The sequence below is a fragment of the Rhinolophus sinicus genome, linkage group LG02 (assembly GCF_036562045.2).
Source record: "Rhinolophus sinicus isolate RSC01 linkage group LG02, ASM3656204v1, whole genome shotgun sequence".
NCBI lineage: Eukaryota > Metazoa > Chordata > Mammalia > Chiroptera > Rhinolophidae > Rhinolophus > Rhinolophus sinicus.
This window is the reverse complement of record NC_133752.1, coordinates 109,842,065-110,119,994: the sequence shown is the minus strand read 5'-3', so window position 1 is coordinate 110,119,994 and position 277,930 is coordinate 109,842,065. Positions and strand designations below refer to the sequence as shown.

At 41.7% G+C, this 277,930-nt stretch overlaps 3 protein-coding genes and 2 non-coding genes across 9 annotated transcripts; 3 read left to right on the top strand and 2 right to left on the bottom strand.

Moving 5' to 3' along the window:
* Positions 1-67,776: 67,776 nt before the first annotated feature.
* On the top strand, positions 67,777-227,540 carry CECR2 (CECR2 histone acetyl-lysine reader). Of its 2 annotated transcripts, none has more exons than XM_019757226.2 (18): positions 67,777-68,237; positions 165,389-165,483; positions 186,924-187,107; positions 188,287-188,426; positions 189,181-189,285; positions 191,149-191,198; positions 191,863-192,032; positions 204,854-205,007; positions 213,048-213,177; positions 213,606-213,643; positions 213,725-213,816; positions 214,015-214,141; positions 214,858-215,162; positions 216,100-216,225; positions 216,412-217,249; positions 219,097-220,498; positions 221,652-221,763; positions 222,600-227,540. In XM_019757226.2, exons 1-18 carry the CDS (start codon positions 68,112-68,114, stop codon positions 222,603-222,605), a joined length of 4,200 nt encoding a protein of 1,399 aa, XP_019612785.2. In that variant the 5' UTR covers positions 67,777-68,111; the 3' UTR covers positions 222,606-227,540. The 2 variants fall into 2 exon arrangements, with proteins under 2 accessions (XP_019612785.2, XP_019612784.2); XM_019757225.2 differs by having other exon boundaries at positions 67,778-68,237; positions 214,858-215,246.
* Positions 151,033-151,137, top strand: LOC141570249 (U6 spliceosomal RNA). Its single transcript, XR_012494257.1, has one exon. It is a non-coding gene; the product is annotated as a U6 spliceosomal RNA (small nuclear RNA).
* On the bottom strand, positions 215,551-215,653 carry LOC141570235 (U6 spliceosomal RNA). Its single transcript, XR_012494246.1, has one exon. It is a non-coding gene; the product is annotated as a U6 spliceosomal RNA (small nuclear RNA).
* A 2,240-nt stretch (positions 227,541-229,780) lies between the features above and the next one.
* On the top strand, positions 229,781-253,447 carry SLC25A18 (solute carrier family 25 member 18). 4 transcript variants are annotated; one of them, XM_074325132.1, is made up of 11 exons: positions 229,781-230,053; positions 236,738-236,799; positions 243,145-243,392; positions 245,286-245,408; positions 245,637-245,692; positions 246,713-246,803; positions 247,994-248,112; positions 250,447-250,612; positions 251,329-251,483; positions 252,100-252,175; positions 252,946-253,447. In XM_074325132.1, exons 3-11 carry the CDS (start codon positions 243,373-243,375, stop codon positions 253,085-253,087), a joined length of 948 nt encoding a protein of 315 aa, XP_074181233.1. In that variant the 5' UTR covers positions 229,781-230,053; positions 236,738-236,799; positions 243,145-243,372; the 3' UTR covers positions 253,088-253,447. The 4 variants fall into 4 exon arrangements, with proteins under 4 accessions (XP_074181233.1, XP_074181232.1, XP_019612787.2 ...); XM_074325131.1 differs by lacking the exon at positions 229,781-230,053 and adding an exon at positions 236,526-236,658; XM_019757228.2 differs by lacking the exon at positions 229,781-230,053 and having other exon boundaries at positions 236,561-236,799; positions 250,450-250,612.
* A 1,589-nt stretch (positions 253,448-255,036) lies between these two features.
* Positions 255,037-277,135, bottom strand: ATP6V1E1 (ATPase H+ transporting V1 subunit E1). The gene is made up of 9 exons (XM_019757232.2): positions 276,975-277,135; positions 272,515-272,580; positions 270,441-270,550; positions 269,968-270,034; positions 262,593-262,682; positions 261,872-261,940; positions 259,505-259,599; positions 257,028-257,115; positions 255,037-255,602 (listed from the first exon to the last, which is right to left on the bottom strand). The coding sequence occupies exons 1-9, from the start codon at positions 277,005-277,007 to the stop codon at positions 255,540-255,542; spliced, it is 681 nt and encodes a 226-aa protein (XP_019612791.1). The 5' UTR covers positions 277,008-277,135; the 3' UTR covers positions 255,037-255,539.
* Between the last annotated feature and the right edge of the window lie 795 nt (positions 277,136-277,930).

The following is a 277,930-nucleotide window of genomic DNA, read 5'->3' as shown; positions in this document are numbered from 1 at the left end:
AGTCTCCCATTTTCAGCTAGCCCCTAACCTTCACCCTGAACTGCTTTGGTCATACGTGTGGCCATCTAGAACTCCCCAAAAAGAGTGTGCCAAGATTCTTCTGAGGTTGAATGGGTTTGCTGCTCTAAAGCTGTGTGTGCTTCACCCATTTTTGGAGATTTCTGCTGCATGGTGGTGAAGGGGCGTAGCATTGTCTAGGGGTTAATAGCAGTCTCAAGTCCATCTCTGCTGTTGATTAATTCTGTGACCTTGGATAAGCTATTTCATCTTTCTGAGCCTCAGTTTCCTTAATTGCAAAAATAGAGATACTAATATCCACCTCTTGGGAGGTTGAGAAAATCTATGTACATCCTTATACCAGAAGCAGGTGAACACTCAGGAAGAAGCAGCTGACATCACCAATATCAGGATATAGGTTAGAGGGCTTTGCCTCTGAGCCAGTGAGGAAGTCTGCAGTTACTGACTTCCCCTAACCCCACGCTTCTTTGAGGAAACCTTGAGAAGAGGGAAAATAATATTAATGAGCTCCCACTATCTATTGGGGGCATTCATGCTTACAGTATTTCAATTAATCATTAAATTATCTGTTGAGGCTTCAGGATACAAATGAGTAAACTGAGACTGGAGAGGGTGGGTACTAGCTAGTAAATTGCAGAGCAGATCATACAATTAGGCTATAGGCAGATTCCTGGGTCTGGAAATGTCAGAACAACACCAGCCTGGAATGAGGAGGTGACTGAATCTTAGCCTCCGTGGTGTGGTTTGCCTCCTCCAACAGGGGATTGCAAAATGTCAGAATGTCATCTAGAAATGACTGTCTGGCGTGGCAATCTCTCCTCCTTGTGGGACACACATTTGCTGACCTTTAAGCTCCGGAATTACTTGGTTCAATAGTCCCTGGTTTATGGTTTTATGCCTTGCTGCGTCCATTGTATCAGTGTTTTCTGAGAAAATGTACATTTCTTGAGAAGTGAACTTATTTTCCTCACCTGAAGGAAGACAAGTGATTCTTGGTTCTCAAATATCCAATAGTGCTGTGATACGGAAGCTTCGTCAGTAACGGAAAAGTGCTCTCCCATTCCACCAAGAAAAAATAAAAATGTTCCACAGCAGGGCGGTGGTGGTGGTGGTGTGTGTGTGAGGAGGATGGGGGTCCCTCCAATTCAGTCCACACAGGGCATAGTCCACTCACCCAGACCCCTTTCTAGAGAAGCCCCGGGGCCTGGTGCTCCTAGGTACCCAAGGGAACCTGCCTTTCCTCTTCGTCAATCCTAGGAGCTGTACCACGGCCTCCCAAAAATCCTGCCCACTAGTTTCAGAGGCCATTGGCCATGGCGCTCTTGGACTTAACTTGGCTGGTCAGGTGGTTCTCATTTGAAATCCATGAAATCAAAGAAGTTTCTGGCTGAACAGCCAGAGGCACAAAAATCTTGGCAGCCTAACCCTCGAGGGTTCCCAGCTTTGTCACTCTCTCTACTTGTGGCTTGAGATAAACGAATTTAGGGGTAAAAACAAGTCATCGACTGTCCAGGATGCTGGAAAGGCTGTCAGGCAGAACTTCTGTGAGGCTCCAGGGAACAAATTGGGTGAAGTTACATAGAGACAATGCAGGCTTAACATACAGAAGTCCCCAACCTCAGGAATTGTCAGTGCATCACCCTGTCTGGCCAAGGAAGCCAGGCCGTGCAGGTGGGGCTACAGGTGAAGGACAGCCTGTGCCCAGAGGGAGGAGCAAGCTTCCACCAGGCTTATTTTTACAAGGCTGCTGTGAAGTAGACCTGAAAAGGCTGAGGGTGGAAGGAGGAAGCCCCTGACACAGCACCAGGAGCCCAGTTCTGACACATAGGAATTTCTCAGCAACATTTGGGGCACCTTTAAGGCCATGTACCATTCAGTCTGTACCTACCCCTCCTGCCCTCCCACCCACTGGCTGACTCCTACACAGGAGCAGGAGTGGGAGATGCAGCCTCCACCCAGCGTAGCTTGGGGCAACATCTGCTGCTGCCATTGTTTCTCCTTATTTTGGTGGTGGGATAGACCTAGGGGGAGTTCGGCAAAATCTCACCCCCAAACAGCAGTTTGAAATACCCTCCTCCAAGGTAAATGTGAATAGCTGGAAACGCCCCTTGGCTTCTGAGTGGGGTTTTCAGGGTATCATTCCCATAGGGTGGGGGCTGCTGCTGGGGGGTGGGGAGGAGGGAGTAGGGGTGACATTCAACCTCGTGGGCACCACCGCTTATTTGTTCTCTGGCTCCCCTGAGCCTGGCAGGACACGTGGCTGATGGATACAGTCACCTGCGTTCCTCCATCCCCTCTGGGTGCGCCCATGTGCCACTTCTACCATCAGGCTTGCAGCAAAACGCCCTGAGTCTTGGGGGTGGGCTGACATTTGTCTCACCAAACATCTAAATGCCAGGCCATGGGGACTGAATCACACATACCACTGGGGCCACCAGGGCTGTGGGTTCAAGCATTCACCTGTTGATCTGCTTAAGAAATGCCCCCAGCACCTTCCTGACAGCCCCACTACTGAACACCAAGTTTCAAATGCCAGTTTGGGATAGAAGAAATCGCAGGAAGACTCGATGAGCTTCACCATGTAACCATTCCGGAGATGCTGGTGTTGGGGATGTGGTGGTAAGCAATCAGGACGGGTGGGCCCCTGCCCAGGTGGGGCATGCAGCCTGGTGGGGCGTGAAGACTGAAGGCAGTGAGCCCAAATGCAGCTATAATGATGCACATGGGGGATCAATGAGGGGGCATAGGAGCAGGATCAGAGCACACGAGACTGGAGACGGTCAGGGAAGGCAGCTCTGAGGAGATGGCATGTAGGCTGAGGGAAGCAGACATTAGGCAGGACTGGCTCTGTCTGCTTACAGGTGGCTTTCAGAGCTAACGTTCTAAGACAATATGAGGCAACCAGAACTCAAGCAGGCTCGAACTCAGAGTTCTAGGTCTGGTCTTCCTAATGGTCCTTTGAGTGGCCTGACCAGCAGCCCTCAATTTCCCCGTGGACCACGCTATCGGCCTGACTCAGAGGGGTAAGAGGAGATGTGTTAAAAATGTTTTGAGATCCACAGACAAGACCTAACATGTTGTTGCTATGAGCTACAACATGTCATTTCTAGTTTCTATCCACTCCGCAAAAAGAAGAGCCTTCTCAGAGCGATCGCAGGTCCCTTCCCGGCTCAGCAGTCACTTCTTACTCCCACAGACACTTCCGGACTCCTTCATTCCCTTCTCATGGAGGAGCTTGCAAATCTAGAGTGACTCCTGTTTCTGCTGTTTCTCCTTCATGTCATCTTTGTGAGAACTTTTGTTGACTTTTTCTTTTTTTAACAAGTAAACAAACAATAAAAATATTAGGAACAAATCAAGACACCTCCTCTCCTCTCCTCACCCTTTGCCCCACCCCAATCCATCATCACTGTCTACAATCTGAAGCGCATGTCCCCTTTGTCGCCCTTCTCAGACACACACGCACAGCCACTGGCCTCACACCTCGCTCTGATTTATCTCCCAGTACACATGCTAATCTCTCTTGTTTTTAGCTTCTTTACAGTGTGACTTAGTCTGGTATCATAATTTGTTTCATTGTTTCCTTACTGATGGATATTTGGGTACAGCCCCAGCCCCCACACACACCTTTTTCCCCCCTGCTATTGCACATTCAATGACTTCTTTACAAGGTGGATTGGATTTCAGACATATATACTTTTTAGAAAATCTTTAACAGAGCAAGATGAAGAATCCAACACTGGTAATACTGTTTTTGTTTTTCTTTGATTTAAGACTCATCTTTGGAATCATGGCCCATTTGTACCTGGGCCGGGCAACGTCATACTACAATGACCTTAGCCTCCAAGCCCAGCGCCCCTCCCAAGTCCCCGTCCATGATTGTCCTGGTTCTGGTGTACTGTGGTGATGAGTCATTGCCCTCTGAAAAGCCTGCCTCTGCCTCGGTGGACCAGGCTCACCACTTCTGGCTTGCATGTTCCTCCCTCCCACAGTGCGGGGGAAGTGCCTGCCACCCCCCCCACCCCCCACCCCCCCAGTTCTCTGTTTTCTCAGGAGCCCTCTGAACAAAGAGCTGGCTTAGTACTCAGGTCACCGCTTACCTCTACCCTCCAGCCCCCTCGCCCCTGGCAGGCTGCCCTCTGTGACTCCCTGCTTCTGCTACAGCTTTCTCTGTCTGCCCGGCCCTATTTGTCCACGTACATGTCCTCATTGTCTTCTCTGAACCTCAGCTTCTGAGGGAGCTTCCAGGGCTTCCTCCCTCCAGTGCTCTTCACTCTGCTGACTTTCTTTTCCTCACCATCTCAGGGCCTTTTGTTTCCCTGGCAATTCCTCCCTCTGGGTTTTGCTCCCCTCTCTCTCCCCTGGTGGTTTCTCAAGTCCCGAAGCAGCCAGTTCTCCTAGCGATCCCTTTTCCAAACACTGTCCTCTGTCACCAGGTTGTGTAACACAAGATGAAGGAGAAGGTTGGCAATTATCTAATGAGTACACACAATGCAGACAGCCAATTAAAATACCCTTGACACAATGAGGCCCCTTCACTTTGTTTAATGCTGAGCTCCAAAGAGGTCTGCCCTTCACAAAATCTGTCGCACCATCCAGAGGATTGGGGCGTGAGTGAGAATTTCAGCAACTTCTCTATCTGGTTGCCATCTTGCAAAATAAAAGATATTTAAATATACCTGCAAACAAACAAAACACACAAAAACATGACTTTCTTATTGGTGAATAATTGTGCACTGAAATCCATTCTCAAAATAGAATCACTGTGGGAAGCGCTGTTTGCATGGGAACTTCAACCCCAGCATTTTATTCATAGATTTATTCTTTTGCAAAATACAGAACAGAATTGAGTATGCAGCTCTTGCAACTCCAGAGACCTTGACATTTCTCCCTCTTGTCTTGTTACAAAAGTACAAACCAGAGGAATCCCATGGAATAAAACACAGTAAGCACTGGTTAGGTGCTTAGGGCTGGTTAAAGATGGAAGCCATGCCCTTGATTTCAACACATTTATTCTCTATTTGACAATATCAATCAGAGAATTTTTATTTAATATTCTACTTCAATAGTTTTAGAAAACAGTTTTAAGTGACTTCAGTTGTTTTCTTGAACTGACAACTAGATGTATTATCTCATTTTGTTTTAGAAAATAATAATCAGGTACTTTTATCAATTTAATTTTTGACCATTAATATTGAACTGGATTTAAAATATCTTTTTGGAAAATACTAATTCAAAACATAGAGGTTGCCCTTTTTTTAAATAAGTAAAACTAACAAAAATATATTGGAACTTTTCCTGAAGTGCATTCTTTAAAACAGCATCCTCTTTCTACCCTTGTTCTGTGTTATCAGCCCTGAGAATGGGATGTAGAAAAAAAATCCTTAAGGTAAAGCAAATATTCTTGCTTTTTTCTCGCACTCCCCCCCCCCTCGACTTAACCTACCCACTGAGGTGCCTTTCTAAATATGAACTTTGATTTCATAGATTTGGAGACCTAAATTTTGGTTTCAGGCCCTAGCTCAACCCACTTATTGACTATTTGTCTTTGGGCTGGTGACTTTCCATCTACCAGCTTGTTTTCTCACCTGCTTAATGGAAACATAAACCACCTCCCAAGGTTGTGGTGAAAAATAACTGAGACACCATATTTGTAAAATTGCTTTAAAATGAAACACAGTAAGTCCCTGATACTAATGTGGATAAAATTACAACTACAGACTGTTTCTTTTCTTTTCTTTTTATTTAAAGATTTATTGAGGAATAGTGTGTTTCTCCAGGGTCCATCAGCTCCAAGACGTTGTCCTTCAATCTCGTTGTGGAGGGTGCAGCTCAGCTCCAAGTCCAGTCACTGTTTCAATCTTTATTTGCAGGGGGCACAGCCCACCATCCCATGCGGGAATTGAACTGGCAACCTTGTTGTTGAGAGCTTGCGCTCTAACCAGCTGAGCCATCCGGCCACCCCTATAGAAGATCAGCGGCAGCTCGTTGTTTTCAATCTAGTTGTGGAGGGCACAGCTCACTGGCCCATGTGGGAATCGAACTGGCAACCCTGTTGTTCAGAGCTCGCACTCTAACCAACTGAGCCATCTGGCCGCCCCACAAGTACAGTTTCTTTGTGAAATTGTGTGAGAAATAATATTCACAGATATGGGGAGGGGAAGATTTAAGCCCACATGACTTGTGAAATGAATTAAGAAAAATATCACAAAAGCGCTAATTTTCCAGGTGAAAGAAAGGGTTTGGTAATCTTACAAAGTGCCTGCTTCCTATTTCTTACTTGTAAAAAACAAAGTCTTGGATTTATCTGGTCTCACAGATCTTCTGGACTAGCCAACACACCCAAAGTTAGGAAGCCAGACAGGGCACATCCAACAGAAACCCCCTTGTGAGCATCACCCAGAGGAGAAAAGAGTTCCCTCAGATGCCCTGGGCTTGGGGACATGCCTGTCCCTTCTGTTTCTGTCCAGAGTCCCTCCTCTATGGTGCTTCCTTTACTTAAGGCACAGTCTGCATGCACTGGAGAGGCACAATGGGTGGAACCTGAGCTAGGATATTCTGGAAAAGTCTCAAAACCTCTGTGCTACAGCTTCCTGAATTATTAAATGAAGGTAACAATACCAACCTGGTAGAAAAAGTGTGAAGATTAAATAAGAATACATGATTGAAGACAGTTTATAAATGATGTAGCATTTCACAAATTAAGCCATTATTATCATTATAGATAAATTTATTATCAGTTTGATTTAGTGTAGCATGAAGATCAGCCTTTGATGATGTTGCATTCTGATTTTATTGTGGGTTGTTTGCTGTGCTCTGGGCAGTCACGGAGGCACTGCCTTCATACTGAACATTAGGTGTAAACTTTAGGTTTTAGGATTAAACTGCTCTCTCAGAAGCCAGAGGAGGCTACACCTGGTGTTGTAGACTTCTCTGGATTTTACTGAGCACCTCTTTAGCAAGGCTCCCTTCCCTTGCTTTTTTCATTGGTCCTGAGGACATTTTCTGAAATGGACGTTGCTTGCTCTCTAGCATTTTTCTTAATTGACCTCCTTCATGCCTTCCTAAATTAAATCATCACTCCTTCAGAAGCCAGTTTCTCTAAACAGCCTCTTTTTCCATTGGACTTCCTGTTAAAGAAATTTCCCTTTTTTTCTTCCTGCATCTCCTGTGTCTCTCCCGTTTGATTTCTCCTGTCCCTCACGTAATCAATCTTCTTTTCCTTCCATCTTGGGTGTCATCATCCATCTTCCCTGTGCCTATCTGTGATCATGGGCTCCAAGGAAACAGTACCTTCAATCAAGTGAGATATTAACATTTCTAACCCCCACTTAACATTTTATAACTTTTTTCTCTGCTAAACATACAGAGGTTAAAATCCAATGCACAATCTATTTCTAGGGGAATTAGATGGAAAGGGAGTTATTTCTCTAATACTCTTTGTCCTCTTATTTCCAAACAGAAGCAGCATTGTTTGGGAAAATTATCAACTTCTCCCTCATCCCCAACATCAGGTAAATTGCATTTCTTCAGGAAATATATGCTTATAAGTGTTTATAAATAGATAAACACACACACACACACACACACACACACACACACACACACACCTAAATGTGATGAACATTACCAAAATCTTTTAGCCAAAGAAGCCAGTATCTTGCTATTGGAGAGGAGATGGAGAAGAAAGTAGAAAAGTATTTGCATGATGACAAGTGCAAACAGAGAGAAAAGATCGTGATGAGGTAAAGGAGAAGAATACAAGAAGAAGGAAAAGAAGAAAAGAACTTTCTTCAAAGGATTTTTCTTTAACAAGGAAACATTTGTTTCCATTTTGCTGGGTACAGAATTCTAGGTTGGCAATTTTTTTTCTCTCTTTCTCAATACTTTAAATATTTTACTCCACTCTCACCTTGCTTGCATGGTTTGAGGAGAAGTTGTAATTCTTATTTTTTCTCTATAAGTAAGGTTTTTTTTTCTGTCTTCTTTCAGGATTTTTTCTTTACTTTGATTTTCTATAATAAAAAGTGATATGCCTAGGTACAGTTTTTTGGAGGTCATTTATCCTGCTTGGTGTTCCCTGAGCTTCCTGAACCTGTGATTTGGTGTCTAACATTAATTTGGGGGAAGGTCTCAGTCATTATTGTTTCAAATATTTCTTCTGTTCCTTTCTCTCTTTCTTCTCCTTTGGGCATTCCGTTATGCATATGTTACACCTTTGGTTGTTGTTCCACAGCCCTTGGATACTCTGCTCTGTTTTTCCAGTCTTTGTTTTCTTTGCTTTTCAGTTTTCAAGGACTCTATTGAGAGATCCTCAAACTCGGAGAGTCTTTCCTCAGCCTTGTCTAGTCTATTAATAAGCCCATCAGAGGTACTCTTTATTTCTGTTACGGTGTTTTTGATCTCTAGCATTTCTTTTTTGTTCCTTCTTAGGATTTCCATCTCTCTGCTCACATTGCCCATCTATTCTTGCATGCTATCTACTTTATCCATTAAAGCCCTTAGGTTATTAATCATAGTTATTTTAAATTCTTGGTGTGATAATTCCAACATCTGCCATGTCGGGTTCTGATGCTTGTCTCATCTCTTCAAATTGTATTTTCTTTCTTTTTATTTTTGGTTTGCCTTGTAATATTTTTTTTGATAGCTGGATGTGATATATTGGGTCAAAGGAACTGCTGTAAATAGGGCTGTAGGAATGTGGTGGTGGTGAAGTATGGGGAAAGGGAAAACATTCTGTAGACCTATGATCAGGTCAGTCTATTACTGAGCCTGAGCCTCTGCACTGTGAACTTCACAGGTGTTTTTAATTTTTCCCTCTCCTCTTCGTTGGGGCAGGATGACTAGAGTGGTCTGGAGTTGGCTATTTCACTTTCCTAGGAAGGTTAGGTTCTGATACTACCGTGTTTCCCCCAAAATAAGACCTAGCCGGACAATCAGCTCTAATGCATCTTTTGGAGCAAAAATTAATATAAGACCTAGTATTATGTTATGTTATATTATATTGTATTATATTATATTATAGACCTGGTCTTATATTATAATAAAATAAGACTGGGTCTTATATTAATTTTTGCTCCAAAAGACGCATTAGAGCTGATTGTCAGGCTAGGTCTTATTTTCAGGGAAACACGATACCTCAGCAGGTAAGGTTTAGGTTAACTAGTTTCCCCTGAGGGCAGGCCTTGTTAAAAAGAACAGAGTGCTCTAGCTATCTCACAATGGTTCTTTCCCTCTCCCCCTGCCAGAAGCACTAGGGGATCTTTCCTTATTTATTATGGGAATTTGGTTGAGCTCCTGGAGGTAAATCTCACAATATATTCGGGGCCACCCTAAGACTGGGTCCTTTTGGAGTTTTTAACTCAGACTTGTGCCTATTGAGCCTCCAAAAATTCATTGATTACAGTTCAGGTTTTCCTACCCCAACACTGATTTCCAGGATGGTTTCTGCCTTACATCTCTGCTCCTGTAAGCTTGTCTTTGCCTGTTCTGTCTCTCCAATCTTGGAAGTAGTGGTTTGCCCTATGTCCTCCTCTCTCGTGTATCTAAGAAGAATTGTTGATTTTTCAGTCTGTTCAGCTTTTTACTTGTTGTTAGGACAGAGTGGTAACTCCCAAGCTCCTTCCTTGCAGAACTGGAAATCAAAGTCTGGTTCCATTTTTCCATTGAGGTAAAAATCAACTCAGTTCTTAGCCTATAAATTCTTGCTTGTGTCTCTGTTGTTTCTGCATTATCTTGAGATGTTTTAGACTCAGTTTGTTTCTGCTGTTGTCATAAGGTATTTTAGCTCAGTTTGAGTGCAAGGTGTAACTACATATGTATTAACTAATGTCAGTTCACTTATTATCAATAAGTTTTCTTCATCATGCCTTAAGTTTTGCTTCTTCTCTGCTCTAACTCTTATTTTTATAGGATTTATTAAATCCCCTATCTATCCAAAATTAAAGTACACAAAATATTTAGGGTTTAGGAAGGGAGGAAAAGGATATGTTTGGTCTTCATCACAGTACAAGAGGTGGATTTATGTTTGTGCTTGCTTCCCGTCTGTACCTGTCCAAACCAACTATGGATAACACAAGCCGAGAAAGAATTGACCGAAATGTGGTGTCTAGAAGAACCAGGCTTGGAAAATGGGCAAAACCTAAGTCTGTCCATGTACCTGGGAAAACCATCCAGGACCCACCTCAATAACAGTCTGGCTGAGGGGTGGCCAGTTAGCTCAGTTGGTTGGAGCATGGTGCTAATAGCACCAAGGTTGCTGGTTTGATCCCCACATGGACCATTGTGAGCTGAGCCCTCCTTAAAAAAAAAACAAAAAAATAATCTGGCTAATAAACCACAGTGGACATTGCCTCTAGGGGACATCTGCCTCCATTTCTGTGTATCATCTCTAAGCATCTCTACATCTCTGTGGCACTCTCTCCAGATTCAAAGACTTGGGCTAAAACAGATTATATACCCTGTGAGAAGAGGGAATGCTGGTTCAGACTTCCATAGTGGAAGGCAGGGTCCTTCATCCCACCAGGACTCCTTCACTGAAAAAAGACTCACAAATAGGATGGAGTTTGGGAGTGGGCAACCCAAGCAATGACCCAAGTCCATGATAGCCCACCCTATCATTGCCCAGTATCCACATGCAACCTCTTCCTCTATGTAACACTTCCTAGGAGGAGCTTTTGGGAGACAGATTCCTCCCTGTCCATGTTGTCCTGCAACAATCCTACTTCCCTTGAAGGAAAGAGGGCTCAATGACCCAGCCAACACTTCAACTCCCCCTTTTTCTTGTTTGTCTGATGACACAAGGAGACAACGTACCAGGCAGCTATATTGGCTTCCATTTCAATATGTCTCTTAGTGGCAGCATTCTTCCCATGGGTACTAAAACCTCTAAACCAGCAGAGAACAGATTCACGGGAGTACGAAGCAAAAAAAAGTTGTGAATGGGTCACTGGGTATAACTTGGCCCACTTCCATCTCCTGATTCTTAGCTCTGTGTATTTTTGACTATGGGAAGGACCAAACCATGTATTGGTCTTTGGTTCAGAGCATATGCTACATACTACAACATAGCACCCCAATCTCTGAAAGTGTTATGTCTTTGGTAGCCTGTGCCACACCAATGTTGTGTAAGACTTCTGGGTAATGAGGTATATGAAAATCTATTGAATCTCATGACAGTACTACATTGCTTATTTCTTCCACTGTAAAATAATGTTAGCAAGATACTTTGGGGATGTCTTAAGGCATTCATTACCTTCACAGATTTTATGTTAGCAGACTCAAGGAAAACAAATACCAATCCAGGATAAATGTCCATTCCAATGAGGACAAATAGAGCCATGATGACAGGGGTCTAATGTAGCAAAGCTGTCGTCAGGTAGCTGGCTGGTCTTCCCATCTAATAGAACCATAACAGAGAGTTGTTGTGTCTGCAGATTGGGCTCATGGCAGTGGTGCAGGTCAGGCATGTCAGCCTTGGTAAGAGGAAGCTCATGTTCTTGAGACTATATGATCTCCATTCCTGCCACCATGACCCTTTGCTCCAGAGCCCACTGTGTAAGCCCTGGGCTTATGGAGAGGGAGGCTCCCTGACTTCCACAGAGAAGATCATCTTGCCTACCTGATTGAAAGCCTTTGGTGAAGTGGAGGCCTTATGATAAGAATTTACATGGGGTACAGACAAACCGCCCAGCAACAGTTACCTCCTTGGGTTATTGAGAGGAATCAATGAGCCAGTAAGTGTGAAATGCACAGGCACACAGTTTGTACTCAGTGACTGGAAGTTAGTGTTACTAAAGAACAGAATATGTACATATTTATATATCATATAAATATATCCTGAAACCATGTTGGAAAATATACTGTTTGTATAGTGCATAAAACAACACTCAAAACAGGCTATAAACACAAAGAAACCCTGTTTCTTTTCTAGGAAAACTTTTGGTAACTTCAATCAACTTCAATGCTAGTTACTTTAATAGAATAAAAAAAAAGTTTTTTTCATTTTGAAAACAAAATCACATCATCAGGTTAAGTGTTGTGGTTGCCCAGAACTTTCCGATTGTATCATATTCATGAGTATATGTAAATTATAGTAAAGTTTATTCGAGTGATACAGAAAACCACAAAAGGGAAAGTATGGTTTTTTTCAAAGGAAATTACTTTGTAAGTTAATAATTTCCTTTTGTATAACTCTTTTCACCCTAATGACCTAAAACCGTTTGGTAACAACTGTGATCAGCACTTTACAAAATGGGCAATAAATTTCATTACTAACCCAACTGGTATTTATTGCATAAGACATTGCGTGGGTCGTGGGTCAGGACAGAAAAGAAGATTGTTCCAGCTTTTGTAGAACTCCAGTCCTGTGTGGATGAAACACGATATGATGCTGACAGAGATGCATATAGACAGCAATACCACCAAGAGGACTGAGGCACCCTGCATATACTATGGGTGAGCATCTACAGTGTCCTCCCCCTTCATCTCTGAGCAGCTGCCTCGTTTCTGAGAGAGAGGGACTACTCTAAGTGCAGGGGTGTGAGCAGAAGGGTAGGTGTGGGCAAAGGCTGAGCCCAGGCACGCAGCACAGTTTGCAGCATGGACACAAGCAGGCCTACTTGAAGGAGAGGGTCGACTGAGCTGCCAGCGCAGTAGCAGGAAATGAAGAGATTGAGGCAGGATGAAGATCTTAAGGTCACACCACATGGCAAGGATAGAGCTTGTCAAGAAAGCTACAAGTCCACACTCCCAGGCTGCTAACATTACTGGGACAGCCTGCTCCTTGCTATCTCATAAATCATGGAATTTCCCAGATAAATAAACTCATTTAATTACTCTCTGCTGCTGTCAGTAAACCGGTACATTTTCCCAGAGAGAGTTTCCTAGTCTTATCACAAATCCTAGAGGTGGGAAACCTAAATGACACTCACTAACTACAAACAGAGGAAATGTCCGTTTGAAACCCCGACAATCTGCAGCACTTTTCTCCATCTGCCCCTAGAAACCTCCCAGGCATTTCCCTTTCATCCTAACTCTGGCTTGCCACATCACTGCAGGGTCCTGTCCACACTGCTGTGCATTTGTGTGCGTGGCGTGTGTGTGGCAACACCTTGAGCGCCCAAGGTTTGTGTGTCTTAACTCCCCCACGAACATATCATGGCAACAGCCACATAATGGGTTCCCAATAAACACCTGGTTACCATTTGAGAAAACTTTATGGGTAAAGATGCCCTTGAGTGCTGTTTCTTTGTTCTCTGCTTCTGGTTGCCTTCCGTGGAGGCCCCTGCTCTCTCGTTACTGTTCCCAGTACTTGCCGTTCAGCCTAGAAAGACCCCATGCCTTGTCTCCCACACAAGCCAGCCGTGCACCACGATTTTCACTTCCAAGAGTCTGTTGTCACCTTTGAAGTATGACATGGGGCCTAAGCTTTTCTGCCTCCCACCACTGATGCCTAAAATCTAACCACGAGAGGTTCATTCACCTGTACTCAGCATGTCATTTTCCTGATACCTTTTTAAAGGTTTTTTACTTGAGCAGCAAAGAGCACTGTGTCAGGAATCCAGATGGTTCCCCCGGAAAACCCTGAGACCCATGAGGCCTCTAGCGGCGCAGAGAAAAGCTCAGAGCCTATGGCTCTTGTAAGACTCTAGTAAATTCTTAGCCAAGAGCCCTCTTTCTTCCTGGCTTCTGTCTGTAAGAAGACACAGAGAAGGCTTATTTTCCAGCTACAAAAGATTTTTATGAGAAGCCAGTGAAATAAAATTTATAATTATCCTCATTATTGAAATGAAAAACAATCCTATACATTATACCTTAGTCCCTGCACCTTAGTATGCATACATTTATCAGGAAATTTACAACCAGGGATTTTAGAGAAAGGAGGAGCAGTAGGGCAGGGAGGCAGAGAGAGTAGGAAGAGGCGGTGAGATCAAGTGGGGCCTGGAAAGTGAAGACGGGCCCTGACTCTGATGATTATGAGTCTTGGTCCTAGAACCTAGGGCACACCTGAACTCCCCACGAAGTTGTTGCCTCACAGATCCTGCAAGGCCATTCTTTTGTGTACTGAGACCCTCCTAAACACCTCCAGCTAGGCCCAGAGCTAAATCCTGGAATCTCAAAGACACAGCCCCTGCCCCGAAGAGCTTATTATTTAAAGCAAACGAGGAATGTGAACAGTAACAATATGGTATTACACATCTACTAGTGTAAGTTGGCACAAAGGGAAGGCTATTACCACTGGGAGCAAAAGCGTCCAGGAAGGCCTCGTAGGTGAGGCATTTGGGTAGAATACTGAACGGTGAATAAGAGGCGGGTTAGACAAGGTGACTGCGAGAGCTCTCAAGGCAGAACATTCAAGGCCAGAACACACAGTTTATTGTGGAGATGCCCTGATGCTTGTGGATGGGAGGCCGGTTGGCTGGAAACCTTTTGAAGACTCTTGTATGCCTTGCTAGGGGCTTAGGTTTAGCTCTTGGGAGAAAGGCAATCATGCAAGATTTTAAGCAAGGGGGTATGGTGTCAGATTTGCATTTTTGAAAGATCCCTTTGGTGTCTACAAGGAAGATATGCCATAAAAGGGAGCAGTATCTGTGCATGAATGACACGCATGGGTGACGTCCCAGGAAAGGCAGTCACAGAGGCAGAGCACTGAGGACTGGAATGAGGGACAGGGACTGATTGATTTACAGCTTACTGATCACTCAGCACCACCTCATGTTCTAGGCCCTGAAAACAGATAGTAGTTTGGGGTGATGTAGATTCATGCAAAGGTTTTTTTTCAGGGGTGGGGATGGTGAAGACTTAGGCATGCTTCTGTGCTGAAAGGGGAGAACGAGTGGAGCAGAATTTGAATAACGCATGGGAGCCAGGTAGGCAGAAGAGAGAAACATGTATTAACAAATCCTTTGGGACAAAAGTCTTTTGAAAACATTCATGCTGGGTCAGAATGAGAAGGTTCTGGGCTCAGGACTGACTCATGGCCTGGTATCTGTGGAGCAGATACCCCAAGATCTCAGGTGTGACCTTCCCAGGGAGCGTTGACCTGGGCTCCTGGGCCTCACGAAACCCAGCCTCCCCAAAACTGGGGAAGTAATGCCTGGTTTCAACCCCATTTCACTTTTGCACCACTAAATCTGAGAGAGGTGAGAATGCCCTCTTCCATTGGGAGGCAAAGCACATCTCTCTTGGAAGGAAAGATGAGAGCTGTGGCTCTCAGTGGGAAGCCATGTCCTAGAAGACCTGCGCTGCCCGGCTCTGACCGCCACAGTCATGTGCTCTCACCTCTCTTCCAGTGCCTGTCACTGCATTGTCACCCTTTATTGACTGGACAAGCAATACTTTATTTTCCCTTACGAGACAATAAGCTTCTTCAATGCCGAAATAGACTTGGTCATCTTGGCATCTCCTCCAGGGCCTGCATCCCAGTATGCACTCAAGAAAGCCAAGGTTAGAGATGAATCAATGTGTGCTGCTTACCTAGTCCCAGACTCCACTCCCTCTTCCCTGGATTAGAAAAACAACCTGACAGTTGGAAGTGTATCTCTAGTCTGGCCTCTGTCCCTGCGATTCACCACATGAAGGAGAGACCAGAGTGGCCTTTCTAATATACAAATCCTATTACATCTCTCCCCCGCCCCAAACCCTTTGAATGTTCACAATTACTCCTGGAATGACTTCTAAACTCTTAACCTGACCAGCAAGGTGCTGTATCTGGCTAGCTTATCCCTTAGACATCCTCCCACCCCACCCACTGCTACCATCTCAAGCTCAGGTCCCAGTAATGCCTTTAGTTCACCAAATGCATCCTGCTGTCTTTATTGCCTCTGGTGCTTCACGTGTGCTAGCAACATCCTTCAATTCTCCTATCTCCATTTCACCTAGATAATTCCTTCAGGTCTAAGTTACTGTCTTGCTTTTGCCTTCACTAACCTTCCCGTAGGAGGTTAGATGCCCCTCTACTCACTTTTCACAGTGCTCTGTGCTTCCCTTCAAGGTGCTTGTCACTGGATTATAATTACCTGTTGACTCATCTGTGTCTTCTATTCAACTGCAGATCCTGTGAGGGCCAGACATGTCTATCTCGTTCACCAGGATAACCTCAGAGCACAGCCAATGCCCGACACTCTACCAAGTATGGACTAAATGAGTGGATTCTGGAAGAGCTGAAAGAAAGTAATAGCTGCCAGCAGAAAGGGAGATGAAGGAGAATAAAAGAGAAGTAAAGGATATAATTGAAAGTCCATGGGTAAATGAAATAGGGGTACAGATGAAGCACAGTACATCCGGGGGAGCATTCTAAGAGTTTTGTTTAGACATGTTAATCTTTAGGTCCTTGTGACATATTTGAGTAGACATGACTAACAGGAAGTTGGAAATCAGTATTAGCAGAGAGGGTAAGCTGAAGCTAGAGCCTTAAGAGTCATGGCAGCGGAGAGGGAGTGAGGACCTGCAGGAGGGGTGGGCTGTGCTCACAGAGGGAGTGGCAGGGACAAACTTGAAGGGCAGAAAGAGAGAGGGAGGGTTCCAGGACTAACGCAAGAATACTGGTTTTAGGTCAAGGCGGTCTTGGGCGTACTGACAAGGCAATAGGAGAGCGGTGGGTAGGAAATGAAACACCGAGGCGAGGCCCCCAATGGTGGGAGGGGCTGGGTGTGGGCACAGGGGGCAAGATCAGCTCTGCAAAGGAGTAAGGACACCCCTTCTTCCTCTGAGAAAGGCAGGAAGAAAGAACGGATGAAGAAACAGATATGACAGATGTTGGGGGAGGACAGCCAAGGCAGTTCATGCCTGACAACCTCTGTGCAATTGAAGGTCATCTCAGTTACGAGTCTGGGAATCTAGCGCTGGCCCTCCCAGTAACGGGCTGTGTGGCCTTGGGCTGCTCACAGAGTTCATCTGCCCAGGCCCCAGAGTGCTTTGTACACAACCCCCTTCAACCTGATAATTCAACAACCACCTCTATAGAGACTTTTCATTTCCATAAGAATATTTATTTGCCACACAACACAAATTTTAGTCACACTATCTAAACCCTGAAGGGCTTGCCTTCTTTCTGAAGCAGAGCGAGTTGAGGGGACAGTGAAAAAGGGACAAAGGAGTGCGCCCATCTCACAGCTGAAGTGCACTAGCCTTGCTATTCAGAGAAGCGTTTAACCCTCATACTAGCAAAAGGTTAAGTACTGACTACACGGCTTATTAGTTCTTATTATCTCTCCAGTGAAGAACTCTACATGTAAACATTTAATCATGGATTAATTCGCACAACAAAAATGTAGTAAGCACCTGCTCTGTGCAAGGCACTAACATGTGTTAAGGAGTCTACAGAGATGAATAATAAACCAAGCTGCACTACGAAGCCCAGTGAGGGTATCAGAGCGCAGTGCTGTTCTGCAGAAATAGAATGTGGACCACATATATCATACAAGCTATAAGTTTCCAGTAGCCATGGGAAAAAAAGGAATCAGGTGGAATTACTTTTAATGTTTTCTCAAACTCAATATATAAAATATTATTTCAACATGTAATAAATGTTTTAAAATTATTAATAGATGTTTGATGATGATGATGATGATGATGACGACGACGATAAACCGTGAAATCCTGTGGTATTTTGCATCTACAGTACATCTCAGTTCGGACCAGCCAAGTTGCAAGCGGCTCCTGCCTACTCTATTGGTCAGCACAGTTTTAGTGTCTCTAAGTTTTAAGGTGAATGTCAAAAGGGGACTTCCGGGTAACCCCTATATGCACTGCCTCCACTGGTGCCTGTCAGAGGCTGGGTGAAGCAGGGGCAGCACAGCAGGCAAGTGTTTGTTCAGAGTAACTCATGACTGAGAAGGAAGGTCTTTAGAACCCCACTCCATACTCACCCGGACCGCACACAGCCAGAGGCAGAGCCATAACCTCAGGCTGTTCAACAAACAATTACCGAACCAAACTTCCTCCCTAGGGGATAGAAGCAAAGATAGTTGGTGTCTTTCTGTTTGGGACCCAAAGTCACCACAAAGTGGTGAGGCTGTTTGTTCCATGCCTTAGAAGTTCAGTTACAAATGACTTGCAGCTGTGGAACTGGTTTCAGGCCTCCTCAGGTCTCATTGGCTGGCCACCCCCTCATGCTCACTGTCACTGTTTTACTCACAGAGGTGGACATCTGGGATTTTCTTCTTATTGCCCAGTTTTGCAGAACTGCCCCACACCACTACTCACATTTCATCTAATTTTGATGGGGTTGTCAATCTCAGGGGCCTTCCCCACTCCCACCACGCAGGTCGGCATTTGACCCATCCCCAGCCAATCAGATGCCCTCTCCTAGGAATTTAAATATTGAGCAGAAACAGAGGGGCTGAAGGCAAGTTGCAACCAGAGCCTAAGATCCACCTAAGTGCCTGAGACCTGTCCTTTCAAAGCTTGGTAGTTCAATTCTTCCTTTGATTCTGTGAGATATCCTTTCTACATCTATTTCTCCTTTTTCCCCCCTCAGGTTAGCTGAATTCCATTTCTGTTGCTTATAACCATGAATCCTGATACAAAACTTTAACCTCAGCTTCATATATACATATGCACATGAGTTCCGACAATTAAGTTCATTAACTCATCCTAGAAAATGTACTTCATACCTCATTGCTGAATATCACCTTCGAAGTACTCCCCTTGGGAAGCTATACGCCGACGCCAGTGCTTAGTCCACCCTTCAAAGCAGTTTTGGAACTCTTTTTCTGGAATGGCCATCACAGCTGTCGTCATATTACCCTTGACATCCTGAATGTCATCCAAATGTCTTCCTTTCAATATTTGCTTTATCTTCGGGTAAAGAAAGAAGTCATCGGGGGTCAGATCAGGTGAGTAGGGAGGGTGTTCCAATACAGTTATTTGTTTACTGGCTAAAAACTCCCTCACAGACATGTGAGCTGGTGCATTGTCATGATGCAAGAGCCATGAATTGTTGGCGAAAAGTTCAGGTCGTCTAACTTTTTCATGCAGCCTTTTCAGCACTTCCAAATAGTCAACTTGGTTAACTGTTTGTCCAGTTGGTACAACTTCATAATGAATAATCCCTCTGATATCAGTAAAGGTTAGCAACATAATTGCAACAAGTTCTCGAACTTCGTCAGACATCCTACATGTATATATTTGACTTCTGTCGTATATATGCATGTATGCATGTATGTATGTATGTATCATTTCCCTTTTTTAAACTATGCTAAATATAAGCTTTTTAAGGTTAGCAGCTAGGTGGTTTTGTTTTGTTTTTTGAAACGAGGATCATTGGAAGTTTCCTACGCCTCACTATACTCCAAAATCAGTATGTGTCCAGGTGAAATCACAGCACCTGCTACCTCTGGGCTCAGCAGCCAAATGGCCAGCGGGACCTTGGCCAGCAGCCACTTTGACTCTCAGTCCCTGGTGGAGAGAGAGTCTGCCCTTTAGGCCACGTCTTACAGCAGCTTGCGTGGGTGTTGTTCAGCTCTTTTGCTCCTATTGAGGGACTGAACTTTTTATATTTTATTTACTCCCCTTCAGCAAAAACAAATGGATGATGAGGTGAATAACATACTCTTAGAAGAAAGGTATTATTATACAAGAATATTCTTTGGGCTTCAAACCATTGTGTGATGCAATCACTGGGAAATCATGGATTTGTTTTGCTTCAGAAATAGTGCATTTCCTTAGCTGGGAAAAGGTAAATATTCTATTTTAAGTGTTATATTTACCTGAGAGTATGAGAAATCACACAAATTAAAATTCTGTTTATTTAACCCGCTCCCTAAATATATATAGGGTACTTGGAAAGAGCAGAGGGAAGTTGGGGAATATTATGTCAGTAACCAGATACTGCACATTACTTTGTAGAAATATTTGTCTCTATATATTTTGATCTGTGATATTCTGGTCAACGGCATAAAAACAACAACAAAAAGAGAGACTATAACACTTCTGAAGTACGGCAATATGTGTCATCACAGTGGCTGGCTGTGTAGGAGAAGTGGCCACATGACTTTACAATGAACATCCACACAGAAAACCAGAACGTGGTTTTAATCACAAGAAAGATGAGTTGTGTTTTAAAGTTTGATGGCAAGTTGGGAATCAGGAAACCTGATTTTTTTCTAGTTCGTGTGCTACCACTTATCAGCTGAGTCCTTGGTGATGGTACGAAAGCTCCTTATGCCCAACCAGAAAGCAGAAGCAATACGTGGACTCAGGTTGGGTACATGTTGCCAACTAACTAGGTAAGAACATGGACCTTGAGTCAGACCTGCAGGTCTGGCTTCGCTCTTCTAGAGTCTTTCCTTCCTGAACTCAGAGTCTTCAGCTGTCCTGGTATCATAGGGGTTATTAAATAAAGGTAACATAATTAAGGCACCTAGCATGGTGTTCACACTTGATAAATGCTTTCTAATTTTTTGGTTAAAACTTGAAATTCACATAATGTGTTTCCCTGAAAATAAGACCTACCCCGAAAATAAGCCCCAGTCAAAATCTCAGCCAGATGTACACATTTAGTACGTTATGACGATGTTCCAGAAGAAGATGACATGACTGTATTTGAGTAAATGTAGATTGTTGTACATGAAAAAAATAAGACATCCCTGAAAATAAGCCCTAATGGAGCAAAAATTAATATAAGACCCGGACTTATTTTCGGGGAAACACGGTATTTTACTTTACCCAACTTGATTTAAAAGTATAAAAGAAATACACACACACACACACACACGCATGCACACATGGAGGGTGCCAGAAAAATGTATACACATTTTAAGAAAAGGAAAACCGTATGAAAATTACGCTGATGGTAACCACTTTGAGCCCCTCTTGAAATTGCAGAAGTCAAATGTAACTTGGATTCATCTTTTGTTATTGGTATATATTGAGTATTACAATTTTAGCGCAGTTTTTTCCTTTCTTAAAACGTGTATAACCTCTGTATATAGATGACAAGTGAAAGTAGAATATGAAATCAGGGAGAGGCTGGGCTAGAATTCCGACTGGGCACTCGGAAGGCTCTGGCCTCAGCAGCCCACTTACAGGGAAAGGATTATTGCTAATAAGTCCAGTAGAGTCAGGTGATCTGGCTCAACATTTAGGACACACATAACAATAATTAAACATCAGAGACATTTTATTGCGAAAAGATAGCACTTGACCCTTGCTGCTGCAACCAGAGAGATTGTTAGATAATGGAATGGGGGGGTTTACTGTGTAATACAGAAAATCCTCCTGAAAGCTGGGGGCCTATAAGACCCCTTGCACTCCACAGCTTCACACCAAACACATTTACTTTACAGAATTCTCTAGCATTTCTACAATATAAATTGTGAACAGCTGGAAATAGAAAAACAATTGATAGAGGTAGAAAATCCATAAACAATGATGTCTCTGCAATTAATACCAATACTGAAAAGTAACCAGACCAATATGGGTTGTGACCAGCGCTAAACGGCAAAGGGTCCGGGGGTGGTGACTTGTTCTGGGGTGAGCGAATTACACTGGCTAGAAACCTAGCCCTCGTGTCTCTGGAAGGGTTAATAACATCCCCATAAAAGGGTAACATGGCTTTCCTCTTTTTTTAAGATTTTTTTTTTTTTATTGGGGAACAGGACTTTATTGGGTTCCAGGACTTTTTTCCAAATCAAGTTGTTGTCCTTTCAATCTTAGTTGTGGAGGGTGCAGCTCAGCTCCAGGTCCAGTTGCCATTGCTAGTTGCAGGGGGCGCAGCCCACCATCCCTTGCGGGAGTCGAACTGGCAACCTTGTGGTTGAGAGGACTTGCTCCAACCAACTGAGCCATCCGGGAGCTCAGCGGCAGCTCAGCTCAAGGTGCCGTGTTCAATCTTAGTTGCAGGAGGCACTGCCCACCATCCCTTGCGGGACTCCAGGAGTTGAACTGGAAACCTTGTGGTTGAGAGCCCACTGGCCCATGTGGGAATCGAACCAGCAGCCTTCGGAGTTAGGAGCACGGAGCTCCAACAGCCTGAGCCACCGGGCCGGCCCTAACATGGCCTTTTTTATTTTATAGTATTTTCAATTTGGTTTAAATAAATGCGCCCTTCCCCCATAAAGTGAATATGGTTAACTTCATAGTAGGGATTCAACACCTCCTTCTGTTGACTTTCTAAAGTTCTGAATGGAATGAACACTACTGGAATACTGAGGAGAGAGTTGAGTTCCTCAACAAGATGGTAAGCTCTCTGTCACTGCATCGCCAGAGCCCGATGCTGGGCCTGCACACAAACACTCTTTTTGTACATAACTATTTTGGATAAAAAGATGGACCCAGCCCAGTGTGTGGCAATGACCATATTCCCAAAGCAAGCGGAAACGTGAGTTTCCCCCTATGGAACAGCACCTGCGGCGAGTCTCCCCTGTTTAGGTATATTACTCCTTGCACCAGTAGGTAACTGAGGCAAAAAAGAAGGGCAGGGAAAAATTAGAGAAGAAAAAGGAGAAAAGTCCCATCCCAGCTCAACTCAGCCTGTCATGTTGCCTGAACACTCCCATTCTCTTCACCCCCACCCCCAGTAAACCTTTCTCTTCCCAGGATTACCCGCTTGGTGTGGTAATTTGCTAACGGCTAATAGGAGGGGAAACTCTTAGACTCCTAAGTAGTAATTTCATTTTTAGTAGTGGCTTTTGGGGAAACAATAGCTCTGCCTAGAAATGTTGGAATAATCATCAAAATGGGTATGAATTCTCTGCGGTTCTGCCTAAAGATTACAAGGACAGTGTTATAGACTGAACTTGTTAGAATTCATATGCTGAAGCCCTAACCTCTAATGTGACTGTATTTGGAGACAGAGCCTTTAGGGAGGTAATTAAGGTTAAAGGAGGTCATAAGGATGGGGCCCTAATCCTATAGGACTAGTGTCCCTGTAACAGAAAGAGACACTGAAGTGCATGTGCAGAGAAAAGGCCATGTGAGGACACAGAGAGAAGCTGATTGTCTGCAAGCCAGGAAGAGAGCTCTCAAAGGAACCAACCCTACTGGAACCTTGATCTTGGACTTCCAGCCTCCCAACTATGAGAGAATAAATTTCTGTTGTTTAAGCGACCCAGTGTGTGACATTCTGCTGTTGCAGCCCAAACAGAGTAATACAGATGGTCAGTGCTACATGGTGAGATCCCTGTCAGTCCACTAAGGGGTAGGAAAAGGAATGCCGTAGAACAAACATGAGGCATCTTTCTGGAGCTTCAAACACACACTGAGATTTCTGGGTAATATTTTTATATTAAAACAAACACCAGTATATTCTGGGATATAGTGCGAAATTCACTTGACTTTTTAAGCAAAGTATGATAACGGCAAAGAAATTGGCCCTTTGCAGCGGTGTTCTCTGCTTTACTGTCTACCTCCAGTCAGGAACCTAGACATTCCAGTGCAAGAAACTGGTTACATGGGTGTTGGAAGCACCAAGGAGTCGAACAAGAAACAGTGAGTCGACCAAGAGATCAGCAGTAGCAGGAACCATCGCCATCATTAGTTAGAAGGACACAGGAGTGAGTGATGTAACCAGGTTCCTGAAGCCAGGACTGATTGCTAATGTTTGGTGTGGTGGGGAGGAGAGCCTGGGGCAGGGGCAGGAAGAATGCTGGGACTGTGGAGTGAGACATGTCCAATCAGAGAGGGAATCACCTGGAGATGCTGCTTTTGCAGAAGGTAGGGCCTTTGGAGACGGAGAAACACTCTGGCTTCTTTCTTCTGTGGTGCCTCCCACTGGCTAGAGGGCAAGGGAGGCAGGGCAATGTAGTTGCCTACCATACAAGGCAGGGTAGAGAGGGGAAAAGATCTAAGAGCAAACTGGTCGGCACACAGCAAGTAGGCATGTTGTGGTTTGAGGGAACATTGGTTTGAGGGACTCATCTTTCATTTTTCCTAGTTTTGAAACCTAGGGAAAGGATCGGGGGTATTTCATCATCTGTGGGTTAGGTTACTTCTTTCTCTTTTACATTGACATGGAGAAACTTTAATTGGTGAATCTCTATAGAATTTGTGTGTACGCTTAACTTCATCATCAGCCTGTGACCTCTGGGTTCACAGGAAAGCTTGGTTTCTCTGGCCGTACCCGTTTCCAGCTCTCACCCTCTGAAGTCAGAGCAGGACAGAATGACCCTCGGTTACTGGAGAATAATCATGATAGTCAACAGTCCTGACTACCCTCGTGTCACAAAAAAGGCATTCGCTAACTCCTGGAGTCTCCCAGGCTCCTCTGGCGTGTTATGCATCTGTGGCTTTGTCCTCTGATCCCTCAGTGGCTTTGGCCTGTCCAGACCTACTTGTTCTTTGACGGCCCAGCAAACACCAACATTTCCCCAGAAGTGATCATGAGCCCTTTCTTCCTCTGGGCTTCTTGAGCATGTTGATTTTCTCTCTGCTCGGTACTTACTTTCATCCTCTTTTTATTAGGATGAGTTGCTGCCAAGGCTGTCTCTAGCTGGACTGAAAAGCCCTGGAGGGCAAAGACTCTGTCTTTCTCATCTTTGTAGCCTCTACAGTGCCCTAGCGCAGGTCCTTGTGCTAGTCTATTGAAATAAAATGGGGAGAATTTTGTATGATTTTAAGGGACTGTATCTGTTATGGACTGAATGTTTGCGGCCCACCAAAATTCATCCTAACCCCCAATGCGATGGAATGAGGAGGTGGGGCCTTTACGAGATGATTAGGTCACGAGGTGGAGCCCTGATGAATAGGATTGGTGTCCTTTTATGAAAGAGACCCCACAGGGTTGTCTCTCCTTTCCACCATGCGAGGACACAGTGAGAAGCTGGCCATCTATGAGCCAGGAGGGGGACACTCACCAGATGCTGAATCTGCTGGCACCTTGATCTTGGACTTTGCGAAATATTTCTGTGAGAAACAGACTGTGAGAAATATTTCTGTTGTTTATAAGCTACCTCGTCTATGGTATTTGGCATAGTAGCCCAAACACACTAAGACAGGGTCATTCTCCCAAACTTTTGTGCCAGCTATAAACATCAAAGTGTAACATGTACTGCTACTGTGCTCGGTAGCTGCAGGCATCACAATAACTTGTTGGTAACTGTGCAGTTAATTTTAACTTGAAGCAGATCATCTCTCTACCTTCAGTTCTCTTATTCCTCCTTGCTTTCATTCTAGCACATTCAAATCACCCACCTGCATGACAGAAGAAATCTCACCCATTCTCCATCTCTGGAAAGATGATCCCATGCTTTAGTGACGAGGGTCAGAAAAGGAAGGTTAAATTTGCTGAAGAGCTCAGGCCACTGCAGCTAGAAGACAGAGAAATTTATCAACTGTGATGGGGGAGTAGAATCCTTTTCCTGACCGACTGGGCAACCTTCAGCAAGTCATTTCACTTTTATTTTTCCATTTCTATAAAATAAAGGGATTGAACTAAATGCCTTAAAAATCAGTTTGAGATCTAAAACTCTTATGATTCTACAATTAACCAAGCCTGTAAAACTCCTTTCTTTTCCAGCTTTATTGAGGTATAACTGACAAATAAAAATTGTACATATTTATGGTATATAGCATGAGGATTTGATATACATGTACATGTGAAATGATTACCACAATCAAGTTAACTAACACATCCATGACTTCACAGAGATGTCTTTTGTGTGTGTGTGGTAAGAAAATGTAAGACCTACATTTTTAGCAAATTTTAAGTACGTGGTACAGGGTTATTACCCATGCTATACATTTGATCCCCTTGTAAAACTAAACTTAATAATTCAATTATTTTTTAGGTTTGTTAAGTTCAATTCAGAGGAAAGCTTTTACTGAACCACCCAAAAGGTAACAGCACACTTTGGTTACTGGGAGGCCTTCCCCATGTCTGACTCGAACCCCAGCTTTCATGTGCACAGCCCACCTTCTCTTCCAAAGCCACCCTGCTGGTGACAGATGTGTCACCTTCAGAGAACAGAGCAACCAGGAAAAATGAGGCGTAGAGGGTGCTTCCCTTCACTCGGATTTAAGTTTCCTCCACCTGTCACGTTGATCTCTTGCCTGTTCCTAGCATTTGGTCATCTCTTTGGAACCAGGTTAATTGCTTTTTTCGCTTGTTCAGATAGCAGTGTGGTATCATCTTCAAAGGCCGAATGTCTGAAAAAGACACAAGATGACAGCTAATAATTTACTGGCCTCCGCCTCTGATTAATAATTTTGAACACTTTAACCAAGGGGCGTGTCATTAGGAAGCCCAAAGTTTTAATCCAAAAGGGCAGAGCGATTTGTGTATTAAGAGGGGATTAGTAGTTATTCTTAATTTTCTCTGTAAACACTCCAATGTATAAGGTAAGAAAAAAATTAATAAAACAATAAATGTTTATTTTCTCACAGTTTCTAAGGATCAGGACTGAGAAGTATCTTACCCAGTGGGTACTTTGTTGTTTGTTTGTATTTTAAGTTGTTTTATTTTTAAATCAAAGAGCAATTTCTAGGTGACAGGACCATTACTCCCTTTTAAGAGTTAGCATAAATAGCAAAGGAGCCACCAAACTCTCAGAGCCCAGGAAGCTGAGTCTTTTTGTGGAACTGGAAAATACAGCAGAAAACGTAGCTGGAGAATAAAGCAGTTGCTTTTTTAATACTTTCTCTGTGTCCAGAAACTGGCACTGGAAATAATTTGGGGAGCTTGCGAAGCCTTACAAAAGTAAGGAGCCCTGCTGTTTTCTGATGAACAAATCCCACACTGATTTCTTGAGGATGATTCCTGGCTTCTTTCCTCTACAATCAGCCCAAAGGACATGGCTATGGCTGTTCACTAACATTAACTAACGTTGTCCAGGCCTTTATCTCTGGAGTCAGATGCCTGGTTTGAATCCAGGGCCCAACAATCACTAGCCACAGGGCCTTGGGCAAGTTACTCCGGAAGCCTATTTCCTCTCTCATGTGTCCCAACGTTTACGATAGACCGAGACCAAGGGGAGACTTTTCACAGCCCTTATACACATGCTTGTCAGCTCACAGGATGTATCAGTTATCTATTGCTGTATAACAAATCACCCCAAACCTAGCTTCATAAAAATATAAATGTTTGTAATCTCATCGTTTCTAAGTGTCAGGAATCTAGGCATGGCTTGGGTGGAGATTCTGGCTCAGGTTCACTCATTAGATTGTAGTCAGGATGTGAGCTAGGATTATAGTCTAATCTTAGAAGTGACATCCCATCATTTTTACTCCTCTCGTGGATGAAGGATTGAAGGCTCAGAAAGGTGAGGTGATTTACCCAATTGCCTCCATCTTGTCCTGACCAAACCTGGCCTGCCCATTTTCTGGAGGCTGTTCCATAGGGTAGGGATAAAGTTTCAGGAGCTTGACATAGATTCCCTGTGCTCAGACTTGCTGGCTTAAGCCACCAATGCTATGATAACTCAATAACTACAACCAAGCAGTGCCGCACAGTGGAAAGGACAGGTGCTTTAGACTCAGACAGGAAGGGTTCAAATCTAGGCTTACTACTTCTTACCTGCATGACCTTAGTTACCTCACTTGTTAATAGCGGGTTAAGAGAATATACCTTATGATGCTGTTAACATTTACAAACATGATCCATAACAGTGGCAGTGAACATGTCAGTCCTACTTCTGTAGTCTCTTTCTTTGAAATCTCTTTCAGATGTTTCCTTCCTATCATTTATCCAGGGACACTCCCCTTACCTGGTCCTCACCTGTTCATGCCTGAGTCCCTGACACAGTCTTCCAGCTGGACTCTTGGCCTTAAGTTGGTTCTGCACCTTTTTCTTCTTCTTTCAGTTTCTTGTATGTGCTGCCAGGCTCATCTTTCTGTTTCGCTTTCCTCTTTCACCAAGCCACTTTTCTGTTCTTATACTGCCTCCCAAGTGCCTGTGGCGTTAAGTGTAATTCCTCTGCATCCCCACCTTTCAAGGCTTCTCATAGGTCTCATTCTTCTCCTTAGTGATCCCCAGAACCCACACAGTTCTCTACTCGAGGGAGTCTCTTCCCTGCTCTTGTACTCTGGGAGTCTTGCTCGTTAGTACCCCAGACAGCCATGATCTCCCCACCCCCTTCCACTGATGAAAATCACGTCTAATTTAAAGCCCAGTCCGATACCACTTGCCACAAGCCTTCTTCTAGGCTAAGTCAATTAAACAACTGTTATATGCAAGGAACTGTGGTAAGGGAGAGCCTAAGGTTGGACAAAGTATACAGCTTTTGTCTTTCTAGGGAAAAAAAAAATCTAAGAAGTGACATTTCAGCTGGGAATAGAAGGAAGATCAGAATTTCTCCAGGGCAAGGTGAGCAAGGTAGAATGCAGTGGATTGGTTTAGTTAGTTTACTTTTCAGCTGATTTTTTTCGAAAAGTGCCCCTCCCCCACCACGCACCCCACACATAGGGAAGGGTTGCAACAGCCGTGGTTGTGCTATGAGACCCTATCCTCCCTGGCCATAGATAATACTTGACACAGCTGCCATTCAGTTTACTTACCTGTGAATTTGAAATCAGGGTTCATAGGTGCTGGTTAGTCTCTACCTCTGCAACTGAGGACTTTGAACTTGGAAATGTAGGACAGCAGTCCTCTACCATGTACCCAACATGCAGGAGAAGAGAGGGAATAAAACAAGTACTTAGAGAAGAGGAGATAGGGCTGCTGGGAGGGCCAGTGTTTCCCAGGTCTAATTCCTTGAGACTTGACCACATGTTATGTCTGTGGCCTTTATGAGATTTTTCATATCTTTATGATAAGCTTTCTCCTTTTTTGCTTGATTGTGTTTCAGTTGCTTATAACCAAAAATGTTAAATAAGACACAGAGGCCTAAACACTGGAATTTATTTTTTTTAAAAAGGGGGTGTGGTGGGCCTGAGATGTCCCCTTTGACCAGAGCAGAGATGGGAAGTACTTGGCCATCAGGCCAGAACGGTCTGTGTTGTGGACACACTGAGGGGCCTTGAAGGCCGTAGTTAGAAGCTGGGATCATGTTACTTACAAAGTAAAAATCTGATGGAGTTTCGTGCAGCAGAATAATTCCGTTTCAGAGGTGGGTTCAGAAAGTTGAGTCTGGATGGAAGCAGTGCACCAGGGGTTTGAAACACAGCTGGTAAGTGACAATATTTTCTAGCTATGCTTCTAGACCTTGGGCAAATAACCTAAGCTGTCAACCTTGCTTTCCACATTTGTAGAACGAGAATATTAATGCTTAGCTCATAAGATTTTGGGGGAAGTTATATGAAATCATGATAATAAATTTGCAAAAACTAAGGTAACTATTATTATTTTACACGGTGTCTCTAAATTTCTGTGATACTTATCACTAATACCATACATATTAGCCTTATTTATTTTTAAATAAAAGTATGCTAATTTTGTGTCATAATCAGATCAAAAGCCTCCATGAAATGATGACATCTTAAACTGTTCTCATAGCTCTCATCATTCCTATGTGAGCTTCTAGGCCCAGAGTATGAAGAACTGACTACTCTGACTGATTGGTTGTTGGCAGCAGAAAAAACACTGTTTTGGCAGTTAGTAGCTGATAAACATTTCCACATGTTGACTCTTCATGAACTAATGGTCTGGGTTTGGGGCTTAGCAGAAAAATGACCACATCACTGAAGCCACTTCCCAAATTACAGGATTTAATGAGCCAAGGAAATTTAATTATTCTCTAAAGTGTACTTTCTGGTTTAGATTATGACTCGGTGGCAGCAGTTGTTACCAACAAATCTTTGGGGGAAAAATTACACACAGATACAAATAGAAGTGGGCTCAAAACACTGTGATGTTACTCATTCATTCATATTTATTAAGAATCTTCTGTATGAAAGGCATTGAACCAAGCAAGTCTGATGCAAAGACATATACAGAATAGGCTCCCTGCCCACAAACAGTTTGCAACCTATCAGGAGACCCAAGCCATGGAAATAAATAATTACAATACGAGGAACTATGTGGTAAATATAATAAAAATGACAGTAAGTCTAGAAGACCTGAAGAGAACTGAGAAATCAGGAAAGCCCTCCTGGAAGAAGTGTTACATATGCTGGGCTTTAAAGGTTGAATAGGATTTAGGATTTCAGTAGCTGGAGTTGGGTAAAGCGCTAACTCTTTACCCAACTGAAGGAGTCAAGGTGCGAGAGGCATGGGGGTGGGGAGAAGGACCGTCGTGGGGACCAGAGCCAGGAGAGCCTTAAATGCTAAGTTACGAGTTTGGATTTTATGTATCAGATGAGAGGGCAGTCCTAACGGTTTCTGATTAGAAGAATCATGTGATACTTACTGTACAATTTGTGATTAATTGGTGGTGGTGTGCAAGTAGGAAAACTAGAAGCAATTGGATTAGCCCACACGTGAGAAAGGCTGAAATTAGTGGGGAGCCCTGAAAATGGAAAGGATATAGGTAAGTAAGAATTATAAAGGATTCATTAACTTTTTGGACATGGATGTCTGGGGAGGCATCAAAGAATGTATTTTCATGAGGTGGTGAGTGTTGATTTGGGTGCTGTTGGGGTAAATGTCAGTAGGCACTGGAAGTAAGCCTGGATCACAGGAGGAAAATCAGAACTAACACAGAGCTCACAATCCTTCCCACACAAATGCTGAATGGAGCTGTGGGAAAGATTGCATGTCTAAAAGAAAGAAACACACAGAGAAAAGAAGATAAATAGGCAAATTTGAGTCATCTTCATGGAATTGGAAAAGGAGCCAGAGAAGAAGACTGAGAGAGAATTAAAAGCTAAAATAATTGTAACTAATGGCGACTAAGTGCTTATTATGTTCCAGGCACTAAGTGTTTTACAAGTATTAATTCATTTAATTTTCACAACAATTTCACCATTACTTGAAGAAACTAGAGAGAGCTTAAACAACTTGCCCAAGCTCACCCAGCAAGGCTCAGAGCCCAGAGTCAAACACTAGCACTTTGATTCCAGTGCCATGTTCTTAACCTATAATCTGTTTTGGTTGACAGTAGTGGTACAGGGTTGGGTCACTGAAATCAAGGGATAAAGGAGTTTCAGAGGAGGGGTGGTCAAAAGTGCCAATGGTGATGACAGGTCATGGAGAATGAGAATTGTTACCATGAAGGGAGACCTGGGCGGGATATTCTAAAATGAGGCTCTGATTTCACAATACCATGTATGGACAAGCACACACTCTGTACTGCCCAGCTCCCTTTAACAAGGTCAATCAAGCATGACAAGAAGGTTTTCACTCATGTGATTGTTCTGGAAACAAGGTGGCTAAATGCGTTAGTCACCAGCCTCCTCTGTCATCATCCTAGATCCATTAGCCCATTCAACTTGCCATTCAGGTGGATGGAAAAGAATACAAGCCAAAGCCCGACTGTCCACTGAGCAAGCCTTTAATAAAAGGTCAGAGTAAACTAATGAAAGCTTCAGTTCTTCCCTTTAGCTGAGGCCGAGGAAAAGTGGGGAAAGGGATATTACAATCAAGGGGATTTAAATAGGACTTAAGTAGCATTGAGAGTTCTATTTCCTATTTATTAAGGTAACAAACATCACCTTAAAAGGACATTTGAAAGCTACTGAGTTTTCAGGTAAATTTATATTGGGGCTCTGGCTGAGATTTTTTTATTCTACTCAGTTATCTTTGTGCAGAATTCAAGTATACCTTCTGTTTGCTGGGCCAACTCCATCTAGCCTTCTATGAGCTGGTTAAGGATTACTTCTGACCCGTGTAGAGCAGACACGAGACCTTGGATCTTCATTATGACGACTCTTCAGCCTTCTCCAACTCAAACTCCTATGTATGATCTCCAGTTCTTCAAGTTCATGTCTTTACCTTATTTGACCTTGTGTATTGTTTACTCCATCCTCCATAACATGGAATGCTGCAGCCACGCCTTTCTTCCTCACCTATTTATTCATTCATTCAACCAGTATTTACTATGGGGTAGGTACTGTTCTAGCTGGAGAGGACGAATGATAATCAAATAACTATGTAGTTTGTCAGATGGTTATAAACAATGTCAAAAAAAAAACAGTCAAGTAGAAGGGAATGGAGAGTAGGAGATTGTGGAGCTATTTCAGAAAGAGTGCTCAGAGTATGAGGTAATACGTGAGAAAAACTCAGGCACAGTGGAGGATGCCCACATGGAGATACATGTGCTCTGATTCGGTTACAAACAGCCCAGACAGGGAGTGTGTCTTGCTCACTTCCTCTCCCTCAAAACATCTACTTGCTCTGGCCCTGTGGAACAAGGCCAGAGCAAGTCATGGATCGGCCTGACAAGAGCCTTAGCTGCTAAGCTAAGAAGTGGGACCTTTAAACAACGTGGGAAGTCACTACGGAGTTTTAAGCAGGGGGGTGAGGTGCTTTGATGTGTATTTTAGAAACTCACATTGGCTACAGGATGAGGATAGGTTGGATGGGGGCCAGACTGGTGAGAGACAGAAGAGTTAGGAGGCTGTGGTAGTAATCCAGGTTGGAAGTAACAAGAGCCACGACCACAGCGGGAATGGAGGAAAGGGGATGGGTTCAGGAGATATAAAGGAAGATGGATTCAGAAGGACATGGAGCTAAGAAGGAGATGTATAGGATGATTCTAAGGTTTCTAGGAATGGGGATGGGGGGGCAGAGAAGTCATTATGTAAAATAGAGAACGTAGGAGGAGAGCAGAGTTGGGAGGAGGGGGGAGAGAACTTTAATAGATGTGCTGAGTTTGAGTCAATGAGCAGGTGAATAATCAGACCTGTAGTTCATCAGGAAGCCCAGGGCCAGCCTACACATTTAAGTAAGAGGTGTCAGAAGTAACTGTCCTTGGAAGCCCTGGGTATGGATGAGGTCATCCAGGGGTGATGCAGAAAGAGAAGCAGGTAGAGAACAGAGCCCCTGGGAGCAGCTTGTTAACTGGCCTCCATGGAACTTGTTATGAGGAACTGACTGCTCATCTCTTTTATGGATGGCTGTTCTCACTTCTGCTGGCTACGTTGACACTGCTGCTCTCTATTTTATTCCATGCAAGCATCCTAAATGTCGATAATTCTTTAAAAGGCTATGCAAATGTAAGCTTGTATTAATACTGTTATTTTCATTATCCCAAATGCTCACCTGGTACCTGAAATCCTTCTGTAACACACTCTCTGACACCTCCTGCAGCACTTTTGCTGACATGTTGTTCTTTAAAAACTCATCTCAAGTCTCCTTGGTCTCCTCTCGCCATCACAAGGAACCCTGTGCAAATATCTGTCATGGAACTTAAATACTTCACTGTAGTTGCCTGTTTCTTTGTCTGCTTCCCCAGCTACAGTAAAACCTGGGGCGGGAATTGTGGTTCATTTTTCTTAGAATTTCCAGCATCTAATACAGAGCTTGGCATTTAGGCATTTGAAAACTGGCTGTGGGATGAATGTCTTTCACTAAGTTCTGAGAGGTTTATTGACAGGGCTACCATATACTCCAGGGCAGTCCTGATTTATACCTGCTGTTCTGGCATAGTTATTAATAATGACCTCTTCAATCCCCAAAGTGCTCCAGTTTGGAAGATGAAGTACTATATGCTTACCCTATTTACAGAACATCCAACTGTCATAGCTGGTCCTAACTTTTGGCAGTTATCTCTGTTTATAAGACATGCCTACCATAGAAACCAGTAGACATAGCAGGACCTGTTACTAGTCCTAATCAATATTAAATAATGGGATCCACTTTTCTGAAATCATAGGACAGAAATAAGACACCAGAGTTATGGGAATGAGAGGGAATTTAGATGGGTTCTCACATTAACATGACTTTCAAAATAAACAAGCTATGGAATCAGGACAAAAAATCATCAGCACAAGTAGAATGATGCAGTGCTAAGAACAAAGAACCACAGGATTTTATAGACATAAGAGGCCTCACAAATCAGATACCTGCAATAATTCATTGTGTAAATAAGGAAACTGAGGCCCAGAGACTGGTTATACTGAATTGACCAGTTACACAATTGGTGTAAAAATTGGGCCTAGAAATTAGGATGATCAGATATATGGATGGGAGAAAATAGAGAACTCCAAAATAGACCCACACTTAAACAGTCATTTGATTTTGAACAAGGTCGCAAAGTAATCCAGTTGGGAAAGTAAAGTAATTTCAACAAACAATGTTTGAACAACTAGATATCCACAGGGGGGAAAAATGAACCTTGACCCCTCTCTCACACCATTCACAAAGACTAATTTAAAATGGATTAGAAACCAAAATGTAAAAACTAAAATTATAAAGGTTCTAAAACAAAATAGGAGAATATTTTTGTGACTTGAAGGGAGATAAATATTTCTTAGAGAGGCCACAGAAAACAATAACTATAGAAAACTAGACAAATTAGATTTCATCAAAATTTAAAACTTCTACTCATCAAAAGATACTGTTAAGAAAAGAATAATCCATGGATAAAGAAGTTGTAGTATATATACACAATGGAGTACTATTTTGCCATAAGAAAAGATGAAATAGGACCATTTGCGACAACATGAATGGATCTTGAGATTATAATGCTAAGCAAAAAAAGTCAGACAGAAAAAGCAGAGAACCATATGATTTCACTGATATGTGGTATATAAAACTGAAAACAACAAAAGGTCAAGACAAACAATTGAAGAAACAAAAACTCATAGACACAGACAATAGTTTAGTGGTTACCAGAGGGTAAGCGGGGAGGGGGATGGTAGATGAGGGTAAAGGGGATCAAATATACGGTGATGGAAAGACAACTGACTCTGGGTGGTGAACACACAATGTGATATATATGTAGATCATGTATTTCAGAATTGTACACCTGAAATCTATGTAACTTTACTAACAATTGGCACCCCAATAAACTTGAATTTTAAAAAGAGAAAGAAAAGAATAATCCAAACACCAAGTGTTTGTGAGGATGTACAGAAAAGGGAACCCTTATACACTGTTGGTGGGATTGTAAATTGGTGCAGCCACTATGAAAAACAGTATGGAGTTTCCTCAAAAAATTAAAAATAGAACTACCTTATGACATAATAATTTCACTCCTGGATACTTATCCAAAGAAATCCAAACCACTAATTTGAAAAAATATGTGCACCCCTATATTTACTGCAGTGCTATTCACGATATCCAAGATATGGAAATAACCAAAATGCCCATCAGTAGACAATTGGATAAAGAAATTTATACAATGGAGTATGACTGTGCCATAAAAAAGAATGAAATCTGACCATTTGCGACAATGTGGATGGACCTAGAGGATATAAGTCAAATTTGCTAAGTGAAATAAGTCAGACTGAGAAAGACAAATACCATATGATCTCACTTATATGTGGAATCTAAAGAACAGAATAAATGAACAAACGAAACAGAAATCGAGTCATAGATCTAGAGAACAAACTGACGGTTGCTAGATGGGAGGGGTATTGAGGGATGGGTGAGAAAGGTAAAGAAATTAGGAAGCACAAATTGGTAATCACAAAATAGTCGCAGGGATGTAAATATAGTATGGGGAATACAGTCAATAATGTTGTGAAAACTATGTATAGTGTCAGATGGGTACTATACTTATTGGGGGAATCACCTCATGAATTATACAAATGCCTAAGCATTGTGCTATATGCCTGAAACTACTATAAAATATTATTGAATGTCAACTTTCACAGGATGTAAAGTGCAGCATAGGGAATATAGTGAATGGTATTATAATAGCTATGTACAATGTCAGATGGGTAGTAGACTTGTTGGGGATATCACTTTGTGAGGGGTGTAAATGTCTAATCATATTGTTTTGTACACCTGAAAGTAGTAATAAAAAAATAAAATAAAATTACACAGAAAAGGAATAATCAAGACATAGACAGAAAAAAATCTGTAAAACATCTAATTGGTATCTATTAGTTACAAAGGGAAATATAGTAACTTTGCAGTGGAGAAATCTGGCTGATTCTTCCTTAACTAAATGATCACAGTTAATATCATCAGCAATGGGACAAATGAACATCACTGACCTCTTGCTAGGATGTACTGAGAAGGACCTAAACTCCCTTCTGTGGTAACTGCCCACAAAATGCATCACCTTAATCTAATCATGAGGAAACACCAAACCAACACAAAATGAGGGAAATTCTATAAATCACCTGTGCTACGCTTTTCAAAAGTCCCAAGGTTATAAAAGACAAAGAAATACTGAGAAATTGTTCCAGTTTATAGGAGACTAAAGAGACATAATAACTGAATGAAATACGTGATCATAGACGAAATCTTGGACCAAATAAACATTAATGGGATGATTGGTGAACTTTGAATAAGGTCAAAGTTTAGACAATAGTATCATACCATTTCCTAAATTTGTACTGCTGTTATAGGGAATGTACTTTTAAAAAAAGGAAATACACACTGAAGAAAGACATCATGTCTGCAATTTACTCTAAAATATGTCAGAAAAAAATGATATCCATCCATCTATTATACATATATATGAATATATGTGTACTATGTGTATACTTAGAGAGAATAACTGATAAAGCAAGTAGGGTAAACTGTTATCCTGTGAGGAATATGGGTGAAGGGTATATAGGAATGCTCAGTGCCATTTTTGCAATATTTTAGAAGTCTGAAATTATTTCAAAATAAAAAGTTAAAAAATATAATAAACATATGTATATATTTACATATTTACATTATATATGATAAAGGATTTGTATCTAGAATATATAAAGAATGTCTATAACTGAATAAAAACAAACAACCCCATTAAAAACTGGACAAAATATTTGAAGGGATACTTCACAAGGTAAGATAGGTAAAAGACAAATACACACAGGAAAAGATGCTCAAAAGTCATTAGTTATTAGGGAAATGCAAATTAAAACCACATAAAAGATTGACAACACTAAATGTTGACAAGTATATGGAGCAACTGGAAGTTCCAAATATTATTAGTGGAAGTATAAAATGGTACAATTACACAGAAAAAAGTTTTAGCAGTTTCTTATAAAACTAAACATGTACCTCTTATATAATCCCAAGAGAAATGAAAACACACACCCACAACAAAACTTGTACCAGAATGTTCATAGCAGTTTTATTCATAATGACCCAAAACTGGAAATAACTTAAATATCCATCAACAGGAGAATGAATATGTAAACTGTGGTATATTAAAACGATGGAATACTATTCAGTAATAAAAAAGAACAAATATGTAGCAATATAGATAGATCTCAAAAAACATTAGGATGAATGAAAGAAGCCTTACACAAAAAATACATACAGTTTGATTACCTTTAGATAAAGTTCTAAAACAGGCAAACATCTATGGTGAATAAAAATCAGAATAGCAGTCGCTTCTGGGGAGGGTGGGTGTTCGGACTGACTAGAAAGGGTATGAGGAGGGAACCTTCTAGGATGAAGGTATAGTGTATATCTTGATAGAAGTTTGGGTTACAGAGGTATATGCATTTGTCAAAGCTCATTGGCTAGAACACTTCAGGTTTATTTATTTTACTGTATGTAAATTTTACCTAAATAAAAGAACCATAAAAGAAAAAAAGGACCATAAACAACTATTGAACTCTAGTTATTAATATGCATATTGACGTGTTTAAAGGTGAGGTATACTGATGTCTGTACTTACTTCGAAGTGTATACAAAAATAAGATCAAATGATATATGGCTAGATGGAATAGGTAAGTGATAAAGCAAATAGAACAAAATGTTAGTTGTGGAATATATATAGGTAGCAGCTATATATGTGTTTACTGTACAAATCTTTCAACTTTTCTGTATGTTTGATATTTTTCCTAATTAAATATTGAGGGAAAACTTGGACCAAAAATCCTGGCCTCCTAATTCCCATTTTGTGGTTCTTTCCACTACACAACCCTGCCTCTTTGCTGTAACCACCTCCTTATCAAGCTTTCAGTGTCTAATCATCAGGCATTAGCAGTCCATTTTGAAAAGTCAGGCCAGACTGACAATAAAACATAAAGGAGATGTGATAAGATATGCCAGGAAATAACTCCATAAAGCCTAGAGTATTACTAAGCAAGCAATTCCAATCTGAAAAACAGTCCCGCATCTCAATGAATGTCCAAGAATGCACTGAAAATTTAAGTAGAAAGCATCCTGAGGAAGGACAGTGTTGCCTTTTGAGGAGCTGGCAGGTACAGTATGCATGGCATCACCATAGCTGACATATAATTTCAAACTATGTTAAAGACCTACAGTGCCAAGATAAGATTTTATTAGGTTTTATGTGTGTGACTTCTGCCTTCCTTGGACCTCATAGCTAATTTCTTTAACAGTTTCATCACTTCATTCTTGAGTCATACTTAACAAACAAGACAAGATCACCAACAAGAAAGGTGCAAGAACACACCTGGTTTACCTGTACAGGAGCAAAATATTTTGCAATGCCATTTACTGAGCAAGACAGCGAGAGGGTGACTAAGAGGGATACACATGGACAATTGCTATGTAGTCAACAGGATGACAGGCAGAGTGTCCACAGAAGCTCAGCTGTAAGTAATATTCTGTAATAGAAGCAGCAGACAACCTATTTGGCACCCATAACACAATAATAGAGGGCATCTTTGGCCAATACAGTAGGGCTTTTCCAGAGATGACAAGGTTGGGCTACAAATAGCTGTCAATATTGATTCAACCTTCTCTATGGCTAAATACAAAAACCGAATGTCAGCCAGTCTTGACTTGCTCTTGTCAAGCTTCACTGGCCACACTCAGACATCTGGATGGTACTTTGTATATCCTCAAGATTCAAAGTTCACGCCGTGGACTTTGAATATTGAGGATATACAAAAAGAACCAGGTAATATACAGGGACATCTAGTCTATATGTAACCCTTATTTCATTTTTTAAAAATTCAGATTTTAAAAAGTCTTAATTAGTGGTGATTTTAAAACATTTTATTATAAAAATAATATATGCTTAAATAAAAATTTTTGAAAAATAAAGAGTGCTATTCATTTAATTGTTTAAATTTACCAATAATATTTCCCTATTGTAAAAATGATTTATGCTTATTGTGAATAATTTGGAAAATAGAAAAGTATAAAGTAAAAAATTTCAGTGGTGATCATTCTCATCAAATCGCTCATTGCAGCATATCTGTACATTTTAGCATCTGTTTTTCTCAAATGTTTAAAATGTGATTGACATATTTCAAGAATATGTCTATTGTTAGTCTTTCTTTAAAGAGACAGGGTATAAATGAAATAAATTACTAACTAAATAGCATTTAAAGTACGATTATAGTTAGTACTGATTTTAACATAATAATAACTTCCAAGTTCCATTTTCTTAACCAAATCAATTGAGTAAAACTGGACTCTGCTTCATTGCTCTGTGCTAAGGTAATGAATTTGCCTGTGCAGCCATGATGACCACTGTTCTGATGAACCTGGGTGTTGTCAGGGAGCATTGAGATCTTCCCCATATTCTCTTTCAGAGGCAGACACAGAGGTGAGGTCACAGAAGCGTCCCCAGTGTACTGAGAACTTCTAATTGGCACACCTGAGGGCTGGGTCTAGATCTTGGACTCTGGTTGCCTCCATTGGCACAAGAACCTGAGCCAGTGAGAGCAACGCTCTGCCCCATTTCCCTCTGGTCCAAGTGTGGAAAAACACCAAGTTGTCTTCCTTTCTCTCCTTAGCACTGTTGTGGACTAGTGGGAATTTGCCAGAGGAACTTTCCTAAAAATTAAGGGAAGCCAAAGGAAAATAAACAAGGAAAACAAAAATAACACTCAAGAGACAGCACTGCAGATTCTGAACTCACAATAGCTAGCTCACTTGCATGCCATTTCCTGTTTTCCAAGGGCCTCCCAGGGAACCTGCCTTTACAACTTGGAGGCTGATCCCCTTGCAGAGGCAGGATTGGGGTGGCACCCGGTCTCCTAGGTGTTTCTCAGAAAACCGTGAGAAGCCAAAAGGGCTGACGGCTCCCCCCTTTCATCTCCTTAGGCATCTAAGTATCCATTACCTCCCAGCTCTAGAGTTAAGGAGTTTTTTTGTGCGTAGTGGGTACTTGAGGAGAATGTCCATGCTCCAAGCACTGTGTGAGAAGGGCGGTGTCATGTAATGAAAGAGCTAGGACCTTGAAGTCATCCTCTTGGCCTGAGTCTGAATCAGGCTTTATTGCTTTCTGGTTGTGTACTTTTTTTCTAACTGCTTAATTGAGGTATAATTTTCATACCTATTTAAAGTGTACAATTAACTGGTTTTTACTATATTCACAGAGTTGTGGAACTATCACCATAAGCAATTTTAGAACTTTTTCATCACCTGTAAGAGCAATCCCATACCTGTTAGAAGTCACTCCCTTTTTCCCCAAACTTCCCCCCTCACCCCTCACCCTAGGAAACCACTCATCTGTCTCTAGATTCACCTACTCTGTTGGCTGTGTAGTCTTGAAACATGGTTAAGTGTTTAACTTCTTTGAGCCTCAATTTCATCATATGTAAAATGGACTAACACCCTTCACATACGTAGCACATAAGAGGCTTCAAAGAAATTAGTTCACTCCTTCCCCTTCAGCATGGGCCTTATGATACAGAAGGGTTTTGTTTTGTTTTGGTCTGGTTTTGTATTGTTTGTTTTAATGACTCCTATGCTGAAACAGTGTCTGTTATTACCCTATAACTTTATTAAAATTGGGTTAAAGTCATTGAGCTGATGACCATACATTTTCCTCCTGTGGCCTAATGTATGAACAAGCTCCCACCATCAAGTATACTGGTAATGATAACTATCATTTATTGAGAGCTCACTATGTGTGTCGTGCGGGGCGGCCTGCGGGGTCTCTGCTCCCGCTCCCCACACAAAAACGCAGGATATGGTGAGGCCAAAAAGGAACACCCACGGAGCCATAGGTAGGGGAGTCATACCACCACGGTCTCACTGGAGGCTGGGCCCACTGGACGCTGACCTGCCGTCCGCCTTTCCGCCAACCGACCGACCGATGACTCTCCTCCACTCTCCTCGACTCTGTTCCTCTACTCTCTTCCACTCTCCTCAGCTCTCCTCGGCTCCTCGGCAATCCTCGGCAGTCCTCGGCAATCCTCGGCAGTCCTCGGCTCTCCTCTGTAGCCGCAGCAGTTATACCAGCGGCCAATCGGCTAACCGGCCACAGCCCACGGCCATCCACCACCCGAGCCAGCACCTTTCCACGTGAGGCTGAGAGCCTGTAAACTACTCTCTGGGGCTCTGTCCCCACAATGTCCTAAGCATTGTTCCAGGTGTTTTACATGTGGTGACCCACATAATCCTCACAAAGCCCTGTGAGGCAGGTTCTGCTGCTATTCCTATCTACAGATGAGGAACTTGAAGCACAGAGTGGTTATGTGACTTGCCTGGTTACATAGCAAAAAGGTAAGTGGTAGAGCCAAGTTTCAAACAGAGCAGGCTGCTCCAGAGCCTGCACATGTTTCTATTCCATAACAACAGTCTAGATCACCTGGAAAACATTTGTTTCTAGATGTGAAAATCAAAACTAATTTTAAACTGTAATAGGGAAGAATACGCATTTATTTGAGAAAAAGGAGTTGTAGCCTGGAGACACAGATTCAGGTAGCAACTTAAATTTTGTTCCACCGAGACAAAGGGAAGCAATCTGCTATAGTGAAATTTCCGGCCCAAGTTCTCAATTACATTCGTTTATGTAAATGAGGTATATCGAAATTGTGCAGTTCTGATTGGATGACGCAGGTGTCAGTTGGTTGGTAGAAAGAGGAAACCAGGGTTTCCCAGCAGTGGTTGACCAGGTGGCAAAAACAAGCAGGGCGTAGTGCAGGAAGCCAAGGGTTCAGTCTGAGGCTCTTCCCAGGGTACAGAGCACGTGAGAAGCCCTGTCAGCAAACGGCTGCTAGGCTCTTGTTATCCATAAAATTTGGTCCCTCAGTTTATCATGGGGAGTCCATCTCAGCAGATAAATCCCTTCTCAGGGTTCACATCAAATGAATCTTCCTTCTCAGGGACGATAGAGACATTAGACTACATACAGTGTAGGAGTGTCAGTGGTTTGGGGGAACTCAGATGGAGATTTGTGAATTCTGATCAGGGAGGCATGAAGGTTATTTGTTACTATATCATATCACTAACCATAAAACCACTCTGGGATGGAAAGATCCTATATTTCCAAATAGCATGCAACTGTGCTGAGCCAGTGGTAAACTCTGACTTTAGTGAAATGCCTGTATTATTACTTACTAGACTCATTTCATGAGGCTTCTCATACCGTCTATTTGCCTTAGTATTGAGAACCCTTTATAGTTTATTTAAATTATGTATCTGTCTTCTCCTGATTTTCCAAGCTCTTTGAGGACAGTGTCCATATCTGATATACCTCTGTTTCTGAAAATACAGCTCCTAGCATATAGGAGATACTTACACGTTTTTTGAGGAGAATTAAATTGAATTAAACTGAACTGAATCAAATTGCTCTGGGTCTGACAGTCCTATCCATTTATTGAGTGCAGGATATCCCCAAAATCTTTACAATAAGTTCAGTTCTAATTCTGGCAGAGGCAAATTCTTAAAGTTCACTTCCATGCACTCTCACCCGCTTGGTGTCTGAAGACCAGAGAGTTGGGCTTCAGCCTGTGGTTTTGAGTCCCACAGGAACAAAAAAAACAACCAGTTGAAATGTAAATTTAAGCTTCCTCTTTTGTATCTGGCTTCAGTAAGAAATATGGGGTAAAGTGGGAGGCAAAAGGGAGAGTCCCCTGCAAACTATGAGGAAAGAGAGGGAGCACACTTTCCTCCCTGTGCCCAGATACTGCTGTCTTTTCCCTTTGACAAAGTCCAGTTGTGAGGTCTGCTTCTCCTGGCAGCTGACCTCCCGGCAACGCTTTCACATCTTCTGTGACATGCCTACTCTGAGTTGGTCCATGGAGAATGGACCTGATGACTGTCCAGCTTTCTTGTCCTCCCAAATGACGTTACCCCACTTTTAAGTAGACTCTCCTTTAATTTCTAGCATCTTCTTGATTTTGTTTTATGATTCAGGGTGGGCAAGTTCTAGTTCAATTGACTTTCTTTTATACCAAACATCAAGCCTATCTTCCTTTGATACACTTGCTATTCTCAGTTTACAAATTCTAAGTTATATTCATAATATAATTCAGAGGGTGCCAAAAAATGTACACACATTTTAAGAAAAGAAAAAAACGGTGTTAAAATTGTAATACTCGGGGCGGCAGGTTAGTTCAGTTGGTTAGAGCGCGGTGCTCTTAACAAGGTTGCCAGTTCGATCCCCACATGGGCTACTGTGAGCTGTGCCCTCCACAACTAGATTGAAACAACTACTTGACTTGGAGCTGATGGGTCCTGGAAAAACACACTTAAATAAATAAAAGCTCTCTTTAAAAAACGATTGCAATACTCAATGTATACTGATAACAAAAGACGAATACAAGTCACGTTTGACTTCTGCAATTACAAGAGGTGCTCAAAGTGGTTACCATCAGTGTAATTTTAATTAAGTTTTTTCCTTTATTAAAGTGTATACACATTTTTTGGCACCTTCTGTATATATGATTTATATATTCTCTATATTAGAAATTTGCTAATGTATAGTAATCCACTGTTAGAATTGTCTACAGTTGTTTAATTTTGTTTTGCTCCTTCAGAAAAGAGGGTTGACTTCTTATGGCCTATTTTTCCATTTTGATAGCTTATTTCACTCTTTCAGATGTAATTGAGATACAAAAACATTAATATGCAAAGTACATGCACAAAAAAATTTGCTGTGTTCTAATAAATACCATTGTTATAGTCAATCAAAAATAGAAAAGCTAATTCCCAAATTTAGGCCAAAAGTCTCTGAAATTCTGGGTTTCTAATGGATAACTGGGAGTGACCAGAATAGTGGGATTTGAAGGCTAGTAGCACATCCCTTCACTCTAAAGAAAAACAAACAATTCTCCTACTACCTCCAGATATTAAGAAGCCTGAGAAAAGAGAAACTCATTTTGAAGGTTAAACATTGTCCTTTCAAGGAGCTTCCCTTTTAAAATGCAAATGAAGGATAATACAAGAAGTTCCTGCTATCATAGTATGAATTGCTTTGATATGAAGTTTGCTATGAAGTATGAAGTTTGCCGCAGGTCAGCTCTGGATGTAAACAGAAGGAATTCAATTTGGAAAAGAAATAATATCTAATAGATCCTCTTATAAATCTCTGTTCTTTCATTAGTGAATTCATTTTAAAGAGGGACCTTTCATTAAGGTATCAGTGTAGTATCTAAAAAATTTGGTATAATTTTCAAAACGTTCCTTTCAGTAATATTATGGCAATACATACACACATTTTTATTTGGGTATGTATGTATCCCCCAAATATAGTGAATGAAATGTTTCTAGAATATTTGCAGAGCAGCAAAGAACCACACACAAAAATTCTGAACATGTATCATCTAAATTAATAAAGCAATCGTTAAAGTCCTTTGCCCTAAACTGACTATAATCCTATTATTCTACATGCTTCTGCTAATCTTAGGACCACATACAGAAAACATCTTTCTGACATACATGAAGAGAAAAACCTTTAAATGGAATATTAGTCCAACCCTCTCATTTTACCTCTGAGGAAACAGATCCAGAAAGTGAACTGACTTAAGGTCGCTTGCTCGGTAAATAACACATGGGGAACTAGAGTTCAGCGTTCCTAATTCCCAGTTCTTGGATTTTCCAACAATAGCTTGTTGCCTTGTGAACAGAAAACTGATTTTCTGTTTTTATTAAATACATCTGCCCATTTGTCTAAAATTGTTTACCATCTCAGGCAAGGCCTTCATTGGGAATCACTGCACTGTTATCCTCCCTTTTGCAGAGATTGCTAATTGTCTTCCAACATTCACTCTCTCCTTCTTCCCTTAAAATATAGAACTTCTGATTTTTAGCTGGACACAGGAATATTAAGAATAAAGAGGTTATTTCCAAGCCTTCCTTGCAGCTGGGTGTGGTCATTGTGGCTATGTCGTGCGCGAAGGCCTTCTCGCCGCACCATCTTTCAGGCGGGGCGGCCTGCGGGGTCTCTGCTCCCGCTCCCCACACAAGAAGGCAGGATATGGTGAGGCCGAAAAGGAACACCCACGGAGCCATAGGTAGGGGAGTCATACCACTATGGTCTCACTGGAGGCTGGGCCCACTGGACGCCGACCTACCTTCCGACTTTCCGCCAACCGACCGACCGACGACTCTTCTCCTCTCTCTCCTCTGTTCCTCTCTCCTCGGCTCTGCTCTTCCGCTCTCTTCAGCTCTGCTCGGCTCTGCTCGGCTCTGCTTGGCTCCTCGGCAATCCTCGGCAGTCCTCCGTAGCCGCAGCAGTTATACCAGCGGCCAATCGGCTAACCGGCCACAGCCCATGGCCAATCAGCCACAGCCGACGGCCATTTACCACCCAAGCCAGCACCCCTTCACGTGAGGCCGAGAGCCTGTAAACTACTCTCTGGGGCTCTGTCCCCACAGGCTAGTTTCTGGACAGTAAGATTTAAGCCATAGTGGTATATGCAACTTCCTAAAAGTGTCTTTAGAAGGAGGGAGCATAACCATTTTCACTCCTTCTCCTCACTACTGATTGGAACACAGAGGTGATGGCTGGGGGTATCATGAGATGGGAAAGGTGTGTTGAGGATGGTAGAATGTTCTAGAAGGAGGACCGAAGGAAGATAGAGGGAGCCTGAGTCCCTGATTATTGTAGAGCCTCCGTACCAATCTTCCTTTGGACTGTCTTCCTTTTTGAGAAATGTATTGTATATTGCTTAAGAAATTTTTGTTGTTATTATTACCTGCAGTCAAATTGCTCCTGAACCTAACTCTCACAGGTGCACCATAGGCCAACCTGGTCTCTACTAACAAGTGACATTGCCAGCTTAGGCCTAAGTGCTAGATCGTGGCTACCCAGTCTCTCTTGGGTGGGGTCCCTGGGCCCTGCCTCTTACTTTTCTGTCCTCCATACCTCTATTACAGAATAGAGCATTGTTGAGCTGGTTATTCTCTGACTCCACCACCCCACCTGCCATTCATCTTCTGACCTTCATCCTGTGAAGTGACTCAAGAGGCTGACCTCCAAAGGCCTTAGCACCTGGGCTCCCTTGCCAGCGGGTTGGGTCTAGCTGCTTAGAGGCACCAGAAGGGAGGAGCAGAAAATAGAGATGTTTCTTACTCTGCTCTCTCCCTGCTCTGGCATCTTAGCAATGGCTATGTGTTTCTGTGACTATCACTCTGACAGGGAGTTACCTCCTCCCTGGCTCTGTCTCTCTCTGGGGCTCCATTAACACTGTGGCCACCCCTTGCCCCTCAGGCTAGGGGTGGTGATGGCTGCCTGCCACTGCTAGTTCCTGAGTGCCTCAGAATCCCTTGTTGGTTCCCTCAACCCTGTCTACCCTTCTGTAAAAAGTCCTCATTTCATATGCTTCTGAATTCCATCTGAATGGGCCTCTGTATCCTGCTGGAACCAGGAGTAATAAAATTACAGTATAATTGTTTCCTTACTTCTGTTTCTCTTCGCTTAGACTAGAAGTTTCCTGAAGGTAGGGAACTTTATCTTTCTTTTCACAGCTTATAGCATAACATGATTTTTCACAAATGAGTATTAGAAAAATGAATACATGTTGATTAACAAATATAAGAAACCAACAAAATATCTTCCTTCAGTATGCTGTAATAGTTTAGACTTTTAATTTTAGATATAAAATAAATTGGAATAAATCATATGTCTTCCTTTCACTTCTATCCACTAGCTACCCAAATCCCCTTCCTCGGCAAACAATGTTTGGAACGGCATTTTAATAAAATCTGAATATATAAAATCAATGTTCATATTGCTCCATATCTTCAAATTTGGATACCACTGATTTAATATACTTTTTAATTTCTTAGGGGACTGGAGGAAATTGTATGAGTTTCTTGATTAAGATAAAATTTGGAAGTTTCAAGCTCAAAAGGACTTCAAAACACATTAAAAATTCTTATATAAAAAAAAGTGAGTCTAAGTTATTCTTAACAAAAGCCCCCAGGAGCTGGTGTGTAGAGCTAGAGCAGCCCTCAACCCTAAGTCTCCAGAGGAGGCAGACAGAACAGACTGCTGAAACATGCCATCTTCTCTCCTGGAGGCGTTGGAGCCTGGTTACAACCTGGTTTACTCACTTTCTCTGGCTTAAAGCTTCAGAGGTGTCTTTGACTCATCCCTTTCCTTCAGACTGGATCGCCAAGACAGCTACTTGATTCTATCTTTGAAACTTCTCTTCAACAATTGCTCTGTCTTTCCACTACTGTGAAGTTAATCTTGGCCCCTACTACCTCGGTCCTGCCTTTTGCAAGTATCTTAAAATAGCTTCACCAGTGAGTGCAACTCTCTTAAGTCCTTCCTTGGCCCTAGGCAACCTACCCACCAGATAGCCTGGTCTAGTCCACCTCACAGGCATGCCTGCTCAACCTGTCTCTGCTTGTCCCCTTGTTTATGCTGTTCCCCATATCTGAAATGCCTTTCTGCCTCTGCTCTGGCTATCCAAATCTCATCTATGCTCATTAATCTCATGTTCAGCTCAGATTTCACCTTCACCATGAACTTTCCTCCAACAACTTTAAGCCACAATAATTGCTTCCTTTCCAGGCACCCCACAGCACTTAGAACTGGAAGGCACCTTAGTGATCAAAGAAATCAAAGCATTAATTTTACCAAATGAGAAAACAGATTCAGGGAGATAATGAGTGACCTATCCAGAGCTATCCAGTTGTAAATGGTAGGGCAGGGAAAACAACCAAGACGAACTCGGAGTCTAGTCGTGCTGGTTCTATTACACTATGTCAGTTCTCTTCCACTTGTTTCTACATTTAACAGGAGTTTCCTTGTAATATTTATATTTGTTTCATGGAACAAAGTTGTATCTCCCTTATGAAGACTAAAAGTCTCTCTTGAGATTAGAAACCATATCTTTTATTTTTTCAAGATTTTTTTAAAAAAATTTTATTGGGGAATACTGAGGAACAGTGCATTTCTCCAGGGCCCATCAGCTCCAAGTCGTTGTCCTTCAATCTAGTTGTGGAGGGCACAGCTCAGCTCCAAGTCCAGTTGCCATTTTCAATCTTTAGTTGCAGGGGGCGCAGCCCACCATCCCATGCGGGAATTAAACCGGCAACCTTGTTGTTGAGAGCTCGCGCTCTAACCAACTGAGCCATCTGGCAGCCCCATAGTAGCCATATCTTTTTATTTTGTATTCTCACAACAAATAATAGGCACTCAAAAGATCCCTGTATTAAATTTTAAAAAGTTAAAGTTTTAACAACTCCACAGTGCCTTGCCCGTGAGAGCACATCATAGATATTTCAAAAATCCTAGTTCATTGATTAGCCAAGTGAAAGACAAACACAAACATTGGCATTCCTTTATTCATTCAAATAAGAAGATGTTATGCATCAGTACCATCCAAATGCTAGAGGTACACAGAGTATGACACGCACTTGGGGGTGGGCAGTGTTTCCAGGAAGATGGATATGTACACAGTATTGCCACACAGTAAAATAAGAACCTACTAGGGGTGTGCACCGCAGGATGAAGATTGGGAGGGCAACACAAAGATGTCACTTTTAAGATGAGTCTTGAAGGAGGAATACAATATCACCAAGTATAGAAAAAGAAGAGAAGTTCCAGGAATCGGGGTCAGCAGTCACACAGAGGCAGGCACGTGTGCGTTCTGAGGGGATGAGTAGGTGTCAGGGTTATGTCTGAGGGAGAAGGGGAGAGTCTAGACAGGTAGGTTGCCGTCAGCTTATAGAGAACCTTGCAAGCAGCACTAAAGAGTTTGGACTTGATCCTGCAGGCAATGGGGAATCAGATCTGGGGAACAACATAAACAAAGGGACAGGCAGAGACAGGTTAAGCAGGGAAGTGACAGGACCAGATACTTGGAAACACAGTGGGAACTGTGGCCTGGAGAGAAGGGCATGGAGGCAAAGAAGCCAGTTGGGACACACTTCCAGGTTTCTGTGGAGGAGAGGTAAGCAGCGGGCAGGGAGGTGCCAGTGGGACAGAGAAGAGGCAGTTGTAGTGGAGAGAGATTTTTTTCCTCCCAATTATAAAAGTTATACATGTGAAACAAGCCTAGAAGGACAAATACAAAAATATAAAGAGTAATCTGTGGGTAATGGTATCACAGGCTATTTTTTTATGTGGTGCTCTTTTTTGTAGTATTTCTTAAGGTTTACAAATTGAGCATATATATTGTTGTATATTTATTATATTATATATATTACTATGATTAGAAAAAGTAAATACTACTTTTAAAATGACACATGCTCAGCATAGAAGACTTTAGAAATATAAAAACAGAAAAATATTTTAAATCACCCATAAAAACGAATATGTTATAATATTAAGGGAAAAAGGATACAAAATTATATATATGATCTTATTTTTATTTAAAAAATTTACATAGAAACAGCTGAAATATATCAACATGTTAAAAGGAGTTATTTCTGACAGTGGGATTATGGGCAACTTTGTTTTATATTAATATTTTGTTTAGCTTATTGTTAAATTCTCCACAATTAGTATGTATTTTCTTCTTTTTCTGTTAAAATGTAAGTTTATTATCTTTTTCCTTATAAAGGCAACACACACATAACAGAATATTTGGGAAACGCATAAAAGTAGAAAGAAGGTTGGAGTGAGCAGTGGGCATCAGTTGTGACACAACCCAAAGAGAGACTCACAATATATTTGTTATATTCCTTAATAATTATAGTGACTTAAAAAAAAAAAATTTACCATGTATCAGAAATACTTCACTCATTGAATTCTCACCACAAAACTTGAGGTGTAGAGAGATTAAGAAATTAGATCAAGAGAGGAAAAATTGTGAATGGTGAAACTGGGACCATGTATTACTTTTTTAAAAAACAGCTTTATTAAGATATACCTGTCATATCATCATATATTACTTTTAAAATGGAAACAAAAATTACATTTGTTTATTTAAAAATCACAGAACATTCCAGTGTTCAGGAAAAACAACAACACTGTTAACATTTTGAGAGACTGCCCGCCTGGGAAAATTATCTTCCAAAATTGAGATAAATTGAGATCAGCTTTCTGAGGCCTCAGAGAAAGGGACAGGATTAAATCCAAGCCTTGGAAACAGTAAGGATGGACTTGGAAGCACAGTGGGGGCTAGCATAGGAGTGAGTAAGGAAGACTAGAGGAAGATAAGGACAAAATTCAAGGTCAGGGGAAGAGAAGTTAGGGAGGTGATCACTGATGTCTCTCTTCTCAGCAGATGAGGGCATCTGCTGAGAGGGAGACAGAAGGCCAGACAGAGGTTGGATAGGGTCTTGAGGTGAGTGGGGGCAGGTTAGAACAGCTGTAATACATACAGGAAAGAATGTTGACTAGGGACGCAGAAAAGGGTTCTAAGCATTATCAGGATCCAGATGAGAGAGACTGAAACACCATAATTGATTTTGGCAGAGTCAATTAGCACACTAAACATGATTTCTTTTTCCTCCAGCAACAACAATACAGCATAATCTTATCAGCCTCTTCCTTTAGGTCCTATTTTAAAATACTTTCCTGAAACTTATTTATATTTTCTACATGATGCTAACATGCGGCACCTTTATTTTGCTAGCAGTGAAGGCCTGTTTAATGCAGCTTGCGAAAGCCGTCCTCTAGCATGTAAATATAGAATTGTATAATCAGGTTTGAGAAATCAATTACAGAAAAATAATTGGAGGAGCCCTTGGCCTGACGATTTATTTAAAAAATTTGGAGGTTTCAGTTGTTCATTAACTCAATATAAATCAATGGTGTGATGAGCTGCCAAAAAGCTAATGCTAACTTGTCATAATATAAACATGCTGATCAGACCAAGGGAAGCAAGACTATTGCACTGTGCACTGGTGAAATCACTTCTGTGTTTTGCTTTTTTTTTTTTTTTTTTTTAATGTACAATTCCAAGAAGAACCTTGGAAAGATCTTCAACAGGACTTTAGGAAGTCTTAAATCCGTGCCATGTGAGCAGGCAGGGAGTAAGGAAAGGGCCACAGCTCTGTTCTTAGCCCTCTGCCTATACCCCTTCATGTGCCCCCATTGGGGGAGTCACACCAAAATCTTGTACTGGTGGTTCCCTTAGCTGTGTCCCTCAGCTGGTCTCTACGAAGACCTCTCTGGGAGTCTTCGCATCCAACTACCTGCTGGAGGCCCACCCGACACTACCCACAATGCTTCAATGTTACTACAGTAGTACCTCTGTTTTCCAACGTCCACCTTGACGAACATTTCGGTTTACCAACTCCGTAAACCCGGAAGTAAATGCTCTGGTTTTCCAACACGCCTTGGAAGTCGAACATGTCATGTGGCTTCCGCCGAGTGCAAGATCCTGAGGCCTAGCTGTCAATTGTTGTGTCCTGAGCACCAGCGCAACACGGAGGTGATATTTGGGCTTATTTGGTGACTGTGTGCGATCAATCTGTGTTCATGTCCTCTCAGGAGCCCTCTGCCAATCACCCCTTGCTGTAAAAAATGGATAAAAGCTGCAAAGGTAGGAGAATCATTAACAGAACAATAGAGGTGAAGAAGGAAATTATTTCCAAACATGAAAGTGGTGTCCGTGTATGTGATCTGGCAACACAGTTCAGTATTGCCAAGTCTATAATTAGTACCACCTTAAAAAATAAAAAAGCCATTAAAGGAGCCAATGTTGCAGGAGGTGTTAAAACTCTTACAAGACAAAGAACACAGATAATCAAAGAAGTGGAAAAATTGCTTTTCATATGGATAAATGAAAAACAGTTGACCGGTGACAGCATTTCTGAGAGCATAATTTGTGAAAAAGCTTTACATTTGCATGCTGACCTCATCAAAAACACCCCTGGAACAAGTGCTGAGAGTGGTATTTTTCAAGGCAAGTAGAGGGTGGTTTGAAAAGTTGAAGTGGCATACACAATGTGGTGAGACATGGTGAAGCTGCCAGTGCCAACAAAGAAGACACCGACCAGTTTGTTTTGAAATTTAAAGATTATGTACAGGCAGAGGGCTTCCTTCCCTAACAAGTTTTCAACTGTGATGAGACAGGCCTCTTGGAAGAAAATGCCAAAGAGGACCTACATAACAAAGGAGGAGAAATCATTGCCAGGACACAAGCCCATGAAAGACAGGCTAACCCTTTTATTTTGTGGGAATGCAAGTGGGGATTTTAAGTTGAAGCCTTTGCTAGTCTACCATTCTGAGAACCTCAGGGTATTTAAGAAAAACAATATCATAAAAAGCAAATTGCATGTGATGTGGAGGGCAAACAGCAAAGCTTGTGTAACCAGGCAGATTTTTATTGAGTGTGTTCATGAAGTGTTCAGGGCAAGTATAAAAAAAATACCACCAAGACAAAAATCTTCCAATGAAGTGCCTGCTTGTTATGGCTAATGCTCCAGCTCACCCCCCAGGCTTGGAAGACAAGTTGATGGAAGAGTTCAGTTTTATCAACGTAAAGCTTTTGCCCCCCAATGCGACTCCTCTCATCCAGTCCATGAACCAGCAGGTAGTATCTAATTTTAAGAAGGTTTACCCCAAAGCACTGTTCCAAAGGTGTTTTGAGGTGATCTCAGACACAGAGCTAACCCTCAGAGAGTTCTGGAAGAATCATTTCAATATCCTACATTACTTACATCTCATAGACAAAGCATGGAGGGATGTGTCTCACAGAACAATGAAGTCAGCATGGAAGAAACTGGCCAGACGCTGTCCCTGAACATGTATTTGAGGATGTTGAAGAGGACGCTCCTATGTTGAGGATATTGTGTGTCTGGGAAAGTCCATGGGCTGGGAAGTGAGTAGTGATGTTGTGGAGGAGTCAGTGAGGACCACAAGACCGAACTCACCACAGAAGAACTTCAAAACTTTCTGAAGGAGCAGCAACAGGTGGCAACTAAGGAAATGTCTTCAGAAGAGGAGGGAAGAGTAAGTGCTTCTACTGCACTGATCAAAGAAATATGTGCAAAATGGGTGGAAGTGCACATTTTTGTTGAAAAATATCACCCTGATAAAGCTGCTGTAAGTCATGCCACTAACACTTTCAATGAGAATGCTATGTCTCACTTTAGACAAATTTTAACACATCAGAAAAAGCAAATGTCAATTACAAAATTTTTAGTGAGGAAAAGATCCAGTGAGTCTAAACCAGGTGTCAGTGGTATAAAAAAATCAAGGGAAGGAATGGCAGGAGAGGAGTCACCTACAGTGATTATGGAAGAGGGCCACAGAACACCTGAACAGTCACCTATTGTGATTTTTGAAAGGGACCCCCTCATCCAAACCATGACTATCATCATTGCAGGTAAGAAAAAATTATTTTCATTTTATCATCTACAGTACTGTTTTTACATTGTGTTTATTATTGCTCTTACAGTGCAGTATATTGTGTTTATTGCTTTCATTGTGTATCATTTTATGGATCTATGGTATCATTAGATAGTAAAATTCATGCTAAATTGCTGTTTTAGGGGTTGATTTTAAAGGTCTGGAACGGATTAATCCATCTTGCATTACTTTCTATGGGAACCCACGCCTTGGTTTTCGAATGTTTCAGAACTCGGTCTTCCAAAACGGATTACGTTTGAAAACCCCACTGTATGTGTAAATGTGCTTGCACCAACTTTCTCTCAAAAGATAATCCATCATCACTTGCCCAGCCATTCCAGTCATCTAGGACACTTATTTCTCAAGCACCACACACATCAGGAATTGTATCTGGAGATTTGTCTCTTCTACATTAATTCAGAAGCTTTCTAATTCCTGTTGTTTAGTCTAGCACGGATGTGCCATTAGATTAGAATGTTTTTGCTAATGTTTTGGTGTCTAGGACAGAATTAAAGTCAACTTCTGGGCCATATCTTACCAGGAATGTCTTGTTCTTTGGTATGATTAAACCTAACAGTTTAATCTTTTCTAAATCTATACAATAATGGCTGCAGTTAACACAGGATGCTCCCATGGTTTTCCTTGTTCACCGGCAGGGAGATTTCACTGCTATTATTTCTCAGTTTAGTTAATTTTGTATGCTCAACTTTGCAGCCTTAATTGATATTTAACAATCAAATCAAAAGAACAATGAACAGATACTTAGTGCCTAATTAAAAAACATAACTCCTGTCCTCAAATAGATTATATTTGTTCAAATGTAATATACTTGTTTTCTAGTTCTTCGGTGTCACCTCCCTCTTAAATATATGGGCATGGACTAAAAAAAATAACTCATCTGTGGCCTGTCCATAAAAATGGGAAAGCTCTTCAGCCATAAAAAAAAATAAAAAATCTAACCAGTATATTGTATACCTGAAACTAACATAATATTGAATGTCAAATATAATTGAAAAAAATTAAAAGTAAAGTTAAAAAGGGAAAGTTCATGTTTTTAAGAAAATGTGTCATTTTTGAGTTGAGTAGGTTTAAAAATAACGAAATTAATAATTTTTATATGTATATGGCAATTTACAGTTTAAATAATTATTTTGTTTGCTCCACATATCATTCATGGAGGTAAGTGGAATGGGACAGTTTGAGGCCAAAGGGAAGTTATTATTATTTAATATTTCAGAAAATGCAATGTAACACCCAAACTCAGGTATAAAGTTGTAACTAGAATTCCAGGGCTTTTGAATTCTAAAAAACTGCTCTTGCCTTTACATTACATTGCTTTCTCTACTAAGTATCACTTTAAGTTAAAGTTTATTTAAGATTTTAAGCTTTGAGTGAAGATAGTCAACTGTGTTACTTGCCAATTCAGGACCCATCTTCCTCAGGAAGCCTTCCTAAAACACTGCAGCGCACACTAAATATTTTCTCCTCTGAACTCCTCTCTGAAAGGAGCCAAATCAACTAGATTATTTCTTATATCCCTTTATAACTTTCATATTATATAGTATACTTAAGTGCTATATGACATGGACAATCTTATCAATTGCATTAGAAACTCCTTGAGGCAATAGAATGAATTTTCTAACTAAATGTACACATTTCTATGGTGAATGAATCAAACTGGAGAGACAATTGTGGCTCAGCTTTGGAGTTTGAGGCCAGATGCATACAGCCCTGGGCACTTTGTCAACCAGAATAATGTGACCTTTAAACTAAGTAGGGACAGTTTGAGGCCAAAGGGATGACACAGGAGCTAAAATAATTAAAAAGAAAGTTAAAGAAATTAAGGATTCTAGTCCCTTAGAAAAGAGATTAAGGGGAGAACTCATTAAGATTCACCAGCTTCTGAATGGCACTGAGAATTGAGATGCTACAAAGCTATCTGACCTGGTGTCAAGAACAAGAGGAGATGACACAATAAGACAGGCATAGATGGACACTCCAGGGATTTGGAGAGGAGCTGTGGGTCGGAACAGCATAAACATTGACTAAGCAACCCAGAGGCAGCAAGAGAGCTGATTCTTACATACAGTTTCTAGAATGGAAGTGAAGAATTCTCTAGAAGGCAATAAACTCTGGTGAGAGTCTGAGTCCTGAATCAAAGAGGACACCCATGGTAGAAAAGACTCCCTCGGCCTTTTTATTCTCACCCTTGAGTGCTAAGTTAGCGTGTGCAGCGATCTCCTTTGTGCCTCGTGTGGTGTGAAAGCAGTATTCGTTCGATGTCCCCCTAGCTCTGGTCCAAGCTGGCTGAAGCCGGAGCAGACAGAACAAGACTGTGGACAGCAGCAGCCCCCTTTCTCAGGGCTGAACCTGTCATAGGCCAGGGGCCTTTCCCAGCCCGGGTCAGGTGGGTTGCAAGCCTGACACTTCGGTTTCATGGCAATAACAAATTATCAGTCTTAAGGTCAAAAATAAAGAGAGCTGCTCACGTAGCCCTGGTCTTGGGTAGCCTTGCAGCTGGTATTAAAGTGCTGTGGAAGGACCAGGCTGTTTGTTGGCTTACAAGCACCCCAGTTCACAGTAATGAGAGTCCCCATCCGAAGGAGCTGAGGAAAGGTGTGGACAAGTAGAAAGGGGAAGCTTGTTGCTTTGAGCATGTTTCTATTTCAATCTGGCTTTAAGGAAGGGTAATTAACTGGAGAAATGCTTAGAGAAATCTCTAGAAATAGGGATACATTTACCGAGTACAGTACGGTTAGCCAAAGAATTGACCCTGATTCTTTACTCACAGTAAATCTTTAGGGTGACTTTGGCTACTTATCTCAACATACTTTTTTAAAAAACTTTAAACGTTCTGCCACTTTCTCTCTCAGTAAATTATCTCCTGTTGTTTCTTGTTATCTTTCCCTTTTGGATTTGCCCACGTATCACTTCTGAAACTTGCTTTGCAGACTATGCAAAAGCTTCCTCCTGGGGCATGTGAAAGTAATGGAATGTGAACTGCAGGTTCCAGGCAGCTGAGAAGGAGAGATGGGACAGAAGTTGGAATCTGCTGAGAAAGGAAGGAGACACAAAGATAAGCAAGATAAGCAATGGGAGCATCAGTGACACAAGAAAGGGACATTTTATCTAATCCTTTTATAACTTACCTTTTGTTCACTTACTGCCCACGTGTACCCTATATCCCAAGGAGGTGTTGCTGGCCTTAAGCTGAAAATGATAACATATACCTGTGTAATTTCATTTGTACAGTACTCAGGTTGGTGTCACGTGAAACCAACTTGATAAATGAAAATAGTCAGAAACCAAAAGCCTGATAAAATGAAAGGGAAAAATCAGGACTGGGGAAAACAATCTCAAAAAAATATTATAGCAAATACTATAGAGAAATGAAAGGGAAATTGGAAATCAAGTTTATATGAAAGGCTTGAGAGTCATCTTAAAATTAGGTGGTTAACTAGATTACATAGTGATAGCAGGCATCTTGACACTTTAAAAATTATAATCTGTGTCACAAACTGTTATGATTAAAAATAGAGAGAGTAACTTGTATTTTCTATGATTTTTTTTTTTTTTTTTAAGATTTTATTCAGGGAGGGGAACAGGACTTTATTGGGGAACAGTGTGTACTTCCAGGCCTTTTTTTTTTTTCCAAGTCAAGTTGTTGTCCTTTCAGTCTTAGTTGTGGAGGGCACAGCTCAGCTCCAGGTCCAGTCGCCATTGCTAGCCACAGGTGGCACAGCCCACCATCCCTTGCGGGAGTAGAACCTGCAACCTTGTGGTTGAGGACGCGCTCCAACCAACTGAGCCATCCGGGAGCTCAGTGGCAGCTCAGCTCAAGGTGCCGTGTTCAATCTTAGTTGCAGGGGGAGGAGCCCACCATGCCTTGCAGGACTCGAGGAGTTGAACTGGCAACCTTGTGGTTGAGAGCCCACTGGCCCATGTGGGAATCGAACCGGCAGCCTTCGGAGTTAGGAGCATGGAGCTCTAACCGACTGAGCCACCAGGCTGGCCCCTCTATGAATGTTTTCATAGTACACAATACATTTATCTCACAAACATTCATTTATGATCAATTATTTGTAAAATGCTCTAAGGAAGCAGGGGGAAAATAGAAATAAAGGATACACACAACATTTCAAAGACTTGGTATGAAAATAAGAATGTAAAATATCTCACTGATATTTTTTGTATTGCTCACATTTTAAAATTATAATAGTTTGGATATACTTGGTTTAAGAAAATATATCATTACAATTAAATTCACCTTCTTAAAACCGATGTACAGCTTTAAGAAGATAAATCTGACTCTACTGGGCAAGATACAGTAGGTGAGAAAGAAATGAAAAGAAAGGAAACCAGTTAGAAAACTTCCCAAATAGTGAGATGGAAAGGACATGGGTTAGGGTGGAAACTGGGGTTAGCAAAAGAAAAGGGGATACAAGAGACATCATGAAGGAAGAATCAATGAGATGGTGATTACCAGGCAGGAAAAAAGAGAAAAGAGTCATGGGTGAACCTGTGAATATGGGAAAATAACTGTTCCATCAAAGTCAGTAAGGGTGTATGCATTGGAAAGAAAAATGCTGAGCTCCCTTTTTTCTTCGTTTTAATATGCTGAGTTTAAGGTGATGGGAAGCATCCAATTGGTATGTGGGGAAATGACACTAGAGCTCAGGAGAGAAGCTTGGCTGAAGATGTGTAAGGAGAAAGGTATAACCTTTACGACTGTGGAAATGAGTTCCGTGACGGAAAAAGCAGAACGGTAGAGGATGGAAAGAAGGAAAGCAAGCAAACCCACGCCAGGCATTTAAAGGAGTGTTCTGAACCGCAGGCATTTGAAGGGGGTCAAAAGGTAAAAAATAAAATAAAATAAAATAAAATAAAATAAAATAAAATAAAATAAGGAACACTTGGAAAAAAAGATAAAACGCACTCTTGACAAACTAAAATATAACTGTCATGCAGGGACTCTGGTCCTGCAGGATATGGTGAGGCCAAAAAGGAACACCAACTGAGCCATAGATAGGGGAGTCATACCACTATAGTCTCGCGGGTGGCTGGGTTGGAGACACAGGAAGCAGAAGCCACACGATCCGCAACCTGCCGCCTGCTTCTCTGCTTCTCTGCCTGCCTGCCTGCCTGCCAGCCTGCTAGCCAGCCAGCCAGCCAACCAACGAACCAACGTAGCCACAGCAGTTATATCACTGGCTAATGGCTAACTGATAACAGCTGATGGCCTAGTGTCGTGCGGGGAAGCCTGCGGGGTCTCTGCTCCCGCTCCCCATACAAGAACGCAGGATATGGTGAGGCCAAAAAGGAACACCCACGGAGCCATAGGTAGGGGAGTCATACCACTACGGTCTCACTGGAGGCTGGGTTCACTGGACGTGCGACCTGCTGTCCCTTTTGTCTGCAACCCACCGACGACTCTCTTTCACTCTCCTCCACTCTCCTCCGTAGCCGCGGCAGTTATATTAGCGGCTAATTGGCTAACTGGCTACAGCTGACGGCCAATCAGCCACAGCTGACGGCCATCTACTACCCGAGCCAGCACTCCTCCACGTGAGGCCGAGAGCCTGTAAACTACTTTCTGGGGCTCTGTCCCCACACCTACTCACAGCTGATGGCCATCTATTATCTGAGTGTGGGGGCGGAGCCCCAGAGAGTAGTTTCCAGGCTCTCGGCCTCACATAGACAGGTGCTGGCTCAGGTAGTAAATGGCCAACTGTGATTGCATGGCCATCAGCTGTGGCTAGTTGGCCGTCAGCTGTAACCAGTGAGCCATTGGCCACTAATATAACTGCTGTGGCTACGCTAGAGAGAAGGGAGAAAGAGAAGAGAGAGGAAGAATGGGGCTAGCAAGAAGATGGCGGCTGGGCTGGCAAGCGTGGATGGCGGTTTGTGGACAGTGTGGATCCAGCCTCCAGTGAGAGTATAGTGCCGCCAGAGAGAATATAGTGGTATGACTCCCCTACCTATGGCTCCGTGGGTGTTCCTTTTTGGCCTCACCATATCCTGCATTCTTGTATGGGGAGCGGGAGCAGAGACCCCACCGGCCACCCTGCATGACAAATGGCGCAGTGAGCAGGGTATGGTGCCAGCCAAAGCTCTCCAAAGGACGGTGGAGCAGTCTGTGTGTGTGAACACCCAGTCTGAGGAAGACCAGGAGGAGCAGCTGCCGGAGAACTGGACCGCTGTGGAGGGGTGGGAGGACGTGGACGGTTCTCCCACCAGCACAGGAAAAGCCATGCAGCTGCTGCAGAGATGGAGCCCCGTGGAGAGGTGGAAAGATGTGGACGGTTCCCCAACCAGCACAGGCCGGAGAAAGCAAAGGTCGTTGTGGCCCTGTGGGCTGGGAGGTTCCTGCTCGGGCAGTCCGGATGCAGGACTTATAGTCCCAGGAGGTAACGCTTGCTGAGTCCTCCGTGGGAGATGAGGGTGAGGTCAAGGTCGTCCCTCACCCCCAGGACAGCCCTGGTGAATGACTATGGACTATGGGGAATTGCCTTCCATCCCTAATTTAATGGACCGCTTGACTGTTTGTTTGGGAACTGTTGTTAGTGGAACTGGGGGATATTTGCTTTTGTCTCTTGACTGGCCGCCATTGAGAATATGTAAGCACCTTGATTGTGAGTCGCTGTTGTTCCAGCAGGGTACCCTGAGAGGCACAGAGAGAGTGGCAGTGCCCTGAGAGCCCTGGCTGAGTCCAGGAAGTCTGGCTGAGCCCTGAAGATACCCTGGCTGTGCCCAGGAAGTCGGGCTGTTCCCAGAGAGAGTGGCAGTGCCCTGAGAGCCCTGGCTGAGTCCAGGAAGTCTGGCTGAGCCCTGAAGGTACCCTGGCTGTGCCCAGGAAGTCGGGCTGTTCCCAGAGAGAGTGGCAGTGCCCTGAGAGCCCTGGCTGTGTCCAGGAAGTGTGGCTGTGCCCACAGAGAGTGGCAGTGCCCTGAAAGCCCTGGCTGTGTCCAGGAAGTGTGGCTGTTCCCAGAGAAAGTGGCAGTGCCCTGAGAAATCCTAGCTGTGCCCGGGGAAACTAGTGGTACCCTAAGAAGTCCAGGAAGTCTGGCTGTGCCCAGGAGTACTGGTGGTGCCCTGAGAAACCCTGGCTGTGTCCGGGAAGACAGGTGGTACCCTAAGAAGTCCAGGAAGTCTGGCAGTGCCCAGGAGTACTGGTGGTGCCCTGAGAAACCCTGGCTGTGTCCGGGAAGACAGGTGGTACCCTAAGAAGTCCAGGAAGTCTGGCAGTGCCCAGGAGTACTGGTGGTGCCCTGAGAAACCCTGGCTGTGTCCGGGAAGACAGGTGGTACCCTAAGAAGTCCAGGAAGTCTGGCCGTGCCCAGAAGCACTGGTGGTGCCCTGAGAAACCCTGGCTGTGCCCAGAGAGCCTGGCTGTGTATATTGCATTCACCCCCAGGCTCCTCGCATAGGTCCCCTCGCGAAGACGCTTGTCGCGTAGATTGTGAGGCGAGAGCCTGTAGGGGTGGAGTGTGGGGACAGAGCCCCAGAGAGTAGTTTCCAGGCTCTCGGCCTCACATAGACAGGTGCTGGCTCAGGTAGTAAATGGCCAACTGTGATTGCATGGCCATCAGCTGTGGCTAGTTGGCCGTCAGCTGTAACCAGTGAGCCATTGGCCACAATATAACTGCTGTGGCTACGCTAGAGAGAAGGGAGAAAGAGAAGAGAGAGGAAGAATGGGGGCTGGCAAGAAGATGGTGGCTGGGCTGGCAAGCGTGGATGGCGGTTTGCGGACAGTGTGGATCCAGCCTCCAGTGAGAGTATAGTGCCGCCAGACAGAATATAGTGGTATGACTCCCCTACCTATGGCTCCGTGGGTGTTCCTTTTTGGCCTCACCATATCCTGCATTCTTGTATGGGGAGCGGGAGCAGAGACCCCACCAGCCACCCCGCACGACAAATGGCGCAGCAAGCAGGGTCCCCCGCACGACACTGAGCCAGCACCTTTCCACGTGAGGCCCAGAGCCTGGAAACTGCTCTCTGGGTCTCTGTCCCCACATTCTATCCCCCAGGGTCTCGCCTCATAATCTACATGGCAAGCATCTTCCGCGAGGGGTCCTGTGTCAGGAACCCAATTCATGAGAAAAAATTTCAGTCCAGTTCAAGTAATGTCCCAGGGGGTGTCCCTTGATGTCCGCCTACTTTTTGGGCACAGCCAGACCTCCTGGGCACAGTCAGGGTTCTCAGGGTACTGTGCTGGAACAATAGTGGCTCACAGCCAAGGTGCTTACATATTCTCGATGGAGGTAGGTGGAGACACAGGAAGTAAATATCTGCCTATACCCCAACAAGGGGTCCTCCTGCACCCCAGTCTCACTGGCAGCCAGCCGAGACACAGGAAGTAGGATCTGCAGGATCCGCAATCTGTTGGCTGGTTTCCTGCCTGCCAACCAACCAACCAGTGCAGCCATAGCAGCTATACCAGTGGCTAATTGGCTAACTGACTACAGCTGATGGCCAACCGCCACCTGAGCTAGCACCTTTCCACGTGAGGTTGAGCGGGGAAATGGCTCTCTGGGACTCTGTCCCTACAATTAGCTTCATTAATTACTCTGTATTCAGTACCTAGCACAATGAGTATTTTTTCTTAATGGTTGGACCAACTAAAAGTTTTGTACATATTTTTCTGATTGATTGAGGGAATCTAAAATATTTTTTCTACCACTAAAACTTGAGCTATTATTGATTTAAAAAAAGAAAAAAAATCCTTCCTCTAATATAATACAAAGAGAAAGTCCTTTATCCCCCCCCCAATAATGGAGTTCTGAATTTCTTATGGTTTTATGCCATCACTTACATCACCATTATAGAATCGAATCAATCATTTAATTGTTGCATATTAGGGAAGGTCTCCCCAAAAAGTCTAACCTGGTTGAAGAAAAGACAATCCCAATTACGATAAAAGATTTAAGTAGCACTTAAAAATAAATAATAGAAACCTGACCCAAGGAAGGGCTTGATAAGTGAGTCATACGAACTGTAATTGTGGTGTAAGAGAACCTCGAGAGATACCCCTAAGGTAGGGTGTTTCAGGAAAGCTTTACGAAGGAAGTGAATTTTGAGTGGGTCAGATCTCAAGAGTTTGACTTTTAAAGTCTCTCCAGGCAATTGAAAGGGCATAATCAAAAGGGAGGAGGCAAGGAAATCCAGGAGGGTGAGTAAACCAGTGAGATAGTAGGAAAGGAGTCATTGGTCAGATGGATGGGGGTTGGGAAAGTAGATGAAAAGCCTGCTTGGAGCCAAATTGTGGCAGGTCTTGAAAAAGAATCTAACAGACTTGGGACTTTCTCTCATGCTCAAGGGAGAGTCATTGAGTTGTGAGCAGGTGAATAACATGATTGAATTTAAAATTTAAGAACATTAATCTACCTCTATTTTAAAGGCAAAAGCCATAGAACTCAGGGATCATTTATTTCAAGCCCTTACTCTCACCGGTGAGGTGCAGAGAGTAAGAGCCTTTTCTAAGAGAAAGCCCAAATTTCCTGACTGCTAATCTAATTCGCTTTCTACAACTTCTAAAAATTTAAATTATCCTGACTTATAGCCCTCATTGGGAATAGGTACGTTATGGAATGCAGCTCTCTGATGCAAAAAGAAGGCTGTGTATGAGAGTGTGTCAAGAATTTGCGAGGTACTTGGACTTCAGTTATACACAGGCAACTACAGTGGAAACACAGTGGTTATACTTGACTCCAGCTTCAACTTGATTCTGGGACTGAAACGAAGAGTATCAGGTCAGGCTGGTAAGCAAAGGGAGAAAAAGGGCAACTTAACTAGAAGAGAGAAGCACATAATCCAATAGAGAAAAAACTTGACCTTTCCAAGGTTCAAATAAATCAGGTCAGAAATATTTTTAGCTGATCATTTGGAACTTGTGATGTATTTTCCAAAGAAACAGAGTTATAAAAAGGTGGTTAGTTTATCAGATTATCCTCCAGAAACCTATATAAATCCCATCATAGATGAAATTACTGCGTATTTTGCAAAGAGACACACAGTTGACCCTTGAACAACACAGGGGTTAGGAGTGCTAAACCCCTGTGCAGTCAAAATCCACATATAACTTTTGACCCCCCCAAAATTAACTATTGATAGCCTACTGTTGACCAGTAGCCTTACCAGTAACAGTCAATTAACACATATTTCAGTCAATTAACAATAAACAGTCAACATATATTTCATGTCACATGTATTATATACTGTATTCTTTTTTAACACTGTATTCTTATTATAAAGTTAGATAAAATAAACCATTAAGAAAATCATAGGGGCGACCGGATGGCTCAGTTGGTTAGAGCGCGAGCTCTCAACAAGGATGCCGGTTCAATTTCCACATGGGATGGTGGGCTGCTGCCCCTGCAACTAAAGATCAAAAACGGCAACTGCACTTGGAGCTGAGCTGCGCCCTCCAGAACTAGATTGAAGGACAACTACTTGGAGCTGATGGGCCCTGGAGAAACACACTGTTCCCCAATAAAAAAAATTAAAAAAAAATCATAAAGAAAATACATTTATAGTACTGTATACATTTATTGGGAAAAAATCAACATGTAAGTGGACCTGCGCAGTTCAAACCCCTGTTGTTCAAGGATCAATTGTATAAATATTTTTTGCTACATTAATTAATAAGCAAAACAGATTAGTCCAACTAATTATTGTGTGTTTTTTAATGGAAACCACTTAATCAGAAGAGGATATGGAACTGAAAGTTGTGAATATGAAAGAGACTTACTTCTTGGCACTTTCACGGTCATCTGAGGTTGATGGCAGTAGCTCACAAACACAAAAGAAGCAAGAGAGAGAAAGTAAAGCAAGTAAGAGCTGTGTATATTTTTAAGGAAGATGATACAGTTCTAATGTTTAGAGGGTGAAAGAATTGGCCAGGCTGGAAAAAGCCAGGAGAGAGATACAACTTGGAATCAAAGGGAGAAAGGATGTGGGGTGAGTGTCCAACATCTTTGGACAGGGGTCAGTAACATAGATTCCAGGAGATTAAGCAGGAAGTACATCCAGAAAATAGATCTGAGGCAATTAACTGCCAGAGGAAAGGTGGGACAAACATTCAAAGCAGGATGAAGAATTCAGGGGTATTGGGCCGGCCCGGTGGCTCAGGCGGTTGGACCTCCGTGCTCCTAACTCAGAAGGCTGCCAGTTCAATTCCTCGACTCCCACAAGGGATGGTGGGTTGCGCCCCCTGTAATTAACAACAGGAACTGGACCTGGAGCTGAGTTACGCCCTCTATAACTAAGATTGAAAGGACAACAACTTGACTTGGAAAAAGTCCTGGAAGTACTCACTGTTCCCCACTAAAGTCTTATTCCCCTTTCCCCCCCAAAAAAAAATCTTAAAAGAAAAAAAGAATTTAGGGTATCAATTCCAAATTCAGGATATCAATTCCAATAGAAGCAGGGGCAGGAGTCCTCCAAATGTTAGGCTGTAGTTGGAGCCCAAACTCAGGGAACATGGTGGTCACACTTTCAGCCAGACCCAAGAGGTGAAGACTCATTAGCTCTTGGGACCAGGACAGTCTCCAGACTGTGGGTGAAATCTGGGGTAACTGAAGAGCACAGTGAGGGGAGGAATGAAGCAAAAACTACAGGGACAGAAGCAGAGTTAGAGACGCATAGAAAGAAATAGGTCTAAAGTTGATGTGCGGGGTCCGTATAAACACAGAAAAAGATAGCACAGAAGGCAAATAAATCACTCAGAGAAAAAAGGTGCTCAAGAGACAGGGAGACAAATCTCTGACCACCACCAGGGGGCATCTCTAGTCCCAGGACAGCTTTGTTTATTTACAGGATTGGGGAGTGGTATGGAGGAGGGAAGAGGACCATAGAATAGCCTTCAAATGGGGGTGACAAGTGGGCGGATCTTAATTCAAACATACCAGAGTGACCAGAACTTCTCACTTTTCTGTTTCCTAGTATTGTTAACGTTCTAGACACTATTATTACCAAGCTGGCTAGCAGCGACAATTGAGAGTCCAGGTGAAAGGGGTTAAACAATGATAAAAAATAAAGGAAAGAACCAGGTGTCGTGTGGGAGACCCTGCTCGCTTTGCCATTTGTCGAGCGGGGCGGCCTGCGGGATCTCTGGTCTCGCTCCCCACATAAGAACGCAGGATGTGGTGAGGCCAAAAAGCAACACCCACGGAGCCGTAGGTAGGGGAGTCATACCACTATGGTCTCACTGGAGGCTGGGCCCACCGGACGTGCGACCTGCTGTCCGCCTTTCCACCAACGACTCTCCTCCACTCTCCTCGACTCTGTTCCTCTACTCTCTTCTGCTCTCCTCGGCTCTCCTCGGCAATCCTCCGCTCTCCTCGGTAGCCGCAGCAGTTATACTAGCTGCCAATCGGCTAACTGGCCACAGCTGACGGCCAATCAGCCACAGCTGACGGCCATCCACTACCCGAGCCAGCACTCCTCCACGTGAGGCCGAGAGCCTGGAAACTACTTTCTGGGGCTCTGTCCCCACACCTACTCACAGCTGATGGCCATCTATTATCTGAGCCAGCACCTTTCCACATGAAGCCGAGAGCCTGTAAACTACTTTCTGGGGCTCTGTCCCCACACGAGGAGAACCAGGAAAAAGAAGGTGGGGAAAGAACAGTAAGGATATAACAGATTAGAAACAAATGTGAAGGAAAGCAGTAACCCTTTAATAAAAGAGAGGAAAATGTGGAAAGTCAAACTGATCTGTGAGGAAATTAATAAAGACGGGAGAAAAAGTCCAGAAAACATCTAATTCAGGTTACGTGATTAATTCCGCAGTAGCTTGTCACCCTTTTCACATCTCATCTATTAATAGGCTACCTACAGAGTAGCTGTGCTGTTTAAACACAACAAAATGTTGCCTTTGCTCTTTAGATGTATGCTCACTTTTGTCAACGATTAAAATATGCGGTAGAATTTGAGGATGGATTATAAATCATTAAATAGTTCTAGATAATAAAAGCAAAACTGCAGAAGTTTTGGGGTGTTTCTACATGGTGTGGAGAGAAGAGAGAAACCAATGTTAAAAGATGAAGTATTTTGAGATTAGTTGCATAAAAATACACTTAAATATACATTTCCTTTAAGAAGTTGGATTTTTTTTTTAATGCTGCCTTATAAAAACACAGTAGATTATTAAAACTACCACAATACAGTGGAGAGGTGGGGGAGTAGTACCCAGGCTGCCCACTCCAAAATCTATCACATAAATTCGTTCATTATGTTTGCCATTCTCTCCACATTTTACACTGCTCAAAGGTAGAAAAGGATCTTTAACTTAACCACCGTTCACTTTGGGATTGCACCTGTCACTCAATAAATAAGTGCTCGATTCATTTTGGGGAAGCGTCAGGGGCAGTGCAGCGTTTCCTGTCTGAGAGGTGGACTACGGAATCCAGCCCTCTGATTTCCTCTGAGACTTGAGCAGAATGCAGTACTAAATACGTAATTGTAGTAATCAGTACAAATATTTGGGTATTCAGTGTAGTTTTTCCGAACTTCTGATCTGTTTTGGAGATGACTTTTTTCCTTCAAGCTTAGCAGAACTGTACAGAAGTTAACATTTCTAAAGCACAAGCCTCAACACCCTTCTTCTAGAGCATTCCCTTGGCCTAAGCGCGCAGGTCTCCACCCCCCACCAGAACACAATCCTCACTCTTCAGACTATTATCTCCCTTTTCCCATCCCCCAGCCAAAACTACATTGTGCTCACTCTTCCAAGGAGCTTTTCTGCAGCCAGCGCAGTTGCAGGGTTCCAAGCCCGTCTTCTCTAGGGCGGTCACACGTGTCCATTCCCGGAGGGCGGGTGTGTGTCGCTCTACCCGCATGGCTGCTGATTGGTGCCTCCACTACCCCGCCCTTCCCGCCGCACTCCAGCCTCCATCCCACTGGGTTCCAGCTCAACCAACCCCACCACTTTAGAGTTCCTTAGAGCTTCTTGGATGGGATAAAAGTGTTAAAGAACAGGTGGAAACCACTTAATTTCTCTAAGCCTCAGATTCCTGGGGTGCACAGACCACTGGTTGTCCAATAGCACCAATAATACTGAACTTCCACACGTGCGTCTTTCTGGATCTAGCCCCTACGGAAAGCACCACCCAGCGGGCCCTTTAAAAGGACGCGACCACTAAGGCCAAGTGTGTGGGGGGAGAGACCCTTATTATCGTCATTCAGCAGAGTCATTGAACTTCTCAGTCCCAAGACCAGGAAGGCGAAGTGGGGATCACAGCAGTTCCTAGGATTGCGCTTCGCTCCCTTCAAGTCACACTGCTCTTCTTTCTTGGGGCGTTTAGTTCCCTCTCCCCTCCCCCTCTCTTCCCGTGCATCTGTCCGGGCCGGGCGTGGGGGCGGGGGTTGTTGTTGTGGTAGGGCAGCCCCGCCCCCTCCTCGTGGCGGCCCCTCCCCCAGGCCTTCGCTCGTTTTCCCCCCCCTCCCCGCCCCCAGCCCCATCTGTTTTTCCCGGCGGTGAGATGATTACATTGTACAGGACTGGAGGCGGCCGCAGCCTCCGCCGCAGCCGCGCGATGGGGCGAGCGCGCGGAGCCCGCGGGCAGCCGGAGCAGCAGCCGCCTCAGTGACTCGGAACCGAGCCGCCGCCGCCCCCCGCGCGCTCGCCCGCCCTCAGCTCATGCACACGCCGAGCGGCGGCAGCAGCGGGAGGAGCAGCCGCCGCCGCCCCCGCCCGAGGAGCTGAGGCGCTGCGCCGCGGCGGGAGTCCCGGCGGGCGGGCGGGCGGGCAGCGTGGGGCCGCGAGGCGCGCGTCGAGCTCGGGGCCGCCGCCGCCACCGCCGCGGCCGGGAGATGTGCCCGGAGGAGGGCGGCGCGGCCGGGCTGGGCGAGCTCCGCTCCTGGTGGGAAGTCCCGGCCATCGCGCACTTCTGCTCGCTCTTTCGCACCGCGTTCCGCCTGCCCGACTTTGAGATCGAGGTGAGTGGCCGCGCGGAGCGCCCCTCTTCCCCTGCCCCTCGGGGCGTTCCGGAACTCCGCGCGGAAGGGAGCGGGCGCCGGAGACGTGGGCCGGCAGCCGCTGCCGGAGGGCGGGTCTCGGTGGGGACACGAGGCGCGGATCGCGCCGGAGGGCGGGTGGGCGGAGGCCGCCGAGTGCGGGCGTCCGGGCTCGGGATGTTGGCGGGCGGCCGCCGAGCGCACCGCGCCTGCTCGGGCGAGGCGGAGCGGGCGGCGGGAGGGCGGAGGGAGCGCGCTTTTGTGGGAGTGGGACTGCCGCTCTCCCGGGACTTCTCGCGCTCCCTTCGGGGGCGGTGGAATCGGCGAGCTCGCTGCTCAGTGCGGGACGGGGTGCCGGGCGTGGGCCGTTGTGCCGGGAGAGGCTCGTCCCCTCGTCGGCGGGCGCTTTGGGCTAACTTGGGGCGGCGGGGACGGGAGCCCGGCTCGTGGCTCCGAAGCTGCCGAGGGAAAGTTTAGGACTCCGTTATCCTTTAACAGTGCTGTTCCCCTCGGAAGAGACAGCCCTCTTTATGCGGGGACCTCGAGAGCTCTTTTGAGGCGGTTTCGCCACCATTATCCCTTTGGGCGAACGTGAAGTAAAGGATTGCTTTCTGGCCAGGCCGAAGGTGCTTTCACACCCGAGGCTTTGTGATAACCGGACTGAAATCTGGGGTCCTCGCAGCAGGGGTGGTGGCGGGAGTGTGAGGAACGGAATGTACACGATAGCCATAAAGAGCAACTAGCCCAACAGCATCCTCCTTTTATTTTTATTTTTGGAAGAGGGTGTGAAATACTTGATTGGTAGGCAGGTTGAATTGCTTGCTCGCCTATGGCGATATGCGTTAGTGACTTACCACCTTTTGCCTTTGGACAAAGGTAAATAAATGGAATCTGTCGGTCAGTTTTTCTTTTCAGTTTCTGCCGCTGGGTTCGCTGATGGAGTAATCAAAATAAGAATCACTTTTGGAGGAACAAATCGTTATCTCCCCACCCCCCACCTATCTTTCTGCCATTTTCGGATTGATTTTAATTCGTTTACGCCTGAGATTTTTGCCTCACCTTTATTTTTAGATTCAGTGTTGTTTGCGGAAATATCTTTTGCTTCTCCTGTGAATGAAGTGTGGGAACTTATTCTTGTTGCAGAGTTAATGAAATCGGAAAAATAAAAAGATCAAAAGACGTAGACTGGGAGAATGAAGAGGAATGGAGGCTGATAAACTAGGACCATTCACTGGCTGTTGCGATCTGTTCTTAGTTCCCTTAAGCTGATTAAAACAATATGTGATTAAATCGTAGGCTGATTTGTTTTTAGGGATGTAATAATAACTTGGGCATTTTAGGTACCATCATAGTGTTTGTTTTCAAAGTTTGATCGTGACTGTAACAAGCACGCTTTTTACTAAAAATTCTAGTGGGACAGCTTTTTATATTGACCGAAGAAGAGAAACGGGGCCACAGAAATGAAAATTTTCGGAATGCTAAAAATCAAGAGAGGTTTAATAATTATTCTGGTAAACCTGTAGTTTTTTTTAGGTGGTATAAAATCGTAGTTTATATCCTGGTGCTCAAAATGGTGGCTATTGTGGGAGGTAATTGCCTGCGACAATGCCATCTTGGGTGCTGGTAAACTTGCCCCCAGCCCATTTTCTTCCTTGCAAGTTAATGAAACCGAGGTGGCGCAGAATTACAAGTTTAGAGCATAAGGACCCATTCTAAAAAAACTAATCTTTCAAAATCCATATATTCCCATTTTGTTGATGGAAAAATAGAGGTAACTGATTTTACCTTAAGTTGTTACAGATACAGGTTCTAGAATACTCTAACTCGTCTTATGTCTTAAGAAGTAAAGTTGTGGTTTCTAAGTATTAGCTGGTTTAATTCCTAAAGGAAATTGTAAGGAGGTCAAATGTGTACAATAGAAATGAAAAATCGTTGTTACAGGTGAACGATCAGGGCTATTTGAGATGACTTTTCTTGGAGTTGACGTTTTTGTTAATGTGTATGATGTTTGAAATACATGCAATAGGAATGAATATTTAGAATGCATTTTGATAACTGTCCATATCTGTTTTATTGATAACAAATGATAGTAATTTTTTCTGCAGTTCTTGTATAGTTCTCATTTCTCACGTTTAAGATGGGTTTTGAAATGGTAATGTAAATTTTAACAAAGTTTTCAGTTATCAGGAATTAAAATTTTAAAATATATTTTTAGGCTTCTAACAAATTTGACTCAGTGACAGTGCAGAACTCACCAAAAACCTTAACAGTTTGATTCTCTTAAGTATACATAAATTGATTTTTATTTTGCTTAGGTGATTTTTTTTAATCTGGTAGTTTATTGTCCTGACAGTTTGAGAAACAATTCCTTGGTTAGAATTTGTGATGCAGTAGAAGACCTTTCGTTAAAAAAAACAAACCTGGTTAGCTCAGTTCGTTAGAGCGTGGTACTAATAACACCAAGGTTACGGGTTTGATCCACCATAGTGAGCTGTGCCCGTCTTAAAAAAACAAAACCAATGACCAAAAAAACGAAAACAATTTTAATGCACTGTATCTGTTAGGTCAGCTAGAAAGGCCCTACAGTCTTAATTTACCACAACCTTAAAAGATAAAAGTGGTGAGTAATACCAAGTGGTAGAAGTTGGATATCAGCTTTTAGGAAGACAGTTTTCACCTGTGGGGAAGATCTCATTTTTACCCTTGATCACCAAGCTGAACCCATGGGTTTATAGAAAATTTAGGAAGCAGTATCCTCAAGGACTTGGCTTCTTTTATCTAAAGTGAAGCGATCTCTTAGCTAGGTGAAGAGCTGGGAGTATTCAGGCTGCAATTCTGCAAGCAGTCAAGACCTCCCACTTAGAGAACTGGTCCCCAAAGCATGGATAGTTTTATTTTTGTATATAAAAATACTTTGTACTCTGTTAATCAATCTTTAACATACAGGATTTCTTTAGAAGAGTCCATATACTTGAGTGTTGCTTTTGGGATATGTTAAGGACTTGAATGTTGCTGCCCACTCCCCCCCAAATTGGGGTTCTGTAGTCATCAGAGCAAAAATATGTGAATATATACATAATACTTTAAGTTGTTCAAAATTTCTGGTTTTAAAAATAATACATAAACATTACATAAGATTTGAAAATAATAACAAAATATAAGTAGAGAATTAAAGTCACTTATAATCCCACCACTCAAAGATAAAAGTTGTTAACTGTTAACACTGTTTTCCACCACTGAGGGATAAAAGCTATTAATTGTTAACAAATTTAGAGATTCCCAAATATTCTCACAATGTATAATATTTGTGCCATAGATTGGGTGTTGGTTTTGTTTTTCAGGTGAGATTGAGATATAGCTGAACAACAGTAGATTAATGACATTGCGTTCAGTAGTTGGTATTATTAAGCACCTATTTATTAGTAGGTGCTTACTTAACATGGAACCGGGAGATAACCGTAGAAGCTTGTAACTCACTTCTTTTGCCTCAGAAGATTATCTGTTAATATTTCAGAACCACTTAAAGTATTTTATAATCGTGTAACATTCCAATGGGTTAGGCTGGTTAAATTTTGTCCTGATTTGAGAAATAAAGAATGGTGAATTGATCTCCCCAAAGATTTAATACTGATTTTTCTTTTTCCTAGCCAAATGCTCTTTACAGTGAATATAGTGTCTTACTTGACCAAAGGAAGATGAGGGAGGATAGAATCATTTTTAATAATCTAGCCTGGAGTTAATCGTGATGGGTGTGGAGTTGGGGGCAGAAATTCCATCACAAACAGTTGGGGCATATTTTCTGTAGAGAAGAGACCTTGGGGCCTCTAGGTGGCTGTTTGAAAAGGGTGCTGAAGAATTACCTGAATGGTTTGTATAGTATAGCAGCGTGATAAAAAATCATCTGATCATCCTGTCTGCTTTTTTTCCTGACCTTCCTGCCTTTGAGTACTTAATCCTTTGCCTTCTTTGGGTCCCCTCCCTGGGTGTGGTTATAGGTGGTTAAAGTCCTCACTAATCAGCATGATGATCTGGGGGCAGTGTCTTTAATTTAGATTCCTGAATTCCACTCGGTGTTTCCTTGGATCCAACCTCTTAATTAGGGGCACCAACGCATGAATTATTAAGCGTGGAAATAAGTAATAAAATTGCTGAGGGTAACTTATTAGGACGTAAGTCGTAGCAGTGGTTCCTGGGCCTGGGGTGAACTAAAGATTTTGTGTTGGTGTGCACATCTGAACTGTGCGAGGAGAGGGCCTTTTGCTTTCATCAAATTCTGAAAGAGGTCCCCCAGGCGCACAAAGGTTAAGAGCCCCTGAACTAGATGAAAGACTAAGTTGGCTTGAATTGGGGAATCAGAAGCCTAGTTTCATGACAGAAGATGCATTGGACCAGGAGTTAGGAAACTTGAACTCTTACTGTAATTGTACCACTAACTAGTTCTTGTGATCTACAGCAGGTCAAAATAGCATAGTGATAAATGACACTTGTATAGCACTTTGTATATTTTCCTAATGTTACTCATTTTATCCTTAGCCATCCTTAACCATCGCCATGAGATAGGACTTATCCTCATTTTACAGATGAGGAAATTGGAAGTTTAGAGAGGCTAAGTTGCTTGCGTGCAGACTTTCACTTGGATACTCAATTTTATATGATTTCTACTTTAAGTTCGAGTTGTTGCTACTACCTCACAGTTTCTACTTCAGTTTTCATTATCTGTGAAATGATGGACTAGACCTAAATAATGGCTGAGATTCCCACAGTACCAATCTAGATAGAGTTCTTTGTTTCTTAGTACTGTGGGCACAGAAGATCCTTTTAAAACTTCTGCTGAATTAAGTACAGAAGGACAAGTTCACAATTTCATTCCTTTCAGCAAATATTTTTTGAGCATCTGCTGTGCTAGGGGCAATATACTACTCTGTTTCCCCGAAAATAAGACCTAGCTGGACAATCAGCTCTAATGCGTCTTTTGGAGCAAAAATTAATATAAGACCCGGTCTTTTTTTTACTATAATATAAGACTGGGTCTTATATAATACAAAATAAGACCGGATTTATATTAATTTTTGCTCCAAAAGACGCATTAGAGCTGATTGTCCAGCTAGGTCTTATTTTTTGGGAAGCACAGTAGGTGCTGGAGCTACAGATGTGAACATAACACAAAATACCTGCGCTCTTTTTAGAGGAAGGACACAGTAACAAATTGGTAATTAGAGTATGTCAGAGGGTGACAAAAATTAAGTAGGGTGGAGGCACAGAGAGGGCCAGGTCGAGGGGTGGGCTGTTGCTATTTAAAATAGGATGATTAGGTATTGCCTCACTGAGAAAATGGTGTTTGAGTAGGCTTGGAGATAAGGGACTTAAAAATTAGTAATTTGTCACATGAATCTATTTAATGTAAGATACCAGACGATAAATGTCTTTTAAAAGATTCAAGATCTTCTCTCCTCTGAGGAGAAAAGCCCAAGAACAGGATGTCAGTTGCAGAGGGGCACATCTCTGCGATTTGAAACCCTGAAAGGGGAGACTGTTCAGTCAGTGTACCTGTCCAGAATACTGGGTCCCTTTCTCTTTATACCAACAGTTTGAAAGGGGAGTCTTCTTTTGTTGTTCTTGCCTGCTACATGAAGCTCACAGGGGTAGCTGGGAGCGTCAGTACTCTCGTCTCTGAAGGACAGCCTGTGTTAGCATCTGGCTGGCTTTATGATGGGAGTTTAGTTCGGTCTTGCTTCATTTTCTAGAGGACACGATAGCCTAAAATACAACTTGGCAGCATTGGGTACAGCCGTCCGTCTGACCTTTGATCAGGAGAGGCTCAGTGCTGGATTCTTGTGGTGAGTTTAGGGGTAAGGCTGAAGAGCACTGACAGAATGCTGGCAAACCTCAAGTGCAAAGGCTGGTTAACGTAAAACTTAAGTGTGGACAGAGCCAAAGGGGACAGAACTGCACGGCTTCTAACTATATGGTCTTACATGTAGATCGGATCTAGTTGATGTGATTGAATGTGTTTTCAAAAGGGATCAAATGGAGAGTCAGAAACCTGGATTGAGGGCCCATTTCTGTCATTAACTTGAGTTGTGATCTTAGGCAGATCACTTCTTCAGATGCTCCGATTTATAAGATGGGAGTTTTAGATTAGACGATTCCTAGGTTTTTGCTAGGTTTATTCTATGATGCTAGGAATGTTGTTCAGCATGCATAGCACTATTAGCTGATTCAGAAAATCGCTGACCTCACTGGTTAAGATCAAGGTTATGAGCTATGTTAGGGTACAAATTAATGTACCAAGTGAACGCTGCAAATCCATACTTTGATGTGTTTGTGGTTTACATTAATTTATTTGTCTTTCTGTGGAAGTTTGGTCTGCAAATATGCTACTTTGGCAATGGCTTTTAGGGCTTGAAGATTGGCATTTTCACTATCTCCAAGGTGCTCAGACTGAGCTAAGATTCTAAGATATGCAGAATTCTGGAAGTTCAAGGTCTTGAATTATGTTCCCTTCACTTTTTTTTCTTCTATTATGTTTAACATGATTTATACTTAGAACTTTGAATGAAATCCAGTTACAGCTTCTGGTTTGTGGCTTACCTTTCATTCAGTACTGCACCCTCTTCAGAGAGCTGTGTTGCCCTTTCCCTGTATTTTCATATTTCATTGGACGCTTTTATCATATCTTCTTGACATTAGCCTCTAACAAATATTAATTTATACTGGAAAACTTGGGAAAGTCTTTTTTCTCAGTAGTTCTTATAATTGAGAAAGGAATTGTTGGATGATAATATTGAGCTCAGGGTTCTGTGGGTTTATTTAGGGCTCAGGGTTTCTCAGCCTCAGCACTGATATATATTTTGGTTTTTTTGGACCAGATAAGTCTTTGATCTGGGAAGCTGTCATATACATTTTCAGATGTTCAGCAGCATCCCTGGCCTCTACCCTTTAGGTGCCAGTAGCAGCCCCAGTGACAAATAAAACTGTATCCAGACATATTGCCCTGCTTGAGAAACACTCCTCTGAGGTTTAAGGGAAGGCTTAAGTGTTGGTCATTGTATAGAAGTCACCCTGTATATGAGGTAGACGAGTTTTTCCTTCTGATTAGCGATTTTTCACCTTAAATGCAAACCTTTAATATTTTTGTTTACAGAAATTGAAGGAAGTTAAAGTTGCTCCCAGACGTGTGTCATTAGCAGTTGCACATGTCAGAAACCTGGGAAACAGATGTAATGTTTTTTCTTTCCTGTGGAGTAATTTAAGGGAAGAAGAGTGGTTTGGAGGCAGTTGGGAAGCTGACTGGGTCCTGTAAAGACAGTCCTCCCTCCGGCAGGGCCTGGCCATTGGGTGTGTTGTGGAAAAAGGGGTGTTGCACGGCCCCAGGCTGCCTTTTGCTGCTGCCATCGCCTGTCAGGGCACAGGCTCTTGACAAATCTCTTGAGCATTGTGCAGTGGTGGACTATGGAGGGCGTTAGTCCTGACCAGGTCAGAAGTTCAGTGGGATCTAAGCTGAAGGGTGTGTGTGTATGTGTCTTTCCCTGCCCTTGCATGCTCATTTGGTACATATGCGTCTATCAAGTTATGTAAAGTTTATTATTCCATCAAACTTTTTGATTTAGGGCACGCCAACGACAGAACCTTTTTTGTCGCTCTAAATATTTTTCATGATTACTCCCATTGGATTTTCCTCTTAGTCAAGTATGGCAAAATATTTCATGGATTGAAATAGATTTTTATTTTGGTTTGGAGAAAAAAACTAGTGATGATGAGTTAAGCAGTAATAATAGTGCACAGTGGAGGGCTGTAAGTCTTGGAAGAAAGCTACTGTAGAACTGCAAAGGGGTGTTGTCGTTTACCTGTGGCTTTTGAAGGTGTCTTACAGAAAGGGTCCGTCTCAAAGTACACCTTTGCCATCTTAGGGTATCTGGTCCCCACACGGGCGCAGTGTCTTCTTTTTTGTTCTTTATCTTTTTTGACTGGGAAGTAAGGCTTAGTCACCCCTCCCCTTTTTTTCCCTGTCCTGCTTCATTGTGCTCCTCTAGTGATGTCCTAGGGTTTGTTTGGGCTGTGGCCAAGGAGGGTTAGAATTTCTGGCCTGCTATGGTATAAATCCCAGAATTTGTATAAATAAGTTGGTGTGAAGTCAGTCACTTCTGTAGACAAAAGCAGTTTTCTCCTCAGAGCAAATGACCCTTCAGAATAATTCTCGTTTGTGCTTTGTTTTGACTTCATTATTCACACACCCATTTAAAATGTAATATGGTTTATGTAAAAATATATGGATGATAGTGTTTCATCCTCCTGTTTAAAGTCTCTGACCTCAGGTGACCTTTATGATACTTGGCTGGTTTAAGTGATGTCATGTTCTTGTAAGTGCCACATTGTAATGGTCAGCTTTTAGCTTCGATTCTATAGCCCAGACTTTTTAGGAGCTTCGTTGGGTCTACTTTTTCCCTAGGGTGGGTTTGCCAGAGTAATTGCCTGACTTGGCAATATGTCACTGAGCCATGTGGCCACCTGAATTAAATGCGTGAATGGTTGTCACAACAGACTGTGCATCCTTCTGTGCCCTTCCCCCCACCCGTAACCTCCAAAAATAAGTGAAAATAGAGGAAGTGATAGGGTCATGACTACATTAACCACTTCATGTTTTTTAATGTTGAACCTTTAAATCACCTCCAATTAATAATTCCTGAGAATAGTATAAGTTCTTAAAATTGAGAATGCTCTTAAAGCAGTCTGGTTAACTGCAAATGTTTTTTTTCTCCTGACCAGTTCCTTTTAATGAACACTCCTTTCCCTGAGCGTTCATTGTTTCAGGAACAATGGCACTAAGGACAGTTGATTTGCTTCACAAAAAAATGTGCTAAATTAACAAACAGGTCGACTTAAGCAAATCTTTTCTCTCCCCCATTCCCATTGTGTGTCTTCTGTCTCCCTGAAGGGTTGTGATTGCAGATTATTTTAGGTGTGGGAGACAATTTTTATAATCAGTGTCCTGGAGTCCTTTGTTCAGGGGACACTTACATGGAGGAAATGGTGATTTATTTTTTTTTCAAACTTGTTCGATTAGTGTAAAAAAACTTAAAAAAAAAATTTTTTTCAGTGGCAGTTGACATTCAGTATTAGTTTTAGTGTGTAACATAGTAGTTAGACATTTAATTTAAGAAGTGATCCCTTGACTAGTCTAGTACCCACCTGGCACCTTACATAGTTATTAGCATGTTACTGACTATGCTCCCTGTGCTGTACCATGACTGTTTAGTAGCTGCCAGTCTGCACTTCTTAATCCCTTCACTTTTTTCACCCAGCTTCCCAACTCCCTCCCGTCTGGCAGCCACCAGTTTGTTCTGTTTTCTTAACCATTCAACCACCCTATCTTTTGATATGAGCATTTGATCCATTTACATTTAAAGTGATTATTGATAGGTATGTAGTTATTGCCGTTTTATTATTCATGTTTTTATTTTTTTCCTTCTTAAAGAAGTCCCTTTAACATTTTTTTGTAATACTGGTTTGGTGGTGATGAGCTTTTTTAGCTTTTTCTTGTCTGGTTAGCTCTTTATCTGTCCTTTAATTCTAAATGACAGCCTTGCTGGGTAGAGAATTCTTGGTTGTAGGTTCTTGCTTTTTATTACTTTGAATGTTTCATGCCAGTGCCTTCTGGCCTGCATAGTTTCTGTTGAGAAATCAACTGACAGTCTTAAGGGGGCTCCCTTGTAGGTAATTAACTGCCTTTCTCTTGCTGCTTCTAAGATTTCCTCTGTCTTTAACCTTTGACATTTTAATTATAATGTGTCTTGGTGTGGGCCTGTTTGGGTGCATCTTGTTTGGGACTCTGTGCTTCCTGGATTTGTATGTGTATTTCCTTTGCCAGGTTAGGGAACTTTTCAGGCATTCTTTCTTGAAAATAGGTTTTCAATTCCCGGCTCTCCTCCTTCTGGTACCCCTATGATGTGAATGTTGCTACACTTGATGTTGTCCTAGAGGTCCTTTAAACTAGCTTCATTTTTTTTTATTTTTTGTTGTTCTGAGGGGGTGTTTTTAGCTACCTTGTCTCCCAGATCGCTGATTTGATGCTCTTCTTCATCTAGTCTGCTGGTGATTCCAACTAATGTAATCTTTTCAGTTATTGATACGTTTCATTTACAACTGGTTCTTTTTTATGATTTCTATATTTGTTGACGTTCTCACTGACTTCATCTGTTCTCCCCCTAAGTTCATTGGGCATCCTTATAACCATTGTTTTGAACTGTCTCTGGTGGGTTGCCTGCCTCCATTTCGTTTAGTTATTTTTTTGGAGTTTTGTCCTATTCTTCCATTTGGGACATTCTTCTTTGTCTCCTCATTTTGGCTGCCTCTCTGTGTTTCTACATATCAGGTAGCTATGGTTCCCAGTTTTGGCAGGGTGGCCTTACGTAGTAGGTGTCCTGTGGGACCCAGTGGCTCAGTCTCCCTGGTTGGGTGCTCCTGGGGTGTCCTTTGTGTGGGTTGTGTGTGTCCTGTTGTAGTTGAGCCTTGGTCAGTGGGTGAAATTGACCCTCAGGCTGACTGGCTGGGCTGACTGGTGGTGACTACAGAGGACAAGCTGTTGTGTGGGGGCTGACCCCATGGAGTGAGATTCGTTTTACTGGGGCTCTGGTGCCTGCTGAGTCCACCCTTGGGGCGTGTCCTTTGTGGAGATAATTGGGTGATGTTCTGGCGTGGTGTGCAGCTGGCCACTGGGGCTGTTGGTTCTGGGCACTCTTGGGAGGGGCTCTGAAGGCCTAGGTCAACCTCTGCCTTTGCTGGGCTTGGAGGCACCTGGGAGAGGCTGCAAACCAAGGCCGGCTGCCGCCAATGCCAGCTGGGAGCCGCTGCTTACAAAGAGGTCCAGGGCACTCCAAGGCCAGCTGCTGCTTGTGTGGGGTTTGTGGACCTTTCAGAGATTTTAGGGAAGTCCACAGCATCGGCTGAGGCCTGCTGCTGGTGAGGAACAGCCTCGGAAGGAGGTTCCTGCGTGTGTGGGAGTTGGGTAGGGGGTAAAGGGTGATTTAAAGAAAAATTTCACCTGATGCCATAATTAAAGGATTTATTTTTGGATTTTTTCCTTCTTAGACACAAACTTGTTAGTTTTTTTCACATTGTTTCTGTAAGGCTTTTCTCTCTGTTTTTTATGTTTCTCTCTGTTTTGTTTGTGTGTTAAAGCAGCTCCCCAGCCTTCCTTACAAGATGTTAGGGGTTGGGAGGGAGGGAATGTCCTGATTGATGATGATGATACCTGTGCCCTCATAACAGTGGATTTTCATCACTTTCAGTGATGGAACCCATCTTCATTTACCCCTAACTGTACTTGAATTTCTGCAATATGTAACTCTTTAAAGTAATAATGGAATTAAAAAGAAAAGGAAAATCTCAAATCCCAATCAGTATTCCTTCTGTCTGTTGTCATCATTATTAATATTAAGGTTGCAGAGATATGTGGCAAGATTGCTATTCTCTCACTGCCCAGGGGAATTAGAGTATGTTTGTTTAAAAAGGGTGAATGGGGAACAATGATAATATAAAACCTGTTATGTGCCACACGAGTGATAAGAGAATATGATTGTTGTAGGAGTTCAGAGGCAGGCAGTGATCATGAGTGAAATGCTTCCTGGAGAAGGGAGAACTTAGAGGTTCATGTTGAATAAGTCAGTATAGCTAGCTAGATCAGTGTTCTTTTTTTACAGAGGGCTGATAAAACCAGCTGAGAGACAGTCGGTGGGACGTGGTAGCAAGCTTGGAATGCCAGGTTCTCATGTTTATCATGTTATTCAGGCACTGAAGACAAGAGTGATACGATTTCAGACTAAGAATGTCCTGTGGACTAAATGTTTTACATTAAATCTGATGTTCGTAGCTGGAATAGAAATAGTGGAGGAAGAAAGGCTAACTATTGGAATGGGTGTGAAATGCTGAAGGTACTGGTAATAGGAAGGGACGTTCATCGCTGGTGTTACTGAAGAATAGGTAGGAACAGATGACCACCAATATCGGAGTGCATGAAGAAGGCTGTGTCAGTTGAAGCTTTTAGTTGCAAGGCAAGAGATGCTGTACTAACAGCAACTTACAAAACACTGGACTATCCTGTAACGTGCTCTGGAGGGAGGTGGCTCCTGGCAGGTATGGCAAGCAGCTCAGTGAAGGATGTGGGGAAGACTCCGGTAGTGGCGCTGCTGATGGTCAAAGGATGGATTCTGCAGCTCCAAGTCTGCAGAGCTCGCTGGGCGATGCGGAGAAATACAGGAAAATGATAGTTGAACACAGCCATTGAATTGGTGATTTGAAGAGGTCAAAGATGACTTCAGAGAAGGCTGTTTGAAAGGGGGAGAGTTCTCTTGGAGGGAGAGAGGAAAAGAGCTACCTAAGAAGCTTAAGAAAATGGTGGAAAAGAAAGAACTTAAAAAAACAAAATGGGCTGGCCCGGTGGCTCAGGTGGTTGGAGCTCTGTGCTCCTAACTCTGAAGGCTGCCGGTTCGATTCCACATGGGCCAGCGGGCTCTCAACCACAAGGTTGCCAGTTCAATTCCTCGAGTCCCGCAAGGGATGATGGGCTCCGCCCCCTGCAACTAAGATTGAACACGGCACCTTGAGCTGAGCTGCCTCCCGGATGGCTCAGTTGGTTGGAGCGCGTCCTCTCAACCACAAGGTTGCCGGTTTGACTCCCGCAAGGGATGGTGGGCTGTCCCCTCTGCAACTAGAAAATGGCAACTGGACCAGGAGCTGAGCTGTGCCCTCCACAGCTAAGACTGAAAGGACAAAAACTTGAAGCTGAACGGCACCCTCCACAACTAAGATTGAAAGGACAACAACTTGACTTGGAAAAAAGTCCTGGAAGTACACACTGTTCCCCAATAAAGTCCTGTATCCCTTCCCCAATAAAAAAATAAATAAAAATAAACAAAAAACAAACAAAAAAACAAAACAAAAAACTTTATCACAAATAATATATAACTATTGTAAAAAGAAACCCTAGTTCCTACATGGTTAGCATTATGGTGTTGGACTGAAGATATTGATTGTAGAACACCCACCAATCCCCTATTTTTAAAAAGAAAAACCAGCCTGTTTCTAAATTCTGCTCTGTGTTTTATACTAGCAATCCTTTTTTCTGTTCCATCCCCTCTGATTGTTGGGGGCGGGGAGTGGGGGGTGGTTACCCTACCCTATGATTGTCAGTTGCTCAGTGTTTCAGCTTCCTGTTTATTAGTACAATAAAGATGAAAATCCGGACACAGAAATATACCCTTTTTATCATTAGACTTAGGTTTACTATTGCTTAACTATTGATTGTTTGGAATACTTCAGTTTTTATTTCTCTCTGTTAGGTATTTAATGATCTGTGAGACCTAATGGGACTCTGATCCTTTTGTAATGGGACTTTATGTACAAATAAGGTTGTGAGGTGTTCTGTCTAATTACACGTTCCCAGTGCTTAGGGAAGTTATAGCTCAACTGAAAGAAAGGTAGTTTTTGTTTGTTTTATCTCCCACTGGCTCTACAAAAATTTTTAGAGGTTATCTGGCAGTGCTACTGGCCACTTCGCTTCTCCCTCCTCCTGGGTCAAGTGTATTTATATCCTGGCTAGTAGTCTAACACATCTTGCAAGAAAAGATGAACTGGGTCAATCAAATTTCCGTTCTTGGCAATGTAACCTAGGAAATACGAGGATTATCGAGTTAGTGTGGAAAAGAAGCTAAAAGGTCACAGTGAGAAACCACAGTGCAAGCCAAAATCCTGCATATGAGGGGGCAGCAACAGAGAACCCAGCATTATAGGAATTAATAGGAAGTCCATTGGTGTATATCCTATAGGAATCCCCAGCATCTGAGGGGGCCTGCATTCCATGCCCCCCAAAGAGCCTAACACTTCCTTACTTTGTGTGTGTGTATAAAATATTTTATAAATGTAGGATCCTATTTCACATACTCTTCTGAATCCTGTTTTATTCAATTAACAACATTACATGACACAGAATGCCCTTTCAGCACATACATTATGATTTTTAATAGCTGCAGAATATTCATACTCTTACTTATTTAACTAATCCTCTATGGGGCATTATGGTTATTTTTAGTTGTTTACTATCATAACAACCACGAACAGAGAGATTCTTTCTCTCCCAGATTAGAATTAGTGTTTCTAATCATTAGCATTGTGTTGTTACCTTCTGTATTTGAAGTCTTAAGATTTCTTTATAGTTATTTTTTATCTTATAATTCTTGATAAAAGCTTAACAGGAAGCAGGCACTGACTGCTTCCAGTGTTTTTCATACATCAACTTACATATTCTTTACTCTTATTGAGATATGATTGACATATACTACCGTGTTTCCCTGAAAATAAGACCTAGCTAGACCATCAGCTCTAATGTGTCTTTTGGAGCAAAAATTAGTATAAGACCCGGTCTTATAGTAAAATATTACATACTTTATGTATATTTATATATATAATATATAAAATATATAAAAATATATATTATATAAGACCCGGTCTTATAGTAAAATATTGTATACTTTATGTATATTTATATATATATATATAATATATAAAATATATTATATATAAAAAATACATATTATATATAAGACCCGGTCTTATAGTAAAATAAATACATTTCAGGTGTACAAAAATATATTTGTACATATTGCGATGTCATCATCACAATAAGTCTAGTTAACGTCCATCACTATACATAGTTAGAAAATCTTTTATGATAAAACCTTTTAAGATCTACTTTATTAGCAACTTTCAAATATACAGTACAGTATTATATACTACAGACACCATGCTGTGCGTTACATCCATCAGACTTATTAACTGGAAGTTTGTAGCTTTTGACCCCCATCACCATTTTGCTCAAACCCATCCCCACCTCTGACAACCACCAGTCTAGTCTGTTCTTTGTATCTATGAGTTCAGTGTTTTTTTTTTGTTTGTTTTTGTTTTTTAAGTTTTTACATATAAGCGAGATCATACAGTATTTGTCTTTATCTGTGACTTATTTCACTTAGAATAATGTCCTCAAGGTCCATCCACATTGACGCGAATGAAAGAGTTCCTTCTTTTTTATGACTACATAATATTCCATTGTACATACATGTACGTCACATTTTCTTTATCCATTTACCTGTCAGTGGACATGTAGGTCTTCGCTATTGTAAATGCTGCAATGAATATGGGGGTGCAGATATATTTTTCGAGATACTGTTTCCATTTCCTTCATATAAGTACCCAGAAGTAGTTCTATTTTTAATTTTATGAGGAACCTGCATACTGTTTTCCATAGTGGCTGCACCAATTTACGTTTCCACGAGTAGTGTATGAGGGTTCCCTTTTCTCCACAGCCTTGCCGACACTTATTTGATTTATTGATGATGACCATTCTGACAGGTGTGAGGTGACACCTCATTGTGGTTTTGACTTGCATTTATTCCCCTGATAATTAGTGACGTTGAATACTTTTTCATGTACCTGTTGGCTGTGTGTTTTGTCTACTTTGGAAAAGTAGGTCTGTTCAGATCTCCTGCCCATTTTTAATCAGATTGTTCAAGTTTTTCTGCTACAGTTGTATATATCCTTTTTAAATTCCCCATGAGATAGGCATTACCTTTATTCCACTTTGTAAGTAAGGAAACTGAGGCATACAGAGGCGAAGTGGTTTGGCCAAGATCACACAGCCAGCAGGTGGCAGAACCCAGACCCGAACTCAGGAAACTCATCTTCAGTAAAATGCCAAACGTTTATTGGTAAAGGAACTACTAGATGGTAGTGCTGTGAGAGGGTAATTGCTATCCAGTGCGTGTTACTTAGGGGTCTGGCGGAAGGCAGGGGAAACTACATTTTAGCTATAATTGTGACGTTAAAAGGAACCTTCAGCACAACTAGAGAACACTGCACTGAGTCAGAAAACAATAACAGTTTTTCCTCTTAGTGTAGTTCCTCAAAAATTAAGACCTAGCCAGACCACCAGCTCTAATGCATCTTTTGGAGCAAAAATTAATATAAGACATGGTCTTATTTTACTGTAAGACTGTACAGTAAATATAAGACCGAGTGTAATATATGTGACCGGGTATAATATAATATATAATATAATAAAATATACCGGTTCTTATATTAATTTTTGCTCCTAAAGACGCATTAGAGCTGATGGTCCGGCTAGGTCTTATTTTCGGGGAAACATGGTAATTACTTAAATTATGTGCAGAATGTGTCAACATGTTTAAAAATAAAAAGTGTTTAAAAATCTCCAGCCAGTGTTACAGTAGAGTGGCACAATAACAAAAGTAGTTAATTCTTAAAAGATAATGTCAAACTTACAGAAAAGTTGTCAAACTTGAACACAAAAGATTCCTGAGCACCTTCACCCAGGTTCCCTATTTGCCTTATCATTACCTCCCCTTCTATCCCCACCCTTCCTCCTCTATCTCCTCCATCCATATGTTCATCTTTACCGATAATAATTTTTTCCCTACACTTTCTAAGAGTAAGTTGCAGACATAATACCTCTTCATCCCTAAGCATTTCAGTGTTTTTATGTCTTAACACAGACGTTCTCATAATAACAATAACACAATGATAAAAATCAGGAAATCAATACTGAATAAGATCTGTAGATAATAGTATATCAGATTTTGCCAACTGACCCAGTAATATTAATATATAATTTAAATTAATTTATGAATTTTTAATATATTATTATTTTAGAAATTATTTTTGTGGCTCAGGTTTTCAATCTAGGATCATGTACTGCATTTAGCTTTTGGGTGTCTGGGCTCCTTTAATCCAGAGTGGGTTTTCAGTCTTTGTCATTCCTGACCTTGGCCTTTGGGAAGAATGCGTTTTATTGACTGTCCCTCCCCTTGGGTTTGTTGGGTGTGCCCTCAGGATTAGATTGAGGTCCTGTGTTTTTGGCAGGCGTGCTAAAGAAAGGGGTGTTGTGTCCTTTGTGCGTTCTGTCAGGAGTTATGCGATGTTGATCAGTCCCATTATATTGGGGGTGCTTATTATTTTCACTTCAGTCGCTTGATTTACAATGATGTCTGCCTGAGCTCTCCACTGCGGAGTTACTGTTTTTCCCTTACAATTTTAAAACATATCTGGGGGGGAGATACTATGTAAACATCCTGTTTCTCGTAAAAATTTAACCCATTAGTAATTTTAATCCATGCGTGATTCTTTGCTGAGTCAATTATTACATCATAATCACCAAATAGTTATTTTCAAATTCCGTTATTCCTTTTACATTTATAAGTTGGCATTCATAGTTTTTATTTGTAGATTTTAAGTGTTTGATTCAAAAGATTTAGTATCTAATAAGAATATAATTTTATAAAATGTTTTTTCTTTTTTGGAAGTGTTTTGAAGTGGATGTATAACAATATTCACAGTGTGAAATCATGTTTAAAGCTCCAGATTTTATTTTTTCATTTTACTTTGAAAAATTTCAAACCTACACATTGACCAGTTGTCAACATTTCACCACATTAGCTTTGTTTTCTTTTTTGCTGAATCATTAGAAATTAAGGTGGCAATGTGCCCATACTTTACCCCAAATATGCTTTTTGGCATGCATTTTCTACGAATAGGGACCTTCTCTCAAATGACCACAACATGCGCACATTTAAAATAACTAATAATTCTAAAATAGCATCGAACCAGTCCATTTCAAATACTCTCACTTGTCCCCACAATGATTTTTATGCATGTTTTCCCACACCTCTCTCCTGGTTCACACATTGTGTCTGGTTGGTAAAATGAGTTAAACTTCAAGCTGCAAGTGTATCAGGTGAAATAATAAGAAAAGAGAAAATTTATTAGAATAACACTGGCTCCATCCCGTCCAGACTGTACTCCAGGTCTGGACAAGCTACTTAACCTCTCGGAGCCTCTGCTTGTTCGTAGGCAGGTTTGTCCCTTGTTCCATGGAATTACAATGAGATTCAGTGAGCTAAGGCATCAGGGCCGCACAAGCAGATTTCAACAACTAGTAGTTACTAAGTTTTTATTTCATGTTAGATTTTGAATTATGATGATGGTAATTAAGGATATAACTGAGGATCATTTAGGAGAGAGGAATTTAATAAAGATGTTTGTGACCTAATATACTATTTTGAAATGAAAGTATAATGCAACAAAATGTTTTTAAATCTATATCATATGTGGATTAAAGTGATTGCTGAGTACATTTTTTAATGGCTTTATTGAGGTATAATTCATATACCTTATACTTAATACTGTACAATTCACCCATTTATATAATTTAGTGGGTTTTATATTCACAGATTGGTATAACTATCAGCACAGTCAATTTTAGGACATTGTCATTACCCCAAAAAAACACCCCCACCTTCTTGCCATCACTGCTACCTCCCCATCTCACCCTTTACCCCAGCCATAAAAACCCACTAATATACTTTCTGTATCTGTAAATACTCCTTTCTAAGCTTTCCTAATGAATGGAATCATAGTACGAGGTGTGAACAAATAATATGGTGAATGTTGAAGTAAAAAAAATTGGTTACACTAAGAGACACATTGCCATTAATCCCCCTCAAAGTGGCTTTGAACACACATCCCATTGTTCTTGCCCCTTTCTAGCAATCCTGGAAGTCCTCTTTCGTGAGTGTATTTAATTGCGCTGTCATGGCTGCCTCGACGTCCTGAATCAATTCAAAATGTTTACCTTTCATGGTCATTTTGACTTTGGGGAAGAGCCAGAACTCGCATGGTGCCAGATCCAGGGAATCAGGTGGCCGAGGACACACCATAATGTTTTTATTTGACACATTTTCGTACCAGGAGCGATGTGTAACATAGAGCGTTGTCATGATGGAGGATGGTTTATGGCACACTTTAAAACACACCTCTCAACCGTAGCTCACCCCTGACTGACTGCACTGAACAAGTTGACACTTGTCACACAGTGTTACTAAGGTTGGTGTGCCAGTTCCCATATTGAGATCCTTGCCTTTCCGTTGGATGGCACTCGGCAGCAGCATTCACTGTATTTTGTGTTCACAACGGAAAGACTCCACGTGTGATCTTCTGTGACTGGCTTTTTTCACTTAGCATAATTTTTTCAAATTATTTCAGCGTGGATCAGCACCCCTCTCACAATCTGCTACCTCTCTGACAATCATATGTAACTGTTATAATACCATTGTCTTTTCACTTTCTTGATGATGTTCTTTGAAGAACAGAAGTTTTAAACTTTTTCTTTTGTTGCTCATGCTATTAGTGTCATACCTAGGAATCCTTTGCCAAATCCAAAGTCATAAAGATGTACCGTTATGCTTTCTTCTAAGAATTTTTTTGTTGTAAAGGTCCAATTTGATTCTTTTTCATATGGCTATCCAGTTGTCCCAGCACCATTTGTCGAAAAGACTGTTCTTTCCCCATTGAATGGTATTGGCACCCTTGTCGAAAATCAGTTGACTGTGGATATACAGGTTTATTTCCAGACTCTGAATTATGTTTCAATGATTTATATGTCTGTGCCAGTACCACTCTGTCTTGATTAATGATGCTTTGTAGTGAGTTTTGAAATCTGGAAATTTGAGTTGTCCTCCTTTGTATATACTGGGTCCTTTTAGAATCAGTTTGTCCATTTCTACACAGTTTCAGTTTCTACTAGGGTTTCTAGGCAGGAATTCCCACCCGTTCTCAGGAATTTTTCTCACTTTCCCATTCCTGAATTCCAAGATATAAACAGTTTTCTGTTCTCCAATGATGAATCGTTTCCACAAATTGGCAGCCGATACTACCAACCACCTAGGTTCAAGGAACCAATTTTCCTGATTTCCCAACCAGCTTTTCTCGGGATTTAGGAGTGGAAAAGCGAAAAAAATTCCTGCGAACAGGCGGGAATTCCTGCCTGGAAACCCTAATTTCTACAAAGACATAGCTGAGATTCTGGTAGGGGTTGTGTTGCTTTTGTAGATCAGTTTGGGGGGTGGGTATTAACCATTTTAGCAATGGTAAGTCTTCTAATCCATGAACATGGATGTTTTCCCATTTATTTAGATCTTTAATTTCTTTGAACAGTGTTTTGTAACTTCCTTGTGCTTTTGTTACATTTATTGTGAAATATTTTATTCTTTTTGTTGCTATTGTGAGTGGAATTGTTTTCTTTCATTTTCAGATTGTCCATCGACAGATTGGTTTTTAAGTCAATTTTATTGAACTATAAATAACAATAAAGTACACGCTTTTTAAGTGTGTAGCTTGAGTTTTGACAAATGCATGCACCCTTATAACTACTACCACTTCAATCAATATATATAACGTTTTTATTATCAAAATTTGTCTTGTGTCCTTTGGCAGTTGACCCCTCTGGTCTCAGGCAGTCATTGATCTACTTTCTGTCACTGGAGACTAGTTTGCCTTTCCTAGAATTTCATATAAATAGTCTTAACAGTTTGTGTTCTTTGTATCTGGCTTCTTTCAGTCAGCATAATGATTTTAAGGTGCAGCCATTTTGTGTGTTATCAGTGGTTCATTTTTTAAATTGCTAAATAGTATTCCATTTTATGGCTGTTCCACAGTTTATCCATTTTCCTGCTGATGGACATTTGAGTTTCCAGGTTTTGGCAATTATGCGTAGAAGCACTGAGTATAGTAACATACATACAAGTTTTTGTGTGGACATACGTTTTCAATCCTCTTCTTGAATAAATGTCTAGCAAAGGAATATGCTATGAAAAGTGTATGTTAAACTTTATAAGAAACCGCCAAATTGTTTTCCAAACAATTTGGAATTTTTCACTATTTTAATTCATGTATAATTTATATATATGTTAACCCTCCTCCCACTCCCATCTAATATGCATTTCTATAACTTTTCACAGTTGCGTAATCACTACCACAATTAAGGTTTGTAACAGCTTCATCACCCAGGAAATCGTCCTCATTCTTCATTGTATTTAACCCTTTTCTCCAGCCCTTGGCAACCACTTACCCCATATATAATGTGCTCCCATGTATATAATACGCACCCACGTTTTTGGCCCAAACTTGCAGGGAAAAAGAGCTTTCATTTTAATTTCTTAATTCAAATTTTTGTTTATATTTAGGTACTTGTTTTTTTGTTTTATGAAGGAATTTTAGCATTTATTATTGTACTTTTAACTCATAAGCATAAATAAAAGAATCAAAAACATAGATACAAAATTAGTACTACCCATGTATAATGCACTTCCTTATTTTTCCCTCACAAATTTTGGCAAAAAAGTGCTCATTTTACACGGCAAAATACAGTACTTGTTTTCTGTCCCTATAATTTTGGCTATGCCATATAAATGGAATCATAGTATGTAACCTTTTGTGTCTGGCTATTTTACCTGGCATAATGTATTTGAGATTCATGTTGTTGTTGCGTTTATCAGCACTTCCATCATTTTTATTGCCAAATAATATTTATTACTGGGACAAACCAGTTTGTTTATTCATGTGCTAGTTGAAGACCAGTTGAATTGTTTCTAGTTTGGGTGATCATGAATAAAGTTGCTTAAGCATTCTCTTTCAGACGGTTTGTGTGAATACTTATGATTGTTGAATCATATAGTAAATGTGTGTTTAACTTTGGAAAACAATTTTATTTCTGGTGTTCCCACCAGCAGTGTGTTAGTTTCAGTTCCTAGGCAATCCAGTGTGTGTTCCTGTCAGTGTTCAAGAAAAGCTATCCTAATAGGTGTGTACCAGTATCTTATTATGGTTTAAATTTACGTTTACCTAATGAGTTATTATACTGAAGTGTCTTTTCATACGCTTATTGGCCGGCCATTCATACACTTGGATGAAGTATCTTTTAAAATTTTTTGCCCAGTTCTAAAATTGCATTTTCTTAATATTGAATTTTGAGAGTTCTTCATGTATTTACAGTATAAGTTCTTTATCAGATACATAATTAGCAAATATTTTCTCCCAATGTGTGGCTTGTCTTTTCATTCTCTTATCTGTCTCTTGAAGAGCAGAAATTTAAAAATTTGAGAAGTCCAGTTTACCTATTTTTTGGATCATGGTTTTGGTATCTTATTAAGAAATCTTTGCCTAATCTAAGGTTGCAAAGATTTCTTCTATGTTTTTTCCTAGAAGTTTTATAGTTGCTTTTTAAATGTTTTTTTTTAATTGATAACGTATAAGAAAATTTTTTTTCTCTTTATTTAATCTTTAAGAAGTGTTTGCATGGAAATATTTTGTCTGGGACAGTCTAGTGGGCTAACTGTTAGAGGCAAAGTTCTCACTTCTTTTTTCCGCTCAATTCTAGAGCATGGGGAATTGTTCTACATGGGAAAAGACAAATCTTCCATTTAGGTTGATGAAAGGGGATCTTCTTCCAAAGTTAGTTGCAGTGGTGCTGCAGAAGCGTCAGTGTTAATGTGTTAGTTGTACATGTGTTTGCTCTGGGATCCCAACTGGAATTTGATGGTGAAAATAAAGATTAGATTATTGAAATAGTTGGTACAGGATGGTTTAAAAAGTAAACACAATCAGACTTTTGTTTATTTTACATTTGATTCCTCAAGTACTTAATAGCTTACCTTGTAGATTAATGGAATAAAAAGTTATGAACGCACACTCATGAAAATTAATACAAGTAAAACTGGGGAAATGTAAGAATGGTATCAATGGCAGTATCCTAGTTGTAATATTATATATAGTTTTGCAAAATATGTTACCATTGGGGGAAACTGAGCAAAGTGTACTTTGTTTTAACACTGCATATGAATCTACAATTAATGAAAATTTTAGCTAAGAAAGCCTTCAATTATGAAAGTAAGACTGAATTCAAAAACTCAAAAGAGCTGGGAGGTACCTTAGTGATCACCCCTCAAATGAGTGATGCAGACCGAAAAATTTGAACTAAATAACTTGTCCAAGGTTGTAGTTGGCTAGTTAATGGCAGAACTAGATGAAAGGACTAGTTCTTCTGACTGTCCAGGTTGTTTATGCTGTGTTGCAACCATGTGATCAGTAACACATAACTAAGGTGTAAAAGAGAAGCAGAAACTTGAAGCAGACAAACAGTAGGAAGCAGAGGCCTTGCAGCCTTGAGATGAGAGTGCTGGGTCCAGAGAGGAAAGCTGTGGGCTTCCTAGCTGCGCAGTGCCTCGCCTGCCTTCATTGTGAGTGTGCTTTCTCTCGGTGCTTAGACCCAACACTTCACTTCAAGCTATTTAGGTTAGAACGTGCCTGAATTACATCAAAAGGTTTGTTCAATAGAGAAGGGGAACTAATAAGTTCTTTTGATGTTACAGAGACAAATCACTTGATTATATTTATTCTTTACTTAGTTTTTATTTTGGAAGATTTCAGACCTGTGCAGAAAATTGGAAAGAATGGCACAGTGAATACCCATATACTCTTCATGTAGATTCAACAGTTTTCATTCTCTCTCTGAATATATGCACGCGCATGTGTGTACTCATATACACACTTGTGTATAAACACAAATATTCACTTTGTAGTCATGCACACATTTCACTCTCAAATACTTCAGTATACATTGCCTAAGACTATAAAAAAAGAATATTCTATACAACCACAATACTAAAATTTGTGTTATAATATCATCTAATACAGGGGTGTCAAAACTGTGGCCCGTGGGCCAACTGCAGTCTGCAATCCATTGTTAATTGGCCCACAGCAAATTCCAAAAATATATGTAGTTTACTGAAATAAACCAAGTGAGGCAATACATCACCTCAAGTGAGTGGCCCGGCTGTTTGTGCATTTTACCACATATGGCCCTTGGTGAAAAACATTGAAAAAAGTTTGGACACCCCTGATCCAATATGTATTTCCAATATAATAGTATTATCCAATATGAATTTCATAATATTACTGTCGTGCGGGAGACCCTGCTCGCTGCGCCATTTGTCGGGCGGGAGATCCTGCTCGCTGGGCCATTTGTCGTGCGCGGAGGCCTTCTCACCGCGCCATCTTTCAGGCGGGGTGGCCTGTGGGGTCTCTGCTCCCGCTCCCCACACAAGAATGCAGGATATGGTGAGGCCAAAAAGGAACACCCACGGAGCCATAGGTAGGGGAATCATACCACCACGGTCTCACTGGAGGCTGGGTTCACCGGACGCGCGACCTGCCGTCCGCCTTTCCGCCAACCGACCGACCAACAACTCTCCTCTCCTCTCTCCTCTCCTCTGTTCCTCTCTCTCGGCTCTCCTCTTCCGCTCTCCTCGGCTCTGCGGCAGTCCTCCGTAGTCGCAGCAGTTATACCAGCGGCCAATTGGCTAACTGGCCACAGCCGACGGCCATTTACCACCCGAGCCAGTACCCCTTCACGTGAGGCCGAGAGCCTGTAAACTACTTTCTGGGGCTCTGTCCCCACAATTACTTAATAACATTTCATAATATTACCTAGTGTTCAGATCCCCTGTTACAAAAATATCTTCATCATCATTACTGGTCAGGGATCTGATCAAGATTTCATGTTTTGCACTTGGATGTTATTTAACTTATTTTTATCTAGAAGAGTCCCCTTGACTTTTTGCTTTTTATAATCCTTTGAAGAGTCTGGGCCAGTTGTCTTACAGAGTAGTCCATGTTTTGGCTTTTTTTGTTTTTGGACTTTCCCCAAGATATAATTCAAGTTAAATATTTTTGGTGAAACTGCTTTATGGGTGTTGTTGTGTACTTGCTGTTTCACATTGGAAGTGTCACAGTTTCAAGTTCACTGTTAGTGAGGCTTATTTTGATCACTGGTTAAGGAAATTTATCTTTTTGATTGAGTGATATTCATAGGTTTCTCCTCTTAACCAAGTAATCCCTGAGAGGATAGCTCTGTGTAGTAGTTCCCCTTATCTAGGGTTTTGCTTTCCATGGTTTCTGCTACCTGTGGTCAGCTGCAGTCCAAAAATATTAAATGGAAAATTCCAGAAATAAACAATTCATGTTTTAAATCACATGCTTTCTGAGTAACATGAAATCTTGCACCGTCCTGCTCTGTCCCATCCCACCCAGGATGTGAACCCTCCCTTTGTCCAGTGTTTCCACGCCATATATGTACACCTCCCCCCGCCCCCCCGCCCCATAGCCATCTAGGTTATTGTACTGACTGTCACTGTATCGCAGTGTTTGTGAAGTAATCTTGGTTTTACTTAATAATGGCACCAAAGTGCAGGAGTAGTGATGCTGGCAATTCAGATAGGCCAAAAGAGAAGCCGTAAAGTGCTTTCTTTAAGTGAAAAGATGAAAGTTCTTCTTAATAAAGAGAGAAAAAAATCAGATGCTGAGGGTGCTGAGAGCTACAGTAAGTGAATCTTCTATCTGTGAAATTGTGAAGAAAGAAAAAGAAATTCGTGCTAGTTTTGCTGTCATACCTAAAACTGCAAAACTTGAAGGCACAGTGTGTGATAAAGTGGAACAGGCATTAAATTTATGGGTGGAAGACCTGAACAAAAGTTGTACTCCAATTGATGGCAGTGTGTTTTGCCAGAGAGCATCAAGGGATCCCCTGAAATAAGTGATCACATTTACATAACTTTTATTATTAGTTTTATAATTGTTCTATTGTATTACTACTTACCGTTAATCTTCTGTGCCTATTTTACAAGTTAAACTTTATCATAGGTATGTATGTATAGGAAAAAACAGTATAGAGGAAGTCCACTTAAAGTGGATAGGTTTTGCGACTTTAAGCAAAATGATGTATGACAAAACCAGTTTTACCATAGGCTATTGATAGAAACAAGCGTTAAGTTCTTAGACAGGCATCTCATCAGCATTATAATGAAATGACGATACTGCGAGGGCCTACTTTTTACAGGGTTTGCTACTACCTGTAGTTTTAGGCATCCACCGTGGGGCGGGGCTTAGAGTGTTTCACACCAGGGGATACCGGGGACTGCTGTACACTTTCGGTGCCAGAAAGCAAGGCGAAAAGACATGGTCACTACTCACAAAATTGAAGAGATAGATGGAAAAATTAGATGTTCAAACAGACTTGTGGTATAACACGATGTTTGTTTTAACGGATGTGCAAACTACAGCGGAGGAACCAGCTAAGCTTGTTTAGGAGAATTGGGAGGGTTTCACAGCTGAACAGAACCTGGAAGGCTGGGTACTAATCAGCAGATGGATAGGTGGAAGAGAACCGGTCACCTGGAGGACACGACAGCTTGTGTGGAAACAGAAGCGAGTGTGCCAGGGAGTGGAGGGAATACCAGGTGTTGCAGGAACATATGTGCAAGGTCCATGGCAGTGGGAAGAGATTGAGGTGATGGTTAGTTAGATAGGAAGACTGTTGGATTAATGTGGATTTTATCCAGAAGGTTGGAGTTTTCAGACTGCTTTTAAAGCTGTGAATCTCTTTGTTAAAAGGAAATCTTACGTGGAAACTCAGTGTATAAAACATAAAAGTGAAGCAACTGTTTTTGAAAATTGCTGTAGGTGGCAAGCCTTTCAAGTTTGAGCGGGGGTGGGGGGGTGGGGGTGGAATAATATTGTTTAGTGTTTAGACCAGGCGTGGTAGCTAATCTGTGTGCAGTAAATATTTGTTGATTGAATGGATAAATAATCTTTGTAGAGGAGGAAGTTCACTGCACTCCTAGTTTAGAATGAGCCGACTGGAACCAGAAAGACAAGTTACAAGGCTGTTGTAGTAGCCTCGGTGAGAAATGGCACGACCTGAACTAGAAAAAGGATAACAGAGATTGAATGAGAAGCTGGATGTGAGATTAGGAAGTGGAATTCAGTGGACATGGTTGGACAGTGGCTTGTTAGAACTAGTCTAGCACAGTGGTACCCACCCACAGGGCCACACCATCCTCAACGTGTGTTCTTGGGGTCTGTGGAGGAATTTGTGGTCTCACGTTGGAAGACAGCATTTAGTGGAAGGGGGCTGGTGTGCTAGCCGTTACACAGTGCACAGGGTGTTTCCAACCACGAAGAATTCACCCCATCCTAAGGACTTTCACGGAGGTGAAAAAAAATTTTGTATTTGAATATAAATCTAAATTTCAGTTTTACATATGAATACAAAGTAATTTTTGGAGTGTCTTAACATACACTAAAAATTCTAGGAATGAGACTGTGAATCAAGGAAAGATTATAGTGTTTTGTTTGGAACATTACTGTTTTTCACCATTTTGGAAAATCCTGTATCATATCTTCTTCACTGGTTATATTTCAGCTGCTTATACTACAGTATGGTGTCCGTCTGTAGTTGTGCCGTTAGGTTCTGTGTTTAAGAACAAGCATCTGACTGTTAATGTCTTCTAGTGAGGTCTTGCTTAAGTATTTCATTTTAAAACATTTTCTTGTATATTTCATTTTATGTCTCCTTTTGATTACAGTTGGGGGAATGAATATTTTGATTATATTTATGGATATAGGAAGGTTTTGTTTACAGATTTCACATCAGGATAGTAAAGGGGGGCTGTTACATAATTTGTGTTATAAAGAAGGGAGCACTGGGTGTGACAGAGTTGAAGAATGACTTGTCTAGTGAGTCCAGTATTCTGGCTTAGTGGCTGACTAGATGTTGTTACTCTTTATTGAAATGGGGAAGTGGAAAGAGGATTGAGTCCGAGGTGAAGGTAGTAAGAGTGGGGCGTGCTGAGCTTGAGCTTCTGTGGGACATTGTGTGACTGGGATTTGGAGTTCAGGAGCCAGTGAGTTCTTGTCTGGGGAAAAGGAACAGTTAACACTTACTGAAAATGGTGAACGTTTGAGTGAGGTAGTTCAGAATACAGGTTGTAGAACCAGACTGGGTTTGTTTCTCTTGCCGTACTCAGTTACCTACATGACATTTTACAGGTTACTTAACTGCTCTTACATCCAGTTTTCTCTTCTTTAGAAATGGGGATAATGGTACCTACCCACTGAGTTGATGTGAGAATTAAATGCCTTAAAACATTTAAAATACCTGCATAGTGACAACTTAAAAATTGTACTCAAATTAACCATTGATATTCACCATACAGTAAGTGCCCACAGTTGTGAATTACTATGTGAATCATTTGGTCCTTACAAAACAGTATTTTTATGAGAAAATGGAAGCTTATGGAGATTTAATACAAGTTTGGGAGCCCTAAGTCCTAAGCCCAGATTGGATGGGGTTGACGCGAACGCTGTCAGACTGGTTCTCCATTTGTGCTCCTCACCTTGGGGGTGCTTGTTAGAAGTGCAGAATCGCCAGCCACCGAACCAGACCGCATTAAAAAGTTTCTAGGTGCTTCCTGTCCACATTAAAGTATGACAAGCCCCCGGCTCAGAGATCTAAACCGGTCAGGGTCAGCAGGGGGAGAAATGGGGAGGTCTCAGTAAATGGTGGAGCAAAGGCTCAGGTAGAACAGCCGACTCGGGATCTTGGAAAGGACTCTTCTGTCTCTGGACCTCAGCTTTATCGTCGCAGGTGAAGCAGTTGTCTTTTAGCTGTAAAATTTTATGGTTCTAAGTCCAATGTCTTGTACTGGGAAGATGCTTCTGAAGGATGCTTAGGGTTCGGGTGGTGGAGGAGGTAAGTGGTGATTTTTGGTAGGATGGTCGGCATAAAATACTTAGGAATGAGTATACCATGAGTGTAAAATTTAATAAAACTTATTAAAATAAATTTAGTATAATTTCATTTTTTCTGAATTTTCAGTGTTTGAATTTGGGAAAATTTGTCCAGAAATCTTGAAGAAATACATTCTTTCTTCATGTCTTCAAATTTTTGGTCCCACATTTAATGCTGGCATGCTAATGCTCATATAGTAATTTAAAAATTATTAGACTTATTGTAATTCTGAATGCGTCATAGTTGGCTATATTTTGTATTAAGTCCTAAAATTGTATTAATTTTTAAAAATCTACAGTTCAGATTTGGCTGCCATAATTGCCTGAGCCTCCTCATTTTCCCTTAAACCTCTTGAGGGCATTGATGATGTCTATGACTTCTTTGTATATACAGGACGGTTTCTAAAATAAACACATTTTAGTGTGGATTAGGTGGCTGATATGTTTCATTTGTGTTTTATTTATGTGACTTTGCTTAAGAATATATTAACTTCTTTGAAGATGAAAAATCCAGATCTTCCCCCCTTGAATGTAGTTTCAAAGTAATCTTTAGGATTGCCCTCGATTTTTATGCTAAACTCAGGTTGAGTGAGGGCGAGAAAGGTCTGTGGGAAGTGGAGAACCTAGTGACAGGTAACCATAGAGGTGTGGAATAGGTGAGTAGTGGTGGTCTCGGATGGACAGTCAAGTGGAAAATGACTTAATGGGGAAGTGCTTGTGGGGGGCTGAATAAGGGAAAGAATCTAGAGCCTACCACCCTTCAACTCTTCTTTGTATCTTCTTGGAGGCCTTTTGGAAGTGTCCTATTTCTTGTAGGTGATTTCATTTCATTTTGAAATCCTTGTTTCTTTTCTTTTTTATTAATTTTATTGGGGAATATTGGGGGACATTGTGTTTCTCCAGGGCCCATCAGTTCCAAGTCGTTGTCCTTCAATCTAGTTGCGGAGGGCGCAGCTCAGCTCCAAGTCCAGTTGCCATTTTCAATCTTTAATTGCAGGGACCTCAGCCCACCATCCCATGTGGGAATTGAACCAGCAACCTTGTTGTCGAGAGCTGGCGCTCTAACCAGCTGAGCCATCCGGCTGCCCCTCTGGCAGCTCGTTGTCTTCAATCTAATTGTGGAGGGCGCAGCTCACTGGCCATGTGGGAATCAAACCAGCAACCCTGTTTAGAGCTCGCGCTCTAACCAACTGAGCCACCTGGCCGCCCTGAAATCCTTGTTTTAAAGAGCAGCTGCATTCTAACTCCTCCGCTGGCTGCCATCTTCTTTTCTCTCAGGTTTTGGAGCCTAAGGAAAGACAGCAAGTCTGGGAAGACCAGAGATAGAAGAGGGGTTGTAGGTTGTTCTAAGGGGAGATGATAAGCGGATGAAGTTTGTTCTGTAAGTAACTTGCTGCTTATCTGGGTAATAGTAATCTCATCCGCCTTTGTATAGTTCTTTGGCAGGACCCCAGCATAGTTGTCCTTGCCAGATTGTATTTAGACTTCTAGAACAAGTGTGACTATTATTTAGAACCCTCGTCTCCCCTTAAAGAAAAAATACTCTGGAGGAGGGAAGGGGTAGGGTAGACGGCAGAAATTGATGGCCAAAGAGGTTTTGTTGATGGATTAGTCTTTCTCCATATCACTGCTTGATGTTGGAAGACCAGAACAATGTTTTATCAATTTATTTTTAAAAACAGCTTTATTGAGGTATAATGGACATAAAATAAACTATATATACACATACATGTACAGTTTGATAAGTTTTGGCATGTGTACACTGCATATCATCACCATAATCAAAATAATGAACATATCCATGACCCTTAAGAGCTTCCTTTGGAATCCGTACCTCCTGTTGCTCCCAGTGCCCCTTCCCCAGATCACGCCCCATCTGCTTTCTGTCACTGTACATGAGTTTGCGTTTCCCAGAATTTTGTATGAATGGGGCATGTAGTACATATTCTTTCTCAGTTGCACTTTGTCCACTCATTGTTAGTTTGAGATTCATCCATGGCGTATGTAGTGTGTATCAGTAGTTCATTTCTTTTTATTGCTGAGTACTGTTCCACCTGATGGATAGACCAATTTGTTTATCCAGTTCATTTATTGATGAATGTCATGCACCATTCTTTGGATATATGCTTTCATTTCATTTCATTACATTTGGATGTTTTTTTATCTTTATTAAATTTATTGAGGTGACGTTGGTTAGTAAAGTTATATAGGTTTCAAGCATGCATTTCTATAATACATCGTCTATATATTGCATTGTGTGTTCACCCCGAGTCAGTTCTCCTTCCATCTCCATATATTTGACTCATTTCTTTTGCGTAAGTACTTAGAAGTAGAATGGCTAGATAACATGGTAGTGAACATTTAACTTTGAAAGAAACCCAAAAAACTTTATTTTAGAATCATTTAACATTTACATAAGAATTATAATGACTTAAGAGAGTTCGTGTGTATTGGGGGTCAGCAAACTTTTCCTGCCAAGGGCCAGCTAGTAGCTGTTTTAGGCTGTGTGGACCAGGTGTTCTTGCTTGGAACTACTCCGTACTGCTAATGCGGGCAAAAGCAGCCTAGAGAAGGAGCAAATGAATGGGTGTCTAAACACTTTTCACAAAGGTTTTTTTTTTTTTTTTATAAGGCTTTATTTATTAAAACAAATGGCAGGTTGGATTTGGCCTGTGGGCTGTAGTTTGCTGACTCTGTATACCCTTTACCCAGCTTCCCTAATGTTTAATCGTATGCAAACATGGTACATTTGTCAAAACTTCAGATAATTAACTTTGGTACAATACTATTAACTAAACTGTAGACTTTATTTGTTTACCAACAGTTTTATCCCAATGTCTTTTTTCATTTCAGGTTTTAACCCTGTATGCCACATTACTTTTAGTTACCATGTCTCCTTAGTCTTTTATTGTCCTCAGGATAGACTCACGGGTATTCGCTTTATTCTATGGGTTTAAATCTAATGCTATCTTTGGCGATGGGAGTTCTTTCAGGTTGGCTCCTGTGTCCTTTAGACACGTCCTCATTTTTTTCCTTTTGGAATACTTACTAGTATTCTATTTTATGGGTATATTCCTTTTTGTTTATCCATTCATCAGATGGTGGGCATTTCTTTTGCTTTCACTTTTTGGCTTTATGAATAACAGCTGTGTGTATTTGCTTACGAGTGTTTGTGTGGATATGGGTATGTATTTTCTTTTCCTCTTGGGTAGATCTAGGAGTGGGACTGGAGTTATGTTTAACTTTTTAATAAACTGCCAAACTTGTTTACCAAAGTGACCTCACCAATTTATATTCTCAACAGCGTGTATGAGTCCTGGTTTCTCCACATCATCATCAGTACTTGATATTGTCTTTTTTATTATACTCACGTCCTAGTGGATATGAAGTGGTATTGACTGTGGGTTTGATTCTGTAGCCCCCTAATTCTATGACGTTTGGCGCTTTTTCATGTGTTTATTAGCTATTTGCATATCTTTGATGGAATTTCTATTAAGATTTTTTGCCTATTTAAAAAATGGGTTGTTTAAGTTGTTTATGTATCTGGATACAAGTCCTTCGTCAGAACTATGATTTTTACATACATTTTCTCTCAGTCTGTGGCTTGTCTTTTCAGTAGTTTAAAATTTTGATGAATTCTAATTTATCAGTTCTTTTCATGGTTGTGCTTTTATTACTTAGAAAATCTTTTTCTTGCTCAGAGTCACAAAGATTTTCCCTTATGGTTTCTTTTAGAAGCTTTATTGTTTTAGATTTTTATAATTAGATCTGTGATCTGTTTTGGTTGATTTTTGCATATGGTGTAAGATATTGATCAAAGGTTTTTTTTAAGTTTTGTTTTTGCATATTTTCTAGCACCACTTGTTGAAGAGGCCATCCTTTATACTGAATTGCCTTTGTACTTTTGTTGAAAATCAGTTGCCTCTATATGTGTGGGCTCATTTCTGGACTGTTTATTCTACTTCATTATTCAATTTGTTTTTAGGCCAATACCACAGAGTCCTAATTACTGTAGCTTTGTAATAAGTTTTAAAATTCAGTAATGTTAGTGATGTTCACTCTGCTGTTCATTTTCAGTTTGGGCTGTTCTATAGTTTTTGCATTTCCATGTGAATTTTAGAGTTAGTTTTATTAGTTTCTACAAAAAGAAAGCCTGCTGGGATTTTGATTGGCATTGTGTTGAATATATAAATCAATCTCTGGAAAACTGACATATTGATAGTGTTTAGTCTTCTGACCCATAAAAATGGCATCTCTCTGTGTAAGTGTTCTTTAATTTTTAACAGAAAAAATAATGTTTTCACTGTTTAGGTTTCCTATTTTTTTGTTAGTCTTATCCTGAAGCATTTCATACTTTTTAAATGCTATTGTACATTTTTGAAATTCCAATTGTTCTTTGCTAGTATATAGAAATACACCATTGTCACCCCAATAAATTTAATAAAATAAAATTTAAAAAAAAAGAAAAAAAAGAAAAATGAAACTTTAAAAAAAAAAAATACACCATTGAGTATTGTATATTGCTCTTATATTTTGTAACCTTCCTAAACTCACCTCTTTTAGCAGCTTTTTTGTAGATTCCATTGGGTTTTCTGCATAGGTGGTGATGTTGTCTGCAAATAAGATAGTTCTGCTTCTTTCTTTCTGATCTGGATGTCTCATTTCTTGCCTTGTTGCACTATCTAGAACTTCGCAGAAAATGTCAAATAGAAGTGTTCAGAGCAGACATCCTGGTCTTCTTCCTCATGTTAGGTAAAAGCATTCAGGCTTTCATCATTTCCTTTAGATTTCCACCTGAACGCATAGGTTATTTAAAAGTATGTTATTTAGTTCCAGATATTTGGGAATTTTTCAGAGAGTTTTCTGTTGACTTTTAATCATTTTATTTTGGTCACATAAGATGCTTTATATGACTTCCATCCTTTTAAATTTATTGAGACTTATTTTATGGTCCAGAATGTGGTCTCTCTTGCTAAATGGTCCCTGTGCACTTGAAAGGAATGTGTACTCTGCTATAGTTGGCTGGAGTGTTCTATAAATGTCAATTCAGGAACTTTTTTTGAATCTTTAAATTCAAAACGGGTGTGATAGGAAATGGATTCGTTTCCCTTTCCCCAGACTCATAGCATGAGTCCTTGGAAATCCTGCCAGCTCTTTTTTTTAGCTGAAGAGCAGTCTCCTGATTAGAATGACAGCTTTGAACTGGAAGATATTATTTCATTAATGCACTAATCAGCCACAGAGATTACCCGATTGGCTACTTAATAATTAAATGAAGTTGCTTGTAATTCTTTGAGCATACACAGAACTAATTAAATTAACCATTTATTGCCTAGTGTGCCTGGGTATTTTTGTGTGAAAATGGAGAGTCCTAAAATCCATGAAAACTCGGGTGAGATAAAGAAGCAGATGTTTCAGTCAGTTTCAAGAGAAGTACCTTTTTAAAGAAGCATGCTAAGTACAAAGAAAACAAAAAATACAGGTTCAGAAACTGGTCCTCAGACAATTTGAGTATTCTTTTATTAACTGTGTGCTTGGGGTCTTAACGGGAAAAGCTTTTATACCAACACTTCTTTTGGATAGTAATTTGAGATGATCCCCCTTCATAGCCAGTTTTACTGTCTTTGAGATTTCAGATATAAAAGCATTTCCTTGGTTATTTCATCATATCCTGCAGCAGCCTGCTGAGACACTGAGTAAAGTTGGTGAAAAAGAAGGTCACGCTGGATTAATTATAAATCATAGGTGATGAACAAAAAATATGGACTAGAATTTCAGAATTGGAAGAGACCTTATTTCAGCTGTCATTTTATAGATGGGCAAACTGATGGTTGAGGAAGTTAAGATACAGAAAAGTTAGGCATATGTCTAACAGTGGTTCTCAACAGGAGTCATTTGCCCCTCAGAGGATGTCGGCCGTGTCTGGAGACATTTTTGGTTGCCACAACTTGGGGCCGGGGTCTACTAGTACCCAGTGGGTAGGGACCAGGGACATTGCCAAATATCCTGGAATGCATAGGACAGCTCCAGAACAAAACAACCATCGGGCTTTATATTTTTAAGTTCATTTTAAATTTAGGTGAAATTTACATAATATAAAATTAATGATTTTTAAAGAGTAAAATTTATTGTTATGTAGTAAACTCAGTATGTTGTGCAAACTATTATCTCTGTCTAGTTCCAAGACATTTTTACCACTCCAAAAGGCAACACTATACCCATTAAATAGTCACTCTCCATTTCACCCTGCCTCCAGCCCCTGGCAACCACTAGTCTGCTTTCTGTCTCTGTGGATTCTAAATTATTTTTATGTTTGCCTTTTTTGTGATGCTTTTGAAAGAACATTGGACAAGAAGTCAGGAGAGTGGACTACACATCCCAGTTGCCTTGCTCTTTCTTTCTCTTACTGGGTCTCTGTGATTGGGCAAGTTATTCTTCTGTCCCTAAGCCTCAGTTTCCTCTTAATTTATGTAACAGCTTTCACAGTAGCCAGAATGCCATTCTTCTTTAAATGATATCTTGCTCAGAATATTTATTGGATATCTGTAATTTTTAATTGTACACTAATTTCTTTCTCGCCCAGGATGCTTCTGAGCCATCTTTCCAGATACTAAATTATTTTTGGATCGACGTACTTGGAATTAGAAACCAATTTTAGTTTCAGCTCAAATAAAGTAGGGAGGTAAAGATGCCTCCAAAATATAAATTCATCCCTTCACTAAACAAATATTTTGGGTTACCTAATTTAGCACCTAATTTGTATTGCTTTGTAATTTAAAAAACCAAAACCAAGTATAGTCCTGTTTAAAACTCTCCAATGATTTCTTGCGTTCAGGATAAATTATAAAGTCCTTACCATGGCTTAGTAGGGTCCTCACAAAATCTTTCTGCTTTTATGGCTTCGCTGTGTACCATTTGTTCCCCAGTTCATGCTCTAGCCACCTCTGCTTCCCTACCCCTCAACCCTAAAGGCCTCGTAGCAGCTTTTTCCCCTGTCTGGAAGGCATGGGGGAACATTCCCTGTTACTAGTTGTCAAATTTCAGCTCAGATGTCATCTCAGTGAAACTTTCCGTGATTATCCTATCTATCTATGGCTTGTTACAGAAATGTAAAATAAATATTGTAGAGAGAACGATACAATGAATTCTCATCACCCAGTTCCAACAAGAACAATTAACATCCTGTTGTGTATGATCATCCAGTTTAAAGTAGGACCCTCCTCTCTTCCCAACCCTGTCACTCTGTCATAGTACTCTTTGAAATTTTCTTTTTTTGTAGTTATCTTTGTTGTTTATTGACTGTGTTCCTCCCACCCCCACCCTTGCACGCTGTAAGTTTTCTCGAGCAGGGATCTTGTCTATCCTATTGACTCTTGAATCCTCAGTACCTGGAATTGTCCATGTACATAGTAGGTTCTCAATAAATGTTTACTTAATGAATGAATGAAATAAACTTCCTAAAAACAGAGATTGTTTTATGCATATTTGTATTCTTAACTGTGCTTAGTAAAGACCTTTACACTTAGTAGACATTCAGTAGATACTCAATCTGATCATTTTATTTTTCTAAGTCACTGCTCCTCTCTACTGACAATAGATATGTTCACATAATAACCCTCTTCAGAATTTTTCTAATGGAAGGGAGAAGAGTATACTTTTCTTTCATTTACTTTCTGATCACCCTGCTGTATAATAAGAGCGGCTTCTTACTAATTAGCATTTGTTTTTTCCCCTTGCCAGATTCACTTGGTTTTTAATCTTCCATGTTGTCTGCTCATAGATAATTGTAACACATTCTGGAAGCCCACATTTATCTTTTCTTTCCCTGATCTGTTGTTTCTAGAACTACGGAAAGTAAGACCTGGAAAAGATGTCTGAGATAATTTAGGTTGAATTCATAGTTTTACAGATGAGGAGGTTGCCTACAGGTAAGGTCATACAATAAGGTAGTGGATTGAATTGGGATTAGAACCAAGAGAGCCAAGCCTATCAGTTAATAGTAGGCAAGAGTTAATCATTTTCTCATTGTTTCATATTTATGAGTTCTGTTTTATCAGTTGGATTCTTGCATTCTTTGCAATCAGGAACCATGTTGTGTACTTTTTAAGTACCTTCCATAGCTTTTAATACTAGCCACAGATAGTATTTTTGGATTAAGAGAATAATTAGAAAGCATTGCTTTATTTGAGAATTAATTTAATTTAGGATTATATTTCTACCTTCCTTATGGGAAGAGACACCTGGAGGGCAAATCTTGATTATTTGTGCAATGGGTATACAAAAAGAATTGGGAACAGGACAGATGAGATGGAGAGGATTAACAGAAGGCTGCAGATGGTGGCTTAGCACTTTGGAACGAGTCCATCAGTTCCTGCTGTCCAGTCCAGTGTGAAAGATCCATCTGGGCCTCCCCTGAGTACAAGAATGTGATGTAATGGACGAAAGATGGAAAAGCTGGGTTTTGCTGAAAGTAATTGTCAGGTTGGATAGACTTGGAAATGTTAGAAGCAAGATACAAAGAACTGAAGACGGACTTCTCTTTCCATTTATCTAGTAAAATCCAGGCCATTGACACCTTGGTTCCTGGATTTATTTTTTTATCAAAAAGAAAAATGTAGAAATTTAAAACAATACCTTTCTCTAAAAAAAAAAATTTGATTGTAAAAACTTTAGAAAATTGAGTAAGCAAAAAGAAAAGAAAACGGCTATTTATGATTAGTTATTTTGAGCTTATATAGGTCTATTTTTATATATGCTTACAATTTTAAAATATGTGGTGTTATTATAACATTATTATATGATGTTTTCTGTCCTTTTAAAAGTAATATAAAATGAACATTTTTATATTAATATACAGATCTATACTGTCCCCTATTGTTGGATATCTAGGTTTTCACAATCTTACCTAAACTAGTAGTGCTAAGATGGTATCTTTGTATGTGTGTACATGACTCTTAGGATAAAATTCATAGTGGATTTCTGTGCTCAAGGTTTTGTAGCAGTTTTTTAAAGTGACGTTTTTGATTATCATGGCTAATATTCTATCTAGTAACTTGCCTCACTTATTTTGCATGTCAAACAAATGATGATCCATAGTTATGGTTGCAGTTCTTGTGTTCTTTATTCAAACTAGAAATGATTGGGAAAGGGTAATTTCTAAATACTTATTCAGTCTGGTTCCCCAAAATAAGGTAATAGGAATTATCACCATTGTGTTTTAGTAATGTGATTAACTCGTTAATAAAGTCATTCGATTATTTTCTTGTAGCTACACTTCATAGTTCTGTTTCTGGCTTTCCTTTCCATTTTAATTCCCTGCCCTACCTCCCATACTCTTCAGCTACTTTTGTTTGTGTGTGTGAGTGTGTCTAAAGAAGGCCTGGGTTTGTCTTAGCTCCCAGTTTTAGGGCTAAAGAAGCCTTTGGCTTCCAGTTCAAATTTCTGTAGAAATTTTTTTTTTTTTTTTAAGGAGGGCGCAGCTCACAGTGACCCACATGGAGATTGAACCGGAGACCTTGATGTTATCAGCACTACACTCTAACCAATTGAGCTAACCAGTTAAATTTGTTAATTTTCACATTGGGGGAGAGATATGAGGGCTATTTCAACTCCCTCCTACTTTCAGCAGGTAACGGATAGAAGGATGTTGCTGTGGGGCCAGTTAAAAGGTGAATAACCTTTTTCCAGAGCTTCTGTTACAGGTAAATTAGGGCTTTTGAGGTTGGCGAAATTGTGTCTGGAAGTCCCTCAGTATGGCTGGCTATAAAAGCTCTTTGAAGTAATTTGTGAAGCTTAAACACAGTTTGAGTCTCCATTCGTGGTGTAATGTGTCTTTATGTGGAGACACGTGGTGGGCTTCCTTGGGGAAGAGGAGGATGAAACCTAGCCACCTCCTCGGGAGATGTCATCTAGGGCTTCCTGTCTTTCTCATGGCATTCTGAGTAGAACAGTCTTTGGAGGAGATGTTCTCTGTGCAGATAAGCTGCAGTCTGACTTTTACTCAGGAAATGCCCAACACCCCTCTTTCAAACTGCTCTGAGCTGGAGAGAGTCTGACAACCTCCACAGCCTCTTGGGCCACAATAACCTTTCTCTGACCTTGTGGAAAATACACCTTTTGTGGTGCCTTAGATCTTCTGCAGAACTTGTAGTTTTAGATGAAGGATATCTGTGATGTTTGTGGGCCTCCTATAAAGGGATAGGAACCAGAAAATGATTGTTGTAGGGAGAACAAAGAGAGCAAGATCATAGTTCTGACCTTGGAAGCTAGAGTGCGAAGGAAAATGGGTAATTGTGTACTCACAGCAGTCAAGGTGTGATGCTCCTTTGTAAGATTTAGTCATACCTTTGAGGCCATAGTATCTATTTGTGCTTCTGTGTTGCTTAGAATTGTTCTTAAGCGTATCCTTGACATATTGGTCTGTCTGGGCTATGATTGTCTCATTTAATCAAGCTCACTATTCAGACAGTGGCTTAGCTTGCTTACTTTATCTGTTCAGATCGGTTGGTGTGAGCAGCTGGACAAACAAAATGTTTGGTGTCACATTGTTGCGGGACCCTAAGTCCAGTTTTTCATTTGGTATTTATTCCGACATTTTGGACATTCTCTTCTTTCCAGGTGAATCTGTATGCTAGACGTGTTTTTTAAAACTAGTTCAAATTTCATGTGCATTTGGAAGATGGATTCTAGAAGTACTCTAGATTTCTAGGAAGACAGGTTCTTGATGATGACAGTTTTGAAATGTATTGCAAGTACTTTGTTACTGATTGTGACTTTTCTTAGTTTGCAAATGGTATACCTAAAAATTTATCTGAGCAGACGCAAAGCTATTCTTGTGATGTGGTAACTCACATTTTCACGTGCCCTTTAGGATGGAAGAGAAATTGTTGGAGTGAGGAGTTGAAATGGATTATGACCAGGACAGGCCAGAGTCTTGTGTCATTGACCTGGAGCTTTTCTCAGTAATAAGCCTCCTGGGGCGTGCTCCCATGGTTAAGGCATCGGGTTGCAACCAGTGGTTAATGCTGAGGTGTGGATTCCACAGTGAGAATTGCCTGTACAGAATGTTAAAGTATTTCTTATTAAATTGTTCTTATATGGAGGGTAGGTGTGTGTGTAAGGTGATGACTTAATTCGCTTAGAAGCCATTTGTGATGGTGCCTCAGTGCCTCAGAGTGTGTTCCTGAGTGTTTGAATAAGGGAGTAAATAAATGAGAAATATTTTCTTTTTACTTTTGAACCTATTGAGCCTACTAACAGACATTTGGCCTTTAGTCCTAGTTAATATTATTTTCTTCCCTGGATGCAGTGTTCTGCCGTGCCTTTTGGGCTGTTTTTTCATTCACTGTACTGCTGAAGTAGAAACATTAGGTGAACTGCTTTCTGGTATATATTTCAAATAAAGACTTTTACAATTTATAGACTAATCCAGACTACAAACTATAAACTGGTGACATGACTGGTATTTGGGGTATAACCAGAGCACTGGCAGTATGATATGGCCCATAGTTCTATATTTATTTTCCTCCAGAAAAACACCCATAGGCAAACATTTTCTGAATGATTCCAATGTAGTAATGTATAATCCCCAGTTTTGCAAAATCCTAGGTTTCTCCAGTTATTTCATGCTGTTGAGAAACTTAAGGCACTCAAGATAAAGTTTTAATTCACCTTGGGAAATAATTCCATATAAGAAGAGGTAAGGCACAAAACGGAAGTACTGTACCATGTGTGAAATCACTCCTTTTACTATGAACTGGAGAGAAGGGAAAGTGAAATGTTCGTACATGATAAGTCACATTTTCTTGTCCTCTCTCCCAGATGTGCTAGTGTACAGAAAAATAATATCATTTAATGCCCTGTGTGGAATATCTGGGCTGCAGTACAAATGAGATAATTACTGGCCAGATGCACTTGAACTTTTGGAAACACTGACCTATAATACATGCAAGTATAGTAAAAATATGAAAATCCAGCATTTTGTTTTCCAGAAAGTCTACTAGGCATACAAAGATTTTTATTGTATTACATTTTGTTGGTGGATTGGTAGCGTGTTTGTTGGTGACATTAATCAACTGGAACACCTTAACTGAATGGGAGAGTTTATCTTAACGATAAACTTTTTTTGGGGGGTGGGGATATTGGGTGCGTTTCTCCAGGGCCCATCAGCTCCAAGTAGTTGTCCTTCAGTCTAGTTGTGGAGGGCGCAGCTCAGCTCCGAGTCCAGTCGCCGTTTTCAGTCTTTAGTTGCAGGGGGCGCAGCCCACCATCCTGTGTGGGGATTGAACCGGTACCTTGTTGTTGAGAGCTGGCGCTCTAACCAGCTGAGCCATCTGGCCACCCCATCTTAACCATTCTTGATATAAATGCCATTTTATGTAATGCAGCTTAGCAGTCAAATACTGTATCAGTTGTTATTATCTCAAAGTATGTAAAATTTTTGTTTCCTATATAATTTACGATAATCTCACGTCAAAAGTAAAGGTAATGATGTGGGTTAACCTTAGTGATGCCACCAGGAAATAGCACCAGTAAATGACTTCAACAAGATGAAAACAGAAGAATTTCTACACTGCCTGGTACGAGTTTTTGTCCGTAAAGTTAAAGTTGATTTACTTTCAGTAGGACAAAAAAATTTGCACTTTACTTCACATTTATTAGATTGGTTTCCCGTTCAGTGCCTGTTAGGACGCAGCACACCTTCTGCATTAATCCTATCAATAAAGTCCTCTACAAATCGTTTCTGCACAACTGAAGAATTCATACCTCTGTTACATTTGTGGGTATTTCTTAATATGAAGTTATTTAGTGAACTGTATTTTCAAAAGAGTAGTACCTGAGTATACTGTTTATTATAGTTCATTTATATTATGTACCTTTTACCAGTTGAAATATACACCATATTTCAGATAAAATGAGGAGATGTCTTCCAGCAGTGTAGAACAGTGTAGAAATCTATTCTGGGCCATGGTGGCTTAACAGTTATTCTGACTTTTGCTTTAGGCTTTCCTGGTAGCATATCTTCATGCGATGGAGGGTTTGTGTTAACAAGTGAGTCAGAATTTGGAGTTTGAAAATGTTGGTTTTAGTAATTTCAGCTTATGTAATTATTCCTTGCTTTATTCTGCAAATATTTCGAAGCTTTTTATCTGTCAGCCAGTCAGTTGTCAACCATCCACCCATCTGTAGCATCCCCTCGGAGGAGACTTTCTTCTTCTGTTTAGTTTTTTTGCTCACTGGAGATTTTGAGGCCTCATCACCACTTCCAGAGGCCCAGCTTCCCCAGTATATTAGTGATTTCTGGGAAGAAATTGTTTTTAGAATTGCTTTTAATGTTCCCATACCTTTGCCGTTCTGTGTTGGAGAGACTGAAATGGTGAAATTATGAAACCAGCAGTTAGTGCAAAGGGAGTTGGGTACCCTCTTGACTGAAATACCTTTGAATACAGTTCCTTTCATAGTGATTAATTTCATGTAAAATATTTGAACCCAGGCAGCTAAGTGTATGTGTAGAGGAGTAGTGAGTTTTGTATTTATTACTGCTTCAAAATGATTATTAATACCGAGTTTAGAATTTTTTAATTTTGTGGGTCAAGAATATGGAATATATAATTCTTTTGTTTTCTTTTTCTAGACCTTTATTGTCCCTTACCATTTTTTGATTTGCTTTCTTGCCTGTCAGATACTGGTAAATTCCTTCCTCCTTATTCATGCTCTGAATAATAAAATGAGTAAAGCCAAAATAGTTAAAAAAAGAGTTTTGGTTCTAAACCTAAGCTTCCTGGATTCGAATCTTGGTCATTCAGTGAATGATCATGATCTTTCTAATTATTCATTCAGTTTGGACCCTTCAGTTGTTTCAGTGCTTTGCTTTTCTTTTTTTAAAATAAAGAAAAGTACCAGTGGATCTCAAATGTACACATTTATGATTATTTCCATATGATACATTCCTTAAAGTGCCAAAGTCATGAATCTTTTAAAATTCTCTTGATTCACATGTCATATTGACATTGTCGTCAGATGTGTTCTCTCACAACAGGAACGGCCTTTATCTTTAAAGAATTTAAAATAGCGTTATTACATAGCTAGCAGTTTATTGAGTCTTACTCTTGCTAATTCATGAGAAAGAGACTTAATTTATGATGGGCTTAATTACATTCAACAAGTTTCTGTTGTGTGAATTTTAGTAGAAATAGCATTTAGATGAATTTAAATAAGGAAAAAGATGTTAATATGCAAAGTGTTACTGGTACAATCTCTGCTTAGGATGAAACATAAAATTTCAGCTCTCTGAAATTTCCTTGGAAGCAGCTTCTGGGTAGCTGAGATTTGTATATATAGCAGTTGACCACTGTTTACCCCCTGGTGGCCTAAACTTTTAATTTAACCATTTTGAGAAGAAATCTCAATGGAATGTATTATACTTCCCAACTTTAAAAAAAAAAAAATCAACTTTATTGAATTTTAATTTTGCATAGATTTTAAGTATACAGTTGCGTTTCAGCAGCTATATACACCATTGTAACCACCACCCCAAACAAAATGCAGATCATTTCCATCCCCTAGAACGTTTTCTCACGCCCCTTTAAATCATATTACCCCTCCTTCCCCTCCCCGCCCCACACACACCCTGCCCCATGTGATTGCTGGTCTGGTTTCTATCACTGCAGATGAGATTTGCCTGTCTTAGCGGATGGAATCATACCAAATGTATTTTTTCTGCCCTTCCCAGCCAAACGCAGTGTATGGGATACACTTCTATCTGGTCTGAGTAGCTGTGCGTCCTACGCCTGTACTGTCCTGTAGCGTGGTGTTGATTTCATTTCTGTTGCGCTGTGTGCGCCTTTGCCTAACTTTAGTAGCTCCACACTTAGGTTTGGGGCAATTTCTTGTGCCAGATTTTACAAGATTGTTTCTGGCTGTTCACTTCATGTCAGACAGCTAACTACTAGGATACTACTGCTGTTTCTTGCCATTTTGTCTGCATTATATCTTCGTGGGTTGGGGCTATTTAACTGGTCAGACTTCCCAGTATGGTGACGTATGATAAATGCATGCAATCTGTGCTTAAACATTTGTTTAGCAAAATGGTGAACCCAAGTTCCTGCTAAACATTGCAAACGTGCATTTACAGGAGTGGTCCTACCTTTCTGCACCCTATCCCTGCTTCTCTTCCCACATGTCCTTTGGCCATCCTTCATCTGTCACTCTTATTTTGTCCTCTGATTCTCCAAGATGTTTTATCAGCCAATTTATCCTCCATCAACCCTTGTAGTTCATCACGCTCAGTTATCTCCAACCCTCTCCCTCCTCTGTCCCTAACACACACCCCACCTCTCCTGTCTCTCAGGCTGTGATTGATTTCCTTTCCTCTCCTACCAACGTCCTTTCTAGGCCAGGATGCCCTGTTAGATTTTAATGCTGGGGAAAGAAGTGTTCCACCCTAAGCCTGAGTTGTCCTTTATGCAGTCTGACTTATTTCTCAATGTCCAGTCAAGGCTTCTTTGTAAACATCCAGTGGGAGGAGAGGTACAAGCGAGCATCATTCCTGTGGGCTGTGGCTGCACTGTTTTTGCTGGTTTTAAAAGCAGCTCAGTGCTTGGCTCTCAAGTGACCCTGAAAACAGTTACTTAAGTTGTAATGGTTATAGGCGATTACTGCCCACTATTTAATTAGCAAAATTATGATAATGCAGATCATTAAATATGTGCTAGATTAACTGTTAGTTTGACCAATATAGTAACCTGTTTGCAAATGCTGTTTCCGTTGCTCATGTTGTGTGATTATAAGTAAGTGTTCACAATAACTTAAAGAGAGCCCTGGTGAGTATAACAGTATTGATGATCTTTGCGTACTGATCGTAACCCCAGTCGTTTATACACGCTTTCTGAATGCTCATCTGTTTTTGCTGAAGCCTCAGTAAAAGAACACAGAAATTTAAGTGACTTTACTTCATCAGGCTCTTAACTGCACCTGATTCATTTAGCTTACAACAACTCTGGTGCAACTTGCATTGTTATCCCTTGCACAGATCAGGGAACTGAAGCTTAATTCATTGACCTGTTCTTTTCTGGTCTCGAGGGTTATTTGGAGTAAAGGAAGACAATAATACCTACCTTGCAAATAGTATATCTACGCAAAGCATCAAGCATAGGTCCTGCCACCGAAATTAGTAAATGGACATGGTTCCTGTTCTCAGTACATTTATGGTCTAGAACATCTTCCAAAAAACATCCTAGCTTTTGCTTGAATTAGTTCATCTGTAAGGGTAGTCCATGGGAGCCGCAGCATCAGGTTATTTGTATATAGATTTTGAACAACTGCCATCAGTACTTTGCTTCTATATACTACTGTTCAACCTGAATTTAATAAATTAAATATGAGCATTAAAAAAAGCGTATATCCATTTTGAATGGTGTCATTGGAACTTTACTTTAAAATGAACACCAGCCACAGCCATGTAATCCAGACTACATTGCTGGTATTTTTTCAAAGGGCATCACATCCCCAGGAGCACTTCATTGAGATATTCACAAACCATACAATTCAGTGGTTTTAGTATATTCGTAGAGCTGTGCAGCCATCACCACAATCAATTTTAGAACATTTGTTATCACCCCTAAAAGAAACTCCCAAACCTTTTGGCAGTCACCCTCTACTCTTCTCTCCTCCTCACCCCATTGTCTGGAAACCACGAACCTTCTTTCTGTCTCTAGATTTGCCTCTTCTGGATATTTCCTATAAATGGAATCCTACAAAACATGGCCTTTTGTGGTGATTTCTTTCACGTAGCATAGTGTTCCTAGGGTTCTTCATCCATGTTGTATGGGTATTAGTACTTCTTTCCTTGATTGCCAAGTAATACCCACTGTATGAATAGACCACATTTTGTTTATTCATTCGTTAGTTGATGTGGGTTGCTTCCACTTTGGGCTGTTAGGAATAATGTTACTATGAACATTCATATATATTTTTGTGGGGACATAGGTTTTCATTTTTCTTGAAGAACTGCCAGAGTTTTCTGAAGTGGTTGTACCATTTTCTGTTCCCACCAGCAGTGTTTGAGGGTTCCAGTCTCTCCACTTCCTCACCAACACTGGTTTTTATCAGTCTTTTTTAGTGTAGCTTTCATGGACTTTTACATGCATGCCTTGAGATGCGTGGGTGACATCAGTAAATATGCCATGCGCTGCTCGGGGTTTTCCCTGGTACTTCTGATTGCCCAGGTGGTGCCCTGTTTCAGGGGTGGGACACTTCCATCACTGGCAAAGAAAGGGTTGATTCTTTGAATGATACAAATGATATTAATACTGGTTAAAGTCAGTATATGTGTGAAGGCCTACTATTGCTGTATCTAAAAAAAAAATCTTGAGAAACACTTTATAGTTTGTTTCAATAAGTTGATGGATTTTAGTAGGTATACCGTTAGTATAATACCCAGTTTGGGGAAAGTTTATGTGTAGAACTGATGATTGACAGTATTTTAAATTGTCAGTAACATATCAACTCGAATCAGTTGTTGATTTGGTCAAAGTAGTTAAAATTAAGCATTGTTAAACACTAAACTGATAATCTCCCCCATGTCATTTCATTGTTTTGTTAAACTACTGAATACATTCTTAAGGGGGTGATATTGCCCCAAAGGGGGTGAAAGTTGGTTCTTTTGGCTTCATCTGTTAGTGGTTTGTGGTCCTCTAAAGGACCACAGCACATGAACTGATACATAGTATTTCTTTGATACCAAAATCTCATGGTTTTGGGCGATTGGGGGAGAAATATATATATAAAGTTTTGTTATGGGGGTGATGATGCAGAACAGGTTGAGAAGTCCTTCTCTGCTGCATAAAACACGTGCTGGAATATTAGCTCGTTAGACCCTCGCATTGTACAGTGTTTACATAATGCACTGAAGTGAAACCACTTACTTCCTTGAATAAATGAGTGGCCGTTGTGTGCCAGCAGTCTATCCAGGAGGATAGAAAATGAAGACCCTTTGTTAAGCACGGAGTGATTATTGCTTTAGTCCTCAAGGTATGTATTCAAGGTGAGTGGGGAAGAACAGAGGAAGGGCCACAGAAGTCAGCTTGGGAGAGACAGGAAAGGGTCCAGAAGGAATACTGTGTGTGTAAGCTCTAAGTCTTGACTCACCCTTATGGCAGCTGTAGTAGAATTCAGTTCTTTTTCAAACTTGAGTGTATTCTAGAACCATTGGATTGCTTGTTTAAAAACCCCACCCCAGAGAATACGATTTGAGGTTGGGTCCTGGAGATTCTGTTGCAGGTCGTCTGACACCCTTGTTTTGAGAAACGCTGCCTTAAACAGACAGTTCTCAGGGTCAGACACTAGTACCTTTTAACCCACTAGGCTGTTGCCTTTTCTCCCTTTTCCAGCAGCCTGGAAGTAAATACTCCCCAACAATGGAGTGGAACTCCCCCCTCCCCCCGTCCCACCCCCCAACAGCCAGCTGTCACTGTTTCTTGCCTTTCTGGTTTGCTTGTGTTCTGCTTGTGTTTTCTTAGCAGCCATTAAGGGTGATGAGATCCTTTACCCGCTGCAGTTCAAAACAAAGGCAGTGTTATCCTGTCTTCTCAACTCATCAGAGAATATTTGGGATGCTACAGGTCAGAGGATACCGTGTTTCTCTGAAAGTAAGACCTCACCAGAAAGTAAGCCCCAACATGATTTTTCAGGATGATATCCCCTGAACATAAGCCCTAATGCGGCTTTTGGAGCAAGAATTAAGACCCGGTCTTATTTTCGGGGGAACATGGTAGTGTCAAGTCAAGGGGGACCAATGAAAAAAAGAACCATGAATGTTTAACTTGGAAAAGAGCACATACAGGCATTGTCCACGTGCAGGCTAAATCAGTACTCATTGAAGTTGGAGAACTGAATGTTAAAACTCAGATACCCTCAGGGCCAGGCAGGTAACATAAGGAGGGGGAGCCTGATGTACAGCTGGTCAGCCCCAGGGTACATGTCCATTCTGAAAGGGGGCGGCCCAACCCCGGAGCTCTAGCTGAGTCTTGTCATGAAGAACCACACGTCAGAAGCAGACCCCTGAGTTTTCAAGAGAAGCGAGATGTCCAGATTTTTATGTAAACTCTGCCAGATTAAAAAAAAACAAAAATCACACAGTTAAACAAAAACAAAAATAAAACTACAGACCAAAACAAGTATTTCTCCAAGCTACCAGGTTGCAGTCTCTTGTGTATCAGATAAAACTTTGACTAGTTGACCCATAAATCTTTTCAAATTATGGTTGGACCGCCTACAAACAGGAATTTACTTATAAGACCCAGACCTTGACAGCAAGATGGTGAGGCAAGGTAGAATTTGGAGGTAGGGCTGTACGTTTGCAGACCATACTTTTGTGAATTGTCTCAAAGCAAGAATCATTGTACAGAGCCCCTGCTCTCATCTCTAAATTTAGGACCGCCGAGGACCCTTTAAAGCTATGTAGCCCAATAGGGAGGTTTCTGGGGAATTTGCAAGTGACATTGGTCGCAGAACATCTGTTTTTGTTTAATCCAATGAAAATTCTGGACAGGCCATAAACACATTGAACCTAGAATGGACTCACTGGATCTCCCTTTACCCCCAAGAAAAATTAAACTTAATAGGAGCAAGCCCCTCCAATTTACCCAACTTCAGTGGTTATTTTCTCATGCTTGTCCTGTCCCCTTAAATACAATACAGTGTCTCTCTGACCATTAATTAGATGTATGTCAGATGTTCTGAAATACAGTACAGTAACAGATTAGATTTGCGGGCATGTAAGTTATCAGTAATCCTCCAAGGATTAGGTAATGGACATCAGAAAAGGTCATTTCCCTAACTCCTTAACTTTCTTGGAATACAATTTGCTATTAATTTTAATTATACTTAATTACAGTCAAAGCTGAATTTGGCCTGTCGGTGGTTTTATATACAATGATATAATACATAGTGCTTACACATCACCTGTTTCTAGTTCATCACATAAAAAATTGGAGAGGCTTAAGAAAGACGTGTCAATTAAGAATTCTTTATATGCTCCTTGGTTGTTCCTACCTTTGACATGTATTTTGGTAAAGTTCCTTAATGATCTTTCATCAGGTGCTTAGACTGTGTCCCTTTTGAATAATTAATATCCCTTTTGAATTAATTACTCTTTGGGTAACTGATTTTGAGAAACCTATATTTTACCACTACTTCCAACAACCCTTTTCTCAAATTGAGATGCTTTGTCTGCCTACTTCTCAGTGTTGACTGAATTTGTCACCGCTGAGTTTCCCCCAAACAGGACAGTCCTATGGGACCGCTGTCAGTTCTTGGTCAGGAAGAGGTTGTATAAATAACTGTGCACACTCTAGAGGAGGGGAAGGGGGCGAGTTTAAGTGTTGGGCCCAGATGTGAACTCTTCTCCTGTTTTTGTTTTAGGGTAATGTTATCTTGGGTTGAGCTAAACTTTGGGCTCTTGTGCTTCTTCTGGCTTTTAGCTCTGAATCAGCAGCCTGTGGGCAATGGGCTGGGGGTGGAGGGAATGGAGTTTGTATTTCATGTCATCCCCAAATGAATGAAGTACATGAGAGCGGTGTTTTTCTAAGCTTGGACTTGAAGCTAGAAAATGGGTGATGGAAGGTGAAAACTTCCCCTCTAGAATTCTAGTGATTTGGGAGAAACTACCGTAAATTGAGAGGTCTCTTGTTAGACTCTAATGACTTCGATTCTTAGAGATTCTCTTGGGTTTGGGTGTTTGCTTCTTGGTTCTTCAGTTGATTGTTAGTGTTATAAGGTGGTCTTGCTCCTGTCTGCCATTCTGCCTCCTTTTCCTCTCCCCTCCTCCCTTTGGCCTTCTAAATTAGGTACATTCCCCCCTCTGCTCCCAGACGTCTCCATCTCTTCATCTCCTGACAGAGCAATCATTTATCAAGTTGTTTCACGCGTTGTCGGGAAGGGGGCCCTGGGGACTTGAGTTTGTTTCGTCCCTTTGTTGGAGCTCCACAGGATCTTCCAGCTTCGTCTCCAGCCAACTGCTGGGAGTTGCTGGACTCCAGGAGCAAATGTTAAAGGGGCCGCCTTTCATCTACTTGCTGCTACTTCAATCTTTTATTTAAAATGCAGCTTATTGGAAGTGTAATCACCCTGTACTCCCACACATAAACTTTCTGGATATGTATGTTATCCTGAGAGGGTTTTTGTTTGCTTGCTTGTTTGTTTTTTTCTCCCTGTCCTAGTCATTGAAGATCTGGAAGTAGATTTTTATTCTCTCTCTTTCCCTGTTATTCCATGTCCATTTTCTGTTCTTCCTTCATTACTACCCCACCCACCTCCTTCCTAGTCGTAGATTGTGGATAGATTTAGTAAGTGGGAGTTCCTGCTTTTATAAGATGTCTTTTTGGATATGTTTTAACTTATCAGGGCATCCTTTTTCCTGATGTCACACCTCACTTCGAATAGAAATACCTAAATTTTATAAGGTTTAAAAAAAAAAGGTTTTGAAGTTTGTCAAACTTTAGTTCAAGGTGAATATTGCTTGTTACTAGGAGTTACTCAAGTTATTCAAAGTGTCTAAAAAAGTAAAAGGAATCATGTACTTGGACTGAAGGATATAATATGAATTTTAACTAGTGTTCATTGACGTGAGTTTGAAAGATGGATGCTGCTTACTGTAATTTAATAATTTACAATGACAGTGTTTATTATGTGGGGTAATAGAAATCACACTATAATGTTATGAGGGTTATGAGAATTTTTTGTGACCGTGGAGTATTACCCCCAATATTTTATTACGAAAGTTATCATACGAACAGAAAGGTTGAAGGCATTATGCATTATATTTTGGGCTTAAAATTTTTTTTTTCTTTACCAAGCTGAACAGAACATGCAGTAATCTCACAGTGCATTGTAAAGTTACGCTTGGAGGCAAAATAATGAGAAAAAAATACCCCAGACAACTTGTTAAAAACAGTCTGAATTTTAAAATGAGCCTGTTCTCTTGCATTTATTGTAGACAAGCTGAGCCAGACCCTCAAGTTGTATAGTATTGCTAATCACACTTAGTGGGGGAAATGTTCCCCCTTCTCATCAGATACTTTAGGTTGAAAATAGTCACCTTCATCGACTTGTCAGCTGAAAAATAGTTTACAGTGAACACTAAATTGTGTTGAGTGCTGTGACTTTTAACATCAAAGTGAGTTTAAAATGTTTTCCCCTAAAGGTGTCCTTATTTGGGAGATATTTTTCAGCTATAAAACTGTAGTGTATTGTTTCTCATTGACTTTCACAATAAAAATAAAATTGTACATTACTAATAACAAGGGTATTTTTTCTTAATGAAGTAGTACTATTCAAATACCACTAATACTTAGTACTTAGCTATATTTAAAGTTAAGAATATAAAAGCAAGCAGACCTTGCATTAATTCTGAAACTTTAATATGTACTGTTTGCTGGATACTTTTTTAGGCTGTTGGAGTATAGCAGTGAATAAAACATACAAATATTCTCTTGGAGCTTAAATTCTATGGGGACATAACAGTCATGCCATTTTCTTGACTTTCTAGGCAAGGGTTGGTGTTTTCTGTAAAGGGCCAGAAAATTTCTGTTGCAGTTACTCAACTTTGCTATATAAATACTTGGGCAAGCCTGTTGAATAAAACTATAACAACAAGTAGCAGACAATAGTTTCCTGACCTCTGTTCTGAGCTGTAAGTGAAAGACAAACGGCATAATTTTTAAAAAATATTTGTGTAACAAAATAATTAAGTAAGAAAAAAGTATTGGCAAAGCAGATGGCAGAGTCATTGCTCTTACTATACACACAACACAGTGGACAGTGGGCAAAGGGGATGAAGAGCAAGTCACAGAAGAACAAATCTAAATGGTCAACAGATACCTTAAAAGATGCTTGTTTGACTGGCAAAAGTTATAAGGATGGTAGTATCTATTACAGGAAGACAAAAGGATACTCTCATATATCGCTAATAGAAAATGAGATTGATGCTGCTTTCTTGAAAAATAATTTGACATCTATTAAAACTAAAACTACGTGTGTGTGTGTGTGTGTGTGTGTGTGTGTATTCATTCTCTTTGCAACTCCTGGGATTTGGAACGGGGAAAGGCCAGGTGATATTTCATTGTGGTTTTATTTTTTCTGATTTTTTTTAACCTATCTTTTAGCCCTTTTTTTATTTTTTTATTTTTTTTTATTGGGGAATATTGGGGAACAGTGTTTTTCCAGGACCCATCCACTCCGTGTCAAGTCGTTGTTTTCAATCCAGTTGTTGTGGGCGCAGCTCACTGGCCCACGTGGTAATCGAACCAGTGACCTTGGTGCCATGAGCACCATGCTCCAATCATTGAGCCAACCAGCCGCCCGGTAATTCTATTTTCTAATTTTTTTGAAGACCTGCCACATTTTACCACAGTGGCTCTTCCATTTTATATTCCTGTCCACAGTGTACAAGGGTTGCAAATTTTCTCCACACCCTCACCGACACTTGTTAATTTCTGGTTTTTTTTTGTTTTTTGATAGTAGCCATCCTAGTGGGTAGGAGGTGATATCCCATTGTAGTTTTTATTTGCATTTCACTAATGGTTAACGATATTGAACATATCTCCATTTGCTTATAGGCCATTTGTGTATCTTTTTTGGAAAAATGTCTGTTCATGTCCTTTGCTCATTTTTTAATTTGGGTTGCTGTGTTTTTTGCTGTTGAGTTTTAGGTGTTATCCATGTATGTGTATTCAGGATATTAATCCCTTATCAGATAAATTATTCACAAATATTTCCCCCCATTTTGTGAGTTGCATTTTTAGTCTGTTCATAATCTTTTGATGCATAAATTTTTAAAAATTTTATTTTCATGAAGTCCAGTTTTCTTTTTTTTCCCTTTGGTGTCATATCCAAGAAATCATTGCCAATTCTAGTGTGAAGAATTTGAACTGTTTTCTTTTAAGAATTTTATAGTTTTAGGTCTTACATTTAGATCTTTCATTCATTTTGAGTTAATTTTTGTATATGGTGTTAGTTAAGGGTCCGAGTTCTTTTCTTTAAATTTACATGTGGATATCCAGTTTTTACAGTACCATTTGTTGAAAAGACTCTCCTTTTCTCATTGAATGGTCTTGACACACCCGTCAAAAATCATTTGATTGTGTCTGCAACGATGTATTTCTGGGTTCTTTATTCTGTTCCATTGGTCTGTATGTCTTTTTTTTATATCAGTACCACAAATTTCATTACTGTAGCTTTGCAACAAGTTTTGAAGTAAGGAAGTGTGAGCCTTTCAACTTTATTGTTTTTCAAGATTGTTTTGGCTACTTGAGATTCCATATGAATTTTGAATGAGTCTTTCTATTTCTGCCAAAAAAAAAAATCATTGGGATTTTAATGCGGATTGCATTGAATGTAGATCACAAACATTGGGTGTGTTTCCATTTATTTATGTCTTTAATTTATTTTAGCAGTGTTGTGTAGTTTTCATTTGTCGAAATCTTTTCACCTCCTTGGTTAAGTTGATTCCTAACTGTTTTATTATTTTTGATGCTATGGTAAATGGAAATTAGTAATTTTTCATGTAAGGCAGTACAACTGATTTTTGTGTATTGTGTTGTGCTACTTTGCTGAATTTATTCTAACAGTTTTTAAATACAACCTTTAGGGTTTTCTACATTTAAGATCATACCCTTTGGAAATAGATAATTTTACTTCCTTTCCAATTTGGATACTTTTTGTTGTTGTTCTGATTGCTCTGACTAGAACTTCCAGTATTGTGTTGAATGGAAGTGGTGAAAGTGGTCATTCTTGCCTTGTGCCTGATCTTAGTTGATGAAAAGCTTTCAGCCTTTTACCACTCCTGGGTTTTTAGCTCATAAATACAAAATAACAAGAGCAAGGAAGTTCATTTTAACATGGTTCTAAAGGCAGTGTTATCTCCACACCATGGAATATTAGGTAGCCTTTCAGAGAATGAGTTGGAGTTGTACCTCTTGACATGGAGGGATTTGCACGAGATAATGAGAGAAGCAGTATATTAATCTATTAAGAGAGAAGTAGGTAATATTAATCTATTAAGACCAACCCTCATGTTTATGTGTATCTCCATGCATGTATGTATGAATCATGTATGTGATTTTATGTGTATGAGAAAAAGAAGAAAGGATAGCTACTTGATTGTTAACATGGATATGTCAGTTACTGGTGTAGGAGGTAAAAAAAAAGGTCGTATACATAAAACTCTCAGAATGAATGTTATGATTGCTTTTTGAATTTTTGTAAAATATATGTATATGTATATGTTATAGCTTTATTTTGAAAAGGAAAAATGAACACAGTTATTCAGGCTTTATGACTTGAGTGATTTGTCAAAGGGCTTGCTGGCTCCCAAACTTCATGTCAAAAATTAAAGTCTTTTTCTCCTTGTTCTTTTTGGGGAGGGGAGAGGTGGGTACAAAAACTTTAAAGACTGAAAGTGCCCTAGAGCAACGATGACTCTAAGTTATACAACTAGTAACTGGTGGAACTGACATTTCAATTGAATCCAAGTCCTTATATTTCCCTTATATTCCCCCTATATACCACGTTTTGATCTTTGTCTCGTGACCCTCTTGGGCTTTTCTTGATTATTGATCAAGTACCGCATCCTACAACAGAATGTAGCTTTCCTTGGGAAAAATAAAGAGAACCTTACACAGAAAGAATAAGTTACATACACAAAGAAGAAAATGTTTGTTTCAGTTGTCTCTTACCAGATTTATTGGGAATGGAATAAGCCACCTGTCAAAACCGCCCCCTCCAACCACCTCCTCCACTCCCTTCTCCGTCTGGGACCAAGAAGTCAAGGCTGGCTATAATGTCCATTATTCATTAAACGTTGATTTCCAGGATTAGAAGATTTAATAGATAGGTTTTTGTGTACTTCTGGTCTTCCTTGGCCTCTGTCTGCTATGTTTGTGTGTTGTATAAGCTTTGGAAAAAAAACAAAGCTTGTCAACATGACAATCATAAAATCATTGGAGGCTTACCCTATGTTTTCTGGCATATTTATTTAGTAATCTAATATCCAAGAAATTAGTACCTTCTATCTTCGTTGATGATTATGATTCTAATTCCATAGGTATTCAGAGGTCAAATTAATATAAGAAAATGGTATGTGTTGAGGTAGCAAGTGTTAATTGTTGGCAGCCTAGGTTGACACTGGGCGCCGTAGACTTTTCCTCAGCATAAAATGAGGAATGTGGTGGAAGGCACAAGTACGGTAGTGTATTTCGATGATAATCTTAATACACAGAGCCACTGAATTTCATTTTATTAAAGCATATTTGTGCTGCAGTATTGCTATTTTAAACCAGTTATCACTAGTTGTATACAATAATGCATCATTTATTCAAACCTGATGAAAGCTTTCTTTTCAAGAGTTGCGGGGGGTGGGGGGGAGATTCACCAAGGGTTTATGGTTTCTGTGAGTCTCACTCTGTGACCTCACGCCCTTTTTTCAATGTTCTTGTTTTTGAGGATATTGTCAGAGGGTGTTAGATGCCTCCCTCGTGGATTAGGAGTAGTTTCTTTTTCAGTCTTAATAAATGAGCTATTTCTAGGTTGAGGAATTTTACATGGAAACAAGATTAGGATAGATGATAAATAATTGGTTAAAGTGCTTTATGAAAGAAAACTGTACAGAGGTATGATTGACATAAGTCACCTTGAGATGAGAATTTTATGGAATATATTTGAGTATAAAAGTTCTAAAAGGGTATCACACCAGGCCATATGTGACCAAACACGTTGGTTTGTCTATCAAAAGAAAGGAAAAATTTACATGCTCTAAACCTATTTCTCTGCAGACAGAGGATGGCAGGCCTGTTGATCTTATTTTCAGTGAATATCTTCTACCTAGGATCAAACTCTTGTCTCTTTAAAATTATGCAAACTGAGGAAGTTAATTGCATTCAGAAGAAGGTACAGGAGGGAAGGGCAGTTAGAAGGTGAACCCCCAAAACAGAGTATGTTATACCTGAAGAAGTTCTGTGAAAAATTTCCTCCCTTTATCACTATCGCGAGGGAAGTTTGTTAAAAGTGCAGAACACTGGGCCTCATCTGAGATATTTTTGATTCAGTAAGAGACTTGTCAGTTTGCATTTTTAATAAGCACCCCATATGAGATGATTGCGGTCCACAGTGCACCTTGCATTGTGTCTCTAAAACATTGCTTAAGTTAATGTCTTTGTTTTATTGTGAGCATTCTGAAAAGGAGAGTGATGGATTAAAGGATGTGGCCTTGGACAAGAACAGATTTATAAACTAGAGACGCCAAAAGTGGCTCAATAAAGTCACAAAACTACTCAGTGCAGTATTTGGTACCCAAACCCAACTTTCTTGATAACTATTCCAGTGTTCTTTTTAGTATATTAATCCATCATTATTCATTTTTAAATAATTTTTGTTCATAAAAGTAACATTTTCTTATTTCAGAAATACAGGGAATATCATCAATGATATGAGTTGCTGTCTTGCCACTTTAATAGGCAAAAATGGAAATACTTTTTTCCTTAATACTTGTGATGAATGGCAGCAATTTTTTTCATGGCATTTCTTCTTTTATGATTGTCCTTTGCACTTCACTGTTGGGTATTAGAATTTATTTTTCATGTTGGGATTGAAGAGCTTCTTGTGTACCAGCCAGTGATTTGTCCTATGTTGCAGTGTTTTACTTACTGGTTATTTGGCTTCTCATTTTACTTAACAGGCTATGGAAGGCCTTTTAAGATTGCTTCTTTGGGTGAAATGGTTAGAAAGACCTTTCTCATTTCAATGTTGTTAGGTTTTATGATTTTAATTAATTTCTTTAATCCATAGAAATGTTTGTTCTGGTGTGTGGTATAAATTAGGAATCCAACATTTTCTAGGTAATTCACAAGTCAATTATGCCAGAACCATTTATTGATTAATCTTTTTTCTACTGACTTGAAATGCTATCATGAGGTACATACATGTCCATTCCATTTATCTATGTCTCTTCTTAGGTCAGCACTGTACTGGTTGAATTATAACTTGACGTAAGAAAACTTAATATCATGTGATATTTTCCTGATATTATTCTTTGCAAAGTATAGTCATGTTTTCATATGTGAATGTTTATAGAAGTTAATAAGTAGCGTGTTTTTTATGGGACTTTGCTGAAATTTTTGTTCTGTTGTGTGTGTGTTTTTTTTAACTTTATCTTGAAAAATCCCTTTAGTTTAAAGAACCTCTTTTCCATTCTTTAATTTGACTCCATTTAATTACTGTCCAGTCTTGCTTTGTGGTATGTATTTCTTTGTGCTGTGCCTCTGAGCTCTTCTCTGGCTTGATTTCTTAAAAAACAAACAAAAACCTCTCACACAGCCATTCTGCACATCGTTATATCTGTACTACATGCAAAACAAAGCAGGTAGAAAGTTAGACATTCAGTTAGAACTGGCATGCTTTTAGGTTAGATTAACATGTTTAATTTTACCACCTGTGAGTGTTCTATGAGGTAATTTCTCTATTAAAATTCTACTTGGCTATAACTTGTTAGTAATTGGAATCATATTTTAAAATGGTTTTATTATCTTTGAAATTAATCTTGGAATGTTCAAGAAAGAAGAAAGGGCAAAGTCCCTTTAAGGAACACTAATCTTTTAGACTCCCTAGGAGCCCAGGGCAGATGGGGAAAAGGCACCAATAGGAAGGAGAAACGGTATTCTGTCCCAAGTGTTTTCTCATTTCTGATTTTGACCCAGAGGAAGAGAGAAAAGAATGTCATAGCTGAAGAGACTTTTCAGCAGCTCCGTTTCCCGGTTTAGCAGCTTAAGTTCTCAGAATTAAGCCTTGAAGGAGGTCTTTTCCCAGCCAGCAGCACAACCCTCCCTAGTAGTTCTGTGCACCTCTGTTCTCTGCAGATTCTGGGTGACTCCTCACTTCTCTCTTTTTAGGGTTCCTGTCCAATCCCTGCAGTCATTTAGATGTGTGACACATAACATAGGAGCTTCTTGACTCACAAGTTGAGTACAGGTATAAATGTATAAACAATTGATAGAAGCACAAAGATTCAGGCCTAGGGTAACATTTTGAAATGTGGGACAGAAGGGAACCAAAATGATAGAACCATACTGTGAAGAAGTAGAATTTGATGACCAAAGGCAAGGTGATTTGGATACTTCATCTGCTTCGCTTTTCATCCACTGAGACACCAGTTAAACCTTTAGGCTTCTTGGTCATCTCTTAAGCACACATCTTCGTGCTTCGCTGGTGCTTGAGTAACGAACGGCCCCTCGTGAACCCCTGGCTCAGGATACACGATCTCCCATAGAGCTGAGTTCTCCATTCCTCCCTTACCTCTCTCTCTTAGGTCTTGGTGGTGGTTTGTCCTCACAGTTTATTTTCATAGTTCATTGCAAGCAGTGAAGTTGTTGCTGTCTAATAGAGATAGTGTTAATTCCTCAGTTGGCATGTAGAGCACTGGGTTATACATGAATAAGCAACCCTTTTAGGTTGTTGGGCTGGTAAGGAGTACCTGAAAACAGCTTCGCACTACCACGTCACTGTCATAAGATTGCCCATAGGAGAAGTTATGTACACTGAGAAATAATAATGTCCTGTAAATCCTGCCTAGAGCAACACGCTAAAAGAGATGTTTTCCTTCTTTCTCTCTCTCTTTTTTTTTTTTTTAGGATTTTATTGGGGTAGGGGAACAGGACTTCATTGGGGAACAGTGTGTACTTCCAGGATTTTTTCCAAGTCAAGTTGTTGTCCTTTCAGTCTTAGTTGTGGAGGGCACAGCTCAGCTCCAGGTCCAGTCGCCATTGCTAGCCGCAGGTGGCACAGCCCACCATCCCTTGCGGGAGTCGAACCGGCAACCTTGTGGTTGAGGACGCGCTCCAACCAACTGAGGCGTCCGAGAGCTCAGTGGCAGCTCAGCTCAAGGTGCCGTGTTCAATCTTAGTTGCAGGGGGCGCTGCCCATCATCCCTTGCGGGGACTCGAGGATTTGAACCGGCAACCTTGTGGTTGAGAGCCACTGGCCCATGTGGGAATCGAAACGGCAGCCTTTGGAGTTAGGAGCACGGAGCTCCAACCGCCTGAGCCACTGGGCTGGCCTGAAAGAGACGTTTTCCTTTTACACAAAAGAGTTAGTGAAAACTCCCAGTAAGAGGGCACTGAATTCACTGTATTAATGTCAGGATAGTAGGAATACCTTCCTAGGATGATGATGCAGACAATAATCTAATAGCTACATTAAAAAGAATATTCAAAAAACCCCACCAAGTATCTTTTTTTTTTTTTTTTTAATTTTATTTATTCTCAATTTAATTGTTGGGTTTGTTTTGTTTTGTTTTTTTGGTCCCAGACTTTGAATATGAGATGGGTAAGTTTTTTTGTTTGTTTGTTTGTTTTTTCTTTTTAAAGATTTTTTTTATTGGGGAAGGGGAACAGGACTTTATTGGGGAACAATGGTCAAATTGTTTTCCTTTCAATCTTAGTTGTGGGGGGTTATGTTCAGCTTCAAGTTGTTGTTCTTTCAGTCTTAGTTGTAGAGGGCGCAGCTCAGCTCCAGGTCCAGTTGCCGTTGCTAGTTGCAGGGGGCACAGCCCACCATCCCTTGCGGGAGTCGAACCGGCAACCTTGTGGTTGAGAGGACAGGCTCCAACCAACTGAGCCATCCGGGAGCTCAGCGGCAGCTCAGCTCAAGGTGCTGTGTTCAATTTTAGTTGCAGGGGGCGCTGCCCACCATCCCTTGCGGGAGTCGAGGAATTGAACTGGCAACCTTGTGGTTGAGAGCCCGCGCTCCAACCAACAACTGAGCCATCCGGGAGGCAGCTCAGCTCAAGGTGCCGTGTTCAATCTTAGTTGCAGGGGGCAGAGCCCACCATCCCTTGTGGGACTCAAGGAATTGAACTGGCAACCTTGTGGTTGAGAGCCCACAGGCCCATGTGGGAATCGAACCGGCAGCCTTCGGAGTTAGGAGCACGGAGCTCTAACCTCCTGAGCCACCGGGCCGGCCCCTCCACCAAGTATCTTTACTTTAAGGTGAAAACAATATATCAAGATTTCTTGTTGAAAATGGGGTTTTATCTTTAATTTTTCGAACAGGTAAATTTTTATTTTTCTCTTGCAACTAATGGTTTTTAATGCTTTTGAATTCTACATATCGACATCTTGGATTTGTTAGACTATTTATATAGGGTTTGACAATTAAGTTCACGAGCTTGCCGCCTTGAGCTGACATGGGCAACACTGAGCAAACAGCCCAGTAAGGTTTCATAACCCTGGTCTATCAGTGCCTCACAGCTCTGTTTCTGTCGACGTGTGGTGGTGTCTTGCTGAGGGCGTTCATTGTTGTTGCGAATTTTTGTGTGCCGTCGCAGGAATATCTGAGCTTGAATTAGAGCAATGAGCAAACATTAAATTTCTTGTTCAACTTGGCAAGAGTGGAAGTGAAATCAGGGACATGTTAGTCCAAGTTCATAGGGATAATGCGATGAAGAAAACAGCAATGCGAATGGATTAAATATTTTTCTGAGGGGAGAGAATGATCACTGATGAAGGAGAGGCCAGGGCGGCCAGTAATCAGGAGAACTGATGAAAACATTGCAAAAATTCGTCGAATTGTGCATCAAAATTTTCAGCTGACTGAGAAGCATAACAGACCAAGTAAACATTGATGTAGACAAACAGGAAAATCGTTGCTAGATTTTTTTTTATTAGTTTCAGTGTGTACAAAGCAACGTAATAGTTAGACATTTAAAACCCTCGTATAGCAAAAACCCACCCCAAGTTACTACCCCCTGACATGGTATTTAGCTGTTACAATACCATCGACTATCTTCCCTATGTTCTACTCCACGTCCCATGACTACACATACCTATATATTTAGTTATTGTTGACATTCAATATTATTCTACTTTAGCTCTTCAGGTGTATAGTACATTGATCAGGCATCTACACAGTCTATGACATAACCCCCCAACAAGTCGCGTGCCCATCTGGCACCTTACATGATCTTTACAACATTGTTGATTCTATTCCCCATACTGTATTAACTACCACTTTGTATTTCTTAATGCCTTCAACCTTTTTCACCCTGCCCCTAACCCCATTCCCATCTATCACCCTGATAGATCAGGTACCTATCTGGCACCACACCTTATTACAATACTACTGACTATATTCCTTATGCTGTACCCTACATCCCCATGACTACTGTGTAACAACCAATTTGTACTTCTTAATCCCTTCCCCCTTTCACCCATCCATAACCCCCCTCCCATCTTAAAGAAATCCCTCTGAGATTCCTTGTAATACTGGTTTGGTGGTGATGAACTCCTTCAGCTTTTCCTTGTCTGGGAAGCTCCTTATCTGTCCTTCAATTCTAAATGACAGCCTTGCTGGGTAGAGCAATCTTGGTTGTATGTCATTGCTTTTCATCACTTGGAATGTTTATTGCCACTCCCTTCTTGCCTGCAAAGTTCCTGCTGAGAAATCAGCTGCCAGTCTATGTGGGCTCCCTGGTTGGTAACTAACTGCTTTTTTCATGCTGTGTTTAAAATTCTCTCTTTGGAGTGGCTGGTTAGCTCAGTTGGTTAGAATGTGTACTCTTGATAGCAGGGTTGCCAGTTCAATTCCCACATGGGCCAGTGAGCTGCGCCCTCCACAACTAGATTGAAGACAACGAGCTGCCGCTTAGCTCCTGGAGGGGCGGCCGGATGGCTCAGTTGGTTAGAGCACGCGCTCTTAACAACAAGGTTGCTGGTTTGAGTCCCACATGGGATAGTGGGCCGCACCCCCTGCAACTAGATTGAAAATGGCAGCTAGACTTGGAGGTGAGCTGAGCCCTCCACAACTAGATTGAAGGACTATGACTTGACTTGGAGCTGATGGGTTCTGGAAAATATAGTTACCCCAGTAAAATTTTGAAAAATAGTATAACATAAAATTCTCTGTTTGTATTTAACATTTGGCATTTTAATTATGATATGTCTTGGTGTGGGTCTCTTTACGTTTATCTTGTTTGGAATTCTCTGTGCTTCTTGGGCTTGTATGTCCATTTCGTTTACCAGGTTAGGGAAGTTTTCCATTAGTATTTCTTCAAATAGGTTTTCAATTCCTTGCTCTGTCTCTTCTCCTTCTAGTACCCCTATAATGTGAATTTGGTACACTTGATATTGTCCCAGAGGCCCTTTAAATTCTCAGTTTTTTTTTGCTGTTCTGGTTGGGTATTGTAATGATGAGCGGGAAAAACAAATGTGTACACACACAAGTTTAAAAGGTTTTAATTATGTGTGTGTGTGTGTGTGTGTGTATTTATTATTGATCAAAAATCACTTGGTTAATAAACATACAAAGAAAGTTAATAGGGAGCATCCAAAAGCAGTAATAAGTTCTATAGGATAGCAGCTATTATAGTAGATGCCAAAAGCTCATCAAACCATGGGGGAAGCAACACTGGAGAGGTCGGGAACTGATCCGATCTCACCAGGCCCGCGGCTGGAGATCAGGGTGACCTCTGATGTTGCAAGTTGCATATAATTTCCCAATAAAGGTACTGAACTATACTCATTAATAACAATGTTATGCCAAAGAAGCTCACCAAACTATGGGGAAAAAACATTGGAGAGGTTGGGAACCAGCGAGACCTCACCAGGTCTGGGGCTGGACATCAGGGCATCTCTTGATACTGTTGATACTTGATAGCTGCATAGAAGTTCCCAGTGCCAATGTCTCAATATGAATGACGAATGCCAACTGAGGTCTGTCTTATATATCTCTTCAGATGTACTTCTGAGCCAAATTTCTTGTTCCTGCCCCCCAACCCTGGGAATGGTCAGGAGTGTTCGGCAGTTACTATGATAAAAATGTTGCTTATCTGCCTGAAGGGTCAGTTCATTTGGACAAACCATACGTACTGTTCTCATCTGGGACCATTGGCCCAAAGCCTTCCAAAGTCTGGTAATGTTTCAGTCATATCACTCTGATATAACTTAGTTACTTCTTTACCTCATCGGCTGATGGGGGGGGCGGGGAACAGACAGAAAGCAATTATCATTCCATAACTCTCCTGCCTGGGGTGAGACAAGGGAGAATTTTCTTATCCCCAACCTAACCAGCACCTCATGTGAGGGAACAAAAAGCTGACAGAGAAACCTAACCATCACCCCATGAGGGAACTACCATCATTTCATGAGGTAGAAACCTAACCATCACCTCATGAGGGAGAAAACAGAATGAAACAATGAAGCTGTATCAACCCTGGAAGTTATATCAGCCAATGAAGGCGGATTTTCCTAACATCTTCCCCACAGGTATTATCTGCTACCTTCTACATCGCTGGTTGGATCCTCTGTTTCATCTAATCTGTTGATTCCCTGTAATATAGTCTTCATTTCCGTTATTGTATTCTTTATTTCTGACTGATTCTTCTTTATGGTTTCCATCTCGATTTTTATGCTTTTATCTCTCTGTTGAAGTTCTCCCTGAGATCATTGAGCATTCTTATAACTAGTGTTTGGAACTCTGTGTTTGAGAGATGACTTGTCTCCATTTCGTTTAGTTATTTTTCTGGAGCTTTGTTCTGTTCTTTTATTTGGGGCATGTTTCTTTGTCTCCCCATTTGGCTGCCTCCTTGTGTTTGTTTCTATGTATTAGGTAAGGCTGCTATGTCTTCCGGTCTTAGTAGAGTGGCCATATGTAGTAGGTGTGCTGTGGGGTTCAGTGGTGCAGTCTTTCTGGTCACTTGAGCCATGCGCTCCAGGTGTGTCCCTTGTGTGGATTATGTGTATCCTCCTCTTGTAGATGAGCCTTGGTTGATAATTGCACATCTATGGGAGGGACTGACCCTGGGCTCACTGGTTGTGAGGACTGGCCTTGACTACAGGGGAAGAGTTGTTGTGCAGGGGCTGATCCTATGGAGCAGGATCTGCCTCAGCAGGACTCTGGTGGCTGCCCAATCCACCCCTTGGGTGTGTCATTCTTGAAGGGGGCAGGGTGATGCTCCAGCTTATTTTGAAGCTGACCACTGGGGGCTCCAGCCCCAGGACCACCTTGGAGGGGATCTACTATAGGTCAAGTTCAGCCATAGCCCATGCCCCACCCAGGGCCACCTGGCAGAAGGCACACCACAAAGAAATTTGCAGATGGCTACTACCCGTGCCGGGCTTAGGGCTGCTCAGCCAGAGGTACAGGACACATTCAATCCAGATGCCGCTTGTCTGGGTTCCACGAACCTTTGAGAGACCATAGGAAAATGTGCAGTTTGAGCCAAGGCAGGTGGTTTGTACGAAAAAAATACTGGAAGCAGCCTAGGTGTGCCCGAAAGTTGGGAGGGGCCCAGTCTTGAATCGCCAGGGTGTGGCGAACAAACTGTGGAGACTCAGAAATGGTGGCCACCTGTGTTTGCCTGCCGGGAAGGGGGAGGGCTCAACAAAGAAACAATGACCTCCCCCAGCTTCCCTGTCCAGGAGAAAGCCGCCTCTCTAGCCTCCGTCCCAAGCCAGATAACTCAATTTGCCACCATTTGCCCCTCCCGCCTGTCCAGCTGCTGCACCAGCGCTGGAGGTCAGAGCGAGTAATTCCATAGGTGGGTAAGTCCACATGCTGTCCCTTTAAGAGGAGCACCTGTGAGCGCGGTTGGACTCAGTCTCACTCAGTCACAATCTCTGCTGTTTTTCACAAACAGAAATTATGGGGACTTCTCTCCCCGATGCTGGAAACTTGGGCTGGGGTGGAGCTGGGACCTCTGATTCCTCTGAGGGTTGGGGGGCAACCCCATCTTGGTTGTCCAGTTAGGAAAATCTTAACTGAAAATCTTGGCATGAGGAAGGTGTGTGCAAAAAGGACTGCGAAGGAGCTCACTGATTTACAAAAACAAAGGAGACTGGAAGTTTTCCATGACCTTTTAGAGAGGCAAGATGATGTTTTGGGCTGTGTTATCACTGGTGATGAAACATGGGAGTGCCAATACAACCCTGAAAGTAAGTGTCAAAATGCACTATGGAAGTCAGCCAGTTCTCCATGACCAAAAAAGTTCTCTCAGTCCCAATCAAGAGTCAAAACGATGTTGCTTACCTTTTTTGATATTACAGGGATTATTCACTATGAATTCGTATCAACTGGACAGTTAACCAAGTTTACTATTTGGAAGTACTGAAAAGGCTGTGTGAAAAAGTTAGATGAAAACAACCTTAACTTTTCACCAAGAATTCAAGGTTCTTGCATCACGACAATGCACCAGCTCACACAGCACTGTCTGTGAGGGATTTTTTAGGCAGTAAACAAACAACTGTATTGGAACACCCTCCCTACTCACCTGATCTGGCCCCCAATGACTTCTTTCTTTACCTGAAGATAAAGGACATAGTGAAAGGAAGACATTCTGATGACATGCAGGACATCAAGGGTAATATGAGGACAGCTCTGATGGCCATTCCAGAAAAAGAGTTCCAAAATTGCTCTGAACAGTGGACTAGGCAGTGGCGTCGGTGCATAGCTTCCCAAGGGGAGCACTTCGAAGGTGACCGTAGTGATATTCAGCAATGAGTTATGTAGCACTTTTTCCAGGATGAGTTCGTGAACTTAATTGTCAGACCTTATATACCTAATATTAAGTTACAAGTCTTAAATGTCATATATTATGAAAACATTATACTTTATGGCCTAAGACCTATAGATTTTTATGTCAGCAGAAGAATTAGATTAATAGCAGTTAAATTAGTTCCAGAGCTCTGATAGCAGCAGCAACAGCAGCAGCAATTGAAAGCTTGTTAGAAATACCTTACTCCAGACCTAGATGAATCAAAATCTGCATTTTAAGAAGTTCTTGTGGTGATTTATATGCACACTAAGTTTGAGAAGCACTTGAATAGGGTGGCAGGTTAGCTCAGTTGGTTAGAGTGTGGTGCTAATAGCACCAAGGTTGCGGGTTCGATCCCCACATGGGCCACTGTGAGCCCTGCCCTTCTTATAAAAAGATAAAAGCCACCGTGAGAAGTACTTTTCTAAAGCAGTGGTTTTCTACTTTAGCTGCATTAAAAAATCTACTTCAGCTACATTTACCTGAGTTTAAAAAATGTGTAGTTGTAACCTCTAGAGACTTTTTCCTTTTTAATAGTCTTTGATCTAGGCATTACGATTAAAAACTTACGTGGTTTTAGTGGGCAGCTATGGTTGAGACCCCTGTGAGAACTACCCTGTTCAATACAGTAGCCACTAGCCATGTGTGGATATGTAAATTTACGTTGCTTAAAATCAAATGAAATTTTAAAATTAATGTCTCAGTAAAAAGTCACAGCAGCCACATTTCAAGTGTTTAATAGCCACATGTGGCTAGTAGCTGCTGTATTGAACAGTGCAAATAGAGAACATATAGAGATTTATCACCAGAAAATTCTGTCCTAATACTTTGAGTGCTTTCTTAATTAATTTTTAGAGAGTTTTAATTTTAGAGAATTGATTTATACTGTTCTTATAAATTGTTTCCTAGGGAAAAGTACGAATAGACATTCAAAGACTAGGAGATAAGCTATGCAAAAGCATCTATATTTAGTTTGAAACTTCTTTTTTACATCAAAACAATCAATCAGTTACGCTTTTGCTGTAGGTAATCAGGTCAGAAGCCAAAAAATGAGACATGTACGTAGTACATGGCCATGACTCTAGGAAAGCTGGTTAGACACAACTACTTTAGACAAATAGTTAAACACTTAACTTTGTTAGTATGAAAAATCAAGTTAGATTAGTTATATAGTCAATATAATATCCAGCTTTGTTTTGATTGTTATATCATTAAGTTAGATTTTTATACATGTAACTTACTAAGTTTGATGCATTGAAGGAAGTAGTATAATAATGGAAGGTAACTGTCATCAAACAGCAGTCAGTTCCTCCATTTAACTAGCTGTGTGATCTTTAGTTTTTCTTGATGAATCTCCATTTTTGCATTTGTAAAATGTGGTCACTAATATTACCTACCTCAAGTAGGGCTGAGAATTAAATGGAATAGTGTATGTAAAAGTCTAAAACACTGCTTTGTACATAGTAGGTTTTTAGTAAGAGACAGCTAACATTATTCATACGTTGGGACTAAATAGTTCTCTTGATTCTCTGCCCCCATACATTGCCATCTTCCTTTCTCCAGCTTGAGTCAACTTTTTTCTATGGCTATTGACTCCTAATGCCAAATCAGTTGCTTTTCATTTTGAACTTGATTGCACTTTCATTCCCTCCAGCCTGGCTTCCCAGATGCCTCTCTCTTAACATTATTATTCTTTCTCTATTTTAAGTTCTCTTCTTTCACTCACCATTCAAATGTCAGTATCTGTCCAGGGTGGCGAAATCTTTGAAACAGTAACAAAAGACTACAGTTGAATATAAACTCCATCTCCAGTGCTCTCTACACTCCTTTACTGATGCCCTCACCTGTTTCTTCCTCAAGCACTTCAGGCTTCACAATGAATTCTTGCTTCACAGTGAATTCATTTTCCGTAATCCTCAAACCTGTTTCACCTGTTTCCCTGTCTTGGTAAGTGGCACTACCATCCATGTGATTAAGACAGAATTTTAGGAGTTTTCCTTACTTCTCCCATTTTCCATAGTCCCACACATTTAATTGCTAGCCAGTTCTTACTCCTAACATGTTTTAAAAATTAAAAAAAAATTTAAATTACAGTCGACATACAATATTACATTAGTTTCAGGTGTACAACATAGTGATTACACATTTTATAACTTACAAAGTGATCATCCTGATAAATGTAGTAACCAACTGACACCATGCATAGTTATTACAATATTATTAAATATTCCCTATGCTGTACTTTTCGTACCTGTGACTGTTTTTATAACTGGCAATTTGTACTTCTTAATTCCTTCCCCTTTACCTCAGCCCCTCTCCCACTAACATTTTTTGATCTGCGCTTGTTCAGTATATAAGCATCTCTTGCCTGGACTGTTTCAGTGGCCTGTTCAGTTTCCCTACCTGCCGTGTCAGTCACCCCAATCTAGCGGCACACTGCTGGCAATGTTACTGCATTTTGGTCGGTTTTCTGCATAGCTGCATTCCTATTAGACAAGTTTCCTTGAAGACAAGGATCATGTCTCAGTCAGCAGTGCTTCTTCAGCACCGTGACAGGTACATGAACATAAGTAAACTGATGGCACCCGCAGATGCAGGGACTTGTGTGAGAAACATCATTCTGGATTGAAGGAGTGAGAATAATAGGAAGCAAGAGTCTTTGAACTTACTCTCTTAGTGTCCTCAATTTCCTGTTGTTTTCTTACATGGTGTCGTGCGGGGAGGCCTGCAGGGTCTCTGGTCCCGCTCCCCACATAAGAACGCAGGATATGGTGAGGCCAAAAAGGAACACCCACGGAGCCATAGGTAGGGGAGTCATACCACTACGGTCTCACTGGAGGCTGGGTTCACTGGACGTGCGACCTGCTGTCCGTTTTGTCTGCAACCCACCGACGACTCTCTTTCAGTCTCCTCCACTCTCCTCGGCTCTCCTTCGTAGCTGCAGCAGTTATATTAGTGGCCAATGGCTCAATGGCTACAGCTGACGGCCAACCAGCCCCAGCTGATGGCCATCTACTACCCGAGCCAGCACCCCTCCACGTGAGGCCGAGAGCCTGTAAACTACTTTCTGGGGCTCTGCCCCCACACTCCACCCCTACAGGCTTTCACCTCACAATCTACGCAACAAGTGTCTTCCGCGAGGGGCCCTGTGCGAGGAGCCTGGAGGTGAATGCAATATCCTGGACACAGCCAGGCTCTCTGGGCACAGCCAGGGTTTCTCAGGGCACCACCAGTACTTCTGGGCACAGCCAGACTTCCTGGGCTTCTTAGGGTACCACCTGTCTTCCCAGACACAGCCAGGGTTTCTCAGGGCACCACCAGTACTTCTGGGCACGGCCAGACTTCCTGGACTTCTTAGGGTACCACCTGTCTTCCCGGACACAGCCAGGGTTTTTCAGGGCACTGCCACTCTCTCTGGGAACAGCCCGACTTCCTGGGCACAGCCAGGGCATCTTCAGGGCTCAGCCAGACTTCCTGGACTCAGCCAGGGCTCTCAGGGTACTGCCACTCTCTGTGGGCACAGCCACACTTCCTGGGCTCGGCCAGGGCTCTCAGGGCACTGCCACTCTCTGTGGGCACAGCCACACTTCCTGGACACAGCCAGGGCTCTCAGGGCACTGCCACTCTCTCTGGGAACAGCCCGACTTCCTGGGCACAGCCAGGGTATCTTCAGGGCTCAGCCAGACTTCCTGGACTCAGCCAGGGCTCTCAGGGCACTGCCACTCTCTGTGCCTCTCAGGGTACCCTGCTGGAACAACAGCGTCTCACAATCAAGGTGCTTACATATTCTCAATGGCGGCCAGTCAAGAGACAAAAGCAAATATCCCCCAGTTCCACTAACAACAGTTCCCAAACAAACAGTCAAGCGGTCCATTAAATTAGAGATGGAAGGCAATTCCCCATAGTCCATAGTCATTCACCAGGGCAGTCCTGGGGGTGAGGGATGACCTTGACCTCACCCTCATCTCCCACGGAGGACTCAGCAAGCGTTACCTCCTGGGACTATAAGTCCTGCATCCGGGCTGCCTGAGCAGGAACTTCCCGGCCCACAGGACTGCAACGACCTTCGCTTTCTCCGGCCTGTGCTGGTTGGGGAACCGTCCACATCTTTCCACCTCTCCACGGGGCTCCATCTCTGCAGCAGCTGCATGGCTTTTCCTGTGCTGGTGGGAGAACCGTCCACGTCCTCCCACCCCTCCATGGGGGTCCAGCTCTCCGGCAGCTGCTCCTCCTGGTCTTCCTGAGACTGAGTGTCCACACACACAAACTGCTCCACCGTCCTTTGGAGAGCTTTGGCCGGCACCATACCCTGCTCGCTGCGCCATTTGTCGTGCGGGAGACCCTGCTCGCTGCGCCATTTGTCGTGCGGGGAAGTCTGCGGGGTCTCTGCTCCCGCTCCCCACACAAGAACGCAGGATATGGTGAGGCCAAAAAGGAACACCCACGGAGCCATAGGTAGGGGAGTCATACCACTACGGTCTCACTGGAGGCTGGGTTCACTGGACGTGCGACCTGCTGTCTGTTTTGTCTGCAACCCACCGACGACTCTCTTTCACTCCTCCACTCTCCTCTGCTCTCCTTCGTAGCCGCAGCAGTTATATTAGTGGCTAATGGCTCAATGGCTACAGCTGACGGCCAACCAGCCCCAGCTGATGGCCATCTACTACCCGAGCCAGCACCCCTCCACGTGAGGCCGAGAGCCTGTAAACTACTTTCTGGGGCTCTGCCCCCACACATGGAATCTAAATAGTCTTAAGTTTTAAATTTATATGCAAGCAATTTAGATTCTTTGTAGGAAAACAGTGGTGTGAAATTTTTATTTAAAAATTAATTTAGTGGTTTTTAAAAAAATTTAACACTGTACTGAAAGTCCTAGCTAGAGCAGTTAGGCAAGAAAAACAAATAAAAGACATCCAAATTGGAACAGAGGAAGTAAGGTTTTCTGTATATGCGCATGACATGATATTATATGTAGACAACCCTAAAGACTTCACTAAAAAACTTATAGAACTAATAAACAAATTCAGTAAAATTCCAGGATACAAAATCAATACACAAAAATCAGTTGCATTTCTATACACTAATGAAACATTAAAAAGAAATTAAGGAAAGAATCTCATTTATAATAGCATCAAAAACAACAAAATAGTTAGGAATAAATTTAACCAAGGAGGTGAAAAGTTCTGTATACTGAAAACTATAAGACATTGATGAAAAAACTGAAGAAGACACAAGTAAGTGGAAAGATAGCCCATGCTCATGGATTGGAAGGATTAATGTTGTTAAAATGTTCATACTATCCAAAGTGATCTACAGATTCAGTGCAATCCCTATTAAAATTTCAATAGCATTTTTCACAGAAGTAGAACAGTCAGTCAGTCCTAAAATTTGTATGGAACCACAAAAGACTACAGACTAGCCAAAGCAATCTTGAGAAGGAACAAAGCTGGAGGCGGCACACTTCCTGATTTCAAACTGTATGAGGTGTGATCAAACAACATGATGAATGTTTAAATTAAAAATAAATTATTAAAGGGGGGCAGCCGGTTAGCTCAGTTGGTTAGAGTGTGGTGCTCTTAACAACAGGGTTGCCAGTTCGATCCCCACATGGGCCATTGTGAACTGTGCCCTCCACAACTAGATTGAAACAACTACTTGACTTGGAGCTGATGGGTCCTGGAAAAACACACTTAAATAAATAAAAGTTGGGCCGGCCGGTGGCTCAGGCAGTTAGAGCTCCATGCTCCTAACTCCGAAGGCTGCCAGTTGGATTCCCACATGGGCCAGCGGGCTCTCAACCACAAGGTTGCTGGGGCAACTCCTTGAGTCCGGCAAGGCATGGTGGGCTCCGCCCCTTGCAACTAAGGTTGAACACGGCACCTTGAGCTGAGCTGCCTCCCAGATGGCTCAGTTGATTGGATCACGGGCTCTCAACCACAAGGTTGCCAGTTAGATTCCTCAAGTCCCACAAGGGATGGTGGGCAGTGCCCCCTGCAACTAAGATTGAACACGGCACCTTGAGCTGAGCTGCCACTGGGCTCCCAGATGACTCAGCTGGTTGGAACAAGTCCTCTCAACCACATGGTTGCCTGTTCGACTCCCGCAAAGGATGGTGGGCAGCGCCCCCTTCAACTAACAACGGCAACGACCTGGAGCTGAGCTGCACCCTCTACAACTAAGACTGAAAGGACAACAACTTGACTTGGAGAAAAGTCCTGGAAGTACACACTGTTCCCTAATAAAGTCCTGTTCCCCTTCCCCAATAAAATCTTAAAATAAATAAATAAATAAATAAATAAATAAATAAATAAATAAATAAATAAAAGTTAAAAAAAGAAAAAGAAAAAAAACAACACAAACCAGAGCCTCTATAGTTAAAACACAATTATTACAGTAATAGGCACATTGCCATTAATCCCCCTCAAAATACCCCCCCTCGCTTTGAACACATTTATCCTATCGTTTTTGCCACTTTCTGAAGCAGTTCTGGAACTCCTCTTTCATGAGTGTCTTTAGTCGCACTGCTGTGGCTGCTTCGATGTCCTGAATTGATTCAAAACGTTTACCTTTCATGGCCATTTTGACTCGGGGGAAGAGCCAGAAATGTCATGGTGCCAGATCTGGTGAATTAGGTGGCTTAGGACACACTGTAATGTTTTTATTTGACAGAAATTGCAGTACCAGAAGCGATGTGTGACATGGAGCCTTTCCATTGTGAGCACAAAATACGGTCAGTGATGCGGAGTGCCATCCAACAGAAAGGCAGGGATCATCAATACTGGAAGCAGCGCATTGAACCTTAGTAACAGTGTGTGACAAGTTTCACCTTGTTCAGTGCAGTCAGTCGGGTGTGAGCTACAGTTTAAAGGTGTGTTTTAAAGTGTGCCGTAAATCATCCTCCATCATGACAATGCTCTGTGTCACACATAGTTTCTGGTATATGGCAATTTCTGTCAAATAAAAACATTACAGTGTGTTCACCTTATTCCCTGGATCTGGCACCTTGCTGCTTCTGGCTCATCCTCAAAGTCAAAATGATTCAGAACATTGAGGCAGCCACGACAGCGCAACTAAAGACATGAAAGAAGACTTCCAGAACTGCTTCAGAAAGTGGCAAGAATGATGGGATAAGTGTGTTCGAAGCGAGGGGGAGTATTTTGAGGGGGATTAATGGCAATGTGTTTCTTACTATGTTTTTTTATTTAAACATTCACCATATTGTTTGATTACACCTTTATTAGTTTATAGAAATACCACTGATTTCTGTATATTAATTTTATATCCTGCAACTTTACTGAATTTATTAGTTCTAAGTTTTTTGGTGGCTACTTTTCTATATATATGTCATCTGCAAATGGTGACAGTTTTACTTCTTCCTCTCCAATTTAGATGCCTTTTAATTTTTATTATTTTTATTTTTTTTAAATAAATTTCCTTGTAGCACTACATTAGCTCCAATTGACAGGTGTATGTTTTTTTTTTGTTTTTTTTTTATTTTTTATTGGGGAAGGGGAATAGGACTTTATTGGGGGAACAATGTGTACTTCCAGGCCTTTTTTTTTTTTTCCGAGTCAAGTTGTTGTCTTTTCAATCTTAGTTGTGAAGGGTACTGTTCAGCTTCAAGTTATTGTCCTTTCAGTCTTAGTTGTGGAGGGCGCAGCTCAGCTCCAGGTCCAGTTGCCGTTTTCTAGTTGCAGGGGCCACAGCCCACCATCCCTTGCGAGAGTCGAACCGGCAACCTTGTGGTTGAGAGGGTGCATTCCAACCAACTGAGCCATCAGGGAGGCAGCTCAGCTCAAGGTGCCGTGTTCAATCTTAGTTGCAGGGGGCGGAGCCCACCATTATTGCGGGACTCGAGGAATAGAACTGGCAACCGTGTGGTTGAGAGCCCACTGGCCCATGTGGGAATCGAACCGGCAGCCTTCGGAGTTAGGAGCACGGAGCTCTAACCGCCTGAGCCACCGGGCCGGCCCTAGATGCCTTTTTCTAGTCTAATTACTGTGGCTGGAACTTCCAATATTGTGTTGAATAGAAGTGCGAGTGGGCATCTTTGTCTAGTTCCTGATCTTAGGGGAAAGTTTTTAGCTTTTCACCGTTTAGTATTTTAGCTTTGGGTTGTCATATATGACCTTTATTATTTTGAGGTGTGTTCTGTCTATCCCAACTTTATTGCATGTTATATTTTTCTGCATCTTTTGAGATAATGTAATTTTTGTCCTTTGTTAATGTGTATCACTATGATTGATTTGCAAATAATTGAATCATACTTGTATCCTTGGAATAAATCCCACTTGATCATGGCATACGATCCTTTAAATGTATTGTTGAATTTAATTTGTTAATATTTTGTTGAGAATCTTGGTATCTATGTTCATTAGGGATATTTAGCATACTTTTCCTTTTTTTTGTAGTATCTTTGTCTGGTTTTGGTATCAGGGTAAGGCTGGCCTCGTAGAATGAGTTTGGAAGTGTTCCTTCGTTGTCAATCTTTTGGAATAGTTTGAGAAGGATAGGTATTAATCTTCCTTAAGTGTGTGGTAGAATTTACCTCTGAAGCCATCTGGTCCTGTACTTTTGTTAAGAGTTTTGATTACTGATTTACTGATTCAATTTTCTTTCTAGTAAATGGTCTGTGTAGATTTTCTGTTTCTTCCATAGTCAGTCTTGGAAGATTGTATGTTTCTAGGAATTTATCTATTTCTTCTAAGTTGTCCTCCCCAACCCTGTTTTAAAGCCATCTGAGTAGAGCTAAGCTGTGATTTGAATAGGGAGACAAAATTTGATGTTGCTGCTAGATTTGAGAGACAAACTTCCTGTTAGTGACTTTACATAACTTCTGCTTAGAAGAGTATGTAGTAAATAGCCTGCCTCCAAGATGCTCCCACTGTCCTCATCCCTTCCCACTCTGAATCAAGCTAACCTATAGAACACTGCAGAAGGAACAGTATGTGGCTTCTGAGGCTAGGACATAAACGGCATGTGGCTTCTTACTTGGTCTCTTGGATCATGTGCTGTGAGTAATGCTCACACGGTGTGTGGACACCCAAGGTACTATGTGGAGACATAACATGTGAAGAGGAGCTGAGTCCAGCTACCACCCGGAAGTAGCTTGCCAGCTGTGTAAATGAGCCATCTTGGAAGTGTGGGTTCCCCAGCCCCCGTTGATCCTTCCAGTGATCGAAACCCTAGCCGGTACCCGCTTGTGAGAGACCCTAAGCCAGGAAAGTCCGTGCAAGGCTGCTCCCTATTCCTAATCGTGAAAGCTGTGAGAGATAATACACGTTCATCATTATTTTAAGCCACTAAGTTTTGTGATAATGTGTTATACAGCTATAGATAATTGGTCCAGAATGACTTATGATTAGTTTTTAAGTTTTGGAAAAGTACCAAAATTTAAGACAAGTGTAACCTGTAGCCCCATGTTACGCATTTATCTTTAATAAAGTTAGGACGGTTTTAGATACAGCATTTGTTTCCTTTGCTATTTATAGTTATATAATATCTCCACGCCCAAAGTGGTTTTTTTCTATTGATTTTTAAAATTTGTACACTCTGGTATCTATCCCTAAATGCAGTGAACCCACACTTCTGGGGTCTGGGTAGTGATTCTCACCAGCATGTGACACCGCCCATCTTGGGGAACATAGTTTGGTTTTAACAATAACCAGAAAGTGCTGCTGCCGTGCAGAGAGCCAGCAATACACAGTAGCCCTCCCTGTTTTCCTGCCTCCATACTATATCGCGGGGAGGAGAGGGTGCCCAGACTCAATCGTGTTCCTGGGCAAGACCTATCTGTGCCCGTCCTTTCCTCCCAAATTCACACTTGCCATCTCTTCAGTTGGCCTATTTGAACTATTCTGGGAGGCCCTTTATTCATTTTTATGTCGGTCACTTTAAGGCCAGGCCAGCCCTCATCTCCTAGACCAGTGCTCCCGTCCATGTACAGCCACATATGGAGCTTTGACCAGAAAATAAACCCATCATCGCACGATATATAGCTGGTCAGTACAGCTGACTTTTTCTATAATAATTTTTTCATGGAAGGAATGAAATGAACATTGATTTCCACCCTTCCTGAATCCTCATGTCCTCTCTAACTCACCATCAGTCATAAGCAAAAAATTCCCCTTATCACCAGTCTCTTCTGAATGTTTCCTACACCTTTTGTTCTAAAACTAGTTCTCTCTTGAAAACACTGTTTCCTTGCACCACTCTCAGTGGTGACTGTTTTTTTCTATAGCCCTGTTACCCACCCGCCTAGAAGTGGGGTTGGTGTCCTACTTATTCCTCATTGCCACTTCCAGACGTCTCTCCCTCTTCCTCCTAACCCGCCCCCTCTCCAGATTTTGAATTCATGATCATGCTTTTGTTCCTCGCTATAGTCACCTGTGTACCTTCCTGTCACTCCGCCTTAGTGCTTCAGATTCACCGTCATGCTCCTTGGGTATGTCAACACGTGCAGTCCTCCAACCCGTTATACACTAGCCTCTCAGTTTGAAGCCCTCCTCTCTTCCCTCAAACTCGTTTATCCTACTTTGGCCACTCAGTCACAGGTTCACAGGGCAGAGCTTAGCATGTGTAATGTCATCAGTGAACAGTGAGGCCAAGAATTGACCCCCGCAGCGCTCACTCCCAACTGCCACAGCTTTGTTGGCCTGAGTCAGCAGGACAAAACAGGTCTATAGTCCCGAGAAGGCTGGCTGTACAAGTACCTAGTAGTATTTTCTGAGTGTGATACAATGAGAAAAAGCTTAGACCTTGTCCAAAACCGCCCAAATTTTAATTGCAAGTATACACTCTATTATCAGCTTACTACTGGAACCCCAGCCGTCTCCCCAGGAGTTACATACCTTGATTTCTTCACCTTTTCTCTGCCTATAAATTCCTGTCTTTCCTACTCTCCTTACCCACTTCCGGTTTCATAGTTCACTATAATTCCTCTCTTGCTTATGGTTATGATCTACTGATGCATAATAATGCATAATGGATGCAAAGGTGACGTCTTAAAGATCACACACATTCATCACCTCACAATTTCAATGGGCCGGGAGGCTGTGCACAGCTTAGCTGCAATCAAGGTATTAGCTGGGCTGTGGTCTCATCTCAAGGCTCAACTGAGTAAGGATTTGCTTCCAAGTTCACCTGTTTGTGTTGAGGTTCAGATTGAAAGTCTCCGAGTTATGCTGGCCAGAGGCCACCCCTCCATTCCTCACCTCATGAGCCAACATGGCTGCCTGCAAAGTAGAGAGGCGCTCAGCAAGACAAACATTACAATGGGAGTGGAATCACAGAAGTGTCATGCGGTGACTCGGGGGTATTCTAGTAGTTAGAAGCAAGGCACAGATTGCGCTCACATGGAAGGAGAGGAGATCTCCCAGGGCTTGAGGAGGCAGGGATTATTTGGGGCAAATGGGGGCGTGTCGAAGTCTGCCTGCCACAGCACTTTTGTCCCTTTTTCTGACACTCCTACCCAGTCCCGATTAAATCCATCTCTTCCCACTCTGTGTGTGGATGCACCTGCTGCAAAACTGAATGTGACTAAACAAAAATACACAGCTACACTTACTGGTCTGGCTTTAATTTATTACCACTAAATCAGGTGAACTGTTAGTATCAGCCAGCAGTCTTACTGCATTTCTCCACCTTCTTTTATGAATATATGTGATACCCATATTTTCTTCTAGTTTTTATAGTTGGCATTTTAAGTATTTACCTCTTTACTCCTTATGATATATGGTACAGATCAACCCTCCTCCTAAATTTTTAACCAGTTATTGCAGCACATTGAATAGCCCACCGTTTAACATGGGTAAAAATGCTACTTTTATTCTAAAATTTTATGTAAAACTGTTTGCTTTTAGATTTTTCATTCTCTTTCAGTTTCTCTAATGCCGATATCACACGTTTGTTATGGTTTTATAATATGCTTTATTATCTGGCCATGCTAGTCCTCTTATGTTTCAAATTCTCCTAAGGTGAATGAAACATGGCAATGTAGGTAGAGATGAATTTTGCTTTTCTCAAAGTGTTCAGTTTTTTTCAATTCCCTAATACTTTGTCATTTATACCTTAGAGCAGTGTACGCCGAGTTTTGATCTGCAAGGAGCCCTTAAAGTAGACCATATTCATAAGTGGTGGTTCTACAATGACAACTACGAATTTGTCTTTTTTAATTCCAGAAAATATAGCAGTTGTTGTGTATCAAAAAGTATAATTGAGAAATTTCTATTTTCCTTAGGAAATTTTCTGAAATGCCCTTTGTAAAAAGAAAGTAACAACCTTTCCAAACACTGTTTTCAGCTAAAGAAAACTACCTTTTTCTGTCTTCACCTTGGGGTAAACGTGCCTTCATTTATTTTAGCAGCAAATACGGATAGAGCTGAACGAACTTCTTCTCTTTGAATACTCTTAACAAAAATATTGTGATATAGATAGCTTTTCTACTTCTGAGATCCATGCTGTTACTACAACATCGATAACAGGTTCTAAGTGGCACTGCAGATTCTCAGCGGCACGTCATCTAAAGAAACAGAAATAATCCAAAAATTTTTCTAACACAATCTGGAATAAAAGTAATAATAGTCCCTGTAATGCAAATTTATGTTTTTAATTCTCATTAATAATTTGCACCCTGTCTGCTCAAGCTGTTTAATTGGAATTCTTTAAAGTTTATCTTGTCTACTTTGTCTAGCTCTGTACTACTAGGGTCTTGGAATCTTGTCCAGTTCCATTTTCTTACATGTGATATTTGCATAATTCATTCACAGCCCCCTTTCATTTATAAAATTCTGTGGTTTTGTACTTTTTAAAAAATCTTAGGCTGTTCTTTTTCTGTTGTTTTTAATTTTCACAATCTTCGATTGTTTTTCCAAGATGTACTCACTGAAGCGTAAGCTCCTGGAGAGCAGGGATTTGGGGCTATTTCGTTCATTGTTTCCCCAGCACCTACAATAGTGCTTTGCACATGAGTGCTCAGTAAACATTTGTTTCAAGAACAACAAAAGAACCAATATGAACATACATTTACCATATGACCCAGTAACAGCACTCTCAGGCATTTAGCCCAGAGGAAAACCTGTACATGAAAACAATATAGCATTTTTGTTACAGCCGCAAACTGGAACTAACCCAGGTGTCCTTGAGCTGGTGAATGGTTAACTACACTGCTGTAGCCAGTACATTGGAACAGTACTCAGCAGTGAAAAGGAGTGAGCTGTGTGAAGGAACCAGTATGATGAATGAAATGGTACCAGTGTCATTTTCCTGATTTTGAAACAAAATATAGTTTGCAAGGTGTTACCATTGGGCAAAACTGGGCAAAGAGTGCACAGGACCTCTCTGAATAGTTAGCAACTTCCTATAAACCTATAATTATTTCAAAACAGAAAGCTTTAGAAAATGAATAAAAAGCCTAATTAAAAAGCCCTAGGCACATCCGTACTGTACAGAAGAATTAGAGCGACAGGTTGGTACTACCAAATACCTTTGAAAGCTCTGGTTAAAGGATGCAGTTATGTGTGTGTTCTTTTATTAAGGAACAGGTTTCTTGGGATTACATTTTGCATTCTTTATGTGCCTAATCCAATTTTAGGTACTTAGTTTTAAAACATTAGTTTAAAACAGCTTTCAAAGGAACAAAACAAATCTCACTTCAGGAGCTTTAAAAAAAAATTTGGAAGAGGCTAGCACATTTGAATACCAAATACCTGTAGCTCTATGAAAATGTCATTAACTATGTATTACCACCTGTATCAGTTTTAAAAGAAACCAACTTAAACTTGAAAAAGTAAGAGAACCATCCTCTCTCGCCCTAAGTACATTTAGTGAGTTTCACAGGAGTATTTCAGGAGACTGACCTAGGATGCTTACAAGACTTAAACGTTTTATCCACCTTGGAAACGTTTTTCTTGCACTACAGGGTGTTGTCTAGTGATGAAGATGTTTTCCTATTAACCCTTGTTACAGGATAGGGTAGAACTTAATTTATGTTAATTAAGCACACATTCTAAAAGATTAGTTTTGATTTAAGTTTTCTGCTGGATATTGCCAGTTACGGTAAGACCCATCAGTGGTATGATGCAAGACCTCTGAGAATTCCCAGGGTCACGCTAGGATTTATATTTTAGAAAAAGATTCAGAGCAAAGGTGCAATTTCTTACTACCAAAAATATAGAAAAAAGGAAGAGTAGAGGAAGAGAAAAACCAAAGCCACATAAAATAAAAATAATTGTAACCTTTATAAACTTCTTCATGACTGAAGTCCATTGTGCACCCTCCACTTCTTTTGAAAGTCTTCAGTGCAGGAAACCTGGCGTCTCCAAACACATAACTTAAAGCAGCTCTTGTTTGAAGCAGATTCTTGAGAAGCACACACCATTTCACAGTCTTTGTAAGTTGTCTTTATGGAGTGCCACGTGTATTTACACCAGTGTAACTTAGGGTATGCTATCCAAGTATTTGCCTAGGGGTACATTAGTGCACAAATACTGAAACAAAACTAGAAACAAATTTCCCCCAAACAAACCAAAAAAACCTACCACCATGACCTAGTCCCTTTATAACGTCCACATTTCATGTAAGGAATGCCCATGGAGTGTGATACGTGTGAATCACTGCCTCTTCCACTCCAGGTTGTCCATAATCCAAGTCCTGTGCCGGGCCAGGCACTGCTCTCCATGCTCTTCCTGTAGAGCGGTGTTGCCCACCCCAACCCCACTCTGCTCTGCTCGTTTTTCTTTCTAATTCAGACTTGGCCCAGGCAAGGGAATAACTCTTCCATGTTATGCTCCATCAAACCACAAGTTATGCCCTAGCAATACAGTTTTTTATTTGACTCATTTATTTAAAAAATTTCTATCAGTATGGATCCATAAATATTTATTTTGTTTTATACCTTTATGTATTTTATGTACTTTTACATTTTTTATAATCCAATCATTTGGTGTTCAGATTGTTCCAGTGGCTATAAGGTGGTTTGGTTTGGTTTTTGAGCACTTCCTTACTTTCAGACACTAGAAGTTGCTATAGGTCATCTTGTATATTTCCTGCCCCAGTCCTACAACCAGCCACTTCTCCGAGGTGCTCTGGTTCCTCTTATTGGAGAATGATATTAGAAACTGAGATTTGGGTGCTAGGTATGCTCTTTGCTACTGGGTTACTTTTACTCTGGGCCCCCTTAGCTGACAGAGCAAGGAGATATGTGTGCTTATTCCCCTGCGTACATACACATCTGTCAGTATCCCTATATTTATAGACTAAACATGGGTTCACACTGATGTCTCCCAACACTAATCCATTACTACATAGATATATCATTTTAGCCTCCTCTCCTGGCTTATCTGTAAACTCCCACTCCAACAGTGAGGAACTTGGCTCCACCATTTGGCATTCATTCACTTAATTGTTCAATTCCAGTATAAATGTATAGCAGCATAAGAATTGTTAACCCCTATCTTCGTGGGAAACAACTTTATCAGCTAGAATACAGTGTTCTGTACAGTGTCTTTTGCCTTTTAACCTTACAGATCCCACTCATTTCCAAAGTTACTTAGGTCAGCACACATTAATGTTCTAGACTTACGTATTTTATTTTATAAACACACCCTCCAGCCCAGAGGGCAATCTGGTGTTTTTAGTAGCTCCTTACTATGATACTTCTCTGTTTACACTTGTAACTTGGAATCTTTGATATTTCTTCCCTCATTTTGGACCCTCAAAGGAGAGTTCATGTGCAACTCATGTATTCTTCAGTCACTCAGGTGTCTTAACTTTGGGGCTTCAGGTTCTTGCCCAGTTATTTCTCTTGCCCCCTGTCTTCTAAGTTTAAAGTTTCAGTTTGACAAGTCTGGACAGAAACAGTCTTAGGTTTTATGTGAGTCTCTGTGTCTGTTCATACGCCCGTCACTCTTAGTATGTTAACCGATGGCCTGATGCTGGATGCTGTCTGCTTTGCTACATCCTGTGTTTCAGTCACACGCCGTGTTCCTCATCCACAAACCCAAACTTCATTTTGGGGGGAAGACCCTCTCACATTTGCACAAAATAACTTTATATTCTTGCCTGGGATTTCATCACTTCTGGGTCTCTTTCAGTGTTAGCAGTATTTCTTCACAAAAATTAGCAGGGTATGGTTAACAAGTCTGGTTTCATCTTGGCTCCCTTTGCCACATCCTGGAGACTTGTTTGGGGAAAGCTGTGCTCCTTATTGACTTATCAAATTGTTGATGTTGCTTCCCCAATTCCCAACATTAAGGAAACACCCATTACCATGCTGGGTTTCCCCTGCTGGTTCCAGTAACTATTATTTATCTGCAGAAGCAGAGAATTGTGTTTATGTAGAAGGTCTTAGTTAATCACATACAAGGAAAGCCTCTCTTCTTTTTCTCCGTTGGTTCAGAGTTTCTTCTTCTCTTCTATAGCAACATATTTTGCCAGACAACTTATTGACATCAGTTTTGATTCTCAATAATCTCCTAAAGCAACGATGAGTTTTTAAAAAATTGTTTTTCAAGCCCCTTTCCCTTTTCAATCACTCGTAGCTGATGGGTACCTCAGGCAGGGAAATAAATACAGCAAACACCCTATACTCCTCACCCCCTTCCAGACTTCCAGTTTGGGGTTGGGCTTTCATTTTAATTTACCATCATTTGAGAGACTCAACCTCCTCCTTGAAATGCCTGTGCCTAAGATTTCGGGGCCTTTCTTTATCAGTGGACAGTTTGTCCAGGGGAAGGCAATTAGCAGTCTACAATTAAGAGAAATCTGTTATACATAACTCAGGCCAGCCTTTCTCACAGGCTGTCCTCCACATACTAGAGCATGGAGAAAAGCGGTCTTCCTTCCAGGTGCTTGCCAGGTTTTGTCCCCTGTGATTGGACTGGGTAGTAGTGAAAGAAGGACATTTATTCTAACAGAATAAATGACAGGGGTAAAGATAGGGCAGTACCTATTATTTTTGGAAAATACAACTGATTAGTTCTCCAAGATCTCTTATCTGGATGGGAGAGAATATTGAAAAGGTAAGGCGAGGTCATTTCAGAAGGGCTTTGAAGGGTGAGGTAGGCGTTTGCGTCGGTGCTCAGTTTGGTGCGTTGTGTAGTCCACAGGCTTCTAAACAAGTGATGTGATAATAATTGAATTTGAGCACATGCGACAGCAGGTTAGATTAGTCTGTATTGGAAGTGAGAGACCAGTTTGAATGTCCAGCTGAGAAGTGTTGATTAGCAAAGCCTGTCCATACTAGAGCAGTGGCAGCGGAGACGGACAGGACTGGATTTCGGAATACCTAAAGTGGGGCTCTTACTCATCACCCAGTACCCTCTAAAGCTGCTTTCACCCAAAGGAGTGCTTCTCTGTAGCTTGGGTCTTCAATCCTCAGGTGAGCTTCATTTTCCCTCCTGTATTTGCTATGTTAGTGAATACTTGCAGATTTAATTTTGGGGGGAAAAATAGTTTTCACAGATCCAGGTAATTGTTACATGACTTTATACCAAACTTTAGAATAGTCATAAAATGTTTCAGATACTTCATTTTCATAACATGCTTCTCAATATTCATATTTCTAATGATTATCCCTTATAATGGATGGAATTTAGGGTTTCTTTTACTAGGATATATACTTAAATTTAGAATATTGGCTTTTGGGTGCTGGCTAACTTCTTTCAAAAAATAGTTATAGTGCTCGCTTTGGCAGAACATGTACTAAAATTGAAACGATAATGGAGATTAGAATGACCCCTGCACAGGGATGACATGCAAATTCATGAAGTGTTCCTTATTTTGGGGATTAAGAAGTACAAATTGGTAGTTACAAGATAGTCACATGGATGTAAAGCAAAGCATAGGGAATATAGTCAGTAATGTGGTAATAACTATGTACAGTGCCAGGTGAGCACTGGACTAATCGGGAATCAATGCATGAATTATATAAATGTCTACCTACTATGTGGCGCACCGGAAACTCATAAAATACTGAATGTCAACTGTAATTGAAATAAATAAATAGATAAATAGAACATACTATTAAACTTTAAAAATATTTACTAAATAGTGCAGGCAAGTACAATATTGGGGAAACAGCCACAGACAAAGCTCCTAAGGGGTTTACACAGTAACAGTGGAAGAATAAAATGGATGCACATAAGAAGATGGTAAGTTAATTAGAAAAATAAAGTACAACAGCAGGACTAGAGAATGATGGGGAAGCACAGGAAGAGAGAGGGCAGGCCATGGAGGTCCTAGGGCGGGGTCCTGTAGACGGAGAAGAGCCAGTGCGAAGGCCTAAGGTAAGAGCACGCAGAGGGTGTTAGAGTACGCAGGGAAGAGGCTGGGGTGACGCAGGGAAGAGGCTGGGGTGACTCGGTGATGGCAAGAGAGAGTAGTAAGGAAGATAGAACGTCAGCAGGACACTGCGCAAGGTGAGGTCTGTGAGGAGCTTATTGTGAAGGCGGCTTAGCCTGGCTATTAATACAGACAGACGGACAGAAGCAGGGAGGTCAGTTAGGCGGCTACTGAATAGTTTATGCTTAGACCGCAGATAGTGGGGATGGCAGTGAGAAAAGAGGTCGGTTTCTGTATCTGGTTTGAAGGTGTAGTCAACAAGATTCGTTAATGGATTGGATGTAAAATGAGATTAAAAGAGAAGAGTAAAGAACGACTGAAAAGTGTTTTGCCGCAGCAACTGGAAGAAGATGCCATTTACCAAGATTGGGAAGGTCCGAGCAGAAGCAAATTTAAGGAGCGGAGTCAGAAGTTTGGTTTTGGTTAATGTTAAACTTCTTGTGCTTGTTCGACACTCAGTGGTGATACACCCCGTTGGTAAGCCAGCTTTGGGATTCTGAGCTGAGGTGTGGAGGGACAAGTGAGAGAGAGTTACTCTAGATCTAGACCGGAGCGGACAGTGACCAGAGAGGCTCAGAGATCGCCCCAGAAGTATGTGCCAGCATTGAGGATTGAAGAGATGCAGGAACCAGCAAAGAAGTTTGAAAAGGAATACCAGGGAGGTGAGTCAGTGTTCTGAAGCCAAGAGAAGAAAGCCTTTTAAGATGGAGGGAATAATCAACTGAAAAATGCTGCTTTGAGGTCCAGCATGGCAAAGCCTGAGAACCGTTCATTCAGTTTGTCTTGGTTACACCAGAATGGTGGGAATGAAAATTTGTTTGCATCACTGATACTGGTGATAATATTTTTGCACAGCGATTGTTTTTAAACCATCCTCCAGGTTCAGTAATTTTGGTGAACAGTTTCACTGTAAGTGAACTACTGTTTCTCAGTTAGAGGCACATAATTAACCAGGAGTTTCATTGCTGAAGGCTAGTTGATGAAATGTCTTGACTGGTATTGAGTTTTAAAAGGTATCCACATAATTTTTTAAGTGTTAAGTTGTCAGAGAAGTGACCATATATTGCAGTTGATACCTCTTCTAGATCTACTTGAAGAGTAGAGGTTTGACAAAGATATCTTTGGTCTGCAGTTCCTTTGTACCACGCTCAGTTGCAGTTAATTTTGGCCGCTGCCAACATTTATTTTATGCTCATTACACTTTTGAGGAATGAAAGTCTCGTGTGGATGTATGAACCAGTACTTTCCAACTTTTTTTTTAATGTTCTGGCCTGTCCTAGAGTTACCAGTCTCTTTCATATATAATATCACAATATTGTATAACATCACCAGAAAGTATATGTATAATGTTTTTGTTACACCCACCTGGGAACCCTCATTTTTGTTTTCTTTCTTTTCATACCCTAATCTACCTTCTTCTACCTGTATTACTCCTCTGTCCGCAAGTTGTTTACATCAGACTTTACTCAAATCCAAGTCCTCTGCCTAATACTCAAGGACCCTCACCAGTTGTTTTTTTCTTACATTTCAACTCCTTCCTTATATGAAGTTGACATTTCCCACTGCAGATGTTGATAAAACCTAATTGGAAAATGTTGGATTATTTGTTTAACTAGTCAACCTGATCAAAAAACAGTGCTGTTTTTATGTGGAAGATAAAGGAGGATGAAAGGGAAAACAAATAAAGAGGAGAAATCTGGAGATTATAAAGGTGCTTTTTAGATTGGGGCCTAGTGAATCAGAAAGGGATAATGGGATATTGGATGGGGGGAGGTAAAAGGGTGGGGTGTACGCAGTGATTTCTTTCTGTTTGAAAGTTGAATAAGGAATATTGTGAACCCAGTTAGGCTACATTTTAGAAGAAACGGGTTCATTGCAAAATATCATTCTCCATACCTTTTCTCCTTTCCAGACTTGTATGCTCTCTTCCTGTATGAGGTGTCATTCCCTTTGGTAAAGTGGAAAGAGCATGAGTTAAGGAAAACATTTGCACATTACTACTATTACTACTACTACTAACTACGTTACTTTCCACATAGGCTTAAATTTAGGCAGTGCCCCATCTTCCCAATGCGGGTATGGTATGTATAAACTTTTAATGACAAAGATGAAATACAAATTTCTATTTGAAAAAGTTATTTTAGTATTTTTACATAAACATTTGAATTTTTAAATTGAGAAGTAATTCATTTTTTCCCAGTTTTTATTTTCAGAAGTAGTTTCTTCATCATCACTACAACTACTTTGAACAACTTCAACCTGACTTCTGTCTTAAGTTTTTTAATCTGCTATTGGTGCTGTTTTCTGAAAATGTATCCCAAGTCACAAGTATCTGTTCATTTATTATAGTAGTATAGTTGGGTTTTCTATTTACAGTGATTATTATAATGACACCCAGTACTTATAATTGGTAGCACACCCCAAAGCAATTATCAAATCACTGTAAAATGCTTTTTTGCATCCTTGTAAAATGGATTCAATCAGATGACATCTGTGACATCTAAAACTGGCATTGAGTTTTGTTTCAGGTTGTTGTCTCTTCCCTAATTTCTGTTACCTAAAAATAAAACAATAGAGTGAGTGTCTTGTAATAGAAGTATTTCCATTCAAGATAACTCTGTTGTGTGAGAAATTGTTGAAAAATCTGCCTCAGCCCAACAAAATCATACCTCTTGGTTTGCTAGTTGCACTTCTAAGGTGGGTATTCATTTCCTCACTAAGCTAATCTGTGTGCTCTCATTCCTATTTCGTCTGTGTTTTACTCTATAGTGAGTGCTTTCAGATTAGCAATTCTGGTCCTCAGCTTTTGTAGGGTCAAAGACTTAATGACGTCATTAGGCCCAGAGTCTCAGAAAGACATTTTGTTTACTTAAAATTGGGTAGGTTATTCCATTGTCCTTATACTCAGACCTGCCGTTCCACACACACCACCTTCCTAATCTCAAAACCTACTGACTAATCAAGGAGCAGAGAATTAGTCTCCAGGGAATCATTTCTCTCAGACCTGATGAAATATTCCTGCCCACAATAAAGTATTGTCAGTCTGTCCCTTAGGATAGGGCTGGATACACATGCCCATCTCTTTACCTTGGGACGACTTTCCCATTGTAGAAAATGTATCCCTTTGCGGTTACAACATTCTTTTTTCAATGAGTGATACTATTTTCTTAGTTATAACCACACCCTAGTCATTCCTAGTTTGTCCTGCCTTTCCAGATTGCTTCTCTTGATTGGATTTCTGGCATTTCTGAAAAGCTTGACTGACACATTCATGTTAGACTGTTGTTCCCAATGGCTAATTTCTTTCATGTTTCTCTGAAATCCATGATTCTTCTGTGGAGGCACTGGGCAGTACCAGGGATTTGGGCACAGGTCATTTAATTTTCATTTTTTACATTTCATTCTTAGAGGTAACCTGCATTTCCCAAGGCTTTGCTCTTACCGGCTCCCTGTGTACTGGGCGAGTCCTACTCATCTTTCAGCCTTTGCTCATCCCCACAGCAGCGTTTGGACTGTATGTCTGCTGTGCTGATCATGTAGAATGGAAATTACTGTTATTTTTTGCCTGGACTCCATTTTACATCTTATGCTACTTGAAAATAGGGTTCTCATTCTCCTCTTTGCATGCCTAGTATTTAACACACAGCCTGGCATGTCTCTGTGTTATGTTTTCAGAGGCCAGGGCTACCTTTCCACTTGTGTGATGACCCCATTGTCACATGTCCACAGTATCGTGAACCAACTGAATTGATTAGTCAGAAGGACCCCCACCCCCACCCCTACACGTATCCAAGTTTTGTGTGAAATTTGTGTATACATTTTTGTCGTTTCACACAGCAGTCCAGGACACAATCAGATAAGAGCAATAGGATTTTGGGACCTTGCAAGATTACTTTCCACTTTAAACCGTTAGGACCATATTTCAAGTGTCAAGTCTTTATTGTCTCTACCCTTCCCCCCTCCTCGCCTCCATTCAACTTTTGTCATCCTTATTTCTGATTATCAATTAAATACCATAATCTTTTTTGGGGGGAATTAAACTTGTTACCTAAAACGTCCTTTTTTCCCCCTTTAACACACAGTTAGTTGCAAAATCTTGTTGACTCCGCTTCTGAAACTCTCCTTTCATCTCATCCGTCCATTTCCAGCGCCATCGTTCTAGGATTGACCCGATCCTGTTTTCCTGGAAGTAGATCAGGGATCTTGTCATTCTCCCGCCTGTGTCCCTAAACCACATCCAGATTAGCTTTCTAGGTTTCATTATTTCTTTTCCCTGTTCAAAAGCATTCCCTGTTCTTAGGTGGCTCCCCAGTACCTTAAATAATTTCCAACGAATCCCTGAGCGAGTTCCCGATGGCAGAGTAAAGACTGCGTAACCTGACGTCTAGTGTGGGTCTGAAGGAGCTCCAAACAGAAGTGATCTGATCACGTTTCCTGTTGTATTTTTTAAATTGATGCCAATGTTTAAGTTAAAAATATCTTCCCAAGCACTAACGATGACAAAAAATCTAAGTAAAACCAACACGCTAGGAAGTCGTGCCATTTTTACCTTGCGTTTTCCTATATTCCGGACACACACTGCAGAACGCACATACCCTAACTGGAAAGTGCAGGCAGAAGTGACGTGCAGGCTGTGGGGCCTGGTGTCTGAGGCTGAGTGTGGTCTGCTAGGACCCTGCGTTCCAGGTTTCTTTGTATGGCCATGCTTATTTAGTTCTGCCCTCATAGAACACGTTGAGAAGTTTTCCAGCTTTTTCAGTGCTCAGGAATTGTTATATATCACAGGCATTTTCTTGTGGGAGAAGATCCATGAAATTTCTTGGTAACTTAGACCTTTCCAAAAAATCCTATTCTGCCAGATTTTCCCATTTATTGGTGTAATTAGTATTTCCCAATCAACCTGACGCTTTACGGTAGCAGTCGTGTTTGAGGGGAGGAGATAGTTTGGTTTCCTTTCTGTCCTTAGCCAACATTACAGCCCATGACACAGCTGTTTGGTGGCTCCGGCTGGAAAGGAATGGTATGGCTGTGGCACAGCAGCAGGACCGACCTGCTGTCTTCGGGGACTCCCGGGATAAATGGCTTGGCCAACAGCACATCTCCCACCATTATACCCATTCGAGCTGATTTATACTTTACAGTCTAAATTGGCATGGGACAGGCCTTTGGGACTAAATTAATTTATACCAAGTTAGAAAGCGTCAGCTGCCAAAGTCGGATGCCTTCTGGAGGCGAGTGCGCTTATTTCTTCGTGTATTCCAGGCCCACTCCAGGCGCTCTCTGGGATAGCAGCTGGGATGATCCTTGAGGAGGGCCTGCTTTGCATCTCTTTTGTGTCGTGTGAACGGGAGTCTGGGTCCCGTACAGCAGTCCCAATCTCTATGAGACATTTGCTACTTGGCAGTTGGTCCTTGTGTAAATTCAGAAGCTTTGTAAACTTCTAAAATCAAATATAACATTATGACCTTCTTTAGGCCTTTTAACCACCCACCACTCTTAAGTAAACTCAAAGGAATTACTGTGCCTGAATGGCAGTAGTGCAAGTCTGTGATCTTTATCCTTACTTGGAAGTTGAAGAAGAGAAAGTTTTTCTCTCTTTAGCATTATCTTTAGCAAAAGATAAAGAAAATTTCTACAGGGATTAGGAGCCTGTCAAACAATAAGAAGTACCTGTAATGTTAAATTTAAGGAAAGGTGTTACAGTGGGTGGTTTTTATAGATTAAAGAAATTAGTAATACTCTGTGTCATTTGACTGTCTCCAGTCTGGAAATTATGTTTTTTGTTTATTAGGCAGGCGGGAATTTTTAGATTGAAGTATTGTAAATGCTTTTTCAGGACACGCATGCACTGAGGGCCCCCTCCGTGCCCTCCTGTCCCCTTGCCTGTGAGAGTTTGGGGTTGTTCGCCTTTCTCAGACCTGAGTTCTTTTTCCAGCAGTCACTGCTTGTTCTTGAGGGTGGAGGAGGTGGATCGATGTTAAACAGACTTGTCTCTAATGAGCTGTGACGCCAGCTGCAGAGAGAGCAAATCCTGTTACTCCCTCCAGCTACTCTCTGAAGCTGCAGAACAGCCGTAGGACCAGCTCTCCCTTCTCAGTGCTGATTTGCTGATTTTTCTGCTCCACCCCCTTCTGTCTCAGAGAGCTTCTTGGCAAAGTTCAGATTTCTGTGCTCACAGCTCAATGCTCACCGTGAAAAGGAAATACAAAGGGGGAGGAGAGAAAGTACGGGGGGGGGGGGGGAGATTTTTTAAAAGGGTATTCCATATTGCCTTAGTGTAAGACTTAAGCTCTGGATTGAAGGCGTAAGCTGTAAGGCTTTGACTAACCTGGATTTCCAAATAGTTCTTGGGAGATAGTTTTTTTTGGCTCATGAACATGGTAGGCCGTGCATTAAAAGACTATGGATTTCTGTTGTTCAGAAACCTCCACATTTTGAGAAGACCACTTTCTATCTCTTCAGTTGCTTTCCCCCACATACTATCATTGTAAGGAGGAAGATAAAGAATTGTAGTGTTCATGTGTTAGAGAGCATTACTGTGTGCCAGGCTCGGGTGGCTTTTATGAAGTGTGGCCTAGTTTAATTATTACAACAACCTTGGAGGTAGACATTTTTAATGTGATTTTTTTTTTTTTTTGGTAAATTGTGGTAAAAAACAAAATTTACCATCCTAAACCTTTTAAAGTGCATAATTCAGTAGTGTAACATATATTCACATTGTTGTGAAATGGCTCCAGAAATTTTTCATCTCGCAAATTTGGCTCTATACCCATTAGAGTAGAAAATTTTAAATTGATAAGCCAGTTCTTTTGTTCAGCAGGATTAAAATTGCTTTCCTGTTTCTTTTCTTTGCCGTCTTTCTATAACATTCTTAATCTGTACTTCACCGTAGGGTGGTGAAAACAGAGGCCTGTCTTAGTGTGCCTTGGTTATCCATTCTGTACAGACTGCTGGGGTTAACAGTTACTAAAGGGAAAGAGAACAAGCTCTGCTCTCGGGGTTTCATCACCTATTCTTCATTCTAATCTTTATTGATTCTGCATTTTAAGTTCTGCTGAGCTAGAGGGGAAAAGTTCACTGATAACTTTGTCACCTCACAAGTTACCATGGGCCTGCATATTTTTTGGTGGGTTATCTAGGTAGCTTCTGATTTATGAAGCATAATATTGTAGAAATACATTTTAAAAGCAATTTTATATTTTGAGACCCATTTTTTAACTGATTTATGAGTTTCTGTATTCTAGGAGCAAAATGGTAGGCAAGGGATTGAATTATATTTATGAATAACCCTGACTTCCTCTCACTACTTGTGCCATTTGAGAGACGATTAAAGCCTGCTCAGTTCTGCTTGGAAGAGCCAATCCAACACCCCTGATATTCTACCCTTCTATGTAAAATCTTTCCCTAGTTGCTGTTGTGCTAGGAAAAACAAGCCCAGGTTCACTGGGGAGAAATTCTTAGCAATCCGGTTTAGCTGCCCACCACAGTTGGATAGAACAAAATTATTTATTGTATCTTTTTCAAATCAAGAGAGGGATGGTAGTGCTCAGTTTCTGCTGATAATGTTAAGAAAACAGGTTGAATCGCTAACGAAGCCTCGGGACTGAGGTATAGGCATAAAAGGTAGTGCAACAGCCTCTTCTGTCCTGTTTTAAACCTCAGATTCACAGATTTTGTTAGTCGTAACTCTTGCTTCATAACACATTTTCATCATTGGCCTGTGGATGCTGCACTTCATTCATTCATTTATGGGTGATGTCATCTGTGAAAATGCCTCCGAACAGAACTGGGACACCGTCAGTATTCATGCTGCTGTCCCATCCAGTCTTCTGCGCGTAGAACGCAGGGGAATTTTTTAAAATCCAGATACAGAGTAAAGTGTTACCTTAGATTTGTTGAGGAAAATATAGATTTGCTATGCAAATTAATAATTCAACTGTTAGGTATGTATCTTAAGATAAACAGTTCTTAGACGTTGAAAGCCTACATACAGTTGGTTTACTAATTTTGATTTCTGCCAACTGCCACAGATTCACAAAGTGTTAGTAATTTTAAACTTAAAAATTCATTATTTACATGTAAGTAAAATGTGGATTTAAGGGCATTTTATTATCTTTGGCCTTGTCACTCTTAACCTTTGTAGGTCTTCGTTTTTGTTTTGTCATTGAAGGTCTTGCTTCACTCCTGTTGTCTGTAATTCTACTTGATGACTATTTGGGAACAATAATAAAAAGATATTGGCAGTTGATATTGTTTGGAGAACACTTGAACCAGAAATTTTATGATAATGACCTCATATTCTGGTTTTAAAATAGATTTATTGTTAGAAATGATATTCTTCTATAATATGTAAATGGCCTACTTTTCTTACCAGTGACAACTAATCTTATATTTAGATTGTTTAGTGGTTTACTTGTATATCTGGATTATATTGAGTTCCTCAATACACTTCAATATGTTTCAGAGCTAGAGGGAGGAACTGTAAATTTCACCCATAGTGATAGCAAACTTCAACTGCATGATTTGGTTATAATTATACATAATGCTAGTGTTTTTAGATAAACAAGGGGCTTTGGCTGTTCTTGAGATTATCATTTCAGTATGTTTGGTAAGGATTTAATCCAGAATCTTTATGTCAGAAATGAAGTTGATTTCTGAGAGGTCTCTCATATTTTAGAGTACCTTAGGCCTATGACATTATTTCATTTCTGTTGGTAATTACCTTTATGTCTTCTAGTCATTAAACCAGCATTCATCTTCTAGCTGTTCTCAAACAAACCCTTCCCTTCTCTGTACCCACAAATTTTGCTTTATTTCCCGCAGGCTCTTTTATTGTCTAGAGGAGCACCTTCCAAACTACATTTGCGTGTGAATCTTGGCTTATATTAAAATGCAAGTTCTGGTTTCAGTAACTTTGTGCGAGGCCTGAGGTGCCATGCTTCCAGTGGGCTTCCAGGCAACCCTGAGGCTGCCACGTGTCCCCAGCTGTGGCCCTCCCCTCTCCTCCCCTCATTCTGCATACAGGCCATAGAACTGTGCCGCCCTCACTCACTGTTCTGAGACAGAGAGATCTGATAATTTTACTGTCCTTCAGACTTGATTGCCTGGGGAAGTAAAATCCACACTCTTTAGTGTGGTTTTCGGAGAAGATCCTCAAGGAATAAGCTTGTCCTGTCTACCATTCTCTAATCACCGCCTCCACTTTTGGGAGAGCAGTTGGTAATTCTCAAACATGCCATAAAGTTTCACATATGGCCCCGTGCAATTCTCACCTCCCTGGCAAAGTCTTAGTCCACAATCCTGTTTCTCTGGTTTTCCCTGTGTCGTTTTATATATTTAATATACTATTTATTACATTGTCTCATAATTCTTTGCTATCAAATTGAACATAATTTGAACCTCTTCTCTGCATCAGGCACTGTTCTAGTTGCTGGGAAGACAGCAGTGAACACAATAAAAAATAAATAAGTATCCCATTTGGCTTACATTTTAGCCATTCCTCATCCCACCCCACCCCACCCCCATAACCATACTGGGGCTTTGTTATTCACCTTTGTATCTTTTGTTTTTAGTTAATTTGACCACCTCTTTGCTAATTTCTGTGCCAATGTTATAGCTAGGGCCCCAGAGCAGAAAACAGGAAATGTTCCTTTCCCAGAAGCAGCTTATGGAAGGAGGTGAATGACAGTGACACAAATGTGTTCTTTTGTAAGGGACAGAAAGGAAGGCTGTTCAGGGATACTGCTGCTACAACATTTTATTTTTGCCTCAGAGGACAGTCTTCTAGGTAGAAACTGAAGAACATGAACTTGCCTCTGGTGAAAGTGATACTGATAGGAAGGGAAGCGTCCTTCTCAGTCTTTTTTTCTACCTGCTAAGCCAGAAGAGACTGTCTGGGTGGGAGGCAGGAGATGGGAAAGAAAAGGAATTAGTAGTATAGCTTGAACTTTTTTCTACATGAAGGATTTTTTTTTTTTTTTCAGGAATCTCATCTATAAAATTAATGTTTTAAATTATTTACTACAGAATAGAAGTGATCCATATGTATCCTATAGCTTCTAGAAATCCTGGCACACCTCCGCCCTGATCTGTGGCAAACTTGTTGCAGTCTCCTCCTTAGTTTAGAAACACTGGGAAGTGGTCTCCCCAATAAGACAAGTGCCCATCACTTGTCTTATTGGGGAGACCACTTCCTAGTGTTGGCGGTTATGTATGATGTCGGAGGGGTGGTAGATTGGGGGTGTGGGGTTATCACTTTGTGAGGGGTGTAAATGTCTGTTACATTGTGGTTGTTTCTTAGATTTTCTTGGGGAAGGAGAACAGGACTTTATTGGGGAACAGTGTGTACTTCCAGGACTTTTTTCCAAGTCAAGTTGTTGTCCTTTCAATCTTAGTTGTGGAGGGTTCTGTTCAGCTTCAAGTTGTTGTTCTTTCAGTGTTAGTTGTGGAAGGCGCAGCTCAGCTCCAGGTCCAGTTGCCATTGCTAGTTGCAGGGGGCACAGTCCACCATCCCTTGCAGGAGTCGAACCAGCAACCTTGTGGTTGAGAGGACGCGCTCCAACCAGCTGAGCCATCAGGGAGGCAGCTCAGCTCAAGGTGCCGTGTTCAATCTTAGTTGCAGGGGGCACAGCCCACCATCCCTTGCGGGACTCCAGGAGTTGAACCGGCAACCTTGTGGTTGAGAGCCCACTGGCCCATGTGGGAATCGAACCAGCCGCCTTCGGAGTTAGGAGCATGGAGCTCCAACCACCTGAGGCACCAGGCCGGCGCCTGTTGCATTGTTTTTGTACACCTGAAACTAATTTTAAAAACCCACTAGGAAGCATCAGTACAGGCTACAGCACTTTAATCAAGATCACATTGTGCTGTGGATTTACACAGATGGGGAACAGGACAGAACACCAATAGAAATGTGTAGCAATATGTAAACTAGTGAGGGAGTTGCTGGAGGAACCATAAGAATGGAACTTGGCTAGGAAGGATTTGTAGACAAACAGTTTTTCATGTAAAGGACCAAAGTCTGGCTTGGCAGAAGGACGGAGGGAAGGGACTTCTTTCTATTAGGTTGATGCAAAAGTAACTGAGGTTTAAAAGAAAAATAATTGCAAAAACCGCAGTTACTTTTGCAACAACCTAATACTTAGGGAGAAGGTTGCCTGTGAGCGCGTGGAGAAAGGAGTGATGAGGTGATTATTGTAACTGGAAACCATCAGACCTTCCTAGGATAGAGAGTGTGAGCCAGTGGGAAGAGCCCTGGACTAGGTGCTGCTGCTTGCACTTGGCTGTGATTTGCTGAGTGCAATCGGAGAAGTCAGTTAACCTTTCTAGACCTAGTTTCTTTATCTTTAAATTAAAGGAGTTGAAATAATGTTATCTGTGCTTATTTACCTTCCACCTCTAGCATTCAGTAATTCTGGCCTACCTATTAGATCAGAAGGCCTGGACCTTTTTGCTTCAGGGCTCAGCTTCTGTTACAATTGCAGTTTTGTCATTGCTGTGCACTTGAGAGTCTTGTCCAGTGACCAGGCTTAAAATATGAGTCTTTCAGAGCTTCCCTTTGCCTCCCATTTACTTCTGTCAGATCTTGAATTCGTGTTTCTCCCTGCCTGCTGTCTCACATTCAGTAAGTCCTTCAGAATCTTTTCTCGTGCGCTGTTGCTCTGCTTACTAATATTGTGTCACCTCGCACCCTGTGCCACTAGAATTTATCTTACACACAGGAGTTAGGTTAATCTCACTGTACCTGTCCTATAAAAATAACTGTAGTGGATCTCCATTGTCTTCAAAGCAAGGCCAGACCCAGTATCAGCTATGAGTCTTAGCTCACATTACTCGCCTGACACCATCTATACACTGGTTCACCTGGACCTAATATCCTCGTGGTGTCTTTACTCATGTTGTCCCTGCACCTGGATATGTCCTGCCTCTCCCCCGTTGTCACACATGGTTTCCCATCTCAGGTGCCATCGTCTCCATGAAATCTCTCAGGCTTCTTCCACAGCCAGAAGTAATCCTTTTCTTCGCAACTCCTGTAAGCACCTACAGCACCTTTTCTGTACCTAATAGTGCTGATGACTTTGCTTGTGTTTTTGTCCTGCCTTATCTCGCCTAACTAAACTAAGCCCGCAGAGCTTCGGGTCCTGTGTTACCTTACACAGAGTGGGCGCCCAGAAAATACTTGCTGAAGGAATGAATCCTGATTAATGATAGTTCACATCCTTGTTATCTCTGGTTGGTACTGTTTCTTATTTTTCTGAATAACCATTAACTAGAACATAGAAAAGAACTCTGTCCAGAGGAATTAATAAGCTAATATGAGAATAAGAACCATTGCTATAGATGTATTAATAATTCCCAAATTTGTATTTAAGGCAAACAGTGTTTTCAAGCTTGAGCTTTGTCTTTGAATTTTGAGTTTCATTCACCTGGGCATTGGAGGCAATTGGTACCTTCCTTTTCAGTTGAACTACCTCTGGGGAGTGTGTGTTTTGTTTATTTCTATCAGTTAGTATGCTTAGCAATTTTTTGGTGCTGTGAAGTTTGTAGAGTAAGTGGTTACAAACTTAGGAATTTTTAAAAATAAAATCATAAATGGAACAATTAAAATAGTTTACAAAAGAATGTACTGTTTTTATAGTAGAAGCAGACTGTTCTCGGTAGTATACACTGCCGTGGAATGGGTGTTAAGGGCAGAAATTGCATCTTACGCATGCCTTGTGCTTTCAGAACCATTAATAAGATCTTTGAAAGTTTGGTGTATAGATCTGGATAAATAAGGACCTGGTTATGAGCTGGTCAAACCATGAGCATAGCAGACCCTTGGAAAATGGTTTACATGCCAAAGATAGCATCCTCGCCGAAAAATGTGGGCAAACTTTGCATCATTGTAAGAGTTCATGATTTAGAAAATATTCCAGCACCTCGGCAAGTAGCGGTCTATTATGGGAGACTGAGAAGAAACATAGGATCTCCTGAAATTCCCCACTATCACTTTTTGACCAGTAGCTCCTCTCAGCTAATCTTTGTTCAGAGTACTGTGGTAAAACAAACTTTGGCGTCTCTCCCTGGACCCCAAGGAAAGCAAATACATCTCACCTAGGATTAGACCATTAACCATTAACGTACACACTACCTCACTTCTCTCCAGATGATGTAAGATTATCTCAGTTCTAGCAATCTCTGTCATCAGTCCTGTATGTAGGTCTGGTATCCTGAGAATAAAAACTGCTCAAGTCCTAACCACCAGTGCTTTTTTCAAAAGGTAGTGGTTCTTTAAAGCTTTTGCAGATGCTCTACCTGTTGAGACTTAAGTAAAGGAAGAATACTTCCTAATTACATATTTGATCCTTTATTCTCTTGCCATTAAAATAGAAAGCAGTACAGCATATTTATGTAAGTTAAACTCCAATAATTACACTAGCATTTACATATATACACGTATATCTTGTAATGTACAGATAAAAGGGATGGAGCTTAGTAAGGAGCGAGGCAAGAAGTAAACCCCAGGGGAAAAACAAAAGGTTGAACTCTCGTTGCTCTTCTGGCAGTAATTAATCGATGGGCAGAGTTGATCCACAACAGGCACTTCTGCTCCACTGACCTTTCAGGTGCAGGGGTGGCGGGTAAGGGAGGGGGGATGGATATTTACAAATGTCTGTGTTTGAGCTCTCACCCCGTCTCTCGTCCTCCTCAGGAGTTAGAAGCAGCTCTCCACAGAGATGATGTGGACTTTATCAGCGACCTGATCGCCTGCCTGCTTCAAGGCTGCTATCAGCGAAGGGATATCACGTGAGTAGTTCTGATCCTGCTGAGTGTCTCGCACAGGAAACAGTGACGCTTCATGTCTCCTGTAACAAACCAGAGCCGGTCATTAGCCAATCCTACATAACAGTGTAGGCTGAGTACTTACAGGTGGATTCCCAAGCCTTGTGCTTAGCTTTTTAATGTTGAGTTTTATTTTTATTATAATCCTTGAACTTTATTTACTTCCCTCTACAAATCTGTGCTCCTTATTCTTAGATCTACCAGCTAACATTCATGTGTAGAATTTCTTCCTGTCAGCATATGCCTTTCTTTCTGATTTTTATTTACAGTACTGGTAAAATGTTGCCAGCAAATTAAAACTAGATTTTACTGTGTTTCTGCCTCTTGGGTATCTTCTGTTGTTCTCATAAACAGTAGTGTAGTTTTTTTTTAACATGGAGCTTTTAGGCTCCCTCACGCTATAACTGCCAAGTAAACAGCTCTCCAGTACATTTGAGATGTGTAGAAGTTTGGGGCAAAATTTTATCTGTAGATAAAGATATATAGCAAGTAAAGGATCTTCCTGATATGGCCTCACCCCTTATTTTGACCCTAACTTGAGAAGCATTTTCTTTGCTAGTACATTTCGACACAGAACAGAACTATAAGGTGTTACCCTCTCCAAAAGCTGAGACACATTGGGATTCCCAGCCTCCAGTCCAAGCAGGAGCTTGGGGTATTACGGTTTATATTTTTCAGAGAGTTAAAGAATGGTATCTTAACTACTTCTATTAAGTCTGCTCTTAGTTGTTTGTTAGGATTGGGAAACTAGGTCCAATACTAATGTGCAGTAAACTTGTAGTTACAAGGTGAGTAAGAGATTGATGCAGTACATGCCTTTGTGTTCGGGGTGGGCAGCTGTGTTCCTGAGGGAGAGCTGTGTCTCCGGGACTTAGTGTTAATGTAGTGACTTCTGCCCCCAGAACACCCAGGTGGTACTGAACAGAGGAGACATAAAAGGGGAGATCACCTGGGGTCTTACCACTTGCGCGTAACAACCAAGTTTTGACTATATTTTCTCCCATTCTCTTTTTGGGGTGTCACTTTGGGGCTTGTGTGGTTTTTAAGTACAGTTGTAGTCATACAGCATATGTGATTTTACATTTTCATATCTTGCATTTTTTCATTATAATGATTATTTTTCTTATAACCACCTTTTCTTTAAACATAATTGTCAAATAATCCAAATTGGTAGATGAACATTTGTGCATAGCTTTTAACTGTTGTAAATATGTTGTAATTCATAGCCTTGGACATAAAAATATGCACAACTAGTGAATTACCTCCTCCAGTTTAAATTTCTGGAAGTGTAGTCATTCAGTCAAAAGAAATGCCTGTTTAAAATATTTTAGATCAGTTGCCAAGCTGCTCAGCACAGAGCCTGCTCCATTTTACCTTTGAGGCAACAGTGTATGAGGGTATCTGTCTGCCTAACGCTCTCTGGACATCGCTCCCTATCTGCTGGCCAGCGGTGCTAGGAGAACAGATACTCAGGCCCTCACAGAACATTATACCCTGTGCTGTGCTAATGATGGGCATGACGATAGGATTGCGAATTGTACAGTCAGCAGGTTAGTGCTCTGAAGTCAACAAAGCATATACCTGTGTGAGAAAGGGATCATGTGAACTGAGCCTACACAGAGGAGCCTTCTGAGGCCAGTGTCCATATATCGTAAAGCCCAATAAAGAAGTGAATGAATGAACCTACCAAAGAACTGCAAGTGGTAAGAGTGATTGTCTAGGGTTTGATACCCTAGAACAGAGCCTAGAGGTTACAAAGTAATAGGTCTCATGTAGTTCAGAAACAAGGTTTGATTGAGCTGCAGTCTTGACCCCTGAGTGTTAAATTTTGATTTGTTGCCAACATCTAAAGTGAGATTCATATTTAAAATTCCAAGTTGTAGTTTGTAGAAAACATCTTAAGTTCTGAACGACCATCACCTGTAGGGGAGACGGAGCCTGTGTGCTCTGCTCTGCCGCAGTCCCCACCATTCCTTAGTGCTCTCCCTCCCATGCTGAGGCTGGCTGGTACTACTCACCACCTGGCCCACTTATTTTCTTTATCTGTTTGTCTCCTGCGTGCATTCAGTTCAAGGAATCCAGTGTAGCCACAGCACAGTAGGAATCGGAGCCTAACTGGTCTTGTAGGCTGGTTAAGAATTTGGGGATGTAATCCTATAAAGCAAGGAGAGCAGGGGAGTGGTGAGATTTGTGTTTTTAAATAAGCTTCCTGGGGAGAAAGGGGGAAACAGGAAGATCAGGTAGGGGCTAACGAACTAGTCAGGTGAGCGAGGAGAGAAGTAGACACAGTGAAGGACTATTAAGTAGGTAAAATTGACTGGACCTGCTGTCTCTCATCTTGACCAGTCTGATAGGTGTAAAACTGTTTTAACTTGCATTTTGTTGATTATTCTTCACATGTTCAACATCTTTTCTTAGGTTTATTGCACATATTTGTAATTTTTGTCTACTTGAATTTCCTGTTGTGTGATTGGATCATTTCATCTCTTGGTGTATTGGTTGAAGATAAGCAAAAGAAATGCCCGTTTAAAATTTACCAGACTGCCCTCCTCAAAGGTGGCTCTACTTTACTCTTGCATAGGTGGTTCTTGTACTCTCAGCAGTTCTGCGCATTGCCCTAGGTGCTGGCAGGGCAAAAGTGTCTCCTATCTCTTGTGGAGCTTAGAGTCTTCTGCGTGTGATGGTGATGGTGAGGGTGGAGGTGGGCAGGCTGTAGTTTAAGATCTAACTATCTGAAGTCGTACTATTTATGGAATGATTCTTGCCTCCCTGTTGGTATGTGATACCTGTTTGATCTTTCAGTAATTGTTTACATGCGCTGAGATCCGCTTGGCGCTTCCTGGTTACACCTGTCAGTCTCTTTCCACACTGATACCACTGGTCTGAATTAATCCTGTTTGTTAGTTCTTCCAGAAAATGATTATATAATCATGTCATATTCTATAAGAAATTCTCTTAATGACAATCCAATAAACCTGTGAATAAATTTGGGCAAAATTGATGTCTTTACAATATTCAGATTGCTTTTTTATTTAAGTCCTTTATACTACTAAGTAAAAAGTTGTAGCATTACTCATTTAGGTCAGATACATTCCTGGCTATTTTAATTTTTGTTGCTCTTAAGAGTAGAATCGGGGTGGCCAGATGGCTCAGTTGGTTAGAGTGTGAGCTCTGAACAACAGGGTTACTAGTTCGATTCCCACATGGGCCAGTGAGCTGCGCCCTCTACAACTAGATTGAAGACAACAAGCTGCCGCTGAACTTCTGGAAGGGCAGCCGGGTGGTTCAGTTGTTAGAGCGTGAGCTCTCAACAAGGTTGCCGGTTCAATTCCCGCATGGCGTGGTGGGCTGTGCCCCCCTGCAACTAAGATTGAAAATGGCGACTAGACTTGGAGCTGAGCTGCGCCCTCCACAACTAGATTGAAGGGACAACGACTTGGAGCTGATGGGCCCTGGAGAAACACACTGTTCCCCAATTTAAAAAAAAAAGTGCTTTTAAATATAGGATATATTTCTTGATGTATCTTCAATCTGCCCAGTTTATTAACCTTAATTTTTTAAAGTTAAATTCTCTTTTGATTTTCTAGGATTATCATCCCACTTTCCGTGTTTGTACTCTTGCCTATTTCATGCTGTATTACTAGGCTGGTGCAAAAGTAATTGTGATTTAAAAGGTTAAAAATAATTGCAAAAACCGCAATTACTTTTGCACCAACCTAATAGTTATCTGCTGCTGTGTAAAAAATCACCATAAAACTTAGCAACTTTAAAACAACAAAATTGTGTTATATCTCAGTTTTTGTGGGTCAGAAATCTGGGCTTAACTTAGCTGAGTGTGTCTAGCTTAGCATCTCTTACAAGGCTGCAATCAAGGTACCAGCCGATACTCACCTTGAGGCTTGACTCGGGGGAGGATTCATGTATTTGTTTTCTGTCATTGCATAGCAAATTCCCACAGATTCAGTGTCTCATTAGCTCACAACAGTTTTGTAGGTCAGAAGCCTGTGCATGGCTGATCTGGGTCTTCTGGTCAGTCTCACGGGGCTGTAACCAAGGTGGCGGCCAGGCTACTTTACAATCTGGAAGCTTAACTGGGGAGTCATCTGGGTGATCTCGGCAGAGTCCTCTCTTTGCAATTGTAGTCCTGGGGTCCTTGTTTTCTTGTTGGCTGTTGTCTGGGAGCTGCTGTCACTTCATAGATCTCCCTCAGTTCCTTTCCCACACGGTGTGGGTGCTCTCACACTGTGGTTGTCTGCATCTGCACGGCCAACAGGAAAACAGCGCTAGTCTGCCAGGGCAGTCTTAAATAAACAACGTAATCCTGGGAGTGACACATCTTTGACATATTTTCTTGACTGAAACAGACAAGTTCTACTTCACACAGAGGAGGGGATTGTACAAGGGTGTGAATACCAAGAGGCAGAAATCATTTGGGGGTCTCTTAAAAGCCGCCTGCTCTATGTACTTTTCTTTGTTTGTTTTTGGGGTTTTTTGTTTGTTTGCTTGTTTGTTTGGTTTTTATTAGTCTCAGGTGTACAAAGCAATGTGATAGTTCGACATTTATACCCCTCTCTGCTATTCAAGGTCTGACAATTAAATTCGCGAACTTATTGCACTGATGTTGCTAGCCTTTTTTGATATCAGAGGGATTACATGAATTTGTACCAACTGGACAAACAGCCAAGTCTACCATTTGGAAGTGCTGAAAAGGCTGCATGAAAAAGTTTGACGACCTGAACTTCTTGCCAACAATTGATTGCTGTTGCATCACAACAATGCACCATCTCCCACAGCACTGTCTGGGAGGGGGTTTTTAGCCAGTATTGGAACACCCTCCCTACTCACCTGATCTGGGGGCCAATGACTTCTTTCTTTACCTGAATATAAAGGAAATATTGAAAGGAAGACATTTTGGGGTGTCCAGTTAGCTCAGTTGGTTAGAGTGTGGTGCTCGTAACAACAAGGTTGCCGGTTCAATCCCCACCTGGGTCACTGTGAGCTGCGCCCTCCACAACTAGATTGAAACAACTACTTGACTTGGAGCTGATGGGTCCTGAAAAAACACACGTAAATAAAAAAAATTATTTTAGTGTTAAAAAAAAAAGGGGAAGACATTTGGATGACATTCAGTACATCAAGGATAATAAAATGACAGCTCTGGTGGCCATTCCAGAAAAAGAGTTCCAAAATTGCTTTGAAGGGTGGACTAGTCGCTGGCGTCGGTGCATAGCTTCCCAAGGGGAGTACTTCGAAGGTGACCGTGGTGATATTCAGCAGTGAGGTGTGTAGCTCTTTTTCTAGGATGAATTTGTGAACTTAATTGTCCTACCTTGTATGTGTTTATGTGTATTGACTATCTTCCAGTACAAAACTAAATGGTATTGGTTAAGGTTTATGCTTGCATCTAATCACAGTTACTTAGCTGTTAAAAATATATCATAAATTTTGTGTATATTTTGATAGACTTTTGGACAAGAACCAGTTGATTTTTGGATAATCACATGTGAATCGGATTATCAACAAGAGGTTTCTGTTTGCCCCTTTGTTTGGGTAATTGAATATACCTAACTTGTTCCTAGTATAATTTTATTCCTCCCATATTTACCATTAGTCTCCCTTATAAATTATAGAAAAGGTGTGCATTTACATTGATAATATTCCCTATAAAGACAACTAATTTAAAAATAATTATGGATGTTCTACAGAATTCTTTTTTTAGCTTAGTTGCCACCTTTTCCCATCATTCATTGTATTTTCATTTGGGTTCATCTCATAGATTAATAAGGTCCCGTTTTATAGGGAAGGAAACATCTGAAAATGAGTTATTTATCAGGTCACATAGCCAGTTACAGAATGAGTAAGTCCCACATCATCTTGCCCTTAAGGCAAGTTAATACAAAGAATTGAAGTAACAGGGGTCATAGAATCTAATTTTAGGCCTATAATTCAGGCACTCTCATGTTCTATCTTCTTTACATAAAATTAATGCATTTTGACAGTGTAAAACAAAAATTTAAAAATTACCTAATATAATATAGAGCAGAAATTTCCATCACCTTGCTGAAGATGGGGTACCAGGTGAGGTGTACTGATAGGTTTATTTTTTACATATACAGAGGGTGCCAAAAAAATGTATACACATTTTAAGAAAGGAAAAAACTATTAAAATGGTAATACTCAATATACGTATACCGATAGCAAAAGATGAATACCAGTCACGTGTATACATTTGTTTTGAAACGCCCGGTGTATACATCTAGAGGTAAAAACAGTATTTCAGAATGTATCTGTCTCATCAAAACTATGTTGGCTCATCGGTTACATGCAAATGCCCTGTTTCATTCTGTCATCTGCTTCTTCTGTGTTCTTTCCACAGCTTCGGCCTTTGTAGAGGACACAGAGACCCAGTATTTGGGAGAGGCTGTGGAGATTGCCTGCTCCCCTTCCACAGTGCTGAGTCACGGCAGCTCTTAGAAATACCACTTTCCTCCTTACCACAGCGCTATGTCAGTTACTCCTAAATGATTCTTTTGACAGAAGGAGTTAATTTCTCTTTTAAAAAATGCTGTAATCAAATGTCAGAAAATTTCAAAATCTTATAATGAGAGAGAACAGTTTTTGCCCTTCCTTTGGTCAGCATGTGTTTTCTTTGACTTTTCTGCTATTGAAGGAAAATGTGAAGGATAGACATAAAGAGAGCCCAGGGAGCTCAGTGTTCTCTATTTATTAGCCTTTTGTGTGGGGTATGGGGTGTGGCAGCACACGTAGTGCGCTGAGGCAGGGAAGAAGTGATTATTCCAACATTTCTCAAAGCACGCTGCAAAACATACCTGTGAGATGTCAGAACGTTGCAGAAAACCTTATCTGTAATTTGTATTTGTTAAAAAAAAGAAGTTAAGTACACATGAAACAAAATATTTCTGAATGGTCAGATGAATTTGGGAACTGGTAGCACCATGCTTTTAAATTAATTGATCTCGGGTGAAGCTCAGGCTTCATTCAGCCTTTTAAAAACCTGTTGTTGTTGATGTATAATACACACACACAAAAGTGCTCAGTGAAGTTTTACAAACTGAATGCACCTTGTAATGAGCACCCAGACAAGAAACCACTATATAATGGATTTTACTTTTTCCATTGACTGGAATTGCCCAAAATGGTAGTTATTTTGTCCCAGCAGTGGTGTTGACATGCTTTTAGTGTGAATATATATGCTCATTATTCCCTGAAGTTTTACTCTCATCCCATCCTAAAGAAAGATAAATTTGGATAAATGATTGTTTTGCCTTTTCTGGTTCTAAGACTCACCTGTTATGTAGAGCTAAGAAAGTTACATAATGTCTTCGTGCATAACTTAACTCATCTGTAAAATGGGAATGAGAACAATGCCCACTAAGTTACCGTGAGGATTAAATGAAATAGTTTACGAAAAGCTCTACAACAGTCTTGAGCTTTTAATAAATATCAGTTTATTATATCAGTGCATGTAGAAACATTATCATTGGTTTCTACACATGCTAAACAGAAATTACACGTTGATCCAAGCAACTTTCCATGACTTCTCCATAGTGGTTTACATGTGTTAGAACGGGGGTCAGCAGACTTTTTCTATAAAGGGCCAGAATAAATATGTTAGACTTCGTGTGGTTCGTGTATCTGTCACAATTACTCAGTTCTGTCATCGTAGTACAAAAGCAGCCGTGGGCAATCCTTAAATGATTGTTTTATTAGAACTTTATGGACATTGACATTTGAATTGGATACCATTTTTCATATTTCATGAAATAGTGTTTAACACGCCCCCCCCACACACACACACACCATTTAAAAAGAATGGTTTTTACATTCTTAGCTGTAAAAAAAGATACATTCAGGCTGGATTTGGCCCACGGGCCATAGTTTGACAGCCTGTTTTTAGAAAATTAAATAGGTTACTAGCCTGCTTTCATGAACTCAGTGTAACCTTTAAACTGGCATATGGAACCCACATTTCTTTTTTTTTTTTTTAATAAATGTTGCTGGGGAATGTTGGGGGACAGTGTGTTTCTCCAGGGTCCATCATCTCCAAGTCATCGTCCTTCAATCTAGTTGTGGAAGGCACAGCTCAGCTCCAACTCTAGTTGCCGTTTTCAATCTTTAGTTGCAGGGGGCGCAGCCCACCATCCCATGCAGGAATTGAACCGGTATCTTGTTGTTGAAAGCTCACATTCTAACCAACTGAGCCATCCGGCCGCCCCTCGGAAGCTCAGTGGCAACTCATTGTCTTCAATCTAGTTGTGGAGGGTGCAGCTCTGGCCCATGTGGGAATTGAACCTCCAACCTTGTTGTTCAGAGCTCGCGCTCTAACCAACTGAGTCATCCAACCGCCTGCCACATTTCTTTTTAATTGTATTCTCTAAACTGAGATTTGTGCCTTTATAGGACAGTATAATACTGTCTGCTAATGAAAAAAAAATGCTAACCACTTGTGTCCTTACTGTCCTAGGCACTGCTCTAATGCTTTTCAGAAACTCATGTAACCCTACTACAACTCTAATATGGAGTGTTGTTTCACCCATCTAACAAGGATGAGGAATTTGAGGCACAGAGAGGTTAAGTAACTTACCCAAGGCCACACAGCTGGTCATTGGTATAAGACAGATTTGGCTCCTAGCCGTCTAACCCTAAACCTCCAGCTCTTGACCACAGCCCTGTGCTGTAAATAAATTAAAAGAGAAATGTTAAAAGGAAAAGGTTTTCCTCTAAAACAAGAACTTTTTTGTGTGTCTGCTGTGTACTTCCTTGGCAGTGTAATGAAGTCTGTGGATTCCACTTAAGAATATGGTTTAAAGTCACAAATTAAATTCTATTACAACAGAACCCAGTTATATTGAAATGTAGTTAGTAAAATATTAAGGAACCAATTTTGATACAGTAATGTGCTTTTTTTAACTCAGTAAATATGCACTAGCAGCAAGCCTAATTTCATAAGATTATTATCTTAATTTTTAAGTATTGATGATTATAAATGTTATTTAAGATTTTTATGTCTGTAATGTGATATGAAAATACCTGATCCTTTTTGATGAAAAGTACACATACTAAAATTACTGTATTTTGTTGCCTACATTCCTAATTCAACGGAATATGAAATTTCAGTTACAAGTTAGTTAAAATAAAAATTAATATTTTCTCAGCGAAGTTTATGGACTGCCTGAATAGTATCTGTGGACCTCTACTTTAAAAGGTTTTTCAAATCTCAAATTAATCTGCATTACAGAATCAGTGTCTTAGAAGTGAAAGGAACTTTAGATATCATCTAGTAAAATTTGTGGGTTTTTTTAACCTGTGAGGAAACTAAGGTAAGCAACAAAACTAGTATCCAGTCATCTAACTCCTATTTACATACGTTCCATCATACCGTTGTGATATTCGATCTCACATATGTCTAAACATTTCCTGAGTGTTGCAATTAGATTTCAGTAACAAATAGGTTTGGCTCGTTTTCATTTATTTTGTTTAGAAATTTGTTGTGCCTGAGAGACAAAAGGTTTTCAGGAATTTGTTGATTTTGTGGCCAAGAACAGGTGGTGTCTTAATGGGTGTAGCAGTGGGACTCTCCTCTGCGCCTTTGTGTGATCTCCTACCCTGGAATGTGGGCAGGATCTGCTACTGACCAAGAGACAATGGTGGGATGTGTCACTCCTGTTGATGTTACGTCAAAGTCCATCCTGCTTTGAGGAAGTAAGCAGCCATGTTGGGAAAGCCCACATGGCTAGGAACTAGAGTGGCCTCTAGGGGCTGAGAACAGCCTGGTCTACACTACTGTGGATAAATCAGGCCCCAGAATAAGGTTGGGCGAATAAAGCAGATCACAGGGGCACTCATACCCATGATTGCATTTTTATAAATATAAAACAAGGAAAAGTAAATGAGGATAAATACATGTGAAAAACCTACAAAGAAAATCAAGGGAATGGATAGCACAATTCAGGAAAGTGATTATACCATGTAATAAGGGAGAAGGCTGTAGCTAGAGATGAGCGCAAGTGGTAATAACATCCAAGGCAGTGATTCTTAAACCTTAGGGACCTTAATCACCCAGAGGGCAAAGTGATTCATTAGAGAGTTGCTCTTTCAGCCCCGTCTTTTTTTTCCTTTGGGAAGTACCCACCATAATAGAGCACTAGATGGGAGACCAGGAGCTTCTGGTTTGCTCTCAGCTGTCAGAGTGAAGCCAGGGTTGGGTCAGTGTCTTGAGCAGTGGTTTAAACAGTACTAAAAAATTTCTATTAAATGCACATTCTGATGATATTTGGCCCCAAAAACCTTTTTTGTTTCTCCTTTTATCATCTTTAGTAGAGTGCTGTTTTGATAACCTGGACTAATTCATGCTTCATTGTGGTCTTTGCTTCCCTTTCCTGTGGTTTCCGCTCTAAGTAGAAATTTCGTAACAATTGTACATTTAACCTCTCAGGGTTAATTATGTATCTAGCATTCTATAATAGATTCTCTAGTCAGTTAAAAATATTTAGTATTTTGGGGTCCCATCAGTCCTTCGTAAAAATATTATTTACCTTTTTGGAAATTACAATACTTCTGTTTAAATATGTTCATTTAAACTCATCTTTATTAAGATATACTTTGGTTTGTTTTTTTATGCCTTTTATTTCTTTCTCTTGCCTGATTGCCCTGGCGAGAACTTCCAACACTATGTTGAAAAGCAGAGGTGATAGGGGACAGCCCTGTCGTGTTCCTGAATGTAGAGCAAAGGGCTTCAGTTTTTCACCATTAATTATGAGATTAGCTGAGGGCTTGTCATATATGGCCTTTATTATGTTAAGGTATTTTCCTTCTATACCTATTTTATTAAGTGTTTTAATCATAAATGGATGTTGTATCTTGTCAAATGCTTTTTCTGCATCAATTGATATAATCATATGATTTTTGTCCTTTATTTTGTTTATGTGATGTATCACATTGATGGATTTGCAGATGTTGAACCATCCTTGTGCCCCGGGGATGAACCCCACTTGGTCGTGATGAATAATCTGTTAATGCATTGTTGTATTCGATTTGCTAGAATTTTGTTTAGGATTTTTGCATCTGTATTCATCAGAGATATTGGTCTGTAGTTTTCTTTTTTTGTGCTGTCCTTACCAGGTTTTGGTATCAGGGTAATGTTGGCCTCATAAAATGAGTTAGGGAGTACTGTCTCTTCTTCAATTTTTTGGAAGAGTTTGAGCAGGATTGGTATTAGATCCTCTTTGAAGGTTTGGTAGAATTCACTAGTGAAGCCATCTGGTCCCGGACTTTTGCTTTTGGGAAGGTTTTGGATGACTGATTCAATTTCGTTACTGGTGATCGGTCTGTTTAGATTTTCCAGTTCTTCATGGTTCAGCCTAGGAAGGCTATATGTTTCTAAGAACTTGTCCATTTCTTCTACGTTACTGAATCTGGTGGCATATAGTCCTTCATAGTATTCTTGGATGATCCTTTGTATTTCTGTGGTGTCCGTGTAACTTCCCCGTTTTCGTTTCTGGTTTTGTTAATTAGTGTCTTCTCTCTTTTTATCTTAGTGAGTCTAGCCAAGGGTTTGTCAATTTTGTTAATCTTTTCAAAGAACCAGCTCTTTGTCACATTAAGTTTTTCTATTGTCTTTTTGTTCTCTATTTCATTTAGTTCTGCTCTGATTTTTGTTATTTCCTTTCTTCTGCTGACCTTGGGTTTCACTTGTTCTTCTTTTTCTAGTTCTTTAAGGTGTAACATGAGGTTATTTATTTGGGATTTTTCTTGTTTCTTGAGATAGGCCTGTAATGAGATAAATTTCCCTCTTAAAACTGCTTTCGCTGCATCCCAAAACTTTTGGTAGGATGTATTTTCATTTTCATTTGTTTCTATGTATCTCTTGATCTCGTCTCTAATTTCTTCTTTGACCCAGTCGTTCTTTAAAAGTATGTTGTTTAATCTCCATGTATTTGTGTGTTTTTTTCTGCTTTCTTTTTGCAGTTGATATCCAATTTCAAAGCCTTGTGATCCGAGAATATGCTTGGTATGATTTCAATCTTCTTAAATTTGCTGAGACTGATTTTATGTCCCAGTATATGGTCTATCCCTGAGAATGTTCCATGTACACTAGAAAAGAATGTATAGTCTGATGTTTTAGCATGAAGTGCTCTATATATGTCAATTATGTCCATTTCATCTAATGTGTCATTTAGGGCTGCTATTTCGTTATTTATTCTCTATTTGGATGATCTATCCATAGCTGTCAATGATGTATATAAGTCCCCTAGTATAATAGTTCTGTTAGTAGTTGCTTGGTATATTCCCTGATTGGGGGCATAAATATTGATGACTGTTATGTCTTCTAATGTCCATCTTTGTCCCTTGTTATCTTTTTCACCCTGAAGTCTGTTTCATCTGATGTCATTATGGCTACACCTGATTTTCTCTGGATACCATTTGCTTGGAGTGTCAATTTCCACCCTTTCACTTTGAGTGTATGCTTGTCCTTGTAGCTGAGATGTGTCTCTTGGAGACAGCATATGGTTGGGTTTAATTTTTTTGATCCAGTCTGCTATTCTGTGTCTTTTTATTGGTGAATTCAGTCCATTTACATTTAGGGTGATTATTGATATGTGAGGATTTCCTGTCATTCTATCTTTAGTTTTCTGGTAAGGCTGTGTCTCCATTGTTTCTTTACCTTTTTGTTGTTGTCTATTATTTCTGTGTGGTGGTATTCTATGATGTTTCCCTCTGTTTCTTCTTTTATTACAGTATATATTTCAGTTCTGGATTTTTTTTGAGTGGTTACCCTTAAGTTTATGTAAAAGAAAGTTTGATATTTAGAGTATTCCATTTTCTTCAGCACGCTTACTTTCTCCATTCCCATATTCCGGTTCAGGCCTTTATCTCCCCCTTTTTGATTTTTGGTTGCCACAAATTGTCCCTGTTGATGGTGGTCGAATAGCCTCCTTTAGTATTTATTGTAGTGCAGGTCGTGTATTAGAAAATTCCCTCAGCTTCTGTATGTCTGGAAAGGTCTTTATTCCTCCTTCATATCTAAAGGATATCTTTGCTGGATATATTATTCTTGGCTCATGATTTCTCTCTTTCAATAGTTTGAATATTTGGTTCCACTCCCTCCTGGCTTGTAGAGTTTCTGCTGAAAAATCTGATGATAATCTAATGGGCTTTCCTTTGTAAGTTACCGTCTTCTTTTCCCTGGCTGCCTTGAGGATTCTTTCTTTGTCGTTGATTTTAGACAGCTTCAATACAATGTGCCTTGGAGAAGGCCTGTTGGGATTGAGGTAATTAGGTGTTCTATTTGCTTCTTGGATTCGAGGGTCCAGTTCTGTCCACAAGTTTGGGAAGTTCTCATCGACAATTTGTTTGAATATATTCTCTGTTCCCTTCTCTCTTTCTTCTCCTTCTGGTATGCCCATTATTCTTATATTGTTCTTCTGATGGAGTCAGAAAGTTCTTGTAGAATTCTTTCATTTCTTTTTGGGAATTGCTGGGTCATATGGTAAGAGTATGTTTAACTTTAAGAACCAGCCAAACTATTTTCTAAGCAATTCCAACATTTATACTTATAATAGCAACATATATACAATCCAGTTGCCCCATATCTTTGCCAGCATTTGTTGTTTCTAATTTTACCCAGTTTTAAATTTTACTGATTCTGTTATATTTGTAATGGAGTAATTCATTATGGTTTTAATTTGCATTTGAATTGCATTCCCCTGATGACTAAATGTATAATGGGTTATGAATATTTTCACCTGATTGCTTTTCCATTGGTTTGACAGTGCGTTTTAAAGAATGACAAGTTTTAATTTTGTTCAAGTCCAATTCATCAGTTTTTTCTTAGTGTTTTCATACTTTTTATTTTCTATCTAAGAAATCAGGGCCTACCTCAATGTGAAGATTTTCTTCTAGTTTTATACTTTTAGCTTTTTGCAGTTGGCATTATGATGCATTTTGAGTTAGTATTTGCGTATGGTGAGAAGTAAAAGGTTGGTGTTCATTTTCTTCCTTATAAATACCATTTTTGTTCAATCCATTTCTGGACTCGGCCTTCTTCCACTGATCTGTATGTCTAATATTTATACAAGTACCAGATTGTCTTGAAATTGGATAGTGGAACTTTGCCACTTGTGGTTTTTTGGTTTTGTTTTTAATTGTTTTGACTACTCTTAAGTTCTTTGTATTTCCATATAAGTTTCTAAATCAGCTATGTTTTCCTCCAAAATTTCTCCAAATAAATAAAAAGCCTGCTAAGAGAGAATGAACATTTTGAGCAATATTGAATTTTTCTGTCTTTGAACATAATGTGTATCTCTCCATTTGTTTGTCTTCTTTAATTTCAGCAATATTTTGTAATTTTCAGTGTAAAGATACTGGATATCTTTCTGTTTATTCCTAGGTATTTCATATTTTTTTGGTGGTAGTGTAAATGGAATTATTTAAAAATTTTATTTTTCAGCTATTTACTGTTAGTCCATACAAAACACAATTGATTTTTATATGTTGACTGTGTTTCTATATAGTCTTCCTGAATACAGTTTACTGTTTCTGTTGTTGATTCTTGAGTATTTTTTAGGTTGTCTGGAATTAAAAAGAGGTTTGCTTCTTCCGTTCCATTCTGTATCCCTTGTACTTCTTATCTTACTGTACTGGGTAAGACTCATATATTTTTCCTGATCTTAGAGGGAAAATACTCAGTCTTTCATCATTAGGTATGATGAAGCGTTGTCCCTTTTGTATATTGTTGAATTTGTTGTGCTCAGGTTTTTGTTGATTTTTGCATATATGTTTATGCTGAATATTGGTTTGTGATTTTATTTCTTATAAATCTTTATCATGTTTTGGTACAGGGGTTGAGAAGTGTTCCTTCCTCTGCTTTCTGAAAGTTTGTGTAATTTCTTTCAAACCTTCCTTTGAGTATTTGAAAGAATTCTCCTTTGAGTTTGTAGTTTTCTTTGTGCAAGTTTTTGATTGCTTGTTATTGATTCACTTTCTTTAACAGATTAAGGTTATTCGGGTGTTCTGTTTCTTATGTCATTTTTGGTAAGCCATTTTGGCATTTTCCAAAGAATTTGTCTATTTTATCCAAGTTTTTGATTAATTTATTTCCATAATGCTGTTCATAATAATCTCTTATCCATTTAATATCTGATCTGCAATGATATTTCCTCTTTCAGTCCTGGTATTGTCATTTGTTCTTTCTCCCTCTTTATTCTTTCTACAGGTTTATCAACTTTTCAAATGTTCACTAAGGAACCAACTTTTTACCTTACCACTGTTGATCTGTTTTCTATTTCATTCATTTCTTCTGTTTTGTTGATTTCTTGTCTTTATTATTTACTTTGGTTTTTAGCTGGCTCTTCTTTTTCTTAAGTTACAGTACTGTCTGAGCCTTTTTTTTTTCAATGCAGGCATATAAAGCTATAAATTTCTTTCTAAGGAGTGCTTGGCTGTATCCCACAAATATTGATGTCCTGTGGTTTCTGTGTCGTTGAAAACGTTCTAATTTATTTTGTTATTTTTTTTTCTATGAGCCGTGGGTTATTTAATTTCTTGATATTTTAATGTAGTGATTTCTAATTCTATATGTTCAGGTAAGGTACTCTATGAAATTTATGTCCCAGCTTATGGTTTGTCTTGGTGAACATGTCATATGCATTTGAAAAATCAATATATTCTTCAGTTTTTGTGTACAGTATTCTGTAAATGTCAGTTATGTCAGGATGGTAGTATTTTTGAGACCTGTGTCCTCATTGACTCTTGTCTACTTGGTATATTAATTAATGCGAAAGATGTTAAAAATCTTTGGCTTTTGGATTTGTGCTTGTGGATTTGTCTGTTTTTTCCCTTTAGTCTGTCGGTTTTTGTTTCATGAGTTTGATCCCCTGTTAATAGATACATACATTGTTATGTATTGCTGGTGAATTGTCTGTCTTCACACCTACTTTGGTATTGAATCAAGCCATTCAGCTTTCTTATGCTCCTTTTGCACAGTATATCATTTTCTATGCTTTTTCTGTTTGTGTTTTTATATTTTAATTGTATCTTACAGACGATATCTTATAGTTAGGGCTTGCTTTTTTTCCACTCAGCCTGACAGTTTCTGCCTTTTAGTTGTGATGTTTAGTTTGTTTACATGAAGTGTAGTTATTGATACGGTTGGCTTTCCACTTGTTCCTCTGGGCCTTTTTTTTTTTTTTAAGTGTACAATTCATTGTTTTTTAATCACAAAATTGTGGTCATCACCTCTATCTAATTCTAGAATATTTTTATCACCCCAGAAGACACCTCATGATTAGCAATCACTCCTCATTTCCCCCAGTCTCCAATCCTAGGCTACCACTAATGTGCTCACTATTTATAGTTTGGAGTATTCTGGGTACTTCTTATAAATGGAATCATACAGCATTTGTCCTTTTTGTGTGTGGCTTCTTTCATTTAGAGGAATGTTTTCAAGATTCATCTATGCACTTCATTCTTTTTTACGACTGAAAAATATTCTGTTGTGTAGATAGACATTGTACCCATCAGTTCATGGACGTTTGCACAGTTCCAGCTTTTACTATTAGGAATTAGCTGCTCCGTATGAATGTCGTGCACACTTTTGGGTGGATGTATGTTTTCATTTTCTTGGGTATAAGCGTAGAATTGGAATAGTTGGGTCATAGCGTAATTCTGAGTTTATCTTTTTAAGTAACTTGCCACACTTTTCCAAAGTAGCTGCACCGTTTTAAATTCCTATCAGCAGTGTCTGAGGGTTCCAGTTTTTCCACATCCTGGTCAACATTTACTATCTTTTTTTATTTTTAGCTTTCCTGATGGGTGTGAATTGACATATCCTGTGGTAATTTGCTTTTCTCAATGACTGATGATGTTGAGCATCTTTCTTTTGGGTTATTTTTGTTAATATTTCACTTTATTTCCTCTGTTGGCGCTGTGTGTGTGTGTTAGTGGTTCGAGGACTAGTAGTATACATCCTTAAATCCTTAAGTCATTCAGCATTCTTATTGTATGTCTTCAAACCTTATACCTGACACCTCAGACTTCCATAAATTCATACAAATAGTATTTAGGGACCCATCTGGCTTTCGTTTTAGAAAGTCTTTAAAAATTATTACATGTTGGTTTCCAGTTGACTTGTAATATTTTTCTTTGTTCTCCTAGGTAAACATTTATATATATATATATGTAAAATCTATATTATGTCCATGTTTCCCAACTGAAAGATGTATTTTGTATCTTAGTCATATTTTACTTTCATTTGAAGTTGTCGTGATTTTTAACTTATCCTGGCTTTCAGATTGATTTTAGGATATGTTGGATATGGCAGCCACTATGCAGCCCTAGAGAAGAGGTGATATTTACATTATTTTGTCCTAGGTCTTTTTATGATCTTGAAGAATAAACACTATCAAATGTTCTTTTTTAAAAAAGAAAAAACTTTCTATTTATTTGTGTTTTTCCAGGACCCATCAGCTCCAAGTCAAGTAGTTGTTTCAATCCAGTTGTGGAGGGCGCAGCTCACAGTGGCCCGTGTGGGGATCGAACCTGCGACTTTGGTGTTAAGAGCACCACACTCTGACCAACTGAGCTAACTGGCCGCCCCCTCAAGTGTTCTTATAGAGCCTTTTACTTGTTGTTTCTTCTGGAACAGAAATCTTTATCTCAGTCCAGTACTCATGTTAAATGTGGTTTAACGGCGTACGTGTAGTTTTTTCATTTGCTTCACAAATAGCTGTAGCAAATGTGAGACTGGTGTTTTCTCATTTCATGTCCATTGTGCCGCCCACCATGCCATGTCTTAATGCTGCCCTGCAAGTGGACCGCGGATAGATGCCCTTGTGTGTCTCAGAACTAACACAGGCCGCAGAGAACTCAGGAGACTTCTTTTTATCTGTGATCTTCTAAACAGGTTGCAGATAACTAAAATTTATTGCCCTGCGTAGACAAGAGTTCTGCCAGCTCCAGCCAGCTGAGACTTGTGTTAACGTACTTTGCTCAGGTCCTGCCATCCTTGTCAACATGCTCTCACCGGTAGAAGCATGTTCTGTCTGAAGCAAACTGAGGAATTCTCTGCTGGGGTTCTAAGAAATGGCTAACTCTGGGAGTGTGGGAAGGTGGTTCGTTCTCATTTTCATTCCATTATTCTCTCTCTCTGTCCATGCCCCTTTGCCCTTTCCCCCAAACTGTTATAAGGGGAAAGTGGGTAATTAAGAGCTGCTCGTTTAAAAGCATTTGGAACTTTTTGGAACAAGAAAGAAGGTAGACCTGGTTGTGCTCAGAACGTGTAGTTCGATCTTTTTGTTATCATGTTCTGTTGAAACATTTCATTATAATTGAGTAATTTCAGAAAGATGAGAGGTATTTAAGTCATTAAGAGAGATTGCACTGAGGCGGATAGATGAGTGAATGTTCCAGGTGATCTAAACTCCAGAACTATCGCCTGAGACATTGAAAACATATTTTATCTGTTTTTAGCAACTTAGTGCCACTACACTCTTCTTTTAAGTAACAAAATACTAAAAGTTGCTGCAAAATGATGTGTGCACTCATTTTTCTGGAGGAGTGTATGGGCTTAATTAGATTCTCAGAGCTTATGTCCTATAGAAGATGGAGAGCTACTAAGCAGAAAGCATTGAGCCTGATTTTTGCTTTCCTGAATCCTTTTCGTTTCAAATTCCCTTGGCCAGATTGCCCTCAAACATTTTCCCCCCCTTGAGTTGCAGATGTTTTAAAGAAAAGGATATAGATTTATATGAGGTTTATCTGTATACAGGAAATGAACTGTCTTGAATTATAAGCCCTCAAGTATCTCTTGGTAAAGTGGTATAGAGATGCCTTCAGAAACTGTTAGCAAAAGTGATGAAACTGAAACTGGGTAGGCTAATAAGGCTATTGGAAAGGAATCTCAAACATGCAATTCTTTGAGGCAAGTAGGGGCTTTCAGGCAGATTGTAGGCACAAAGGCAACACTATTTGTACACACAGCGTTTGCTGGGTTGTATGCTGGTGCTCCTTTGCCTCACGTCGGACAAGAAAGTTCTCCCTGGCCTGGCCCAGCCTGTCTGCTGCCACATCCTCCTCCAAGGTGGGTCATGGCTGCTTAAGTGATGATGATCTCAGGCATTGATTCAGTATTTATTTTAGTGCAGGAAAAACGTGCCTCGTTGCTTGGGGCACTTGGTGTGCATTAGAAATTATAGGAAGGGAACAGCTAGGGGACTCAGTTGGTTAGAGCGCGAGCTCTGAACAACAGGGTTGCCGGTTCAATTCCCACATGAGCCAGTGAGCTGTGTCCTCCACAGCTAAATTGAAGACAACGAGCTGCCGCTGATCTTCTGGAGGGGCGGCTGGATGGCTCTGTTGGTCAGAGCATGAGCTCTCAACAAGGTTGCTGGTTCGACTCCCGCATGGGATGGTGGGCTGTGCCCCTGCAGCAGCTAAGATTGAAAACGACACCTGGACTTGGAGCTGAGCTGTGCCCTCCACAATTAGATTGAAGGACAGTGACTTGGAGCTGTTGGGCCCTGGAAAAACACACTGTTCTCCAATAAAAAATAATTTTTAAAAAAAAACCACAATTCTGGGCCAGCCCGATGGCTCAAGGCGGTTAGAGCTCCATGCTCCTAACTCCGAAGGCTGCTAGTTCAATTCCCACATGGGCCAGTGGGCTCTCAACCACAAGGTTGCCGGTTCAACTCCTTGAGTCCCGCAAGGGATGATGGGCAGCACCGCCTACAACTAAGATTGAACACGGCACCTTGAGCTGAGCTGCCGCTGAGCTCCCGGGTAGCTCAGGTGGTTGGAGCGCGTCCTCTCAACCCAAAAGGTTGCAGGTTCGACTCCCGCAAGGGATGGTGGGCTGCGCCCCCTGCAACTAGCAATGGCAACTGGACCTGGAGCTGAGCTGCGCCCTCCACAACTAAGACTGAAAGGACAACAACTTGACTTGGAAAAAAGGCCTGGAAGTACACACTGTTCCCCAATAAACTCCTGAAAGAAAAAAAATTCTAGAAAGTATGTGGCAGGTAAAGGGATTTACTACCAAAGATTGTTGTCTTCATACTCCTCGCTACTAAGACAGTTTTTTAAAAAACACCTCATTTTATTTCAAATTCACCATTGCCACACTATCTGCTTTTTACCACCAGTTTGAACTGCTCTTTGCCCATCTCCTCCCTCCTGAAGGGGCCTCACCAGCTAGCTTCACAGGCAGTGGAGAGACCCACTAGGGCCTAGATGCCCGGGCCAGACCCACTAGGATTCAAGCAGGTATTCACATGCTGTGATTAAGTCAGACTTGTGAGGGCCACGACATTTAGAGATATTATGCTGCATTTTGATAGGCTAACAGCACCCACATTTTCCTCAGTTGCGGTATCAATAGGAAGCAAATAAAAGTTTCTGCTCTCTTTGAAAAAGCAACATATTTAATTTCTTATTTGTCTAAGACCCTTTGGTCTTTGATCCATGAATATTTCATCTGACTTTTTCTACTAGTATAACAGCCATAGATTACAAGTAGACATGGTAGCATGCCTCTTTTAAAAATTACATTGACATATAACTCCTGTAGATCTCTTTGCATAGTGAGAAAAAAAAATTTATGTCAAGCATTAGGTGAAATTTATGCAGATTGTTTAATAATTGAGAAACATAATAACCATCTAATAAACACTTTATTATATACAAGGCACATTTAGGTATTAATCAAACTGCAGTGTAGAATTGCCAGTCAAATTCTACCAAAAAAAAATTAAAGTTGCCATCAAACTGTCTTAAATGTTTCCTAAAGAAAAATTACCTTAAAATTTAGCATATAGTATTTTGTAATATGGCCTAACAGAATATAAAATTATAGTTGCACATTGGAGTGAACTCTGGTGGAAAATTTTTTCCACCTTTGCATCTTAACCTTAAATGTAAGTTAATTAGGCTAGGCAGATACTGAGTTTCTTTTATGTTTGCCATCTAAGTTGTAGACCTAATTTTGAAGTGAATATCCATCCAAACTGTGTAGTCTCTCTAATTGTATGAGCAAAGGTAAGACTGTTGCCTCGGTTTCATAATCTATATCATCGATCAGTATAACTTTTACCTATTTCACCGGAATGTGCTGTTTGTGGTTTAAAGTAAAACAACCTATTCTGTGAGAATCTCTTTTAACATATTTATCCTCTTTGGGGTTTGACAATGTAAGGTCCAAGGAGATCGTATTATTGCAACATGAAGTTTCAGTGAGCGGCTTTTAGATCCTTCTTAATAATGTTTTTTCATTTTGTGGTTTTCATGAAAGATTTGTCAACATCAAACTGTCAGTTCTCGCTCCCCCACCCTACCCATCCTTTGTATTTTATATTAATGTATTTTTGTGTTTGGGGCTGTTTGGTTAGGCCTCAGACATTCCACAGCTATCTGGAGGACATCATAAACTACCGCTGGGAGCTGGAAGAAGGGAAACCCAACCCTCTGAGAGAAGCCAGTTTCCAGGACCTGCCTCTTCGTACCCGGGTGGAAATCCTGCACCGCCTTTGTGATTATCGGCTGGACGCAGATGATGTTTTTGATCTTCTCAAGGTGCCTACCTGGCAGGCCCTTTCCCTAGAGCGACACAGGCCAGCAGTCCCAGATGTACAGTGTGAAGATGCTGAGAGGCCAGAGTCTAGCTTGTGTTGCTAGTCTTGGGACTCTTGGTTGATGATAACAATGTATATAAAATATGATCTCTGTAGCCCAGGGAATCCGAGCCATCCATTTATAGGACTGTAGTTATTCTGGTTTCACTTCTATTAATAGTTTGGTTTTGTCTTCCCTTACATGTGCCGAGTCCCACCTGATAAAGGAGAACAATCAGAGTCACCCAGTTTTCTCTCTGTCGTCAGCCATATTGCAACTAAATTAGCCACTGAATTTGTTTCTCTGAAATTTTATTTAGCATAATTGAAATAAGTATTGACAACTGCAAGGACTTTAACCCATATATGTAAGTGGAGTTCATCCCTGCTATCACCTTACAAAAAAGGTACTGGAGAAGGAAGGTGTAGCTACCTCTTCCCTCTCCTTATTCTATTATTGTTACCTATTTTAAAAGGCTGTCTGTGAGGGAGCGTCAGGCTATGGCTTTTCACTCCTGGGGAGGTCAGTTTCTAATCCTGTCTAGTCAGAAATTATTAAATGTGTTGATGACTTCCCAGTTCAGCTTCACTCATGGACATGGTATAAAAATCACTGTGCACAATCTTTGCTGAGAACTCAGGGACTCTAATAGCAGTGGGAAGGCCAGTACAGGTCAGACCCTGGGGTAGATGGGAGCTGTATTGCTGAATCTCAGCTGGAATAAGAGGTTGCTGAAGGATATGATGGAGCTACAATAGAGAATCACGTGCAACAAAGCTTTCTTAACAGCAGTTTTACTCTGATTGCATTCTTTCTTTTTATGGATGCATACAGAAAATAACCAGAAGTCCAAACCAAATATATAATATGTTAATCAAAGTTCCTTTTTATCTTGGTGAAATGGGGACATTGATGGGTTTTGGAAGCATTAGAAATATTTCCATATCCTGTTCTTCAAAGAAGGTACCACTTCTCATTCTGTGTATTTCATTTGTCCTGATTGAAAATTACATGTTGATACTTGGGCATTGTAAAATATGAGCTATACTGAGTATAAATTTTGAATCCTTATTTTAATTTTCTCCTGTTTTGTTTTGTTCCCCATTTCCCCAAACCTCTTTTCGCTGTTCTCGGACCCAGGGTCTGGACGCAGACAGTCTTCGCGTAGAGCCGTTAGGTGAGGATAATTCCGGGGCACTGTATTGGTATTTCTATGGAACTCGAATGTACAAGGAGGACCCAGTACAAGGAAAATCCAGCAGAGAACTCTCTTTGGGCAGGTATGTTCTCTGAGATCAGAGCGGTGATAGTTCTGTCACAAGCATGTCATTAAAACTAAATCTGTAGGAATTCCTCAGCACAAATTTGTTTTCCTTATGAAAGATTTATTCATAGCTATAACAGCATACCTGTGAAGAGACAGATAGCAAGGAGTTATTCCATATAAAAGTGAAAAGGAATTGAATTGTGGTCTCTGCCGACAGAGTGATGAAGGGTGCTGTGTGTGTTGCTGTGAGGTTTTCCTCTGAGGAGCCGCACTTGCCTTCCCATAGATGGCTCTGCACAGCACGTTCTTAGCGGTCCAGTCATTTCACTGCCGCCCTTCCCCTCTTTCATGCTCAATTCTTGAGAACTCCTTTTTCCTACTAGAGTTGGTCTGCTCCATCAATACAAAACCAGAAGGACCTTAAAGAATGCCGGAAACATAAGCCTCACCAAGTGCTCCCTAATTGAGGAAGATCCCTCATTTTCAAGCATCCTGAATGATGCTACCTTCTTCTACATAGATTTTCTTATTACTGGGAGCAGTGCTCACTCTTAGGAAAGTGTTAGGTCTTACTCAGACTTTTATTTTGTAAGATGTCAGTGTTTCAGTGTTTCTCGGTTCCACTTCCAGTAATGGAAGACAGAATATCACCCTGCTCTTCCTGTGACTACTGCATTTAATCCTTTTTAGTAACCTTGTGGCCGGAAAAACTATACTTATTGTATATCCCTTGACAGAACATTTCTGTGTAATATACTGTTTCTTAGGGAAAGTGAAGGACAAAAAATTGTCTTAAATGTTCCTGGGAAAACAGGAAAAAGAAGAGGAAGACCCCCAAAAAGGAAGAAGCTACAGGAGGAGATTATAGTGAGGTAAAAAAATTTTGGTCGTTTGTGACAGTCATAGACCCTCTTGCTGGGTGGGGGGACCTTCATTGCACTTGTTCCTTCATCCTTAATTTTCCCTCGTGCCATGGGAAGGACGTAGGACTTAGATTATGGAGCCCCGGATGAGAATCCTCATGGAATGACTGAGTGTGCATGAGGGAATCTGGAAGCCCGAGCTGGGTGGCCTCTAGCAGGTTACCTGTTGTTTTATCGGCCAGTGCAGATGCTAATGGTAATGATGATCAAATCGGACAAGACAATGAATGTGACAGTGCAGCGGACTTCATGCCATGCATGTGCTCACTTAGTTAGCATGTGTTAACCTAAAATTTGTCGTGCCACATGTTGTTTCATAACAATGGGTAGCACATCAATTCTGTGATTGAGTGCTGACTAATAAAGCCTTTATTGTGTATTTAATTTTAGCAAAGAAGAAGAGATTCTGTTACATTTGGGAAATTTTATTTTATATGTCATTATCTTTTAGGAAATTCTATCATGTGAATCTTAATATAAGAGTTTTTAGACTCTTTCCTATACTGTATAAATCTATTTTTACTTAAGGATCAGATCTGTCATACACCTATGAAAGTCAGGTCATACTCTTAAAAATTCTAATAACAGAGGCCAAATCACTTCTTGCCTCTAAATTTTAGAACTACTAAATAATCTGAATGCTTGAAGTAAGCCAGATTTCACTATTGCTACACCACAAAACAATATTTCCAGGAATCAGATTATGAATAAATCAATCAGAATTTGATATTTTTTTACACTTAAGGATCAGCATTCCATTTAACTTTCCAGAAATTTTACTCCAGATTGCAGCTTTCCTTCTACCAGCACTTGTGAGAAATGGCTTATAATTATATATGTTCTGTACACATGACATCTGTTTCTAGATTTTGTTAGCAGTCTACATACACCTCCTTACATATTCAAAAAGCTGTTTTGTACCTATCTCGATTTCCCTGTAAGTGAAATTAAAGTACCATAGTGTTGGGAATATACAATTATGTTAACAAGCACACGTGGACTTGTGCTACCCTCTACTGGTGATTTTATTCTTTAGAGCTTGTATTCTATACAGTTTTTTACATATTTTTAAATGAAATAAAATGGAAAATTCAGTTTCTGTATCACACCAGCCACATTTCAGTTGCTCAGTAGCCACGTGTGGCTCACGGCTGCCGTGCTAGACAGCGACACTACAGCACGTTTGTTCTCACAGAAAGTTCTGTGAAGCAGTACTGCTTTAGGTAATTGAAAACAAAGCAAGAATGTCCAGGATGATTCCCAAATACAAATGACATGATCCTTAACACTTGTGCTGAGCACTTTTGTATTTTGTAAGTTATTCTCCAGCATCCCTATGAGCTGTGAGGTAAGCATCATTAACATCTCCATTTTATAGGAACGCTAATTAACTTTCCTGAGGTCCTGTGATACGTGGCAAGCCTGGGCTTAACCTATGTTCCTAACCTTCTATGAGGTTCCATTAAATAGGCTTTATCTTCAGCGTAGCCCTGAATCAGGGAGGAGGACGCAGGACTCTCTGCAGTCCTGTTTTTTCTTGGCGTTTAACTGTTAACACTTCACTCCCCTGACTTCAAAAAAATGTTTTAAAAAGTTAATATTTTCCTACAATTGGTTGTTATTGTATATCAGTTTTTCCCTCCTATACCAACACGCTGCATCCTAGTCTTCATTTTCTCAGCAGAATGATTCCTTCTAACCTTGCCTTCGTGATGCATACTCACACACACTCCTGTATCTACTTTATGGGGTAAACACAGAACAAGGTTTGAACATGTCTTTTAATTGTTACTTCCTTTTCCTGTGTTTCAGTGAAAAGCAGGAGGAAAACTCCTTGGCATCTGAGCCACAGACAAGAAATGGTAATGAACTCTACTAGATTTTTTAGAAGGAATAAGTAAATGCGATTGATTTATATGTTATGATGGTGATACTGTCGTTTTGCAGAGTCATACAGAGCAATTAAGATTATTGCAGTGGCCGTCTAATCATCCTCCTTGCCCTTCTTCGGTTCTCTCTTTCTTGCACTTTATCCTGTGCCCATCTTTCCTTCTGACCTGATAACCTGAGATCGGGAGTTGGTCTTTTCACTTGTGCTCTCTTACCTGGTCACAGTATAATAGACACCCAAACATTTGGAGGAATGAGCAACTTCTCAAAGAGCTGCCTTTTTCATGTAAAACACTACATGAAATACTTTACTACACTGGTTTCCAGTCTAGATTTCAGTTCTGCAATCCAAATTGAAAAGTAAATGCATGTAAGCATTTCTGGGATATTCACATCTGTCTTCTGAAGGTCACAATAGTTACATTTGTATTGCCTTTAGTCAGTGTTCACTGTTAGCTGTAAACAGTAGCAGGAAAATCAAAAGTACATATTATCAACCTTAAAATTAGAAAGTAATCGGTCTTTTATTCTGACCCCTGGTTTTGCTCATGACCCAGGGTAAAAATGAAATTGAGAATAAATACTAAAAAAGGTCCTGTGGGATCTATTTAATGAACTTACCCCTTTCTTTTCCAGGATCCCAAGGGCCAGGCCAAGGCACTTGGTGGCTCCTGTGCCAAACGGAAGAAGAATGGAGACAGGTCACCGAGAGTTTTCGGGAAAGGACCTCCCTTCGAGAACGACAGCTCTATAAGCTCCTCAGTGAGGACTTCCTGCCTGAAATCTGCAACATGATTGCCCAGAAGGTATGCGAAGGGACGATTCTTCTCCTCTATATTAGGTGTAAAGCTGCATCATTTAAGGCTTATTCATTAGAGGTTTTGAATACATTCCACTGTCCTGGAAGTGGTGTGACCATCATCCTGTGTCATCTGGAGAATTAAAATGTGACCTCATGCCACCCATTCTCCATCACTGCGGGCCACATAATTTAATTCTCCTTATCCAAGAAGTCCTCAAGGTCCCCATCCCCACCCAGTACTCACAGTGGCTTTTCACAATCTGGTACTAGCTTTCCTTCTTCCATAACCGTCTCATAAAATGTTCCCTGAGCCCCCAAGTACAAGGTTGGACAATTAAGTTCTCATCCTAGATAAAATGCTGCACACCTCATTGCTGAATATCACTACGGTCACCTTCGAAGTGCTCTCCTTGGGAAACTACGCACCAATGCCAGTGCCTAGTCCACCCTTCAAAGCAATTTTGGAACTCTTTATCTGGAATGGCCATCAGCACTATCGTCGTATTACCCTTGATGTCCTGAATGTCATCAAAATGTCTTCCTTTCAGTATTTTCTTTATCTTCAGGTAAAGAAAGAAGTCATTGGGTTACAGATCAATAAAAATTTAGCAACAAGTTCTTGAACTTAATTGTCAGACCTCGTGTGTCTCCTGTTGCCCTGTGCATACTTCCCTGTATGGTTTTTTAAAATTATTATCTTATTATCTCTCCCCCTAAACAACAACCTCTGGAGAGTTGTCTTTGTAGTTCCAGTGCCAGGCCTTTTTCCACCTGAGCCCTGTTTGCCCTTTTTTCCAACTTCAGGGCAAATTGTAGTTTCATAAACTGAATGTCCTGTGTTTTCATGTATATACACCCTAATTTGAGGCTTTCCAAACATCTTTCCCCGCTACTTCTCTACCCATTCAGAAACTGCTCTCTCAGAAGCCCCACTTAAGTCATTTGTCTCCGTTAGCTGTCCCCATTCCTCCCAGGCTTAGGGTGGTCGTCCCTAATGTGCATCCTCAGCGCTTGCTCATTCCATTGTGTGTGATTTAATCTTTAGGTTAGGGACCATGTCTTACTCATCGTTGTAACGCCCACAGCACCTGATATTATGCCTTTTCTGTGGCAGATGCTCAGTAATAGTTCACATTGCTTATTTCATTTCCATAAATCTAATACATGTTAATAGAAGACAGAAAAATTTGACCTCCTGCCAATGAAATCTGAAGAGAAAGTATTTATAAATTATTTCTGCAGTATCTTCAGGGAAGTACAAAATGACAGATATATACTTAATTTGTTGTGAATTTAATGATGTTTCTAACCCTAAAGCAGGCTGATGCTCTAGGGAAAATTCTAAAAAGTCATTTTTTGCTGATAGCAGTAACTCAAGAATTAGAGTTTCGTGTATGAGCAAAAGAATGCATTTCCCCATCAATGTACTTAATTCCATGTACTATAATTACACTTCGTTTTTGTGATCTGCAACTCACTGTGACAAATTTATCCAGGAATTAATCTAATTTTCTTAAAATAGCTATAATACAGTGATAGTTTTATAACTTTATATGACCTTGTCTGTGACTTTGTTAATATAACTAATGGTGATACATTAACTCTTCTGTAAGTCATGTACCTAATTAGCTTTTATAATTTCTGCTTTTTTACTGCAAGATTCAATCTAAGATTTTTGGGGGATAGAAGAACTAAGGGAAGAAACTTAAAAGCATAAAACTAATAGTTTTGATACAAAAATTTTCAAGAATTGATTCTTTACAAGAGAAGAAAAAAATAAAACAAGATAAATGTAATTCTTAAGAACCATGAAATTAGGAACCAAAAGAAGAAATAAAAGATTTGATATTTTGAAAGACATACAGAGTTCTAAGATTGCAAACTTCAGTGAAATGGGTTGTTGATTACAGAAATAAGAGACTCTAAATTGTGCAATATAAAATCTTAGCAGCCCTTGTAATCATAGAGGAGGTATTTTCACAAAAGGGTTCCGTAAAGCGTCAGAATCATTTGAATTTATTCACAGGTACAGTTTTCTAAACCTTCAAGAGAAGATGATTTCCAAACATTTCAAAAATGAAATAGTTACGTACCCTGTTCATTCAGATGTGAATACCTTTAACTCTATTCCTGATAAAATTAAACACAGTCTCTTAATTCATTATGATAAACGTTAAGTCCTTAATACTACCAAGTATAATATCTTCACCAAAATGTAACACATCGTGATCCATCAGGGTTAAGCTTATTAGGATTATTGTAAGTCTCGTACAGTGTAATATAACACAAAAGAAGAATAAGAGGCAACATTTTTAAATGTTTTTCCTGGAGGAATGTAAGTCTGCTGATGGAGTGTATGAATTAGAATTTCTCGGTAGTGCTGGGTTCCTAGACTTCCTGCCTCTCACTCACCTGGTGTGCTTACTCAAAGCTCAGATTCCTGCTTCTGGACGTGCCCAGTGCCCACCAGGACTGTTAGAGGCCATTTGTGTTCTGCAGTCACAGAAGCTCTTCAGGTGGTGCTTACGCATACTAAAGTTTAAAAAACCACTGAAAATAAACCACATTACAGTAGCAATAAAACAGATTTTGCTGTGAACCCAATTAGAGCTGTCCAAAGTCAATATGAAAAAGCTACAAAACGATTAGTAGATAGAATTCATATTTTTAAAGTCTCATGCACGTATGTTAAGACCTCTCCGTTTCTGAAAGAGTAAGTTTACATGTCAGCATTCACCAAGATAAATTGAGATTTATCTTAACTTTAGCCAAATCCCAGCATAGTAAAAGTTTTACTTCAAAATAATAGGTTAATGTAAATATTGTAAGGCAGGAGCAGTGGGATTCATAGTAGAAGCATCCTCAAAGGTCCATGGGTTCACTGACAAGCTGTCATGATGGTTTGCTCAGGCAGTCCGGGATACCAGCAGCCACAGTCTCTGCTCAGCCTTGACACTCGGTGCTTGAGTTACATGGTCATCACTGGTTAGTTCCACTAGCTTTACAAACCTGTTTGTATTTATTGTACTTTTTACTGAATTTATGCAAGTATGAAACCAATAAAATATGAGCATAAAAATGTCTATAAAAGGTTTTTATTTTTAAAAATGATTCAAGATGAGTTGTTTCTAAAAAGTTGATTGTTGAATTAGGGTAAGGCTTCTGTGTTTGGATAGCAGGTCTCCTCAACATCTCACTTTCCCTAAAAAATAAAAACCTGAAAGGACAGATAGAGGTTTAAGAGGGTGATTTAATGAAAAGAATCATAAGAAACGCTTCTCACTGGGGCTGTGCATTGAATATTGGTGAATGGCAATCCATTTATACATTAAAATAAGTGCTTGAAGTATATGTATTTTTTAAATTCTTTGATTATGTTAAACTGCTAGTACCCACCTAATTGTATTGGCCAGAAGGGGTTTATTCTAATAATGAAAAATGCCTGTGATTCAAATGTGAAATTGAAACATATCAGTAAAACAGAATGTCATGCTCACAAATAGACACCATCCAGTATTAAAATATAGTATATAAAAGAGGCACAGAACACATGGGACAGTGGACAAAGGATTAATGTGGTACAGTGGAAGTCAAGCTTTTCTTTCAAACTTTGAATTATGATGCTGCCCTCTTCTAGCTATCCCTTTGGATAAGTTACTTTATATCTCTGAATTTCACATTTCTTATTAATAAAATGAAATGCTGTAACTTCATACAAGTTTTTGTGGAAATTACACGAAAGGACCCATGTCCATGTAGCTAGCATAGTACTTAGCCAGCAATCAATAGGCACTTGGTTACTTCCATTGTTTATGGTGATGGGTAACTGATGGGAAATTTTGGTGGAAAACTAAATCCACATTTCTTAAATAAATTTAAGTCAGAAGAGAGGTAAGCAGATGGGATAAATCTTCGAGGGGTGGTACCCTTGTAGACTTTAAAATACTAAAATAATCAGAAGGTTGGGCTTGCTTTGACCATGTTAAACCTTTAAGGTAAAAGGGAATGTAGGCTAGCAAACACACTTTTGATGATGTTGCGGTCTGTTATTTAGATGGCTTATAACCATGAGGTCTTTAACAAATAAATTGACAAAGGGTACGTATAGTTAATGCGTACAAAAGGTGGTAGCAAAGCATGTAGGGAAACAAGTTCACCTTCTGTATCAAGAATACCACTTTCCTCATTAGTCGCTTTTATCTAATTTGGCAAATTTGGAGTCAGGGTGGTATTGGCCTCTTTTGCTACTAGCATGGTAAACTGGCCCAACCCCTTTGAAAAAGGGTTCCATGGTAAGTTTTTACCTTTCAAGTTCAAGAGCTCTTGCTATTGTGGTCTTGAAGCATATAAAAGAGTTGCTCAGGCATATTTGAGGAAACTACTGAGGTAGTTTATGGGGCAATGTGGGTCATGACATCATTTGACAGTTGGCCTGCATTTCGCTGAGGCCTAGTCATTCTCAGAAAAGCTTTCTAAAGTGTCTGTCTCGTTAAATCTATTGCCACTGTTTGCAGTGTGTTTAAGTTGTATAAAGCCCCCCTCATTGTCATTGAGTTTATTCCATCCTTTGTTCCTTTACCTTGTTGATGCTTCAAGTCCAAAGATTTTCCATTAAGTGGTGCCAAAAGCAAACCTGTGTGATACAGACACTGACACTTGAAGCCACAGAAATTACTCAGCTGTGAGGCCCTGGCTTACCACCTCTCTCATCCAGTGGTGACATTGTGGGGCTTGTTCCACAAAAATTCCAAAACTGGGTCAATTATATGGTAATGGAAGGGGAACTGACTCTGGGAAGTTACCACACAATGTGATATAGACGTGATGTATTATAGAATTGTACACTCGAAACCTGTGTAATTTTACTAGTCATTGTTATCCCAGTAAATTTTAATTAAAAAAAAAATTCCGAAACTCACGTTGGCTTCAAAATAATCACTAGCTTCAGAGTTCTCAGAGCTCCTTAGTTACAATTTCCTATAGTGATCACTTTCAAGCCTCTTAAATTTTCTCAGAGCTCTGATCTTCTCAGACAAGCTCTCTGATTCCTTGTCCCGAGTCTTTTCCTCACACTGTTTTTCTTTGGTTCCAAGCCTGTGCTGCTGCTCTTGTCACTGCTGCCACTGAACTGCCTCTAAACGGGAGGTTTGCCTCCTGCTACTCATAATGTCCTCTTCAGAGCCATTCCTGTCACCAAAAGGTGATAAAACATGGCTTCCCCTTAATAATGTGAAAGTTTAAACACTTACAGGAGTTTCTCGCCAGTGATAAACATTAACAAAGGAGACACTTCGTGTCTTAATAGTTTTTTGGTTTTTGTATTTTTAAGAGAATGAACTGGCTTGGTACCTTGGGTTCAGTGGTTGCTTTTACTGACTGTCCTATGGACACCTTTGGTCCTTGGCTTAGTAAAGCCATCTCCGTTGTGCCTTAAAGGCCACTCTTCTAATGGCAGCAGCAGTGGCTGAGAACACCCTAATCTATCTCTGTCTCACTGAGGGGAAAGTGTCCATAGCGCACAAAGGCAGAGTTGCATCCTAGGTGGACCACCTCCTGTCAAATCCATCGAGGTGAGTGTGTGTGAGAGCAGAGAGAAGGAATTTTAAGTGTTCAAAAGGATTGTTCCATCTTATTTCATGTACTCCTTTTATTCCTAACTATTTATCTTCTCTCCCCCTCCCCCCACCCCATCTCCGCCCCCCCACCCATCTCCGAGTCAAGCCACTGTTTCTCAGTCTAGTTGTGGAGGACGCAGCTCCCTGGCCCAAGCTGGTGTTATGAGCCTTGTGCTCCCCCGGCTGAGCCAGTCGGTTACCGGTAGCTCACAGCACTCTTTATTTATCTTTACCTCATTTTTAAAAATTTCAAACCTTTATGGAACATTCTTATACATAAGATGCATTTCTAAAAAGAGAAGGAATTTTAAAAATAGGCTATGAGGTCAAACTCTTGGTTCTTGCAATCTTCTGTGATGGTAAGCACATCCATATTTAATGTAGATGAGACTAATAACATACATATATAATAGAAGTTTATGAATATAAAGATGGAAAGAATTAGTGAAGAAGGGAGAATTGGGGCAGGCAGAACTGTCTCACCTGAAACCTGTAAGGTGGCTAATATTTTGATGGTGGACATTGGGGTGGAGGAGTAATAGAAACAAGCACAGAGGCAGGATAGTATGTAATGTCAGAGATGTCAGAGAACAGTGTTTATTTGGATATCGCTGGCATGTAAGATGTTGTAATATATAGTGGAAGAAAATGCTGGAACAATCAGATTTTGGAATCTTCTGACTATCATGCTTATTATTATCTTCAATAGGCGGGCAGTAGGAAGGGGCATTATGTCATTAGATCTTTATTTTAGGAAGATACCTCTTGTGGTGCCATGATGAATGATTTTTGTAAGGAAGAGCTGGACGGTAAGAAATCATCAGTTAATGAGCAGTACTTCCGGCAGGAAATAGTGGAATCACTGCTTTGGAAATGTAGGTCTAGAATGAAGACAATGAAACAAGTTTGGTGGGAGGAAAGTTTGATTTGAAAGTATGTAAGAGGGGCAAGTTGCAGGAAGTTGAGTAGTGAATAAAAGAAGAGTTCTTACTGATTATCATGCTATTTGTCGTTTTAAGTATAACAATGAAAGAAAACAAAGCAATCATGAAAAAGTAAAGAGGAAGTAGGATTGAGAAGAGCTGGTGGCAGGTTCTTGGGGGTTTTTTTGTTTTGTTTTTTAAAGATTTTATTGGGGAAGGGGAACAGGAGTTTATTGGGAAACAGTGGGACTATACTTCCGGGACTTTTTCCAAGTCAAGTTGTCCTTTCCATCTTAGTTGTGGAGGGCGCAGCTCAGCTCCAGGTCCAGTTGCCGTTGCTAGTTGCAGGGGACGCAGCCCATCATCCCTTGCGGGAGTCGAATTGAACTGGCAGCCTTTGTGGTTGAGAGGATGGCGCTCCAACCAACAGCCATTCGGGAGCTCAGCAGCAGTTCAGCTCAAGGTGCCATGTTCAATTTTAGTTGCAGGGGGCGCTGCCCACCATCTCTTGTGGGAGTCGAGGAATTGAACTGGCAACTTTGTGGTGGAGACCCCACTGGCCCATGTGGGAATCGAACCGGCAGCCTTCGGAGTTAGGAGCATGGAGCTCTAACCGCCTGAGCCACCAGGCCAGCCCTTGACCTTCTTACTCCAACTGTAACAGGCATTCTGGCATTGTAACGTTTTCTAATTCTTTTGGGTATTTTTAGTTCTCTAAATCTTAAGCTTTCTTCTTTTTTTTTTTTTTTTTTATATAATTGACATACATTATAGTTTTGGGAATACAACACAATGACTTGATATTTATTTGTATATATAGTATATTTGTATATACAGAGGGTGCCAAAAAAATGTACACTTCTTTTAAATTAAAGTTTATTGGGGTGACAATTGTTAGTAAAGTTACATAGATTTCAGGTGTACAATTCTGTAATATATTATCTATATCTCACATTGTGTGTTTACCAGCGAGTCCTCTTTCCATCACCATATATTAAAAATGTACACATATTAAGAGATGTTTCCTATGTATTACTCTCTGAAGTTGAATTACATAGCAATGTGTAGTATGGTGTTCACTCAAAAGATGGTGTTAATCAAATGAATGCTAGTGTCGTTCATTGTATTGCAATTTTAATACAGTTTTCCTTTCATAAAATGTGTATTCTTTTTGGCACCCTCTGTATATAAATGCTCACTGCAATAAATCTAACATCACTGCACAGTTACATTTTTTTTTTTCTTGTGATAGGAACTTTTAAGATCTACTCTCTTAACAACTTTCAAATATACAATATAGTGTTACTATAGTTACCATGCTGTGCATTACACTCCTATGACATATTTATGAGTTTGGTTTTTTTTTGGTTTTATTTGTTTTAGATTCCTCATACAAGTGAGGTCATTTGGTATTTGTCTTTCTCAGTCTGACTTATTTCACTTAGCATAATGCCTTCAGGGTCCATCCATGTTGTTGCAAATGGCAAATTTCCTTTTTTATGGCTGAATAATGTATATAGTATATGTACCACATTTTCTTTATCCATTCATCTATTGATGGACACAGGGTGCTTCCATGTCATGGCTATTGTAAATAATGTAGTACAGATAGATTTTTGATGAGTATTTTTGTTTACTTCAGATAAATACCCAGAAGTGGGATTGCTGGGTCAGCTTGTAGTTCTATTTTCAATTTTTTAAGGAACCTCCATACTGTTTTCCATAGAGTCAGCACCAATTTACGTTCCCACCAACTGCACAAGGGTTCCCTTTTCTCCATATCCTCCCATATTTTTGATAATAGTCATTCTGTCAGGTGTGAGGTAATACCCCATTGTGACTTTGATTTGCATTTCCCTAATGATTAGTGATGTTGAGCATCTTCATGTACCTGTTGGCGATCTGTATCTCTTTGGAAAAATATCTATAGAGATCCTCGGCCCATTTTTTTAATTGAATATTTTTCTGCTATTGAGTTGTATAAGTTTTTTTTAAGATGCTGTAAATTCAGGTTACTCAACTAGTACATCTTATGTGCTTAGCATAAATAGTAGTGTATTTATAAGACAACTAAGTAGACATATTATATGATTCCGTGTATGTGAACTATCCAGAGTAAGTAAATCCTTGGAGACAGAGCAAGTTGTTGGTTGCCAGGGGTTGGTGGAGTACCAAAAGAGAGTAGCTGGTTAATCATACAGGGTTTTATTTTGGGGTTCTAAAAATGTTTTGCAACTTAATATACGTCGTGGTTATATAACATCGTGAGTGTACTAAATGCCACTGAACTGTACGCTTCAAAATTGTTAACTGTGAATTTTACCTCAGTGAAAAAAATGAGAGTAATCTTTACCTGTTTAAATGGTGTCGAGCCTCTCTCTGACCAGAAATCATTTACATCTATAATTTTCCTAGGTTTTAAAATTCCTACTTCATGGTTACCAAAATATCCTAAACTGTTTATAGTCAATTTTGAATACCTCACCTTAAAAATCTGCAAATTCTAGGGGCGAACAGGTGGCTCAGTTGGTTAGAGCTTAGGCTCTGGGCAACAGGGCTGCCGGTTTGATTCCCACATGGGCCAGCAAGCTGCACCTTCCACAACTAGAATGAAGTCAATGAGCTGCCGCTGAGATCCTGGGTGACCAGATTGCTCAGTTGGTTGGAGCGTGGGCTCTCTACCACAAGGTTGCCGGTTGGACTCATGCAAGGGATGGTGGGTTCCGCCCCCTGCAACTAACAACGGCAACTGGACCTGGAGCTGAGATGCACCCTCCACAATTAAGATTGAAAGGACAACAACTTGACTTGGATGGAGCTGATGAGAGTCCTGGGAAGAACACACCACTGTTTCCCACCCAATTTAAAAAACAAAAAGTCCTGGAAATACACACAGTTTCCCAATAAAGTCCTGTTCCCCTTCCCCAATAAAATCTAAAAAAAATAGGGCCGGCCAGGTGGCTTAGGCGGTTAGCGCTCCATGCTCCTAACCCTGAAAGCTGCTGGTTCGATTCCCACATGTGCCAGTGGGCTCTCAAACACAAGGTTGCTGGTTCAATCCCTCGAGTCCCGCAGGGGATGGTGGGCTCCGCCCCCTGCAACTAAGATTGAACATGGCACCTTGAGCTGAGCTGCCACTGAGCTCCCGGATGGCTCGGTTGGAGCGCATCCTCTCAACCACAAGGTTGCCAGTTCGATTCCTCGACTCCCGCAAGGGATGGTGGGCTGTGCCCGCTGCAACTAGCAAAGGCAACTGGACCTGGAGCTGAGCTGCGCCCTCCACAACTAAGACTGAAAGGACAACTTGAAGCTGAACGGCACCCTTCACAATTAAGATCGAAGGACAACAACTTGACTTGGAAAAAAGTCCTGGAAGTACACACTGTTCCCCAATAAAGTCCTGTTCCCCTTCCCCAATAAAATCTTTAAAAAAAAAAAAAATTCATTGTTTAAAAAAAATCTAAAAAAAATAAAATAAAATCTGCAAATTCGAATCTTTTGGTGCTTTAACATAATTTAATTTTAGACTTTTAACAAGGATCACATAGTGGAAGGAGTAAAAAAAATTAATAAAGATTATGTCATTTTAGAACATGTAATACTAGTTGATTTTCCCAGTTTCTTGGGGAAGGAGTTGTTCCAAGTCCAAAAGAATTTACATTCTCTTGTAGAAAACTTGGGAGACTACATGTAGAAAACTGTAGAAGACAATAGTAATCTCACAATTCAGGAATCCTGCTTTTTATTTTTATGTATTTGCTTCAGGTCCTTTTTCTATGCATTTATTACAAAACGAGTCAAATTGAATATTAATTTGTGACCTGTTTTTTTCATTATTTTAAATGATGTTGACTTTAATCTGGTTATAGAAATGTTTTTGCCTGCCTATCTCATTTTTAAGATAAAGTCATAGAGGTAAAATTACTGTTTATGGTTTCTGATACATACATCCAAATTGTGCTCCAGAAGCCCTGTGCCCCAACAGATTAGTAACACTTACTTTACCTTGTCCTTACAAATGTATCACTTTTTGCCATCTTCAATAATTTTTTAAGTGAAAAGGCTATAGGCTATTTTACTCTTCCTTTGGATCATTGGTATGGTTTACCTGTCTTCTATGAATTTTGTATTCATGTCATTTGTTTTGTGTTAAGTGATTTGTAAGACATCTTTACATTCTACAAATAATAAACAGTCATATTTGTTTTAAAAAGATTTATTTTTTTAATATTTTAAAGATTTATGTAATTTAACTGTTTTTTCTCTTTCCCCCTTCCATTGACTATAAAGCGTGCAACATCCCCGTGTTTGTTTTCCAGATGATTCTTTAGTGACTTCAAATATTTCTATTCATGAGTCATTGGCTTGCATTTCTTTAGTCCTTATTAAAATGGTGATCCTATTTAATATCCCCTTATACTGGTCAGAGGAAGGATAGTTCCTGTTTTACCTTCTGTCCTTCCTCACTGAGGGGTAGAATGCACGCACATCATCATTTTATGTAAATGACACATATCTTTTTTTCTCTTTCATTGTGTCTGATGTATAGAAGGCACTACAGTCTTATTAGAGTGAAATAATTTGTTTAATAAGGCTTTGTTTTCTTATTTTTACTCCTTTCCCCCCACCCTATGAATTGATACATTAAAAGTATCTGTTTGGAGTCCCTATACAACTGAAAGGAGCAGAGGCTTTAGTTTGTTAACTGTGTTCCATCATAACTTCTCAACTGATTAAAGATGTTGCCAGGAAGATGGAATAAGTAAGGTCCTGGGGGGCTGAGGGGGTACAGGGAATGGTACTCATAGATGCAGAGGAGGTGCTGAACTGGCATCTAGGAGGCCATAACTAGAGGTGCGTTCTTCAGAAGGATTGCCCTTGCTTCATGCCAGGAGCACCCCCATTCCAGAAACAGTATCTAGCGTATCTTACTGACTAATCTTTCTGGTTCTAGGATAATGATCTTAGAAACTTGAATTCTGTTTGCAATGTTGAGGCTCCTTATGAGTACAGTGTTATGTATGCAATAATAATGGTTAATTCTTTTGTTTCATTTGTATCTCTTTTTCATTCCAGATTTTACCTTGTAGGTAGCTAACTCTTTTTTAAAGTCAGGCTCATAGAATTTGAATGATAAAAATGACTTTGAAAAGGTCTCCTCTCCAGGCAAGATAACTTCTGCAATCTGAGTCAAATGAGAATCTAAACAGGTTTTCAGAACTATAAAGGAAATAATATAAAATTTTACAGCAGTGTAGGTGTTTAATGATGACTTCTGTAAATGGTGATCTCTTATCCTTTTTTCCTCCCCACATTAAGACCACTTGAGCAATTCCCAGTATAAAACTTTAGAAAATATATCTGACATAAAAGATTATTGGGTTTTCTTCCTATTGAAAAGATTCTTTAAGAAAAGCTTCGCGTTCCTGATTAAGTTTCAGTTTATATACGTTCTCTATTGTGGGCAATAGTTATTACCTCTTAAATGAAAAATTTTAAAGTTCTAGCTTTCACATCAGCACAAAAGTCAAGGGCAGAAATTGAAAAACAATTTTCAGTCCTAGCTTCAGTGTTCTGCGCTACAGAATGGCTCAGAATGATATTGGAAAATATACAGAGTAAAACTTTCACAAATTATGTTGATTGTTCTTTTTTTTTCATTTGTTTGGTTGTTTACCTTTTATTTGGTTTCGTAGGCAAATTCCCGGTGTATTTAAGGCAAATGGTGGCCCTTCCTACCAAACCTCCAATTTTATACATTGTTTTATTAATAAAGAAAAGTGTAAAAGTTAAGGGTTTCAAAGTGATGCACATTGTTGAAATGGTGTTCTCTCTGGCGAATATCTTTCATCCTTTCACTTAGATGAGGGTACTTTGTAAGATTTCACTTTTATCAGATAGTCTCTATGAACAGTGTCTTTGAACTGCCTCAAGTTGTTCTTCTCTGGTTGGGCATATTTTTCACAGGATTACCTCCCAAAGACTATAATTATGTGACTCATTGGGCCTGAAACTCTTAACCTGTTTTAAATCTCTGTTGTGTTTTAATATTAGTTTTTACATATATATATGTAAATATATATGTAATATGTATATATATATATATTCATTCATATGTGTTCTTTGATAAGATGATAAGATGAATTTGTAGTTATGATATAAATTTCCTAGCTATCAAGTGTTTATTGAATAGATTGAATTCAGTAAAAATTGCATCTTAACTCAGAGTGAAGAACTGATCTTATATTGTTGTGTATTGACTCTATATACCTGTTGTTTCCTCACAGGAGACGCCTATGCTTACCAGAATAGAAAAACAGAAGCGCAGAGAGGAGGAAGAAGAGCGTCAAATTCTTCTAGCGGTGCAGAAGAAGGAGCAAGAGCAAATGCTAAAGGAAGAGAGGAAACGAGAGTTGGAGGAAAAAGTGAAGGCAGTGGAAGGTATGCGGGCTTTCTGCCCAGTCTAGAGAGGTACATGTGGTCTGAGAACAGCCCTCCTGCAGCCAGAACCACATCGCACTGGGTTCTGTCATTATCCAAGCTGTTTCTGGCAATTTCTGTCTTGTAAGTTGTGTTCTGTCTTTTTTATTCATCTGGATCCAATATCGTTGCCATTGCATTCCTGCTAAAGCACTTGTGTTTGTTATTTTGGGTTTTCCTTTCAGTCTCTTGCTGCTGTTCTCGTCTCTGCTGTGTCTCCTGTGTAGAAAATCAAAGCATTAATGGCAACAATTTCACAGATTATTTTAAATACAAATGAAATTTGCTTAAGAAAAGTCTTACGAGATTTTTTTTTTAGGTATGACACTATGCATATATAGGATATTGTTAATTATGAGGGCATAGTTTTCTCAGGTTGAGGTCCAAGTCTTAGTCTTGGTGTAATGAGATTTTTCTTTCATTTGTAGTGATAGCAAAGGATAACAACGGTCTCTAGATGTGTTAGGCAGCAGTTATATTTATAAGCTGAACCTGATATGTCATGTGATAATCATTTGGCTTAGTTGAATACCAACCAACTAATACTTAATTTTCTTTTAAAGTATTGAACTTTTAAAAAATTTAATAAAATAGCATAACGTGCATTTGACATTTAGGTGGTATTTCAATGCAAACTGTAAATAAATTTAGGCTATAAAACTTAAAGAATTCTTTCTAGTCTTATGTGCATTTTTACTCCATTCCTAAGTAGTCCCTTCTGTTTCTTAATAGGTTAACACCATTACTACCTTGCCTTCTTCATTCTAAAATCCATAGTGCATTTAATCTGCAGATTTAACCTATGTGGTATATTCACCTTGTAAGATTTTGCATATATTTTATTTCCAGCGCTAGATATTGGCTCTTAAGTCTTTTTATTTTTCATTGGGATTCTGTAATTTTCAGTGAAGTTATTATTGAGTACACTGTTGTCAGTTTGACTTTTAAATATATAGATAGGTCCAAAACTTACTGTTGTGGCTTAGTTTCAGTGCCTGTAAGATTAATAATACCTGTGTTATAGATTGTTCTTTAAATCAACGAATATTTTTTGAGCACCCATGCTGTGCCAAGCACTGTTGTAGGGACAAAATATTAAATTAAATAAGTTACCTCCATGGAGTTTACATTCTGATGGTGGAAGGACAGAGGGTAAACAAATACTTTAAAATCATAGTGTTGAGTGACCTACAGAAAAATAAAACCGGTTTAGAGATAAAGAGTGACGTGGTATGTATAGCACTTAAATAAGATTGTCAAGAAAGTCTTCTGAAAATGACATTTCATAATTAAATGAGTGGGTGCCATGTGGGCGTCTGACAGGGAATAGCGCTGCAGGCAGAGGGAGTGTCAGGTGCGCTGGGGTGGGATGTGCGGCAAGAAGGCTGGTGTAGCAGGGTCAGTGAGCAGAGCAGGACCACTGGCAGGAGCTCAGTGCAGAGGTGAGCCGGGCTCGGACCCGGGAGAGCCGTGCAGACCTTGTCAGGGGTTAAATGAGAGAAGGACAGTCCCTGCCTAACATACACACAGCAAGCTCTCGGATGAAAGTCCCAGGGAGGAAATGGGGAGAGAATTTTTGCAAGGTATAAAATAGTTATCACAATAAAATTTTCCTGATTTCTTGGCAGCTAAGTTTAGAAATGGGGAGATAATAGATTATTTACTAGTAGGAGAGTTTTAAGATAATACAGAGAAACAAGCTTTTTCTGACATTATATTCTAAGGATTTCATTATGTGGGTCCTTTTACTATAATGACTAATATTTGTGTTGAGGGTGAATCAGAACATTTTTCATACTGATGTTTAAAATCTGTCGATAAAAGGAGCAAACAACTTACTAACAAAGTTTGTTTGGTTATATGCTTCTACATAATGGTGGGAGTCCGTCTCTAGTAGAAGGGTTCCCAGAAGTGGCTGGAGGGAGGGCTTATAGCTTTCCTTTGTTTAAAGGAGTTTGAAAGGGGGGAAATTGATTAAGAAAGGTAGAAAGAAGAAGAAAGGTAGAAACAACTCAGATGTCCGTCAGTGGATGAATGGATACACAAAATATGTCATCATGTTTCCATTAAGTGTGGTGGTTATCATATTCGCCTCACAGAATGTGGTATAAATTTACAATGGATTTTTTTTTGGCCTTAAAAAGGAATGAAATTCTGACACATGCTACAACATGGATGAATCTTGAAGACATAATCCTAAGTGCAATAAGCCAAGGGAAGAGAGACATAGGAAGTTATTGTTTAGTGGATCCACAGTTTCTGTTGGGGATGATCAAGTTCTGGAAATGGATGATGGTAATGGTTGCACAATATTGTGAATGTAGTTACTACTGCTGAATTGTACACTAATTTGTTAAAAAGATAAGTTTTATGTATTTCTTACTAAAATTTTTTGAAAAGCAAAAAAGGAAAGGCCACATAAATGCACTGCTACTTATTAGTATTGCCTTTGTATAAAAAGGATGTTGCAAGACTGAATTATAAATATTCGTGGTAAGTCAGTATGGAAATGGACATTATTGAGATTTTCTCATTCTCTCACTATAGTTGATAGGAAATCTAAAAATTCTTGCCTCAAATATGTGTTTTTTCTATTTGTAATATGTTATCTATATGTTATTTATCAGGAACTTGTTAGGGGAACCGAAAACCAGCAGTAAGTTAGTGGGCAGACTGTTACTAGGTTGAATTGTGGGTATGGGAATCTCTTCCCCTCCCCATGAGTGATACCATCCATAAATCCCTGCGAAAGATGGATAGAAAATTAGACTTTGAAAGCACACGAGGAAGCACCACTGTGAACAATGGTTGGTATGTGCAGTGGACAAAAAAGAAGTATATTTAGCATGATTAGATACAAAAAGGAAAGAATTGTAAACGTAAGGGAAAAAAATAACCTTGATGAAAATACAGGCAGATTCAAAGGAAATAAATAGAGCTCTTAGAAATGTAAAGTATGGTTATCAGAATAATAATTCAGTAACTGGGTTAAATAGCTTAAGTGTACCATCAAAGAGAATCTGTGAATAGGAAGAAATATCTGGGGAATTCTATGAAATCTAGCCCTGAGATAAAGAAGATGTATGTAATGAAGAAAGAAGTTACCTTTGGTTAATCTAATCGTTCAGTGTCCAGTTGTGAAAAAAAAACTACATGGGTCTTTGGTTAAATGGAGTTAGAAAAATAAAAGTGTTAAAAGGACATTTTGAGTTAGCAACCCTAAAGCAAGGGAAACAAAGGGAAGAGTAGGTTGGAATTGTCAGAACCTGGAAATTGAGGAGGGACTCTGCAGAACTGGGCCTCAGACCTGGGAATATGGGGCTGCCAGTACCTCCAAAGAGAGACAGCAGGCCTGTGCTGGGGCTGGAAAGAACCTGGTTATCGGAGCCCACTGCATCCCCCCAGATGAAGACTGGTAGTGCTGCCACGGTGTTGAACAGCTGACAGCAAGCAAACGAGGACAGAAATCCCTTCTCCCCTCATCCTGCCTCTTGCTCTCCTGGTATCCCTTTCTAACAGAATCTGTAAAGCCGGCAGAAAATGGATGGATTTGGAGCTGACAGAAATAGCTTAATAATGGACTTGGGTGGGGTATAGCATGAAAGATCCAATATGTGTCTACTGTAAGTTCTAAAATGGAAAGAATTGAGAGAAAATAATCACACATAATGGTTGAGAATTTTCTTGATTAGATGAAAAACAAATCCTCACATTTAGAAAGCAAGAACAGATGTAAACTGGAAGAAATAAATTACATAGAGACACATGGCACTGAATTACAAAACATATGGCTACCGAATTTTAAATAACCGGTTTGGAAAAGACATTTCCTTAGAGGATGTTCTTTAACAGTGATAGCAGACTTCTCAGAAGCAACAGTAGGATTCAGGAGAAAATGGAATTGGATTCCATATTAGTTTCCTAGGGCTGCCATAACAAATGACCAAAACTAGGTGAAATTTCCTCACTGTTCTGGACACTCGAAACCTGAAATCTAGATGTTGACAAGGCCACACTCTCCAAAGGCTTGAGGGCAGTTCCTACCTAGCATCCCTTGGATAGTGGCAATCTCTGAAAACTTAGAATAGAAGTCAGCTTCCTTAATCAATATCTACAAGAAAAATCTAAGTAGACATGCGATTTAATGGGGAGACATAAGAACTACTCCCTTTCAGAGTTCAGAAGAAAGCAAGGATTTCCTCTCGTTGCTTCTGTTCCACATTGTATTGTTTTATAAGCCTTTCTTATATAGAAAGGAAAAAAATGTATGTGTATATATGTATATATATTTAGAGAATGTATGATTTACAACTCCAAGAAACAGTCAAGAAAGCATTATAGCTAATAAAAATTAAGCCAGGTAGCTGGATTCATTATCGTCTTCCAAATATCAACATGAATAATTTTTTAAAACACAGCATGATCCAGTAGCAAGGAGAATTTCCAACATTCAGATGGTGGTCTCTAAACATAATTTCCCTCCAGAGGAACCAAGACTCTTTGGAGAAATGACTGATTGCAGTACTATGGCAGTGAAAGTACTCAGACTGTTTTATAACAGAAAGCAAGGAAGCATCCAAGACTCCTGGAAGTTCTATCCAAAAATACAGAAGCCAACTGGAAGTGACTCTCACTGGCCAAAATAGGACATTTTAAGCATTGAAAAAACAACACAAAAAAAAAACCTCAATAGGTTTCAAAAAAAATCAAATAAGTACAAAAATTGATGAGCTCATGATAGTATGTTTTAAAAGTCAGTGATCACCTTAGGAATGTAATGGGATAACTTGCTATTCTAAAAATTGGTAAGATAGAAGAAAAGAATCCTCTTTACAGACAGTATTTCAGAATATGCAAATAACTGATGAAAAGAATTTGGTTACTGAATGTAGCAGGAATAATATAATTAGCATAACAAGTGATGAAAAAGTGGATCTAGGCAAAGCTTTCCTCAACCAAGGGAGACTTAATTAACCCCTAATGCCCTAAAGTAGAGATCTGCTAACTTCTGTAAAGGGCCAGATAATAAATATTTTAGACTCAGAGGCTATACAGGGTTGTGCTCCCATAAAACTTTATTATTACAAAAGCAGTTGGCTAGTTGCCCTTCATGCTGTAGTTGGCCGTTTGGCAAATCCGTGCCCTATAGCATCCATTGCATGCAATGAATTAACTTCTCTCCTATGCATCTTTAGAGGTATACCTTGAAATTACTGAGAAAATAGTCACACAAATAATGTTCTCTGCAGCTTAATTTTGTCTTGGAAATCTGGTTAATCCTTAGGTGAAAGAAACTTAGCATCACAAAAAGATAGATAACCAAATAACTGTCTCCTAATGTGATAAAAAAGAAAGTGCACAGCATCATCTGTGAAATAATATTGCCAGAACATCAAACTGTTTGTCTGATCAAAGCCTCTGGATAGAACAGCCAGTTTTACAGGAAATTCAAGTGGTAGAAGAACACATCAATGCCACTGTGAGGATGCTATCAGCTAAATCCTAATGCGGGAAATTCTGCACACACAAAATGATCAAGTTTCTCCAACAAAGAAATCGGAGGGGATGCTATTAGAAATTCAACTAGATGTAAGAGACATATCAACCACGTACAGTATATGGACCTTTTTGGATTTGATTTGAACAAACCAACTTTTTGAAAAAGTATTGAACATGTGGGAAAGTTTGACCCTGACTCAGTATTTGCTAATAAATCATTTTATGTTCCTAAAATTCATTCAGAAGAGCAGAAGACAAGCTATAGCTAAGGTAATTTCCAAAAAGAACATGGTAGGCAAGCTCATCCTACCAGATAACAAAATAAAAGCTATTGTGAGTGAGATCATGGTGTTGCCATAGAGACAGATGATGAGAACAGTAAACTAGAATGCCCTGAGACAGACCCTGGGGGGCATGTGGGTTCTCCAGTATTGGTACCAGTACAACTGCTTACTGATGGAGGGAAATGATACCTCTTCACAAATAAGTTCTAGATAGACTAAATGCCAAAACCTTTTTGAAGAAAATATAAGTGAATATCATAAATATCGAGATAAAAGAATTTTTAAGTACAAAGAGTTCAAACTATAAGGGGAAAGAGATGGATAAATTTGACTACGTTAATTGTTGAAAAACAATATGGCAGAAACACCTTAAACAAATTGAACAGACAAACCATAGAGTAGAAAAAGATAATTTTAACATGTAATCAACAAACATTCAAAGCACTTCTCCAAATCGTTAAGAAATCCAAAGCCCACAAGGAAAAAAGGCAAAGTATGTGTAACAGGAAATTCACAGAAGAGGATGCTAAATGGCCAATAAACTGAAAATCTGTTTATTATCACTCCAGTCAGAAAAATGAAAATGGAATCATCAGAATTACATGTCATACCCATCCATTAGGCAAAATGCTAATGTTTTATCAGTCCAAGTGAGAGGGAGGTGACGAAATTCATTATTGAAAGAATAGCTATAGCCCTTTGGGAAAGACTTTGATGATGTCTCATGAAGTTAACATACATGTACTCCTCTGTCTGGCAAGTCCACTGCTGGGTTTGTATCCTAGAGGTCTTTCACACCTGTACACAAAGAAACATGCTAAAAGAGTGGTCTTAATGTTTACAAAATGTAAAAATTTACAGTCAACAAGAAAATGGATTATTAAGCTGTGAAATACTGTATTAAAGTTAAGGGGGAAGTGTTAAGCTTTGACAGTTTGGTAGACACATGGGTATTTAATTATACTTTTCTTTAAGCTTGAAGTGGTTCTCTTTAAAAAAAATTGAGGGGTGACCGGATGGCTCAGTTGGTTAGAGCAGAGCTCTTAACAATAAGGTTGTTGGTTCAATTCCTGCATGGGATGGTGGGCTGCTCCCCCTGCAGCAACTAAGATTGAAAATGGCGACTTGGAGCTGGACTTGGAGCTGATCTGCGCCCTCCACAACTAGATTGAAGGACCATGACTTGACTTGGAGCTGATGGGCCCTGGAGAAACACACTGTTCCCTAATATTCCCCAATTTAAAAAAATTTTTTTTTAAAGTTGTTAACCGCTGAGTGCCTTTGATTAATTAAAGCAGGTATAGATTACTCTAAATTTATAAATGAAAATAATGTACAACAGAAACACAGATCCAAGGGAACTTGATGGGGCAAACACTGCAGAATCATGCTCTTAGCAGTGGAAGAAGACATGGGCCTATCCCTTGGAAGGAAACAAGCTCTGTCCTGGCCTCTCCCGTCCATTTTTGTGTCTTGCTATCTGACAGTGTTCTTCACCTCCCTGCCTTTTATCTACTCCTGACCTTCCTGTTCCCTACTGGCAGTGAGGTTCATCAGGGTAGTAGTGGAATGGCTGGTGAGTTTCTCATGGGTGTGACTGTGAGCCAGAAAGAAATCATCCCTGCCTTCCAGCTCCTCGCCAATTCCAGCTGGCATCTTTCCCTTGTTCCTAGCTACTGGCTTGGTAGAGGCTGGCTGCAGTGTGGGGGTGGGTGGAGAGCAAAGACGGTGGATATGTGTGGGTGCCTTTTTTTGTAAATGCCAAACCCGGCGAGCTTGGATGTGCTGTAAAATTCTGTGTTTGCAGGGAGAGAGTTTGGTCCTAAAAATGTATGTTGCTTTTTTGAAAGAGAAAGATAGGAAAGGCCTCCCGTAGTCAAAAAAGGATATTTCTCATTCACTTTTCTGTTGTTTTCTTTTTTCTGCAAATTCCATTTTTCTTCAACCTTGCTCTTTCCCGTCCCCTATCTGTTTACCTGCCCTACCACCCGTATCCCCCAACTTGAACTCAGTGTGACTAAGGGGAAACAATTCTACTGTTTCTATTTTTCACAAAGCATTCCATCCATAGAGGCATCCTACTTACTCAAAAGAGGATGGCGAAGGAAGCACAAGGAATTTCAAGATGTTACTTTCTTCTCTCACAATGAGTAAGGACATTTAATCAAGTAGAGACTACCTAACTCACTTGTTCCATAATGCTTTGTATTCATTGTAGATCGAGCTAAGAGGAGAAAGCTCAGGGAAGAAAGGGCATGGCTGCTGGCCCAAGGGAAGGAGCTACCCCCAGAACTTTCCCATCTGGACCCGAATTCCCCCGTGAGGGAAGAAAAAAAGACTAAAGACCTGTGAGTATTCCGTGATACTAACAGTAGCAAACTGTCGCATTTATTACGCCTTTAAGTATTGTGCTACTAGCAGGCACTTTCTCATTTCATCCTTAAAACAACCTTGTATGGTAGGTAATATTCAGTATTCATGAGCTTTTCATTCTACTATATGTTATTTTGGATTATTACTTCTACCACAAAAATATTCATCAGAGTAAAATAAAACCTGGGAAAGAATGTGCTATTAACTAACATTACAAGATCATAAATTGAGTTCTTGATCATCTAAGCCATCCCATCCCCATCATTTTATAGATGAGAAAAATAATGTTCCCTTTTTTGCTAAAGTGCGCTAACCCTCTTTTTCATAATTATTTTTTGAAGTGTTCTCAGTGTTATAGACATCAAAATTACTCTTAATTTCTTACTTTTTGTGTGATTTACAGCTTTGAGTTGGACGATGATTTCACTGCCATGTATAAAGGTCAGTTTCCATTCTCAATATTTTGTTTCTGATGGAAGTATTCTAAAGTGAATGTGTTAAACTCTCTTCTCTGGCTCTCAGTTCTAGATGTGGTGAAGGCTCATAAGGACTCCTGGCCCTTTTTGGAACCTGTGGATGAATCGTATGCCCCAAACTACTACCAGATTATTAAGGTAGTTATACCTACCGTGCAGTTACACCTGCCATGGCTTCATTCTCTCTTGCTTTTTGTTGTTGTTTTTTGTTTTGTGTAAGTTCATCTCTTGTCCTTGAGAGTCAGTGTTACTGGATGTACAGCAGGCTTTTGAGCAGCTCAGAAAGCGTGATCCCTTTGCTCCTAGCACATTGTAATTAAGTGTATCCTGTTTTAGGTGCCCATGGATATTTCCAGCATGGAGAAGAAATTAAATGGAGGTTTGTACTGCACCAAGGAGGAATTTGTAAATGACATGAAGACTATGTTCAGGAATTGTCGAAAGTATAATGGGGAAAGTAGTGGTAAGTAGGAGGGTTTTGTTCTGGATGCACATTGGCAGTACCATTTTAACCAAGAATAAAATGCCTTCTCTTTAAGAAATACATGTTCGAGTGGTTCAGACCTTTCTTCAGGACTATGAAAAGGATGTGTATTAAAAGCAGTGGGGTTGTCCATTCTAACCGCTTACGCAGTATATGCCAGGAACTCTCTCCTGTCCCCCACACCAGGAGCGTGAAGCGTGTGGCCACCTGGCTCATGCTCTCTCATTATCCTACAGACCAGTCTGGGACCAGTCTGTACTGTGCCACCTTAACACAGCTAACCACTGACAAGACTGAGCTAGACAGGGCTGATTCTTAGGTCACCTTGAGAAGCATACCTGAGTAGCTCTCATAACAAAGCATACAAGTATATGGCTCCAGGTGGAGAAACTTGGAGTCATTGATGCATTAGCTTAGGATGCCTTAGTTTAACACCTAAGCAGATTCAGTGATAAATACTTCTGCAAGTAAATTAAATTTTTACTGGTTTAGAGTAATGGTCCCAACCTTACAGTCTGGAGCTTCTTAGGACAGAAACCACGTCTTCATCTTGTGTGCATAGCTCTACAACATAGTAAAAGTTGACTTAAACTTAAGAGTTCACCCCAGTAGCATCTTTTGTTTAGTAGTAGGAGAGTTGTCTTTTGTAGCCCATGAAAGCTATACTGGAGCTCAATCCTTGTATCTTCCTATAGAGTATACCAAGATGTCAGATAATTTAGAGAGGTGTTTCCATCGGGCGATGATGAAGCATTTTCCTGGTGAAGATGGAGACACAGATGAAGAATTTTGGGTCAGAGAGGATGAAAAGCGGGAGAAGAGACGGAATCGGGCTGGGCGAAGTGGTGGAAGCCATGTTTGGACTCGCTCCAGGGACTCTGAAGGGCCCGGCCGGAAACAGCAGCCCATGGAGAATGGAGGGAAGTCCTTGCCGCCTGCTCGCCGTGTTTCCTCTGCTGGGGATGACCAGAGCAGCAGCTCTGGGCAGCCGCCTCGGGAGGTGGGCACGTCGAACGGCAGAGGCCTTCCTCGTCCCCTGCATTATGGGGGGATGCCCAACCAGGCTCCCCTCTTAAACCCGGTGGTAAGGAATAGCTGACATTCTGCTGAGGTTTCTCCTACTTGGTGAATTCAAAGGAAAGGAAAGTCTTTTTAGGTGGCTTCTCTTCTGTAATAATGTTTCTGTATATGGATGATTTTTACCTCCCCTCATCTGCCCTTCCTTTATTCTTCCTTTACTTTATTTTCTTACTTATTAAACTTATTGGGGTGACAATGGTTAGTAAAATTACATAGATTTCAAGTGTACATTTCTATAATACGTCATCTCTGTATCGCATTGTGTGTTCACCACCCAGAGTCAGTGCTCCTTCCATTACCATATATTTAAAAATATGGAATGCTTCACAAATTTGCGTGTCATCCTTGCACAGGGGCCATGCTAGTCTTCTATCGTTCCAGTTTTAGTACCTGTGTTGCCCAAATAAGCACCTTCCTTTATTTTAAATCCTCCTTTCTCTCAGTCATTTGAATGACTCATTCTCATTGTGGGCAAAACGTGGGATACAAAAAAATCTCAGTCTTTTTATGTATAAAGCACAGAGATGCATACAACACAGAAGACATGCAGCATATCTGTGGTATTAAAAGTTCATGATGGGGGGCAATTAGGGGAAAAGACTGTCTCAGAAGGCTCTCGGCAGGAAGCGGGCAGTAACGGCAGGCAGCACCAGTTTGTCTCTCCTGGAGAGGGAGGTTGCTTTGGGGGTGGGAGTTAGTCCTGATCCAGGTGAGCCCAGGTGCCAGCAGCCCTCCCTTTCTTGGCACTCTGTGCTGAGTGTTAGTGGTCTGTGTACATTCCTTCAGCAAAGTCCTTATTTTCTTCCTGTCTGCTTTCTTTTCTTGCCTCTTCCTCGCCTCCGCTCGATACCGCACAGAGACCAGCAGTACCGGGCACATTTGGCCCTGTTCGAGGATCAGATCCTGCCAACTTATATGTGTCCTCTAGAGTCCCAGAGCCACAGCCCGGGGAGCCTGTACAGCATCAGCCTTTTGCCATGCAGGTAAGCAGCCTGCTCAGAAGGGGCAGGTACACAGGGCTCACAGGTAGTTTCAGAAATAGTCTATTTCCGGGTTACAGTTCATCATCTCCTAGTCTGTAGAGCCTGTTACTATAGACAGAGCACAGCACAAGGTAAACCTTCTGTGTGTCTGCTGAATGTTGCTGTCTTCTCTTCTCTTGTTGCCAGCCTCCAGTTGGAATGAACCACCAAGGACCCAGGCTAGGCACACCTGAAGAGAAGCAAGTGCGTGGGGGGCTGGCACACCTCCCTACCATGGGGTCACACCCTGGATCCTTGCCTCTTGGGCAGATGAGTGGCCCCAGTCAGGATGGAAATACATATCCCCCAACTCAATTTCAACCAGGATTTATTCCTCCCAGGCATGGAGGGGTTGCAGCCCGACCCCCAGACTTTCCTGAAAGCTCAGAAATTCCTCCCAGCCACATGTACCGATCCTACAAATACCTGAATCGAGTACACCCTGCTGTCTGGAATGGGAATCATGGTGCTGCAAACCCTGGATCCTTAGGGCCAGATGAGAAGCCCCCCATGGTACCAGGGCCATCTCACCAGCCTCGCACTGTTGGTCACATGATGGATTCCCGAATGATGAGACCACCTCTTCCCCCAAACCAGTGGACTGAACAATCAAGTTTTCTACCTCATGGAGTTCCTTCTTCAGGGTATATGCGAACACCCTCTAAATCTGGTGGACATCGGTTACAGCCACCTCTCGCACCAAGTCCTCTGTTTGGAGCTCCCCCCCAGGTGCTGCGAGGGGCGCAAGGCGGGGACTCCATGATGGACAGCCCGGAGATGATCGCCATGCAGCAGCTGTCATCCCGTGTGTGCCCGCCAGGTGTGCCTTACCACCCCCGACAGCCCACGCCCCACCATGTTCCTGGCCCTTTCCCACAGGTACCTCACTCGGCATCAGTTAGTGTGTCAGCCCCCAAGCCTGCCATGGGGAACGCAGGGAGGACACAGGATACCAGTGAAACACAAGAGCCTGAGAACGACCGAGGTAATTAACACCATCACTTTCATATGACATCTGGCCCTTGAAGCTGTTAATTCTTGAATAAGCTTTTTACACAGTATTAAACCAAATGTGAAATTGTTTCCAGCCTATTTTTCTTGATCTACTCTGGGTTCCAATCATGGTGGATATTGGTCCAAATATCCAGAAGGACTTGTGGTGATGGTAATCACTACTCAGATGTAGGACTTACTGTGCCAGGCATGCTCTGAGACTGTTGTCTCATTAATTCATTTAATTTTTTAAACGCGCCTTTGTGATAGCTACACTCACTTTATTAGCCAAGACACAAAGATACTTGATTATTTCCCCACATCTACTTAGTAAGTGCTGGAACTGAGATTTGAACCCAGACAGACTGGATCTAGCATCCATGTTCTTAACCCTGTCTCATCAAACTGCCTTCAAAATTTCCTGTCTTGAAAGTTACCATTATGAAATAAGTTTTCAGTATTTTACCTAAAGTCTAATATCCTTTTATTCCTTGGAAACATATCAATATCTACTAAGAATGAAGAACTATGAGATGTAGTAAATCTTGAAGGAATTCCTTAGAAATGCCATTTAAGAGAGTGAGCCTGCAACTGGAGAAGGATGAGAACCTGGGGGTGGTCAGTGCTTATTTCTAGGACAGATGTCTAGTGTGTATTGCTTGTAATTGTTCAGCACACGACTGAAGAAGAGAGATTGGAGTTTCATAGAAAGGAAGAAGATTCCACGTAGGCCTAGAACTGAAGCTTCTTAGAGTTTCTGTTGAGGAAAGGCCTAATTAATGAACACCAGCTCCAACAGAATTTTTTAATGCTAATTTCAAACGGTGTCTGAAATTTGAAGCTTTAGAAGAGAACAGTTCAACTGATGAAAAAATCTGTTTGTTAGTTGCCATGTTTTATGTTGACTGAATAATAAAAAGCGCAGGTTTTAATGTTCATTGTACAGCTGGCACCTTTAATCTTTATTTCATCAGCAGCCTGGGATCCTAGTGGATCTTTTACAAGTCGTCGTGAATCCTTAACCTTATCCTTAAGACTTAATACCAGAATTATATTTTGATCACATCTGGGCAATAACTCTATTCTACTAGAAAGATGATAATACAATAATAAGACCATATTTACGAATTGATATTATAGGTAAAGGATTAATTAATTAGTAAATTAATTTCATTGGGTTTACTACATTTCTCTAATACATTAAAGATGGCTTAGGTATCTTGTTTTCGAGACATTCAGACAAGATGAGTGTTTTCATTCTTTTAACAAATACTGGTTCCCCATTTTGTGCAGGGATCGAGGATATGGTGGGGAACAAAACAGAGTATCTGCTTCCGTGGATCTTATGTTCTAATGGTGCTCATGTCAGGGATCAGCCTTCCTGAGAGCCGTCGTGCCCTGGGCTGCTCGTTGTATCAGGGCTTAGAGCCTCCCAGCTTGGCCTGCAATTCTAGTGACAACCATGTCTGCCTGCTGTATTCTACATGGATCTACTGGAAGTTCAGGAGCCATGAATCACCTCACACGCTGTCACTAATCTGACGGTGACAGCACAAGAAAAGGGAGGCGAGGACATCTCCATTCTCTGGCAGACCTTAGGAGGAGGTGTAGAGGTACACGGCCTTGCCTCCTGGTCTGTGACAGGGAGTGTGCCAGGGCCTCAACGTTGTGACCCTTGTAGGGACTCTGAGATGTTCCACAGCTTGAATGGCCACACACCACCTCAACACTGACCTCCCTTATCTGGCATCTTACCATGTTCTTTTCATTCCCACCTCCGTCGGTATTGTCATTTCAACTCGTGAATTCTTACTTTGTTCTCCATTTTTCTTGCCGCAGATCTCTTGCCTGGGCTTGAGGAGAAGCCACCAAGCATTGGTGCTTCGGAGGGGGTGTACCTCAAGCAACTACCTCACCCTGCGCCTCCCCTGCACACCAACTGTGCCAGGCAGAGCTCACCACAAGAAAGGGAAGCCGAGGATTCCTCAGCCTCTGGAGACAAGTGTCAGGCAGCACAGGGCAAGAACAGCTGGCCCTCAGAGAGCAGCTACAGCAGCCCTACAGCCCAGGGCTGTGTGAGAGACCTCTCCACTCTGGCACATAGGGGCGCTCTGCCTGAAAATGGGGTGATTGTTGACGCACCCACTTGTGGATCAGAGGGGAAAGGCCTTGGTGGTAGTGGTTCAGAAAAACCACTCTGCCCCAGAGGCAAAGTGTTGCAGGGAAGTGTGCCGTGTACAGGACAGAACCCGGCTATGCCTCCTAACGCAGACCCCAGTTTGATGGGTGGCGCTGTCAGCCAGTTTCCTCCCTTGTACATGCCTGGCCTGGAATACCCCAATTCAGCTGCACATTACCACATCGGCCCCGCCCTGCAAGGCGTGGCCCCTATGATGGGGGGTAAGCCCTCAGGATCCCATCCTCAGCATTTTTCCCCTCGGAGCTTTCATTCTAACAATCCTCATTCTGGAGTCTTTCCCCGGTACCGCCCTCCCCAAGGAATGAGGTATTCCTACCAGCCGTCACCTCAGCCTTCCTACCATCACTATCAGCGAACTCCTTATTATGCATGTCCACAGGGCTTTTCTGACTGGCAGAGACATCTCCATCCCCCGGGAAGCCCAGGTGGGCCCCCGCTGAGTCAGCCTCCTCCTCCAAGGTCCCTCTTCTCAGATAAGAGCACCATGGCTAACCTACAAGGCTGTGAGACACTGAATGCTGCCTTAACTTCCCCAACTCGAATGGATGCAGTGGCTGCTAAGGTCGTCACAGCTGACGGGCAGAATCCTGGTCCAGAAGAAGAAAAGCTAGATGAATCTGTGGAGAGGCCAGAGAGTCCCAAAGAATTTTTAGACCTGGACAACCATAATGCAGCTACCAAGCAACAGAGTTCGTTGTCAGCCAACGACTATCTTTATGGAACTCCTCCGCCACCTCTGAGTTCAGGGATGGGCTTTGGTTCATCTGCTTTCCCACCTCATGGTGTGATGCTTCCAGCAGGGCCTCCTTACACACCTCAGCGGCCGGCCAGTCATTTCCAGCCCAGGGCGTACCCTTCCCCTGTGCCAGCTCACCCACCGCACCATCCAGTGGCTGCCCAGCCCAATGGCCTCTCTCAGGAGGGCCCCGTGTACCGCTGCCAGGAAGAGGGCCTGGGTCACTTTCAGGCTGTAATGATGGAACACATCGGCACTGGAAGTGGAATAAGGGGACCTTTTCATGAAATGTACAGACCATCAGGGTAAGAGTACATCCGATTATTTTTTTTCCTGGAAAAAAAAAGAGTTGATGTTAGTTTTAAAATGAAAAATGGCCTTAGGAATGAAGATAAACTGTAGTGGTCTAGACCAAGAAAAGCATGTCAATCATTGATATGGGACACTTGGTGGAAATGTATTAGTCTTGGAGTTTGATCTTTGGCATTTTTTTCCCTCATGAAAATGAATTGGCATTTAAATGACTGTTGAGTTCGATTTTGATATTGGAAACGTGATAGCCACAGTGTGTGAACTGTAGGCAGGGGCTTCAGCATAGACACTGGCCAAGGTGAAACAGGACCCTCAGACTCGGCATGGGGGAGCATATTCACGTTTATTCCTCATCTCTCAAAGTCATGCAGCCGACTCATACAACCCGTACCATCCCATTTAGAACCAGTGTGCGTGCCCTCCCCAGTGCCAACCCCAGACAGCCTCACTCAGACTCGCTCCCCCATTTAACACTGCCATATTTGTTTTCTACCTCTTTAGGTATGTTGATATCTTTTCTTTGCATTTTCTCAAATCATTGGAAAGTAAGTTGGAGATATCATGACCTTTTGTCCCTAAATACTTAAAAACATGTATCTCCTAAGAATAAGGACATTCTCCTGGAGCACAATCTCAAACTATTATCACACCCAAGGAAAAGGGTGTCTAGTAAAAAGCCCTAATTTCTCCACTTTTGCCCAAAATGTCCTTCATAGCTGTGTTTCTTTGTTTTATTTTGATTTTTTTTCCCCATCCAGGATCTAGTCAAGATTCATGTATTCGGTTGTTGTATTTAGTCTCTTAATGTACAACATTCAACCCATCATTGTATTGTTTTCTTTTGTTTTTCAAAGAGTCCAGGCCAGTTCTCATGTAATTTGCCACATTCTGGATTCTTCTCCTTGTTTCCTCATGTTTAGAGTCAGGTTAAACGCTTTGCCGAGGAACACTGAACAGGTGGTATCGTGTATTTACTGCCTCATAGCTGGAGGCCGCTGCTAGTTTTGTTCCAGTGTTGAGGATGCCAGGTTTGATCACCAGATAATGAAGGCAGCATCTGCCTGAGATTTTCCTGATGGGAGCATCTTTCTTACTTTCTGGTTAATAAGCCCTCACTGACGGTTCACTTCCTCTCTCGTGCTCTAGGGTGCAAGTCCATCCGGCCCAGTCACAGTCCTCCTTCCCAAAGACCCCAGCACCAGCAGTGTCGCAGGAAGAGCTGCCGCCACATAAGCCCCCCACACTTCCTCTTGATCAGGTAAGAATTGCCAAACATTAGAGCTCTTGTTCCTCCCGGTGGAAGGAAGGAAGGACGCAGCCCCGATGCATGGTTGGGAAGCCATGTACACCGAGGCCCAGTGGTGGGTCAGCGCCCTGGGCCCCTTCCTGAGTCCCTCGCCGGTCAGCTGCACGTGACTTCACTGCCGTCCCACAGTCTTCGGAGGTGTCCTGTTAATGCAGGAACTTCTCCTGGAAGGAGCTTCGTGTCTTACAGGCAGGCAGGGAAAGGGCCACTAAGGCTCTGTGCTCCCAGCTGACTCAGCAATGGACAGTCAAGAGAAGAAGGCCTCTAGAAGTAGCTTCTTGACCATTTCCACGTGTTCCTTTTTCCTGTTCTTAGGGAAACCCACGGTGTGGGATTATTTAAACCTCATTTTTCAAAACTGGCTACCAGCATCTTATTTTGATACAGTCCTTTGTCTGTTTTATTCTTCCAACCTGTTTCATTTTAGAGGAACTAGGCCATCAGTTTTTACATAACAGTAGATGCCTTCGAGGGCTGTGTCTGTGCCGGCGCTGTGCTACGAGTGTCAGCGTGCAGTGCCGTTTTAGTCTCTTCCTCCCGCTGTGTGGAGTCCCTGTCCACAGCCGTGTTTCCGTTCCCTGCGGTGCAGGAGTCCGACGGCTGCTGAGCGGTAGGCGGGTCCTGGCTGGACAGCTCGCCCTCTGGAAGTAACCTGTGGCCGAGAGACAGAATCAGGACCTATTCCCAGATGAGAGCAAACATGGACAGCTCTTCAGCTTATGTAATTTTTGTCACTGTTAACACAAATGTGAATTTTATTTAAATCATCCTTGTTTTGGTTTTCTCAGAGCTAGTCCAAGGAAGAAGTGACCCCCCCCCCGCAAGGAAGCAGATAGCTGCCCATGAAGCCTGGAACGTGAGCATCTGGGGGAACGATGTCGCCCATCTGTCTTCCTACCCCGCTGGGCCCCTCAGTGCACCATTTCATGCCATGAGGAGCTGGAGCCATCCCGAAGCCCCCGAGGCTCACTCCTCAGAGAACTAACACAGTTTGCAGGGTCCTGGGTCAGCAACTTTTGCATGGCTGATAATCAAGAAGAAATGAATTGGGATTAGTAATGGCTTTTCCAAGTCCTGAGACTCTTGTTCAGGGAAGAATCATCTAGAACTTGGGGGAGGGACATACGTAAGAACGGAATGGTGCGTGTAAACTTTCATGAGCAGCTAAACTCAGGTATATATTTGGGGAAGGGACTACTCGTAGTATTAACTGTGTTTGGAGCTGGGTCCAGTTTACAGAATTTTCATGTTGCCTTTTAAAATAATTTCTGTTGTTGGTGGTGAATGTATTGTACATAAACTGGGTGGGGTGGGTGGGGATCCAGAAGAAATGGCAGTCCTAACTGTGGTGGGCGCACAGCACTAGAGTGATCCTATCTGTTTACAATCACGTCACACTGAATGCTTTGGGGAGCTGGAGAAGAGGGTAGGAAAGGTTTACTCTTGTAATATGTCACTGTGTGTCCTCAGCGGCCGGCTGACCTTTAAGAGTTAAAGGGCTCCTTTCCAATCAGCCCAAGAGAGTGCCGTCACCCTGCCCCCCAACCACTGAGTTTTTAGTTTCTTAGTTCAGAGGCAGAGTGTTCTCACAGCCTTCCAGAAGCTTTAGCCCAGAAGACAGGCTGCCCTCTCAACTGGTGGCTCACACCCTGAGCTGAGAGAGCAGTGCCCTTCCTGATTTGCCACCAGCCCTACCAGATAGTTGTAAACCAGTATCAGGAATTGGGATCATTAAGGTGTTTTGCTTATTAGATAAAATGAAGTCCCCGATCCAAACCTGTGGGACTGTGCCCTGGAAGGTGTCACACAGAGCTTTCTGGCACGAATCACATTTTGTGGCAGCGACTACTCAGGTGTGTATATGTTAGTATCAATAAAGAAATTGCACAGTTTTGAATAGGAAAGATGTATTCTATAGATTTACAATTTGAATTTAGGGATATTTCAGTATATATAGTTTTTATTCATTTTAAGTGAATCATAGTAAAATAAGTCATGGTGATTTAAAATAGCTATCAAAGACACGTTCTTGGGAATCATTTGTTGTATATGTGATAGGAAACAATTTTACAGTATTAAATTACTTTTATTACAGTTGTAGAAGTGAATTACACTGGATTCTCCCTGTTTAGCATTCTGTACTTGATTATAGCTGAGATACCACCAAAGTTAGGACTGATATGAATATTCCCACAAAGAAAGAAAAAAAAAAAACCTAAGGAAAATGCCCTGAAATTACAGGTTTTTGTGAAAAATAGCATATTTTTAAGCATGCCTTTGGGATAGTAGAAAAGCTACCGTGATATATTAATCTGCCCCAGTTACAAATTCAGCTGTGTGAGGGTCCAGGAGAACCTTTCCCTCTAATTCCAGCATCCTTGGTGAAATGTGGAACTGTCATGTTTCAAGTTTGCTAAACAGGCTCTATCAGTAGGAAAAGAAACAAGTTGGAAACATTCATGTTACACAAATGGACCCCAAGACACCAGCTCCAGTATAGAGGAAATTCATGCATGAAAGTGAGTGCTTGCTGACCTAGCAGTGTGGCTCACGGCTCAGGCAGGACTGAGAATCAGGTAGGGGACACAGATACCTCTTAAGAAACGATGCACAACAATGTGAATTTTTCTCTAACAGACTTTAATTTTAAATTTGGTGTGCTTTTAAGTGAGTTTTGAGGCTCTGTTCTCATTTGATCCTGATTCTTGTTAGAAACCTATTGTGGGCATAATGTGGTTTAGAAGAGAGACTTGACGTTTTCCTTGCAGGAGGAAGACGTTAGGCTTATGGACGGCTCCTGGTCAGCCCTTGTGCTAGCTGATGGGAGCCAGCTGGTGGGAGCTAGTGTGCTGGGAGCATTGCTACTTGTGCTTCTGTTTGTGCAGAGCAAGGGGAAGGAAAAGACTGGCTGGTCTTCACAGCTAGTTTGGGCCTGGCTAGACCTGGGGTAGGTCCAATGCGTTCTGCCACTGACACCTTTTTCTTTTCACATTAAAGCTGCTTTGAGTGAGAGACCTCTGTCCTCCCTGAACTGGAGCACAGTGACTGTTGGGCCTCCTGCCCTGGTGCTAACGCCGTGGGGTTGCTTGGTGTTGGCGCCCCTGGGATATGGGTAGGAGAGGGCCAGGGTGCTCCCTCTCCTCCCGTCTGGTGGCGTTTGAGCGGCTGTGTGCACACTGCTCCCAGTGACCCCCGTACTCCTCACTTTCCCAGCCCCTTAGCCCTGTTCCCTGTAGTCAGAGAGAAGCTGTGAACCATATAGGAAGAAATCAGTCCATTCTTTTATCCTTAATCTCCCTTCTTGGTATGTAGACAGGTGAGAAAATAATTAAGGAGGGAAATGGGAAATTGAACTACTGTATTATATTGTGACACTGTGAACAAGGGTAACAGAAAACTTGCCGGCCTTGTTGCATCCCATGGGGAAACTTGGTCATGTGTTGCAGGTACCAGTGCCCTGTCCCTGTCTGGTATACCCAGAGCTCCTGCTGGGGCACATCTGCTAGAGCAGGCAGAAGCTGCAGGAATGCAGGGCGCAGTGGTGTGCTGGGTGCTGCTCAGCCCCTCAGCCTCAAGCAGGCCTGGCCTTCCCTGCTTTCTCGCCTCTCCTTTCTCCTAGCACTCTCTCCAAGTGTCTTAAGCTGATACCTTTGCCGTCTCTGTTCGAGAGCGATGGTTATGTGGTGTACTGTAACTAGGCAGTGGTGTGTGAGGAAACCCTAAGATCTACGCTCAGGCCAGAAGGATTTGCACACTGGACCACTGCAGCCTTGTCACAGAGCCGCTCTCAGTGGGTGCCAGGGAGACGGCCGTGCTCCACGGATAATGAGAAGTGGTCTCACACCTATTTGATTTTACATTAATGGCCAACCTTTATTAGAGTTGTCATAAGTTAGAAGATCTTTCTTTCAAGACCCAAGAGAAATAAAAGATCCAGAAAGAAAAAGAGCCTTATGTAAGGTTTCCGGTTTGGGTTTTTCGTCCGTCAGAGTCTGTTTAAAAAGCAGCTATTGCCTAAAGTTTATTATGGTAGATACATGTGGAGAATAAATAAGGACAAAATATGCAGATTTGTATTCACATAACTCTTTCCATCACACTATTAAAAAATTCAAGCTACTCCATCTGTTCTTAATCGGGGCAGCTCAGTTCTTCCGATGAGCGTATTAACAGGTGTTTGCTCAGTGCGTCTGTCAGCAGCTCTCAGAAGGCAAACTGTTCCGTGCTCATCTTAAGTTTTACAGTTATTGGAAATCTTAAACCTTGTAGTTTGTGCCCCTGAGCTCCGTCAGACCTCAGCTTGAAGCCCAGGGACCTTGGAAGTACTTACCCTGAGTACCCATTAGGTGTCATGATCGCGTGGTATTTATCTCCTGTGTGGTTATTTATGCTAATCGCTACTGGAGTCAAAGCATGATGAATGCTGTCCAAAACACAGAATCCCAGTGCTGCGGTCATCACAGATAGCAGAACCAAGTTTGCACTTGGTTGAACTTTTCCTTACCTTTTTTTTTAATGGTTGTTCAAATATACATAATGTACCGCTCTTAAGACCTAATTTGAAACTTCACAGGCAGTCGTAACCCCACAGCCCCAGGCAGTGATAACTCCCTAGTGTCAGAATCCTGACATGCCTTCAGAGAAACTGCTGTCAAGGAAATGAAAGGCTTCAAGTTTTCTAGCATTCTTGTGCCCCCTTTGTGCCTGTCAGTCAGTTCACCCCCCACCAGATTCTGCATGGATCCCCACTGCGGAAGTTGGTTCCGTGTGCGTGAAAGTCAAAAACGTAAAACACTGGGGCTTTCTGGGACACAGTGTCCCTGGGCACAGCACTCTGCTCAGCACCCCAGTGAGGCACTTGGAATTTCGGTTGAGCCTGCAGAGGCTTTTCCTCCTGGGCTCACATCATCGTCTGGGAACTAAGACTGTGGTTGAGACTTGCTGTGGGAGATGAAAGCAGGCCCCCTTTTTCTTTCTTGGTGGGTTGGACTCTGTACCGTGCAGCCTTAGGACACTGAGCCAAGTACTGCTTGCCTTTTGGGAAGACAGGACTTACCACTTATGTCTGCGTTTCATTTCTCATATGAAGCTGTGCACACGCTTTATCTCCAAGCGGGGTATTTTTCCCTCTCTGCTTTGTAGGCCTTTGCTAAACAGACGTCTGGAGGGACTGTCTCCCGGCTAGCCTCTTTCTCATTCTGCACCAGGGGACTCACTGAGTCTTTCTGTGGAAATGCCTGATGACCAACTAATTGTCCTGCATGTGTTTTTGAAAAGGGTCGGGTAGGATGGGGTTTGAAATGGGTGTGGTTAGTGAGTAAGTTACTGGAATACTGACCCCCGTTCAGATTCTAGGTCCCCTTCTTTCCTAGTGGGGCGCGGGCACCTTCCCTCTTGCCTCGCACACAGCTCCTGAGGGCCCAGGCCAGCATCCACCAGCCTGTGGCACATGGGATCAGGGATTCTTCGCTCCTGCTGCAAAAGCTGTGTGAGCTTTCCTGGCCAGTACTGGAAAAGGGAATGCTATTTATTTTTATATTGTGTATGTTTTGTCGTGGTCTGCTGAGTCCCTGTTTCACTGAGAGCGACGCTTACCTCAATACTTAGTTCCATATTGTGTGTTGGATAATTTTTTAAAAGAACTTTTTAAAAAGCTTTTGATCCTTGGAGGTCTGTAGATTTATTTCCATATGAACTGGTTATTTTGTATAAAGTACGTTCTTAAAATAGCAAGGCTCTGATATGTGTGAGTTGTGTGTGTCCGTGTGTCACTTTTATCATCAGGGCGAACTCCCGTCAGGACAGGTTTGAACTGGGCCCCAGTGCCATTACCTAAGAAATGTCATCCCCTCCCACCCTCACTCAGTCAAGGTGGGTGGTGTTGGGGTGGGTGGGTGGTGTTGGGGTGGGTGGGCGGGGGGGAGCACTGGGCCCTGTGCAGTGGGTGACAGTGGTGTGTGCTCTGTAGAGGACTGCAGAACGCTAATAAAGCTAACTGCTGTTCTCCACAGTGTTAGAGATGAAACCTTCTTGCCTCATTCATCCAGCCCCACACCACCCACACAGCCCCAGCTCTCAGTACACCGTCTTAAACACGCCTGTAATACACGCATTTGGATCTCCTCCCAAACTCTAGGGTGGACTGGGGCCTGGTTGATAAAGAGTACAGTTGAAAATGGGAGAGCAGTTGGGCAGCTCCAACCTGGAGCCATCCATGTGTTACACGTAGCCAGAAGTGGTAGCTACAAAAATAAGCAGATACTTTTCTACCTGCTTATTCTAGTTATTTTTTATTTCCAGTGAGCATTTTAGTTTGGTGGAGGAAGCGAATAGATTAAAAGTAGCCATGTTATTATCAGGTAGCTCGTGTTCAGGCACCAAAATTCCTGGCCTGATTTAGTCTTTAGTAATTCACCTTTAAAGTAGTTATATTCAATAAAAATTGTACCACACATAGTACCAATTTCCAAATCTGTTGTTCTCTCTGGCCTAGCGTTTTCTAGGGCAATGACAGATATTTCCGTCTTGGCCTCCAATTGTTTGCTGTCAAATTATCCCCATTATTATTATTTGCTAACATAGCTTTGAGACTTCCATCCTGTTGCTGTTTTAAAATAGCGCTCACAGTTCATTCCTATAAAAAGCATTTTTCCTATAAAATATTATGTCGATTACATTTTCTAGTTTAGTAATTGCATTTCATTTCCATATAATTTTGAAGCAAAACAGAAAATGAAAATCAGTAGTTACGCCCCAGATTTGACGTGCGGGTCAGATTATGTAACGTGACTCAGTGCCTCCCCTTGTGACGCAAGGTGGGTGGGACACTCCTCGGGCCTGACCCTTTGCTGTCGCGGCAGCTGTGATACCGGCATAGTTGGCATTGGTTCCACTCCCTGCGCTATTGGTATCTCCCTTACAATATATGGAAATTTTGATTTCTGACTTTGGGATTCTCAACTGAAACTCCTCCTACTGTGACATGAATTCCTTACCAAAAGCCAAAACTTTCTGACGGTTTTAGCTAATGGTAAAGTTTAACTTTATTTTTTAATAGGAATTGAGCTCTTAGTTGAGTGCCAGGTTATTGCCAGATTTATCTCCTTGGGACCAAACAAAGTGTCTTCCACTGGTCAACTCTGTTTCAAAATGTGATATGGTAGGCAGTGTTAATCTAGCTCTATTTTTGGAATTATGTACACTTATTAAGCCCCAAGGATGACACAAAAATTACCTACTCAGTGAGCTCCCTTTAAATTGGAGCATGGAAAAGCTAGTAGGGGCAAGCTTTAGGGCAAGGGAGGAAGCCATAAATTGCTGGTGGGTGTTAGTCTCAAAATTCTGATGGAACTTGACATTTGGAAGCATCCAAAGATGCTTCTCTTTGAAACATTAATGTCTTTTGTCTCTAATCCATGTCACGGGAAGTAAAGGTCTTTATAAACAAGTAGCCCCCCCAGGGTCTCGGTTTTGCCATAATCTGCACTCTCTCTCTCAGAATGCCATTAACAGAACTGAGAAGGTGATCCAGAGTTGGTGCTTTTGGAGGCCGACTTTCACCCTGAAATCTCACTGGAGAAGTGAATGGCCTGTGTCATTAAACTGTTAGGCAAGAGTTGCCTTTAAAGTAATGTCACTGGCCTTTCCTCCTGTGAGTCCAAGCTGCAATAGCTTTCACTGTCCCTTCCCCCAGGGATTCTTGGTAGAATACCCCAGCATATCTTTTTCCTTGGCCTTATGATTTTCCCTTGGGTTTTTAAAAGGAGAATATCTGCATATATTGTAGTCCCCTTTCTGCTACCAAGGCGCACTCCTCTAATTTTAGCAAAAATCTTCAGTGCAAAATGGACTGAAATACTAGCCAAGAAGGCAGCTGGAAAATCCCGAGATTTGGATATTGTGGACTGAAATCCCACCCCTTCCACATTCATGACATGCATATAAATTCAGGTGCCCTGGAGAAGTCGTCAGGTTTGGAAAAACCCGATCAGCTCCGATACTCTTGGACTTGAACCACATTCCGGACAGCGAGTGACAAGGATGAGTATACCTATTCTAGCCAGTTAAAGCTGGACAGAATTTTTTAAAGCAGTGGAGTCAGTTCCTTGGATTGTATCCAAGGTTTCTGCTTTGGGAAAGGAGTTGCGTCTGTGGGAGGAAGACAAAGACATCCAGTGAAGCCTGGCCTCTGCGTACCCCAAGAACTAAGATGAAGACTGACTAGCTCGCAGTCAAGTTCTCTGTAAGTGTTTACTAAATGCCTGCCGTGTGTCTAGCCCTTGGCCTAGTTACTAACTAAGCAAAAAAAAAAAAAAAGCTTCCTCTGCTCAGACAATAATAAAGGGAGAAAAACTGGACTATAGTAAAGTGTTAGAAAGAATACATGGCTTAGCTAAAGTAGTACAGTAAGGAGAGAGATTTTTGTTCCCTGAAGTTTAATCTGCAGAAAGGAGTTTGTTCCGACTGTGTAATTTGGGCAGACCTACTTGCACAGGCCAGGTGTGGGGAGCTGGGACCTTGTCAGTTTGGGGCCTGCCATTTCATAACTTGTTCACGTCAGCAGGCTCTGGACCTAGTTTTCTGAGTCCTTCCAGCTGGAATTCCTCTTCCCTTTCACCCGGTTCTACTCTCAGTAGGTCAAAGTGACAACATAATGCAGAAAATTCAGCCTCTAGTAATTAACTGCAGTGCAATGCTTAACGGGACATTTCCTAGAAACAGCTTAAATTCCGGGACACTGCAGAAACAAGCTAGTGTTGGGAGGAGCCAACGCATGCCCCCCCACCACCACCACGTCCACAGTCCATCAACTTGTGTCACATGGTCTGTGTGCTTCTCAGAGTCCAGTCTCTGGACGAGCAGCAGCATCATCAGCTGAGAGTGTTAGAAATGCAATTTCTGGCAGTCTGTTGTGCTAAGCCTCCTGGAGGATCTGATGCAGACAGAAGCTGGAGAACGCTGACATCGGCATGGCCCCAGCGTTGACATGACCTAATCTAAACTGAGTGTCTCATTACAACGAGGTGCATGTCATAGCGCTCTGACGAGATGTGGGGACCTTACCCTAGGGAAGGCTTACAGAGCAGGAGTGGCTGCAAAGTGGAGAAGTGCTGGCCCTGCACTCCTGAACACCCTGCTTCTGTTTTCCCGCCTCCTCCATCAGACCCCATTCCAAGTTTCTGCTTCCTCTGTCCATCTTCTGGACTGTTGGGTGTTTGGGGGAATCTAAGCCCAACACAGCACAGCTATTCCAGCATCGTGCTATCTGGTCATGTCGGGGCCTCCCTGCTGTTTAACAATCTCCTGTTTGCTCCCAGTGACATCTCCTGCAGCTGCTGTTGTGATTTACTCAACAAATTTTAGTGAGCTTATGTTTGGCTTTGCAATGCCCTAAACCAGTGGTTGCCAATCTCGGCTGCCCATTGGGGGTTTGCAAACCAGGGCTCTAAAAACGGCAGATGACTTGGCTCAACCCCCAGGGAGTTTCCATTGGTCTGGGCTGCAGCCTGCTCATCGGGATTCTTCAAAGCTTTCCTGCTGATTCTGTTGTGCAGTCAACATTGTAAACCACTCTGAAACCAGTGGCATGCAAACCTTAATATGACATGAATCATTTGGAGAATGCTGTTAGGATCAGATGCTGGCTCGCTAGGTCAGGAGTGGGTCCTGAGAGTCTGCATTTTTAACAAGCACTTTGAGTCCTAACGCCTCAAACTCATCCTTTCCAACTCTCTCGTGACCGGATCTTGTTATGTAAAGGAGGCTGCCTCACAGAGTCCTCTGTCTTTCATGTGTTCTTTCAAATCTTTACCTTTTTCCTTTTCTACTGGGTCATGTCCCCTCACCAAAGCTGACCCGCCCTTGTGCTTTGGGTTGCAACCTCTAAACCCTATCCCAACGATTAGCCTCTCCCTTTCTTCTCTCTGTAAATGTTGCTCCAGTTTCCTCTATTTAAATAGAACATATTTCTGTCTTCATCCAAACTCTACAGTAGAATCTGATTTGTGTTTGTTTCTCTTGACCGTCCCCCTGCAATTTGGCTTCCTCCCTACACTCTTAAGATCTACTGCCACACACAGCCTCAGCCAACTCCGTTTTACATCCCTTATCATCCTCTGCAGCCTCTGGCAGTTGGATCAACCCATCTTGGAACTGGTGCTCGTTGGTGTTGGGGCCTGGACCCACATTCGCCCTGTTGTCTCCCATCCTGTCCTGTTTACTTTTCTTCTCTCCCCAAAGGTGTGCTCTTCTGACACTCCATCCCTTTCTTCTTGATGCAACTTCCTCTAGATAATTTCATGTTTACCTGCAACCTCCATTATCACTCTATGCAGTTGCCTCATATCCCATCTTCAGTTCAGAGTTTTAGACATGCTCTAGTCAGCCTTTCCAAATTCCTACTGGACCTTGACACCCACCCATATGCCCTGCTGACATTGTTTTGTTTGCCACTGTTTAAAATTTTTTATTACTAAAATGATTTGCAATTTTATTTCCTACACCTTGTCTATTTTTAAAATCCTTTCTTAACTATTATAATTCACATTAATAATGACACCTTTCCCTCCAAATGTCATGTATTTATGTTTAAATGTAATATACTAGCTTCATTGTTCAATTCTCCCTTTTACTTGTGTAGTAAAATATACAAGAAAATTTACCATTTTAACCATTTTTAGGTGTATACTTCGTTGATTAAGTACATTCATATCAGGCAGCCATCACCACTGTCCATCCCAGAACTTATTTATCTCACATGAAACTGTCCCTGTTAAACAATGACTCCCACTCCCGTCCCCCGCAGCCCTGGGAATCACTTTCCTACCTTCTGTGTCAATGAATATGACTACCTGGGTACCTCAGATAAGTGGAGTCATACACTATTTGTCCTTTTGTGACTGGCTTATTTCACTTAGCAGAATGTCCATGTTATAGTATGTATCGATTTTCTTCCTTTTTGAGGCTGAATAATATTCCACTGGATGGATAGACCACATTTCGTTGATCTTTTCATCCATCGATGAACATTTGGGTTGTTTCCCCCTTTTGGCTATTGTGAAACACCTGTTCGAGACCCTGCTATCTGGGTATATACCTGGAAGTGGAATTGCAGGATAAATGGAATATAGTAATTCCATTTTTACTTTTTGAGGAACCACCATACAGCTGGACCATTCCACAGCCGTCGGACCATTTTACATTCCCATCAACAATGCACAAGAGTCCCAGTTTCTCCACATTTTCACCAGCACATGTTGTTTTCTGTTTTTTGATGATAACCACCTGTCATGCTGGGTGGCCCGCGGGGTCTCTGCTCCCGCTCCCCACACAAGAATGCAGGATATGGTGAGGCCAAAAAGGAACACCCACGGAGCCATAGGTAGGGGAGTCATACCACTATATTCTCTCTGGCGGCACTATACTCTCACTGGAGGCTGGATCCACACTGTCCGCAAACCGCCATCCACACTTGCCAGCCCAGCCGCCATCTTCTTGCTAGCCCCCATTCTTCTCTCTTCTCTCTGCTAGCGTAGCCACAGCAGTTATATTAGTGGCCAATGGCTCACTGGTTACAGCTGACGGCCAACTAGCCACAGCTGATGGCCATGCAATCACAGTTGGCCATTTACTACCTGAGCCAGCACCTGTCTATGTGAGGCCGAGAGCCTGGAAACTGCTTTCTGGGGCTCTGCCCCCACACCACCCAGCTGATGTGAGGTTATAGCACTCTACCACTCTTTTCTATACACACTGCTGTCCCCTCTTGTGGCTGCCACTTCAAATTCATGTCATCAGCCAAACATTTCTTCGCTCTCCTCTACTTACCTACCGAATCCTTCTGATGTTCTTAGTTGGGGTGATAACATCTTTCTCCTGCTGATCTGTTTCAATCTGGTATCTGTCCCTGGCATTTAATCAGCTGCCAAGCCCCACTGATGCTTCACAGAAATCTTCCTTCCTGTGCAGGCTCTCATTTTTATGTCTTGCCAGGATTGTTGTAACCTCCCTGGCCTGTCTAAACCATTTGCCGCCATGAACCTTTTGTGTCCCTACTCACATCCTGTCTCAGCCTCTCATTGCCCACGAGGAAAGGGAAGAAGAAGCTCTCAGTGAGCACCTTCTGTGCGCCAGCCGCTGTACTAAGTGATCTACGAGGTCTGACAATTAAGTTTGCGAACTCATTCTAGAAAAAGTGCTGCACACCTCATTGCTGAATATCACTATGGTCACCTTTGAAGTACTCCCCTTGGGAAGCTATATACCAACACCAGTGCCTAGTCCACCCTTCAAAGCAATTTTGGAACTTTCTGGAATGGTCCTCCTATTATCCTTGATGTCCTGAATGTCATCAAAATGTCTTCCTTTCAATATTTCCTTTATTTCTGGGTAAAGAAAGAAGTCATTGGGGACCAGATCAGGCGAGTAGGGAGGGTGTTCCGATACAGTTATTTTTGACTGGCTAAAAACTCCCTCACAGACAGGGCCGTGTGAGCTGGTGCATTGTCGTGATGCAAGAGCCATGAATTGTTGACAAAAAGTTAAGGTCGTTTTTGTCTAACTTTTTCATGCAGCCTTTTCAGCACTTCCAAATAGTAAACTTGGTTAACTGTCCAGTTGGTACAAATTCATAGTGAATAATCCCTCTGATATCAAAAAAGGTTAGCAACATCATTTTAACTCTTGATTTGGACTGATGGAACTTTTTTGGTCATGAAGAATTGGCTGACTTCCATAGTGCACTTTGACGCTGTTTCAGGGTCATATTGGTACACCCAGGTTTCATCACCAGAGATAACAGGGCCCAAAACATCATCTTGCCTCACCCAAAGGTCTTGGCAAATGTCAACTCTCCTTTGCTTTTGTTCATCAGTGAGCTCCTTTGGGACAATTTTTGCACACACTTTTCTCATGCCAAGATTTTTAGTTAAGATTTTCCTGTTTCTCTATTGATGTTTACTTAGTCTGCTATGCTTCTCACAGTCAGCCGACGATTTTGACGCGCAATTTGACAGATTTTTGCAATGTTTTGTCAGTTCTGCTCGTTACTGGCCGCCCTGTCCTCTCTTCGTTAGTGACGCATTCTCTCCCAACAGAAAGACGTTTAATCCATTTGTACACTGCCGTTTCTTCATGGCATTATCCCCATAAACATGTCCCTAATTTCACTTCCACTCTTGCCAAGTGATGAAATATGGGTGTACCAATACGACCCTGAAACAGCGTCAAAGTGCACTATGGAAGTCAGCCAATTCTTCATGACCAAAAAAGTTCCATCAGTCCAAATCAAGAGTCAAAATAATGTTGCTAACCTTTTTTGATGTCAGAGAGATTATTCATTATGAATTTGTACCAACTGGACAAACAGTTAACCAAGTTTACTATTTGGAAGTGCTGAAAGGCTGCATGAAAAAGTTAGAGAAAAATGACCTTAACTTTTGCCAACAATTCATGGCTCTTGCATCACGACCATGCACCAGCTCACACGGCACTGTCTGTGAGGGAGTTTTTAGCCAGTCAACAAATAACTGTATTGGAACATCCTCCCTACTCATCTGATCTGGCCTCCAGTGACTTCTTTCTGTCCCCGAAGATAAAGGAAATACTGAAAGGAAGACATTTTGATGACATATTTGTTCATTGTTCTAATTCAGGCTCAGACATTCTCGCAATATCACACAAAAACACAACAGTAATGAACGCCACTCAGCAAGACACCGCCATATGTCGACACGAACACAGCTGTGAGACACTGATACACCAAGGTTATGAAACCTTAACGAGCTGTTTGTACAGTGCTGCCAATTTAAGTGCACAGGCAAATTTGCAAACTTAATTGTCAAACCTCGTACATCTAAGTACAATTCGTTTCATAGATGCTGAAGCAGGCACAGAGAAGTTAAGTAACTGGTTTAAGTCCACACAGTAGGTGGTAAATGAGAATTCACACAAACTCAAGAGTAGTCTTACTCTAAAGCCTATGCTTAGCCATGACCCTCATATAATCCTGTGAAGTAGATCTCTCAATTCCTCAATCCTCTTGATGAAGAAAAGCGCCCACTTGAGAAACTTGCCTAAAGTGAGATAGTTATTAACTTGGGAGCTGGAATTTGAACCCGGGTCTCTTGACACCAAAGTCTCTCCCAAATCCTGGGCCAGGCAACAAGATCCTGTACTATCCAGACCCAAAATGGCTGGCCAGCTTTATTCTCCCCCTACTGCCTAGCCCTTTGCCCCAAATTAGAGACAGTTGGACCCTAAGAAGAAGCCGGGTTTCGGTTTTACCTCTCCACCTTTGGTCTTCAAGCCCCAAATGATCACTCCTTCATCCCTGAAAACTTTTTAAGTTCTGAGCTCTAACCTGGAGCACTGGAGTGCGGTCCTGCCCTCACAGCCCAGATGTAACATGGTGCCTGCAGGGAGCGCGCCATCCTGCCGCCCTCCCGCTGCAGAACCCAGGCCTGAAAATCCATGCCAAGTGGACAAAACCATATCCCTGAAGAGAAGGCTCTGCCAAGTACTGAAGATACAGAATCTGAAGCAGTCAGCCACCTGCAATTAGTTGGGAAGTGTGTGAGTCTGAGAAACAGCTTAGCTCCTGGCACCTAATGTCTGGCTGAAGTCTTTGCATGACATTGATTTTCTGTTGTTTGTCCTCCCTGATGTCCAGGTCTGAATGGGGGTGAGTCCCATTCACCCCGCCCCACCCCCACACTGCCTTGAGCAAATCTCCAGCCTGAATTTTTGTCCCAGTCACACGAGCAACCTAGTCAACAGCCACCTGCCGCCACCTGGGGAGGCAGGCTGGCCTTGCCTCTGGGGTTACATTCGAACCCAACCTGTTTGAAGGTGAAAAGGGCTGCTGTGGGCACGAAGGGGAAGGGGGGATACTGACAAAACAAGGACTGTAAACCAAACCTTCCTGCAGGGCCGCAGGAATCGGGCCTGTATCTTGGCGTCTAGAAGTCAGAAGGTTCTTACTGGAAGCCGGTAAGTGCTTGTTGTTTTTTGTCTGTGTCAAGCTTAGAGTTGGTAGTTGGTAGGAAAAGACTCTCTTCTAGCAAATGAGCAGCTGTGGAGGAGGTCAGAGCAGCAGTGGGAAGAGTCTTGTCTCTCCTTTGCTGTACCAAGAAGGAAGGGGTGGCAAGAGGAAGCGGCCTGTCCAATTCCGGGCGTCTCAGGCACCTTCCAAGTCGGAAGCAGGTTGTTTCCTTGGCACTGCTGATGTAGGGGGCTCATCTCTGGGATGCTCTCCTTGCCTTACTAGTTAGCAGAGAGTGCCAGGCAACGGTCCTCGTCCCTGAGCGCCCCCTCACACCGTGAAAAAGTCATGGCAGCTGAAGAGTAGAACTGTCTCATGAGAAGACTGACGGCCACGTGGAAGGCGGTGCAGTGGCTGCCCTCTTCCTTCAGCGTCAGCATTGACTGCCTCTGCACTGGGCCTCCGGGATGCAGCCCTGAGCTTCTCCCCTCCCGAGTGACTTACCATTTTGATGGGGATGTGGCCCCACAGACGGACGGTTGTAATACAAATGTGATAAGTGCTGAAATCACAGAAAGGGCTCCTAGCCAAGATTTGAGGGCCTTGGGAAGGGCTTATGGGAGGAAGCTGAAGGCCAAAGAACAATTTGTAATTCGTCAGGTAGAAACAGGCAGAGTGTCCTAGTCAAGGGGACAGTACGTGCAAGGCTCAGACACACGAGACCACGTATTCCTGGGAGGAGTTCAGAATGGTTGGCAGGAAGTGCAGTGGGGGAGTGATTTGGGAGACAGCCACTGGGAAAGGAGGGGCCAGGTCGGGCTGAGGGTCGGGTACTGTCCGGACAGCGAGACATAGTTGCAAAGCACGTTAGGCAGGGAGGGATATGCTTAAATGGCAGGCTGAAAATCTCCCGGATGTGCCCTTTTGCTCTGTTGGCCTTGTCGTAGAGAACAGAGCGGAGAGTAGCCCACTGAAGGCGGGAGCAGAGTTAGGCTGGTGAGAGCCCCGGGCAGTGGCTAGTGGCCAGGAGACACTTAGGACAATGGTTTTCTACCCATGGCGTAGGACCTGTTGTCCCCCCAGCCCACTGTGGATAAAGTTTTCTAAAACACAGTTAAAATGGATTACTAGAAGAACAGATATTTTTTTTTTTAAAGTCACATTTTATTTATAGATTCTAAAACATGATATTACTCAAGTTGCCATAAAGTTTTCTAAACTTTACTTGTCACAGACGGGCACTGAACCATATGCTCTTGAGTAGCACTCACTTCAGGAGGACGAGCTGGCAACACGCTGCTGACTAGTGGGGGGCAGAAGGGGAAGGTGGGCCGAGGCCGGCTGCGTGCTCAGCCTGCATAGTTGGCAGTGCTGTCCTCAGAGCTGGGGACGGGGAGGAGGCGCAGCGGGTCTGGGGGGCTGAGGCGAAGAGCAGGAAGTGCTGGGCATATTGCGTGTGGCTGGGCCACTAGGGGAGTGGCCGGCGCCCGGCGGCATGGACGTGTGGGGCTCAGGGCAGAAAGCCTGAGCCTGACAGACCTGGGCGTCCTGACCAAGCGGACAAATCACAGCCCAAAAGGAGGCTTCCCCCAGATGGGTGTGCGGAGCAAAGGGGTCGAGAACCTTGGGCAGGATTCTGTGGGCACCAGTGACCCAGGGACACTGGCCACAAGGGGCTGCTGAGCCACTGGGGAGAACGCACGGAGCACCAGAAGTCAAGGGAATAGACTGTTTCAATCTGGTGGAATGAGAGGTGTGATCTGAGGAAATCCCTGGCCTGCTCGGGACCCTGTAGCTCACCACCTAGAGTCACCCCTCTAAATTGATTTGTCTCTGAACGGCCTCATTCGAAATACGGGCCTGAGAAAGCATGTATTCACAGTTTTCTGTGCTTTCCAACTTTTCTAATTTTTTTCTTTTATTCGAAGTACTCTAAGAAATAGAACAAACATTCATTCTTAATGACAAAGAACTGACCACTGCCTGAACATATTAACTATCATCTCGTAGGAAAGCAGATAGGAGAGATCACAGATCAGTTTTGGTGTTGGGGTGGGGGCCCCCGTGGGCAGGGAACCTGAGCAGCCCCTGGAATGTTGCCATCGGTGTGAGGCCCTGAGGGTGACACCTTTGGGCCCTGCCATGCAGGCGTCCTCCCAGCCCCACCAGGCCCTGGCTGCCTCTGACTGTGCCCAGGACAGTCCTCAGCCAGCTCCTTGTTTTCAAAATAGCCTGGGGGGGCGGGGGCAAGCAGTGCTTAGTGTACACACACACACACACACACACACACACACACACACACACACACACGGCAGCAGTACTCTTGGAAACACGGCACCTGAGGCTGAGGGACAGTCCCTGGGCCAGGCGCCAGCAGCGTGGTGCCCACAGTTGAGGGGCTCTGCCTGCAGAGCCAGCTGTACCTTCTCACTGACTTTTCACAGTGCTGGAGAAGATTCCGGAAGCGTGGCCTTCTATTCTCGCATCCCTCCCTCCCTGCAGGCAGCTTCCTCTCCTAACTTGCCCTTCTCCTTCCTCAGCCCCCCCTCAGATTGCAGACCTCCCACACTTCTATGGCTCTTTCCTGTCCCTTAGCCCTGGGCTGGCACCAAGTCCCTGCCCTTTTTCCTTTAAAAAGTTCTCTCTTAGCTAACCCTGGTACTGTGCACCCTCTCCACTGCCCTAATCCTGCCTTCTCCACGTCACTGCTTTACTACAGTGGCCTCCTAACTGGCCTCTCACCAAAATTGCCTTTTCTCTACCCATTCTTCTACAATTATTGTCTTCATACCTCCAGATGGGTGTGCGGAGCAACGGGGTAGTTTTCCCCTTAAAAGCATTCAGTGTTTTCTTATTGCCCACGGGATCAAATTTGCAAAAAGTTCCTTACCTTGGGGGTGGGGGACACATGCAGTACCTGAAAATCCCAGGGACCTCACACCTGGCCTGCCCCTACCCTTGCAGCTTTCCTTCCCTCAGGCCTACTGAGCGGACCAGGTGGTATGCTGTGCCCTCAGCCCTCTGGCCCACTCACATCCGTGCTGCCCACCTCTCCCTCTTCTCTGTATCAGCCTTTCCTTCTAGCTCCTTCTCTAGGCCAGCCCACAATGACTCACATCTGTGAACCCAACACTCATTGCCTAAGCAGTTCAGTTGCTATTAAATGAAATGTGAGGGATTTTTTAAATGTTTTGTTACATAGTACAGAAAACAACTTCTTGAAAGAGGCTACGCAGTCTCTTTTAAAATTCCCGTGGAGGAGACTGAATAGCCCAGCTTAAGTCAGGTGCCCATCCTCAGACCATCAGCATTCCCCAGGGGACAGCGTCCCATTTTAGCAATATGGCAGTTCCCACTGCAACCAGGTGGGATGTTGGGAGGGAGGGAGGGAACTCCTGGATGTGGGGTAATGAAGAAAAAAGACAGTGGTCCACTGTATTCCACCCTTTCGTGCCTGAGGACATGCAAACACTATTTCCTGTACATCAAAGTTTCTCCCTTCTAATAAGGCTCAGTCATCCCCTGTAAAAAGGAAGTGCACTTGTCTGCCTCCTCATGTGAAATAATTAAATGTCAGGACCAGAAACTGTCCAGAAGCAATGGCATGGAGCCTGTCACCAGGTCAAAGTTATTTTTTATATATATCCAGTCCTTGTCCCTTTTGGTCCCAAAGTTCCAAATGTAGCTCCTCAACTCTGCGTCTCAGAGCTCAAATGGTTTGTTTTACTACCCCGTACTCCCAAAGTACTCTTTTTCCTAAATTCCGTTTGGAAAAGAAGTTGGGGCAATATTGTTTATTAGCCAATAATCTAAAGCATGGAGCACACCGTAAGTGATAAGACTGGGTAATTTAGTGAGTGTGTTTGTTTACTGAGCTTTTGCCTGCTTGCTGGAAGAGTGTCCCTTGCTTTCAGTCCCAGTGGGAGGGTGGGCTGTGTCACTTTAGAAGCCTGTTCCTCTCAGTGCTGGAACCAGTAGAATTTAAACTCCATCAAGGCAAGGACCTTGGTTTTGTCCTCAGCGATATCCCTGACATCCAGAACTGCAACTGGCACAAGTAGGCACCCCCAAAATATCTGTAGAATGACTCACACTCGGGCCTGTGGATTGCCTTAGGGATTGAGTAACAGGTTGGGAATTTTCGTGGTGATACGACTCCTTTAAAACCTTGGCTAGCTGCCTGTCAGTTTCTTCTTTGTTGACTCTTTACTAATACATTCACTTGTTCCAGAAATTTTGTCAAGTCATAGTGTTTGAATACCAAATCTGCACAAGGGAACTGCTAAGCCTGGGACTTGCAGTGGCTTGGCACGGTCGGACTGGTGAGGCTGGTGCTCTGAGATGCACACACGCACGTCTGTCTGGTGGAGGTGCAAGGCAGTGGCCTGGGATTGAGCTGTCCCTAATTTCTCTGGCTTCTCTTAAATACCCCTATTCCAATAGCCGGTGAACTGCAACTTATAAAGTAGAAATTTAGTTGTAAAAATAGCCGGGACTATGGCTGCAAATTCTCAATTATTTGATTCTCTGGCTTTAGGCAGTAAGGGCTTCCTACATGTCCTGTTGCTTCCTATCTTTTTATTTTTTCCCTATTCCGCCATCTTGGACATTCTCCCTGTATCAATTTTTAAGGCGGCTATGTGGAATTACAGTGTTTCCTTCTCTCATAACAACACACTTTAATTTCCTGAGGTAGTATTAGAAACCAATCCTAGCAAGTTAAGCAACCATGACCTAATTCATTGAAAGAACAGGAGTGCACCTGGCAGTCAGGAATGAGCTAGAAGCAGGGACTTAAATGTTAGGAATATTTCCATCCTCTGTTTCTCCTGCAGATGTGCTTGCTTCCCTTTTCTGTTTCTTTCCCTACAGTCCAGCTTCCTGTTTCTCCAGCAGATCCAAGTTTTACGTGTTTTAGGGCCAAACACCATGTTACAAGCCCATTCAAGTTCTCACCGAAAACTTTGTTGTCCCCTTTTCCCAGGAAGTCCTGTTGGTCTTGCCTTCGACATGTACCCATAATTAAACCATCTCTCAGCACGACCCCCCCCAAAACCCCGACAACCATCACCTCTGGTCTAGATTACTAGAATAATTTAATTGGTCTTTTTGTTTTTTTCTTTGACCCTCTGCTGTCTATTCTCAACACAGCAGCTGAATGAATGGTCCTGTCCAGAGCATGTCACTTCTACGCTAAAACATTTCCCATTGTTTCTCTTTTTATTCAAAATAAAAGCCAAAGACAGTCTGAGGCCTTAGCTGGTCAGGCCTCCACCCCGTTATCTCTATGACTTGGTCTGCACTGCTCACCCCGTGTTCACTCTTCACCTGCCGTTCTTGTAGCTCACCAGTCTCCCTGCTCTCAGGCCTTCGCTCTGCCCGGAATGCTCTCCCCCAGACCCCTCACTTCCTTTGGAACCTCAAGTCGCCTCAGTGAATCCTTCCTTGGTCAAGCCACCATCACCCCCACCCCACTGACATTTCCTATCTTCCTTCCCTTCCGAATTGTTTTCTCCAGAGTATTTATCACTATCTGGTGTCCTTAGGATTTCCTTATTTCATTTATTGTCTGTCGCCTCTAGAGTTGAAGTCCCTGCGAATTGCTGTTAGTCTTTTGTTCACCACCATATCGCCAGAGCTGGAATAGTCAGTGCCTGGCACTCAACAAAGTTTTTCTGACTGGATCAATATGTACCGGGGAAAGACTGATCTCTCTTTCCTTCCCCACAACAAAATACCTGGACACAGCAGAGAATTGCTGAGGAGCGAGGATGCAGAGGGAGGGAGCACTAAAGCAGCCTGAAGGGACCTGGAGAGGAGAGACTCCCAAAGCTCGAGCCAGCCTCCAGGAGGCAGCAGAGCTCTTCCTGGCCCTGCTCCGCTGGTTCAACCAGGCCCCTTCAGAAGCTGTAATAACCATTGTTACTGTGGCTGCCACTTCCTGACACTGTCCTGGTGCTTTCTTTCCATATGCGCCAATTACAAATGCAGCCCAGTCTTTCAGCAGGATCATACGAAGTTCAGAAAACACATTTTAAGAGCCAGAAAGTAACTTCAGAACCCCTCAAACGTTTTACTGTGCTTCTTGTACACTCTGTGTGGGATTCCGAGACTATAGCAGCTCTCCTAGAATCCTTCTTTCAGATCCCATCAGCTCCCTCACCACTACTCCAGGGCTTCTCTCCAAAACGCCCTGAACACACACTTTCCCTGAGCCTTCATTTGGGCCTGTTATCCTTCTCTCATTCTCTTTCTTCTGATCTCAAGTCCCAAAGTCCAAAAGGTCCAGGAAGGGAGGGTTCCAGATCACGTTGACCGTGTTAACACATGAATGATGTTCTGTCCCATTACAGATGTGCCTCTCACACCATGCGGTGACTGTTGTTCTGACCTCTTTATAGAGGACACTGCACCCCAGGAGGTTGTGACTTGCCAGGAAGGTGTCTCAGGCCCCTCTGACACCGCGCTCAAACCACTCTGCTACGGTGGGCCGGAGTCAAGGACAGGCACCGTCCTTCCTCTTCAGCCAGCCATCTGCCAGCCTGTGTCCTGGGGTGCACCGAGTCCTCGGCCCCTGCAGAATGGCCAAGCAGGATTTGAGGTAAACTCTGGCTGAGACAGGCCTTGTCTCTGGGCCGTGTAGAAGGGAAGAGTTGCTATGTAATAACACATCATTCAGCTTCTGTTCCAGAGTCCTGGAGTTTAAGCTGAGTCCTGGGCAGCAGCAAGACAGACCCATTGTCCTGTATACAAAAAGAATTATTTATTTATATATACATACAAATATGTATAATTTAAATATAATTTGTAATTGTTTAGACTGCGTCTCCTCAGATTGCAAAATTTATGTCTTTCATCTACTCTTACCGCTTGCAGGTAATCTACCCCCAAATATTTTGCTCACAGTCTGCCTCTGGCTGGAAGGATAAGAAAATTTTATTAGGCTCCAAGGAGTCTGAGAAAGCTTTATTTTCTATTTTCAGTGTTTGAAAACTTATCCAGGATGAGGGGGCCCACATTATGTAAAGTGAGACTTTACTTTTGGCTAGAATCAGATAATCTCAATAATTTAACTTTGGTTATCTCATGCTGACTAGAAACTCTCATTGTAAGAAATGTGTGTTCTCTTATTATTAATAATAGCTGTTTACCAAGTGCATTAACTTATTTAATTTTTTTTTAAAGATTTTATTGGGGAAGGGGAACAGGACTTTATTGGGGAACAGTGTGTACTTCCAGGACTTTTCTCCAAGTCAAGTTGTTGTCCTTTCAATCTTAGTTGTGGAGGGCGCAGCTCAGCTCCAGGTCCAGTTGCCGTTGCTAGTTGCAGGGGGTGCAGGCCACCATCCCTTGTGGGAGTCGAACCGGCAACCTTGTGGTTGAGAGCCCACTGGCCCATGTGGGAATCGAACCGGCAGCCTTTGAAGTTAGGAACATGGAGCTCCAAACACCTGAGCCACCGGGCCGGCCCCAACTTATTTAATTTTACAGAGGGAAAAAGAAAGGGTCAGAAAAGTGAGGTAACTTGCTTAACTAACAACATAGCCGGGATTCAAACTCAGTCCTGACTGACCTTAAGTCGGAAATAAAATTTCAGTTTGTTTGAAAACTGGTCCATACATGGCTCCAAGGGTGGGGACAAGCCAGAGAACAAGCCAATGGTGGAAGCTCTGAAGGGAATGCTCTAAGGCCCAGCTCAGAACCTCCTGCACCCTGGAGAGGATTTGGGGGAGTGGCTAGGGGGTAGAACTGGCATCCGGCCTCCTTCCCAGAGGCCCTTGCAGTATCCTAGCTTTGTGAATGTTTCCCTATGGGGGCTCATGGCTGGCATCTCAAGTGGGGAGGTCGTTGTGCCACTTGCCTTGCAGTTTTCAGAGCTGTCCCCAGTGGGTCCAGGTGTGTGCTGACCACAGTGGCGGCCCGTTCACATGCTGCTCTCAGACCTTGTCCTTCCCTTGAGTCCCGGCTTGTTCCAGGCCAGGCGGGGATATCCCCATGACTTACCCAGTAGTCAGAGTCACAGCTGGGGGCTCTGCCTGGGGGGGTAGCTGGCCCCTCAGTGAGGACCCATTGCCCTCGGACTGCCACACCAGTGCACTTTGGGGACTTGGGGGTTGTACCTCTCAGGCAGGATGCCCACTGGCTTTTAGAAAAATTATTAGGGCAAGGTGCTTCGGCCCGGGGAGTGCAGTGCCCCTGAAGGAAGTGGCCAGGCCCTCCTGGCTCCTGGCCCCTAACCTGTCTCTGGAACTGGACCTGGGGAGGGAGGCACACAGGGCAGCCAGCGGGGCTGCTGGGGTGAGGGTGGGAGGCTGAGGAGCAGGTCCTGGACACGATGGGGCTGAGGTCCCTTGAGTCGCATGCCTACCCTTGCTCCGCTCTGTTTCCGCTCTCCGGCCCTCCTCTCCCCATTCCCGTCCAGTCCTGACTGTGTAAGCTCTCTGCAGCCAGCCTCCCTCCTTCACTCTGGGTCTCCTTCCTTCCCATGGCGTAGTGTCACAGCCAAACTCATCAATGGAGGTGTGGCAGGGCTCGTGGGGGTGACCTGTGTGTTCCCCATCGATTTGGCCAAGACTCGACTTCAGAACCAGCATGGAAAAGATATCTACAAAGGAATGTAGGTATTGGTGAGGGGGTGGAAGGAGAGGGTCTCCCAGCGGGCAGACGCGAGGCCTCACTCCTTCCATAGTCTCTTTAGGGAGTGTGCAGATGAGGGTGTGGGGGAGAAGAGTGGGGGTGGTAAACTAGGATGAGCCAGCAGGATCAGAACCTGGGGTGGGGGGCAGGAGGCCATGCAGCAACCCCCTGTTCACCACTAATTTCCTTTTCTGGCCTGTGCTTCTAGGATAGATTGCCTGATGAAGACAGCGAGGGTGGAGGGCTTTCTGGGCATGTACCGAGGTAGGCTCACCAGGCGTCCTGGGGAGGCTTGGCTTGGGCCACCTGAGGACAGAGGGTGTGGCATGGAATGTAGGACATTGGGAATCGGTGTCCTTTCTGCCCAGGGGACTCCTGGATGGGCCTGGGCTGCCGGGTGACCCCTGACCCTTGACTGGGTGACCCAAGGCTTCACACAAGCCTTCTTGTTCCTTGACAGAGACAGAGGTAGTTCTGGTGAGGTTTGCAGGGGCGCCAGGGCACCAGCCCACTGGGGGGGCTCAGGAGCCCTGGGTGCCATCCTGTACCTCCACTACCTCCCCCATTTTGTGCTGGAAGTGAGTGAGCCCCAAACCCCTTCTCCCTCCCCTCCTGTCTCAGGGCTGTCAGGACGCCTGCCCGCCACCAATGGCAGAAGAAGTGGCTCACAGGGACAGGGCATGGGAAGCACGCTGCACTAGGTCCTGGAATGGAGATACTGCATGGCTCTTCCCTGACACAGCCAGTGCTGTCCCTGGCTCCTGCAGTGACCCCGGCCAGGGTGACACAACCTGGAAAGTGGATACAAAGCTGAACTTGAGAAGCAGCCGATATATTAGTGCCCCTTACAAATAAAGTATGAATCTGAGACCTGCAGAGCTGCCAGTGAGCCTGGGCTAGCACAGCATAGAGGAATTGAAACCAATCCTTGGCCCCCAGGACCTTATTATCGGTGTTTAATTTGGGGAACTGCTCACTTATCATCAGAGATGGGCAGCAGTAGCAAGGACTGAAATAACTTCCTAATAACTGCACCAATGAGCCCATGAAGAAAGCATATACATGAGAAAGAAAAATGGTAGGCGGAGTCATAGCAGGAGGAAAGGAAAAGTATGTTTCCATAAAATCGGTAGACGAACCCTCACTGACACCCCTCCAGTCCCCATTTACTCCCAGGAACTTACCTGGCTAGGGCTGAGAGTAGCTTGTCTGCATGAGGGGCAGGCTCAGGGCATTGTGACATCTGAGATGGCCTGGACTCCCATCTTCATTGTTTACTTCCAGGGGCTGCAGTGAACCTTACCTTGGTCACTCCAGAGAAGGCCATCAAGCTGGCAGCCAATGACTTCTTCCGGCAGCTGCTCATGGAAGATGGGTATGGCCAGGTGCGGGGTAGGGGTGGAAACCCTTCACTGCATGTCTCTTTGGGTGTTTTTTTGGAAGGTGACAGGGAGAGAATTAGACCTCTGCCTCAGTTTACCTGTCTGCATATGTATAAAGATGTGCACACAAATGGCTGAGGGTTAGTGCATGTTTGGCAGGTGGAAAGTGAAGGAGAAAATGAGCTGATGTAATTTGGAAGTTCGAGAGAGAGAGAGAGAGAGAGAGAGAGAGAGATAAATAGACTGACCATGTAGAATATATACACATATATATTCATCAACTAGGTGATGAATTTTTTTTTCAGTTCTGACATATTATTGACATACAACACTGTAAGTTTAAGGTGTACTGCATAGTAACGTGACACACATGTATTGTGAAATGATTACTGCTTTATTAACGTCCGTCCCTCATAGAGTTACAAAAACAATGTTTTTCCTTAGAATGAGAACTTTTAGGATCTACTCTCTTAGAAACTTTCAAGTTTACAGCAGTGTTAACTGCAGCAATCACACTGTATATCACATCTCCAGGACTTACTATCTTGTAACCGGGAGTTTGTACCTTTTGACCACCTTCACCCAGTTCCTTTCCCCCACCCCTATAACCACAAATCTGATCTCTTTCTGAGTTTGTTTCCAAGTCTTAGCTGTTGTAAATAATGCCACAATGAACATGGGGGTGCAGATATCTCTTCAAGATACTGATTTCATTTCCTTTGGGTAAATACCCAGAAGTGGGATTGCTGGGTCATAAGGTGTTCTATTTTTAATTTTTTGAGGAACCTCCGTGTTGTTTTCCATGGTGGCTGCACCAGTTGACAGTCCCGCCACTAGTGCCCTTTTCCCCACATCCTTGCCAGCATTTACTTTCTGATTCTCTGTGCCTCCCACTACCTTAGTGACATTGCTTAAAGGACCAGAGAGAAGTTTCATTGTACTAGTTTTAACTTCTATGCAGGTGCTACCTCCCTTGTAGCCTGTTCTAAATTTAGTGTCATATCTTTAAGGAGACTGAGCCTGAAGACCAGGTAGTTATTTACTCAGCTGGGTGAGTGACAGACAATGGGAACAAAGCTAAATACCAAGCATGGAAAGTCCCAACCACTGAGGGAGAGTAAACGCCAGGGTGGGACGGCAGGGTCAGCCTGTGACTGAAGCATCCCAACTCCTGGTCCCACAGGATGCAGCGGGACCTGAAGATGGAGATGCTGGCCGGGTGTGGAGCGGGAATGTGCCAGGTGGTGGTCACCTGTCCCATGGAGATGCTGAAGATACAGCTGCAGGATGCTGGGCGTCTGGGTGAGGCCTGTCCCAGCTCCATTCACAAGGGTTGGTCAGTAAGGGTTGTGATCAGAACACATTCCCCACATCTGCACTCATGTACCAGACTGTGTGACCAACCATCTAGGGCAATGGATGTCTTTGTGATCGCCATTCCAGACCGCAACACTCTCAGCTCAATTTCAGCCCACCAGAACAAATAGCAGCAATGAGAGTCTTGATTCAGGAGGGACAGAGAATATACTCCCTTGATAATCTCTATCATATTGCCTTCACATTTAGGCTTGATTTCCTGAAGATCTTGGGAAATGTTGATCTCCGGCTCATGAACACGTCAGTTGATTGAAGCTTTACGAGGTGTGATAAAAAAACACAGTGAATGTTTAAATAAAAAAAATGTATTACAGTAAAAGACACATTGCCATTAATCCCCCTTGCTTCGGACACACTTATCCCATCATTCTTGCCACTTTCTGAAGCAGTTCTAGGAGTCTTCTTTCATGAGTGTCTTTACTTCACCCTCCATCATGACAACGCTCCATGTCACAGATCGCTTCTGGTAAAAGGCAATTTCTGTCAAATAAAAACATTACGATGTGTCCTCATCCACCTTAATCACCAGACCTGGCACCTGTGACTGCTGGCTCTTCCCCAAAGTCAAAATGAGTCAGGACATCGGGGCAGCCACGACAGCACAACTGAAAAAACTCATGAAAGAGGATTTCCAGAACTGCTTCAGAAAGTAGCAAGAACAGTGGGATAAGTGTGTTTGAAGCGAGGTGGGTATTTTGAGGGGGACTAATGGCAGTATGTCTTTTACTGTAATAATTGTTTTTTATTTAAGCATTCACCGTATTATTTGATCACACTGTGTATTATGCTATATTAAATTATGCTATAGAAGAGGGGCTTTCATGGGAAGGCATAAAAAGGGAGAAGAGAACCATTCCTATTTTTTTGGTTTTCTCTGGAAGGGAAGATTGGCCCTTTGCTAAATCTTGGTCCTCTCAAAAAAATACAGTGTGTGTAGGTACCAGCACACATAGTAAGGGCAAAGATTGGCCATCTAGGGGAGGGAGCTAGCCCTAGTGGGGTGGGACAGACGGCTTCTCCTCAGGGCTAGACTACAATGTCTGAATTTAGTAAACCAACGTGCCATGGGCCTAACAGCACCTGGCAAGGTCCTCAGTAAACATGGGTGCCCTTCCCCTGCTCAGACCAACCTGAAGGTCTAAAACTGTAGAAAGAAGAAATTTCAGGCCCTAGAGAGCCCCCACTGTGTTTTGATCTGCAAAGTGTAAAAAGCTCTGTAACATTTTGTTTTTCAATCTGGATGAGTTCTACTATTCCTAAAATATGTGAAAAGAAGTAAAAGACAGGCTATGGGTGAATTGTGTGCATCTAAAGAAGACACGGGGAAAATAGTGGTGACTGATTAAAGCTACTTGTTTGAGGCCTGTCATACCCAGCTAACTACCATGAAGAAAACGTGTGCAGTGCCCAGCTCAGTATGAAATGCTGCCCTCTTGGACAGCAAACAAAACTGAGGCATGAAATACGAGCTTCCGCTCAGTGAGAACTTGTAATCTAGGCAAAGCTTCTCAAACACTGAGAATTAAGAAAATCAACATCCACACAATTTCAGTGCATTGAATCCTGTGCTCATTAATGGGACTCACCCACGTTTGAGATGCTTGTATTTGATATGCTCGGGGGGAAATTTCCATTCTCTTTATTAATGTTTAACTCATCATAGTACGAACTCTGACTTATTCAACTAAAATGAGCTGACATCTCAAGAATCAAATTCTGTAGAACAGTGGAGGTTAGGGAGGATATGTTCACCTAATCTGGGAATACTAGAGGAGGGAGACGCCACTGCAAGTCTGAAGGAGGCAGTTTTCCATCAAGGAGAATCTGTTGCTTTATGCATCAGGGAGAAGATACACAGGATTCCTACTTCCCAAAGTGCTCACAGGAGGACACTATGTAAATAGGCTCAGAGATGGTTTAGAAATGGAATACTGATCAATCAGAAGCACAGTTTTAACAGGAGGGTAAGGAGTTGGGGTTCGGGGGGCTACTGTAGCTTCCTATAGAGAGCAGCAGGGAATGGCTGGTTTCTGGGGGGGCATTGACGTACCAGGGACAACTCATTAGGTAATACAGAGCTTAGAAAGATGTCCTTGGAGCAGAAGATTGATGTTCTAACATTAGAGCAATCATAAGAATTCTGGTAGGGTGCCCGCCTGTCTAGTTGTCTCAGAGACAGACTTGGGGAGCCATACTCCTGCACATGGCGCAGTGCCTGTTCGGGCCCGTTGTGATGGGGAGTCTGTCCTTTCCCTTCAGCAGCCCAGCAGCAGAGCCCGGCCCCAGCACCTGCCTCCTGCAGGCCCCACAGCGTTGGCTCAGCTCCTGCCCACAAACGCCCATCTGCCACCCTCATCGCCTGGGAGCTGCTCCGCACACAGGGCCTGGCCGGTCTCTATAAGGGCCTGGGTGCCACTCTGCTCAGGTGAGCTTTCTCCCCCAACCTGGCACCCAGAAGGGCCCCAGTGACCAGACAAGAGAGGGCATGGAGGGCCAGGGCAATAGCTTCCCTGGTGTGCGGAGTCCTTCCTAACACTCAGACCACCTCGCTTCAGATTCTGCACAGAATTGGGCAGCATTACCCAGGATGGGTACGTGGAAGGCTAGATTCAGGCCCCTTCTCCAGTGAGCAGGCCCACACGAGCACTGGCTGTCCCTGACACACAGGCACCTGGAACGCCCTGTGTACGAAAGACTGGGGACCATCTCTAAGTACATGAGTGCTGCCTGGCTCAAATCCTCCACGTGGGTTACATGTGTCCTGGGCAAGGCCTCCTTTTCTATTACCTGGGCAACAGATGAATGAACTTCACCTCCTCCCCCCTCACAACTTAGCGCAGCGCTCTTCACCAGCCCCTCGCTCACCCTGCTAGAGCTTCCCTCAGCCTGCCTGCCTGCTTTTACAGGACGTGGCACCAGCCTTGGAATCTGCACCTGGCTCCTCGGGAGGGCAGAGGAATGCGGGAGGGTGTGCGTTTGACCGCTCATGCTGTTGATCGCCCATTATGAGGGGGTGCCGGGTAGGAACACAAGAGTTGTGGGCTCATCTTGGACCCAGACGAGGATCCCTGCAGCTCACGGGCAGGTCGTGGGTAGATGCCCCAGAGCAGATGAAGCTCAGTCTTTCCTCCTCTACTGCAGAGACATCCCCTTCTCCATCGTCTATTTCCCACTGTTTGCCAACCTTAACAACCTTGGGTTCAACGAGCTTGCCGGCAAGGCTTCCTTCGCTCACTCCTTTATGTCAGGCTGTGCTGCCGGTTCCATAGCTGCTGTCACAGTAACACCTCTGGATGGTAAGTGCATCAGAAATGCAGGGGTTACAAGAGGTGACTCGTCTTACAGATTAGGCACCTGTGAATGTTTCTAGAATAGTCATTTTGCAGTCTCAGTATAGAGATGCAACAGCCCCAACTTGAAAACTCAGAAACTCACCAAAGGTCCTCCCAGAGAAAGTGGGGACAAGGGACCTTCACTCTATTTCTTTTTTTCAGTCTATTTCTTACCACTGACAAATCCCCTCCCCCTCTAGGTACTGATTTCATTAGCTCTTTGTCCCCCAGTAGAGTTGTGAGAATCAGTGATAGAAGATTGCTATTTTAAAATTCAAGTCTAAAGCCAGGAGCTAAACAGTATGAGGCGCTTCCCCTCGCCTTAGGGCAGCAGCCGCCCCTCCAACACGGGCTTACGTCTCCACACGTTTCTAATTCCATCATTTTATACATGAGCCCAAAGAGGGCAAGATCTTCAATTACAGGCGCCCCAAGGGCAGGGCTGGCCTCAAGATTGTTTCATGTATGCTGGTTCTGAAAGGAAACATGACCACTTCAGGTTGAGGTGAGAATTCCAAAAGCAAGACGTTCCCTAATTATTTTAAGTTTTGCGGGGTTTTGTTTGTTTGTTTTGTTTTAGTTTTGAAAACTCGAATCCAAACCCTCAGGAAAGGCCTGGGAGAGGACAGCTACAGCGGGATCCGTGACTGCGCCAGGTGAGAGCCGTCGCCCTTTCCAGAAGTGGCTGGGAGTTCCCTCTGCCCTGTCCACCCGCACCTGGTCTAGAGAACAACTTTATCACTGTACTTACTACAGTGAGTTCTGGATTTGAAATCTTTTCCTTTCCCTTACTTGTCAACAAGAGCAGGCTGGACTGAGAGCTTTGTTCTTTCTCATATCCCTATAGCATCTTTCTCCCAGTGTGGCAAACTGAGCCCGGTTCTCACAGCCCAGACCCAATTGCTTAGTAACCAAAGTGCACACGTAATGGGGGTGTCATGCAGGAGACTCTGCTCACTGCGCCATTTGTTGTGCAAGGCAACCTGCGGGGTCTCTGGTCCTGCTCCCCACATAAGAACGCAGGATACGGTGAGGCCAACAAGTCACACCCACGGAGCCATAGGTAGGGGAGTCACAGCACTATAGTCTCACTGGAGGCTGGATTCACACCACCTGCGACCTGCTGTCCGCTTCTCTGCCTGCCAACCAACCAACTCTCCAACCAGCGCAGCTGCGGCTGTTATATCTGTGGTTAATTGGCTAACTGGTTACAGTTGATGGTCAATTAGCCACCGCTGACGGCCATCTACTACCGGGTCAGCACCTTTCCATGTGAAGCCGAGAGCCTGGAAACTGCTCTCTTGAGCTCTGTCCCCACAGGGGGGCATGGCTCCCACTCCTCCACTGCTGTGGACAGTGACACCGTCTCTCAAGGAAGAGACGGACATGACTTCTGCCCAATCATAGCACCCTTCTCTCTCCCCAGGAAAGTCTGGATCCAGGAAGGACCGTCTGCCTTCATGAAGGGAGCAGGCTGCCGCGCCCTGGTCATAGCCCCTCTCTTTGGGATTGCCCAAGGGGTCTACTTCCTTGGCATCGGAGAGCGCATCTTAAAGTGTTTTGAGTAGGTGCAGCTGGAGCTCGGTCCCTTCACTGGCTGCCATTCCTCCGGCCATTGGAGGACAGCAAGCGGGCCCAGCACACAGCATTGTGTCCTCTAACTCGTAGCACTACCTCAGCCTCAGAAGAAACCACCTTAATCTAATAAGCTGGCTACAGCCCGTCCTCCCTTCAGAAGCCCGACCGCCTACTTGTCAACAACAAAAACCATACACGCTTTGGTTGTATTAACTGCAGGGCCTTGAGACAGCAGAGATAGAAGGGTTGTTTCTGTTTCTGTTTTATATTTCTATTTCACACTCAATCAGCATACCTGAGTCAGTTGGACAATTCGTTTTGTTAATTCTGAATTAAATTACTTATGGTTAGTGCTAGTACTCATTTTGGGGAAAAGGAGGATCAGAAGTTCAAGGGGCCCATGAAAGCCCTCAAACTCAGCACCTAATCTAAAACCACGCAAATACTTTCAAAGTGTAGATGGTCGAGAGGTACGGTCAACTAAGACTGAGCAGCCGGCAGTCAGGCCGGGCGCCCTGACACTGTCTGAAATAGTCAACTGGTTATCTCGTCTTGTAATTAGTGGGAGAAGCAGACAGGCTGCAATGAACAGTCTGTCATCTACTTTTTGTGTTCATTTCAGAACCAAACGACATGAAAATTAGCACGATACAGGCCTCTATCACTGCAAACTGTTCCTTAGAAGGGGGGAGACCACCACAGGGATGCTTTGTTTTGGCACAGTGGCTTTTGTCTCGGTTCTATCACGTCATAACCCATCGCCTGGAGGGCCTGAGTTCACTGTGACCGAGTTCCCATGTGCCTTTGTTCCTTCCCCACAAGGCTGCTACAGACAAGAGAAACAGTATCCGATGTAGGGGGTCGAGTCCTGAGGAAAAAATGCCTCTCCAGGAGTGGGTATTTCCATTAGTCCCTACCTGATCTAAAGTTCATGGTAATGAAAACGGTCCGCCTTACTAGCCCCCTCCTCAAGCACTGCATTTGAGCACAGGCTCTCGACAGACCCGAGTGAAAACGCCAGGTCTTCCAGTTACTTAGCTCTAAGACCTTGGGCACCGCGTAGTCACCTGAGGAAAGAATAAATGAGGAGCGGGGGGGCAGGGAGAAAAGGACGTTTGTGAGATGGTTCAGACCTAACACAGTCATGTGGAAGACCCTGCTCGCTGCGCCATGTGTCGTGTGGGGCGGCCTGCGGGGTCTCAGCTCCCGCTCCTCACGTATGAATGCAGGACATGGTGAGGCCAAAAAGGAACGCCCACGGAGCCATAGATAGGGGAGTCATACCACTAGTCTCGCTGGCGGCTGGGCCAGAGACACAAGAAGCAGGAGCCACATGATCTGCAATCTGTTGTGCTAACTGCAATCTGCTCTTGCTAGCTCAGCCACCATCTCCTTGCTAGCCCCCATTTGCTGCTAGCATAGCCACAGCAGTTATATTAGTGGCCAATGGCTCACTGGTTACAGCTGATGGCCAACTAGCCACAGCTGATGGCCATCTAATCACAGTTGATGGCCATTTACGACCCGAGTGAGCACCTTTCCACGTGAGGCTGAGAGCCTGGAAACTGCACTCCTGGCTCTGTCCCCACACACAGCAAAAAAAAAACCCTTAAGTTTCGTTTCTTTTCTGACTCTGCCACAGCTAGTAAAACTACTTCCTCAATAAAGCTGTTGAACCCTCTAGAGGGCGGGAATACTGAACACTGCATGGGTGGTGCGTGTGAAGACCATAGGGGCTGGAAGGCACACTTGTGGGTAAGGGCCTGGTGAAAGGAGCCAGAGGACACAGGGAGGCTTACTGGTTTCCAGGACTGACAGCTGTCCACCAGCAGATGCTGTAGGCACTTGGAAAATGGTGTCTTTTCTAGAGATCTCAGTAAGAGCTTCACCCCCTCAAACCACAGGCTTGCAGTGCCTTGCATAATAAATTACAACGGAATTCACATTACCTTTTGTTTTAATAAATACAGCATCATGGCTTAGATTTTCAATCACATTTACAGATAAGGAACACTTCTAGGTCCGAACAGGTAACAGAAGCTACTACGGCTGGAAGGAATGCGTGCCCCACATGCACCGGAAGCTTGAAGAGCAGAGACTTAAGGGCAGAGAAACATACACATCACCCTCTGGGCTAGAAACGTGAACCACAGGGAGCAGAAGACGCGGTGAAGTCCATGCAACTGTCACCTGATTCCTCCTCTTCGTGCTGCAAAACAACTGAGAGTTGTTCCTTATATAAGAGAGGGTAGATTTCCCAATCCTACCCAGTAAAACTTTCTCCCATTGTTTACAACTAAGCTAAGGGCGGTAGCTACAGAAGGGTATCCACTGATAAATGCAGACTGTTAGAACAGCAGAGAGGAAGCTACATAGAAAATCCTGTCTCCAAGTAACGGAAACGTCCCCGACACAGCAGTACAGGAGCTCCGCCTCCAAGGCTCAGTCCAAAAACTTCCTGTTGGCATTTGCACCAAACAAGGCTCCCCGTACTTCTGGCATCATCTGTGAAGACAGAGGATTTTTAATAAATGAGCGTTGTCAGTTGGAACTTGGGAAGAACTGCACATCCTAAATACCTGGCTGGGAAGGGAAACACAAAGCCGAGCGCACCCCGTGAGTCCTCCACTTCCCTGAGCCACTCAGCGGAAGCCGTGGTGAGAAACTCAACCGATGGCAAGTTTGGGGTTAAGACCAACTGCTTAAAAGGGACAAAGAAAAACAATTAAAAACTAAAGTCCTCACATCTAAGGCTTCCATCATAGTGGAAGGTGGGGAGAAGAGCCCGTTAACAGGATTACCTCATCATATTCTGAATCGCCTACATTCTTTCTTTCATCAAATATTTACTGAGTGCCTACTATGTGCCAAGCAGAAAAGTTATAATGCAAGTTTGTGCTGAGGTACTCGTGGCAATTGAAAAATCCTTAGGATTTAACCTCAAACTTCTAAGGCCACGCTGTGGTTACTGTGCATTTGAAATGTGGCTGGTGCTACTGAGGAACTGAATTTTCCATTTTACTTGATTTTAATTAATTCAAATATCCATTTGTAGCTAGGGGCTACTTTATTGGGCCACACAGCTCTACAGTTTAAGTTATAGCAGACAACAATCCATGTCCAGGTCCTTTAGCTTTCAGACAGGTAGCAGTACATGACGGCATCGTCACTGTGGAAAGACTAAGGCCTAGTCCCCAGGCAGCTATGAGAATAATTTAGGGGGTTTTTACCCAAATGTCTCTCCATTTTATTTTTAATGAAAGAGGTGCTGAGTTCTGTATCTCTTTTGAATCCTATTCCACACGTTTAAGGGATAATGCTCCCCATGGACTGCTTTTGACCCCTTTGTACAAACAACCTTGACTGTACTCCAATTTATGAGGTAGAGAGGATTTAAGGGGTGGAGGGTATGATGTCAAGGAGAGGATGAGGCCACCTAGTGATCCTTTTGTTACTAAAGTTGACACACCATAAAAAAAAGAGAGGGAAGCAAGGGAGCAGTAGACGCCACTACTGGGAGACGCCCAGCACTCTGAAACAACCGAATTCTCCTGCCTCCTCTCCCTAGTTTACTGGTGCGACCGTGGGAACGTTGGAAGCGCCGGCAGCCCTATGGTCATTTCTTCAGATAAATATGGACTTTAGTTTCCATCATTCTTGCTGGAGAAAGAACTTCAACAGCGTCTCCACACGCAGTAAATGTGCACATTAAAATTCTAGATGAACAAAACCCTTGTTCTGACCCCAAATCCTCCCTCATGTAAATGGTGTCACCTCAGTAAAGGCCACTAAATGCCTAATCCCCATTCAAGAAAATGTCAAAAAATGTGGAAAGAGAGCAACAAATCCCTAATACTAATGAGTGGACGTGTGTTCGCTGTATCATTTCAAAGTAATAGACCAACTAATGAGAAGTATTCCCATACTCACCTGCTGGGCTATGAGATCCAGCCGGCTTTCTAGGGTATTGGAAACCTTTATTTTACGATCCCCATTATAGATCTCAACTCCACCAGCTCTGCAAAAAATAGAGGAAATAACAATTTTTATAGATTTGAGGCAAACACACATGGCACTTTATTGCCTTAAAGGAAAGCCGTTTTGGTGTGTGGAGTGTCTAAATACTACAAGGGGCCAAGAAACATAAGCAACAAGCTTGAAGTTAATTCAGAAGTTTCTTAAGATTTAAGGCACGGATGATGATGATAACTGTCGTTTACCAACTGACTGCTATGTGCCAACTTGATTTTCTGTTATAGCACCGAATGTAATTTTGTCAGCTCCCCCCAACAAAATGAGAAGGGGGAGGATGTAGTCCCAGTTTGCAAATCTAGAGTCCTCAGCTGAATGCTTCTTCGAGGCCCAATCCTGCTAAATGCCAGGGCTACTGATAAGGCAAAGTTGTGTATCAGAAAAGGTACCACTGCAACCTTGTGGGTTCCTGCCAGAAGTCCTGCTCTAGCCATGCCTCCCTGCCATCATTCCTGTCTCCTACTTCTCCACTCAGAGGCATAAGGCAAGCAGGCCAAAGCCTATGACAGGGAGCCTCGGGGAATGGAATTCTGCTACATCGTAATTTCATTTGATCAAATATTTCTTGAAATAAGCAGGCTGAGACAAAGGCTGGGTATTTTGCAAATTTTCTGTGGAAAACTGTAATGGACTACGACCTTACTATTATTTTCTTACCTCCTCCTCCTTCCCCATTTCTGTTTCATTTATCTTTGGTTTCCCTAAACAGACTCTCTGGCTCCTAAGGGCATGGTTGGTTCTTTGCTGAAATTCGGACCCCACTGTCTGGAAGACAGTTCTTTGTCTCCGCTGGGGAGTGAGGGAGGAAAGGCCTCCAGTAAATGAGAAGAGAACGTCTCCCGCATGCCAGGCACTCGCAAAACACAAAACCCAGGGTGTTCTAGGACCCCGCCTTCCCAGGAACCCCACAGGAGTCTTGGTAGCCTCACTATTTTATAAACAAGACAGGGTTAAAGAGGTTGAAGAAAATGATGAATTTATTGAATAAAATGACAATATTTAAAAGTCCACTTGAAATCTGCACTGAAATAAGCCCACAACCCCTCATCTGCAATCTGGAAATTAAAAAGTTCTGAAAACAAAAGGATTTAATTCATGTGACACCAAAGCCTGCACTGACATCCAGTCACCTGGCAGCACACGAGTAACAAACCTACGCTTACATATTTATCCCTCAGAGTATGACTATCCCTATGTTTCCATTGGAAATATTGGCGCATTTAATTATGGGGATGACACCTCGGACCTTGTTGGGGATATTACGTAACTGTGGTAAATGTACTAACTTTTCTAAACACCGAAATGCACAACACCTGGCCCCAAAGGTTTCAGAACAGTGGTCTTGACTGAAGCCTATTATTTACCAGAGCCTGAACCAAGTATTTTCCACCCTGTCTGCTTCATCTCCACAACAGTGATTACTGGACAGGACAGTAACTGGGTACTGAGCCCCAGGAAAGTACCAGCTATTGTGTTAAGTGCTGTGTAGACATTAACTCATTTAGGCTCCCAAGAGTTCCAATAACAATAAAACCTATTATTATTATTATTAGGATAATAATAGATGTTATTATCCCAATTTACAGATGAGAAAATCAAGGCTCAGTGAGATGAAATAACTAGTCTATGACTACCTAGCTAGTACAGGGCAGAGAGAAGAATCAGACCTAAATCCAACAGTTACATTCAAGCATTTGTCACTCGCTTACAAACCTTCTCAGTTTATAAAGCATTTTCACCTGTATGCTAGTTCCATCTCTTTTCCTCACTTTATAAAACAAAATTCAAGATCTCCGATCTCATGTTACAAATGATGGATTTAGGCAACAGGTCTGACAGCTCTAAGTCTGGTGCTTTCAGCTCAGTTCTGTGTCCCTGGGTCTGCAGTGCTGGTCGGTGGTGTGCCTAGACAGACAGGTGGTGGAGAGACAACCCGCCTCCACCCTTGTCAGGAGTCCCCACTGCATGAGGTTACTAGGGAAGCTGAAGAAATGTTCTGTCATTTCCTCAGTCAGCAGAAATACCACTGCTGTTCGTGGTTCTGCATCCAAGGAACCTAGCTCTCAGTTACCCGTGACCACGCATCTTTGATAACTATTTACGGTAGAGATACTACTCCTTACTTAGCACGTGATACAGACATGTGAGATGGGGTACAGGACCGGTGCTGCTACTCTGCAGGCTGAGCTGAGACCCTGAGAAGCTCGACTTTCGAGTATGTGACCTGGCTAACAGAGGACCCACAGAGCACTGCAGGCAGAGCACAGCCACATGCTTTCCGGGAACAAAGAGGGGCGCTGGGAGAAAACTCACTTTGCGAAAGGCCCACCAGGAGAGACAGCCAGGTGTCAAAAGCAGAAACCCTCCTTACTTACATTTCCTCAGGCAGGTAGGCCTCCTGATCAATTTGGACGTCAACATCTTTTTTGGTGGCGATTTTGTACATAGGGATTGCTTTTTGCACTGCAGCCTAGAAAAACAGAAAATAATGATGGACTTTAGCAGAAACTAGGAAAGCAGGTATTCAAAAAAATCAACAAACCAGGCAAGCAAGGATATTCCTATTTATTTCAAGTAAGAGAATAGCTGCATCGCTGGTGGGAATGTAAAACGGTGCAGCCACTGTGGAAAAGACTGTGGTGATTCCTCAAACAGTTAAACACAGAGCCAGCAATTTCACATCTGGGTGCATCCAAGTAAGTAAAAGCAGAGACTCGACAGATACCTGCACACCACGTTCACAGCAGCATTATTCACAGTAGCCAAGAGGTGGAAGCAACCCAGTGTCTCGTGACGGATGAATGATAAACAAAATGTGGTGCATCTATACAATGGAATATTATTCAGCCTTAAAAAGGAAGGGAATTTTGACACGTGCTACAACACAGATGAACCCTGAGGACATTATGGTACGCACACTAAGCCAGTCACAAAAAGACAAATACTGTGTGATTCCACATATATAAGGGACCCAGAGCAGTCAAATTCAGAGACAGAAAGTAGCGTGGGGCTGTGAGGGGCTGGGTTGGGGGGGGGGGGTGTCTGTGTCTGATGGGGACAGCGTTTCAATTCAGGAAGATGAGAAAGTTCTGGAGATGGGTGGTGGTGCTGGTGGCACAACAATGCGAATGTACTTAAAGCAACTGCACATTTAAAATGGTTAACTTTGTTATGTACATTTTACCAATTTTATGAAGAAATGAGCTCACTGGGAAAAAAGCAGACTGAAGTGACTTTTTTAACTGCTATACGGCACTTAATGTGATAAAGCACAATTAGTGGAAAGTCCTACCCTGTATCCCCAAAAATAAGACCTAGCCGGACAATAAGCTCTAATGCGTCTTTTGGAGCAAAAATTAATATTAAGACCAGGTATATTATATTAATTATATTATATTATTTAAGACAGGGTCTTATATTAATTTTTCCTCTAAAAGACGCATTAGAGCCGATTGTCTGGCTAGGTCTTATTTTCGGGGAAACAGTATCTTTGAACAATATTGTGCACACTCTGGAACAAATGTAAAAAATATTTTCTTGAAGGAGCTTTACTATTTTTCTGACACTATTACTAGTTGAACAGATTTATATGCATATATTCAACTCCCCCTGCCCCGCAAACCTTACACAGCAGCGCTCTGCAGAGCTAGCCAGTCATGCTCGCCACTGGATGCCTCACTTGGTTTCAAGGAGAAACCTGCTTGACACGTAGCCATACGGTCGTGTCATCCAGAAGAGGCCAGCTGGCAGCGTGGACCTGACTCCACAGCAGGATTATCATGCTGGTGAATTCTCTGTATGTCTAGCTCTCTGTTGCTCAGGTTTGTAAATGAGGCTGTCAGCACAAACATGGATCCACATTCCTGACACGGTTTATAAACCGGAACCACAATTTACTAACGTATCGTGCAGATTAAGGGGAATGAACACCTAAGTAATCCAGCTGGCACGTTTTCCTTCCTAGGAGACAAGTTATTTGGGGAGACAAATTATAATAAGAATAGAAATATATTATGTGTTGCAAATGTATTAATTTATAAGAAATGTGATTGCCAAGGGACTAAGCACTCACATCCTTGCCAGAAAGCAAGCTACATGGAGGAATTTTAATCTGAAGAACAACTCGATGCCACAGAACCAAGCTAGGGGTCCAGTCTGTGACTTGAGGCTGCCAGCCTCAGGCGCCTTCAGTCCAGAGTGCCCACCTGCTACTGCAACCTTTATGTACCTGCCCCGGGGCCAGCTCTACAACAGGGCACCTTCTGCCTCGGCCAGGACATAGAGGGAGGGGGCACCTCAATAACTGCCCTGGGATGACAGCTATGTCCTCACTGACGACCCCCCTATGGCTGGTCCCTGGTACCCACGCTCTGTCTCCAGGTGCAGAGTATATGAGGTTAGAGCCAAGCCTGCTGGCCTGAGAGCAGCTGCCTCACTGAGATGGTCTTGCCTATCTTTGCTCCAGTCCGGTAGGTGCTGCCTCGGTTATCGCATTTGCAGAAGATTAGGGTTTTACAAAGTATCCAGAAAGGGAGGAGGCTACTAGCTCAGATGGTAACTTGGCCTCCTTAAGAAAAGAACTTAGAGGCTGAGGTCACTTCAATGATTATCTACAATGTGTTAACACTCCTCTAATTCCTACGGTGAGCTGTCACCTATCAGAGCACGTGTTTCAACCCTACCTTCCTCATCTTTAAAATAAATAAATAAATAAATAGAGATTTCTTCTCTCAGCTCTTTACCTTTACCAGAGGGAAATCCTGTTTCCGGCAACGGACAATCATCCGTGGCTCCAACAACTGGTACAAACCCTACATGACATAATAAGATGCAATTAGTCGGAAATGCAAACTACAAAAGAAAGCAACGGCAAAATGGAATGTTTTCATGATTCTTCCATCTAATTTGGAAAAAATATCCCCTTATAAATTCCGCCAAGACAGCATATATGAGAACATGGAGACAAGATCTTGGTATCACAGATCAGATAACTATACCCAGTGTTCTGGTGGTAGAAATAAAATTGACATGGGAGTCATATCTTACATCAACTAACTGAGGACAGATATTACTAATTAGCATAAGTAAAACAAGGATTCAGAGCTGGGCAGGAAAGAGTTAAAATGTATACAGCCTTTGGTCTGAACCCAAATACCTAAAGCAAGTATTTTGATGGTGAAATCAAACTAGGGAAGCTAATTTAAAGCTTTAAAAGTTAAAGCTGAAGGTTGCAAGCGAACGTGACCCCTGACTTATAAAGAATGAATAAGACAATGTCAAAGCTCTGTAAGCCTAGAAGTCTCCAACCCCATAGACATGCAGTACAGTTCTGTTAGACAAGGAAAAGAGTGAAAGGGAAAAAGCTAACATGAGAAAACAGGAAAAACCGAGCTGGCCTCTAACGTGTGGTCAATGGGCAAGAACCGGAGCGGTGACTGTAGTAGGCCTGGCCTACAAGGGTACCTGAAGGACCAGTCCGTCCAGCAGCACTTGGTACCTGGTTGTCTCCTTTACCACCTTGCCGAGTCTCTGTTTTGCTTCATTTAGCAGGTCCTACAATGAGTGGAAAAGAAAGCAGTTACCTGCACATCTGGGCAGTCAGTGCAAAACCAACCCGTTGTGAGGCTGGGACAGGCTTCTGTCGCTGCTGCACATCTGACTGCTGTTTTCATCCAACACATTTTCTGAGATCAGGATAAACAGAAGCTATGCCAAGGACAGTGCTACGAGGAAGCAGGAAGCACCACCGTGGCCCCCAGGGAAATCATATCTAGCAGAATGGTCCCGATTATCAGTCAGGTCAGAAACCTACACAACTAACACAGAATGATTTATGATACTGACTTGAAAAGCAAGCTATTAAGACAGTTATACAAGATGATTCCATTTGTCTTATTAAAAAAGAACAGATAATGTCTGGATAAAGATCACAGTACCAATAATGAGTTATCTGCAAATCCTCCATTTACTTCAGGGAGGCTGAATTATCAATGACTTTAATACTTTATGCTAATTTGAAAGGTAAATTATGATCAATAATGTTACAAACCACTAACATCCTAGTGACACTCTTTGATTCTAAATTTAAACAACTTTCTGGTTATAATCTGGCTCCCTGTGCAGCTTTTCCAAGGAGGTACGTGTTACTTACTGTTGTTGGCATGTCAGTTTATGTATTAGTATTTTATGAGTTTGCAACAGCATTTTCTGTCCACGTGAACCTAACTGTCTCTAAAGAGTCTGAAAACATAGGATTCCAGTACTGGGAAACAGGAAACCAAAGGCTGGCTCTGATGTCAACGTCAAAGTCACGTCTACGGGGGCTCCTCTGGCCTGAAGAGTCAGCAGGCATCCCTCCCAGGGGTCTCTAGTTCACCTCTCTTTAAACCACACCACCAGAAATCTCTACTTCAAGACCAATCAATTTAAATGTGAGTTTTTCATTTCCCTTAAAAAAAAAAAATACACACTTCTATTATCCTAGTCATTTTACCTAGCTTATCTAGTTCTACATAAGCTTCAGGTATATGTTGGTATAAAATGGGAACATTTTATAGGAAACGGAAGGTTCAAAGGGGTTAAAAAATTTGCCCACCAAACAGAAATTCAAACCTCAAAGGGATTTCAAAGCTCTTACACCTGGTGTGCACCTGGGCAGGCAAGGAAGAAGGATAAATTGAGAAAAATAACTAAAAGACTATGCAACTGAGACCAAATTTGGTAGCAAAACAACTTGACTATTTCCTTTTCATTTTTTACCCTACTTCCGTATTTTTCACCTTCCTTCTACCTTTTGTCGTTTCCTTTTCTATCCAACTGCTTGATAACTTCCCTACCTTTCATAATTTCTTACCCTATGGATAAAGCTAGAAATGCTTTAAAATAGCCACATCCATTTAGAGCACAGGTGTGCTTTTCTGTACGTGTAATCGTGCTTGTTCTTTCATCACCTCTCTATGCCGCTTACTTACTGTGGTTTGCTAAACTGTAAACTACTGGATGGCAAGAAGTCAGACTGCAAAGGGCTAAGAAAAAAGTGTCTCTAGAATTAAAATTACCTAAGTGTTTATTTCCACAAAACTCTCATTATACATTAGACAAATTAAAGCTCTGGCTGTCTATGGAATTCAAGTTGCACGCTCCAGAATGCCTGTACTTTACACCTGTTCCAGAGGATCAAACACTGAGAGTTCCCAGAGCCCAGCTTAAGAGGCCGTACACACTGCCTTCAGTTCCTCACTGCACACACACCCGCTTCCACTCGGGCCATTCCAGTCTGGCTTTCTGTCCTAATCAATCCAATGAAATCACGCAGGCAAACGTCGGAAAGGATACCCTGACGTCAAATCCGAAAATCACTATGCTCTTTGCTTGCACTGATTCCTTGAAGCATTAGATGCTACATTAAATTACCATTTTGTTCTTTGAGTTTTTCGTTCCCTTGGCTTCTCCTTATTCTCCCAGAACAAAACTGCTTTCCCCCAGGTTTCCTTAGAAATCTCTTTATTTCTTGCACGTTACATTCGATGCCTCTCAATCTGTTTACTTGCCCCTCTTCCCTTCTAATTCTACACACTCACAACCTTGGCGACCTTATCTGAAGTCAGAGCCCCACTTGGAACCATGTGTGGTTCACATATGTCCCAACCTTTCTCCTAAGCCCAACTCCAAGGCTTATCATCACCCCTCGCCGGCTCCTCATCCTGTATCTCTAACCTTCAGCTACCCGGTTGCAGAACCCTGTAACCCTTAAGTCATTCTTGAGCCCTGCTTTCCACTCACTCATCACAACCTGCAGGTCACCAAGTCCCACAGACTCTTACCTTTGTAGTATCTCTGGGATGAGGGTCCTGCCTTTTCTTCATCATTTTGCTGCTACTGTGGTTTAGGCCTTTCTACTTCTAGACTTAAAAGTTCAGCCATACCTGGGAGCATCTGAGACCTTACTCCCCAGCATGTCATTAGTTTAGCTCAAATAAACTCTTACAAAAGTTTAAAAAAACACCAAGTTAAGCCATAACCTCCTGGTTATGTGGTCCCCACTGTCACCATTTCTCTTTCTCTAACACAAATTTAAGCCTAGAGGACTTTTTGGTGCCGTTCCCAGGCCACCTTACTCTGAGCCGCTTTTTAAAATGCTGATTCCTGACAACAAACGAAAAGTCTCTGGAAATGGGGTTGAGAGTCTGTACTTTAATCAGTTCCTCCAGGTGATTTTTATGCCCATGAAAGTTTGAGAACTCGCCAAGGATAAATTCCTTACACTTCAGCAGGCATTCCAGGCTCTCTCTCTCTCTCTTTTTAACTCTTTTTCGGAGGCGGCACTTTTTCCCTTCCAGGCTCTTTTAATTGAACACGAGTGTCTCTCAGGCCTCACCTCCTACCACTCCCCACTCTACCAAGCTACTTCCATTTCCTGCATGTACTGCCAAATGAAGGCCTGTTTTTTATTCATGTTGTTCTCTCCATCCTGTCTCCCAGCTGCTGACTAATTTTTTAAGGTCATGCTCAAAAGGTTGTACAGGCACACCTCGTTTTATCATATTGCAGTATTTACAAACTTAAGGCAAAACTCTTCACCAGCAAAAAGATTACAACTCGCTTTATTGAGATACTCGCTTTAAAGCAGTGGTTGGGAAGCTAACCCACAGTTATCTCCGAGACCTGCCTGTACACACACTCTCTAGTCTGGACCCCATTAGACTGCAGACCTGTACAGAGCTCAGCAAGAACGAGACAAGCATAAGTACACTCTGAAGTTCAAACTGCTTACTGCCTCAAGGGAACCCACCTCAATTCTGAAATGAAAACAGAGGAATGAAAACTAAAAGATCAAATTAGTGTTTAACACAGAGAATTTTGTGATGATTTCAGAGGTAAGCAGACTCGGACTACTCTGGGGTCTATTACATTTGGGAAAGGTATATGGTATGACACAGAACTGCCAATTTGTGTTTCAAAGTTATAAAATGTAATCTTTTTCCTCTAGCACATCTCTGGAAGAAAATGATGGATAACGGTATTTTGAAAAACTATCCAAAAAAAAAAAAAAAAAAAAACACCCCACAAAAAGAGCATGAATAACAACAACAAAAAAACTATCCAAAGTTGAATCTTTTCCAATTATAAAAGTAAAACATGTTCATTCCGTACAACTGCACTTTTTTTTTTCTTCCAAAGTCACAAAGTCATTGTTTATGATGGCCCATAGTCCTGCCAAAGTTTTACTGGGCTACCTATTATTTATGCAAGACTAAGTAAACAGAAGATTACACACAGTGCCACGTACTAAGATGGTGAAGTCCAAATGAGTTAGTGGCCCATAAAAGGAGTGTCTAGCACAGACTAAGGAGGCAGGAATTTTGGCTCACAACTGTACTTTCTATATCCTCTCCCTCAAAAATCTGAAAATCACTGTATATGACGAGAGATGTTACTATAAAGGAAAACAATTGTGTGACTATTCTGAAGAGAGGTGAAAAACGTTGAGAAGCACTGGTATTGAACAACTAAAAAATATAGAAAAAAAAAAGAAAAACAAACACCCAGATTTTTGTTATATTTTAAAAAAAACACAACTCATACTCAACCTACTAGGATATCAAATTCACGAAGGCAGGACTTGATTTTACTTTGTCTCTAGTACTTAGTCATGCTTGCCACTTAGTAAGGATTCATGTACCGTGTTTCCCCCAAAACAAGACGAGCTGGACCATCATCTCTAATGTGTCTTTTGGAGCAAAATATTTTAATATAAGACTGGGTCTTGATATGGTATGATATGATATGATATAATACCTGGTCTTATATTAAAATATATAATAATTTAATATATTATATATATGATATATAATATAAAATATATAACTTAATATATTATATTAAAATTTATAATATAAAATAATATAATATAAATACTGGGTCTTATATTAATTTTTGCTCCAAAAGACACATTAGAACTGATGGTCCGGCTAGGTCTTATTTTGGGGGAAACACAGTATTTGATAAGTGAATGATCAGAATTTTCTTATCCATGACACCTAAAATTTCCTTCATGGAGCCACACTAGTAATTCTTTATATATTTAAAAGGATTTAAAGCAGTTTCCAAGAACATATTCAACAAAAAATTTAAATTAATTTTTTAAAAGTTAGAAAAAATTACTAACAAAATATAAAAAAACAGATGAAAAATATCAGATGAAAGAAAAAATAAAAATAAAAAATCATTAAAAGTAAAGTCTAATCTACTAAACCACTGGGTTATTTACATCTGGCTACAAAACCTAAGATACCACCAGACAGTGTGCCAACAGAAAACGTCATCAAAAGTCCTTTCCACTTTTAATATCACTGCTCTTCAAAAACGCAGCATAGGACGGACGGGTGGCTCAGTTTAAGATTAGAGCGCGAGTTCTGGGCAACAAGGTTGCCGGTTCGATTCCCACATGGGCCAGTAGGCTGTGCCCTCCACACCTAGAATGAAGACAACGAGCTGCCACTGAGCTCCTGGGCGGCCGGATGGCTCGATTAGAGCGCGAGCTCTCAACCACACACAAGGTTGCCGGTTTGACTCCCACAAGGGATGGTGGGCTATGCCCCCTGCAACTAAGATTGAGCAACAGCAACTGGACATGGAGCTGATGGGTCCTGGGAAAAACACACTGTTCCCCAATAAAGTCCTGTTCCTCTTACCCAATAAAATCTTGGGGGGAAAAAAAAAGCAGCATAACTGGTTAAGATGATGACATTTAACAGTATGTGTTATAACCCTTGGTACTCAAATTTAGGAATGCTGCTGAGACATTTAAACTATATGCCTATAAACTCCTGAATTGTATAAATAATAGCATATACACAAGTAGCTGTCACAGTTGTCATTTTTGAATCTGGGCATAAATATCAAAGCAGCAACTTTTGGTCAAGGGGCTTTCTCGGCACTGGCACCAACAAGCTGGGAGACTATTTCAACTCCCCAGGCCTATTATGAGATGGAACGAGTACCACTGGAGATGGGGTGGGGAAAGGAGCTAACATCCCTTAAAGACTGTACGCCATGTTAAGCTAGAGGCTTTAAGTGCGTTCTCATTTGATCCTCATAAGAACCCTCTGAATCAAGTATCATAATTAATATACTAACGAGGAAATTGAGGGTCAAAAATCAAATTAACATGGCAGAGCTGAAATTTAAAGTGAAAGCTGACCCTCTTAAACTCAAGTTTTTCCACAAAAAAACTACATTCCCTAAGCCCATAATATTACTCTAAGAGCAGCTTATATGAGGTCAATCAACTCAGGTTGCTAAAAGAATCTGAACCCCCTGGAAGGAAATCAACTGATTACTGGAGTTCAGCATTTTAGTGAAGACACTTGGTAACAGTTGTTCTGAGACATTAACATTTTGCAGTCAACAGTTCCCCAACAGCTCTCTAGTCCTTTTATAGTTTATAAAGGATGAACTATTCATACATGGCAAAATAAATCAGCAACAGATTGTCTATGTTCCCATGTTCCTAAAATTTAAAAACACTCAAATTTGAAGTATTAAAAAAAGAAACTGAAGTATTATGTGTCCTGAATATAAGTCCCTTACACTTCACATCCTGACAAGACATTTCTAGCTGGAGGTTTCTTGGCTCCTCAAATATGTCCAAAAGTGAGCTAGTTACATTTTTCTTAAAACAGCTTGTCCTTCCTTCTACCTTCCCATTTTTGTAAATGGAACCACGATTCTTCTAGCCAGGTCTGAAATTGAGTACTTAGCATTGAACTTGGAAAAGGAGTCAATCAGTAGTCAATGTCTGAAACATCTTCCTGTAAAATGTGTCAACACTGACACATGCCAAATTCTTCTAAGAATCGACATCTTATATTAGTTTGTTTCTTTAATCATCTAAGAATATGGTGTATTTTCCATTTATGCAAGTTTTATATTTTCAGTTTCATAATTTTTTCATATGGGTCTTATTCATTTACATTCCCAATAATTTAATAATTTTTGTAGCTATTATAAAAAGATTTTTTTATTTTACTTGCTAACGGTTATTGTTGGCATACAGAAAATAAAAGCTATTAATTTCTGTATGTTCTCTTTGTAGCCAGTTACCATTTGAACTAGTTAGTAGTTATTGTTTTTTGGATATTGTATTTTCTCAGTTGACGATCGTATCTGCAAAACTGGTAATTGTTTCTTGCTTTCCAATATTTACATAATTCTTATTTCTCCATTTTATAAGGAATCTAGGGCCTCTGTAGTAACAATGAATACCAGTGGAAGCAGCAGGCATCCTTGTTTAGTTCCTGAATATAATTCAAATACCTCTAGGCTTGCTCATCTAAGTGGGATGTTTCTGCAGGTTTCTGCCTTCTTCCTAGGATGACGAGGGTCTTCTCGTGTCTCACCGTTTCCCTGTTAAATTCAGCCTACACAATCATACATGAACCTTATCTGTGATAATCCCCACGCAATAACATAAAAACTTCAGTGGTTTTCTATTGAAAACAGGCAAAGCTCTTTGGCCTGCACTCATGGCCCCTGTACCAGCGCCAACCTACCTTTCTGGCCTCCTTAATGCCTATCATCACCCTTATAGAGTCCACCGATGATGTGCTAATACGATCCAGCAGTCTATGAGCTGTTAGATCACAGGGTTCTTGAGATAGAGCAAGTATCTTATTCATTTTCGTATTTGTTATAATACCCAGCACGATGACTTCCTGACCAAATGTTCTCTAAAAATCATTCAACTCCTTAATTAGCTAATGTTAACTAGTGAATTCTCTATAATAGGAAAGTATATATTTTATGATTTTGTAACTAATAGGGGTTAATTACTCACCGTAATAAGGTCATCTCTCGCTCTGAGGACTTTGAGCCTTGCTTGATTCATCAAATTGGACATCTGACTGAAAAAGGTATGAAAAAATAGTATCAGTACAACATAGAAAACAAGAACTGTAGAAAAAGAAATATATTGCTTCCTATGTATGTACAAATAATTCTTTGTACATACCCCAAAGAGAACGCCACTAAAATATTTAGTAGTTTCTACCAACTTACTTTCAAAGGCAAGAAAATATTTATTAAGTGCTTACCAAGTGATATGAAATATACCAGTTACCCAATGTAATCTTTTCATGATCCTGTGAGGCTTCCGTATTCACAAATGAGGAAAGAGAAGCAACTTCCCCAAAGTCAGATCCACTTATGACCTGAACCCATGTCTGCTCCACTCCAAAGCACTGGCTCTGTCTTCTTGTCCCAGTGACTTTGTAAAGCTTCCTTAGTGTAAAACTGTAAGGACCTACTTACATTTTCTTCTGTTGCTCTATCTGCTTTTCTTTCTTCTCGTAGTACTCCATAATCTTCAGTCTCTGGGTTTGCACAAGACGACCTTTTTCAATGTTGAACTCTTCTTCTGCCTATCAGGGAATTAATTAATTCATGACACCAGATTTTGACAGTTTTATTTTAAGCAGCTGGTCACCACAGGTACTTGAATATAATCACCTTATTCCATATCTAAAACAGGAAATTAATTATGATTCATCCTCAAAGATTACTTAAAATTTATTCAAAAGGACATAATCAGGTAGAATATTCTGTATGTGAAAAAAATTATTATATATTCTAAATTTAATCCACTTCTTACTAGAAGGCTAATGTAAAGAACACCGAATTGGGAGTTTAGAACATCTGGGTACTTCCTAAAGAACTTTTGTGTATATAAACAATGTGTAACTAGAAATATCTTTAATTTCTAAATGCTCACTATCACCTTTGTGATGACAGCTTTCATGTATACCTTATATACTTCTACACTATTGTTTTGCAACAATGCAAATTAATAAAAAAGCAAAATACTATACCCTCCCCTAATCAACTATCACAATTAGTCAGAGATGCTAAATGTCTGAAAGCTAGATTCCATGAGAAAATTAACCCATCCATTATTTTCTGTTTTTTGGTTTTTTTTAAATTGCTATTATTTTTTCTTTTTTATATAATGTTTTAATATTTCAGTTTGGAAAATTTTAGATTTACATTAAAGTTGCACAAATATTACAAACTGTACCTTCACCCAATTTCTCCATTTTTAAACATCTTACATGCATGACTTATCAAAACTAAGAAACTAACACTGACACATTACAATTAACCAACGTCCATACATTATTCAGCTTGCCTTGTTGCTACCTAATGTCTTTTTCTGTTCCAAAATATCCAGGATACATTTTATTTGGTCATTGTGTCTCCTTTTATCTCCTCTGATCTCTGACGGTTTATTTAGTCTTTCCTGTTTTTCATGACCTTGACAGTTTTGAAGAGTACTGATATTTTGTAGAATGTCCCTATGTCCCTTAATTTGGGTTTGTCAGGTGTTTTTTTTTTCCTTAGTAACTAGGCCAGTGTTACGGGTTCTGGGGAAGAATACCAGAAGTGAAGTATCCTCACCCTGCCCGAGTTCAGGGTAACCTGCTGAATTACCCACATTGCTGGTGACACTGTCTTGGAGAATTTGGTTAAGTCATAGTTTCCCACTGGGAAGTTACTATTCTTATCTTTTCCATACTCTACAGTTGTTTATTAAGTTCAGCCCACACTCAGGTGAGGACGGTGGTTAGGCAGAGGATTGAAGCTTCAAGTTCTTGATGAGGGAAGTTATCTACATCAGTTATTTGGAATTCTCCTCTAAGGAAGATGTGTCTCTTCTCCCCCCATCCATTATGTTTTTTGTTTTTTTTCAGGACTTTATTGGGGAACAGTGTGTACTTCCAGAACTTTTTTTTTTTTTTTCCCCAAGTCAAGCTGTTGTCCTTTCAATCTTATTTGTGGAGGGCGCAGCTCAGCTCCAGGATCAGTTGCCGTTGTTAGTTGCAGGGGGCGCAGCCAATCATCCCTTGGGGGAGTCGAACCGGCAACCTTGTGGTTGAGGATGCGCTCCAACCAACTGAGCCATCCGGGAGCCCAGCGGCAGCTCAGCTCAAGGTGCCGTGTTCAATCTTAGTTGCAGGGGGCGGAGCCCACCATCCCTTGCAGGACTCAAGGAATTGAACCGGCAACCTTGTGGTTGAGAGCCCACTGGCCCATGTGGGAATCGAACCAGCAGCCTTCGGAGTTAGGAGCACGGAGCTCCAACCACCTGAGCCACTGGGCCGGCCCCCATCCATTATGTTTTTATTCCTACCATAAAATTTTAGGACACTTACTGACAATCAGAATGTTTAGAAAGAAAAATTTATTTTTAATGTTAAAGACAAGAGATATTCTTATTAGTCCTATGCAAATGCAATGTATTGTTAAATAATTTTACTAATTACTATGTAGCAAAGCAAAACAATATGAAACTTTGATGACTTCTTAAACCTAGAAAATTGAATCTTACTTTTGCATCTATTTCTTCTGCTTTTTCATTGGCTTCTTGTTCAATAAAAGCCATCATATGCTTAATCTATAAGGGAAAAAAAAGATTATTTTATTTTTAAATATAACAAGAGAACAAAATATCTTGTCTGATTCATTCAACAATCAACCATTTATTGAATGTATATTACGTGCCAGTCAGTGTGTACAAGGATAAATTAGCTTCTGTCCTTGGGGAACTTACAATCTGGAATTTGCTCCAGCAAATGGACCATGAGTAAATAGGGCATTATCCTACTCTCAAGGAACTTGGGGACTATGGGACAGGGAGGACTGAATATATATCCCCCTCCACTTCATACCCCCTGCAGCCAGCTCTTCTGTCTTCTCCATCCCTAATAAAATATTATCAAAGAGCTACCGATATTTACTCTTTGAACTTTCTTACCTCCTACTTCCCACACACTTCAATCTGACTTCTACCCCTTCCACTCCACCGAAATTACTCTCATAAAATGACAACAGTCTCCTTGCCCTTAAATCTTGGCCTTTCTTACTTGATCTTTCAACATCTCTTGATAAGTTGACCACCCTCCTTTCTTAAATAAGCCCTTCCCTTTGCTTCCATGACTTCCTTGTTCTCCTTCTCAAGTCTCCTTTGGGACCATACTTTTCTTTCTCTGCCTCCCAGACAGCATTTTTGGATACCCTTATTTAGTAACCTAAATTCAACACATTAAATAATGAACTGCGTGCTAATCACTCCTACCCACCTCCTACTTTGACCTGTCTTGAGGGTTAGCCCCAACACCCAACTCAGACTCTTCCTTGTATCTTAGTCCTCACACGCAATCACTCACCCAGCCCTATCAGCTCTCTCCTAATAGTTCTTTAATTTGTACACCTCTCCATCTTCAGCCACAACTCTCATCCTTGCTATGACCTTTCAGCTGAATTACTTCAACAGCTCCCAAATTTGTGCCCTTGCTTTCTCAAACTTGTTACCTCTAATCAACATTCAACCAGGGAGATCCTTTTAAAATGCCTCTCATTATGCATCACACTCCCCACTCGTATGATAAAGTGCAGACTTTAGAAGGTACAGAACCTGGTCACAGCTTACCTTTCCAGTACCATTTGAAATAACCTTCACCCCTGGCCACTCTTCAGACTCTTAGCTCCTGTCATATAGTAGTCCCCACTTATCTGCAGTTTCCTCTTCCCCAGTTACAGTTACTCGTGGTCCAAAATTATTAAATGGGAAATTTCAGAAATAAACAATTCATCAGTTTTAAATTGTGCGCCGTAATGAAATCTCATGCCGTCCCGCTCCATCCTGCCCAGGACGTGAATTATCCCTTTGTCCAGGGTATCCATGCAGTTAGTCACTTAGTAGTGGTCTTGGTCATCACTGTCACGGTATCGCAGTGTTTGTGGTCACGTGACCCCTCTTTTACTTAATAGCGGCCCCTAAGCGCAATAGTAGTGATGCTGACATTCAGATATGCCAAAGAGAAGCCGTATAGTGCTTCCTTTATAAGTGAAAAGGTGAAAGTTATTGACTTACTAAGGCATTTTATCATCTCACACATCACAGAGGTGAGTACAGTACAAGATGTTTTGAGAGACCATATTCACTCACTTTTATGACAGCATATTGTTATAATTGTTCTACTTTATTATTGTTGTTGTTAATCTCTTACTGTGCCTAATTTATAAATTAAACTTTATCATAGGTATGTACGTATAGAAAAAACATATATAGAATTCAGTACCATCAGCAGTTTCAGGCATGCACTGGGGTTGTCAGAACATATCCGCTGAGGATAAGGGGGACTGCTGTTTACTGCAGTTTACTTCAGTTTTTCAGTTCCTTGAGTTCACCATTCTCTGTCAACTTCCAAGATTTCAAACATGCTCTTCCTTTGCGCTAGCAGCAACCTTCCTCCTCCTCCTCACCTGGTTAACTTCTCAAGCCTCAGCTAGCGTAACGGTCATCTCCTTTGGAAAATCTTTCCTGAGCTTGCCACCTGTGTGCATCTAAGGCGCTCTGTACCCCTGTACTTGAACGCATATTCATAATTGCTTTTTTACTTTCCATATCCTCAACTAAACTATAAGGCTAGGAACTTGTTTTAGACCTCTGACTACAATCGGAGAGTAAGTCCACCAAAGTCTTCTGAAAGGAGCGTGGGGTGACTGATCCAATTTATACTCGTAAAGGAGTATTGTCTCCAGGAGCAGATGGAAAATATACCCAAGTGAATATACAAGCAACACAGCTAATCAAACTCATTGGTAGTTTCATTTCATAGGGGCTCTACCTGAAAAAAAAAATAATTTAAAAAAAAAGCAGCTGATTAAAAAAATGTAGGTAGGACCTCTAGGTTATTAATTCATTTTACTAACTCTCTCACTTAAAGTCTGGAATTTTAAAAGTAGTTTAACTAAATATAGTAATCAAAACAGGTGTTTATAAATACTACAAGGCACATTTGGCCTCTACGGGTGAAGCCTGATTCAAGCCTGCATTATCTGCCTTATCACTCAAGCTGGACTGTCTGCTACCAGATTTGACAGCCTAGAGCAAATGGTACTAATTTTAACCCAGGTCCGAGAAGCCTGTTTACAGTCAACATGATCATATTCTGTCTTTAAGAGTTCCGAACAAGAGAAACAGTCAACCCCTTAAGGACATTTAACTCCACCCCGAAAGAAGAAAAATCTGGCCTTTAAAAAATACTTTTCTTCTTCCTGCTAACCCAGTAATATAAGTTTTTTTGGAGTCAGGCAGATTCCTTTGAAAATCTGATGAAATAAATGACCATACTCCCCTACAAAAATGCAAATATATACAAGTATTTTAATATAATAGGGTGGAAGTCAGGAAATCTAGGATTTATTAAGTACCTACTATGTGCTTAGCACTTTGCCTATTCACAGCTGAAAACACACTGCCCTCCAGGAGCTCACGGTAGTGTGTACAGGGGTGCAAATAACAGGTAAGATTTCTTCATTCTTTCAGTTTTACAGAAAGAAAAAATGGTTTTGGTCTAGATTCCAAGGAAATGCACTACTTTACCTTTACAATGCATTTTCTGGGGAAGCCTTAGTGTTCAATACATGATAACAAGGGGGGAGGATAAAGGAACAAGAGGAATAAGAGAACTGGTACTAATGATTGGACAGACTAGTAGAGTCTGGAGGGCATTGTACTTTCCCACTGCATCACATTTTACCTACAGAAAAAATTAGAAGCAGCAGTGATAAATGTTCAAAAAGCCCACTGTTCTGTAAGAACACTGCAAGATTTCTTAAGCTTCTCCATAGATGCTATTTTTGTTACCCATTTTTACTTTGTGATTAGCACAAGAACCACTGAAATCATGAAACACTCCATTGTTCTTAGTGTGCATTAAGTTAAAAATACAATGCCAAGGCATTTTCAAGGAAATGGAAATACCCGAGGAAAAAACATCGTATTGCTCATCTAAGAAGATTCACAAGCCAGTGAGTGAGCGTTAGTCAGAGAATTTTCCTAGTTACTTCAAATAGTAGACTTAGTTCTCTAAATTATGTAGAGATTAAATTGCAGCTTTAAACTTCCTTCTCTGAAAACCTGATTGGCAACATAACTACTAAATGCAATGGCCCTGGTTTCGGAATATCTGTTGGCAGGACGAATGAAACCACTTATTGTCATGTTATAGGCATTTCAATGTCACAATATTCTACTAAGAGATTTTTGCATTATAACATTCCGAATGCCTACAAATTTGAAAGTACGGCTTGTTTTAAAAAACAAAAGTTTCCCAGGACTGATTATACAGTTGCAAAATTGATGATGTTCATTCACAACTTAACAATTTTCCCCATAAACCCCAACTCATCCACTTTGTGCCAAACACTGTTAGGTGCTGGGGCTCATAAATGTAAGAAAAAGTGTTCTGCATTTGACAAATATTAATGTACAGACTAGTGGGAGACCAACCATATAGGTCATTATGATAGAGCCTCCTCCAAGATGAAGATTAACAGTTCAAAAAGTGAATGACCTCAAAACACTGGAAGTGGCTCTCTCCCATCAGCATTCTTTCAGCGCACTGTGAACCCTTCCCTCAGGGTTAAAAATCAAGTGATGAGGCTGTTTTCAAGCCCGGTTTTCAACGCTCTGCTCTACCAAGCACAGCAACCACCCAGGGAAAACAGGGACAGCCGTTGGGGGAGCCAAAGGGCCAGCGCGTTCAAGGAGGCGACGCGCAGCCTCGAGCCGAAGTCAAAGGAGCTATGGGGCGAATCCCGGGTCAGCAAGACTCCTTCCTGCAAACAGACCACCAGGATCCGGGGACTTGGGGTAATGGACCCTCCTCCGGCATCTGGGCTGCCCAAGGCCCGCGCCCTCCCTGAGCTAGGCTCCAGCCCATCACCCCGGGACTGGCGCCGCAGCTTCGCGAGACCCAACCCCAACCGCACCCTTCTCACCTGCTTTTGCACGTCGGCATCGCTGAGAGCCATGGCGAAAGCGATGCTAGGCGGTGGGCACCTCGAGTTTAGGATTGAGGAAGACGGTGGAAGGACGGGGAAAGGAAAAGCCAGCGCAGGGTATGCTTTCCTTTGCTTTAATAACCCCAGGTTCCGGTTCCTGCCAGGTGACCGCGCAGCCCAGACACGTGAGCTTTCTCAGCCAGTGGGAAGAGAGCGGGCCCCGTTAAGTCCCGCCCCAGCCCGCCCTTCCCTGGTTGGGCGCATGCGCTAGCGGCCCGTCCCCAGTCGTTTCAGATCACAGGTTCCGTATTTCTTCGTGTTGTTTTCCTCCAGTTTTGGTTCCACTCAGTAAAATAGAGGGAAGATCAGGAGTTCTGATCAGGTTTTTCCAACTTTACAACCTTTGCAGTTTTTTTTTAATTTAACTATTTACTTAATGCAAAACCAGAATTTAGTATTTTATTTTCCTGGTCTTAATGGAAACTCAACAATAATTTATTAAGAGACTTTATTTTTAGAAGTTTTAGATTTACAGAAAAATTAAGCAGATAGAGCAGAGAGTTTTCATATACCTTTCTCCCCTTCACGGTTTCCCGTTATTTTTTATTTTTTTTATACTGAAAAATTTTATATTTAGAATTAGCCAGTGGGACTCAGTTTAGATGATCCCAACTTTGTTGGCAACACCCAAAGCATCATAGGTGCCTGTCGAATATATGCCTTCTCTCCATCAGGCCTGATCAGGGTGTTGACCTTGGTCACGTCAATGTCACTGAGCTCCTTCACAGCCTGTTTGATCCAGTGTTTGCTGACCTTGACAGCCACAATGAACACAAGTGTATTGTCTTCTGTCTTCTTCATGGCTGACTGGGTCATTAGGGGGAATTAGATTATGGCGTGGTGGTCAGACTTGTTTTTCCTAGAGCCGCTCTTGCCAGGATATCTGGGCTGCC

What these genes read in the sequence shown, in the direction of transcription:
- CECR2 (XM_019757225.2), top strand. Translation starts at nt 68,112, where the DNA reads ATGTGCCCGGAGGAGGGCGGCGCGGCCGGGCTGGGCGAGCTCCGCTCC. An exon ending in GAAAAAAAGACTAAAGACCT is followed by an intron (nt 213,178 to 213,605) that starts GTGAGTATTCCG and finishes TGTGATTTACAG; the next exon opens with CTTTGAGTTGGACGATGATT. An exon ending in GTATAATGGGGAAAGTAGTG is followed by an intron (nt 214,142 to 214,857) that starts GTAAGTAGGAGG and finishes ATCTTCCTATAG; the next exon opens with AGTATACCAAGATGTCAGAT.
- SLC25A18 (XM_074325132.1), top strand. Translation starts at nt 243,373, where the DNA reads ATGGCCAAGCAGGATTTGAG. An exon ending in CTTTCTGGGCATGTACCGAG is followed by an intron (nt 245,693 to 246,712) that starts GTAGGCTCACCA and finishes GTTTACTTCCAG; the next exon opens with GGGCTGCAGTGAACCTTACC. An exon ending in GGGATCCGTGACTGCGCCAG is followed by an intron (nt 252,176 to 252,945) that starts GTGAGAGCCGTC and finishes CTCTCTCCCCAG; the next exon opens with GAAAGTCTGGATCCAGGAAG.
- ATP6V1E1 (XM_019757232.2), bottom strand. Translation starts at nt 277,007, where the DNA reads ATGGCTCTCAGCGATGCCGACGTGCAAAAGCAG. An exon ending in ATAGAGCAACAGAAGAAAAT is followed by an intron (nt 270,035 to 270,440) that starts GTAAGTAGGTCC and finishes TACCTTTTTCAG; the next exon opens with TCAGATGTCCAATTTGATGA. An exon ending in CGAGAGATGACCTTATTACG is followed by an intron (nt 262,683 to 269,967) that starts GTGAGTAATTAA and finishes CACTCATTGTAG; the next exon opens with GACCTGCTAAATGAAGCAAA.